This window comes from Heterocephalus glaber, unplaced genomic scaffold (assembly GCF_053883595.1).
Source record: "Heterocephalus glaber isolate CG9 unplaced genomic scaffold, H.glaber_assembly_v1.0 deba00001608, whole genome shotgun sequence".
Taxonomy (NCBI): Eukaryota; Metazoa; Chordata; class Mammalia; order Rodentia; family Bathyergidae; genus Heterocephalus; species Heterocephalus glaber.
The window spans coordinates 5,287,622-5,575,979 of NW_028258379.1; the positions used below are offsets into that span (position 1 = coordinate 5,287,622).

The 288,358-nt window shown below is 41.6% G+C and overlaps 6 protein-coding genes and 3 pseudogenes across 24 annotated transcripts; 7 read left to right on the plus strand and 2 right to left on the minus strand.

Annotated features, from left to right (window-relative positions):
* Nucleotides 1–1,640: 1,640 nt before the first annotated feature.
* LOC101702124 (uncharacterized) lies at nucleotides 1,641–61,695 on the minus strand (annotated as a pseudogene). The gene is made up of 9 exons (XR_015444998.1): nucleotides 61,576–61,695; nucleotides 55,737–55,965; nucleotides 39,298–39,426; nucleotides 25,739–25,988; nucleotides 22,263–22,393; nucleotides 20,572–20,882; nucleotides 18,505–18,705; nucleotides 13,192–13,410; nucleotides 1,641–1,899 (listed from the first exon to the last, which is right to left on the minus strand). The product of XR_015444998.1 is annotated as an uncharacterized LOC101702124 (transcript).
* LOC101708000 (integrator complex subunit 10-like) lies at nucleotides 3,144–8,026 on the plus strand (annotated as a pseudogene).
* Nucleotides 4,466–5,073, plus strand: LOC110346512 (zinc finger protein 124 pseudogene; annotated as a pseudogene).
* Mthfd1 (methylenetetrahydrofolate dehydrogenase, cyclohydrolase and formyltetrahydrofolate synthetase 1) lies at nucleotides 61,554–120,777 on the plus strand. Of its 4 annotated transcripts, none has more exons than XM_087195256.1 (28): nucleotides 61,554–61,742; nucleotides 74,610–74,694; nucleotides 81,350–81,409; nucleotides 81,792–81,845; nucleotides 83,354–83,490; nucleotides 83,635–83,735; nucleotides 85,808–85,944; nucleotides 87,172–87,283; nucleotides 93,684–93,811; nucleotides 94,228–94,325; nucleotides 94,474–94,647; nucleotides 95,599–95,735; nucleotides 97,295–97,341; nucleotides 97,991–98,098; nucleotides 98,226–98,300; nucleotides 101,173–101,275; nucleotides 104,087–104,163; nucleotides 104,796–104,936; nucleotides 106,271–106,339; nucleotides 106,613–106,724; nucleotides 106,906–107,045; nucleotides 109,118–109,159; nucleotides 112,361–112,461; nucleotides 113,212–113,389; nucleotides 115,440–115,547; nucleotides 116,016–116,168; nucleotides 119,291–119,384; nucleotides 120,554–120,777. In XM_087195256.1, exons 2-27 carry the CDS (start codon nucleotides 74,647–74,649, stop codon nucleotides 119,378–119,380), a joined length of 2,730 nt encoding a protein of 909 aa, XP_087051382.1. In that variant the 5' UTR covers nucleotides 61,554–61,742; nucleotides 74,610–74,646; the 3' UTR covers nucleotides 119,381–119,384; nucleotides 120,554–120,777. The 4 variants fall into 4 exon arrangements, with proteins under 4 accessions (XP_087051382.1, XP_004837471.1, XP_012923185.1 ...); XM_004837414.4 differs by lacking the exon at nucleotides 61,554–61,742 and adding an exon at nucleotides 62,093–62,396; XM_013067731.3 differs by lacking the exon at nucleotides 61,554–61,742 and adding an exon at nucleotides 63,775–63,988.
* Zbtb25 (zinc finger and BTB domain containing 25) lies at nucleotides 116,168–164,275 on the minus strand. 11 transcript variants are annotated; one of them, XM_021247735.2, is made up of 7 exons: nucleotides 163,999–164,269; nucleotides 151,275–151,454; nucleotides 146,337–147,280; nucleotides 144,119–144,205; nucleotides 140,209–140,243; nucleotides 136,111–136,175; nucleotides 116,168–116,495 (listed from the first exon to the last, which is right to left on the minus strand). In XM_021247735.2, the coding sequence occupies exons 1-7, from the start codon at nucleotides 164,208–164,210 to the stop codon at nucleotides 116,492–116,494; spliced, it is 1,527 nt and encodes a 508-aa protein (XP_021103394.2). In that variant the 5' UTR covers nucleotides 164,211–164,269; the 3' UTR covers nucleotides 116,168–116,491. The 11 variants fall into 11 exon arrangements, with proteins under 11 accessions (XP_021103394.2, XP_012923191.2, XP_087051394.1 ...); XM_087195262.1 differs by lacking the exon at nucleotides 116,168–116,495 and adding an exon at nucleotides 120,863–122,769 and having other exon boundaries at nucleotides 163,999–164,275; XM_013067737.3 differs by lacking the exon at nucleotides 136,111–136,175 and having other exon boundaries at nucleotides 163,999–164,272.
* On the plus strand, nucleotides 126,114–135,280 carry Akap5 (A-kinase anchoring protein 5). Its single transcript, XM_004837412.3, has 2 exons — nucleotides 126,114–126,251; nucleotides 129,256–135,280. Exon 2 carries the CDS (start codon nucleotides 129,521–129,523, stop codon nucleotides 130,814–130,816), a length of 1,296 nt encoding a protein of 431 aa, XP_004837469.1. The 5' UTR covers nucleotides 126,114–126,251; nucleotides 129,256–129,520; the 3' UTR covers nucleotides 130,817–135,280.
* Nucleotides 164,276–164,600: 325 nt separating the features above from the next.
* Nucleotides 164,601–190,393, plus strand: Zbtb1 (zinc finger and BTB domain containing 1). 5 transcript variants are annotated; one of them, XM_087195261.1, is made up of 3 exons: nucleotides 164,601–165,254; nucleotides 179,020–180,931; nucleotides 188,503–190,393. In XM_087195261.1, the coding sequence occupies exons 2-3, from the start codon at nucleotides 179,034–179,036 to the stop codon at nucleotides 188,537–188,539; spliced, it is 1,935 nt and encodes a 644-aa protein (XP_087051387.1). In that variant the 5' UTR covers nucleotides 164,601–165,254; nucleotides 179,020–179,033; the 3' UTR covers nucleotides 188,540–190,393. The 5 variants fall into 5 exon arrangements, with proteins under 5 accessions (XP_087051387.1, XP_087051385.1, XP_087051384.1 ...); XM_087195259.1 differs by lacking the exon at nucleotides 188,503–190,393 and adding an exon at nucleotides 174,267–174,324 and having other exon boundaries at nucleotides 179,020–182,562; XM_087195258.1 differs by lacking the exon at nucleotides 188,503–190,393 and adding an exon at nucleotides 176,195–176,248 and having other exon boundaries at nucleotides 179,020–182,562.
* Nucleotides 190,394–194,944: 4,551 nt separating this feature from the next.
* Nucleotides 194,945–198,386, plus strand: Hspa2 (heat shock protein family A (Hsp70) member 2). Its single transcript, XM_004837410.4, has one exon. The coding sequence runs from the start codon at nucleotides 196,018–196,020 to the stop codon at nucleotides 197,932–197,934; it is 1,917 nt and encodes a 638-aa protein (XP_004837467.2). The 5' UTR covers nucleotides 194,945–196,017; the 3' UTR covers nucleotides 197,935–198,386.
* A 5,460-nt stretch (nucleotides 198,387–203,846) lies between these two features.
* On the plus strand, nucleotides 203,847–234,336 carry Ppp1r36 (protein phosphatase 1 regulatory subunit 36). The gene is given in 12 exon segments (XM_004837498.3): nucleotides 203,847–203,911; nucleotides 204,008–204,093; nucleotides 204,789–204,870; nucleotides 213,878–213,964; nucleotides 214,577–214,674; nucleotides 214,756–214,822; nucleotides 216,930–217,028; nucleotides 221,350–221,484; nucleotides 232,147–232,189; nucleotides 232,511–232,689; nucleotides 232,907–233,095; nucleotides 233,884–234,336. Coding segments are annotated over 12 exon segments (1,314 nt in total). The 3' UTR covers nucleotides 234,068–234,336.
* The last annotated feature ends 54,022 nt before the right edge of the window (nucleotides 234,337–288,358 follow it).

The following is a 288,358-nucleotide window of genomic DNA, read 5'->3' on the forward strand; positions in this document are numbered from 1 at the left end:
TATTTACACTCAGTTCCTCACCCTAGAGAAACTATTTGGTATTTACACATGTGTGCCCTATTTATTTCACTTAAGAGTATCGCCTCAATGTGCATCCACTTAGCTCTCAATGGCTCTAGTTTCTCATTTGAAATTTAAATGTAAAAAGGCAGTATCTTCTAAACTGTTAGGTGATGAAAATACTCCCCTCCAAAACAGCCATGAAACACAGATTTGAAACAACACCCTAATGTGAATTCCATATCAATTAAACAAGGGTTTGCAAACGCGAGGGAAAAACCTTTCTTCTTTTAAATCAGAAATGTAATTATCCAGAATGTAAATGGAAAAAAATGTCCAGAAAAAGTCCAAGATTAAAAAAAATTTCTGAGATGTCTAACATATAAGGAAGATATGGTAATTAAAATTGGGCAAGAAATGTGGAAAATTATTTCAAAAATGAAGAATGAACTACAGAATGCCTAAAGAAGAGATTTTATTGAAAATATAAGGGACACTGAAGAGAGGAATAAAAACTACATAGAAAACAAACATGCAAAAAAGAGAAGTAGAGAGAGAAAAGAGAAAATGCTTAATGACTTTGTTTTAAGCATGTCTTACAGTATTTTGTTGAAGTTTTAAATTAAGGAACTAAGGGCTGGGGATTTAGCTCAGTGGTTCTGCCACCTGCCCTGCAAGTGCAAGGACCAGAGTTCAATCCCTGGTACCAATAAAGGAACTAATATGGAGATTTGACATGCGATTTAACAGTTTCCTCAAATTATCAATTAATCTTTACTTTTTTTCTTAAAATATTTGCTTTATGTGGCCTTGGGATCAATTCAGAGCACTACTACCATTACCACCAAACACACTGACACACAAGGTGGGGGGCAAACCAAGTGTGGTAATGCACACCCACAATCCCAGCACTCAGGAGGCTGAGACAGGAGGATTTCCGTGAGTTCAAGCCCAGCCTTAACTACGTGAGACATTGTCTCCAAAAAAAAAAAAAAAAAAGGAAAAAAAGCCAGGGAAGATTTACCTCAGTGGTGCTGCTGCCTGCCTTGCAAGCGCAAGGTCCCAAGTTCAATCTTCAGTACCAAAAAAAAAAAAAAAGGGAGAAACAAATAAAAGATTTGCTTTACAAGTACAGTGAAAATCTAGGCCATTTTCAAATCACTGTCCTATCCTAGAACGTGACACAGCAAGCAGCACACCTGGTTTGTGGTGAGCTCCCATTTTTGCACAGGACCTTTCCCTCCTGGCTGGTCAGAGGATGTGTTCACAGACTAAGCTAAGATAATCGTACCCACCCTTAGCCACTGTGGAGTCATCCAGGAGAAGCACTTTACCTAAACTGGGCCAGCCCAGAAGCTTTCCTGGGCCTCATATTGATACCCACTCCCATTGTAGTAAATAAATATAAAACTCCATGGCTGTTGGTGGCTGTCTCCTGTCATATGGAGAAAACCAACTGGCAGTCAGACCAACAAGCAGTCACATAGAAGCCAAGGAAAGATGACAAGAAGCCCTGTACAGTACCAGCTGCTGACCTGGAGCCCAGGTTCACCTCTCCCTGTAGGTTAGGTTGTTTAACTTGTCGTTGATACCATACAGCAGTGAATGACATTTGTGTCTAAGTCAGTCTCAGCTGAGATACGTGCTTATAAATTCAACTCATTTTAATATAACCACCACCTCTCGTTCTTGTCCGGATGCTTCTTCAAATGTGGTCTTTGCCACAGAGAGCTCAGAAGTGACACCTTTTAACATATCACGAGCCCTCACTTTCTCTGATCTCGCCTCTTGTTCTGCAGAGTCTACTGTGGTTTTCAAGTTGTCTGTTTTTGTAACTGCCTTCTCTTTCATTGTTTCAATTTTTGTCAATGCTTTCCTGAGCTTTTCAATTGTTTTGTCCTATGAGAGGATAAAAGGCAGACAAAAGAAAGGAGACTTGTTTGATCTCTATAAATACCAGAAAAACATAACTCGTTACTTCTTTTTTTTCTAACTTTGAAGAGATGTGTGTGTTACTGTTTGGATCCGAACTGTCTCTCAAAATCTCATGTGTTGGAGGCTTGGTCCCAGTGTGGCAGCGTTCAGGGGTTGGGGCTCGGGAGATGACTGCGTCATGAGAGTGCTGCCCTCATACATGGATGCACCCACTGATGGATGAATCCACAGCTTAGGAACTACTGGGAGCAATGGAAACCTTAGAAGCGGGGTCTGCTTGGAGGGAGGAAGTCTCGGCAGGGTACATTTCCTCCCAGCCCTGCTGCTGGCTGTCTCTCTCTCTGCTTCTGGCCCGTGTGAGGAGAGCAGCTTATTCCTCCACACGCAACCCACAACAGCATTCTACTCACCACAGGCCAGAAATAGTGGAACCCACTGACCAGTTTCTCACATCTAATAATGGGAGACAGAATCAATTTCTCCTTCTTTTTTTTTTGTACCGGGGATCGAACTCGGGTCCTTGCGCCTACACAGCAGGCGGTGAAACCACTGAGCTAAATCTCCAGCCCAATTTCTTCTCTTTTTAAGTTAATCATCTTAGGTATTTTGTCAGAAGGATGGAAAACTAACACATATGGAAAGGAAAAAAATTCCACAATTTCTGAATGAAGATGTTTCTCTATCATCCTACTCATTAATAATCAACACTCAGGGGCAGGGGATTTAGCTCAGTGGTTTCACCACCTGGTGCACAAGCACAAGGACCCGAGTTCAATCCCTGGTACCCCCCCCCAAAAAAAATCAACATTCACTTAGCGTTTTGATAAACTGGAACCAGGTCTTACAGAGGCTTAATACATTTTCCATGCTCTCAAAGGTCTTATAACCTGTTAGTCAAATACAAAAATAAAGGAAATAATTGGTTTCACGGTAAGAGAAATATTGATAAGCTGGCATATCAATTGACTAATTATTTAGTGCATGCTTGGCCTAAAGCACAATTTACTTTTGAAATAGTATAACTGAAGCTAGAAAAGCCAAAGCAGAGAAAAAATAAGATGAAAAGCTTTGAACTATTATCTCAATAAGAGATTACATTTATTCCAAGGGATGGAGGAAGGAGGGATGGGGAAGTAAAAAGAATGAAGATGTGTTATGTACATATACCAATTCCCCATGATGAATGTAATCATTGTGTACTGCAACTGTGTACCAATACAAATTTTTTTTTTTTAAAAAGAGACTACAGGTCCGGCCACTCTAGGTGATGGGTCCCTAGGACTGGGGCCATGTTGGCCCAGAATGACAGCGAGTTCATGGTGCAGCGAGCGCTGGAGTTGGTGCCCCAGGACCTGTGGGCAGCCAAGGCGTGGTTGATCATGGCCCGCACCCTGTACCTGGCGGACTTTAACATTCAATATGAGATGTACACCATCGAGAGGAAAGCAGAGCGGACGGTCACCGTGAGGAGGCTGCTGTATGACATGTTTGTGAATTTCCCAGACCAGCCGGTGGTATGGAGAGAAATCAGCATTATTACATCACCATTAAGGAACCATTCACAGGATAAACAAACCCAATTTTTTTTTTGGTACCGGGGATCAAACTTGGGTCCTTGCGCTTGCGCAGCAGGCGGCGAAACCACTGAGCTAAATCCCCGGCCCACAAACCCAATTTTTAAGAAGTTTATTTGAAACTCTTCCTGGCCAGATCCAGTGTGAAATGTTATTAAAGGTCACGGAACAATGCTTCAACACGTTGGAACGATCAGAAATGTTACTCCTACTTTTGAGGCGCTTCCCTGAAACAGTAGTGCAACATGGGTTTGGCCTTGGGGAGGTACTATTAGAAGGTGAATTGAAGAGCAAGAGTCACCTGTTAAATGCTTTAGAAAATTATTTGTTTGTGATGTGCTTCCTCTAATAATTAACAACAATGATGTTCGACTGCCTGACAATTTATCATATAAATACTTGAACAAAGCAGCTTAATTTTTTATCAACTATGTCACTAGGTCTATTCAAATAGAAAATCAGTATCAAGGTGCCCAAGATACATCTGATTTAATGTCACACAGCAAACATAGCTCCCAGAAGTATGTCATAAGACTGACTGAAAAATCACCTCAGATTGTGGACCCTTAGGAAAGGTTGTTTAAGATTTTGAATGTTGTTGGAATGAGATGTGAATGGCAGATGGATAAAGGAAGAGGAAGCTATAGTGATATATTACACAGGGTGAAGGATCTCTGCAGATACATGAACAACTTTGATAATGAAGCACATGCAAAATATAAAAACCAAGTGGTTCATTCCACTATGTTGGTCTTCTTTAAGAATGCATTCCAACTGGCCAGGGATTTAGCTCAGTGGTTCTGCCACCTGCCTCGAAAGTGCAAAGTCCGGAGTTTGATCTCCGGCAGCAAAAAAATCCCACAAAAAACCCTAAAAAGCTAACTAAGAAACAGTTTTGGGCTGGGGATTTAGCTCAGTGGTTCTGGCGCCTGCCTCACAAGCGTAAGGTCCCAAGTTCGAGCCCCGGTACCAAATAAATAAATAAATAAAACAAAGAATGCATTCCAGGGTCATGGCGCCCAAGTGAGTGTCCCGAGCTGGGCACTGAGAGCCCCCAGCGGGCTAGACCGCCTTCTGTGACTTCTGCTGGCTGCAGGCTGCATGGGAAGGACTCCGGGGACTGGAAATCATGCAATGGAGGCAGTGACCTTTGAGGATGTGGCTGTGAACTTCACCAGGGAGGAGTGGGCTTTGCTGGATCCATCCCAAAAGAAGCTCTACAGTGATGTGATGTGCAAAACCATTAGGAACCTGGCTGCCATAGGAAAAAACTCAGGTGACCAGCAAATTGAAGATGAGTACAAAACTTGCAGGAAAAGTCTAAGATTTTCCTCCATTCTTACAAAGAAAATTTAAGCACCAAGAACACTGATCTTCACCAAAGCCGTAAACTTCATAGTGATCATTTCTCCCGTGGTGAGGGGCACATGTTGGCATTGGTACTTCCTACGTCACAGACATGGAAGTTCAAATATGCTGCTCATGACTAATGATTTTATGCATCTTAGAGACATTGAAGACAACAATGTCAGTAAGTCTACCTTATACTAGCCCATAAAGCATTCCTATGTAAATACAAAAGAATCAAAATTATTGCATGCTGGGCTGGGGATTTAGCTTAGTGGTTTTGCTGCCTGCTGCGCAAGCGCAATGACCCAAGTTTGATGCCCGGTACCAAAAAAAAATATTTTTTTTCCTCAAAATTATTGCATGCATATTATCAGATCATGGGGCAATGACACTAGAAATGTCAAAAATGTATAGACACTATGAGAACTTCAGAATACTATCTTTTATTAATGAGTCTCAGAAAAAATTAAAACATGAGTTTCTAGAGTCCAGTTATAATACCAAGACAACATAAGAGAACCAATCGGACACAAGGGAAGCAGTCCTACGAGGGCAAAACTTAAGTGGTGCAAACCACTTAAATCAGGAAAACCAAGTAAGCTCACATAAAAAACCTAACAATGCATCTCAATTTCCTGGAAAAAGAAGAGAAATCCAAAGCTCTGGTAAGGGAAATTGTAAAGACAAAAGTAGAAAAGAATAAATAGACTCAGAAGTATAGTGATTCAAAGAGCTGTTTGTTTTAAAGACTAAACAAGGTAGACTGTAGGGGCCAGGGGAAGGGGACGTTACCAGAACCTCTGCAGTGAGTCCTGGTCTCCTGCGAGCCCCGGCAGCACACGGCGAATTACAGGAAAGGTAGAAAAATGAGACTGAGAAGAAGCTGAGCTTTGGGTCTGATCAGTGCTGCTCCGGGCAGCAAAGACAAAGCCCCCAGCTTACCACACCTTTTATTCAGTACATCGGGAGAAACAAATGTAACAAATGACTTGCAGAGAGTTCAATAGTTCACATTGGGATAAACAAGGTGTAACGGAAGGCTTGCAGAGAGTTCGTACATCTCCGGCAAACAAGATGTTAATCAGTCCAAGAACAATGAGGGACTGAGCAGATGTTTGTTCTCCCAGGATGTTTCTTGTCCTGGAGAATCACAGCATCACTGGATCAGTGAAGTCTCAGTTGTGACCGGAGGCCAAACTGGAGTTATTCTGTAGCTGGGCTGTAGGCAAGAGAACTAGGCTAACCAAATGATTTTTCCCTAGAATTATGTAGCATTGCTCCCAACAGTAGACAGTATCTTAGCCAGTCTACACAAATAAGGAAAGGAGGCCTAAATTCACACAGTTAGAAACAAACCCAAAATCGATGTATCTGTGAATGCACCAGACGACATAGGTAGTCCATCGCTATAAATGTCTACAAAAGAGAAAGAGAATGTGTCCATGTAAACAATACTGTGATCCAGCTTAAGGTTCTATATAAAGAAGAACACTCCTTAGGGGCAGTGGGGAAGGGTAGGGGAAAGGAAAGAAGGGAAAAGAAAAAATATGAGAAAAGGAAAAAATGGAAACAAAGTCTCTGTAAATAGGGAAGGGTGGAGCGGGTAACGGAGGGCAGGGAAATGGGGAAAAAATAACCAATCATGAGGAGGTACAAGATCCCAACGATGAATGTTAACTGTATTTTATACCTAAAATGTACCAATAAACTTAATGAAAAAAACCCTCCACATCCAAAGTATAAGGAAGAAAATTGTTAAAATCAGAACAGATATGAATAAAATTTTGACTATCAAAAAAAAAATGCATTCCAGTATGTCAACAGCATACAGCCATCTCTCTTCCAAGGACCTAATGCTCCAAACCAAGTTCCACTGGTCCTCTTGAAGATGTATCAAATGTGTACGGCAATGTGGAAACTGATTGTAATAAGCACATTCATAAAAAGAGGAAACTAGCCGAGGGAAGAGAAAAAACTATGAGTTCAGATGATGAAGACTGTTCAGCAAAAGGAAGAAACCGTCACACTGTAGTCAATAAAGCACAACTCAATAACTCCACTAAAGTGTTGGAAAGCTTTAAATTGGCCAGGGAGAGCTAGGAGTTGCTCTATTTTCTAGAATTTCTTGACAAAGAATTTACAAGAATTTGCTTGGCCTGGAAGACAGATACTTGGTTGTGATTAAGAATCTTTCTCACCGATATGATTATCTATCAGGGTCAGTATAAAAAGGCAATAGCCAGCCTGCACCATTTGGCAGCTCTCCAAGGGTCACTTTCTCAGCCACAGATCCCAGGACAGGGGACCCTGGAGCACCAGAGGGTGCTCATTCAGCTGGCCACATGTCACTTTGCTTTGGGGGAGTACAGGATGACATGTGAGAAAGTACTGGACCTGATGTGCTACATGATCTTACCCATTCAGGAGGGAGGCAGATCCCAGGAGGAACCCTCAAAAGTAAAGCCCAAGTTTAGAAAAGGTTCAGATCTGAAGCTCCTGCCCTGTACCAGTAAAGCTATTATGCCATACTGCCTGCATTTGATGTTAGACTGCTTTAAGCTTAGAGCTTTCACAGACAAGAGAGATGACATGGTGCTAGGGCACGTGATCGTATTGTTTCAGCAGGAGTGGCCACGGGGAGAGAATCTTTTCTGGAAAGCAGTCAATAAGATTCGCCAACAAGGAAATTTCTAGTATGAGAATTTTTTCAATTATGTTACAAACATTGACATGCTGGAGGAATTTGCCTACTTGAGAACTCTGGAAGGTGGGAAGATCCATCTGGAATTACTCCCCAGTCAAGGAATGCTGATCATCCATTGCAGACCTTTCGGGTGATCCCTCCAGCTGAGTGGCAGATGTTGTGAGCAGAGTTCAGCTCCTTCCCTGGGGCACCACACAGTCATCTGGAGCATCACCAAAGGTGTGAAGGAGGACTTCCGCCTGGCCATGGAGTGCCAGGTCTCCCGCTGTCGCAAGAATCTGATGGTGGTGCTGCACAAGTTCTGCATTAAGGAAAAGATCTTGCTGCTCCAGACTCTGACCTGATAAAAAACCTTTGAGCCAGAGGCAGTTGGTTGCTATGTTGTTGTGAGGGGAGATGCACAGCAGTGACGTTACAGCTCTCGAAAAGAAGAAAGCATCTGAGTTCCAGCCCCTTGGCTGGTTAAAAGTAGCTCACAAGAGTCTGAGAAGTGATTTCTATTTTTAAGAGACTCAATGTTTTGTAATTTTTGTAAAACAAGAGAATCAAACTGTTTTGTAAATAAAATTCATCCTAAAAAATAAAGAGACTACATTTATTGTAAAACCGAGGGCCTTACCAAACGCTCCGAGGAGCTGACTGTAGCGAAGAACACCCGGAAAGGAACACACTGGACAAGTTGGAAAGTAAAACAGACCTTTATTAGTCTGGCCAGACGGCACTCCCAAAGCAAAGTAGCTTAGGGAGGCAACTGGCTCAGAATCCGAGGCTGTTTTTATAGGGGGTTGCAGGGGAAGTTAGCAAGCAGAACTTACAGAAAAGAGAAAAAAATGTTGATGGTCAAAAGATGTTTGTAGATTGTCTTATAGATAGCTGTGTCCGGAACATTGGTTTTGGACAAACAAGGAGATGGGTAATTCACTTAGGAACTACTCTATGTTTGTTACAGATTTTATCTAGTGTCCTAGAACTAACAAGCACATTTTAACCATTAACTCACAATCAGTCACTATGTTGGGGCTGGGGGAGCCTTATGATTACAGAGTTATGTGGTCCCATATTTATTAGTTTTATACTAAAACAAAAATCAAAGGATTTATAGTCATAATATTTAGAGCACTAGTTTACTTTTGAGGAATAGGGGGGTAAATGGGGGGTTCAAGGAGATTGGTGATTGTCTATTTCTTAAAATGATCAGTAGGGGCCAGGCGTGGTGGCACACGCCTGTAATACTGTTACAGGAAAGAAATGCTCAAAGACACAGAACTCAGGTAAAACAAGTAAGATTTACTTGCAAGAAGTCTGTTTTTGAGGCTTGTTTACGTTTCTTCTCATTTCCACAGGGGGTGGGGGTGATTCTGGTGCCTGAGCAGCTCACCTTCTCTGCCCTAGGAGCTTGGGATGGTGGCGAGGGAGCTTCCTTCTGGGTTCTGGGACTGGCTCAGCTTCTCTGCCCTAGGAACTTGGGATGGCGGTGGAGGAGCTTCCTTCCAGGTGCTGGGACCAGCTCAGCTTCTCTGCCCTAGCAAAGGAAAGAGACAGACGAGACACCAAGAGCAGCAGTCCTCCTTCTGTAGTCTCCTTCTCGGGTTCGGGCAAACCTCCAACGGTGTCCGGATCTCTGTGTCCTGTTGGGGAGCCTAGGAAATTAGTCCCAAGGGTGTGCCCTTCCTCTTGAGGAGACAGAGAGCCACTCCCTCTGGTGGGGTTCTGGCCGATGCCCAAAAGGGCTATTTCATTCCTGATTCCCAGCCAATGACCCAAATGTTGCAGAAATCTCGGAAAGAAATACACAGAGACACAGAATTCGGATAAAATAATAAAATTTCTTCTCACGAGTGGGTGGGAATGCCAGAAACTAGTCTGGTCAGTATCTGCTCCAAAACTATATTGAACAAGAGTGGTGATAGTGGACATCCTTGTCTTGTTCCTGATTTTAGTGTGAAGGATTTCAGTTTTTGACCATTTAGTATATTGGCTTTTGGTTTTTCATAGATGGCTTTTATCAGTTTGAGGTAAAGACAATCTATTCCAATTTTTTGTAGGGTTTTTATCATAAATGCATGTTGGATTTTGTCAAATGGTTTTTCTGCGTCTATGGAGATAATCATATGGTTTTTGTCCTTGGCTCTATTGATATAGTGTATTACATTGATTGATTTGTGTATGTTGAACCATCCCTGCATCCCTGGGATGAATCCCACTTGATCAGGGTGTATGATCTTCTTGATGATCTTCTGCATTCTATTTGCCAGTATCTTATTAAGGATTTGCATCTATGTTCATTAGTGAGATTGGCCTATAGTTCTTCTTTTTGGTTGGGTCTTTCTCTGTTTTGGGGATCAAGGTGATACTTGCTTCCAGCAATGAATTTGGGAGTATTGCTTCCCTTTCAATTTCATTGAAGAGTTTAAACAGTAGGGGTAGTAGTTCGTCTCTAATAGCAGTGTTTTTGGGGGGGTTTTTTTGGTACCGGGGATCGAACTCGGGTCCTTGCGCTTGCACAGCAGGCTTCAAAACCATTGAGCTAAATCCCTGGCCCAGTAGTTCCTCTCTAAATGTCTTGTAGAATTCAGCAGTGAAACCATCAGGGCCTGGGCTTTTCTTATTTGATAAGTTTTTAATTACGTTTTCAATTTCATTGGTTGATATTGGGTTGTTTAGAATTTTTAGGTCTTCATTCAACTTTGGTAATTCATATTTATCTAGGAATCTGTCCATTTCTTCTGTGTTTTCCATCTTATTGGCATATAGGGTCTGGAAGTAGGTATTGATGATCCTCTGGATTTCTGCTGGGTCTGTTGTAGTTTCACCCTTTTCATTCCTCATTGCATGGATTTGGGCCTTTTCTTTCCTTTTTTCTGATAAGGTTGGCTAAGAGTTTGTCAATTTTGTTGATTCTTTCGAAGAACCAACTCTTGGCTTCATTGATTTTTTTGTATCGTTCTCTTAGTCTCCATTGCATTGATTTCTCCTCTGATCTTTATAATTTCCTCCCTTGTATGAGCTCTGGGGTTGTCCTGCTCTTCTTTTAAAAATCTGGAAGCTTGAGGTTCTGCATCAGGTTGTTTAATTGGGCTCATTCTGTTTTCCTAATATGCGTATTCACTGCTGTGAATTTCCCTTGTAAGACTGCTTTCATTGTGTCCCACAGATTCCGATATGTTGCATTGTCATTGTCATTTAATTGAAGGAACTGTCTGATTTCTTCTTTAATTTCCTCTGTGACCCATTGGTTATTCAGAAGTGTGTTGTTCAATTTCCACGTGTTTATGACATTTTTTGAGTTTCTTTTGCTATGGATCTCCAATTTCATCGCACTGTGGTCTGATAATATACAGGGGATAACTTCAATTCCTTTGCACTTACTTAAACATGTTCTATGTGTGAGTATGTGGTCTATTTTGGAGAATGACCCATGTGCAGCTGAGAAGAATGTGTATTCTGATTTTGTGGGGTGGAAGACTCTGTAAACATCTGCTAAGTTCATTTGTTCAAGAGTTCTATTGAGTTCTAGTATTTCATTCCTTATTTTTTGTCTACTTGATCTATCTATTTGTGAAAGTGGGGTGTTGAGGTCCCCCACTACAATTGTATTAGTGCATATATGACTCTTCATGTCCGTTAGTATTTGTTTTATATAGTTGGGCACACTAGTGTTTGGTGCATAGATATTTGATTGTCATCTCTTCCTCTTGGATTCTTCCCTTTACAAGGATGTAGTGTCCTTCTTCATCTCTGTTAATCAGTGTTGGTTTGAAATCTACTTGATCCGCAAAGAGGATAGCTATTCCTGCTTTTTTTCGGGTTCCTGTTGCATGGAGTATTGTTTTCCACCCTTTAACTTTCAGTCTATGAGTTTCCTTTTGAATGAAGTGTGTTTCTTGTATGCAACATATTGTTGGATTTTGCTTCTTGACCCATTCTGCCAATCTATCACTTTTGATTGGTGAATTGAGACCATTAACATTGATGGTTATAACTGAAACGTATTGACTTGTCATTGCCATGACTTTTTCTTTTTGTTGGGTTGACCCCTTTTACATTTAATTTCTTGTCGTGCCAGATGGGTTCAGTCTGCTTGGCTTCCCGGGGTTGTGATCCTCAATGTCTGTTCCTAGGATATTGTGTAAAATTCTTTGGAGTGCTGGTTTGGTATTCACGAAGTTCCTAAGGTGCTCTTTGTCATGAAAGTATCTTATTTCTCCATCCATTTTGAAAGATAGTTTTGCAGGGTACATCAATCTGGGTTGGAGGCTGTTTTCTTTTCGGGCTTGGAATATGTCACTCCAAGCTCTTCTTGCCTTGATGGTTTGTGTTGAGAAGTCTGCTGTGATTCTTATGAGCTTTCCTTTGTATGTGATTTGCTTCTTTTCTCTAACTGCTTGTAGAACTTTTTTCTTCTGTTGAGTTTCTGGAATCTTAACAATTATATGCTTATGTGTAGATTTTTTTTGATCAAGGCTATTTGGAGTCCTATATGCCTCACTTATTTGTATGTCAAGTTCTTTTCCCCTGCTTGGGAAGTTTTCTGCCATTACTTCTGTGAAGAGGGTTTTTTTTTTTTCATACCGGGAATTGAACTTGGGTCCTTAGCTTGCGAGGCAGGTGGTGGAACCACTGAGCTAAATCCCCGGCCCAGTGAAAAGTTTTTTTATGTCGTCTGCACTCTCTCCTATTTCTTCATTGACTCCAATCAGTCTTATGTTATTCTTCTTTGCATCGTCTAGCAGCTGCTGGATTGATTTCTTGTGTTCCCTTATAATTTTGAAACAATTTTTCTTTTCCTGGTCATTAATTGCAATTTTATCTTCTATATGTGAAATTCTGTCCTCACATTGGCTCATTCTGCTGTGTAGACTTTCAATGGAGTTTTTCATGTCCTGAAAATCTATTTGCATCTGTTTTATGGATTTCATTTGTTTCCTATGTTGGGATTCCATCATGTTCCTCAGCTCCTCTCTAGATTTATTAATCATGTCTTGCACTAGGAGCACAACTTCTCCTGTTATCTGAGAAATTATTTCTGATTTCATTTTTTCCAGATCCCCTTTTGTTGCCAGTTCAGTGGGTCCAGGTGGTTGAGTATCAGAGTGTTCCATCTCATTTCCCTTTAGGGTTGTTGTAGGTGATCTGGAAGTCTGGTTTTGAGACTTATTTACATGTTTTCTCATTTTGACTGGGGGGGGCAGGGGGGTGCTGTTGGCGCCTGCACGGCTCCCTCCTCTTAGCTGGGAGAGGTGGGACAGGGGGCGGGAGTGGCGGTAGGGATGGTGGCTGGGAAGCCCCTTCCTCTGGGCTGGGAGCAGTGGGACAGTGGCTCAGAAGCCCCTACCTCTGGGCCAGGAGCAGCGGGATGGATGGAGGCCCGGAAGCCCCTTCCTCTGGGCCAGGAGCGGTGGGACAGATGGCGGCCCAAAAGCCTTTTCCTCTGGGCTTCGAGTGGTGGGACGGATGGTGGCCAGGAAGCCCCTTCCTCTGGGCTGGGAGTGGCGGGATGGATGGCAGCCTATGTAAAATTATTTTAATATTAGGTTTTTAAAAAAAATTCAATGAGAGACAGGGAGCTAAAATAGGAATGGACCAAAGTTTAAGTGAATTTTTGAAAGCCTCACTTCCTTTACTTACCTGAAGGATATTTACTCTTGACAGTTGAGTTTTCATAGTTTTGTTTAACAATTTGAAGTCACTAAGCTATTTCTGAAGTTTCTGGATTTTGTCCTCCAATCTTAATGTTGTAGCAATCTGCAAATTCTGCTGAATATCCAATAACATATCTAACTGTTTGAACTTGTGCTTATCTATCAGGAAATTCTGCATTGTGGAGCTTTCCTTTGTAGATATTAACTATCAAAATAAAGAATTGTGCTTTAAAATACTATTTTATATTAGCAAAATAACATCAACTCTAGACTTAACAACTGCAGGCTTAACAATACTTACATAAGTAAAATACATTTTCACCATAAATATGTACTGTATTAGTGAAATAATCAGGAAAATAAAATGTAACAGTAAAAGTGATGACAGTATACCAAGGGTACAGTCAAATAGACAACTTTATAAATACTAAGTAGTAGCATAGTAGCACAGATTAGTTCATCTTTTCTAGGAATGTATCATAAGGAAATAATAAAATATTGAATAAGGATGCATGCACAGAGGCATATATATATATTATTGGGGAAAGAACCAATGTGCTTCCCACTGAGCCACATCTCTAATGTTGTTTATTTTTTATTTTGAAACAGGGTCTCACTAAATTGCTAAATTTCCCAGGGTGGGCTTGAACGTTCAATCTACCTACTTCAGCCTCCCAGAGTGCTGGGAATTTACAGGTAGTGCAGGCTGGTCTTGGATTCACTATGTAACCCAGACTGGCCTCAAACTTATAGAGATCTGCCTGCTTCAGCCTCCCAAATGCTAGGGCTACAGGTGTGCACCACCACACCTGGCCTATTCTTTACAACACTATTTGTAAAATAAAAATAGCAACGAAAATGTCAAAAAAGAGTAATTCAACTATATAATGATAAAATATACATTCCCTAGAAATTCTTTCAAAAATATTTACCCAGAGAAAGTAGTAATGATATAGTTAAATGAAAGAAGCAGGATTAGGAAAAACTATGCCTATCTCAATTATGTTAGAATATGCAGAGACAGTAATCAGAGGCAAATGTTTCTCTATGACAACACTGATTATCTCAAAGTGGTAGGTTTACTGATGTTTTTAATTTACTTTTATTTTTATTTATTTATTTTTGGATTGAACACAGGAGCTTATGTTTGCCAGGCAAGTGTGGTGCCACTGAGCTACATCCCAGGCCCTACTGATGTTTTTTAATGGTATTCTTTCTATTATTATGTGCTTTATAAATCTTCACTAATCACATAAATTCAATTTCATTATGAGATTATTTTAAATGTTATAACAAAAATAACAAATCTTATAACAAAAATGTTATGACAAATATATATATATATTTTGGGGGGTACCGGGGATTGAACTTGAGACCTTGCACTTGTGAGGCAGGCACCGGAACCACTGAGCTAAATCCCTGGCCCTATGACAAATATTTTAATACATTAAATAAATAAAACAAGCAATAAGGAACAAGAATAATAACAACAGCATTTTTCTAAAGAAGAGCTCAGAGAGGCTAAAAGACAATGGAGTGATAGCTTCTAATCTCTGTGTAATAATAAAGTTTAAACCCAATTATTGGGTGTAAAGATTCACAAAAAGACCTTGTCATTTATACAAGGACTTAAAGTAAAGGTTATCTCTCTGGGGCATCACTTCTTAGGAAGTTATTAAAGAATATCTTCCAGTAAAATAAGAAAGGAAATTTAAAAAAGAAGAAGACAAGATTCAGGAAACAGTGATTCCTAATGAGGAGTGTGGAGAAAAGAAGTCACAGGATCATACCTGTGCCCAGGCCCACAGAGCAAACCCAGACTGAAGCAAGAAAATGAAAAGCTCTGGGAGAGAAAAAAAATGGCAGAGTTTTACATACTAGAGGGTTATTTAATACAATGTTCAAGAGAAAAAAATGAATGTTCCTATTTTTTTTTTTTTTTGGTACCGGGGATTGAACTCAGGACCTTGTGCTTGCGAGGCAGGCACCAGAACCACTGAGCTAAATCCCCGGCCCCAAGAATGTTGAAAATTATACACAAAAACACAAAGAAGGCATTAACTCTAGGAAAAATAAAAGGCAATACAAAAAAGGAAATGTAACAAGAATTTGTATCTTAGGCATTTGTACATATTTAGTGTCATAGTGAAATAAATGTTGATTATGGATTTCACTAAAAATACTGATATAACTAACTATATTGGGAAAATGGAAGGAGTGGGTGGGAAAGTGGTATGAGAGACAACTTTAATGGGAAATCAACAGACGATGTCTAAAGTAGATAATTCAAGACATGGAAGTATAAACAAATTAGAGAAATGGAGTTACTACCAGAAACAATAGCTAAAAAGAGTTAAAAATACACATCATCCTCCCTTAAATTGGACTTAGTGTCAGATGAAGAATCAGTCCCACAGAATACATTTAAAGGAACAAGAGGGAGCAAAACTGAAAGAGGCTAATGACTATACTCTAAGGATTCAATTGTTCAATGTAAATTTTATACCTGTCAAAACTGGCAGTTTATAAATACCACTTACTATTTACTCAGCTTTGTAATAATATGATTCCTGACAAAATAAAACTTTTTGGTTTCTCAGTATTTTTTTTTTCACTTTATTAAATTCTTTTATTGGTACATTGTAGGTATAACAACACAATTACATTTCTCATTGGGAACTGTACCTTTACATAATGCATCTTGGTTCTTATTTTTTCCCCATTCCTAGCCCTCCCTTCACGCCCTCCACCCTTCCCTATTTACAAAGACTTTATTTCCATTTTTTCCATTTCTCATCATTTTTCCTTTCCCCTGCCCCACCCACTACCCCTCAGTATTTTAAATATTGCCTTCCTGGATTCACTTATTTCTGTTTTGATTTTTTTAGACAGGCTCTTGGTCTGTAGTTCAGGCTGGGCTTGAACTCACTACGTGGCCCAGGCTGGCCTTGAACTTTCGGCAATCCTCTTCCCTTAGTTTCTCGAGTGCTAGAATTACAGGAGTGCATCATGCCTGACTTCATCTTTCTTTGTGTGTGTCTGTGATGTGGGGAAGGAGTTCAAGGACTCACACATACTAACCACACACTCTACCACTACATGAGCTACATACTAGTCCCTAGATTTTCCATTTATTGTTACTGAATTACAAAATATTTTTAAGATTTTCAACTTTTCCATATGTATGCATTCATTCTACATGCTTCTTCTTCCTAACTTATTGTATTTTTACCGTCTCTCTTTCCTTTTTAACTAGGCTTGCCTGACCATCTATTTTTCTTTTCCAAAGAATATTTTACTCATTTATTTTAATTTATATATAACAAATATATAGTATAGTGTAAACATAACTTCTATGTGTGCTGGGAAACCAAAAAGTTCATGTGACTCACTTTATTGTGATATTTGCTTCATTGCAATGGTCTGGAACCAAGCCAGCAATATCTGTAAAGGTTACTGAGATTAAATGGCAGAAAGAAGGTTGGGAATATTTTTATTGTTTTCTTCAAATCTTTTAATATGACTTAAAGGGATGTGGAAAGCATGTGTTTTCTGTTGTTGTTGTTGTTGTTTTGGTACTGGGGATCGAACTCAAGTCCTTGTGTTTGCACAGCAGGCAGCGAAACCACTGAGCTAAATCCCCAGCCCAGCATGTGTTATTTTTATATCCTTAAATTTTAATACAGATTTAAATTTTGTGTGTATGGAAATAAATCATTATGATTCATGTACTCAGGACCAGAGGTAAAAATTCCACTTCTTTAAACTCTATTTGGTACATTTTTTTACATCATTTCATTGAGTGCTTGATGTTTTTAAAAATGAAGTGCTCAATAAGTATTGGATTGGGGCTGAGGGAATAGCTCAGTGATACAGCACTTGATTTACATGTATGAAGCTTTTAGTTTCCATCCCCAGCACCACTATATATATATTTTTTTTCATGTAAATGTGAATGAATGTGCTAAAAGGCTGACCTGAGGGGAGTGCAATTATACTTTGAGCCACAGCAATTATAAAAATAGGACAACACAGGTTTGAGTATGATTGGTAATTCAGTGAAGAGGTTGTGAAATAGAAACAATTTCTTGAAAATAAGTTGTATTGCAACCTATTCATTTACATCCCAGATTGCTTTTTTCCTAACAAATGCAGGGAAACAGAAGGTGGAGAAGGTAATCACTGAGAAATATCATCAATGATCCTTTATAAATATTCATGATATCTAGCGGTCACAGTGCCTGAAATTTTAGCATTACAGTCATTCCTCTAAGTTCCTTTCAGTCTAATCCTCTTCTAAAGTGCATTAAGATATATAGTAACAGGGCCCAGGGATTTAGCTCAGTGGTTCTGGCTCCTGCCTCACAGGTGCAAGGTTCTGAGTTCGACCCCTGGTACCAAAAAAAAAAAAAAAAGAAAGAAAGAAAGATACATAATAACAGGTGTCCTCCATAATACAATCAATAGGGCCACTAATAACCAAAAAGGAGATATGGAAAGAGAAGAGACTTTTTATTTTTTTGAGACAGGGTCTCCCTATCTAATTCAGGCTAGACTTGAACTCACTATGTGGCCCAGGCTGGCCTTGAACTCTTGGCGATCCTTTTGCCTCAGCCTCCTGAGTGCTGGCATTACAGGTGTGTGCCACAAAGATATTTTTTAATAAAATCAGAAGCTTTAAATGGGGAAAAAAATAAGAACCAAGATACATCATGTACAAGTACAAGCACCCAATGATACATGTGAACCCTAAAATGTACCAATAAAAGAATTTAAGCAAAAAAAAAAAAAAGAAGCTTTAAGCATCTGTAAGCAATACCTTCCCCCTTCTTTGCTTCCTCCTCTACCACCACCACCACCACCACCTGTTTTTTAAGATAGGATCTTGCTATATTTCGGGCTAGCTTCAAATTTGCTATGTACCCTAGGCTGTGATCAAATTTGTAATCCTCCTGCCTCAGGCTCCCAGAGTGCTGGGACTACAGGCATGCACTGCTATGCCCAGCTGCCCTTTTGCCATTATTGAGAAAAGTACAGTGCCATGTGTGGTGGCACACACCTGTAATCCTGGCACTTTGGAGGCTGAGACAGAAGGATCGCTGACAGTTTAAGGCCAGCCTGGGCCACATAGTGAGTTCAAGTCTAGCCTGAATTAGATAGGGAGACCCTGTCTCACAAAAATAAAAAAGTATAAATAGTATGAACAGCATAAAATATTAGATAATGTTAAAGTTTTTAGTAAAATAAAAATGATCATTTTCACCATTAAAGAAATGCTTATATTTCAAGAAATTCTTACTTTCTTCTTGTCCCAGTCTAATTTCCCTTGAAAAAAGTCATTAATAGCAATGTTTCTTTCCAGACATTTAGAGAGTCTATTTTATTCCCTATAATTTTCTCCAGTGTGGGGTGATTCTTGAGCAGCCTCTTCATATATTTGATACAGCTGCTCCAGTTGCTTAGTGAGCTTCTGAATTTTCTGCTGCAGGCCTTCAGTTCTCTGTTAGAAAAGATATATTTAAAGAACTCCCTGATGTGCATGCATTCTACATCATTTCAAAACTATATGCAAGTTCTTTTCTATTTATATTAACATAGTGGTGACATTAAACAGATAAATAAGAGATTTTAAAGAAATTTCACATGTATAAGTTAAAGAAATAAATGGAAAATGTAAGAACAACATATTTTAGAAATGAGAAACAAAGTTGCACAATTTTAAGAGTGCAGAGAATTTTTTAAATGATGCAAAATTGGAGGGACTGGATGTAGCTCAGTTGTAGAGTACTTTGCTTAACACAAAAGGCTAAAATTTGATCCCCAGCACTGCAAAAAATATTATAATGGTAATAAATAAAAGGAAATTTGAACAGACAATTGTATAGCAGGTTTCATTAACACTCTGAATTTAACATTCTGAAGTTTCAATCATCATTTGAATTTTAGGATTAGAAATCATGAAATTTCACTACAATGATTTGGATACAAAGAAATGTATTCACTTACATATGATAATTCAGTCATTTGTTGGACTTGATCAGTGAATTCAAACAAATTTATCTGGCAGTTTAATTTACTTATATGTTTGCGTGTTTGTTTGTTTTGGTGGTGCTGTGAATTGAACCCTAGTCCTTGTACATGCTAAGTACATGCCCTACCACTGAGCTACACCCCCAGCCCTGACAATTATTGCACTGACAGAACTGACCAGTGTTGGGTCATTATGAAAATATTATCTTCACCATAGCACTATTTTTTTTTTTTTTTTTTGGTACCAGGGATTGAACTTGGGTCCTTGTGCTTTTGAGGCAGGCGGCAGAACCACTGAGCAAAATTCCCAGCCCCTACCCTAGCACTATTTTTAAATGAATGTTTATTGGACTTACGCTGAACTGTACTAAGCATTTATCATGTATTAACCCATTTAATCCTTACGACTATTTCTGTGAGGTAGGAACTATTCCCCTGCACCTCATTTTGTTTTTTTGGGTTTTTGGTACCGGAGATCGAACTCGGGTCCTTGTGCTTGCGCAGCAGGTGGCAGAACCACTGAGCTAAGTCCCCGGCCCCCCTGCGCCTCATTTTACAAATGAAACCAAGGCACAGAGAGGACAAGTAAATACCTCCTCCCACCCATGAGCACACAGCTGGCAAATGGCAGAGGTGGATTCATAGCAGGGCTATGCTCTTAATCATCATGCCAAACTACTTTCTATGTAGTAAGGACAACCTATTCTTTTCTTTCACTGTATTACTAAAACAAAATCAAAATTATAATTCAGAGCCATAATTTACTAAATTGGCTAATTAAAAATCTACAACTTGAAAGAATCAAACTGGAAAGAGTAACTTTTTTTGTCAGTACAGACATTCCTCATTTTTTTTTTTTTTTGGTACCAGGGATTGAACTCAGATCCTTGCGCTTGCAGAGCAGGTGGCAGAACCACTGAGCTAAATCCGCAGCCCACAGACATTCTTCATTTAATGACAGTTCCATTCCTGCCACTAGGTCATTAAATGAGGAATTGTATATAGTATGTATATTACAATATTCAGAACAAAGAAATGGTCAAAAGAAACTCCAACCTGATGTCTTTGGTTTTATTTGCATAACTCGTACACGCAGTATTACAATGTACAACAGAACATAAAACTAGAGTACTGTACTGTCCAGTACAATCAGCAAAAATTACAGCACTGCATAAATAAGCTGCGTTGTGCAAAAAGACACTGAGGCTCTATAAACAAGAAGTACAGAGCTGTACAAAAAAAAAAAAAGACTGGTTGCAAGTCCAAACTGCACTTCGGTCCTGAATCTAAACAGTCATTAGACAGGTCATAAAATGAGGAATATCTGTACACTTACAGATTTCCGTGATTGTTCATTTGCACCAGTTTCTTGAATCCTCTCTTTCACAGTGTCCTCTGTGGCTGGGATGGGGCCACTGCTGTCACTCAGAAGAGCAGCCAGCTGACGGAGCAGATCCTGATATTGGGATTGCGCAGTTTTAACTCCTTGGGTGCATAAATATGGAGGTCTATCTAACTCAGATGTTTGTTTTTCTTCATGGAACAAATCTTGTTGACATTTATTCCAATTTTCTGCCCATCATTTGGTCCTTCAGAGTGAATAATCTCTCTCTCAAATTTTCTGGCCAGGAATGCTTTGCCCTTATCCTAAATACGTCAAAACACAGGTTAAACTTCTTCATTGAAATGTAATACAGAGATACCTACTTTTATCCATTTGAACTATACATATAGTTATAGCACAGAAGTTCGGGAGAAAAGACCCAATAGGAAGAAAGAATTAAAGAGTCACAGAGAGAGAGAAAAAAGCATCACTCAAAGATCAAATGAGAACAACAAAAGGTAGAAATTTAGCTTAGAGAAGGAGCTAACCAAAAAGCCCTAAATGATGAGGTAAACACTTTACAGAATAATTTACACTAAAATGGTAAAAGAAATGATAGAAATTCATCATTTTATAACTCCTAATAAAATAAATGAATCAGGTAAGGATGATTGTTAATGTTAAATGAATGTTAAAACTACAAAGTGAGAAGTTGGCAGAGAAATGGATATTTTCATAAGATTTGTGGTTATCAAATAAACTTAATAATAGCCTTGATAATGTGAAAGTATAAATGAAAGAAGTTGCATTTCTTTCCCACAATCTTTCCCTTGTGCTCCTGAAACATTCTTCTTCCGTTGTAAATATGACATGAAAAATAAATAATGTGAAATGTTTGTACTTTTCTTTCCTCCCCCCTCCCATGAGAGAATTCCATTTATAAATTCTACATGCCCTTCTTTCCACTTTACTGCCACTGTCAGAGCTAGGAGCTGAGTAAGCAATTCAGTTTTGGGGCTTTTTGTTAGATACTGAGAAGAAAGAGTAAGAATTATGCAAGTAATGATGGGTTCGTGTCACTAAAAAGCTAGAGGGAGAAAAGAAGCAGAATAAAAGAGCAAGGGAACAAAAGATCAGAGGTGCATCTCCCCTCTTCCAGATCTGAGTATCGTCTACTTATCTTATGAGTCACTGCCTCCTGGAGCTCAGGCTCACTTCCTTTAACTCAAGTCACACCACAATTCTAGCCTTCATGGCCAATGTCCATAAACCACCAACACTTCAGCTGTGCGATTCTTGTGCCTTGGTTTCAATGACTTGTACTTCCTAAGGTTCTCTTCAATTACCTACACCTAGATCCACAAACCTAGATTACCGCAGCAGCAGAAACCAGTTCACCCTAGGAAATTAAAACCCTAATATACTGCATTTCACTCCTCAGCACCACTTCTCCTTCTGGCGTCTCATAGCCCATTCTCTCCACCCTTTTCTTCAGAACCACAGACACCTCAGGTCCTCCTAGACTTAGCACATCATCTGCATACACTGGAAAGGCTTCTGGTCCACCACACGACAGTGCTTCCATTGGTTCTCCATGAAAAAGAGGACCAATAAACTACTCACTACTCACCCATTACCTCCTGGAGTGACATAAAGTAATAAGAATCTTGTTTCTTCAGAAATCAATCAAAACTTGTTCTCACCTTCGCTAGAAAAATATCCAAAGAATCTTCTTATCCTTTTATATTCACAGGAGGAAATCTGCTCGTATGTGACAACTTGTTCATCAAAAAGTCTGTTTTTTGCTCTCCTTTTTCTCTTTCAGCCAGATGTACATGTAAGATATTAATGAGTAATAACATCATGAAAACATTTCAACCAATTTTCAATTTAAGTAAAGCTAATAAGCTAATTTAGTTAAAGATAATAGGCATGGTGGCTCACATCTATAATCCCAGCAGTCTGTGAAGCTAGGGCAGGAAAGTTGCAAGTTTGAGCACAGTGTGGGCAATTTAGCAAGACTCTGTCTCAAAATAAAGAATAAAGGGGCTAGAAATGTAGCTTAGTGTGAAGGCAATGGATTTAATCCCAAGTGCTGCAAAAAAAACCAAACAGATTTTTAAAAAATTCTCCTATTTAAAATATTTACATAAGTGTATTAAGTAAAAATGTTTCTTATGAAAAGAGCTATGCAGTTATCCAAGTATTTCTAGGGAAACATTAGAAATGATAGAAAGGGTTTTTTTTTTTTTGGCACTGGGAATCGAACTCGGGTCCTTGCGCTTGTGCAGCAGGCAACGAAACCACTGAGCTAAATCCTCAGCCCTGGACCTTGTGCTTGGAAGGCAGGTGGCTGCTGTGCAAGCGCAAGGACCGGAGTTCGATCCCTGGTACCAAAAAAAAAAAAAAAAATCAATCAATCAATCAATCAATCAATCAATCCCCAGCCCAACACTAAAAATGACAGAGTAATAGAAAATCAATTTCGTGTTGTTAGTTTTATAGTAGTTCCCTTGGGGGTGGTCAATTTTGAAACCATCCTAGTTAAGGTGAAATTCGAATATAAAATCTGCCTGCCACTGTGGTAACAGTGTGACGATTACAGGTGTACGCCACCACACCCAGCTCCAGGAGGATTATGAGTGAAGCCAGGTTGGGCTACATCACTATACAGTGAGACCTTGTCTCAAACAAACAAAACATATACAACTGAAAACTAGGAAACATTGTTAAAACAAATTAAAGAAGACCTAAATAACTGGGAAAATACTTCATGTTTACAGATTGTAAGATAATATTCTTATATTGGTATATGGATTGATCACAATCTCTATTAATCAAAATTACATCTGCCTTTTTTATGGAAATTGACAAGTCGAACTTAAAATCTTATAAGGGACCTAGAATAACAATATGATCTAAAAAAAAAAAGGAAAAAGTTGGAAGATTCACTCTTCCCTGCTTTCAAAAATTACCATGAAGCTACAGTATTCAAGACAATGTAGTACTGGCAGAAGGACAGACAGTCTGGACCAGTGTAATAGTTCTGGGGGTTTTTTGTTTGTTTTTTGTTTTTTCCTGGTACCGGGGATTGAATTCAGGACTTTGTGCTTGCCAGGTAGGCTCAGTGCCACTGAGCTACATCCCTGGTCCTGGACCGGTGTAATAGAACAGAAACTCCTTAAATAAACCCACACACTTGTGGTCAAATAATGTTTGGCAGAAACATTAAATGCCAAGACAATTCAACAGGGGAAGAAATAGTCTTTTCAACAAATGATACTGAGGACAACTGGAAAAAAATTAAGGTGGACACCATCCTGTCTCAAAATAAAATACAAAAAAGGGCTGCACATATAGCTCAGTGCCAAGGCCCTAGGTTTGATCCCTCATAACACAAAAGAGAAAAAGGAAAAGAAAAAGAAAGGACATGTGTGCATATGATTCTGAATTAGGCAATGGTTTCTTAGATTTGACTTCAAAGATACAAGTAGGGCCAGGGATGTAGCTCAGTGGTTCTGGCACCTGCCTGGTAAGCGCAAGGTCCTGAGTTCAATCCCTGGTACCAAAAAAAAAAAAGATACAAGTGACCAAAAATTTAAAATTTCATCAAAATTAAAAAACTTTTGCTTAAAATGAAAGCAAGAGAGCTAGGCATGTAGTTCAGTGAGAAAGTTTTAAAAAAGATTTAAATAAAAGGTGACTACAGTGTTTTGTGCCTGCAGTTCCAGCTACTTGGGAGGCTGAGGCACGGTCACTTGAGCCCAGGAGTTTAAGGCCAGTGTGGGCAGCATGAGGGGACCCCATTCCCCCCAAAAAGAAAAGAGAAATAAAAACAAGGAAGGAAGGAGAGAAAAGGAAAGAGAAAAGAAGAAAAAGTGAAAAGACAACCTGCATACTAGGAGAAAATATTCTAGGAGTTTTTTGGTTTTTTTGTTTTTTTGTTTTTTTTCATATCAGGGATCGAATTCGGGTCCTTGTGCTTGTGAGGCAGGCGCCGGAACCACTGAGCTAAATCCCCGGCCCAACTAGGAGAAAATATACGCAAATCATACATCTAATAAGGTTCCAGTATCCAGAAAATATCAACTCTCTCAACAATAAATAGACAATCCAATTAAAAATAATTTTAAAATGAGCCAAAGTTCCAAACAGATATTTCTACAAAGAAGAAATACAAATGGCCTGGTTGGGGATTTAGCTCAGTGGTTTCATCGCCTGCTGCGCAAGTGGCAAGGACCTGAGTTCGATCTCCAGTACCAAAAAAAAAAAAAAAAGAAATACAAATGGCCAATAAGTACATGAAAAGATGCTCAGTATCTCTAGTCATTAGGGAAATGCACATTAAAGTCACAAAGAGATAATACTTCAGATCCACTAGAATTATATCCATTATAATAAAAAAAGAAAAGCACTAAGTATTGGGGAGAATATGGTGAAATTGTAAATGGTCTTGCTGTCTTGGAAAATAATATGGTAACGGCTCAAAAGTAACTTCAAAGGCTTAATCAGACAGTTACTATATGACCTAACAATTCCACTCCTAATGCATACGTCTAACAGAGATGAAACATATATTCATATAAAACCTTGCACAAGAATGTCCATAGCAGGATTATTCTTAGAAAAAAATCAGAAACAACCAGGATGCCACCAAGAAATAAACGAAATGTAGTGTATACACAGAATGAAATATTATTCAGCCATAAAAAGGAATGAAGTAGTGATTAATGCTACAAACTTTATGAACCTTGAAAACATTTTGTAACTGAAAGAGGTCAGACAGGACACATGTGTTATAATTGCATTCATATGAAATGTCCAGGAAAGCCACACAGAAATAAAGATTAGTGGTGGTCAGGGGCTGGAAGAAAGTGGGATGGGGAGTGACTGCTAATGTATCCATGGGATTTCTTTTGTGAATCACAAAAATACTTTCAAATTAGATAGTGGTGATAGTAGTTACACCCCATGGATTATATATGCTTAAAACAGGTGAATCATATGGTGTGTGACATCTCAATATAAAGTTTTTTTTAAAATATCATATTATTGAGTCAGGTACTAAGTGAAATTTTACTAGATTTAAATTCTGTGATTAACCAGCAGTATGGAGTTCATACACTATGTACAAACACGTAACAATAGACTTGTTTGAAAACAAACCAGGAAATTCCCTACCTTAGAAAATTTTCTAGTTCTGTAACTCGTTTAGTTAGATCCCAGTTGCCTCTTTCAAGACTCTGAATACAGGAGTTTTTCAAAGACTTAATTCTGGTTAGGGAAGTAATAAGTTCCTGTAGGTCCTTGACATCATCTCTCAGGGACATGATCTGGAACGACTGTTGTTCTTTGTACCTTGCTAGTTCAGTCTTTGTCTCTTGCAACAAAGTCTCTTCTCTGAAAAGCTTTCTTTGGAGAGTTCTTAGCTAATGAGAAAGGGAAAGTATTTAAATTATACAATAAAATGAAGCCTTTTTATTCCTTGGTGCTAGGAATCAAACCCAGGGTTTCACATGCTAAGCAAGCACTTTACAAATGAGCTACACCCCCAGCCCCAAAATCAAGCCTTTCATATCTGTACCTAACAGCATATTCTAGTGTTAAAAGTATTTTAAATATAAAATAAAATTGGCACATAGGGTTTGCAGTAAGTGATTTTGTTCTTATCAACATTAAAATTGTTTTTTTTAATTACTAAAATAAATTATACCAATAATGGATTTTGTGGTGTCTAGCAAAAAGAAATAAATACTTGGTGCTTTAGCCAGAGATAGTTTATTTTCCGGTGTGTGGTAAAGAGGAGCATGTTCCCAGGGCTTTCTTCAAGAGAGGACCCTCTGAGGGCTGGGCATTTAGCTCAGTGGTTCTGTCACCTGCCTTGCAAGCGCAAGGACCAGAGTTCGATTCCCAGTACCAAAAGGAAAAAAAAAAAAAAAAAAGAGAGAGAGGAGCCTGTTTATAACACTTTGTTCCTGGTCTTATTTGTGCTCATCTGAGAAATGGAGAGGACCATCCAGAGGAAGAGCAAGAGCAAGGCTTAAATTGGTTATATATATCTGAAGGCAGCTAAAGGAAGGGATTATAAAACTGTGAAAAGCAGCAAGAGAGATGGGTTGTGGGAGGGGAAGCATACCTGACAGCCAGCAGGGCTACGGAAAGAGGAGGAGACCAAAAAGGAAGGGGCTGGGAATATGGGTGGGTGCAGCTGCTGTGAAGCAATTTATGTATCTTTCAGTAGCATTTAAAAAATTTCTTTTCCTCTGTAGGTGAAGAAATTTCACTGGATAAGGGGAAAGTGAGCTGCTGCTAATATTCCAGGAGCCATTAACTATTAACTTTTAATATTTTAACATTGATTATTAAAAAACAGTATGGGACCTTATCCACACATACTAGGGAAGTGCTCTTCCACTGAGCTGCATCCCCAGACTACTTTATTTTTTATTTTTTTACTATTTTATTTTTTATTTCAAGACAAGGAATGGTGATGTTGCCCAGGCTGGCCTCAAACTTGCAATCCTCCTGCCTCAGCCTCCCGAGTAGCTGGGATTACAAGCATGGGGACTACCACACACAATTCAAGTTTCTTAAAATTCTATGTGTGATTCTGGGGCCCGGGATTTAGCTCAGTGGTCTTGCCGCCTGCTGCGCAAGTGCAAGGACCCGAGTTAGATCCCCGGTACAAAAAAACCCCCCAAAAACCAAACAATTCTATGTGTGATTCTGAGAACCAGTAAGTGAGGGGGGAGAATTTAGTTTTGACATTGTAAAAAGGTCATTAATTTTATAACCAGAAAGAGTTCAGGAATATTTTTACTGAAAAAATCACATTACTTAGAAATGTTACATTTTCTAGCAGCAGAGACTGTATGAAACCAAGCATCAAATTAAATTTTTAGTTCAGTATTTATATAAGGTGTGTTTCTGCTATGTCTAAAAGTTCTTTTTTTTTTTTTTGGTACCGGGGATCGAACTCGGGTCCTTGCACTTGCACAGCAGGCGGTGAAACCACTGAGCTAAATCCCTGGCCCTATGTCTAAAAATTCTATGAAATTAAAACAATGAATTGAAGCTCTGTTCTCACCCAAAACATACTTTCATTTTAAAAAAAAATAACATTGCCAGTCATTAAAACACATGTCAGTAAGCCCTGAGTTTAATAAAGCAAGGAAGTAAAACACAGGGCAAAGTCCTCAGAAGTCAGAGGAGAAAAACAGACTGCGGCCACAGACAACTCAGCTCCATTTGCTTATCCATCCTACATGGTGGCTGCAAGGATTAAAGATAACACAGATCAAGGGTCCAGCACAGTGTCCGGACATATTAGGCCCTGAAAAAATTGCAGAGATACACTAAGTTGCAAGTGCACACTAAATTGAAGTCTGTCCTTTCTTGGAAATTGAAGTCATACGAAAGTAGTCCATAAACTTCCCTAGTGAGCTACAGAGGAAACTAAGCTATTTGAAATGGACTTGGGTAAGTGGATGATTTACGCCCTGGCTGAAAACCTGCATCTCCCCTTTGCTGCATAGTTAGAGTGATCATCAAGAGTCCCATGTGTTCAGTCTTCATCAACTATAACCTGATTTTTCTATCATCCAGTTCTCATCCCTTATGCCTCCCTCTGGAAACTCTTCTATCGAGAGTCATCTATGATCTCCTAATGGCCAGAGTCAACCCTTTGTACTCCGGTGCCGTCATACCACAACCACTGACCCCTGTGACACTGCTGAGCATTCTCTTTTGCTGGATGTGGTCACAGGCACTGGATATCTATTCCTACCTTTGTGATGTCTTTTTGTTTTTGTTCTTTGAGACAGGGTCTCACTATGTAGTTCAGCCTGTCCTTGAGCTCACAGTGATCCTCCTGCCTCAGCCTCAGTTTACTGCATGTAAACTAAACTGCATCTCTTTAGTACAACTTAGAGGAAGAGGTCATTTTCCTCACTAGTATTTCTGCCAGTAAGCAAGGTCAAGGAAGGGGCCAAAATAAACATTCTAGCCTAGTGGAGGTTGAGAGGCAGTGGTCGCTGTGCAATAAAGGCTCAACAGCAACAACTTCCTGACCTCAGGATCTCGTCTACAGTGTTGTGTCTTTTATTTAATAATTTGTTTATTTATTGTTTTATTTTCTTGGTACATTTTAGATACACATAATGATAATATTCATCATAGGGTATTGTACTTGTACATGATATATCTCGTTCTATTTTTTTCCCCATTCCCCTCACTCCTTGTACCCCTCTTCCCCTCCTAATAACAAAAGCTTTGTTTCCATTTTTCCTCCTGTTCTTTTTCTTGACCCTTTCCTTTCCCCCTCCCTCTTCCCTTGTCCCTCTTCCCATTTGAACATTTTCTTCCCATTTCCCAATATCTATTATACATTTTGGTCCTTATTTCCACTTTCTGTTTCTCACAGCAGAGAAACAATGTGGTATTTAAACAGATGTGTCTGATTTATTTGACTTAAAGAGTATGGTCTCAAGGTGGATCCATTTAGCTATAAATCTATCAAGCCCATCCTTCTTTATGGCAGAATAGTACTCCACTGTATTTAAAAAACCCCACATGGGATTTAGCTCAGTGGTTTCGCCACCTGCTGCGCAAGCGCAAGGACCTGAGTTCAATCCCCCGTACCAAAAAAAAAAAAAGGACAAAAACCCCACATCATCTTTATTGATTCATTGGTTGATGGGCATATGGGCTGTTTCCAAGATTTAGCTATTACAAACTGCATCATTTTAAACATGGGTGTCCCTATATCGCTATGGTATGATGCTTTTGATTCTTTTGTTTTTGGTACCTGGGATTGAACTCAAGATCTTGTGCTTGTTGGGCCGGGGATTTAGCTCGGTGGTTCTGCCGCCTGCCTTGAAAGCACAAGGTCCCGAGTTTGATCCTCGGTACCATAAAAAAAAAAAAAGATCTTGTGCTTGTGAGGAAGGCACAGCACCATGGAGCTACATCCCTGGTGCTTTTAATTCTTTCGGAAAGATACAAAGAAGGGGAATGGCTAGGTCTAATGGAACCTCTAGTTTTAGTTTTTTGAGGAATCTCCACAGAGGTTTCCATAGTGGTTGCACCAGTCTATACTTCCATAAATAGTGGACAATGTTGTTTTTTCTCCATAGCCCCTCCAGCATTTGCTATTGATAGATTTCTTGATAACAGCCATTCTTTCTGGAGTGAGATGGAATCTCACCATTATTTTAATTTGCATTTCTCAAATGACCAGTGATATTGAACATTTTTTCAAACATTTATTTGTGGTTTTTACTTCTTCATTTGAGAAGTGTCTATCCATTTCAGATGCTCATTTTTGGATTAGATCTTTAAATCTGGGGAGTCTGATTTTGGTTTTGTTTTGTTTTTTTTTTTTCAGTACCGGGGATCAAACTCGGGGCTTTCCACTTGCGAGGCAGGCGGTGGAACAGGCGGTGGAACCATTGAGCTAAATCCCCAGCCCTGATTTTGTTTTTATAGTGCTTTATATATTCTACATAGTAGTCCTTTGTCTGAGGAACAGCTGGCAAAACTTTTTTTTCACACACTGTAGGTTGTCTCTTCACTCTGTTGGTGGTTTCTCTTGTTGTGCAGAAGCTTTTTTTTTTTTCTGGTACCAGGGATGGAATCCAGGACCTTGAAATTGCCAGGCAGGCATGGCACCACTGAGCTACATCCCCAGCCCATAAAAGCTTTTTTTTTGGTACTGGGGATCGAACTCAGGACCTTGCGCTTGCAAGGCCAGCAATGGAACCACTGAGCTAAATCCCCGGCCCCATAAAAGCTTTTTAATCGAAGGAAAAGATGGGAGCAAAGCTTTTGCATATAGGGAGGGGAGGGAGGAGTGGGAAAAAAAGAAGAGACAGGATATATCATATACAGGTACAAATTCCCTCTGATGAGTGTAATCATTATGGATACCTAATACCAATAAAAAAAAACTTTTAAAAAAGATGAGATCCCAGTTATTGATTCTTTGTGATAGTTCCTGTGCAATCAGGGTTTTGTTCATAAAGTCTTTGGCTATATCAATGTCTTCCAGAGTTCTATCTACTCTATTTTCTAGCAGATTTAGTGTTTGTTTTAATATTTAGAACTTTGATCCATTTCGATTTTAGTTTAGTGCATGGTGAAAGGTAACAGGTCTAGCTTTAATCTTTGGCATGTGGAAAACTAGTTTTCTCAGCATCATTTTTTTTTTTAAATTTTTTTTTGAAGTTGACATATTACAGCTTTATTACACAAGTGCCATGGGCCATCTGACTTCAGCTATGAGCAAGACTGACTGTTAGAGGAAGCCCCTGAACACAGCCTGAACCCACAAGCCCACGGTCCTTGTGAGGATGCACTCTTGGCGTGGATAAGCTTCACTCTTGGGCATAGTCAGCAAGGGCCAGACTGCTAAGCCCCAGCTGGGCTCCCTACAGGCAATTCCCACAGGGAGTATCGGGGCACAGGTCCCAGTGACTAGCCCTTAGAGGGGGTGCTCCCCATCCTTTTCCACCACATTCTGCTTCATCCACAGCCCAGCTCATGCCCAGGTAGCCACTCTCCAAATGCACAGACCCCTGGGGGGAGGCTGCCTCTGACCATTGCAAGCCATCTTCCCAACTGAAGACAGCAGCTGAACAGTGGCTTCAACAGAATCTGTATTTGCCCAATTTGCTGTGCTTGTGCTCTCCCTTCCCCAGCCCAGGAGCCCTGATGACCCTGACGTCAGGGCCACAAACTGCAAGAGCAGCAAGCTGCCCCAAGTCTCATCACAGGGCCCTGATCAGAGCTGCCCAGTGAGGACAGCTGCCCACCCTTTCTAGCCCCCCACATTTTTTGCAGGGACCAGGCAAAATCCTCCAAGACAAGAGTCAACACCATTTATTAAAGAGGCTATCTTTCTTCCAGTGAAGGTGGTTGGCTCCTTTGTCAAAGATGAAGTGGCTGAGTATGTATGAAGTTGTTTCTGCATCTTCTAATCTGTCCCATTGATTCTTGGGTCTGTTTTGTGCCAGTACCAGGCTTTTTTTTTTTTTAACAGTGGCTCTGTACTATAATTTCAAGTCATGGATTGTGATGCCCTCTGCCTTGCCTTTGTTGACCAGAATTGCCTGGTTCCAAATGAATTTTAGGATTGTTTTCTCTAATTCTGTGAGATATGCTGTTGGAATTTTTATTGAATTGCATTAAATCTGTATACCAATTTTGGAAGTGTGGCCATTTTCACTATATTGGTTCTGCCTACCCAAGAACAAGGGATGTCTTTCCATTTTCTGATAGCCTCTTCAATCTCCTTTTTCAGAGTGCTGTAGCTTTCTATGTAAAGGTCTTTTACTTCCTTCATTCGATTGATTTCTAGGTACTTCATCTTTTGGAGATACCATTGTGAAAGGTGCAGTTTCCCTAATTTCTTTTTTTTTTTCTTTTTAGGTACCAAGGATCGAACTCAGGTCCTTGCGCTTGCACAGCAGGCGGCGAAACCACTGAGCTAAATCCCCAGCCCTCTGTAGGGTTTTTTAAATCATGAATAGGTGTTGGACCTTGTCAAACACTTTTTATGCATCTATTGAGAGGATCATGTGGTTTTTGTCCTTGGCTCTGTTTATACGGCATATTACATTGATTGATTTGCGTATGTTGAACCGTCCCTGTGTCCCTGGGATGAATCCCAACTTATCGTAATCACCATAGTTGCCCAAGCCCTTTAGCACTGTTTTAACCAGTAAGTCTCTCTGCACCAGAGAGGTTCTCTGCACCAAAGTGGTTGTCACTCTCTCAAATATATAAATAATGCTCCTTGGAATTATGGGATGCAGTGGTACTGCCTCCTTGTACTATAATAAAGGAACTATGATTTAAGATATCTTATTTTTAGGATAATGTCAGGATAATATTATGAACCTGTTTCTTGAAAAGCATCTAAGGTAACACGACTCTCAAGGGCATGTAGAAAACTAGACACAACCTTGACTTCTAGATCTACTTTAATCTTCCTTTTATTCATTTATTTATTTATTTTATTTTTTATTTTTTGGTACTGGGGATTGAACTCGGGTCCTTGCGCTTACACAGCAAGCAGCGAAACCACTGAGCTAATTCCCCAGCCCTAATCTTCCTTTTAATGACCAAACTTTGTCAACTGTCTTCCAGAAGGTTTGCTAGTTCAAGTATTTTACCTTCTTCTCATGACCAATAATTTGCAAATGCTAAGATTTTAAGACTCCTGAATTATTTTTTAATGTCAAAGAAACTCAAACTTGAAAAGCTTGATGTTGGATTTGGAAATAATAAAACAGTAATGTACTGAGAACTTAGCTAAATCTAGGCTACCTCAAAAACTGAGATACAGCTTGTTGATCAACACTGTCAACAAAGGACTTGGGCTAGAATGTACAGAGTTCTCTAAAGTCTCAGTAGACAGAAATAGAAATTATCCGGAAGGATATGCAGACAACAAGATATAAAAATGTGTCCAACACTGTCAGTCACGAGGGATATGCAAATGAAAGCTGCAGTGAGACTGCACACACACATTCAATCTAAAATCTAAAATAGCGACACCACCAAATGCTGGAGAGAGTGCAGAGAAATTGGGCCAGTCATATATTGCTGCTAAGAATAAGAAATAGGACAGCCACTTTGGACAACAGTTTGACAACTTTCTTATACAACCAATCATGAAATTACCATATGAACCAGATATTGTACTCTTGGGCATTTTCCCCAGAGAAATGAAAAGTTATGTCCTCACAAAAATGTGTACATTGATGTCTACAGCAGATTGACTGACTGATTTTTGGTTTTTAGAGAGAGGGTCTTGCTTTGTAGACGAGGCTAGACTCAAACTCACAGGGATCCTCCTGCCTCAGCCTCCCAAGGGCTGGGATTACAGGCGTGAGTCACCATGCCTGGTCTATTTAAAATTTATAGTGGAGTGTTTTTCAGTATCCTCACAGGTTATATAGTCATAGTAGATGAGGTTTTTTTTCACTATACAGTAAGATACAATGCACATAACATAAAATCTGTCCTTTTAAACTATTCAGTAGTCTTTAATATATTTAAAAGTTGTGCCAGGTATGGTGGTGCACATCTATAATCCCAGCACTTGGGAGGCTGAGGCAAAAGGATCACCATGAGTTTCAGGCCCGTCTGGGCAACATAGTGAATTAAAGGCCAGTCTGAACTGCATAGAGAGACCCTGTCTCAAAAAAAAAAAAGAGTTTCACAATCATCACCATTATCTAGTTCCAGAACATTACACTTGTCTAGGATGCACAATGCCATGGGTTCAGAGTACAGGAAAAGAAGAAGAAAGAAGAAAGAGGAGGAGGGAGGAGGAGAAGTGGAAGTGGAAGAGGAAGAAGAAGAGGAAGAAGAAGGGGAAGGAGAAGGAGGAGAAGGAGAAGAAAGGGGAGGAGAAGAGAAGGGGTAGAGGAGAGGGAGGAGGGGGAAGGTAAGGGAAAGAGGGAGGAGAAGGAGAAGGAGGAGGAGGAGATGGAGGAGGAGAAAGAGTAGGAGAGGGAGATGAGGAAGAAAGGGAGAGGAAAGGGGAGAAGGCAAGGGGAAAAAGAAAGAAAATGGGCATACAAGACATCTCTCCACTACTTTTTTGTTTGTTTTTTTGTTTTTTGAGACAGGGTCTTGCTATGTAGTTCAGGCTGGTCTTGAACTCACTATGTAGCCCAGGCCTTGAATGCCCAGTGACCTTCCTGCCTCAGGCTCCAAGTGTTGGGATTACAGGCGTGCACCACCATGCCCAGATCTCCATTTTTTAAAACTACATGTATATCTACAATTATCTCAGTAAAAATTTCAGTTAAGAGCAATAGTAATTGTTCTGCTACGTATTTTTTTAGCTGAACATTTTTTTTTTTTGGTACAGGGGATGGAACTCGGGTCCTTGCGCTTGCGCAGCAGGCGGCGAAACCACTGAGCTAAATCCCCGGCCCGCTGAACATTTTTTTTTTTTTAACTGCCATTTGCCACCTCCACAGCTGGCTACAGCTATCAAGTTTCTGCTTTATTACTATTCTGTAGCAAGAAAAACATCTTATCTATATACAATACAACCATGTTCTCTCGCAAAAGTTTCCATAAAGGGCCCGGGATTTAGTTCAGTGGTGCCACCACCTGCCTCACAAACACAAGAACCCGAGTTCAATCCCTGGTACCAAAAAAAAAAGTTTCCATAAAAATCAAACTAAGAAGGGCCAGGGACTTAGCTCAGTGGTTCCGGCGCCTGCCTCTCAAGCTCAAGGTCCCGAGTTCGATCTCCGGCACCAAAAAAAAAAAAAAAGATGAAAAAATCAAACTAAGATGTACTGGTAAAACGCATTAAATTTATCTGAAATTTAGGATGCTAGACTTTATTATCCATATTATCAGTGACTTTTTCCCTTAACTCACATTTATTTACACCGTAGCACATCTAGTACTATGCAAGAGTTTTAGCTCAACATCATTTTCCCTAAACTAAACAGCACAATCACATTTATTCCCTCTATAGCTGGTCTTACCCAAATACAGCTCTCTTGCACCTGGTTCTCCATTATTGGGCAGAAACACGTAATAATCATTTTTTGTATCTCCCATAAAGAGGTAAAGTTAATTATAACAGAAAATTTAGAATGCATGGAGCGAAGAGAAAAACTACCTTATCAAGACAACCGTGTTCTGTGGGATTAAACAATAGGTTATTCAAAGAGAGCAGATGACTCATGCTGATGTTCAGATATTCTGTTGAAATCAACTAGACTTTCTTTTTAAAAATAACCTTAACACCAGGAAACCATATAGTAACTGTCACTAATTTTTATTAAATTTAGAAATTTCCAGTAGGAGCTGTGGAATACTGCTTAATATACCTGGTATTTAAAACCATGTCAAAATTTAAAAAAAAACACCACGTCAAAATGAAATCTTCTACAGCCTTTTAGATATTTGCTCTAACAGATAGATGAAAAAGCATTTGTAATTAGCAAATGGTTTATGAGTATACAGACAGCACCTTTTAAAAAATAATTTGAAGCTGGATGTGGAGGTGCAAAACTATAATTCTAGCACTCTGGGGCAGGAGTTTGAGGTCAGCCTGGCATAGTGAGTTCAAGGCCAGCCTGAACTATGTAGTAAGACCTTGCTTCAAAAATCCAAAAAAAAAATAATAATTTAAAAGCTGATACAATGGTGGACATCTGTAATCCTACCTACTTGGGAGACTGAGGCAAGAAGGTCACTTGAGCCCAGGAGTTCAAGGCCTACTTGGGCAATATAGTGAGATTCTGGCTCAAAAAACAAACAGATGCTTTGAAATTCTTGCAAATAACTTACATATTTTCTTTAAATAAGGTACCTGAACTCTTTGACAATTTGGTTTAAAAGATTTTTAAAGAATTATGCGTAGATGTTAAAATTTAACCTAATCCCAATCAAAATTATCAAAGCTCCCAAACTTCTTAAGTATTAATAATAAGTTATATTGTAGAGGAGAATGATGTTACCCACAATACAACTTCAGGAATTTTTCTCAGGGATTGACGCCATATTTTTCTGAAAGAAAAGACTGAGCTACATCCCCGGCCCTTGAATGGTAAATTTTTAAAAAATTTATTTCAGTAGGGCCAGGGATGTAGCTCAGTGGCACTGTGCCTACCTGGCAAGTGCAAGGTCCTGAGTTCAATACCTGGTACCAAAAAAAGGAGAAAACTTTATTACAGTAAAAGACATTGCCAGGCCGGGGATTTAGCTCAGTGGTTTTGCTGCCTGCTGTGCATGCGCAAGGACCCAAGTTCAATCCCTGGTACCAAAAAAACCACATTGCCATTAGTCTCTCTCAAACTTCTTTCCCTTACTTCAAACACATCATCCCATGTTCTTGCCACTTTCTGAAGCAGTTTTGGGAGTCTTCTTTCATGAGTATATTTAGTTGCACTGATCTGATTGCCTCGATGTCATCAATCAATTTAAAATGTTAACCAAAACAATCCAAAAATTCATTTGGAACCAGAAGAGACCTAGAATAGCAAAAGCCATTCTAGGCAGCAGAGACATAGCTGGGGGTATCACAATCCCCAACTTGAAACTATACTACAAAGCTACTGTGATAAAAACAGATGGTACTGGCAAAGAACCAGACCCAAGGATCAGTGAAATAGATTAGAAGATGCAGAAACAACTCCAGACATACTCAGCCACCTCATCTTTGACAAAGGAGCCAACCACCCCCACTGGAGGAAAGATAGCCTATTTAATAAATGGTGCTGGAAAAACTGGATTTAAACCTTCCAAAGATTAAAACTAAACCCATATCTATCACCGTGCACTAAACTAAAATTGAAGTAGATTAGAGATCTAAATATTAAAACAGAGACACTAAACTTGCTGGAAAATAAGTTAGGTAGAACTCTTGAAGACATCGGCATAGGGAGGACTTTATGAACAAAACCTCAGTAGCATGGGAATTAGCACAAAGAATCAACAACTGGGATCTCATCTTATTAAAAAGCTTCTGTGGCGGGAGGGGAAGGGGAAAGGGAAGAAGGGAAAGGAAAACTTATGAGAAAGAAAAAAAAAGGAAGCAAAGTCTATGTAAATAGGGAAGGGTGGTGGGGGTGAAGGGCGCATAGGTAATGGAGGAAAAGTAAGAACTAAGATACATCATGTTCAGGTACAAGCACCCAGTGATAAATGTAAATGTATTGTATACCTAAAATGTACCAATTAATATATAAATTTTTTTAAAAAGCTTCTGTACTGCAAGAGAAACCATCAACAGAGCTAAGAGACAACCTACAAGGTGGAAGAAATTTTTATCAGCTGTTCCTCAAAGGACTACTGTCTAGAATATATAAAGAACTTAAAAAAGTCAGATCCTCCCCCAATTTAAAGACCCAATTAAAAAATGGGCATCTGAAATGAACAGTAATTTCTCAGACAAAGAAGTAAAAGCAGCAAATAAACATATGAAAAATGTAAGCTAAAATGAGATCACTAGGGTTGGCCGTGATCCAACATGACTGATCTCCTTATAAGAAGAGGAAACCTGGACATAGATACAGAGGGAAGACCATGTGGAGACACAGGGAGAAGACTGGCATCTGCAAGCCAACCCTGACCCCTTGTCTCAGACTTCTAGCCTCACAACTGTGAGAACATAAACTTGTTTAGGCCACCAAAGTTGTGGTACTTTGTTGCAGGAAACCAGCTTGAAACTGTGCTGAGCAGGCTATAAAATATTATTGAATTGGCTTACAAATTGGCTATCGATTAAAGTTATGAGTCAATCCAAGGTCTCAGTGATTTGCTAGATGAGCCTTCAGCTGGGATACGGAAGCAGGATTCCCTATGTCAAAGGTCACAGTTGACACTGATGATACTGTGACGTCTCTAATAGCAATGACACTAGAGCTGAGAATTTATGTCTTGTGCAGCCATTTTCTCAGATCAAACGTTAGCTAAAGATAACACAAGTGGCTTGTTAACTACAACCTGTCTTTCACACAAATGCACTGTTCCTCCCTTTTACAAGCCTTGCTCATTAGTGCCTTAGTCCTGCTTTTCCTTACATTTCCATTTATGGCCCCTGCTGTGTCATGTAATCAATAAATACTGACAAGTCCAGAGCTCCTGGTCTTAGCCGGGAAGAGCTAAGATCAAATCCTGGCCCCCTAGTAATAAAAAATCCATTGTTCTTTATTCTTTATTATTCTTTCATCCTCTACTGTACCCTCAGTCAGGTGGTCAGGCACCCCGTGATACTTTGTCATGGCAACCCCAGAAAACAAATACAGTCTCCATATATAGCTACTTCTTCAAAAGGTTCACCACTGACCCTAAAATGTAAGCATTCTGTGCACTTTATTTAGTAAAATAACCCTAAAATATAGCCATACACAACTGCATCATAATGTCCTTAACATGGGCCGGGGATTTAGCTAAGTGGTTCCACTACCTGTCTCAAAAGTGCAAAGTCCCGAGTTCAATCCCTGGTATCAAAAAAATGTCCTAACAATAACAGTGGCCTGTGAGCTTCCAACCATGGTTTCATATAAGACTGATTCTTTTTAAAAAAAAAAAAAAAATTTTACTTTATTTTATCCCATCCCATCAAGCCCCCTCTATAAGACTGATTCTTGCAACAAATCCTGACAATACTTAGGCTCAACTAAAGCATTTCTAAAAGCATTGTCTAGTCTTCATCACAGGGAGTAAAGGTAAAGGTATTTCCTACAAAATGTGCTTTCTTTCTTTTTTATCTATTGCCTCCACTCAGATGTTTTATCAAATATTTAATAAGACTAGTGGATATTTGCCAGTTGGTGGTATACTGAAAATAGCAACTCATCCTTTTCAATAGAAATGATTAGGCCTGGGTAGCAGAGTACTTGCCTAGCATGCACAAGGGCCTGGGTTAGGTCCTTAGCACTAAAAAAAGTTTAATATATGTAATTGATTATTGTTATGACCTAAGTTTTGAGCATGTAGCTAATAAGTACTGTTTAACCCCCAGTGTTTGGCAGTCAACTCAAATGCACTTAACTCCAGGCCATCCACAGTGAAGGTCCCCTGGCAAAAGACAGACTTGCGTCTAAATTAGTGCTCCTTAGTAATAAAAGTTCAATATTGAGGGAAAAAAGCAAAATTGGGTTAAGGTAACACCTTGAATCTTTTATCAGAATGTTTATTTCCCTGCTTTTAAAGAGAATATAATTTCTCAGTGTTTTATTTTCATAATTCATCTACCTCAGATAAAAGATTCTTGTTTTTCATCAGCAAACCAGCAAAGCCAGGATGAACTGGGTCAGCCGCCTTTGTACAGCTCATGATTGGGTTCCTAGTGGTGACCACTTCAAGAGGCTGATCAAAAGAAGCCTACAAAGAGAAAATGTCAATTAATTAACCAAGCTTACACCCTATGGATCAAAACTCATAATGTTCCAGCCCACAGAAACTCTTATCAATGGCTTTAAATAGGACACAGCTTTAAAAGAGAACCCTAACAAATACAATAGGTGCTAGGAAAATCGCAAGTAACATGCTTACCTAAAAAGCTACTTAATATTTTTCAAAAACGTATTACTTACCTGACAACAATGTATAATACTAGCCTTGAGTAAATGCAGCACATCTAAACTATGCAGACACAATTTTTGAGAATACAGAAATCAAGAAAATGTATAAAATTTCTGGGATTTTTTTTTTTTTTTTTTACTGGAGATTGAACTCAGGACCTTGGGGTTGTGAGGCAGGCGGTGGAATAACTGAGCTAAATCCCCGGCCCTCTGGGAAAATTTTAATGTGTATCTAACAAAAACTTTATAAAAACTTGTGTGAGACCCAACTTAGCAAAACCAGCACCATGTTGAGAACACTCTCCTCCATTTTGCAAATATGTGACTTTCAGCCACACTCTGTCTCCCAGGAGAAAACCCCACCCCTAACCAATAAACAGAAACTGTGTTTCAGGTGATCTGCAACAACCCGTTACCCAGGGGAATAGGAGGAGGGACTTTCTCTGTGGTGTTTCCCTTTAAATATGCAGTCTTCATTTCAGTTGGGGCCTTTGTCCTCCGACTTGGTTGGAGTGTACATGGGTCCTGGCCGGAAAATAAAGTTCTCTAGTTAGATCCCAGGACTGTGTCGTGCTTTGGAAGTTTGTCGCTAATCTAATTTGGGGACGAGGTCCAACACTTGAACTATCAGAAGTCACTGATCAAAGATTTACCAATTCTTTTTTGTTGTTGTTGTTTTACTTTTAGACAAGATCTCATTAGGATGCTAAAGTTGTCCAGGCTGGGCTTGAACTTGAGGCTTCTGGCTCAGGCTCTCAGAGTGCTGAAACAGCAAGTGGGCACCAATGCGACTGGCTTACCAGGGTGGTATTTTCATTTTTGTTTGCAAATAAGTTCTTACGCACACAAATTTTTGCTTTGCCCTGATTTCAGTAGTCAACATCACATTTACCTGTGTTTTGGTCTCCCTTCCTAATGTTAAAAAAGTTTCAAAAAAAAAAAAAATGTTTCCAGTGCTCTAAATTATAATTAGTAGAACTTTCAGTAAGAATAGCATTTATATGACTCAAATGAAACCATGAAAACTGTGGTAACTGGAATAACTGAAGATGTATTTAAAAACATATCGGGCTGGGGATGTAGCTCAATGGCACAGCACCTGCCTAGCAAGCGTGAGGTCCTGGATTCGATCCCTGGTACAAAAAAACAAAAACAAAAAAACATATCACATGGTCCTTTAATGTTCCAAAGAAATAAAATTTATTTTTCTAAAATTATCAGAATTAATTTTGTGCCTACCAAGATACTAGGTACAAAGATTTGCAAAAGAACACCAAATACCTATGTTCAAACGTTTAAAAGAAAACATTGAAAATATTAATAAGTCATATGAGATCATAAAAAATAAATAGAAGGTTGTAGTTCAGAGGTATACCACTTGCCTGGCATAAGAGGCCTTGGGTTCAAATCCCAGCCCACAAAATAAAGAAAAAAAGAAAAAAGAAAAGCCCATATTTAGTTAGAAAAACAACCAAAATAAAACTTCTAGAAATAAAAGGTATAATTTTAATTTGAAAATTATATAGAGACATTAACAACCAAATTAGACCCATTTGAAAAAAAGTGGATGTAAAGGTAAATCTGAAAACAATCATCAAGACAGCATGTAGGGAGGCTGAGGCAGGAGACCCCCCCCCCCCACGAGCTCAAGGCCAGCCTGGGAGATGTAGAGTCAGGATCAGCCTAAACTACATAGTGAGACTTGTCTCAAAACAAAACAGCCGGGAGCGGTGGGGAATGGTGGCCCACACTTGTAATCCTAGCACCCCCAATCGTAGGCTGGGGCAGAAAGATCACAGTGAGTTACCAAGACCCTGTCTCAGAAAACAAAAACAGGGGCTGGGGATTTAGCTCACTGGTTCCGCTGCCTGGCTCTCAACCACAAGAACCTGAGTTCAATCCCCGGTACCAAAAAACAAAAACAAAAAACAAACAAAACGGTGTCTGAGATACAGGAAAGAATTGGAATAAAAAAATAGTAAAATGTGTGCAGGAACATCTAAATATGAATTAATTGGTTTTAATAATCTAATTTACGTGATTGAAAATGAAGGCTATAAGAGGCAGGATATATCATGTACAGGTGCAAATTCCCTATGATGACTGTTATCATTATGTATATCTAAAATGTGCCAATAAATGTTTTGCTAAAAAATAAAAGAGAAAGAAAATGAAGTACTAATACAGGACCAAAAAAAAAAAAGCATACACATTGAGAAGAGAAAAAATAAGTTAAAGTAGTGGAAAAAAAAAAAATCTTCAGATCTCTCATAAGTAATAAAGATTTCAGTTAACTTTGTTAAGTAGAGTATATGTGTTAAAGTAATAAAATATGTTATGATCATGAAATGATAGCATATAGCCTAAAACAATTTGTTTCTGGCACAATAGAGGGTGGCATGGAAGAAATAAAATACACATATTGAGATGATAGAAATATTCCTAACAAGAATATTAATAAATCCAAATGGACTAAACTTTCTGGTTAAAAGAAAAAATTATCAACCTTATCAAAAGTTCAAAAAACTGAAACCAACCCACATGTAAAATAAGTAAGAGTATAATGTATAAATAACTTCTGATATATTTGTACAACGGAATACTATAAAGGGATAGAAATGATCTAAAAATTATACATACATCAAAACAATTTTTACTAAACAAAAGAATCAAGTCACAAAAGAATAAAACACTAATTCCATTCACATAAATTTTTAAAACAGATAAAAATAAACAATATTAGTTAGGCTTACATAAATGGGTGGTAAAACTAGAAGGAAGTGAGAGAATAACTGATACAAAAATTCAAAATAAGGGCCAGGGATTTAGCTCAGTGGTGCCACTGTCTGACTCGCAAGCACAAGGTCCTGAGTTCGATACCCAGTACCCACCCCCAAAAAAATCAGTGTAAAAAAATTCAAAATATTTAGGATTGAGTTTTAGGTGGAAGAAAGGAATTCAGTCAGGAAGAGGCACATTGGGAGTTTCTATGGTACTGGTAATATTCATGAACATAGGTGGTAGGCTGTCTAAAATGTTTGTATATATATATATAACAATCGCTTTATATATATGACATTTTTATTTAATTTATTTACTTATTCTTTTTGCTGAGAACTGAACCCAAGCCCTCATGCCCACTAAGCCTGAATTCAACCACTGAGCTAATGTCAAGTTCCCATTATGACATGTTTTTTAAAATAATCCCATATATAAACCAAAATTAGATACTTTTAAAGTTGCATACATATTCAAAGACACAGATTGCATATATTAAATGAGATAGAAATAAAGGTAATGGAGGAGAGCAAGATGAGAGAGGCCTTGCACAGAATGAGGATAATATGCCACGAAATACGTATGTTTAATTTGATAGTGTATCTGAGATCTAGAATAGAAGGGTAAATTGATCAAAATGTGCTAAGTATCTTATTTAGCACATCACAATATCATTGAGTTTAAACACCAAACATAAAATTTAAAAAATAGCTATTATCCAGTTAGGCTTTTAATTTATAAAAATAAGAAATATTCTGGTGGGTGTGGTGGTACAATTCCAGTACTCTTGGAGGCTAGGACAGAAGGATCACGACCATACTCGGCTCTTGTAATGATATTAATACAGCAGTTAACATGCATAGACTACATTCATATGAATCAAAAAGAATGTCTCAAAAATATAAGATTGAGTGCAAATAATAAGAAAGTTATATTTAGTAGAATACCATTTATAATTTTTATAAATGACTAAAATAGCATTAGAGACCTTGACCATATTAAAAATATGAACACTGCTGGGCCTGGTGACCCACGCCTGTAATCCCAGCACTCAGGGGCCTGATGCAGCAGGATTGTGGAGAGTTTAAGGACAGCCTGGGCTACACAGTGAGTTCAAGGGCAGTGTGAACTACATAGTGAGACCCTGTCTAAATAAATAAATAAATAAACAAACAAATAAAAAATAAGGACATAAAGGTTATATTCCTACTTCAGAGTAACGGTTACCCCTGAAAAGGAAGAAAAAAATAATCCAGGATAGTCAAATAATTGTTCTATTTTGGTTTGCAATAGCAGCTGCTCTCGCAGCCCCACCTGCCACCACCACAGCCTGTGAGTGCCTTCACCTCTCACAGGTGGCCAGTGCTTTCACAGCAGGGTATTCAGGGACTGGCCAGTGCTAGGAGTGGCACAGTTTCTGGTTGCTGTCTCCCCCTGCGTGTTCAGTTGTTGATATTATCCATCTCAACAGCCCAGGACAGATAAAGGATGGGTGACAGTTGTCTCTGCACTTTTCAGTGTGTTTGAAATTAAATACAAAAATTAAAATATGGGGCTGGGGATGTAGTTCAGTAGTACAGTGCTTGCCAACCCTGCACAAGGCCCTAAGTGCAATCTGCAGCACTGGGACAAAAAAAGGTACAAATATAACCGAATTGACTTTTAAAATAAAAAATATAAGGATGCTATCAAATGGCAAAAAATATTATTGTGCTGTAATATAGTTGAAATTCAATCTAGATTTTAACACATATTTGGTCAGTCCAGAAGAAAACGTACATGTTACTCTTATTTTTTTGTTTCTATTCTTTTTGAGACAGGGTCTCACTTTGTAGTGCAGGCTGGCCTTGAACTCACTATGGCGAAGCCCATCCGACCTCCAAGGCTGCTTGACAAAGTTCCAGCTTGGGGAAAAGAAGGGTGGAACACATCGTACCCTCATGTTTTATTTTTTTCATGCCATAATGTTTAAAATTGTTACTCTGGTCACAGGAGTCATTGTGTTTGTGACTAACAACAAACTCTCCATAAGGCAAACTGGCAATGATGCATTGAAATCTGATCTGGCTCAAAAGTCCCAAATTCCAGTTTCTCTTAGTTCTATTGCCACATCCACTTCTAAAGAAACCTCTCCTGAAACTCCCTCTGTTTTCCCACTACTATAACTCCCCCTCTCATTGCTGACCTTCTTATTACTAAAGGGGTCTTACGAAGAGGTTGAAAGGACAGACCTTAGATGTAAGAAATAGTGGGAAATCAGAAATGGAGAGAAAGTTGGGACAGGTAAATGCATTAAGGGGGCAAGTTATTCAGTACTTCTCACAGTGCTGAAAATATCTCCTGCTCATGGACTATGAACCCGAATGACAGTTAAGATAAATAGAGGTATAGAGAGGTAGAGAGCTAATAGCAAACTATATTAACTGTTGTGCAGTTTCTCAAGGGCCAGCTGGTGACCACAAGTTTGACATTTAATTAATTAAATCTTGCTTGTATCCCCACTGATACAGAGATTCTAATTAAGTTACCCTCTGGAGATTTTGATTAAGTTACATTTTGTTCTACTTAGGTTTGGGAAAATAAGGGGACAATTGTGATTTTTAAGAAATGTATTCATGATGTTCAATATATGAATCAGCTTAGAAAAATATACTGTTTAGTAAAAATAACGTTTACCTCACTAGATGTTGCTAAGGTAACCTAAATTGTAAACATATTCCGCCCAATGCCTCTTAGCTATTGCTTAAAGATATAAAAATAAATCAGACCCTGGGACTTCTCAGAGGGAACCTGCACATTGCTTGCAACGGTTCTTTTCTCACTCGCCGGCCCGAGACCTCTCCCCTTCCTACGCTGCATCGACTGCAGCTGGTCTGCGGCATCACTATGCAGCTCAGGCTGGCCTCAAACTTGCAGCAATCCTACTGCCTCAGCCTGCCAAGTTCTGGGATTGCAGGCGTGTGCCACCACGCCTGGTTATTTTATCTTTTTGAGAAAGTATTTCACTATGTTGCCCAGAATGGCCTCAAACTCAGGGACTTAAGCAAGCCTCCTGTCTCAGCCTCCCAAGTAGCTGGGACAATAGGTGCATACTACCAGGCTTAGCAACATGTAACTTTTAAATTTGTACTGTAAATTCAAACTTTTTGATTTACCACTCATTTAAAATAAAGTTCATAGTTAAATGAGGAATAGTTGAAAAAAGATCACAATTACTTTACTAATATAAACTTAAAATTTTACAAAATACTAGATATGAGTTTTATATTATATATGAGTTTTATTGTTCTTTTCATAGTCCATGAGAGATGAAAAATTTATTTATTTATTTATTTATTTATTTATTTATTTATTTATTTTTTTTATCGAACTCAGGTCCTTGCACTTGCAAGGCAGGCAGCAGAACCACTGAGCTAAATCCCCGGCCCTAAAAAATTATTTTTGAAATTCCTAGAGGGATTCATGAACTTTTTATGTACTGGAAAAGGGTTCAGTTACTAAAGATCAAAGAATACTATCCTTTCACATTATATTATTTACATGTAACACACACACACACACACACACACACACACACACACACACACGTTCCCCTAGCAAAGAAACCAGGCTTCTCCTCATTTAAAGCTACTAGGAGAAAGAAAGCAAACATTTCTCCTAGATCACCATCCCTCTTTCTAATCCCCAGCTCAGACTCCATTTCCTAGCAAGTATAAACTCAAGTCTGGATGGATCTTTCTAGTGGTCTTGTAAATATTAATGGAAGAGAAATCATTTGATCTACAAAGATATTTAATTTTTGAAAGATTGTCATTAAGGTCTAGCCCATAAAACAAGTCTGTAAACCAAGAGGTAAACATGGTATACTTGAAAGATATTGAGGGTCACACTACTTAGTTCTGTCACTAAATCACTATGACCTCTTTCTAGTAGTGTTCACTTTTCTAATCTGAAAAATAATAGGATTAGATGAAATTAACTCAGAGACCCTTTACAGATATTTTTATATGTTTTAGGGTAATAGGTATTAGTGAAATGTCAAAACTACCAAAAGGAGCAAAACCAAATAAAATGCATTTGAGGTTTCATTGGATTCAGATGTTTCATTGGTCCCTGTTCTAGACTCAAGCTAGAAATCAAAAGAAGTAGGGGTGAGAGATGACAAAAAGGATTAAGATGTCTTATGTACATGTGCCACGAGAAATATTATGTATTACAAACAAGTACTAATAAAGAAAGAAAAGAAAGAAGTGGAAGATCTTCTGATCTCATCTTTTGCATCATTCATTAGCAAAGACATAATAAGGGCACAAGCATAGGCAAACAGGCAAGCAGAACAGGACTTTGCCTTTCTTCTAGCTCTAAAATGTGTAGGAGATTTTTTTACTTCTGAGAATGGGAAAAAATAAATACCAGACTACACTCACCACTGGGCTGTTCTTCTGAGCTGACCGATGCCTGAGTTCTGATGACATAGCTGTCTGGGGCCCTATGGTTTAGCCAGTAGTAAGACTTCCTAGATCTGACTGGCTTAAAGACTGGACAGGGTTTGACATGCTGGAGATACAAGGGGATTTAGCTCAGTGGTTTTGCCTCCTGCTGCGCAAGCGCAAGGACCTGAGTTCGATCCCCGGTACCAAAAAAAAAAAAAAAAAGAAGAAGAACTTTAGAGGAGATCTAACACCAATACCCCTCAAACTCTTTAGGGGGCCGGGGATTTAGCTCAGTGGTTCCGCTGTCTGCCTCCCTAGCGCAAGGACCCAAGTTCAATCCTCGGTACAAAAAAAAAAGTGATGCTGGAGATACAAGAAGCAGAAACAGATGTAATGGTGGTCCAAGGTGCTTCCAAGAGGAGTTGCCATAGAGCACACAGGAAGAGATGCTGAGGTCTGCTCAGTGCCAACAGCAATGTCTTCCAGAAGGTTCCACTCCAGATCCGCCGTGTTTAGCCAGACCTCAAGAGGAGCCCTTTGCCGAGCCTACTGCTTGGAGATAGGTGGACCTGGTTTCTAACAATAGCATCAAACACTCTTTAGATTGTAACTGGTTCAAGTACAAGCACGCTGTTATGCATAAATAAACTCATTTAAATGCTAATAGTGAATCATATCTTTAGGTACTTGACTTATAAATTTCCTCATTTTCAATTTCCCAATCCTTCAGAAATGCTAAACTATATCTCTCAAGATATATCCAAAAGATAATAAATCAACTATAAGCTAATAATGTAGCATGTGATAGTTCACAGTACTTTTTTATCCCCTAGAGGAAAATAAAATGTAACCTCGCAGTATAATTTTTATACACTCAACTTCCCAAAGCCCTCAATATCACCATAACCCTATTTTTCCTACCCAGTTTAATTCCATTTAGTGTCCCTCTTTTCTAAAGTAAAAATTGAAAAAATAGAGGAGGGTTGGAGTTGTAGCTTAGTGGTAAAGTACTTGCCTGGCATACATAAGACCCTGAGTTCAATCCCTCTACTGCAGCAAAAAATAAAAATAAAAAAAGGAAAGGCATGAAGCCATCTTCCAAAATAATGCTCATATATTTTAACAGGATGAGGATTTTTTTTTTTTTTTTTTGGTTTCTTGAGACAGGGTCTTATATGTAGTTCAGGCTGGCCAAGGATTCTTTCTTTCTTTTTTTCAGACATGGTCTTGCTTTGTAGTTTAGGCTGGCCCTGAACTCACTATATAGCCCAGGTTGGCCTCGAACCAGCAGCAATCCTCCTGCCTCAGCCTCCTGAGGAAATAAAACTTGGGAATATATTCTGCTAGAAAGCACACTGGAGGGATTTAAGTGGGGTGTGTTTTTGTTTTGTTTTGTTTTGTTTTTTGGTAAATAGTATCTCCCATAAAATTGCATGATCCAAGGGTTAGAGGAATTTTCATAGAAGAAACAAAAATCAAGATTATATGATTTGAGCACCATGGAACAGAAGCCATAAAGTCTCATCTTTCTGCAACACCCCGAAAACTGTTATAAAAGCCATCTATTAATTCATTCATTCTAGATGTACTGGTATTGAAGACAACTATTACACTATAAATATCTTCAGTGAGACTTCAACCTCTTCCTTATTTTCATTATTTGATACCTAAGTTCATCAATTATTTTTCTAAGAACCAATGAAGAGAATCAAAGAACAGAAGTTTTGGTAGATGAAAAGGAAAATGAACAGCTCCTTAGTTCTACAATGCTACTAGAGTACATGCTGCTGAAGCGAGCACAAGAATACTAGAGACAAAGGTTGTTTGTTTGTATTTTGTTTGTTTGAGACAGGATCTTACTATGTAGTTTAGACTGGCCTTGATCTACGTAGCCTAGGATGACCTCAAACTCATGGCAATCCTCCTGCCTCAGCCTCTGAAGTGCTGGAATTGTGTACTACTGTGCCTGGCCTTGGAGACAAAGTTCTTAAGATTCCCATTCTTTTGTTTTTTGTATCAGGAATAGAACTCAGGACCTTTTGCTTGCCAGGCAGGCACTGTGCCACTGAGCTACATCCCCGGCAAGATTCCCATTGTTGTTTTGTTGTGGTTTTTTTTGATTTCTTGATGACAGCCATTCTTTCTGGAGCGAGATGGAATCTCAGTGTTGTTTTAATTTGCATTTCTCTAATTGTCAGAGATGTGGACCATTTTTTTTGTGTATTTATTGGCCAGTTGTACTTCTTCTGAGAAGTATCTGTTCATTACAGTTGCCCATTTTTTGATTGGCTCTTTTACTTTGGGAGGGGTAATTTTTGAGTTCTTTTATATATTCTAGACTTTAGTCCTCTGTGTGAGAAATAGCTGACAAAAATTTCCCCATTCTGTAAGTTGTCTCTTCACTCTATTGGTTGATTCCTTTGCTGTGCAGATAATTTAAAATTTGATATGATCCTATTTATTGATTCTTGGTACTATTTCTTGTGCAATTGGGGTTCTGTTCAGAAACTCTTTGCCTACACCTATGCCTTCATGAGTTTTACCTATTTTACCTTCCAGCTGGTTAAATTTTCTCTTTTAATATTTAGATCCCTGGCCAGGTGTGGTGGTGGAGGCCTGTAGTCCCAGCACTGTGGAAGCTGAGGCAGGAGGGTTGCCATGAGTTCAAGGCCAGCCATATAGTGAGTTCAAGGCCAGCCTGAACTATACAATGAGACCCTACCTCAAAAAGCCAAAAACAAAAAAATTCTAGCTCTTTGATTCATTTTGATTTTATTTAGTACACAGTGAGATACATGGGTCTAGATTCAATCAGTCAAGCAGTTTTCCCAGCATCACTTGTTAAAGAAGCTATCTTTCCTCCATCATAGTTTGGCCCCTTTGTTAAGGTCAGAAAGATGAATGTGCTTGGATTTGTTTTTCCATTGTCTATTCTGCTCCGCTGATCTACACATCTATTTTTGTGCCAATATTATGTTTTTTTTTTTTTTATTGGTACCAGGGATGAAACTTGGGACCTGGTGCCTGTGAGGCTGGCGGCGGAACCACTGAGCTAAATCCTCGGCCCTATGCTATTTTTGTTAGGAAAAAGAAGAAATAGAGGAACAACCTCAAGAGGACAGGTTTATGTCAGAACAAACCTTAGAGGGACTACTCTTGTACTAGAGACCAGACCAGCCGCTCTCATACAGCCTATGAGAGGCTCAGGGGGGTACAGGGTCAGCGAGTGGCAGGAATTCAGTGAAATAGAGTTGTGGCTACCTGGGAAGAATAAAGCTTGAGAGAACAGGCTGTAATGGTTACCCAAGAATGAGGCAGGTGTGGTCCCACTGAATGAAATCACCGGCTCTGGCCTTTTTTCACAATGTTGGTTCTGCCTATCCAGAAACAGGGTATATCTTTCCATTTTCTGATGTCTCTTTGATTTCCTTTTTCAGAGTACTGTACTTTTCATGGTAGAGGTCCTTCTCTTCCTTGGTTAGGTTAATTCCTAAGTATTTAAATTTTCTTGATGCTATTGTGAATTGTATGGTTTTCCTCATTACTTTCTCAGTGAGTTCATTATTAGTGTACAGGAACCCTACTGATTTTTGTGTTTTGTCTCCTGCTACACTACTGAATTTGCTTATTAATTTTAGGGTCTTTTGGTGGAATTTTGGGGGTCTTCTATGTAGAGAATCATGTCATATGCAAATAATGAGAATCTGACTTATTTTCCTGTACATGCCCCTTTGCTTTCTCTAGCCTGATTGCACTGGGTAATGTTTGACTATCATATCGAACAGGAATGGTGATAGTGGACATCCTTGTCTTGCCCCTGATTTTTTTTTTTTTTTTTTTTTGAGACAGGGTCTACTAGGTAGTTCAGGCCCTTGAAACTTCAGCCGATCCACCTGCCTCAGCCTCCTGAGTGCTGGGATTACAGCTGTGTGCCATCATTCTCAGCTTTAGTTGTCTTGAACTCGCTCTGCAGAACCTGTTTCTTTTCCTACCTTTAATAAATGTAAAACCTTGTTACCTTTTGTGCTTGTTTTGACCAATTCTTTGATCAGGACAGAAAGAACCCAGAAACCACCTCTCAAAGGAGACTCCAGCATCCCCAAACCAGGTAACATTGTGACATTTTAAAGATGTCTTTAGCAATGTCTCCTAAAACCAAATATATCTTCCCTGTCTCAACAGTTCAATTCTATCCATCACAAATTGTGGCCACAGTCATGTTTGTCACCGAATGCAGAGTTCAAGAGCAGAAGCAAAATACTGCTGAATGCTTCTGTTCACAAACTGAATTATTCACAAACAGAAGCATTTGTGAACCCAGGTGTAACTGTACTACTTCCATTTTGTTGCCTATTATTGGATTATTCAGGGCTCTTATATCTCCTTGGTTCTGCATTGGTAATTCTCATGTATCTAGTAATGTATTCATTTATTCTGGATTCTCCAATTTATTGGAGCAAAGGTTCTCAAAGTAGTTATTAATAATATTCTGGATTTCAGTGGTGTCCATTTTAAAAAATTTTAATAACTTTATTGAAATATAATTTACATAGCCTATAATTTACCCATTCAAAGTGTACAACAATTTTTAGTTTGTTCATAGGACTATGCCATCTTTATTGGTGGTGTCCATTGTAATTTCACCTTTTTCACTTCTCATGGCATTGATTTGTGTTTCTTTCCCCTTTCTTTTTTTATAAGATTGGTAAGAGCTTGTCTATTTTGTTTATTCTTTCAAAGAACCAACTCTAATTCATTGCTTCCCTTTGTGTGTTTTAGTCTCAATTTCATTAATTTCTGCTCTTAGAATTTCCTTCCTTGTATTAGCTTTGGACATAGATAATTCTTGTTTTTCTAGGACCTTAATGGTATTATTAGGTTATCTGGGCTCATTCTGTTTTCATGGTGTGGGCATTCACAGCTATAAACTTCCCACTTAGGATTGCTTTTGTTGTATCCCGTAAGTTCTGGCATTGTACTGGCATTATTGTTTGATTCTAGAAACTAATTTCTTCCTCTATTTCTTCTGCGATCCACTGATTCAGAAGAACATTGTACAATTTTCATGTGTCTGCATAATTTCTGTTGCAATCGATATCGACTTTCATTGCACTATAATATGCATGGTATAGATTCTTTTCCATTTACTTAACCATGCTTTATGGGCTAGCATGTGGTCTATTTTGGAGAAAGTCCCATGTGCTGCTGAGAATATGAGTTCTATTTTTGTTGGGTGGATCTGTCCAGATATTAAGTCCATTTGCTCTATGGTTTGACTCAACTCTGATATTTGATTTTTTTTTTTGTCTAATCTCTTTGTGACAGTGGGATATTAAGGTCCTCCATTATAGCTGTGTTGATATTTATATATTTTATGTTCAGTAGTGTTTATGAAGTTGGGTGCACTGGAGTTATTTCCTCTTGTTGAATAATTGTTATTTCTTCTTGTTGAATAATTGTTATTTCTTCTTGTTGAATTGTTCCCTTAACTACTATCCCCAGCCCCTTGCCTCTTCTGATCAGTTTTGCCATGAAGTTCACTTTGTCTGAAAATAAGATAGCTACTTCTGTTTATTTTTGAGTTTCCATTGCATGGAATATTGTTTCCCATCCTTTGATTTTTAGTCTGTGAATTTTTTGGATTAAATGTGGCTTTTTGTATACAACATATCATTGAGTTGTTTCTTGCTCCATTCTGCCTACGTATGTCTTTCAATTGGGAAAGTCAAATCATTCACATTGTGAGGTATTACTGAAAGGTACTGACTTATTCCTCTCATTGGATTATTTTCCTGTTAGTAACTTCCCTTTCCCTTCCTTCTGCTTAATGCTCACCCTGCCTGGTGTATTCATTCTGTTAAACTTTTTGACAATGTTGAATTTCATTGTCTTTTTCTAGGATATCCTTGAGAATTTTTTGGAGGACTGGTTTGGTGGTCATGAATTTCTTAAAGTTCTTCTTGTCATGTAAATACCTTATTTCTCCATCAATTTTGAAAGATAATTTTGCAGGATATATCAGTTTGAGTTGGAAGTTGTTTTCTTTTAGGGATTGAGAGCTTCATTCCAAGCTCTCTTGGCCTTTGAAGTTTGTGTTCAGATGTCTGCTATAATTCTGAGTATATCTTTTATAAGTGATTTATTGCTTTTCTCTTACAGCGCTTAAGATTCTGTCCTTGTGTTGGACTTCTGGGATTTTGACTATGATGTATTATGGAAAAGTTTATTTCTTTTTTTTGGTACTGGGGATCAAACTCGGGACCTTGTGCTTGTGAGGCAGGCAGCGGACCCTCTGAGCTAAATCCCTGGCCCAAGAAGTTTATTTCTGATTATGGTTATTTGGGATTTTATATATCTCACCTCTCTGCATGATTCTTTCCCCATATTTGGAAAGTTTTCTGCTATTATTTCTGTAAACAGATTTTTCTAATGCCATCTCTATTGTCTTCTGATTTTTCACTAATTCCAATTAATCTTTTTTTTTTTTTTTTGGTTTGTCTTTTGGTACCAGGGATCGAACTCAGGACCTTGCGCTTGCGAGGCAGGCAGCAGAACCACTGAGCTAAATCTCTGGCCCCCAATTAATCTTAGTCTTCTTGGACCACCTAGTAGTTCATGGATCTACTTTTCAGGTTCTCTTGTTTTCAACGTATCTGAGTAATTGGTCACTGACATCAATTCTTTTAGTTCTATACTGTCCTTATATTGGTTACTTCTGCTGTCCATACTTTATCAATACAGTTTTTAACCTCCTGGATTTCTATTTGGTAACTTTTCATGGATTCAAATTCTTTGCTAACATGGGCACTTTTTTGACAGGGTCTCGTTATTAGTTCGGGCTGGCCTTTAACTCATGGTGATCCTCCTGGCTCAGCCTCCCGAGTGTTGGAATTATACACATGCACCACCATGTCCAGCATTTTTCATTCATGTTTTTAATTCATGTTTTGTATATATTTGTATTATTTTGTTTAGCTGATATAGTTTTTTGTGTCTACTGAAAACTCACTTATCATTTTGTTTTTAAAGTCCATTATCTGTTCAGTTGTATCTTCTCTGAGGTCACTGAGCACTTTATTGATCTGTTTTTTAATCTTCTCTTCTATCATTTTAAATAATTGAGCTGTGTGGCTTTTAATTTCCTCTCCCTCAATGCCCCAGGGGTCAGCTTTGGGACTGCTGGGAATTTTTGGAAGCACTTTGTTACCTTGTCTTATGTTTTATTTGTGTGTGTGTGTGTGTGTGTGTGTGTGCGCGTGCAAGCATGCATGTGCACGTGCACTGAAGTTTGTGGATACTTTTAGTGGAGATCTCTTTAGATAGTGACTGCTTTTCAATGATGTACTCTGGGTGTGGTTAGTTATAGCCTTTTGCCTCTGTTCCAAGATCTCACTGCCTGTTAACTTGGGAAGGACAATGCAGAGGAATTGACTGAGGAACCCGTTCTCTGGGAACGGTCCACAGTTATTTTAATGACACAAAGGTAATCCAGACATTAGCATACAGAGAAAACCTATTAATACCAACAACTATGCCACTCTGGCAATAGCAACTAAATCAGCAGTAATACTAGTGTCAAAGACAAACTGGATATAACATACCATAAGAACCAATAATGTACCATCCTTAACCATAGAACAGAGCTCTATAGTTATAGTATAAACCATAAGAGAAACCAAATATTGACATTCAGTAAATATCTATTAAATGCAACAACTGTATCTCCACTAGCAATAGAAAAATATTCAACAGTAATAGCATAGTTAATGGTCTAAAAATTAATAAAGCTTAATGGTTATAATAAAGATGGAGAGGGTGTGAAATAGGAGAATGACAGAGGAAAAATTTGAAAAATTAAGCACTGGAAGATGAGGAGGAAAGAAAAGTGAGAAAAAGGACCCTGCGAAGGAGGAAAAGTAAATTAATAGAATTAAAGGTGACAAAAAGGAATAGGAAAAAGAAAAAAATAGAGAAAATTGAAAGGAAAAAGGAAAAAGGAAAAAAATCTCAAACAAACCCTCAAAAAAGCAATGACAAAGAGGAAAAAAAGAGAAAGAAATGAGTAAAAAAAAACCCCAAAAGTCCTCTGTATTTTTGAACCAGTGGTTTCCTTCCAGGATTCAGTTCTGGAATCTGGTCATGGATTTCCTCTGTCTTAGTTTTATGGTATATGGGTTTGAAGTGACCATCCATTTCAGACTCCTGACTGTTTACCCCAGGCTATGGCCACTGTCCAAGCTGAAGCATGTCGTTCTCATGTTGGTTGATGGGAAAAGTGATTAGACCTCTCTAGTCTGTGCTGGATGTAGGCAGCAGGCTGAGGATTCAAGCAGACCACTGGTCTTAATGCCAGTACTTTAAGATCCAGCTGCCTCTGAAAAACCACACCTCAGGCCTGGCTTCTCATCACAGAGGGCAGGGCTCCATGTCCTTCCAGGCTGAGCTTAAACTTCTCAGGGGGTCTATGTCTAGCCTGCTCCCTCTCTGCAACTATCTCCTGTGGCTGTTTCTCACCCAGTCACTGAGGAAGGGTAACACTAGAAACCCTAAAGTAAAGTTGTTTTGTAGTTGTTCTGTGTCGCAGTTTTAAATAATCAACTCCACCAGGCATGGAGGTGCATGCCTGTGAACCCAGTACTCAGGAGGCCGAGGCAGGAGGATCACCATGAGTTCAAGGCCAGTTTGGGCTACACAGTGAGTTCAAGGCCAAGCTCCACTATAAAGTGATATCTTGTCTCAAAAAACAAACAAACAAATCAACCCCTTCCCAAAGTGGCACCTGATTAAACACTCTCTGGCAACATGGCTGGTGATCACCAGATTTCTTCTGCAACTCTAGCCTGCTGTGTGGAAGGAGTCACTTTTGGAGTAAACCCATAGTTTTTACAGTTTACAATACCTGTGGGCTTTTCTTAGAACTAGCACTGCTGACCAGGTCCATTGCTTCTCCCAGAAGTTCCTGTATGTGCAGAGAACTTAGACTGCTTTGTTCTTTTCTCTGCATTGTGCTCCATTTCTCCAGCTTCTCTGTAGCTTCTAATTTTCCTGTTAGTTCCCTTCCAATTCTCAGCTTTTTTTCCGTTCACCAAGTCATTTTCCAAGTGTCTGCATTCCAGGTCCTAAAGAGGCTGTATTTTGATACTGATCACTATTCTGTATTCTCCATTTATTTATTTATTTTTGATTTTTTGAGACAGGGTCTCACTATGTAGTTCAGGCTGGCCTTGAACTCACTACGTAGCCCTGGCAGGACTTGAAGTCATGGTGATCCTCCTGCCTCTGGCTCCCAAGTGCTAGGATTACAGACATGTGCCATCACACCTGGTTGTATTTATTTATTTAAAGACAGGCTATTGATATGTAGTCCAGCCTTGCCTTGAACTCATTATGGAGCCCAGGCTTATCTCAAATTTGCAGCAATCCTCCTGCCTCAGCCTCTCCAGTGCTAGGATTATAGGCATACAGCACCACACCTGGCTTTCTCCCAACATTTTTTAAAAGCTATACAGATCATTTCAATGTAAACTCAGGGCTGAGATCTGTCTACAAATTAAGTAATATCCATAGGAATACAAGTGGTGGATAATTAAACCAGGAGAACAAGGAATATTTTTTTCTCTACAAGATATTTAATATGACTCTCTTATAAAGCTTACACTCTCATGAAAGTCATATAGTCAACAAGTATATTTAAAAATAACGAGACATAGTGGCACATTTCTGTAGTCCCAGCTAGATGACTGAGGCGTGATTTTGTTTGACCCAGGAGTTTGAGGCCACCTGGGGGAACACAGTGAGATCTTATGTCAAAAAAAAAAAAGCATAATGCTTTAGATGGTGATAAATGCTGTGAATAAAATGGGTTAATGTGACAGTAACAGGAAGGTAAATTAGGGAGCAATTGTGTGTGGATCAAAATTGTTCTTAAGCATGCTAGGCAAGCAAGTACTATACCAATGAATTATACCACCTGCCAAAATAGCAACTTTTTTTTTTGGTACGGAGGATTGAACTTGTGACCTTGTGCTTATGAGGCAGGCAGCAGAACCACTGAGCTAAATCCCCAGCCCAGAAGTATCAACTTTTAGAAATTTTCTTAGACAGGGCCTCCCTAATGTAGTTCAGGTTGGCCTTGAACTTGCAAGCCTCCTGTCCTGAACTTGCCTCAGCCTCCCAAGTGCTGGGATTACAGCCATGCACCACCATGCCTGGCTGCAAATTTTTTTTTTGGTAAGAGATCCAACTCAGGACCTTTTGCTTACGAGGCAGGTGTGGTGCACTGAGCTAAATCCCTGGCCCTGCAACTTTTGATAATATAATAAAAAGGTCCTTCTTGGGTACATTAACATAAATTAAATCACATCATATATTTTATGGATAACCTGTCTTTATCACTTAACAATGTGGAAACAGGCTGGGATTTAGCTCAGTGCTATCACACTTACACCAACAAGCATGCACAGTACCTTGGGCTGAATCTCCAGCACTCCCCAAAACAAACAAAAACAATGTGTGAAAACTGTTACATGTCCATACATACCTACAGTTTAACAAGCAGATCTTTTTTCTTTCTTTTTAAATTCTCTTTTTGCAAGGGCTGGGGATTTAGCTCAGTGGTTTCACCACCTGCTGCGGAAGCACAAGGACCTGAGTTCAATCCTCAGTACCCCCCAAAAAAAGCTCTCTCAATACAAATGCAACAGATTTTCATATTTAGGGCCAGGGATTTAGCTCAGTGGTTCCACTGCCTGCCTCACAAATACAAGGTCCTGAGTTCAATCCCCGGTACCAAAAAAAAAAATTCTTTTTGCAGTACTAAGGATTGAATCCAAGGCCTTTGCCCTCTCAAATATGTTCCCAACTCCCCACCATGCCCACCCCTGCTTTTTTTTGAGACAGGATCTCACTAAAATTGCTAAACTGCCCAGGCTGGACTTGAACTTTCTATCTTCCTACCTCAGCTTCCTATAGTGCTGGGATTATGTGCATGTACCACGACACCTATTATGATGGGGGTTTTATGGTTTATTTAAAAAATTTTTTTTGAGACAAGGTGTTACTATGTAATTTACGCTAGCTTTGAACTCACTACATAGCCCAGGCTGTTCTCGAATTCACCGCAATCCTCCTGCCTCGGTTTTCCAAGTGCTGGAATTACAGGCTTGTACCAGATGCCCAACATTAGATCACCCATCTTGAAAGTCACCCTCAAGACCCATAAATACGATTCAGATTATGGTGAGCCGTTCTTCTCTTGATGCCTGCACTCTGAGTACATGATTTTTATTTTTTATTTTTGGTACTGAGGATCAAACTCAGGACCCTGTGCAGGCGTGGTGCCACTGAGCTAAATCCCCGGCCCAATTTTTATATTTCTATCTAATAAATCCCTTTATATCTTTTACTGACATGTCCTAAAAATTCCTTCTCCACAGCTGAAGTCAGTGAGCTGTAAGTTAATTCTACGGGTTGGGTGAGTTCAGGAACCTCCTTAGACCCTGTCGGGTGAAACTTTCACAGGAAGGTCAAATGGCAATTTCATGTGCCAGTTGCTCAAATCAAATCCTTGTTTTCTCTCTCAGCACTCCAAATTCTTCTCTTCATTGAAGTTTCTGCTCAAGTCATGTCCAGTGAAACTTCTTCCACCACAATTTTAAAACAACAGTCTCCCACCTTCCTACCATCACTATCTTTTGACTTTGCTTGTTTTTTAAACATAGCATGTTTTGAGGCTGGGGAAGGGTAGTAGAGGGCTTGCTTGGCTTTCAAGAGGCCTTAGGCACTCATGAGTGCATTAGCACTTCGAAACTTAAAAAAAAAAAAATATATATATATATGTATGTATATATATATGTATATATATGTGTATATATGTATATATATATGTATATATATGTATATATATATGTATATATATATATATATAAATAATCATGTCTCCATCTCTAAAGTTAGAGTACACATTTCTTTAATTGATCAGTCTCCCCCACCAGAATACAGGCCTAAGGCAAGAACAGTTCACTATAGTATTTGGTATGCTAGTATTCCTCTAGCATCTAGAGCAGTGTTTTTGGCATATAGTGGTAGCTCAACATTATTTGCTCAATGAATAAATGAACTGCATGGGTTGTATATAGGTATTATAGCTGCAAATCAGTCTATTGATATAGCAAAGGCAATAGACATAGAGATGAAGTATCCATGTTTTGGGCCTATACCAGGCACCGCTTTTGGCATGTTATTTTTTTCCTCCCTACTAAAGAGTTGCAGCCTGAGTTTTGAGGAATTTAAAATGCAAAATAACTAGTTTTTTGTCCAAAATTTATTTCCTTTAAACTCTATATGCTGAGTAACTGGGTTACAGAACCTGAGTTCCAATTGTTCATTTTAAATTCACAGAGCCACCTGTGATAGGTGGCAACTAAACAACTGAGCAGGGCTGGGGATTTAGCTGTGGCACCGCACCTGCCTCACAAGTGCAAGGTCGAGTTCAATCCCCGGTACCAAAAAACACACAAAAAAACAACAAAAAAAAGCACTGAGCAATGCCTATGTTCCACTTACACATAAAAACTTTTGGATGGCGGGGCCTTATAAAAGTTCCACTTTTCAGATTCCCCTCCTGAAGAAACCAGGACCCTTTTTCCTTCTTTCTCATTTCCAATAAAAACTTTAACCTCCTTTTGGTTCCTGACTTCATTGTTTTTTTTCCCCTGACTTCATTTTTCCTTACCGTGAGACTGCAAGTTGGTGTGGTACAGAATTGTTTCACTATCGTATCATTTCATATTATATATATACACATATACTTTTGTGGGGGGGACCGGGGCTCCAACTCAGGACCTTGCACTTGTGAGGCAGGCAGCGGTGTCACTGAGCTAAATCTCCAGCCTTCATTTCTTATTATATTATTGTGTTCACTTGTGCAAACTTCAAGAATGGTAAAGTAGGGGCTGAGGGTATAGCTCAGTGGTAGAGTTCATAGTTTTGTATGTGTGTGTTACTAGGGATTGAATACCGGGCCTTCACATTGAGCTACATCCCTAGCCCCCCCCCTTTTTTTTTAAATTTTGAGGTGGGGTTTCAAGTTGCTAAATTGCCCTGGCTAGGCTTGAACTTGCAATCCTACCTTTGCCTTCCTGAGTGCTGGGATTACAGGTGTGCACCACCATGCCCAGCTTTAAACCCATTTCTTTGGGGGGGGGTATGGGGGATCGAACTCAGGACTTTGTACTTGCAAGGCAGGTGCGGTGCCACTGAGCTAAATCCCTGGCACTTTAAACCCATTTTTAACATGCAGAAGGCCTTGGTTCATTCCTTCTCTTTTTTTAAGGGAAAAAAGGAAGAAAGGAAGGAAGGAAGGAAGGAAGGAAAGGAGGGAGAGAGGGAAGGAAAATTGAAAAAAGGTAAAATAGAAGCAACTTGCCAGGCAGGCATGGCGCCACTGACCTAAAATCCCTGGCCCAAAATGGGTGACTTTTATGGTGTGTACCTTATACTTTAATAAGGTGGTTAAAATAAAAACCAGTGTCTTTTCATAAATGTAGGTACTGTAAAATATTCTCATAACTTAGGAAAAAGTCACATATCAAAAGCCCACCAAAATAAATAAATTCCGTAAATGACCTCTGTTCTTAGTTGAAACAGTATGCTACACCGGCCACTTAGGTTTATAAGCTAGCTTAGGTTTATAAGCTAGCGCCAAGGAGATAATGGGATCCATTTGCATCAAATCACCATCTCCCCATATCCAGGTATGTAGGGTCTTTCTAGTAGGGAACAGAGGGCAGGGGGAGCACAGAGAAAGCAGATCATTTTCATTTTCATCTCTTTTGCCCCTTTCTTGTGGAAAAGAAAACGGGGCTCCAGCCTCCTGGAACCAGCATCTGCACATTCTGTCACTTTAGGGCTGAGGAGAGGGGGAGGTGTCGATTCAGTGCTCAGCCGCAGTAAATTGGGAGAAGTCGTTTTCTCTAAAAGGTAAAAAAAAAAAATCTAATCTTTAAAGTTTTATTTTGCAGTGCCCGTTACAAGGGCACCCAAGGAAAGGCTGATGGAAACCCAGCTATCTGGTCTGATCCGAAGGACTTCTCTTTCCAAGCTTGGGGAAGGCTGTCTGAGTTGAGCGCGATCAGCCCGCTTCCTAGTGCAAAGAGCAAATTCAGCGTCCGCCCATCCAGCTGAGGAGCCTTCCGCCGCTGAGTGTCCAGTTCTCCACCCCAACCCCACGGCAGGGCGGACCCTCCCGACCCCCGCAGCTCCGCGGGGTGACACGGCCGGCCGCTTCCCCCAGGCCGGGCAGCAGGCTCCCCGAGATTTTAAGTCGCCTCAGAGACGGCCCTGGACTTAGAGCCCCGACCCCAGTCTGGCGGCGCCAGTGTGAGAAAGTCGGAAGCCTCCCCATGCACTCCAGGCTTAACACCCACAGTAATCGGCTGTGGAGAACACTTTGAAATAAGATTGAATTGCATAACCCTAAGTGTGCTGTAACCCTAAGTGTGACGTAACCATAAGAGTGATGTGTAACCGTAAGATATGAAAGTAGAACCTTAAGCAGTATGGAACTGATAAGGGTGTACCCCGAACTGGACAGTGTGATAAGCCTGAACCAATACCACAAACGCTCAGTTAGAATAGTATAAAAGGAGCTGAAGACTCCAAGCAAGTCATCGATCTGTCCACCGACCAGTCGACCAGTCGATCTGCTGATCTGACTACCGACCGAGACATCTGCACACCTGATCCCGCTGGAAGGACCATCGCCGCCGACCAGACGAGACCAGAGGATGGGGCAAGCGGAGAGACGGATAGCCTAGCGCCGACTCGACGCCCTTCGTCTACGGATCGGACCCTCTGACCCCACGGGAGGAAACGTCGCGCTCCCATAAGGACTTGCGCAGTACAGGTACAGGGACGTGGTAATTGGCAGACTTAATATTGTGTGATAACTGTATTGAAGTGAATTACGATAATATAAGATAAGTGTGTGAACTGCCATCCGAGTCCGAGTCCTCTTTACCCACGGTACCTGCTCTCGACATCGGCGCCCTGACCGCTCCTGCGCAGAACTCAGGCTAGTCCAGAAGACGCGTCTACCGAACCCGCCAGGTCGCGTTCCCGCGATATCGTCTCGCTCCGCCCTCTCCGCGCCCTGATTGGTTGGAATCTCCGCGGGTTCCTAAATCAGTCCCAGCCTCCTTTTCGCGGGTTCCCGCCCCACACAAAAATACGCCCCGCACAGGCTCTTTCCAGCAGCCAATCATTTCCACCAGCCAGTCATCACCGATTTTCTTCATTTTTTCCTTTGCTCTCTTGCGTCCGCAGCTTCCCCCCCCCCCCCCAATTGACCAAAGGACACTGGTCTTTCCGGACGCGGACGCGCCTGGGTGGGGGCGCAGGCGCAGTAGCGCGATCTCCCGGGGGCAGTCGCTGAGCACGTGGGTTAGGCTGTCTAGCGGCAGCCAGAGTGCATCTCGGGTTTCGCGGCGACTATCGTGGGCAGCGGACTAGTAAAGGCTATGGCGCCGGCGGGAATCCTGGACGGGAAGGTGGTCTCCGCGTAAGCACTTGTCATTGTTAGAAGTTTGGGGGCTGTTGGCGAGGACTCTGAGCATGGTGTGCGGGGTCCCCGGACCCAGTTTTGCAGGAGGGACTCTTGTAGCAGGAGAGTCAGGTAGCCAGGGGTGGGGAAGGAGGACATCGTCCGGCCCCATAAGGGATTATTGGTCCCCAGCAGCCGAAGAAAGAGGCCCTGGGCCCAATTTGTATTTGCACGTGGGCTACCTGGTTACTGTGCCCTCTGGCATCCGGTGCTTCTGGGGCAAGTCCTGGCCTGACTGCTCCCGAAGTGCGGTTGCTGGAAGTTGTGTGTCAAGAGGTGAATTAGTTGGGATCGCTTGAAGCGCCACCGAATGAACTCTCAGATGTGGAGTCTGCACTCTTGCTCTGTAATTTGGGAGAGATCAGTCTGTGGCATGACTTGATTGGTGACCGAGGGGCTCCTTCCATTCCGTAGCCCTTCCCACTACACCAAAGCCTAACTTTTCCTTTCTCTTAAATCTCGCGCTCCCGTCTAACAGCCATCTCTCTGTCCTGACCCTGGCGTTATTTTTCAGTTTGGTTTGTGAGTCCTGACATCCCACACTTCGTTTGACCTCTGCCTGTTCTACCTGTGCAGATTTGAATGTTTAATTAATAGTTGTGGTTGCCACATTTACCCCCAGTAAATAACACCTTTGTATGCACGTGTGCTCGCGCGCTCTGTTGAACCCAAGACCTTGCACATACACATGCACAACTAGTTTTTCAGTCCCCGGCTTTTGTCTGGGAAGTGATTTGGGGCGAGGGTCAGGTGGGGTGGGATGGAGATGAGGGTTGAAGGAGGAGAGTAGGATACATTCTGTGAATTTTTTGAGGTTGCTCCTAGGACCTTGGCATCACTCGTTATTTAGTACCTGCTGTGACTGGCAACAGTAATTGGATTGTAACTCCTAACTTTGTAAATAGAGAGATTTGTTTTGTTTGGTTTTTGGTTTTTGGTGTTTTGAGATAGCGTCTCCATATGTAGTTCAACATACATAAACAAATCCTGTAGACAATTTGTAGACAAATCCTGCTCACATCCTGTTATATACTATAATGGAGCAAGGTTGAGTTTTGTTTTGTTTTGTTTTGTTTTTTGGGACAGGCTTTCACTATGTAGTCCAGGCTGGCCTTGAACTCATGGGAATCCTCCTGCCTCAGCCTCCTTAGTGCTGGGATTACAGGCATGCACTGCCACACTGCCAACCTATCTCCCTTTAGAAGTAACACCTCCAGTTTCTCCCTTCCAGGTAGTTCTGAGGTCAAAGTCTGAATTTGACAGGTGGGGGAGGACTGAGGGTTAGAGACAAGTGTCCTTTTTAGTTTCCTGTTTATTCACATTTCCAGCAGATATCTGTGTGAATCCTCTGTGCCAGGCAGTCTTCAAATCCCCGAGACTCGTACAGTGAATAAAACAGTTCCTGGAGTTTGTGGACTGTTGGGTAGAGAGATGCTAACATTGGTGGAACAATTTGAGCTGCTGAGAAGTATCAGTGAGAAAACAAGAGCAGAGAAGAGGAAACGGAGTTTCTGTGACCCTGGGACTGCAGTTTACATGTGGGAATTAAGGTCTGTAAAACTTACCTGCAGCAGACTTGAAGGAGGTCAGGTGTGCTTGCGCCTGTCTGCCATGTTTTGAGGACTCTGGACCTCTGACCTCCACAGTTGATAAATAGCTGCCTTGGGGTCAGCAGGAAAGGTGCCATGGGAAGCTGACTGTGAGTGGCTGAAATACACTGTGGGGACATCTGTCCTGAGCATGGCAATGGAGAGATTTTAGAGAGGGAGGACATATAATTAGCGTTGGGAGAACCACCTTGTTTGGGTTTTTAGGTGAAAAAGCATAATTCCTTCATAGGTGTGCCCTTCAAAGTTGGGGTCTACTCTTGTGTGTGGTTGGGTTGGGTTTCCTTTTCCTTTATTTGCTATAATTAAGCCTGCTCCTTCCATTAAGGGCATTCTTTTTTGTTTTTTTAATTCTCCTGTCTAAGAAGACAGGTTGTGAAAAGACAGATGTTGGCCACTTGGCAGACAACAAGAGTAGGTACCCTGGGTTTTGTTGGTTTGAACTCACAATCCTCTTTCAGCCTCCCAAGCGCTGGGACTATTGGCATGTGCCACCATGCCTGCCTAGCTTACCTCTTTATGTCTTAGCTTTCTCATCTGTATATTGGAGGAGTAAAGATATCTAACTCATAAGGTTGTTAGAATTAAATAAGTCCTTACTTCAGTAGATGTGCCTCCAGTTAGTTGGGAAGTGTTCTCATCCTCTGCACTGACTCTCGAGCGCCCAGCCCTGTCTGACTGCCTATAATATTTCTACCTAATTTAGGTGTCTATAATAGTACCACAGCAAAGGAAGGGCCTTTTTGGCTGCTGGATTAACATTGATAAGATTTTTCTTCATCCTATAGATGAAATACCCCTAGGACCTATTGTGCTTAAAAAGATACACCTATAATGGAATTCAAAGTGCAGGTCTCTCAAAAGGTGGTACATACCTGTAATTCCATTTACTTGAGAAATTAAAGCAGGAGGGTCAAAGTTCAAGGCCAGCCTAGGCAACATAGTGAGACCCAGTCTATAAATAAATTAACAAATAAGTAAATGAACAAACATTTTTGAAAAAATTTTTTTTGAGACAGGGTGTTATGTAGCTCAAGCTGGCCTTGAACTCTCAGAGGTCCTCCTGCCACAGCCTCCCAAGTGCTGGGATTACAGGCATGAGCTACCACACCTGGCCAACTTTTTTTTTTTTTTTTTTGGTACCGGGGATTGAACTTGGGTCTTGCGCTTGCACAGCAGGCAGCAAAACCACTGAACTAAATCCCTGGCTGGCCAACATTTTTGAAAAATTAGATGGAACCTTGAAGATCATAGCAGGCTTGGCTCTGGGATCTTATCTAGGAGAGCAGCTGGGAGTTCCTGAAAGGCGGGAGCTTCTGTTAAGTCCTAAAGATACTACCCAGCAGGCCACTGGGCATGTATTATAGCTAGAGTGTGGCAGAGTCCCCAGCTGGTAGCGACTACAGTAAAAATTGTGATGGAGAGGTGGTCTGCAGGGAAGTGTTGTCTTTGTCCATCAGGAGAGTTAGGATGGGTCAGTTTCACAGTAGGGCTTTGAGCAGCCATGTGTGGTTTCCTGTTCTCCATTTGTGTGAAGCGTCTTTGGGAGGGAGGGTGTCAGTTTGGCCTAGCGTGCAGAAGGTTCCCTGGTGCTCAGGAAGAGGCCTTCCTCTTATCCTCAGGGCAGAGTTAAGCAGCAAGGGCTGCTTGTGTGGCCTCGGGAAGCCAGTTGGCACCAGGTTCCCCCGTGGTGGCGTGCCATGGGGAAGGTGAAGCTGTCTATGTCGTATTTTGTTTGTTTGTTTGTTTGGTTCCAGGGATCGAACTCGGGACCTTGTGGTTGTGAAGCAGGTGGTGGAACCACTGAGCTAAATCCCTGGCCCATGGCTGTATTCTGACATCTGACCCATGGTGCATTCTGCACGCTGTGCACTGGTGCCCTCTAAGTGTTATCTTTGTTTTTTAAAACAGAATCTCACTATGTAGCCCAGGCTGGCCTCGAACTCAAGGCGATCCTTCTGCCTCAGCCTCCCAGAGTGCTGGGGTTACAGGAGTGGGCCACCACATCGGCAAGTCTGTTATTTTGAGGAATGGGTGGCTGATGGTACCTTGGTCAGGATTCCTCAGCCATCAGGCCACCCATCCCCTCCAGTGCACAGTTCAGGAGACTTTAGCCAGGTGTGACATGAATTGCCCAGCAGTTTCGGTGCTGAAGCTCAACAGTGCATTTTCCTTCCTTCCCAAGGGCTGGTCGCTTGCTAGCTAATTACAAATGGAACTGCAGACTTTATCCTTCCTGCCCCCGGGAGGCATGCTGAGTTGTGAGGCTTTGTTCAAGGACCATCTTGGCTTGCTCCTCCTGGCGGAGAGGTTAGGCTCCCGTGTTCCCCAGGAGCTGATCCAGAGGCCTCACAGGGGACTGGTCTGCGGGAGTCATAACCCGCTCAGTGGTTAGGTAATTCTCAAGCTGGCAGGCATGCTGGCAACAGCTCTCCCTTGTTGGCATGTAGCTGGGCACAGCTTCCTAGATCCTCATACTCAGCCACCCTCTCTCGCTACTGGCAAAAAGTAAGTAATGAAACAGTTGCTGGGAAGCCAAATGTTTAGTTTGACTTGCAGATTTTCTTTTTTTTTTTTTTCGCTGTACTGGGGATCGAACTCAGGACCTTGTGCTTAGGAGGCAGGCGCGGTGCCACTGAGCTAAATCCCCAGCCCCCGGAATTATTTTTAAAAATTACATTACTTCTCAGCACATTTATGTCTGTAATTATAAAAACCTGGATGTCTGAGTTTTTTGAAGGAGATGGAAAGTTTAGCAACATTCTACGCCGTGTTCTTTGTGTTGCCAGTTTGTGAGATCTGAGTAGACTGCTCCATGCACCCCCTTGCCTGTGTTGGGGAGGTAGGGCAGATTGCCCAAGAATCCTAACACCCTTAGTTGGTGCATCAGCTCTTCTCTTTGTGACCCTTCTGTAATTAACTTAGTATAATCACCTTTTAAATCGCATATTATATGAAGCCTTTTTTGACCAGTTCAACCTGTTTCCCTGGCTGCATGTAATCCTCTCTGTCAGTGGTTGGGGGACAGTTTTTCCTTCCTCCCCCTCAGGACGTTTGGATGTCTGGAGACCAGTGTTTGCATGAGGCGAGGAGAGTGGGCCTGCTAGTAACAGATAGGGACAGGAGCAGGGAAGCGGCTAAGCCTCCCTGTGCCTGGACAGCATCCCACCAAGAGCAGTGATCTGGTCCAAATATTGGGAGTGCTGAGGCTGAGAAACCCTGAGCCAGATGCTTAAAATAAGTTGTTGTTGTGTCACTGTGCATGTGGATTAATGGTGATCTTTACTCTCTCTGAGAAGATTCTTTTGTTTGTTTGTTTGTTTAGTCTGGGGTGGGGGGGATCGAACTCGGGTCCTTGTGCTTGTGCAGCAGGTGGTGAAACCACTGAGCTAAATCCCCAGCCCTCTGAGGAGATTCTTTAAGAATTTATACCTAATTCTCCAGTCGTATCAGACAGTTTACTTTTCTTATCCTAGGTTTTTGAAAGAGTTAGTGGAAGTGCTGGGGATTTAGCTCAGTGGTTTTGCTGCCTGCTGCGCAACCACAAGGACCCGAGTTTGATCTCCGATACCAAAAAACAAAAAACAAAAAAAAGAGTTGGTGGAAATTGTTTGGAAGAATTTTCCCCCATTACCTATGCGCCCTTCACCCCCACCACCCTTCCCTATTTACATAGACTTTGTTTCCTTTTTTTTTTCTTATAAGTTTTCCTTTCCCTTCTTTATATTAAGCTTTCAAATTAATAAATACGGCCTAAATTTTAATAATTTCTGCTGTAGGGGCCAGGGATTTAGCTCAGTGGTTCTGCTGCCTGCCTCGAAAGTGCAAGGTCCCAAGTTCGATCCCTGGTACCAAAAAAAAAAATTTAATAATTTCTGCTGTAAATATTTTTCTCATATATAAGAGAAAATCCTGTTATCAAATTGTCTTTCTTGGGGAGTTAAAATTGTCTTGAATCTCCCTGGACAGAAGTCATTTGCATTACTGTCAGTTTTGTTCAAGTTAACCTCTCATATACAACTATAAAATAGCTGAGTCAATAAAAATGAAAGGTATATATCCCTATAGAACCACATTAACCCTTGAGAGTCATACTTACAGCCTAATATACAGTAGTCACCAGTCATCTCTTTGGCTAGTCTATTTTTTTTTGGTACCAGGGATCAAACTCGAGTCCTTGCGCCTGCACAGCAGGCAGTGAAACCACTGAGCTAAATCCCCAGCCTGGCCAGTCTTATACAATTACTCTTGACAGCCAGGTGTGGGGGTGCACACCTGTGATCCCAGCACTCAGGAGGCTGATGCAGGAAGATGGCTAAGAGTTCAAGGCCATGCTGAGGATGGTGGTGCACATCTGTAATCCCAGCACGTGGGAGGCTGAGGCAGGTGGATTGCCAGAAGTTTGAGGCCAGCCTGGGCTACATAGTGAGTTCAAGGCCTTATCAAGCAGGTGGTGAAACCACTGAGCTAAATCCCCAGCCCTCTGAGGAGATTCTTTAAGAATTTATACCTAATTCTCCTGTCGTATCAGGCAGTTTACTTTTCTTATCCTAGGTTTTTGAAAGAGTTAGTGGAAGTGCTGGGGATTTAGCTCAGTGATTTTGCTGCCTGCTGCGCAACCACAAGGACCCGAGTTCGATATCCGATACCAAAAAACAAAAAACAAAAAAAAGAGTTAGTGGAAATTGTTTGGAAGAACTTTACATTATGAATTTTTATATATATATTAATTGGTACATTTTAGGTATACAATACATTCACATTCATCATTGGGTGCTTGTACCTGAACATGATGTATCTTAGTTCTTATTTTTTTCCCCGTTACCTATGCGCCCTTCACCCCCACCACCCTTCCCTATTTACATAGACTTTGTTTCCATTTTTTTTTCTTTCTCATGATTTTTCCTTTTCATTCTTCCCTTTCCCCTTCCCCTCCCGACACCCCTCCACCTTACATTATGAATTTTCAAAGAAACATAAGGCTTATCAATTGGCTCTTTCATATACTGATAATATTGTAGCTTTTTTGCTATATTAGTAATATGTGAAAACAGACCTTTTTCAACAAGAAGATAGGAATTTGAAATATATATAGTTCTTAAAACACTAGGTGGCCTCACAGTCACAATTATTTTTACAAGGAAGTACATATTAAGTTTCTTTAAAAATTTGAAGTACTTTTTAGCAGTATAAAAGTTGCAATGAACAAATGAAATAGAGGAACGAATGTGCAAAGTAGGAATAAAGCAAATTAAACATTCGTGTTGTACTATACTGTTAAAATCTTGTAAGAATAATCTACTCCTTAGAAAGAGAGAGAAATGTGTGCCTTTAATTAGAAAAGGTCCTAAGTGTTATTTATTAATATTTTTATTTTTTTGTTTGTTTTGTTTTGTTTTTTGGTACCGGGGATTGAACTCCGGTCCTTGCGCTTGCGAGGCAGGCGGTGGAACAACTGAGCTAAATCCCCAGCCCTGTCTTGTTTTTTTGAGACAGTGTCACTATCTAGTTCACACTGCCCTTGAACTGTGTAGCCCAGGCTGGCCTCCAGCTCACAGCGATCCTTCTGTCCCTGCTTCTCCGAGTGCTGGAATGACAGGAGTGTCCCACCACGCCAAGCCCCTTGCTTTTTATTTTGAGACAGGGTCTGGCTATGTTGCCCATACTGGCCTTGAACTTTCTTTCTTTTGGTGGGGGGACGGGTACCAGGGAATGGAACTTGGCTCCTTGTGCATGTGCAGCAGGCTGCGAAACCACTGAGCCAAATCCCCGGCCCTGGCCTTGAACTTTAAGTCTTCCTGCATCAGCCTCCCAGGTAGCAGGAATCAAAGGTGTGTGCCACATAGTCAGCACTAAGGGCATTTTTTGTGTACATTTTTTTGGTGATAGTGAATGAACCTGAGGCCTGGCATGTGCCAAATGTGTTTTTACTGCTATGCTACACTCCCAGCCGTTGTATGGACTTTTTGAGAATTATTTAAGAATTACTATATGCTTGCATATGCTACTTCTCAGCATTTTTGTTGTCTAATGGCAACTTTGTTTTCATCCTATACATTTCTTAGCCACACAGCTAAATACTTTTTGCTGCCTTTTTTGCTTACCATGTAGCTTCTGTTGAAATGTCCTTGTGAGATTGTATTTTAGCAATACTTTTTTCTTTGTCATAAAATGTCAAAGATTTGAACTTGAGCCATCAAGTTAAACAGATGGAATTGGTAATGGATTTTCTAAAGAATAATTTTATCTGTCTATCTGTCTGGTTTTTTTGAGACAGGATCTCACTATGCAGTTCAGGCTGGCCTTGAACTCACTATGTAGCCCAGGCTGGCCTCAAACTTCGGCAATCCACCTGCCTCAGCCTCCCACGTGCTGGGATTACAGATGTGCACCACCATCCCCAGCATGGCCTTGAACTCTTAGCCATCTTCCTACATCAGCCTGCATCAGCCTCCTGAGTGCTGGGATTACAGGTGTGCACCCCCACACCTGGCTGTCAAGAATGATTGTATAAGACTGGCCAGGCCGGAGATTTAGCTCAGTGGTTTCACTGCCTGCTGTCAGGCGCAAGGACTCGAGTTTGATCCCTGGTACCAAAAAAAAAAAAAAAATAGACTAGCCAAAGAGATGACTGGTGACTACTGTATATTAGGCTGTAAGTATGACTCTCAAGGGTTAATGTGGTTCTATAGGGATATATACCTTTCATTTTTATTGACTCAGCTGTTTTATAGTTGTATATGAGAGGTTAACTTGAACAAAACTGACAATAATGCAAATGACTTCTGTCCAGGGAGATTCAAGACAATTTTAACCCCCCAAGAAAGACAATTTTAACAGAAATATAAATGATTTCCACCTTGATTTCTGCTCCTTAGAGAAAAAAGATAATTCTAAATCTTACACTTTATTGCAGTTTCTTGGCCTTGGGAACATTAACATTTGGGCTAGATAATCCTTTGTGTTTGGTGGTGGGCAGTACCCTGTGTGGTATAGGCGTTCAGTTGCATCTCTGATCTCTACCTACTTGATGCCTCTGGCAACTTAGTGAAAACTGCACCTGTGTCTGCTGATGTTGGCTTTTTATACAGTGTCTGAATGGCTATGATTGTTTCACTAGCATCTCTGTCAGAACCTGAAGGACCACTGTACAGTGGTCCTTTTCTTTCGTTAACACTCATCCTGGTTTCTTCAAGGTGTGTTTTCCCTTAGATTGCAGAGAACACTGATGGAGTGTGGTGTGGGGTCTGGGTGTGTGATTCTAGTGTCCTGGGACCCACAAGTGTTTCTCCTTCCCCCTATTGGGCTTCACTTTGCTCATAGTCCTTACCTGGAGGGCCGAATTCCTGGCAATGGAAAGAAATATGAGGCATCTGAACTCAAAGAAGCTCTGATGATTTAGAAGATTTTAATGATTAGGAAGTTGTTCTGTTACAACGTTTAAGCTTTTTGGAAATTATGGGCTATAAAAATCGAAAAGGTTTCTACCATGTAATTCATCACAGCTTCCTGATCCTAAAAAAAGACAAGCAGACAAGGGAGTGTTCACTTTTTGGCTCCATGCTTCTCTTCTGTAGTTTTTAAGTGTCAGTCATAGCTTATCCTTGCCTTTCATTCTACTTCTCATTTTAGGTTTTAAGTTAGTGACCAGCCCAGAAAACAGGCAGGGTGAAATGTTTTAAGGGGCTTATGCAACTATCTTGATTTTTCTCCTGCTTAGCAGAGCAGAAATCTTTCCACCTGCTGCTCCAGCATTCTGGACAGTCTGGTTCTTGCTGGTTGTGGTTTATGGACATTTAAAAACACATCTGATTGTTATTCTGGTCAGGTTGTGTGAAAGAACCTAAATGTTAGCATTTAAACAAATCCTTCTAACTGGAAGGGCATCCCTCCCAAGGGGACTTCAGAAACTATTCTGCTTCCCAGGAAAAGTTTGAGTCAATATAATTGATTTCCAGCTACCTATCCTCTCTCTCTTTCTCCCCCCCACTTACTTTTTCCTTCCTTCCTTCCCTCCCTCCCCGCTTCCTTCCCTTCTCTTTCTTTTAAAAAAAGAAATTGCTAATTTAAACTCACTTAAATGATAGCATACAAATATGGAACATTTTGTTCCTCATTCTTAACCTACTGAGCCAAAACAGCATTTTCTACCTATACCACCTGTGGTACTGTGTTCCTGTAGCTTGGACCTGCTGGGTATAGGAATTATTTTTATTTGTCTCTAGACTCTAAGTCTCAAATGCTCACTTAGTCCAGGATCTTTGTACAATTTGGTAAATAAAATCACTCTACCAGCCTGAAATCTTCTTTGTGCTATAGAATATTCACAGTTGGCTATCTTTCTGTCTCTGTTTCACAATCTCTCAAAGCTCAGAGTCGTCTGAATGTGGCCCTGGCATTTTCTCTGTGCTTCATATTAGTGTATCCATTCCAGCCACTTTGTACCATGCACACTGGAATCCCCCATTGTCTCTGGCCTGGAGTTGGCAGTTACAGTAATTTCTTATGGGGGCCCCTGATTTTCACCTCTCCTCCTCCAATCTGTTCCCATCAGCAACCAGAACAAACCTTTACAAATGTCGGTCTGATCAAGTCAGCCCTGTTCAAAGCCCTAGGCTTCCTATCACATTCGGAATAAAGGGCTGTCTTACTTATTCTGGTTACAGCCAGCAGCTTGCAGTTAGACCTCACTTGCCCCTTCAGGACTGCTGTACTTGCTTGTCTTTCTGCCATTTGGCCCTGGGCAGCCACAGATCTGCTCCAAGCCTGTTTTTACCCCTGTGAGTCAAAGTTGTGCCTGCTGGCCTACCTCACAAGGTGACTGAGAGTGTTGGAAGTGTTCATCTGTTTTGACTGTTGTTTCTGATTGTTTTTCTGCTCACTTTGAACCAGTTTTATGTTGTAAAATTACTTCCTAGCTTTTACTTGGGTCAGGGTGAGTTTGAGTCCTTGTAGCACTTTGATTGACAAACACAGACTTTCTGCTTCTTGTCCTGTTTGTGTCTTAGCTCTGAAAGTGCTGTGTGTTGATATAATGGAGGGAAGGGAGCAGGAAAAGGAGAGGGTAGACTGGGAACTTGGCTTGCCCAGGGGCCTTCCCTAGGTTCCAGAACATCTGATTGCCATTCAGGGAATAGCAAAGGCTGGAACTGCTGGGGAGCGAAAACTCCACAACTCCTGTATTTCCAGTTCTCATTTCAGAGTTAGACCTGTGTCCTCTGTCCAAGTCAAATCCTAGTTTAAAAAAAAAAAAATCCAATGGCTTACTAATTCTTCTTTTGAACTATATTGTATAAAATGCTAATGGAAAGTGTGGGGAATGGAGTTGAAAGTAACCCAAGGAGCATGAGGGAAGAGGTGCTTGTGAATGTTCATGTTTATTTGTAAGTGAAGTGTGGTTAAGGTAGGTAAGATGAAGATAGGTAAATGATATGTTGTCTGTCCAAGAGAGACAAATCCTGTTCACATTCTATTACATCCTATAATGGGGCAAGCTTGAGATATTTTTTGTTCTGTTTAGAGACAGTCACTGTGTAGCCTAGGCTGACCTCAAAGTCCTCGTGATCTTCATGCCTTACCTAGCTATTTTGAATATTTATTTACAATGTAATTTACTTGATTTCCCACCACACGAAGAAGTTATATGTTGATAAATTGATTAACACTTTCATAAGAGGTTGGTTATATACATTTTAACCTTTTTTTTTGGTAAGGAAAATTCTTTTATAATTTAGAATATAACTTACAAGTTCATGTAGAATTTGGAAAGGAATTCACTGATTTAGTATTCAGCCTTATGTGAACATCCTGTGGTCATCTTACAAGGGTAGGTTGAGCAAAAGGTGTGAGTTTGAGTTCTTCCCTGGAAAAGTTTTTTATAATAGCACCAGAAGAATGGAAATACTGCTGGGCATGGTGGCACACACCGGTAATCAACCTCAGCACTCGGGAGGCTGAAGCAACAGGATTGCTGTGAGTTTGAGGCCAGCCTTGGCTACATAGTGAGTCAAGGTCAGACTGAACTACAGTGAGACCTTGTCTCAAAAATGGAAATACTGGGCTGGGGATTTAGCTCAGTGGTGCTGCAGCCTGCCTTGCAAGCGCAAGGTCCTGAGTCGATCCCTGGTACCCCCCCCAAAAAAAGGAAATGCTAAAAAAGATGAGGACCAGTACCTTCTATAAGTATTGTCTAGGTTTTCATTTATTCACTGTATGATTTTGAGTATCTCCACCTGTTTTATTTCATTGGAATGCTGGGGATTGAACCCAGGGCCTCGTGCAGGCTGGGCAGGTGCTCTACCACTGAGCTACATCCCTAGCCTAACTATTGCACTTTAAATGGGCTCCCATGTCCATGGCCCACACAGTATCAGCAGGGTTAGAAGAGATCCATGTCAACTGAGGCCTAGAAAATTGATGGGCAGGTTATAACACATGTTATGCCAGATGTTACCCATTTAGTAAAGGTTTTCTTAATATGAAAGAGAAATATGTCTGATAACCCATATCACTCAGTTATGCTTGGATCATGATATGTTAATGCCAGCCTTTCCTTTTTGTCCAGGCAAATAAGAGAGAGACTGAAGAATCAAGTGGCTCAGATGAAAGAGCAAGTACCTGGCTTCGCACCTGGCCTGGTGATTTTACAGGTATGATGATGGTATATTTCTGTTAACATCCTCCTTACTCAGTCTCACAATAGCAGTTCAGGCATTCAAGGGATAAGCACTTCAGACCTCTACTTCCTTTTTTTTTTTTCTAATACCGGGGATCGAACTCAGGACCTTGCGCTTGTGAGGCAGGTGCGGTGCCACTGAGCTAAATCCCCTTTATTTTGCTTTTGTAAAACCTCATGCCTTTTCAGTTTATCTTTACAAGATGTCCTTCTTCAGCTCAATTTCAAATGCTCATGTGTTCTGGTCCCCTGCTGTTATCTGTAGATGCCCTTTTGCTAGGCTGATTCCTTTTAACCTTTGGTCTTCGTAGGACCCTTTATACTCAGAATTTAGGACTTCAAGGAGCTTTCTTTATATGGACTTAGGTATCAATATTTATTGTACTGGAAATGAAAACCCAAGTTTTTAAAAAGTATTTCAAAATACCAGTAGGAAGCTCATTATAGTGTGTTATCAAGAATAAGGTATTTATGGAAAAAAAACTTTTTCATAAGAAAATAGTAAGAGGGGTATTATTTTGAGTGTTTTATACAATTTTGTACCACCTGGCATAAGGGAAGAGCTGGATTCCCCCTTGCTGCTGCATTCAGTCTCTTCAGAAAATTGGGCCTCATGCAGATGTATAGTTGTCAAGATGGAAGAAGTTTTTAATAGTCCCAGATAATTATAGATCTTTTTCTTTGTTATTGTATCAGGACTCAGAAAGGTTAGTTGCATTGTAAAATGTGAACTTTCATATTTCTTACATCTTTTTCCACTTTGTTATATGAAAATGTTACAGTTGAAATGGATATTTACCCATGGGTGGTTTTGTTACATCCTTCATTTCTCATTTGGAAAATAATTCACTGAATTATGCAGATCTTCCATATGTTAATAAATTTTGTTACACAGTTTAAAAAACCAGTCATTAATTAATATCACCAAGGAGCTCATCAGAAAAGTCTTGGGAAGCTATCAAACTTACAGAGGTGGATAACAGCTTCTAATATTTGCTTGAAAATTATAATGTTTTTATTTGTTTGGTGCTGAGGGTTGAACCTAGGGCCTTGCACCTGAAGTATCAGGCTCATTTTATTCATTTTTTGAGAAAATATTTGCCAATACTCAAACTTGAATAATCCTTGTTTGTCAGTTTGTTCTTTCAAGAAGAGTTGGTATTCCATAGAAAAGCACCATCTAGTTCAGCTGGCAGGGCAAAGAAGCACAAGCACACTTCCAAGTGACAGCCACTGTGCTGCTGTGGGCAGCAGGAGTGCTCTGTACTCATGGAGATTACTGAAAGGACGTGTACTCATGGGTTGAGGTTTAACAGAATCAGTCATTTGTATTGCTTCATCATAAACTGGGCATGGTAGCGCACAACTGTAATCCCAGCACTCTGGAGGCTGAGGCAGGAGGATTGCTGCAAGTTAGAGGCCAGCCTGGGATACATAGTGAAAGAAAGAAAAAAAATATATGTGTGTCACATTGCTTCTTCAAGGGCATTCCTAAGTGAAACTGGAATCTCTGTGGCAGTGAAGGATACTTTGATGACTAGTATGGATTGGCGCCTTTGTTTTGACTTAATGCTGTCACCAGCTGTCTTACTTACCCACCGTTATTTTTGTACCACTGGCACAGAAGTCAACACAAGGAAAAGGCTAATAACATCACAGTAGTACTTGAAAGTTGTCAGGATCAAAATGGAGTTGCTTGTGTCAAACCCTGACAAACGGAGTCAGAGAAGGCCAGGACGGGAGAGTCCTCAGGTTTGCCTGGTTGGAACTGCCACCATAGAGTCCTGGGAAAAGAAGCTCTCACTTGTTGTTGATGGCGATGTAAATTAGTGTAGTCATTGTGGAGAACAGTGTAGCGGTTCCTCCAAGAATGGGTAAGCTACACTTTGAGAATCCTTGGCCTAGGAATTTCATCTGGCAGGCCAGTAGCTCCCACATCTAAATCCCTTTAGAGCTCCTGACTCTTGGTTTCTGGAACACCACTCTTTGACCTTCCTTCTCTGGTCTCCTTTGCTTGCCGTTTCTTGTCTCCCTGATACCTAATCATGTAAATGTCATAGGACTCAGCCCTCACATCTTTTCCCTAATCGACCTCACTCAATCTTGTAGCTTCATGAAGTGATACTTCCAAATTTAGGTTTCCTCTATCCAGAGTTTCCTGAGCTCCAGAGTCACCCAGTAGGGAGGCATTCGGTAGATACCTGTATGGGCAGATACGCAAAAAATTTGTTTGAAGGATTGATTCAAACAGGAAATTTGCAGCTTCACTTGAAACTCCTTTCAGGAAGTGCCAGCTTCCTAAGCCTTATACTCACTCTGTGTGCCTGTCTCCACATACATCATTTAATCCTTTGCTAAGTTTCTGTTCTGTTTTATCAAGAAATTCAGAAGGAATGCAACTTAAATATCACTTCCCCTTGCTGTCTTAGAGGCCTTGCTGAGGAAAAAGGAACACAAAGCCTGGTATTCAGTGCCTATTGTGTTCTTTGCTGTGGTGGGTTTTCCTTTCTTTGCAAATTACTCAGAATCAAAGGTGTTTATTGTGGGTGTATACTTGTTACATTTGGAGAGTAGTTATTTCTTGGCTTATTCTTGCGAATTGTTTGCTGTAAAAAGAAAGTAAAAGTCATAGGCAAGAAATCTATTTCAGAGGTGGGAGTGTAGCTCAATGGTGGAACACTTGTCTAGAATGTGTGAGGCTCTGACTTGAACCCTAACACTGCAAAACAAACAAAATAAATAAATGAAATCCATGCTTAACAAAAATTAAAAAGAAAATAAGGAGGCCATTGTATTGAACTAAGTACTTTCACTGGGACCCAGCAAACTAATGTAAAAATCAAAATGGAGTCACCAGTGCCAAAGACCTATGTCATCAAACTGAGACTGTTTATCTGACTTTCTGAGCAATCAGATTAGAGAGCTAATCGACCAATTTCCAAAACAGGGCAGTTTGAATTGGCATGATACTGAAGTTCCCTCCGCAAAAAAGGGTGACCTAATGTAACCCAATGTTAGCCAGTCAACTATTTCTTTTTCCAACTCCCTGTGCCCACCTTACAAAGAAAGGAACTTTGACCTAATCCTGCTTTGGCTCTTTTCTGTTTCTAAAAGTTACTGTACTCAGTTCATTGAAATGTTCTATTTTATGGAATGCAGTGTTGTCTGATTCTAGAATTACAAATAAAGCCAATTAAAGTCTTTTTCTTAGAAATACTGAGAGGAATTTTTTATTTATTATCTTTTGTTTTTGATGTTGCTGTGCAGTCCAGGCTGGCCTGGAACTTGTGATCCTCTTGTCTCAGCCTTCCAAGTGCTGGGATTGCAGACATGCACCATCTTTTTTTTCCTCATGTTTAAAACTGACTTTCAGAATCAACTTTAAATTTATTGCTTACAGTGTCTTTATTACATAAACACAGCCCGTCTCTTATGCCCTTGTAGTAAAACAGTGGTTGACCGTTCCAGTCTTGTACTTTAGCATCAGAGTCAACATCTTTCTGCACAGCAAGGCTTACATAATATGTTGTGATCGCATCTCCTGGCTTCAGACCTGTTGTTCTTTCCATCCTGATGCTGGCACTGCTGTCTTCCTGTGCACCCACTCTAGAAGGCTGATATCACTGGGTCAGGATTTCTGCCCCTCACTTCCCACAGGGCAATTGCCCTATGGATTCTGTGTCTCATTAGCTCTTGGAGTCAATTCCATCCTCTTGATTCCTGTTGCCTCCATCCTGGTGCCTCTGTAGTTACCTACTCACTGGTTTTAGATCTCCGTTGGCGACACCTCCTCTCTGTCCTTTTGACCTTGGAAGCAGCCCTTTTAAAATGCAGATCTGGGGCTGCGAGTGTAGCTCAGTGGTAGAGCACCTGCCTTGCCTCTGTGAGGCCCTGGGTTCTATCCCCAGCACCACAAAACAAAACAACCTCAAATCTGACTACAGTTCACCCAGCTACACCCACTCCTAATCCTTTATTGAAGAAATGGCAGTACTGCTTAGAACTATAGAGTATTGGCTTTAGTTCAAATGGCCTGTACATTTTTAATTGTTTGTAGTTGTTCTAATTATTACACTATCCCTACAAGGTGGGAACCCTTTACTGGTGCTCATGGATCTCAGGTAATTTGCCCAAGGCCAGTCAGGAAATGGACTGATTCTGGGATTGGAACCCAGCTCTGGCCCCCAAATCCGTGTGTTTCCCCTTTGTTTGTTTTTTTTAATTCTTTGGATTTGGGGGTTTTTTTTGATTCCTTGGTATTGCATTCAAGGACATTCATGATCCACCCCAAGTATGTACTTTAAAATTGGGGGACAAAAATTTTTAACAGATAGGTAACTTCCCACCTAACTGAATACTGTATTTATATAAAATTGAGATGACTTTTCAAAAGAGATAGAAACGAGCTTGTATTTTCATCCCTTACCACATAAAACATTTCAGTTATTAATAATGTAATAGCTAATCTGTGTTTACTACTGGGAATTATCAGTGCTTTATGCAATAACTCACTTAATTCTCACAAAACATGGACAAAAATCAATAAATGTAGTATACTTAACTGAACTAAATAGCTACAAAAAGTTCCTGAAATGGAAAAAAAATGAGTAGAGCAATATCCAAGATACTTTATGGTATGAAACAGGGATGCTCAAACATCAGCCCACGTTCAGATGCTGCCAAGGTGTCAAAGATTTAAAAAGCAGCAGCAGCAGCAAAAAAAAACTTCAAAAAAAAAAAAAAGCAGCAGCAGTTGTGACCTGGGGTGTGACCCACAAAGGCTCAGATATACCATTTTAGCCTGGCCCTTTATGAAAGGGGACTCCTGGTGTTAACTAAGTACACAAATAAAACCCTAACCTAACCTATTCTGGAATAGGATTTTTTGATGATGATGATGATATATATTTAACCACTTTGAAGAAAGATTAGCATTCCAGATAATAAAATGCTTCAGTAGTGTTCTTGATAAACCGTATTGGGATTAAGATTTGTACACCTGTCTTCCACCCACCCACTTGTCTGCCAGTCAAGAATCTGATGTTCTTTAACATCCTTGCATCCAATCTGTCTGGGATTGTGTAACCTTTTTTTTTTTTTCCCTGTAAAATGCCTAGGGCTGGGGGTCGTAGATCTGTGGTAGAGCCCTTGCCTAGGAAGTGAGAGGCCCTGGCCTCCATCCCCAGCACTGGCTCTGAGCTGTGTAAAAGGCCTCTTCTGGTTCTCTTGAAATACAAATTAGCTCTATAAAACAAGTTTATATGTAGAAGGGACAGCTGAAGCTGTAACTCAGGCCATGTGCCTGAGAACTGAGGGCAGCATCTAGTAGCAGCACCTACATGGCAAGGCCTGGAAATACCATCCTAAAGGGCGGCCCTTCTGCATGGTTCTGTTCAGAGGAGCCAGGCAAGCTTCAGTGCTTTATCTTGGATATTTCCCTCTGCACTTCTGGGAGAAACTAGCTTATCTTCTCTGTTGCTGGTTCTAAGAGCTTTCCATTGCTCCTGGGTTAGGGGAGGGTGTGGAATATGCCTTTGGGTGCTCCTGCCTTGTAGGGAACAGGGAAAGGGGATGCTACTAGGACCTCTGCAGTAAGTCCTAAGTCTCCTGCGAGCCAGGGCAGCACAAGGAGAATTAACTTACACAGGAAAGGTAGAAAAAATGAGACTGAGAAGAAGCTGAGCTTTGGGTCTGATCAGTGCTGCTCTGGGCGGCAAAGACGAAAGCCCCTAGCTTACTGCACAGTTTATTCAGTACCTCGGGAGAAACAAATGTAACAAATGACTTGCAGAGAGTTCAGTACATCCAGATAAACAAGGTGTAACTAATGACTTGCAGAGAGTTCAGTACATAAGTGTAACAATCCAAGAACAAAGAGGAACTGAGTAGATGAAGATTTTGTTCCGCCCATGATGCCTTCAGCTGGTGTAATCTTGTCCTGGAGCATCACAGCATCACTGGATCATTGAGGTCTCAGTTGTGACCAGGGGCCAAAATGGAATTATGTCTCAAGAATGCCATAGTTGGCCTGTAGGCAGGAGAACTAGGCCTAATCAAATGGTTTGCCCCTAAAATTATGTAGCATTGCTCCCGACACCGCCTCTCAGGTGTCTTATTTGCCAGATGACAGGTCCTCAGTCCCCCTTGTTCTGTATGTCAGCAGCAGTTCCACATGTTTCTGGTAAGCATGTAGCACCAGTGCTTACTTCCTAGTACAATGCAGATATCCTCTACTTCCTCTTTCTTTCCCTCTCCCCCATCCCTCTTGCAATGGGTTTTGTTAAACTATATAGGCAGGCCTTGAACTCCTGGGCACAAGTGATCCTCCTGCCTCAGCCTCCTGAGTAGCTGGGACTATAGGTATGTGCTATTGCTCTCAGTTTCACTTTTTCTTTTCTTTAGGCTTTTTCATTGGGACTCAGACAGGTCTTGTTTGGGGGCAGCTGAATACTACCTATGTTCATATCCCTCTCCTGCCCTGACAGCCTCCTTTTTCTCCTGTACAAGTTCTTTGCAACAAGAGTGGTACACTCAAACATTTCCTTTTGATCAAAACTGAAATCACAGAAGCTTTTCTGTACATTTTGCCATTTCCTAATTGTCTGATTTGCATGTATTTATTATTCTAGGTTGGCGACAGAGATGATTCCAATCTTTATATAAATGTGAAGCGGAAGGCTGCTGAAGAGGTAAAGCCTAGAGCAGCTGCTGTCAGGCTCCCCACCGCCACCCCAGGTCCTGTCTGTTGTCCTTTATGGCCCTCCCATAAAACTTTCACTGTCCAGCAGACTTTTATTGTCTTACAAATCAGAAGCAGATGGCCTAGTGCTTCATCCTCTGCTTGCCCTTGAACACTTTCTGGCCCATGATTTCTTACTTCCCAGAGACCAGGAATAGCAGGCATAAAATTGTGGTGAGCACTGGGGGGACAGCAAGTGAAGGATGCATGGACCCAGGGTGAGATGTTAACTGACTAGCACTCCTGGTTTGTTTTAGTCAGCTCTGTAAAAGAAATGGGCCCATATCTCAAGTTCTGTTGCCATTTACCTGTATAAATGTTCACTTTTGCAGATTGGGATCAGAGCCACTCACATTAAATTACCAAGATCAGCCACAGAATCTGAGGTGAGCCCTTATGAATTAATTGACTGAAAAGAGGGCAGCTGAAGCGCTTTTCTCTTTAGTTTAGTGAAACTTGAGAGACTGAGAGTCATGTTGTATCCACAAGACCTTTAGATAATTCTTCTTCAGACCCCAGCTCCAAGAAGTCCTTGAAAACCCCAGAGTAAGCGGTATAGCCCTAGGGGTGAGCATTTGGTTCTCAGTGTCTGATTACAGCGCCATTTGCTTCCAGGTTACCTGTGGTGTTATTAAAACTGATTCTTGGGGGCTAGGTATGGTGGCACACCCTTGTAATCCTAGCACTCTGGGAGGCTGAGGCAGGAGGATTGCCAATATGAGTCCAGCCTGGGCAATTTAGCAACTTAGCAAGACCCTGCCTCAAAAAAAAAAAAAAAGGCAGGGGGTGTTGGGGATGTAGCTCAGTGAGAAGGCCCTGTATCCTTACTGCCACACACACACACACACCCCAGCAGCAATAAAAACAACCCTGATCCTGGGTCTGTAGCTATGTTCCATTTAAAAACCAAGTATGAGGGGCCGGGGATTTAGCTCAGTGGCTCCGCTGCCTGCCTCGAAAGCTCAAGGTCCTGAGTTCGATCCCTGGTACCAAAAAAACCCCACCAAGTGCGAATTCCATTTATGTAATATGTTTATACATAGACAAAACAAATCAATGGTGACTTCAAAAGTCAGAACTGCAGATTAAGTGGAAAGGGGTAGGAGGGAAAAGGAGCTTTGGAGGTTGTGAAAAAGGTTCTACACCTGTACTGTCCAATCTGGTGGCTTCCAGTCCCATGTTTCTATTTCAGTTTAATTATAATGAGATAAAATAAAAAGTTCAGTTCCTTGGGTGGCCCAGCCACATTTCCAGTTCTTACTAGCTGCTCTTGAACTGTAAGGTGCGAAATAGAAAGCATTTCTCACTACAGCAAGGAATGGTAGGCATTGCCAGTCCATATCTTCATTTAGATGGTTGTACCTTGGGTCTTTCTATTGCAATAATAAATTACTAAAGTTTTCAGCTCATTTTTGATGGATTTCTTACCAAACTCTTGGGAGATACAGTCAGTGTAAAAGTACAGCTTCTCAGGATTTAGGGGGAGCTACATTCTGAGAGTACTATTATTAAACTTTTGGGGGAAGTGGGGTAACTTGATGTTTACTTTGTGTTTTTTGTTTGATTGTTATTTGTTTTATTTTTTGAGATCCCTATCTCAAAAAAAACCTGTCTCACTAGGCAGTTCAGGCTGTCCTTGAACTTACTATGTAGCCCAGGCTGATTTCAAACTCACAGTCCTCCTGCCTAAGCCTGCCGAGTGCTGGGATTACGTGCCTGGCTTGATATTTGCTTTGGAAAGTGTTTCTCCCTTTGTTTTTTTGGTACCGGAGATCTAACTTGGGACCTTGCACTTGCGAGGCAGGCGGCGGAACCACTGAGCTAAATCCCCAGCCTGTTCCTCCACTTTTTGATGTCTGTGTGGTATATAGATTATATGTGGTCTTACTTTTAGGTGTTAAAGTATGTCATATCTTTGAATGAAGACTCCACTGTACATGGATTCATAGTACAGCTGCCTTTAGATTCGGAAACTTCTATTAACACTGAGGCAGTCATCAATGCTATTGCTCCCGAAAAGGATGTGGATGGGTGAGTGTAACTTGGCACCCTTCAGTGCACTGCACAATTCCATCTGTGATCCATTTCTGTTTTGGACACACATCATATTTGTTCCTGAAGAACAAAGCCACCTACTTTATTTTCTTCTTATTTTCATCACTTCTGGTATTTTAGATTGACTAGCATCAATGCTGGAAAACTTGCTCGCGGTGATCTGAATGACTGTTTCATTCCTTGTACGCCCAAAGGATGCTTGGAACTCATCAAAGAGACAGGTAAAGACAAAGCAGCCTAAGGGAGAGCAGCGCTTCTTGTGCCAAGTCCAGAGAAAGCATCCTGTGAGCCCTAAGTGGGGTCTTTCCACTAGGGACTGTACCTCAGTTCCCAATGTTTCTTGACAACCCTACGAAATAGATGCTATCATTGTTCAACAGCTAAGAAAACATCAGAACCAAGATTTGAACTCTGGGTTATTTGAGTTCAAAGCAGTTTATTTTTGTGGGGAAAAAAAAAGTCCTCTATATGGTAATAAGAATTCAGAGAGGATGTAAGGATACAAAGTAAAAATTCCCCATCCTTGGAACCAGCAGAGGCTCCAAAGGCTCTAAGACCAGACAGATGGCTGGCAACGGAGCTCTCCAACAGTTGGCCATGTTACCTCATTGCAGAGTGGAATTGCAGTATGAATACTTTTAGCAGAGGTTATTTTTTACACAAAAATGGGTTGTGTTCAAAAGAGTAGGTCAGAAGTTTCAAGTGGAAAATTACATAAGTGAAAATTTTCTGTAGTTGGCAAGAAAAGGTCAAGCCATAGCCTTTGGATAGCTCTTACAGTTCAGTCCTACAGCTGAATTTATATTGTTCAGCATATTTAGCAAACAATGTGTTACAACTTCAAAAAAACAAATCCCCTGTAATCCCAGTTACTCAGGAGACTAAGGCAGGACAACTACAGATTTGAGGCCAGCCAGGACAAGTTAGTGAGAACCTGGCTCAAAACAAACAGGCAAACAAATCCCATAAGCTACAGTACATATAGTCCCACATTGTGTGTGTGTGTGTGTATGTGTGTGTGCAGGCATGCGTGTGCTGAACCAAGGGCGCCCACACTAAGCTACATCGCTAGTGTTTTTTATTTTGAGACAGAGTCTTGCTAAGTTGGGCTGGCCTTCAACTTGTGATCCTTTTGCCTTAGCCTCTCAGAGTGCTGGGATTAAGGTGCCACTGTGCTCAGTTCTCACTTCCTCTTACTGATAGTGAAACTGCTATTTGCCCTAAGGCAACTTCAGGTCTTTGGGGAATCCTGACAAGTACACTAAGGTACTGCTTATTTATATAGTTTGTGGTGTTGGCATTGAACCGAGGACCTCTTGCATGCTTGACTAGTGCTCTACGACTAAGCCAAATTCCAAACCAAGATACTTTTTCAACACCTCAAACTTTGAAGTCTTATTCCTAGATGATCATGATGTTAATATTATATAAGAGCTGATCCTTTTCTAATAAAATTAATTTTAAGCAAGAAGCATAATTTACTCTGGAACTCCCTCATGCAAGGGTCCACAGCCTCCAGCCTTGACCAGGTGCTTCTTTCTTTTGGGTACATTCTCAGGCTCCTTGTGACACCAAGAAGGTCCAGCCTTATTCCATATAATGGTCATGCGATTGAATTTTATTGGCCAGGGGATAAGTAGGGTCACTTGTCCACTAATGAGTATTACCACAAATCTGTTGAGGAGAGTAGAAGTCAATCCTTAAAAGGACATCAGTTTGTTGCCAGAGTGGGTGCTGAGTAAGCAAAAAGAAATCTTCCCACTACAGCCCAATTTCCCCTCATCATTCCCCTGCAAAACACCCTGTGGCTTGGGCCCTAAGCTGAAAGTGAAATTTGGACTAGGAACCACATAAATAAATTTACTAAAGTTGGAACGAATTACTGATACTAATGTAATTTTCTTCACTTCTCTCCACCTCATTCCATACACCATAGTTGTTATAACTGTTTTTCCCATGGAATTTCATCTGATGACTTCTTCCATATGGCTCTTTAGCTGGATGTCAGAGTTTCTTTTTCGAGTGTAGGATTTCTTCCCACTCCCCTATGACTCAGTGAATGGATCTTGGCCCCAGATCCACAGCGAGAAGGACGGTGTACAAGTCCCAATCAGTAGCTGAAGCCCTAGAACTGAGAACATTATTGCCAAAGAAGGAGTGTTTTTATGGAACTTTCTGTTTGATGCTAAGGCCCTGCTTTTGTTTATTTCTTGTCTCAGTTTTCCACTGGGTGGCATGCAAAGGAGGATGGCTGCTGTCTCCCAGCTCTAATGCATGCTGGCTCTTCTTGCAGGGGTACAGATTGCTGGAAGTCACGCTGTGGTGGTCGGACGTAGTAAAATAGTGGGTGCCCCAATGCATGACTTGCTGCTGTGGAATAACGCCACTGTGACCACCTGCCATTCCAAGTCTGCCCATCTGGACAAGGAGGTAGGAGGCCCAGAACAGAGTAGGTTGTGTGTATATGTGGTGTGCATGTGTGTTTGGTGGCATGTGTGTGTATATACATTTCCCTCGTTATTTCACTTAACCCCTGTAACAGTGCCATGTTTCTCGTGTTATTTTATAAGATGAAAAAACAAATTCAAATTACAACTTGCCCAAGTTTATACAGACTTGGTTCTGACCATACCCTTTCTATGCCAGTCTGTCTTGTGGCAGACAGAATTAGCAGTACAAGCTCTGGGTTTGGCCCTGGTATCCAGATCCCAAGTGTTTTAGGTACATTTCCTATTGCTGAGACAAAATACCCAACACCCAAAGTTAAAGAAGGAAAGGTTTATTTAGCTCATAGTTCATAGAGGTTTCAGTCCGTAATCGGCTGGCTCCAAGGCAGGGTGGCATCACAGAAAACAGTTTGTGGCAGGCAGAAGAAGGTAGCAAAGCAATAAGGCAAGGGACTAGACAAGCCTCTTTCTGTCCCTTCTATTGTATCCAAACTGCCAGGATTAGGGTGGTGCCAAACCAGTCAGTGACTGATTTAGTAATTGCCCACCCTTAATCCGAACATTGCACCTCGAATCAGTCGCACACTCTGTATTCAGCCATCTCTGAAAAAGCCCCGCCTATGACTGCATGAGACTTTGGGGGTGCATCTCAACACAAGCCATAACACCAAGTGTGTGATGGAGGTGCTCTGGAGGCACTTGTGAGCTACAGCATCTTCTTCTTGAATCCTGCGTCAGACTCCCGAGCCCAAGAATGCTCCTAAGTCCACATCACTGTTGACTGTGTGGTCTCTTTTAAGTGTGGGGACAGAGCAGGAGAGAAGCCTGGCACCTTCCTTCTGTTCGTCCCAAAGCAGTGTTCCTTGGGAGGCGGTGGCGTCCACCTCCTGTGCGAGGTACAGCCTTGGGACACTGCGTGCCAGCCATCGTCTGGGCCTGCGCTCTTCCACGTTGCAGGTTCTCGCTGCCTCCCCACTGGGTAAAATGGCTGGTGAAGGGGCTCTGGGCATGTGTAGGAGCGAGCCCAGTGTGTGAAGGGCTGTCACACACCCCATGCGGCTTGTGTATGAGGCCTTCACCCAGTGTCCTGCGAAGTAACTGATGATAATTGAGAATTTAGTACAAACTCAAGAGGTATCCTTTCCACTTCTAGATTTTCTTAGTGTGCATTGCATTGTTTAATTCCTAAAGTCCAGATCCCTTCCCCTAGGTGAACAAAGGTGATATCTTGGTGGTCGCCACCGGTCAGCCTGAAATGGTCAAAGGAGAGTGGATCAAACTTGGGGCAGTTGTCATCGACTGTGGAATCAATTATGTCCCAGGTGAGTGCTGCTGGGGGATGAGCTTGGTTGCTGGCAGAGGGCCAAGGACGGGGAGCCTGAGAGACGGCCTCTTAGGTTGCTCTGTGCTTGAAATACTGAAGTTCAGAGGGTGCGTGGTTAGCAGGTAGAATCATGGCTGCTTGGGGTCACAGCTGTGACTTGCGCCACTTTGCTGTACAGTCCAGGAAGACGTGAGAGGGGGTAGCTTAGCGATGGTGCACTAACTTCATCTGGAGATCCTCCTTTATCTCAACAAAGATGATATATATATAGATATTTTTAATATTTAAAAATACAGTAGTTCCTCCTTACCCAGTTTAGCTTTCTATGGTTTCAGTTTTCCAAGGTCAACTTCTGCCCTAAAATAGTAAATGGAAAATTCCAGAAACATCAGGAGTCTGAAAACTATGTGCTCTTCTGAGTAATTTGAAGAAATCTTGTGCTGTCCTCTCCGCCTCAGCTCTCCCTGTCTGGGCCCTGACCTGTCGCTTTGTCCAGCACATCCATGCTGAGTACACTCCCTGCCTGGTAGTCACTTCCCAGCCACTGTGCTCACCAGAGGGACTCTCAGTATCGCAGTGTTTTGTTCTGACCCTTCCTTGTACTTAGTAATGACGCCAAAATGCACGAGTAGATGTGCTTGTAATTTGGACAAACCAAAGAGAGGCTATAAAGTGCTTGCTTCAGGTGAAAGTGTAATAAGATTTTGAGGGCTGGGGATTTAGCTCAGTGGTTTCGCCGCCTGCTGCACTAGCGCAAGGACCCAAGTTCCATCCCAGGTACCAAAAAAAAAAGATTTTGAGACAGGCAGATAATTTTTTCATATAATTGTTAGTACACTGTTAAAATTGTTCTCTTATTATTACATGTAGTTATTGTTGTAAATCTCTTATGTGCCTAATTTATAAAATTAAACTTTATCTAGGTATGTGTATATAGGGAAAATACATATTCAGTACTCTCTGTGGCTTCAGGCATCCTCTGGGTGTCTTAGAATGTATCCGTGCAGACAGGGCGGCGGGCCGCTGCTGTAACAATCACTGCAAAGTGCTGCGAGGCTCAAGGAGAGCCTGGCCCTCCACGAGTTCCTAGGACTGCTTTACCAAGTTAACCTGGGCTTAGGGTCAATTCGGCCTTTAGTCATGTCCAGAACTGTACTTGATGTCTTCATCCCCAGGTTACTCCTCATTCCCCTGCTTTGGTTAATGATGTCATCTTTCTTCCTTCCTGCAGGCCTGAAACCTTTTGGTTCTCCTCCTGATCATTGTCTATGTTGCACCTGTTTTAAAATATTAGGCACTGTTTTCCTGCCTCCCCTATTCTAAGTATCATCCCTAGGCATCCCCATCAGCAAGGTGGACTGCTGTCCATTTCTTGCTGGTGTCCCCACCTGCAGCTGATTCTCAGTCAGATCCACCCTGCCTTGCTATGCTCGCCTGCTGACAGGACCTGGGCACCTCTTCTTCCCACATCTCTTGCCAGCCTCCTTCACCTCAGTGTGCTTCAACCCCCTGCAGTCTTTTCTTTTTTGAGACAGGGTCTCACTGTGTAGCCAGGCGGGCCTTGAACTCATGGCGATCCTCCTGCCTCAGCCTCCTCAGTGGGATTACCCCTGTGGACCACTATGCCAAGCCCCCTGCAGTCTTTTAACTTGTTTGTACTTAGTGAATACCCAGCATACACAGTTGTTAGTTGGACCATTTTCCCTTCCCTGCACATGCCCAGTTCTTTGCAGCTCTTGTGCCTACAACCTTAATGGAGCAGGCTGTTCTTTCAAACATAAAAGTTCAGGGCTGGGGATTTAGCTCAGTGGCACCACACCTGCCATGCAACTGCAAGGTCCTGAGTTTGATCCCTGGTACCAAAAAAAAAAAAAAAAAAGTTCAAAGAAAAATATAGAAATACCTACATACATACCTCGTAGCTTCAGGAAGGGAACAGTCTTTAATTGAGTACCTACTTCTGTGCATTAAGCACTATGCTAGGTTTTATGCTCAGGCCCTTATGCCTGCTAGGCTAGCACTCTACCACTGAGCTACATGCCCAAGCGCTAGCACCTTCACAAGCACCGTGACCTAGTTTTTTTGGACTTTCCTTCACACTGCTTCCTCCCATCTCCTATCTTTAATGTCTGTTTCTCCTTCCAAACCTCCTCTGATTTCCCTTCAACCAGGGATGATCTCTCTTTTGAAAATCCTCCTCTCCGTCCCTTCTGTCCCACACAGCTTGGGATTTCTTTCATCATATGTGACTCTCACGAGACAGTCGGCTCCTCATGATTAGTAGGCTGTGGCATGCACTGTCCAGCTTCCTGCTCTGATAGCTGGCACTCAGATCTGTTGAATTGTTGAAGGGAATTAGTGCAAGAATAATCTTTTCTCCCTTTCCATCTCAAGTTTGAAATGTAGATACTGAGCTGCCAGGAGCATTAGTCACTGTCAAGTCCTCACCATTTTTAACCTCCCTCCCACTCTCTCCGCCGCACTTTTAAGACAGTAGCTCATAATTGATCACTCATTTTCTGGTAGTGTAATTATCTAAAAGGTGATAAAGAAATTGCTCTCCTACAACTCTGCACTTTGAATACTTGCAGCATGACATTCCAGCTCATTCTGTTTGAATCCTTGCATCTTCTGCTTTGGGCATTTCTTCCTATTAGATAGATGTAAGAGATGGAGAAGAAAGCCCTGGGAGGGGATCTGGAATCTGGCAGATAGGTTTGAAATGTTGATTTAAACAAATGTTACCGTCCTGTTCACACTGATTCCTGATATAGTTGGTAAAATATGAGTAAAATTAAAGCAATATCATCCCTCCTGGTCAACTGTTGTCACTGATCCTGGCCATATAAGCAAACATGATAAGGCTGGACATTATTGTCCCAAGGAATGGCAGAATCCCTGAGACCAGTGGATGGGCTGCCAGACCCAAAGAGCATTCTTTGCAAATGTTCATTTTAGAAGTGATATATTCCACAACTGAGCCAAGTCTTGGTTCCTAATTTAAATTATTTGCATGGGGCTGGGTTGTAGCTCAGTTGTAGAGCAAGTGCTTAGCATGGATTTGGTCCCCAGCATCAAGAAAATTTTAAAAATTAGCTTGGTGTGGTGGTGTATGCCTATAATACCAGCATTCTGAGAGGCTAAGACAGAAGGATTGTGAGTTTGAGTCCAGCCTGGGCAATTTAGTGAGAACCAGTCTCAAAATAAATAAAGGGCTGAGAATGTAGCCCAGTATGAAGGCCCTGGGTTCAATCCACTGTACTGCAAAAATTAAATTAAATTAAAAATAAATTGCTCATAAGCTCAAGGTCCTGAGTTCGATCCCCAGTACTAAATAAATAAATTGCTCATATGAGTCACTCAGGAATAAAAGGGACAAATCTCTTGACACAGAATGAATTAAGGTGTACATGTTTTTTTCAAAAAGAAATTGTTTTAGTTTTAACTTTGTTGACTGTGTTGGGTGTTGAACCCAGGGCTTTTTGTACATGCTAGGTAAGCACTCTACCACTCAGCTACACCCCAGCCCAAAAAAGGAATAACTTTTTTTTTTTTTTTTTTGGTACTGGGGATCGAACTCAGGACCTTGCGCTTGCGAGGCAGGCAGTGGAACCACTGAGCTACATCCCTGGCCCAAAAGGAATAACTTTTTAAGATTCATGTGCAGAGCAGAAAGAATTGGCCAGAGCAACATGTGGGAGTGTTCTTCCTCCTTAGTGTACTACCAGAAAATAATTTGAGAAGGCCTAGATTAATAGTATTTAATTTGGAAGGGCCATAAAAAGAGGGTACAGAGTCCTCATCCTTACCTGACCCAGCCTCAGCCTGTCCCATGTAGTGGCTTCTGTATTGGCCTCTGTAATTAAGGTTCCTCAAGTTAAATAGCAAGGCTCAGTTGAATTTTGTTTTGTTTTTGTTTTTGTTTTTGGTACCGGGGATTGAACTCGGGTCCTTGTGCTTGCTCAGCAGGCAGTGAAACCACTGAGCCAAATCCCCGGCCCTCAGTTGAATTTAGTACATGAAACTTCCAAATGAAAGAAAAGTCGGAGGGCTGGCTTAGCCTCAGTGTCTACCTGTTACTGAAGCTGTGTCCGCAGTTTGAGAAGTGGTCACTTTTCCCACTGACCACATTGTACTCTTACAAGACACTACCTGTGTCAGCAGGCACCCAGGTCAGCACTGATGATATTTGGTATAAGAGGCAAGCTGAGCTTGTCTGTTACAACATTTCATGGTGAAGTAATTGATTTGTGTCTGCTGTCTATGCAGAAACTAAAATGACTAGAAATAGAGTTGCAAGGTGGGGATTTAGCTCAGTGGTTCTGGTGCCTGCCTTGCAAGTGCAAGGTCCTGAGTTCGATCCCTGGTACCAAAAAAAGAGAGTTGCAAGGGTATTTTTTTTTTTCTCAGTTCCAGGGATCGAACTCAGGACCTTGCACTTGCAAGCCAGGCACGGTGCCTCTGAGCTAAATCCCTGGCCCGAGAGAGTATTTTAAGATAACTTCAGTGTTACTGTTGAAACTGGTACAAAAGATAAAGCTATATTTCCTGATCATCCTCCTTTTTGTTTTCCACTACTGGGAATTGAACCCAGGACTTCCTGGATGCTAGGCCAGCCACATCTTTAGCTCTTTCTTAAAAAGTTTTCTTTTGAGACAGGGTCTTGCTAAATTGCCTAGCCTGGCCTTAAATCTGTGATCCTCCTGAGTACCTGATATTACAAGTGTGCACCATGGTTCTTTGGCATCTCGACATAACTTTAGATGTTATGGGGGGGAAATGTTCTGCCATACTTTGGTGCTTCATAATCATCTAGTAACGAAACAATCCCAAGGGATCACCAGTTCTGCTAGTATATGTAAGTGTATACTGTATATATGAATGGGATCTGCAGCTCAGTTTTAGAACGTATGCTTACATACGTGAGGTCCTGAGTTCCAGCCCTAGTGTGCACACACACTCAAAGTCCACATATGGGACTGGAAACTTTAATGTTTGGAGAATGCTTTTTCTGTTTTTTTAGACAGGGTCTCCCTGTGTAGTTCAGGATAGCCTTGACTCACTATGTAGCCCAGGCTGTTTGAACTCATTGTGATCTTCCTGCCGTCTCCCCCTCGCCCCCCCATGCTGGGATTACAGGTGTGTACCACCACACCAGCAAGAATCCTTTTTTCACTTTCAAGAATTTGCACACTTTCTTGATGGGTGAGCTTTGGCAAGTATGAGAGATAGGTAGTGTTACTCTTCTGTGTCTTTGGACCAGATGAACGTGCAGCCTCTCCTGGTTGAGGACAGTGTACGACTCATCCTAGAGCCTAGATCTCTTAGTTCTGGCTTTTTGGTTGTACCTCGAACCTTCCTCTCTAGGTTATAGAGATCGGCTCAAAGAGAAATGGCAGTATGGCTAAGATTTTACCAGCTCCTGCCCAGGAACATTGCTGCTTCAGGGTCCAGGCTGGCCCCAGGCCCTCCTGAAAGTGCACTGCAGCCAAGTGTGGGATGTTCTTTGTGTGAGCAATTAATGAGGCATCACTGGATTTGTCCTCTTGAATAGCTGTTCTTTGGTGCTAAGATATGTAGTTGTTCTTGTCTCCTTTTAAGGGAAGTATAATTATATTCTTTGCTTTTTTTTTTTTTTTTTTTTTTTTTTTTTGGAAGGGAAGGGGTTTATTTGGCTTACAGTTTGTAGAGGTTTCAGTCCGTAATTAGCTGGCTCCAAGGCAGGGATGGCAAACAGGCATTGCAGAGGAGAAACAACATGGTGTGCACAAGGCAGCAACGGCAACCTATTCTTTGCCTTTTGCATACATTTAAGTAGCTGCTCATCTTTGGAATTGGATGTTGAATTGTTCCTCTAGCTCACACATGGAGCTTACAAAATGCTGACAGTTGCTGTAGAAACGTATCTGGCAGCTGTGACATAGTTGGAGCTTTGCATGCTCAAAAAAATCCCTTTGTAGGCCTTGGAAAATTAGCATTTAAAAAGTGCTCATATACTGGGTAGTTGGTTTTAAGAATAAAAAACAGTGTTTTATTTGCCATCTGAGGAACTATAAAAGAATTCTTTGGGTTCTAAAAAACCACTCAGTGTCTAGTGAATTTTTGCAGGTAATGTGACTTCTCCCTGTGAAGTAGGAAATACCTGTCACCCCACAACAATGGCAGGGATGGAACCCAGGCCTTGCATTTGTGAGGGAAGGGCTCTACCTCTGAGCTGCAGCCTTACCCCATCCTGTGGAAGCTTTTCACTAATGTAGGCATTTGGGTCCAAAAGAATTTAACGCCCTAAAATTTGACTTAGCTTTTGAAACAAACTCATAATTGGTCACTTGGAGAGAAACACAGGTGTTGCTCTTCTGCTTTGATTTTTTTTTTTTCTTTTTTCCCCTCTTGACCAGACAGTACAAAACCAAATGGAAAGAAAGTGGTAGGCGATGTGGCATACAAGGAGGCCAAGGAGAGGGCAGGCTTCATCACACCTGTCCCTGGTGGTGTCGGGCCCATGACTGTGGCAATGCTGATGCAGGTACTTGTGAGTTTCTGTGATCCTTCTCCCCACAGAGGCATGGCAAAAAACCTACTGAGAAGTCCGGTGAAGATGTGAATCTGTTGAAGGAGAAAAGGGAATAGAAGAGCGGATAAAAAGTAGTCACATTAATGGAGGAAATGGCACAATTCTTATTTCCTTTCCTAGAACAGAAAGACACACACTGACTTGGCAAGCTCTTTGGTTTGCTTATTGTTTGTGACATACACCAGCTGGTAGGGAGAGAGGCAAGTAGCCCCAGAGCATGATGGGTGCTCATGGACTCACCTAGAGTCAAGCGTATTACAGGAGGTTCGTGGGACAGTTTCATTTGGGGTTTGAGCTGGAGTGACCTGGAGTTTCGAACTGAGGTGGAAGTTAAAATGAGCACCTCCCATTTGTGTCATTTTGTTTAGAGCACAGTTGAGAGTGCAAAGCGTTTCTTGAAGAAATGTAAACCAGGAAAGTGGATGATGCAGTATAACAATCTCAACCTGAAGACACCTGTTCCAAGGTAAAAATGAAATTTTCCTAACTTAGAACTTTGTGGATTTCTGTTCCCTGCAAGCATGTCAATTGGAATGGTAGTGCGGGCTGTCATCACTAATTTGGGATTAAATTCAATGAGCAAAAACTGATACCTATTTTCTGTGTTTTTAAAGTGACATTGAAATCTCACGGTCTTGCAAACCGAAGCCCATTGGTAACCTGGCTCGAGAAATTGGCCTGCTCTCTGGAGAGGTAGAATTATACGGGGAAACAAAGGCCAAGGTCCAGCTGTCAGTGGTGGAGCGCCTGAAGCACCAGCCTGATGGGAAATACGTAGTAGTGACTGGGTATGGCTTTTCCTCATGTTGGCTGTTGAGTCTTAACATTCATCCTTATTGTTACCACCAAGGGTTGCAGTTGCAGTTAACACACACCTGTGGAGGTGCCTTTGAATTAATGTTGGCATTTTCCGTGCATTTGATCCTAATTTTTTTTTTTTGAGACAGTCTTACTATGTAGATTGAGCTGGTCTTGAACTCACTATGTAGCCCATGCTGGCCTTGAACATCCAGTGATCCTCCTGCCTCAGCCTCCGAAGGGCTGGGATTATAGGTGTGCCCCACCATGCAGGGCTTCATGCATTTGATCTTTATATAGAAATCCTTCAGAGATGAGGAGAGTGGTCAGGTGTATCCATCTAGTAGCTAGAAGAGCTCAGTTTTCAGATGGAATCACTTTTTTTTTTCTTTTTTTTTTTGGTACCAGGGATTGAACTCAGGACTTTGCACCTGTGAGGTATGCATGGTGCCACTGAGCTAAATTCTCAGCCCAGGAATCACTTTTTTTTATAAATGCAGAATTCATTAAATAGATCTCCTAAAGATTATTTTTACTGCTGTGTTACATATAAAGCAAATTTTTTTTTCTTTTGTGGATCTTGTGGGTGGAACCCAGGGCCCTGCAGATGCCAGGCAAGGACTCTACAACTGAGCTACACCCCAGCCCCAAAAGTTAGTTTTTGAGACTATAAATTGAGAAATTATAATTACGGTGGTATCTGACTAAAGGGTCAAATGTCAAGTATATTTGTTCCTTACAGTGAGAAGAGCTAAAATACAGTGTTTTGTTTAACTATTTTGGAAATTTCAACTAAGATCTTAGAAAAGATCTCTTTCAGGCTTTTGTCTTTCTCACTGTTTATACTGAGTCATTCTCTAGAGTCCGCTAGGTTTAATTTAGCTATTTAGATAAACCTAATTCTGAAAGTAAACCTCTTCCTCTCTTGGTCTCATCTAAAGAATAACTCCGACACCCCTGGGAGAAGGAAAAAGTACAACCACAATTGGGCTGGTGCAAGCCCTTGGAGCCCATCTTTACCAGAATGTCTTCGCATGTGTGCGACAGCCTTCTCAGGGCCCCACCTTTGGAATAAAAGGTACTCGTGGGGCTGAGCCTGGGTCACCAGAGGGCAGCTGCCTCTTCTTCAGTCCTCCTAGACCCACTAGGCCCATGAATACTTATGAGGTCTTCTGCTCATTCTGATACCACAACCCCCCCCACCACCACCAAAGCAACACACTTGGTAAAGACTTTGGTCAGATCAACCCACTCTGGCCACTAGACACTGCACAGAGATACTCTGGGATTGGTTATAGGTAGCTGGAGGTACTTTTATTTGACCCTAATAGTCCACTATCACAGTAACGATGAAGGTAATCATAGCCGCAGATTCATGCTTGCAGCAGGCAGAGACAAGCCCCACAGATGTCTCCCTGTTGGGAATGAGAAGCACCTACCTTCATTGAGTGTAGGCTTGGTGCTGGGTATTATGCTAAGCAGCTGATGGTCCTGGGGATCAAGCTCAGGACCTTGCACTTGCAAGGCAGGCTCGGCACCACTGAGCTAAATCCCGGCCCAGATGCATATTATGCTGTTTTGTGCTCCCATGTGAGATAACGTTATTGTCATTTTACAGTAGCAGCAGTGGGACTGCATTGTGAACTTGGTCAAAAAGCACCGTTAAGTACCAGACCAGCCCCACCAGTTATTTCACCCGCCAACCCTGTGTCATCATGGCAGTGCTTGATTGGATGAGAACAGGACATCAGTAATCATAGCTAACCTTCAGATTCTGAGTGCTACAGTGATACACATGTTCTTTTAATTAAAACTATTTAAATTAATTATAATAAGTTCTTCAAGCTAGCTTTTCTGTTTGCTTGGTAACAGGGTATCACATTCTGCTTGTTCCAGTAATCACTGTGAATGTTGGCACCACATACGCCTTGTCCTACCAACGGTATAAATGTGATGACTTAGTTCTGTATTTGATTTGGTCTTAACAACCCCCTTTGACTCCAGAATCAGCCTTTGCCTTGGGCTGCTTAGCTAACTCATTATTATCTTTTCCCTCTTACTAGAAAGTATCTCACAAAATAAAATCCCTACTCCAGGGTGACATTTATCTCACTGATGATGTGGCAGCCTGGACATTTTTGACTGGCCTTTTGTTGACAGTCCAAATGAGCCATCAGAACTCTAGCAGTTAAGCTGTTTTCTAACATACGTCACCCATGTGGGAAGAATTGGAGTCTCTGTGTTAGTGTGTGTACCTTAAATATTCCTTAGTTCCTTTTTTTTTCTTTTGGAAAGCCAGAATAGGCTTATGAGAGTAGGAAATTGAACAAGCTTGCCTTTATGTAACTGTCAGCTGGGTCTTTTAACATGTTAGGAATCACAGGGAACCTTTTCTAAAGATAATGAGCAGGTATATATGTATGTGTTCACAGTTTTGTCATTTAGAATCAGATTTCAACTGAGAGACTATTCAGCACAAACAAGATCAAGTGTTTTAACATGGTGAAAGAAAATGAGAAAACAATCACATCTGTCCAAATGATGTTACAGAGTAAACTAATAATATGCTTAGTGGTTACAGAAATCATTTTGCTCGAGCATACTTAACATAAGTCCCTACCTCGGCCTATCCTGTAGGTGGCGCTGCAGGAGGTGGCTACTCCCAAGTCGTTCCTATGGAAGAGGTAAAATAACCTGTGATTTTATAGTCTGCATTTTTTTTTTTTTTGGTACCGGGGATCGAACTCGGGTCTTTGCGCTTACATAGGAGGCGGCGAAACCACTGAGCTAAATCCCCGGCCCTAGTCTGCTTCTTTTATATTAACTTCATTATAGCTATTTTCCTCCAGAGATTAACTTGGTTTTTAGAACTCTTAGAGGACAAATGATTTGTTTCTCAGTAAATTTTTTTTCAAATTTGTGAACTTGTGATGGAACTTGGTTCCAAAGTCTGGCTTTTAGTGAGAAGGATCATTTTGAGCAAGTGGTCAAATGAAACGTGATATTGAGAAGTACCGACACACAGTGAATTCAGAGTACTGACGTTAGAAATGGGGGACACACGGTATACTCCTCGCTCACGGGTTAAGGAGTGTGTCCTTAGTAACCTGTGTGGTGTCAATCCACTTAAGTGGTGGGGCATTTGTGACCTCTGGTTCTGTGTTTGGGAGGAGATGCTCTCGAGGGTGGACAGTCCCTCATCTGTGGGGTCCATTAGCCATACTGCCACTAGTATTGCATTGGTGTTAACATGGGAGACAATTTGGCAGTAGTAGAAGGGTTGGAAAGATACAGAGCAGCCAGGAGCCTGATGTGACTTCTGTTCTTCTGTAGTTTAATCTTCACCTCACTGGTGACATCCACGCCATCACTGCAGCTAATAACCTTGTTGCTGCGGCCATTGATGCTCGAATGTTCCATGAACTAACTCAGACTGATAAGGTAGGTGCTGGGTATTTTGGAAAGGGCTGAAGCCCTCAAATTAGTGTTGGTTCCTTGGATACTGATAAAAGTAGTAAGGCAGTGGGAGCTCTGTCATCTAAAAGCCCCTTTCCTGCTTTTTCTTAAGGCTCTCTTTAATCGTTTGGTACCATCAATAAATGGAGTAAGAAAGTTCTCTGACATCCAAATCCGAAGGTTACAGGTAAGGTTTTTCCTTCTCTATTTGTGATATTGTATGAAATTTGGTGGTTGATGAGGTAAACTCTCCTCAGGGCAGCTTATTTTGGATCTAGTTACATCTATAGTCATAGGTGGTATAGATGACAAGTCCTGGTGGTAGTGGTTATCTCTCATTTAGTTATGGTTATAAGTTTTTAGTGCTGCCCTTAGCTAAGGAGAAAATTGATGTTTCCATTATTATGAGGATAAGAGTCAGGATGCAGGGCTGGAGGTAGTTCCAAGGTCAAGTGTTTGCATGGAATGTGTGAAATCCTGGGTGCGATTCCCAGCACTTCAAAAGAAAAAAAGATCAGAATGCCATCGTGGCAACATGTACAGCTTTTGGAGTTTGGATCCCTGTTCTTCCCAGCATTAGGACTTTATGCAGCTTTGTAATATGACATGTCTCACAATTTATTCTCCTGTAAAATGAGTGTAATGATACTTCCCCTGCTCTGTTAGATAAAAGACTGTTGAATGGTTAAAGCAGTGATGGCGAACCTTTTAGAACTTTAAGTGATACAAACAACCTGCTGCGGCACATGTGCCATAGGTTCACCACCACTGGGTTAAAAGAACAATTACTTCTATATTTTATTTGAATTTCTATACCAAATATATACTTATTAAGCAGGCACAAACCACAGGAGCCAGAAATCCCAGTCCCAGGTTTTTACCCAAGAGAAATGAAAAGTTGTATTCACATGAGAACCTGAATGAGTGTTTTTAGTGGCTCTCTAATAAATCTTCCAAAACTGAGAATAATTTAAATGTTCTTCAGTGAATGAATGGTTGAACTGTGGTATATTCATAGAATAAAAGGAAATGAGCTACTGATACATCCAGTAACTTGATTGACTGTTAGAGGCATTCTGGCTGAAGGAATCCAGTCTGAAAGGTTGTGTGCTATATGCTCTTGTTTGTTATGACATCCTCAGTAGAAAAACAACTGTAATGAAAGAGCATGTCAGCAGATGCCAAGATTTTCGAGTTAAGGCAGAGAGTAACTATAAAGGAATAGCACAGGGAAGTTTTAAAAATAATATTCAAAATTAAATTCATGTGTTACTTTACTGAAGAAGTAAGGAAAGAAATTTTAATATTTGTTGTTTAGACAGCATCAAACATATAAGCATTTAATACATGGTTTATACTGCTTATTATCAACAGCAACTATACTTTATTTTTAATTTTTTGCAACTTTGTATCTTTATGTTTTGATACCATAAGAATAGTACATGGAGTTCTCCTTTACCCAGATGCGTGTTTATATTTGTTCTATTGGTATACAATTCTTTGGGGGTTTTGTTTATTTGTTTTTGGTGGTACTGGGGATTGAAAGCAAGGATTTGTGCATGGTAGGCAAGCACACTACCACTGAACTACATCCCCTGTCCTTGCTTTACAGTTCTATGTATGTGCATTGTGCGTGTGTGTGTGTGTGTGTGTGTGTGTGTGTGTAGGTCGACCATTGAGAACAGCTAAGTTTTAAACAGTTTGATATTACTTAACTTCTTCGCTTTTGCACCCCCCCAAAAACCTTATACATCAGGTAGATAATTTTTTACGCCAGAATTATATTCTATGAGGCAGCCAAGGTATCCTGATTTTACCTTTGCTAGTGGAACTTTCTGTTGTAGGGAGGAGAAAACCTCTAAGATTTTACCCTAAGCCGGAGCTCTTAAGATTTTCCCAGGGTAGAGTACCTCTTGCAAGGACAGAACTAGAGCCAGGGCCTCCTGCCCGTGCCCTGTGTCATGCAGTTTTCAGTCTGCACAGAGGGCTTGGTCAGGAGCATGTAGTAACAGCATATTCTCAGTAGAGTGACTAAGGGCTTTGCTGGGTTCTGGGAGCAATGTCATGTTCTCAGCTTATGGGGCTTTCTGACCAACAAGTGAGTGGCTAGCTATGGAAATACATCTGAGGTTCAAAAACAGGTCCTCGTAACACAAGGAAAAAACCATGGCAGAGTGGGTCTTCAAGGGCTCACTCAGTAATTACCATGAGTTAGAAGAAAAGAAGAAAACATTGTATATGGGTTTTCCATTTTAGAATGTAACCTGAGTAAAACAATAAAGTTTTCAAATTCTGTGAGGAGGAAAATAGAAGTCCTTTTTGGGTCTTTCAGAACAGTGACAATTCAGCAAAAGTATAGTGCTATATAAAAAGCCTATAAAAGATCTTTACATTGACTTTTATTGATTGATATTATTTTCTGCTCAACCTACCATACATTCATTCATTCATTCATTCATTTATTTATTTTTCGTGCTGGGGCTTGAACCTTTGGCTTTGTACATGGTGGGAATTCTGCCACTGAGGTATAGCCTCAACCCCTCAAATTTTGCTTAAAGTGGGCTTCTTAATTGTCTGATTAAAAATCTTTGTCTCTATCCCCAGTACCAAAAAAAAAAATCTTTGTCTCACTGGTGGAGCATGTGCTGAGCATGCATGATGAGGCTCTGGGTTCAATCCCCAGCATCTCCCCATCCCCCAGAAAAGTCTTTGTATATTGCTTTTCTTTTCAGTATATTTGGGGATAATGAGTTGGGGCATGGATCTGTGTCTTAGAACACTTCTTGGTCGCTATGCTTGTTTAAGACTGAGTTGAGGGAAATGCCTCCGAACCGTGACCATAGGGACAGGCATAGGCATGTCAATAATATCGTTGTACTAGTGCGTGCGGGCAGTGATCCTGAGTCTGTCAACTGGACTGCAGTTTTCCCTTCTGAATTTACGATAGTTTGCATTTCCTAGAGGAGACTCTATCTTGAGATAGAGGTTAAATTTTTAAAAAATTGTTATGTTTCTGTTTGTTTTGTCTTATCTTATGTTTTAATTTCCTACCTTTTCAGAGACTAGGCATTGAAAAGACTGACCCTACCACACTAACAGATGAAGAGATCAACAGATTTTCAAGACTGGATTTTGATCCAGAAACCATAACATGGCAAAGAGGTACCAGAGCAGCGTACACATTCCATGTATCTTAGTTATACTGCACACCCCAGACCCTGGGAGAGTTATTCAGATGTGAAGTCCAAAAGCTTGTGGGTCGGTATTTTCATGGGTAAGGCTTGACCAAGATGGTGACATTGTTTTTCTTGCTGTCTCTATCTGTGTCTTCCTATTGGCCGTCATCAATTTCTCTTTGTTGGAAGGGTTGAACATTTTGCTGTCTATTCAGTGTTGATTGAAATGAGGGTGGTTTCAAGGAAGTTCATGCATAAACCAAAAATAACATTTTTCAAGTTTCATTTTATGCAAAAAAGTTTTGGTGTCATAAAGTAGGGAAATTATGTTTAATCACTTCTTGAATCATGTGTGCCCTTTATTCTCAGAACTTTTGTCTGACATCAGTAAGTTAGTTTTGCATCAGCTTACTTAATCATTTTATACCTCATTTTAGTAAAATCTCTTATAACAAGTTAGGTGGCCTTCAAAGTTTCAGTACATACCAGTTTACTGAATTGCCTGTCTTCTACCCCATATGTTGCTTTTCTTTATGTCCAATTAGCATGGCTTAGAATTTTATTTTTTACCAACAGTGCATCCATCTATTTTTTATAATTGCTGAGAAGAAATTGTCATCAGCATGCAGAATGCAGCTAATGGCCAGTACACTGGCTGTTTTTGTTATTTTTATTGTCATGGCAACTGTTAATATCTAAAACCAGACTGGTGTTTCTCTCTTTGCCTCAGTAGCTTTAAACAAATGGTATAATATTTTTTAAGGAATAAGCTAAAAATCTACTTTGAAAATTTAGTATCTCATTTACTTTTCCTTCAATTTGTATCTAATTCATGGTTTCCAGGAAAGTAGAGACAGACCTCCCCCCATCTCCCAAAAAGGAGCCCATCTATTAACTGGCTAGGTTATACAGAAAAAAATAATAATTACAGGGAACTATATACTATATTCTTTGAAAAATAAAGATTGGCTCTAATGATACATTATATCCTTCACTTAAAAGAGTATATGTGTGTTTCTGTCTCCAAGTGCTATAGAATACTCTACTTTTGGTGTTTAAAGTACTTTTGTTTGTTTGTTTAAATTATTATAATGGGCCAGGGATTTAGCTCAGTGGCACCACAACGCCTGCCTCACAAGGGCAAGGTCCTGAGTTCGATCCCTAGTACCGGAAAAAAAATTATAATATTGGGGGTGTGGGTGCTGAGAATCAAACCAAGATCCATGTATGTTAGGCATATGCTCTACCACTGTAAAGTGCTTGCGTTGCATGTGTGAGGCCCTGGGTTTGATCCCTATCACTAGGCGGGAAAATGCTTCTCCTCTTTGACCCCTTTAGATTATTGACTATTTTTTGTTTGTTTTTTGGGTTTTTGTTGTTGTTGTTGTTGTTCCTTTTGTGTTCTGTTGTTTGGGATTTCATACTTAAATGGGAACTCCTTTTTCCCCTCTAGCCTCATACTACTCTCCGTATTTTGTTTCTGACGCCAGATGTCCAGGTTTTTTCTCCCAGAACAGTGCAGTTCAGTTCTGCAGCAGATACTGCCTGGGTGTTCAGTGAGTAAACACAAGTCTCACACTATCTGGAGCAGACCCTGCTGCTTAGAGGTTAACTGTGACAAGACTGTCCCACTCCAGATGTCAGTCCCAAGCCCAGGTTGTCACCTCTCCTCCTCGCCAGCTGGCTATAGAGTGGAGGTCCCTGTGACCTCCTTGATCATTTGGTAAACCCAACCCAGTACTCAGGGAACGAACTGTTTATTGGTTTATTATGAAAGGTACAGCTCAGGAATAGCTAGATGGAAGGCGCACGTAGGGTGTGTCACCCTCCTGATGGCTCGATGTTTTCACCAGTTCGGAAGCTCAGCAAATCTTGTTATTCAAGGGCTTTCCTAGATCTTAATCTCCCCTCCCCAGTGTCCTTCCTGGGGTTGCTAGATAGGGCTGAAACTTTTAGCCCTCTAATCATTTGGTCTTTCTGTAGATCAGGCTCCTGTAGATCAGGCTATCAAGGAACTTATGTCACCTCTTTAGCATAACTTCAGATGTGCTCAAAAGGGGTTTATTATGAGGAACATGACACTCCCATCACCCTTAAAATTCCAGGTGCTCTAGGAGCCTTGTGCCAGGAACCCAGGACAGAGATCCTGTATATCTCTTATACCATACATACGAAAATCAAAATTGTAGGTATAGACTGAAATGTTAACAGGAGTTAATACTGGGAGGTAGGATTAGGTAGGACTGGTTAGTTGGTTGATCTTTGTCATGTTTTCAGGGTTATATAATTAGAAGCTGTTTTGTCATCAGAATAGAATGTTGTAAAGGAAAAGCCTGGCGTTTTTCAAAAGGACTTGCACTTGTTTTAAGTTGATGGCTGTCTGGATGGTGCGAGGTCCTTGAGGTCCTCCTGTCTCCCCCCTGCCCCCCCCCCGCCCCTGCCACCCCAGAACAACACAAACTTCAGCCTTTTGAAAAAGTGGATTGTTCTTTTTTTTTTGTAATATAGAATATGCTTTAAAATAAATTATAGATTTCTAATTAATAGTTTGAATTCTCTAGAAGGAATAAAACTCAGCCAATACACATTTCTTTGTTTTAAAAATAATTCCTATAATTTATGGTATGTGAATGTGATTTTTTTAACCCATATTCTAGCTTTGCCAACATCTAATATTTGAAATCAAATTATTAGTAAGCATTAAATTAGACTTGTTGCTTTAAAACTTTGCTGCTTCCTTTAGCTGTATGGTCTTTTTGTATTAAAAATTATTCTGTATCTTCCCCTTCCATTGTAGTGTTGGACACCAATGATAGATTCCTGAGGAAGATCACAATTGGGCAGTCTCCAACAGAGAAAGGTCACACACGGACGGTAACTATCTGTTCCTCCTCAAGTAAATGAGTCTGTGTGAACTAGAGCTGGCTGCCTCTCTCCTCCTCCACCCTCTCCCATACGACTGCTACTGCCAGGTGTTGTTCTGCCTTCTCCCTTTTAAAATGGAAGTGAGTAGGTGTGTTATTGAGCACTCCTGACAGCTTTTGCAATAAATCCCATGTGTCACCTGTGTGTTTTTCCCCCCCAGCATTTTTTCCTGGAGGTGGAGAGCCCCAAGTGAACATCCTTGCATATAAATGGATGAAAATTGCTTTTCTTTTGTGATCATTTGGCAGCATATCTCTTGAGTGTAAGAGCTTCTGTGTTGTCCCTTGTATGTTAGGGAAACCATAACCCCAATTCCAAGCAGCCTGCATGAGGATAAAATAATAGTTTACTGGTCATACTAGAATATTTACATTTTAAAATTGACCATTTACAGTCCTACAATAATTAATTACCAAGTTTTTTTTGCTTTGGGAGAATTATTTTCATGAAGTTCCTTCTGTAGTATTCTGCTGTTGGATTCCTTTAAAGTGTTTAAGCTTTTGATGCCAAAAAGGATGGCTTTTGGAATTCACACTTCCATTTTAACACGAAGCTTCGTTCTTTGTTCTCCCTGCCTCCAGGCTCAGTTCGATATCTCCGTGGCCAGTGAAATCATGGCTGTCTTGGCTCTCACCACTTCTCTCGAAGACATGAGAGAGAGACTAGGCAAAATGGTGGTGGCCTCCAGCAAGAAAGGGGAGCCCATAAGTGCTGAAGACCTGGTGAGTGCCCCACACACACATATACTAGGCAGGGTGACACACTGCTGCCCACTGTCCTATGATCTCTCGGTTGTTACTGATAACAGAAATTACGCTCTACTCAGGATGTTGCAATACGCTTATCAGTTGAATTCAGTTTTGCTAATTACAAAATGACTATGAAATCTGTAAAAAGTACTTCATAGAGATTTATAATGTGGCGTGTTCCAGGTGACTTGAGTCCTCATCCTGTAAGTGTCCCCATGAGTAAATGTATGGCTTGAGTCTGCAGAGGATTTGTGGCGTCCAAGTGAGCCTTTTAGTGGCTGAGTTTGGAGTGAGTCCGGGTCCCTGGCCATGCCACTCCGCTTCTTGCCTGGGGGCCTCTTGGCACTGGACTTGTTGGCATCATATCCATGCTGACAGCTGCAGTTGGGGGTCATGTGAACCAATTTGGTGGAGGTCCTACTAGGCTGGCTCTCTACTTCAGGGTTATGTCTGAGCTCTCTGCATGGTAATATGCAGCTTAAAAAGAGGATTTTTAGGGCCGGGGATTTAACTCAGTGGTTTCGCCGCCTGCTGCACAAGCGCAAGGACCCAAGTTCAATCCCTGGTACCAAAAAAAAAAAAAAGAAGAGGATTTTTTTAGATTTTTTTTTTTTTTTTTTTCAAAACCTGTTTGTGTTGACACATACTGAAATAGTTGGCCTGTGATAGTGGTATGGCAGATGAATTTAGAAAAGGAAGAAAAGATCAACTTTCTGTTTCACAGTTAATATGTTAATATGCGTTTTAAAATTTAACACCCCAGCCCTTAAATTTAAAAACTCATTAATACTGAATATAAATGGGAACCGTTACTTTATCTTACTTTGTCATCAGTTTGTTCTGCTATGATTAGATGGTTTAAAAGAGGGGCCTGTTATTTAAGAGTTATTGAATTATAGGGTAATGTTTTAGTTTCAGCTTTGGGAAACATATATTGAATTTGGTTTGTACTCATTTCTGGCCAAATACCAAAGTTCCAAATAACAGCTTAGTCTAAGAACTAGCATTTCTAGTGCTCTAAATTAGTCTACATGCATTCCCCACATCACTCCCTGGCAAAGCTCAATTGAGATGATTATATCTAGGATTACATGTTTTTTCAAAAATTGCATGTGAACATTATTGTCATTCTTCTTTTCCCTGCTTAAAATAACTGGTAGCTTCCATGTATATATAAAGGGGGAGAAAATGAGAGGTCTAGTTCAGATGAAAGTGCCATTTGGTCCGAGGTGACTAGAATGGCAAGACCTAGGGTGTGGAGTTTTGGTATTTGCAGGTAGGAGCTAAGCCTCGTGCTTGTGTTGTAGGGGGTGAGCGGCGCGCTGACCGTGCTGATGAAGGATGCGATCAAGCCCAACCTCATGCAGACGTTGGAGGTAAGCAGAGTAACCCTGCCTTCCTAAGTTGGTTTGCAGCACTTAGAGCACAGTGGTTGTGAAGGACACTCTCTTTGTGTAGTCAGAGACCTTTTTTTCTTAGTTTTTCTCACAGTTGTGACTGGAACAGTACCAGAATATAAAAAAAGTGGTTTTGTCTTTTCCTTCTGGAAAGTTTTCACTCAAACTGCAGCTAAATCCCAGGCCCCACACTGTGTGATCCCATTTTGAAGCAGGTTGACAGCTTCGCTCATGCTGTCCTTGCTTCCACAGGGCACTCCAGTGTTTGTTCATGCTGGACCGTTTGCCAACATTGCGCATGGGAATTCCTCCATCATTGCGGACCGGATAGCGCTCAAGCTTGTGGGCCCTGAGGGCTTTGTCGGTGAGTGTTGCTGCATCATGAGTGGAGACACTGCATTTTTTTTTTGATCGAATTCGGGACCTTGCTCTTGCAAAGCAGGCAGCTGAACCACTGAGCTAAATCCCCAGCCTGACTACATTTTTCTTTTAAGCTCACCTCAGTTGGGATGGCATTTTTATAGTTGCTCTTTCTTTCATTGTAGTGACTGAAGCAGGATTCGGAGCAGACATTGGAATGGAAAAGTTTTTTAACATCAAATGCCGGTATTCTGGCCTCCGCCCTCACGTGGTGGTGCTTGTTGCCACTGTCCGGGCTCTTAAAATGCACGGAGGCGGCCCCACGGTGAGGAGCAAGGGGTGGAGGGGTCTGCTGACCAGGAGCCTCGCAGGAAGTTAGATGACTTACGCCTGTGTCTGCATTGAATTGCCCTTGTCCTCATGATTAGTAGAGTGTGCCAAAAGCAAAGAATGGTCAGGCAGCTCCTGTGCTGGCCCCCTAATCACTCACAGGCATGTCATTTCAGGAGGGCAAAGTCTGCTTCACAGCTCCCTTTCTGAGCAACACATCTAACAGTATCTGAACTCCTTCAAGGACATGTCCTTGGCTACACTCCATTATGTCAGCCTGAATCCCACCTTCCTTCTGAATAGTGACACTGGCAGTCAGCCAACCACCTGACTGTATAGCTGTGGCAGAAGTCGGCTGCTGGAGTGGCTCATGCTGGACAGAGCCCCTGTGAGCTGGCAGCAGGAGCTCATGGGTCCAATCGGGGTGCTGGAGAGAAAGAAGCAGAGGTTGGGCTGGCTTATCCTCAGCTCTAGCCTGGACTCTGTGGCTTCCCGAATTCCTATGGCCTAGAAATTACACTTCTTATTCTAGTATTTTAACATCTCTTCAGCATTGACATATAAAGACATGGTGCTAAGTTTTCAGAAGTCACTGAAGTTAAACCCTGTCTTTCCTCGCCTACAGAACAAAATCTGTTTTTTAGTGGTCGTGACCAGCCTTTGTCCCAGTATAGCAGTTCTTGAGTGTTTTGTCTTCAAAACCTCTTTATGCTCCTGAAAATTATTGAAGGCCTATTGAAGGCTTTTGTTTATGTGAGTTATTACTACCGATACTCAACATATTAGAAATTAGAACTGAGTTATATGTTAACAAAGGAACTTTTAAAATGAAAGAACTGTAGTTTTCAAAACAACATTGAGGCACTGTCCAGTTTTCAGACCACTTCTGTATCAGGTTACCCGGAGACAGCTGCCGTCTCACCTTCTGCATCAGACCTGCTGGGATGTAACCTTTGGAAAGTGTGTTGTGCACTCAGAGAATAACAAGAAGGGCCAGGAGACCATAGCCTTATAGGGAACAGTTTGATCCTCGTGGGCCCCCAGAAGGCTTTGGCCCCCAGACCACACTGTGACAGTGCCACCCTGACACACCCCTGTGTGCCTCTCTGAGCTCTTGGTCTTAGTTGCCCAAGCCCCTCCTGACCCAGGACATCCTTTCTCCTAGCAGTGTGGGGAAGGCTTGCTTTTCCTTTACATCATAGCCAGAGTTTCTCTCTCGCACACCTGCAGCTTACCCTTGAGCCTTTGCATCTTCCTTCCTTCCCCCAACCTCGTGGTCTACACAGCATCAATGCTGGGCACTGACCACCGAAGCCAGCACCGAGAGGGGCCAGACCTTCTGCTCACATTACCCGTCAGGTGGACAGCTTCCTGTCCTGCCTCCACGTGGTCTTTCTGGGTTTGCAGCACCACTCCTACTCCTCCGTCTGTTGCCCACAGTGGTCCATAGAGTCAGCACTTTGACTTCTCTCTCCTCCCAGTCTGTACTGCAGGGCTGAGTCACTGCCCAGATCAGGACGTGGGGCCCTGGCACTTGCACATGGTGAACTCACTGCTCAAGTGTTTGGACACCTCTAAGTGCACTCTGCCATAGAAAGAGAAAGCCCTTGTGCTGTTTTCCCCTCTGGCTGGCATTATTCCTGTACCAAGGTGTGGGTTGGCTCCATGGAGCACCTCATGAAACTGAGGCAGAGCTCACCACAGGCTGTGTCGACAAACATTCCAGATGTGACTACGGGGCTGATAACTGCCTTTCCCAGTCGTTCCTTCACTTCCCCACTGCCGTGCTTTTCACTTGCTGGGACACTGGCCCTGTGCTCTCACAGATCTGTCCCTCCTCACCTCTGTAATTCAGGTCACAGAGGTCCCGTACTCTGATCAAAGCAGTCCTTGTTTTGTGCTGTATGATTGGCTGCATGTCCTAAGTCCTTAGGGCAGGAAACAACCTCACCTTGCTATATATCCCCATAGGCATGCAGCCTGTTTCCTGTGACACATGACAAGCACCATTAGAAGCTAGAATCTCATGGTAGGAAATGCACCTAACTTTGTTGCCTTTCCTTCCAGGTTACTGCTGGATTGCCTCTTCCCAAAGCTTACATAGAAGAGGTAACTTTGACCATTTCTGATTACTTACCTCAAAAAGCGCCACACCCTGAATCGGCGTTTTTCGCCCTGGCCCATGGAGAGATCCAGCAGGCTATCTGTGACCCAGGGTTGTTCATGGGAGTAGAGGATGTAAAAGCCTACAGTGTCCCGCAGATCCACACAGGGTATCAGTCAACCATGACCCTGGACAAGTGACTGGTTCTCGGCAGGGCACTTTCACTCCCAGGGGACATTTGGCCTTGTCTAGAGACATTTTTGGTTGTTACAGCTAGGAGTAGGAATCTCACTGGCATCTCATGGGGAGAATTCAGGGGTGCTGTTAAACATCCTGTGATGCACAGGACAGCACCCCCACACTGGATTATCCAGCTCAAAATGTCAGTAGTGCTGAGATTGAGCGACCCTGCCCAAGACTAACAAGTTTCATTGTCTTCCCTTCTGACGGCTGAATGTACCTGACTGTGTTGGTGAATGAGTCCTAAATGCTATTCAAAGCAGAAGCAAGGGACCTTTTAGAAATAACCTTTTCCTCTGCAGATTTGTATTAAAGAGCCAAGATGTAGTCAGTATCTTGATTGTTTCTCTGGAAACATCTTCCATATATTGATTAGATTTAGAGCTTCAAGCAGGAGCTCAAGAACAATTCTGAGCTCAAACCTTTTCATATTGATATCATTTACCATGAAAGAAACATCTCCAGGGGCAGAGGATGTAGCTTAGTGGTGCTGCACCTGCCTGGCAAGTGCAAGGCCCTGAGTTCGATCCCTGGTGCGGGGTGGGGGTAGGGCATCTCCAGGACCAGTTGGGGTGATTACAGAACAGACAGGCACTCGGGTAAGAAGCAGGGTGAGCAGCTGTCACTATAGTGCAGTTTTTTTGCCCTTTTGAAGGCTTGTACATTATCGAGACAGGCAGCGTAAACACTGAGCTAAATCCCCTGCCCAGCTTGTACATTATCAAGCTATACAGTGCAGGCCCAAGTAAAGTGTTTCAGAATTGGATAGAAAAAAACTGTTAGTGCCTTGAGTCTGCCTGTCTTCTGAGTTGTGATTTGCCTTTTATGGTCATCTGTCTGATTCACGCGTAGGAGGGGGAATTCACAGTTCTGGCCCTCCTGCCACCCCACAGCCTTTCCTGTATCTAATTACAGTGACTGCCCCAAACTGGCCCAGCTGGTGTCTTCAGTTAAGAAATTCTACTTATTGAAACGATTCTTAGTCTTACATGTTAATTGGTTTCTATGTGACTAGGGATATAGAATTAGTGCCCTTTAGAATATCAGATAAATCGTAATTTCAGTTTACGGTTATTAAAGGAAAAAAGCATAATCACATTTATAATGAACCTTGTTGTTTTCTACTTATAACCTACTTTTTTTCTTTGTGAGGGGCTGTTTTGGGACCTATAGACCAACACTAATATTGCTAGGTTTTGTTCGTGATCCAATATATTTGTATCTATTTTTATAGAAGACGATTATATTTTTATTTTTTAAATACTCAATATTTTGAAGGGGTTTTTTTTGGCAGTGCTGCGAATCAAACATGCTAGGCAAACACTTTACCATTGAGCCACATCCCTAGCCCCTTAATTATTTTTTTACCTGGTACTGGAAATTGAACTTAGGACCTTGAGGCGAGGCACCACTGAGCTAAATCCCTGGGCCCCCCCTTTAATGTTTTTTTGTGTTTTTTTTGGTACCGGGGATTGAACTCTGGTCCTTGCACTTACAGGGCAGGTGGCAGAACCACTGAGCTAAATCCCTGGCCCCCCTTTAATGTATTTTTAAGCTTATGATAACACCCTTTGTAAGAAAAAAAAGAATAATTAAACATAAAAATATGTGATTGAAGTTCCTTTAACAATTTGGTGTCTATTTCTCAACATTTAATTTGGGGGGGTTACTAGGGATTGAACCCAGGGCCTTTGCACTAAACTACATCCTCAGCCTTTTTAAAGTTTTATTTTGAGATAACGTCTCACTGAATTGCTAAGTTATCCGGGCTGGGCTCGAACTTTCAGTCTTCCTCCCTAGCTGCCCAGAGTGCTGGGATTACAGGTGTGCACCACCATCCCTGACGAAAACATTCTTGAATTATACGTGTGTTGTTCATCCAAAACTAGAGTTAATTACACCGTCTATAGTTTTATAGCTTTCATACGTTTTGGATAGACTCCGTGCTAATGCAGGTCATCACTTTGCATGACACCTGTGAGCCAGTGCGTGTCGAGTGTAGGTCATATTTCCTTGGCCCAGTCCCCTGTTGAAGGTTAAGATCTGCAGTTTTCCAATGCTGGAAGCAGTGATGCAATACACACACATAAAGGTTTGTTTCCTTAATGACTTTTCTTTGGCTCTCATAGTATGTGGTTCTTGTTTCTTTTGGTTTTGAGGTGCTGGAGATTGATTCCAGAGCCTTCTTATGCTGGGGCAGTGTTCTAACACTTGAGTGAGACCTCCAGCCCGCTATTTAAATTGATTGATTGATTCATTGATTGATTGATTTTTGAGACAAGGTCTCGGCTGTTGCCCAGGGTGGTCTCAAGCCCCTGTGATTCTGCTTCAGCCTCCTGAGTGATGGAGACTAGATGTGTGTCACCCGGCTACTATTTAGTTAGGAAAGATAGCACTTGTCCTCTCAAGAGCCCTGGGGAAGAAGGCTCAAGGTTGAGTTCACTGGAGTCTGAAGCATCACTGATTCCTTACCTCTTCTGACAGTATCTGTGGTACTTGGATAACAAATGGCTCTTTGGTGCCAAGCCCTGCACTCGGCTGTTTTTTGTTGGAAGGGTTTGTATTGTACTGAAGAGTCTGTATCATTATACAACATGAGTACATGAAGTCTATAAACAGACCAGTACAGTATAATTTAGTTAGGGGCCACTAATCCCCTTCACAAGTTCCCCCAAGAAGTCACTAAGACCCAGTAGCGTGGAGGAACACCAGCTCTCCTGTTTTCAGGGTGGTGGGTGAGTGCAGCTTTGCCCAGTGTGTGGGCTGGAGTTAGCGCCGCCGTCCTCCACAGTGTCACTCACCTGTGTGGGACGGTCAGTGGGGGACCTTTTCTCTTTTGGGTTGGCTGCCTCCTCATCCTAACAGCAAATACCTGCTGGCTCCAAGAGGCAGTTTCCCTTTGAAGAAACAGCTGTTTCTAAGTCTCCTCTCTCTGACCCTGTAGGTCTTTCACTATTATTTTACAGAACCTGGAGCTGGTTGAAAAGGGCTTCAGTAATTTGAGGAAACAAATTGAAAATGCCCAAATGTTTGGAGTCCCAGTGGTAGTGGCTGTGAATGCATTCAAGTAAGTACAGAATGTAAGAGAGGGGAGGAGGGCGCCGGAAGTGCTTGGGAAACGCCCTGGAACTGCTTGCACAGTGCTGCTGTGGCTTCCCTTGTTCCTCAGGGGCTGCTGCTGTCTGTTCTAGCCTTCAGGGTGGCCCCTGACATGTGTCACAGCCACCGCACCCCCACGCACCTAGACGTCAGATTGGAAGTGGATAACACACAAGCTGGGCATTAAAGTTCTTTTTTGGTCTCCTGAGGCCTTTTGGGCTGACGGAAGATCACAGGCCACAGTGTCCATTATTTTACTGGGTCTGATGGGATGTAGTCTTGACAGAGTTGAGCTCATGGAGCCGGAAGTGTTCCTGGGAGAACTTATGGGGGCTATTTGGCATCGTCGTACTGGTTTGGGTTTTGTTACTGTGGCCTCGCCACAATGGATGAGAGGCAAAACTTTAAAAGGCTCACAATTATTAATTCCCAATTGTATTCTAGGAAGGTTCCAAGGTTTATTTATTATCTAAACCTCATGACATCCCAGTGAAATAAGTGCTGTGATTATTCCCATTTTCCCTATGTGGAAATTGAAGCACATAGAGAGTAATTAACTGGCCACCATCTCCAAATTGGTTATTGTAGGCTGAGATTCAAAGACAGGCAGTATTACCTGATCCGTGTCCATTTGTCAGTAGGTAACGGATGGCTTTTAATGGCTTGAAGAAGAAACACTCTTTCCTCCAGGCTTTAACAGGAAGCTCTGCCTTTACAGGACAGATACAGAGGCCGAACTGGACCTCATCAGCCGCCTTGCGAGAGACCACGGGGCTTTTGATGCTGTGAAATGCACTCACTGGGCAGAAGGGGGCAAGGGTGCTCTGGCCCTGGCTCAGGCCGTCCAGAGAGCTGCACAAGCACCCAGCAGCTTCCGGCTCCTTTATGACCTCGAGGTGGGTTACTTGCTATATGCAAAGGGTGGTGAGGTGGGGTGGTGGGTTTCTGTGTGGCCACTTCTGAGTAGCCCATGTTTAGCAGCTTCAGCCTTGTAGTCTGATTCCCACATGGGCGAGTTACATAACCATAGCCTGACTCAGCTACAGACAGCTGTCTCAGGAGCATGGGTTAATGCTTACCTCCAAGGTAGGGGACCAGGCAGGAATGCCTAGGGAGGCCTTTTCACATCTTAACTCTGAAAAGATGCTAGTACAAGTTCTTTTGCTGGCAGAGAGAGATTTATGTGTAGAACCAAGTGTGTAATTGAGTGTACCCTTTAACCTAACCAAATTTGCTAACCAAGTTGTAGCAAATTGGCAAGTATATGAGGCTCAGAAAAATTTTGTTTATTCTCAGTAATACGGCAGAGAAGTGTGCTCCCAAGTTGACTTCCAGGTACCTAGAACCTACCTCAAGTGCAAAGAGTTCCTCAGGTGCAAAATCAAAGCCCCTGAGAGGCTTCATCTTTTTTTCCGTCACTGTTTAAAGTAAATTACATTTCTCCCTACAGAAGCACTGTTTATTCGACACAATAAAGTTCAGAGAAAGGATGGTCGGATTATAGGTTTGTGTTTGGTCTTCAGTTTTCTGTCACATGTATTTCATCTGTGAGACATTATGTAGTCTACAAAATCTGAAAACTTTGTTAGAAACTTGGGCTGCATGTTATAGTTAATTTTGCTTGTATTCTTTAGGCTATTTTTTGCCTTGGCTTTTACAAGATGATCATAGAGTTTGGAAAAGAGCCATAAAAAAATGGAAGGAAGAAACCCTATCACTCTTGGGTTTTAAGATCGTCTCATTTCTCTTCAGTCCTTGCAAATACAATACAATAACGGTTAATTAACATTCTCTTATTGACAGTGACATTCTTCTTTGGAGCTTTGATTTTACAGCTGAGTTTGAAAATCTATTCAACCAGTCATCTTTCTAGAAAATGCCAGAAATGCAAATTTGCACACAAAGGCAAACCACTTACAGGCACCCCCTGCAGTACCCAATCCTCCGAGGCAAGTGGAACGCCTGGAAGAAGGGGGTAATGAGGACTTTATGACCCATTTCTACTTGGAGCTTTGCTCTGTTGGTACAAACAGGAAGCTGCCACTTTTTGTCTTGTTCAGCATCTGTTAATTAAGTCATCCCTCAACCAAAGTGCTTTGCTTTGGATGTTCTGAATGTGCCTTGGCAATTAATGAGCTCCAGTTATAAGATGCATATGAAAGTAATCTGTTGCATCTTTATAAACCATTTTTGATTATTTACTTTATTTGTATCCATTATACAAAACTCTATAAACAATTACTGTTAGAAACAATTTTTATTTTTATAGATAGTTTATTGCCCCTTTCAAAAAACAAGAGTTGAGCTGAGCATGGTGGCACATGCTTATAATCCCAACACTTGGGAGGCAGAGGCAGGATGATCACTATGAGTTCAGGGCCAGCCTGGGCTGCAAAGTGAGTTCAAAGACACCCTGAACTGTATAGGAAGACCTTGTCTCAAAAAAAAACAAAAACAAACTTGTTCAGTATGTTCTTTTAGCTTTAGTTGCTAGAGAACAGAAAGCTAGATATATTGACTAATTTTAGTATAGTATCTATATGTGTGTTTTTATATAGCTTACCTCTCTCTATAGATATCTGTATAGATAATATCTTTACCTTTGCAGGACCTCTGCTTATCAAGTTTGGGGCTTGATATTAAACTTTTTCTGAGGGTGGTGGTGCATGCCTGTAATCCCTGCACTCGGGAGGCTGAGGCAGGAGGATCAATGTGAGTTCGAGGCCAGCCTGGGCTACATAGTGAGTTCGAGGCCAGCCTGAACTGCATACAAGACCCCGTCTTGAAAACATAAAATGTTTCTAACCCAGTAATCTCAGACTGTTTGCATATGTATATAGAAAACACTTGCTGGCCCTTGTGGGGATGTGGACCTGGAACAGGCCACATCTTGGTTCAGCGTTCTCATGTGTGTCCGGTCCTGGCTTCCCTTCCCTTGTGCATCAGCTCCCTGTTGAGGCTAAGATCAGGATCATCGCGCAGAAGATCTATGGTGCAGACGACATTGAGTTGCTCCCTGCAGCTCAGCACAAAGCTGAAGTCTACACAAAGCAGGTAGATACTTGCTTGCTTTGTTTTTCCTTCCCCTTCTCAAAGTGCAGCAGCCCCTGCTTTGCTCTTCTAGTGGCAGCCTGCTTCTTTCTGACATACAGGGTTTGAATTAAGTGGACCAGTCCCTAATTCTTTGTTCACCCACAGGTGGTAGGTGAATATGCAGAAAAGCCATGAGGAAATAGGGAATGTCTTAACTAAAATGTTGAGAACTTCTCCAGTTTTATTCTCATGTCTATTAAGCTGGAGGATAGTGGGGTGGTGATTGATATTTATTTGTTAACTGTTCAAATAAATCAAAGAGGGCTGGGATTTAGCTCAGTGGTGCCGCCGCCTGCCTCTCAAGTGCAAGGTCCTGAGTTTGATCCCCGGTATCAAAAAAAAGAATCAAATAAATCAAAGAACTTCTATAATCACATTTTATTGCATCATCAGCTTTTCATTTGTCCTCCCCCTGTTCTTTTTCTCCAGGGATTTGGGAATCTCCCCATCTGCATGGCTAAAACACACTTGTCCTTGTCTCACGACCCAGAGCAAAAAGGTGTACCTACAGGCTTCGTCCTGCCCATTCGTGACATCCGTGCCAGCGTCGGTGCTGGTTTTCTGTACCCTTTAGTAGGAACGGTAAGTAAGGCTGAAAGAGAGGAGCCTGCTCATCTGTGTGTCTCATCTGAAATGGATTGCTGACATTGCCAAGCAAATGCCAGATTATCAGAGTTCATGCTGAGGGGAAAGTTGGAGTTAGGCCTATTATGTTTAATCCTCTTGCTGTAGACCATACTGGTGTCAATTTAAGTGTAATGCTGTGAGCACTTCTGAGTAAAACATTCTGTTCCTCAGGGGTAGTTTGCTCTTGTTTGAATCTAGGATGAACACCATTGACAGCTGGATTAGTACCAGCATACAGTCAGCCTCCATATCCGTGGGTTCTGCATCCACGGAGTCAATCATCTGTGGATGGAAAACATTTAGAAAAGGAAAGTGTCTGTACTGAACATGTACAGTTTTCCTTATCTGTATTTTCTAATACAACTGTTTACATAATAGGTACACTGTAGTGTATATTGTAAGTAATCTAGAGGTAGTTTAAAGTACACAGGTAGATGTATATAGGTTAAATACAAATATTACACCATCTTGAATAAGGGGCCAGAGGATCTGCAGATTTTGGAATTCATTAGGTTCCAAGTAGCAACCCTGGACATAGCTCAGTCCTCGTAGTGGCCCTAGGAGCTAAGGGCAGAGGTTCTAATGTCGAGGTCCAGAGTCCTACTGACAAGCTTAGAGCTTAAACTGGAAACTCAGGAGTTCACTGGTTTTGAGGATAGAATTTTCCTATTAAATGAAAATGAATGATGCTTTTAGGAAAGGTGTGTTTGCTTATTTACACTTCAAGGTGAGTGAGTTACCCAGTGCTTTCTTATAGGTTTTATGCACATTTAGGGAGGAAAAGTACTAATAGAGGGTTGCTTAAGGACATAATCATTGTTTGGGTTAACATTGTCCTAAGGTTAACATGGCTCTTGTGCCCAGTTTTCCCCTTAGATCTACCCACTATGATGTATCTATAGATTTCACTTACATGCAATACACAATTGAAATATTCAATTAAATAAGCGCAATGAAAAAGGACTGGGTATGTAGCTCAGTGCAAAGGCTCTGGGTTTAATCACCAGTATTGCAGGAAAAAAAAAAATGGTAGGGTGGCATTGTGCAGTTGAAAGTTCTTAATATAACGACCCAATTTAGTTTCTCCCTCTGCTGGCTTTGCCCTCACACACAATGTGAAAGGCCTGAGCCCTGCTGCAGCAGCTTGCAGTGTGGACAACATCATCACGGAACAGTAGTGCCCCCTGGGCTACTCCCAAGAGCAGATGCCTCAACCTTGATATGATGTTCATTGGTCTGGAATTTGTAGAAATTCCCTTTTGGTAGGAATGTTAAACTCTCTGTCCACCACCTTGACTACTGAAGAAACCTGTTCTCTCAGGAGAAATTGTCAGCAGCTACCAGCTGAAAGGGCAGTAGGTGCACTCAGTTGTCACTTTCCATGTGTGCAAGCTGAGGGTAACCATAGAGGTGGATGCAAAGCCGGAAGTGGCTCGAGTTGGCCCGTGGTTCACAGACACAGCCTACCCAGCATGAGACTCACTGAGAACAGAGTACCCGTCAGAGGCCTTCGACTTCAATTCGGACCAAGACTTTCCACACACAATCCAGTGACTCCGCCACTCTTAATTAATTCTAATGCCTCCTGGTTGTTGTTGGGGCCTCAGCAGGGCCAGAGGATTTGAGTACTGGTGTATTAATTCAAAGCATGTTTTCTTTGCAGAGTTTTATACAGTATCTAGGGGCGTGTGTGTATGTGTTTGCGTGCACACACACTTCTTTTTTTCTTTGCTGATTATAAATAACCAGTGTTTGGGATTGGAGGGAATCCTTTTTGGGAACGAGTAACAATACTGAAAAATCCTACTCTTTGCTGTTTCAGGGACCATCTTTTAGTTTTCTGCCAGCATGCGCATAGTATGTCTGCATCACCAGGCAAATGTCCTTTGCCTTTAGAATCCATCTGCTAGGTCTGAAGACCGGTCCTCTCCTCTCCCCTGCTTGTCCCCACACCCAGCACTTCCTTATCTCTTGCAGAATACAGGAATAGAAACCAGTTGTCACATCCCTATAGCATATTTTTGAGAGTATTCATGGGTTCCTTGATGTCAGAATTAGGTTTTCTGATGTATAAATGTTTCGTGTTATAGGAGGTGTCGTCTTTTTTTAATGACATTTTTATAGTTAAGTTTTAGAAGTTCAGCCTAAGCTGGTTTCCTGTCTAGATCTGATTTGGAATTTCTGTGTATTCATTATACAGGACATTGTTACTGATAAAAACATACAGGTTTTCATTTATAAGCCATATGAATTTGCATCTAAGCAGATAGTTGTCAAAGCCAAGTCTTCAGAAAAGAAGTGAGTACAAATATAGTTTGTAAGCCATACAAGTTTAGTTTTAGAGGCCCTTTTGGGCCAGTAGGAATAGTGATTGTGAAAACATCTAGATGATACCTAGAAATGTCTTGGCCCAAGCTAAAGGATGTGAATTTGTAGTGTCATGTTGCTGAAGCAGAAATCACATGGGCACTTCCACCTCCCTGACACCTGCCACTCCTTGTGACATTCATTGACATAGAAGCCAAGAGTGATGCTTGGCATTGTGGGACCTGAGGGTTTTCCTTTGTGTTCATAACAGGATCGGTGACTGGATTTTTAATACATAACAAGAAGTGCTCCCACTTTATTGACAACTATAAAATGATGTTTTCTCTTTGACAAAAAAAAAATCACTCTTAAGTTCATTTTTACACTGTTTTTTTGATTTGTTTTCGTTTTGAGGGATTTTTTTTTTTGGTGCCGGAGATTGAACTCAGATCCTTGTGCTTTCAAGGCAGGTGGCGGAACCACTGAGCTAATCCCCGGCCCTTTTGTTTTGAGACAAGGTCTCGCTGTGTAGTTCACTTGAACTCACTATATAGCTCAGGTTAGCCTCAAACTTGCAGCAATCCTCCTGCCTCAGCCACTGAGTGCTGGGATTACAGGCATGGACCACCACGTCCAGCTTCTAAGTTCTTTTTTGGGGGAGGGTACAGGGGATCGAACTTGGGTCCTTGCGCTTGCGCATCAGGCAGTGAAACCACTGAGCTAAATTTCCGCCCCTCTAAGTTCATTTTTAATGCTGTTTTACATCCTAGATGAGCACAATGCCTGGACTCCCTACCCGGCCCTGCTTTTATGATATCGATTTAGACCCTGAAACCGAACAGGTGAATGGACTGTTTTAAACAGGTAAGTTGTTATTGGGAAAGAGTTTTGATTTTTTCCTTTTGTACTGTTCGTGAATTATAGGGCTCCAACGGTAGCTATAAAAATTTAGATTCTAACACTCTCAAAACATTTCTGACTTCACTAAAAGGGAGGGAGTTAGCAGTGAGAGTGAGTGAAATATTTCTTTTTCACCACATCTTTGGAAGAAAAGCAGGGCTTGTCACAGGTTGGCATTGCAAGGAAGAGAGCTCCTGTCTGTTGATCCATGGAGGACTGTGCTCGGTTCGGCAGCACATATCCTAAAATTGGTTCCATGGAGGGCCTGCTGGGGTGGGGGGGTCCCTCTGCAGAACTCCAAGAGTCAGGGTTCAGAGTCAGTGGCACCCTGGAGGCCAGAATAGTTAGAGGTCTGTATAGACGGGTCTGCATAGACAGTTATTAAGGTAGGAGTTGAGTAAATGTCCCAGAAAAGAGAAGATAATAGGACCAATCTAGAGGTCCTAAGTAAAAGGGCCTCAAATACCCACTGCAGTGAGTGAGTCATCCTTAGGCACAGCCAAATGAATTTCAAAAACACTGAACATGAAAATTCTAAACATCCTTCTCCAAAGAAGAAAAAATGGCTTGCCTGCAAAAAGTGCAAATTAGACTGAACTGCTGTCTTTCGGCAGTAAGAGGGTTTTGGACAATGGGAAACGTCCTGCACATTCAGTAAGGGTAACCTTCAGCCTGTGTTTACTCCCGGCCAAATCTATCTGGGTGTTTTTAAGCATGCAAAGGTTTGCCACCCCTACATCTCTTCAAGGAAGTTGATTAGCAAGGTACTATAGCAAAATAGAGACTTAAGTCAAGAAAAGAGGAAGATGCGGTTCTTAAGCTGCCTCCTGCTTTGGACAGTAACTAAGGAGAGTTCTGACAGCTGTGCAAATGTCCCAGAATTACAAATCCAATATGCAACAAGGAGAGGGGAGGCTTAAGACTAGAAAGACCTAGGAAAGACAAGGGTACCACATGGCAGTACAGAACAAAATCCCTTGCATTGTGTGAGAAGGTGAAGGTCCAGATAATAGCAAAATGTTGTAACCACTTAAGCCATGGTGAGGATGGTAAGAGACTTTGAGGTGATGCCAGGGGGTACACTGTTTTTCCAGGCTTAGAGAAAACATTTATTTCTTTGCTTTTCTTTCCAGATCATCCATCTTGAAGAAGCTGCTTTGGCCGGACTGTTGAGATCCACTGTGAGTTAGGAAGTGTGGGAAGTTCAGAGAAGTCATCTTCCAAAATCAGTAGTGGGGGTTTCCCCAGAAATCTTTCTTTAGTTTTGATTCTCATGATCATGTATAATTTAATAAATCACGCAGATGTGTATTTACTTTAGTGAAATTTCACAGAATAAAATGAAATACTTTTGCTATCTTGGTGTTGAACTACAAATTGTATTATTGATAGACTGTGCTGCAATAACACTTCCATCCTACATGGGCGCATTCATTGGGCAACCCCATGGGGCTTAAGAAGCAACTTCCAATATGTACTTTATGATATGTTGTGTTTAAAGGGGAAATGTACATGGTTGTGTATCTCTGGAGGACACACAATTAGGGGACCTGAGAGGGTGGGGGAAGCAGGGTATGGGGGAGGACTTGCCTTTTTATTTAGTACATTTTTCTATATTGTTGACACTCTCCCTCCCCAGAAGTATTGCATATATGAGATTTGTCCTGACCCTCTTAGAATTCTCATTGCTATGATACTCTTTAAAGTCCTCAAGAAGGATGTGTATAGCACATCCCTACAGAATGTTTCTGGGTTTTCCTAAAATAGCCTCACTTCTCTTCCTGTTCTTCCCCTCCCATCTAGGTTCTCTCCCCGTTTTCCTTCCCTTTCTCCTTTGTCTTTCTGCATTGGACCCTCCCAGTGAATGTCACATTGCTGCTGCCATCCATGCCAGGAACAGAGTTGCCTTCACTTCTCCAGGGGCCTCTGCTTTCACTGTTTGGGCCCGTGGGCTCCCATCGGTGTAATCCCGTCAGTTTGGCAGTAGTAAGAAATGATGGCAGTCTTGGGGCGGTATGCAGCTGAGGGTTGGGAGGGCCTCCTGCCCCATCTCTCCCTCCACCTGGGCACCAGGGAAATGGGCACTGCTGGTGCCTCCTGAGGGCAGCTGTGCGGATGAACATGGTACAGTGCCTGGCACACTGAGCGCTCAATAGTCTTATCCCTGTTCCAAGGTGTCCTTCGGGTCCTGTTTGCAGACTGTCCATTGTTTCGGATGTGTTTTTTAAATATCCTATAAAACTTCATCTGGAGTGGGACATGCTGAGAATTCAGTTTGTAAACAGTGGAAGGAAGGAAGCAGACTTGTCAGGCATGATGACTTAAAGATCATCTTAACTAACATAGGCTTTCTCCCTACAGGTAGTTAAATTGTCAGTACTGGTAGGCCTTTTTTTTTTTTTTTGGTACCGGGGATCGAACTTGGGTCCTTGCGCTTGCGCAGCAGGTACCAAAACCACTGAGCTAAATCCCCAGCCCAGTACTGGTAGGAATAGTGAACACAATTGGAGAGAGTAAATGGAGATTTATATGCCAAGGATTATAAGCAAATCCCTGATACAGTAAATAATCCAAATTGTTTTTATCTGTTGTTGCTTGTAATGAATGGACCATAAAACATGCCTTCGGTAAAAGTTCATGGTACGACTTGCTTTTTCTACTTAGCAGTGTGTCTCAGAGATCTTCATTAGCAGTTTGAAATCTACCTAGTTTCTTATGGCTGTGTGGTATGAAATAGTTCTCTGTCCTCAGCTGGTAGACACTTACAATTGTTCCATAGTTTTTGTTATTACAAATAATGTGTATAAGTTAGGCATGGTGCTGCATGCCTGTAATCCTAGCAGTTGGGAAGCTGAGGCAGGAGAATCTTGAGTTTGAGGTCAGCCTGAGCTATATAGGGAGACCATGTCTCAAAAACAAAACAAATAGGGCCGGGGATTTAGCTCAGTGGTTCTGCTGCCTGCCTCGCAAGCACAAGGTCCCGAGTTCGATCCCTGGTACCAAAAACAAAACATAACAATGTAGCAGTGAATACAGTTTAGAAAATATGTCTCATATGTGTCTTTGCATCTTGTGTGGAAGCATCTGTAGGGTAAGTTCTTAGTAATGGTATTTCTCAGAGGGTGACCTCTAGCTTCAAAATGGTAGCTGATGTTTGGTGTAGAGAGAAATTATAATAGAACAAATCTTTATATTAGATTTATATCTCCACTTTACAGAAAGGCAGATGACTGCCAGAGCCTGTAGGATGAACTTGCCAGGTTGTCTGTCCCCGTAGCCTCTGCTCTTTCTCTTGGATGGCCTCCTAGAAGGCTGTGAGAGGTGGTGATCTGTGCCATGTCCCATCCCTCTAGGAAGGGTTGACAAAGGTGGAAGGAGAGGAAGAAGAAACAAAGAGGTTAGGAAGCCTACAGAACAGTCCCGAAGGCATGGGTTTTGTGGAATTGATTCTTCAATCTTTGACAAAGAAAATGTGTCACATATACAAGCTTAAGCTCCTTCCATGGTGACAGAGCATAAACAGCAAAGTAACTGCAGGCCAATTGAATGCTTCTGTTAGAAGACCCACCAGAGCATTAGTGCCTGTGGGGCCTGCTAGTGTCACCAGAAAAGGTCCAGTGCCTTTACCTTAGAGCTAGAAGTCCCTCTCTGTCACTGGCTCCCTGTGGCCGTTTGTACCCTTCTCTGGGGTATTCATGCCTTCCCTGCCAGATTAGTTTTGTTTTGTTTTGTTTGGTGCTGAGGACCAAACCCAGGGCCTTGTGCTTTCTAGACCAGGCGCTGTATTGCCAAGCTAAGTCCCCAACCCAAGATGAGTCATGTTGCTGATAAACAGCCTGTGCCTTCTCTGATCTGTACCTCAGCGGCTGTCACTGCATCAATGCTGTATATACACTCTTAATTCACGAGTGACAGCAGCAGAAATGAGCTGCCAAGTAAAGCAGATTGCATCTGAGTTTCTGCCCAGTTTGTGCTGGCACCTTTCAACCCTCGTGGTGTCCACAAACAGATCAAACCATCAAAGAACTTGACCCATTGGTTAATTTAACAGTGTGTCAGAGGAAGGAGTTAGCTTTGGTCTCGGAAAGTCTCTGAAATGTAAGAGTCATTAACAAGGAGTTATAAGGCATTTTTGTTAGCTACAGGCCTGGACTGTGGGTGGACAGGGATCAGGATGGGAGAAATCAAATAACCAGTTGTTCACATAAATATGTAAGCTATTTAATTGGCAAACTAGTGATATTAGCAAGATAAGCTGTAAGTAGAATAGTTTCCTATCAGACTGGGGAGACATTTATAGCTTGTTTCCTATTAGATAATGCAAAGCTACTAATGGAGTAGTAGATAATGATATGGGTAATAGCTTCAATAGTCTTAACTGCCACTTGAATGCATTTAGGGATGACAGGTTTCTTTCATGCATGAGGTACTGATATGGAGATATATATATATATATTTATATTTGTATTTATATTTTGTACTGGGGATCAAACTCAGGCCCTTCAGCTTGTGAGGCTCCGGTGGAACCACTGAGCTAAATCCCCAGGCTTGGATAATATTTTTTTAAAACATCTATCCTAGGGGCCAGGAATTTAGCTCAGTGGTTCCACTGCCTGCCTTGAAAGCACAAGGTCCCGAGTTTGATCCCCGGTACCAAAAAAACCCCCAAAACATCTATCCTAAAGAAAAACCACAGTGCACTACTTTATTTATAGTACTATGCTCTCTGTGTGTGTGTGTGTGTGTGTGTGTGTGTGTGTGTGTTTAGGATGTTATTTGTAATATACCATAAAGAAATCTGTTGTAATTTGCCCTTCAAATAAAAGATAAATTTTCGATTTACCTCAAATTTGCTTTTTGGCTTCCTCTTTTTTCCTTTCTTTTCTTTTCTTTTTCTTTTCTTTTTTCTTTTCTTTTTTTTTTAAAGAAAAGCAGGTAGGCTAAGATCTAAGTTGTTAAAGAGACCTTTACAATTTCAACCTGGATATCCCTTGCGCTTTCTAATGAGGCAGCTCTTCTGCCCTGTCCACAGTTAGATACGCTTGTCTTTTTACTTACAACTGCTGCAGGCTCCCAGATCTGCTAGATTTGAGAGACCCCAGAGTTTGAGTAATAGCATCTCAGTTGCTGATTCATGGCATGGCTCTCTTTTGGCTCATTTAAAGTTCAAAGTGGCAGAAGCGGGGTCAGCAACCCATATGGGGATATGTAGATGGTTTTTCCTGACCTGTGTTTGCTGGATGAAAAAAGTAAGTCCCCTCACGCACACCCCCTCTCTGGGGTTAAAGCAGGGCTTTCACACTGAGCTTCATCCCTAGCCCTTTTTATTTTGAAGCAGGGGCTTGTGAAGTTGCCCAGGCTGGGCTCGAACTTGCAATCCTCCCTCCTCAGCCTCTCAGAATGCTGGGATTACAGGTGTGCACCATCATGCTGGGGTTGCATTCTTTGTGTGTGGTTTGTTTGTTTTGGTACCAGGGATCGAACTCGGGATGGTGCGCTTGCCTTGCACGGCAGGCGCCCCTGCCCGAACCACTGAGCTAAATCCCCGGCCCAGGGGGGTTGCATTCTTAATTAAAACTAAAGTGGATATTCCTGTTTTATAGCCCTTGTCTCTTCTATCTGTAAATTTAAGATCTTGACTATTGGGATTCAGCTTTGTGTCCCAAGAGTTCTTTCGTTAATAAGCCTTGGTGGAGTAAGTCTAGAGACTCGTACAAAGGTAACATGTCTTGCTAGAAAAATATTCAAAAATGGATACCAGGGATTGACCTTCCCATTGAAGAAAGGTGACGAGTGCAGCTGTTTCTCAGTAATTCTTCCACCTTACTCCAGGATTCATCCGGCAGCAGGGCTTGGAAGGTCGGAGGAGGAGCCTGGACTGTGAGGAGCCTTGCTGGACCTCAAGGCTGGAGGTCTCATAGCAACCCTTCGCATCGGCATATGCCTTAAGTAGACAGATGAGTGCTGCTCTCCACCGTGGCTGGCCCCTTGTTTAGATAAAGCCTCAGAAAAATGCCTGAAAACGACCTAACCCGCCAGGCGGGAGACAGAGGGGCCTGTGCGCTTTTCTCCCACTGGGTCTGGAGCCGCGAGGGCGCCCTCTTCTGCTCTCTACCTCGCTTAATGGAGAAGGACAAGGTAAAGCAGGCACCTAGCGATGAGTCCTAAAGGGAAACATGGGCAACTTGTAAGCTGCTACCTCAACTTACTTTTGGAAATGTGTAACAAAAGAGGAATGGGGTTGCATTCCGTACCCTTTCTCTCCCTGTTGGCTTGGATGCGGCTGCTCCTGCAGACCACTGAGTGAGCGCGCCTCTTCTCCAATTGCTACGAACCGGGATCATCCACACCCACTCCTGGGAAAGTTTTGTTTCTGGTCCGATTCGTATATGCAATTTTCTCTCCAAAGGACATCTCATGTCTATGCACAATTTTGAATCCCCGGCCCCCTCCCCATCTTCTGGCTCTGCTCTCGGCGGTCGCTCCGCCCTTGTTTGCCCCATGAGACCCGCAGCGGGAATCTGGCTGGGCCGGGGAGGCCTGACCGTCTCCCACGCGGCGCGGCTAGCGGCAGGTGGGTCCCGCGATCCCCCACCCCCGGGTCGCCCCGCCCCGCCGCCCCGGCCCGAGCCCCGCCCCGCCCCTCCGCGCGCATTGGCGCCGCCAGCTGTCGGTCTCGCGCTCTGGGGAGGGGGCGCCGCCGGGCTGCGGTCCCTCTGCAGAAGGCTCCCTAGCTCCGGGTGCGACCGTGGCTCCCCGGTGCCTGGCTCAGTGAGGAGCCACCCGCCCCGACCTCGGGAGCAGGGTTGGCCAGGGACCAGGGTGCTCTTGGTAAGTGAAAGCAGGAGGAGGCTGCGGGGGTGGAGAGTCGCGGCGGTGTCCAGTCCGCTAATCTGGGCGGGAGGTGCCTGGGACCCCGAGGATCAGGTCCCCCGAGGTGGCTGGGAGTAAGAACCTGGAAGGTCGTTGCTCCGCGGGCGTCTCCAGCCCACCCACCTGCTTCGCGTTACCTCTTGTCCTGGAAGCATATAGGTTGTAGGTAGCATTTTTTCCTTCTTTGCCTTTTTGGGGAAATGTGATTTTTGGGTTCAGGGCCATTATAATTTTGCATATAGCTTGAGGCTAGATTCTCTGTTCCACGCCCCCGGCATTTTCCTTTTTGAGTACTTTATCCTGTTCTATATCCTGCTGTGAGGGGCATCGAGCCAGAGGGAGAGATCGCTTCCTCCAGGAGGAAGCTGGATGGTTCATATCTGGTGCTGGGAGAGATTCACTGCTTTCCGCGGTAGTGGTGGCTCTTTGCTGCTCTAGGGGGAAAAGGGAGGTGGTGTCTTGTGTGGCCTGAGACGTGACATTCTGCCAGGAAAGAACAACAGGGACTTTAATGTTTCCCAAGGCAGTAAAGCTACCTTGCAGGTTAAGGGAGGATTATGTCATTTGCTGTCTAAGATTCTGCAAAGTTTTAATATCTATAGGCTGCTTCTCTCCCCACCTCAGCTAGGCTTCCCTCCATTGGGGTATCTGTTTTACTTCTACAACATGGTACAGATTCCAGCGAGTTTCTGGAGCAACTGTCTCTGGACAGTTCAAGTTCGTTTTGAAGGCTGCCTTCCTAAACATGCTCAGGGCTGTATCACTGATACATCCTCTGCATAATACAAATGCTCAGCCTGAGGAGTCCCAAGGGGTGAGGAATCAACTGAAGCTCGGTGCTAACTGAAGCATTCTGTGTGAGAGATGCTGTAAAATGTTAGTTCTGTTATATCAGTTTTCTAGAATGACTTTATATTTTTGTTTGAGGAATGACGTGTGCAATACCCAACCCTCCCCCCAAATTTCCTTAGTCCATAAACTGGTTTCTCAGGATTCCAGTTTCTTCTACAGTACATGGAGTTAAGGTATACAAACAAAACAGTGAAGGATTTACATGAAAACAGTAAAAGGAAAGACTCCTTTTACCTATTTTAGGACATCTGCCAACTAAAATTAGTAGGATTTTTGTTAGGTAATTACTTCATATCTGTATTCTTTGGTGCTGCATACTAGTCTGTAATTAATTTTATATATATATATATATATATATATATAGTTTTCCAGATGCATAGCTTGTCAATTTATATTTGGTTTTTAAATTCATTTGAAAAACCAAAGAATTTATTAAAACTCTTTCAAAAGCTTGGTTTTAAAATAGCAAGAATTAGGGCTGGGGATTTAGTTCAGTGGTTCCACCGCCTGCCTTGCAAGCACAAGGACCCGAGTTCAATCCCTGGTACAAATAAACAAACAAACAAACAAACAAATAAATAAATGGAAAAAGAAAATAGCAAGAATTTAGTCTAGTCTTGGTTCAGTTATGAGACAACAGGCTGCATTTTGCTAAAGTGACCATTAAACAGGGACAGAAATGTAGCTTAGTGTAGAGCACTTGCCTAGCATGAGAAAGACCCTAGATTTAAGCCTCAGTACTGTTAGGGGGGAAAAAAAAACCCATTAAACAATTTAAAAATTTTAAACTAAGGAATCTATTGCATGTTAGCATCTCCAAAGAGTTCATTTTCTAATGAAATTCTTTTTTGTAATTATTGTTCTTTTGATTTTTTGAGACAGGGTCTCACGATATAGTCCAGGCTGGCCTTGAACTCACTATGCATACCAAGCTAGACTCAAATGTGATCTTCCTGCTTCAGCCTTCTGAGTGCTGGGATTACAGGGATCTCGCCCACCATGTCCAGCTCGGATGAAATTCTTAAAGCCTAGTTTCAGAGCACAGGCTTCAAAACAGGCAGTGTTGGGGAGTTTTGTAATCTTGGGCAAGCTGCTTCCTTTATAGATGGAGATACCACCACCTACTCATTTTGTGATATTGTGGGTAGGCTAGAAATGTATATAAAAGTGCTTAGCACTGCCTGATACACACGAGTTGCTCCGTAAATGTCAGCTCTTAGCATCATTAACTCTCACTGATCTCCAACTATGTGCACATTATAGTGGGAAAGTATGAACGGGAGCTCACTGTCAAAGTTACACAACTAATTTAAGCACAGAATGACAGTAATGTTAGAATTTCCTAAGAAGATGTATGAAAAGTAGCACCTCCTGGATGAAACATACATTTTTTAGAAGAGAAACTTTATGAAACAATGGAAGGAACTAGAGAGCAAAAATCTCTACTTTCTATCTCTGGTTAGGACCTTACTTTTGGCAGGCCAATTAACCCCTTTGGAGCTCAGTTTTGTCATTTGGCGGGACTGGAATGATCTCAAATCTCTAATGTCCTTTGTAATTTAAAAATTCTTTTTTTTTTTTTTTTTTTTTTTTTGAGAACAGGGTCTTGCTGTGTACTTCAGGCTGGCCTTGAACTCAATATATAGCCTAGACTTGCCTGGAACTCGCTGTGATTGTCTTGCCTCAGTCTCCCAAGTGCTGAGATTATAGTCATGTGCCACCACACCCAGCTTGTAGCTTCAAAATTCTTAATTGCACAATAAAAATTACATTAACTTGCTTATCAGCCTGCATTTCATTTTTCTTGTTGTTTGCTAACCTTGCAATTTAGGGTCATAAATAATTCATAAAGATAGCACAGCTAAATAATTGGTAATATCAGATCTACAGAGTAATCCAAAATGAAATTTTAACAAAAAAATATATTTACATTGAAATCTTTTTTGACAGTTGACAGGACAAAAAGTAAACCCTAATTTCTATTCTCCAGTCATTTCAGTAAGTTATATGGAAAACATGCCTAGTAAAATCTCCATTCAACAGAAGTGGTCTCTTTAGAAAATAGTAGGCGCATTGTGAAATAAAATACTATTTTCTTTTCTCTCATCAGGTTGATCTTTAGGTAAAGCAAAAATGTACCAGTAAAGAGTTTTCATGAAGAAATTAAAGAGAAAAAGTTAAAGCTATAGAGAAACTAGGTATTTGTGTACTAGAGAAACCACCTAAAAGAACAGAATGGAGTAAAGCAAAAGGAATGAATGACTACACCTGGAACATTTTTTACAGAGTTGTCATATTTTTGTCTACCTTCTATAAGGATGCCACAGGAAAAACAGAATGTAGTTTTCTAGAGAACTGAACAGTGTAGTGTAAAAATGGAGGCCACAGTTTCTGAAATTCAAGTAGAAAATAAAGATGAGAAGAGATCTGCAGAAGTTAGCCCACAGGACAAGAAACAGAAGGAGAAAACATCCATACTTTGCTTCAAGAGAAGAAAGAAAGCAGCCAAGGTGCTGCAGCCCAGAGCTGGCTCTGAGGCTGCTGGGGTGGCCCGGAAGCATCCCCTACAAGAAGGGGCTTCTGACCAGCCACAGCAACCAGGGAGTACCTGGGCCTCAATCAAAGGCCTGGTGTCACGCAGGAAAAGGTCAGACTCTTCAAAGCAGCAAAAGCCACCTGAGGCTGAAGTACAATCTGAAATAAAGGCTGGAAATGATGATCTTTCTAAGAAAAAGGCTAAATCCAGACTTAAGATTTCCTGCATAAAATTCTCAAGAGGGACACAAAAGAGTAATCAGTCCAAAATTATAGAAGACTCAGACTGCAGTATGAAAGCCCAGGGTGAGGCAAAAGCTTTGGATATACAAACTGGAACCCAATCTGATGACCAGGCAATGAAGGCTCAGTCAACCCAAGATCCATGTGAAGAAGGCATTCCACAAAAAGACGGGGAGGAGCTCTGTGAGTCAAATGTGAGCACCAGCATAACATCTGGAGAGAATGTGATTTCAGTTGAACTGGAGCTAGATAATGGGCATTCTGCTCTTCAAACAGGAACTCTACTCCTTGAAAAGGAAATTGAAATGATGGAGGAGAAGCCAAGTGTTCAATCCCAGCAAGCAAGCCTACCTGGAAGTTCAGAAACAGACAATCAGCAACCAGTGGCTTCTGATGCCAGTCCTTCACCCGCATTACCGGATCGGCAAACTGTGGAAAAATCCAGTAACAGCACCCCAGAAAGTGAACCAAGTTGGAAAGTCTATGAAAGTAGAGAGACTGTAGTTGAAGAAGAGAATGAGCCAAAAGATACTGAATTGAGCCAGAAATCAGACTTGAAAGAAAATAAGATCAATGTAGAGAAACCCAAATCAGAAGAAAGCAAAAGAATGGAGCCAATTGCCATTATTATTACAGACACAGAAGTCAGTGAATTTGATGTTAAAAAATCTAAAAATGTCCCTAAACAATTCTTTATTTCAATTGAAAATGAACAAGTAGGGTTTTTTGCTAATGACAGTGATTTTGAGGGTAGAACTTCAGAACAGTATGAAACACTCTTAATAGAAACAGCTTCTTCTCTCGTCAAGAATGCTATCCAGTTATCTATAGAACAGCTGGTTAATGAAATGGCCTCTGATGATAATCAAATAAATACTTCTACAGTGACTTAACTTCCAGCTCCTGGTAGGAAAAAAGCTTACGGATGAACTAGTTACACATTTGTGGCATTTCTTATTCAGTAACAAATGAGAAATTTATCATCTGTGGAATTTAAAGGTATAATTACAGCACAGAAGTACTACAAAATAAGTCAAATTTATGAAACTCTCTTTACCACTGAAATGCAGTCACTTTTAGATTGGAGGAAGTCACCAGACTGCAATGCAGAGTGACATGGGGAGTTGCTAAATGGAAACTGGAGTCCTTGGGGAAGGAAGATATATTTACTGAGCACTTACAATATGCCGTAAGCTTTTTCCTGGCACTTCTCTGGTGTTACATGCTCTGGTTTCCTTTTGCTAGTTCAACCCTGTGTACAGATCAACATCATATTTGGTTTTCAAAAACTTTTTTTTTTTTTGGTACCAGGGATCGAACTCGTGTCCTTCTGCTTGCGAGGCAGGCGGTGGAACCACTGAGGTAAATCCCTGGCCCTCAAAGACTTTTTTTACAGTGCACTTTTATAGTTTTTAAAATGGTGAATAAGGTGAGTTATTTTTGTGAATGTGTGATTTTGTTACACTCCTAAGTAGTAGTCTTACCTCAGAAAATATATTGCATTTTCCTAATTGGAGCAGAGAGTGTGCAGAATATGCATCCCAGAATTGAACGAATGATTTCCTAGTTTTGCTCAAGTCCCTTACAAAAGCCATGCACAAACTCCTTGAAACAGGCAATAGTTACCAAGTGCAGAAGTGTGGAAATGGGGCGAATGCAGTTTCCCTCTCCACCTTCCTTTTGCCCCTAGAAGAGGGGCAAAATGTATATATCCATTTCTGCATGGGCTTACCTCCTGAAAACTTTAAAAATAAAACAAGGGGAATAGTACTTTTAATCCAGAAGACAAACTTCCCAAGTAACCATCATGGATAACACTGCATTCCTCTTGCAGAAATACTTTTCTAAGGACCCTGGTCATCAACCTCTCCTCCAACAGGGGAGAGAGGATTCTGCCAGGCCTGATGGAAGGTCCTAGGAAATCATAACATTCTAGTGAAAACATTTATTCTTGGCCAAGAATGAGCCATGTACAGCTATTGCTAGAGCACATATTTTTAATGTCAGTGTTTCATCATTGTGTCTATGTGTTGAGACCAGTAAAAAGCATTTTACATGAATATTGAAAATTGACTTTTCACAATTTTCAATCCAGTTAATACTTTCCAAAAATGAGAAGGGCTCATTTGCATTTTATTCAGCTTTAAAAAGAAGCATCTGATTATATCAATGACTGCCATATTTTTTGAAAAGCAATCCTTTTTTTTGGTACCAGGGATCGAACTCAGGACCTTGTGCTTGTAAGGCAGGTGGCTGCACCACTGAGCTAAATCCCCAGCCCAAGCAATCCTATTTCAGTGCTTCCCTATGTGAAATGACCATGATCCGACAACACTCTTCCCGACCTCACTGGTTAGGGTTCCTATTGTATATTCCCTCATTGTCTAAGCTGAGTCATGGTGTTAGTACCTGAAACACATGAAGTAATGGAGGGAGATGAAGTATGAATGCTAAAGTATTTGTTGAAGAGCTTCATCTTGGAGGAAAGAGTATTACATATTTGACATTATCTGGGTGAATTCTTGCATTATTAATGGATTGCATATAGAAAGTATGTGCTAATTTTTTCTATAGTTTGATTTGTGTGTGTGTGTGTGTGTGTGTGTGTGTGTGTGTACACATACTTATTGGGACCTCTGATAGAAGCAAGCCTGACTTTGGATAGAAGCAAATAATGAATATTAGCAAGATTCTTTGCTGAAGTGCAAAAGTATTTCCCTGCCTTCATGTTTATAATCTTAAGGGGAAAATCCTTCCATTTGATGAGATAAAAAGTGGGTTTTTCAAAACACACCCCCACCCCCCAAAAATGCAAAACACATGCCCAAGAGATCAATTTAATTGTACAACCTTTAAGCATTTTTAATTAAAAAATTAAGACATCTCCTGAAAAAATTATTTAATTCACTGTATGTGGTGCTAATGGACTTAGATAGCTACCAGCAAATATCATACTTTAAAATGAGCAATTTAAACAACCTGATTAAGGTTGGTGGATTTTACAGTTTTGAAGGATCCTGTCATTTATCACAAGGATGGCACCAGGCTGATTTAGTTACATTGTTTTTAGTAATTTCTTATGAAAAAGCAAAGAGTATAGCACTTACCAGTTACTAAAAGTATTTTGGAAGGTTTAGGTATATTTTGGGGATTTAAAAAAACAGATAATAAATATGTGAATTTTTTTGGTTAAAAAAGTAACATTTTTATCTAAGTAGTTATAGGTTTTTATGGTTTTTTCACAGTGGTTTGATAAGTATTTTTGATTAGAATGCCTTATGAGTGATTATTTTTATATGGTAAGATATATACTATACTTGTATTCATTGTTAGGCAGTTTCTTCTCAACCTAATCTGGTAAATTACATAAGGAAGATTTCTATTTAAAAACAGAATCCAGGGCTGGGGATTTAGCTCAGTGTTTCCACCGCCTGCCTCGCAAGCGCAAGGTTCCGAGTTTGATCTCTAGTACCAAAAAATAAAAACAGAATCCAGAAATTAATTGGTCTCAATCTAATATATCTGCTACATAGTCAAACCTAATTATAGACAATTCTAAGGTGATCAAACCTGTATTATTGTTATAAAAATAAGTAATTAGATTGCTTAGAAACCTCTCATAAAATATTATAATAGTATTTAAGCAATCTGGCCTTTCACACAAAACATTAAGTGAACACAAATAGGTTCTAATTCTATTCATGTCCAAATAACATTAAAATGGTCATTTAAGGCTTAAATTTAAGAACACTACATTTTCATATAAATTTGTTGTGGTATGAATGCTACTTTTAATAAAAAAATTATTAGCTAGGATTCAGTTTCTCTTTTGAACTGAGAATTTTTACAAGGTTGGGGGAGTTTCTCAGATACATGTTAATCTTTTAAGTATATTATCTTCCCCAAGTTAAGTATTATTCACTTTGCTTCTTACAAACAAAATATGAAAATTCTCTTCTATTTTATGTACCACTATTCACTTAACAGTTTTTCAAAGCATTTTAGAGGATATAAAAATAGTACCTGGTAACATTTAAATAAAGGTAGCAGAAAACAAAAGAACTTTGAAACAGAAATTATGTTCCCTGCCACCTCCTTTAGCTCAAAGAATAATAAGCATGTGGCACAAATAGAGTTCTGTAGAAGAGCTGTCTGCATAATTTTCTTTCAAGATAATGTATTTGACAGCATAAAGTTTGTGATGATTGTAATGGGGCTACTATTTAGTAGGGTCTTAGAAACTCTCTGATGTACTTGAGAGATTGTTATTTCACCAATAAGTGAAATAAACTTCTTGCTAACGACTGTCAAGGTTATGGATCATGAGAGGGCACCAGTTTAGCTTCTGCACTGTAGTCCAGAGTTAATTTAATCCATAAGCTTCTAACTTGAAGTTGCCTTATTTTTATAGTTAAGAATTTTTTAGGGGTTTACAGCAGAATTTTCAAAATAATGATTCGATATTAGAATCCTATTGTTTGAAAAGATCCTTTTAACTTTACTGAAATATGTAAAGTCTACTTTCTTTTTTTTTTTTTTTGGTATCAGGGATTGAACTCAGGACCTTGTGCCTGCAAGGCAGGCATGGTGCCACTGAGCTAAATCCCCAGCCCTGTAAAGTCTACTTTCTAATTTCATCTGATAACAGATACATCAAGGTTTGACTTTTCTGCCTGCTATTTCTTCATTTTTAAAATACTCTCCTTTAAGTTTCACAGTTCTTTAGGTTCAAATTCCTATGATGTTTTATTGTGTAATGTGAAGTTTCTTACACAGAATTCAAAATTTCAATCCATAGTATGTTTTATGGTACATTTTTGAAAAGAATTTTTATGGTGATCCTTATTTAGTTACAAAAATTTATTAAAATAAGGCTACATAAAATGTAGGAGTCCTTATTAAATGCACATTGGTTCAGCACACATTAGGTACAACACCTGCCAAAAACTCTGAAAATGGAATGGCTCTCTGCCCTCCATGAGCTCAGTCCAGGGAGTGGCAACAACAGAAGCTGGGACAGGAGTTAATGTTGTCTGATGAGGGGAAGGTGGTGACCTGAATACAGCAGTGGTTTGAAAGCATTCAGTTTTTAAATAAAAAGTACATGATTTCTGGCTTGTGACTAGGTGCAGAAAAAGGCCTGCTTAATGTTACATATTTATAGTTCTTTGTAAATTGTTAAGTGGATGAGCTATTAGGAAAGTAAGAGTTCCATTTTCTTTTTCTCATTAAAATTAGTACATTACTGTGGATCAGATGCTAATAAAAGAAAAAAAATAATACTCTGTAGAGAAAAGACTTCAAATTGAATTAATTTATGTACTGATTATGAATACAGAATAAATGTTATAACAACTCATGTTTACTTATTCATGTCTTTCAAAAGAAACATGGCAAATTCTGTTCATTTCCTAAAATGATAAAGATCACACTGATGAAATCATTTAGTTAGCTCTATCAGAAGTTCCACCTTGCCAGACACTGGAAAGACTTTACAAATACATGTCTAAAAGAGTACATGTTTAGCAAGACATACATAAACACCTAGAACTCTGAACTAATTCAATCTAACAACAGTTTTGAATTTGAAGACATCTGCATGAATTGACAAAGGCACAATTTCCAGGCTGGGGCAGTAGTGTTTGCTTAGGATAAGCGGAGCCCTGGGTTTGATCCCCAGGAATGGGGGAGGGGGCAGGGCTTTCATCATTTCTTGCTACTCATTAGTTGCCTTTCTGTACTATGTTAATGAATTGTTAAAAATTTCTATGGTTTCCCAAATAACCAAGCCATCTTAATTTGAAAACACTCATTCAGATGGTACCTGTACCTGTTAAAGCTGGGTATTTCAAAAGCTCTGTTTACCAAGGCACTGATTTTACTCTGCTAACATTAACAATGCAATTTTCTCTTCAGTACAACCCAGTGATAATAAATGGGTTCTATGAAAGACTGTACTTTCCAGATCTTGACTCATGTAAAAGTTGATAATACCTTCAAAGGCCTAAAACTAAACCTGGATCCATATTCCAGTTACTTGTTCATGTATACTGTGCACTGTACACAGAGTATTTAATGTCACAATTTTCAGAATTTAAAGTTTTATTAATCTTTCTAGTAAAAAAGATAACTGCCTTTTCCAAAGCTTGTCCTTACAGGCAGTTCTGATAATCCTTTTTAAACATACCTTTCATGCTGAAGTCTAGAGTCCCCATTCCTTTTGTAAGTACTTCTTTTCTTTCTTCCTGAAAGCTTAAGGTTACAGGGGGTTAAATTCCTGATCTTTGGAAAGAGTGTGGTTGTTTGTACATATGCACACTACACTTTCATAGAAAATCCTTAGGAAAGCTGGGTTCAGGCACTATGAGCAATGAAGGTGAGGAAAGGATGGTGAGGTATGTCCTTTTCCTGGAGAACCTCCAGCCTTAAATTGTCTCTCTACATTTTAACCCAACATGACAAGGGTAGAGTGTTTAACAGTTTCTGCATCTTGGCAAGACTAAACATACTTTCTTCACCATTTGCTTTATGGCTAAATTCAAATAGAACTCAGCCTTGATCTTTATGGCAGTGCAATTATGGGCAGGTTTCATACACTTTTCAGTTATGCTTGTAGTGGTAACACCTGGGCCCTCCACTTCTGCTCTGCTCTCTTGGAGAAGGGGGCACAAGGTGACACCAAGGTAGATGCAGTTATTTGTACACCTATCTTTTGCGTGTGTGTGCACACACATGAAAGAGACTGAATCCACGGCCTCTTAACATCCTAAGCCTCTGTTACGTCATTGAGCTACAGTCACATCTCTCCCCAAATTTCTACTTTGACATCTGTACCTTAAGATCACAGGAAGGTGTGGTCAGTATGGTCACCCCTGGGTCACATTGGTAATCATCTTCACAATTAATGCAGCTACAGCCATACATGCACTAATCAATCAAATAGCTTCACGTGTAAATCTCAGGACAGAGGTTCCATGGGGAACTGCCATTTGCAGCATAAGTCATTAGAGTATCACATGTATTTAAACAGGTCATCCCAAACTGGAGAACTACTGTCCTCCTGACAGAATGACCAAATTAGAATGGCCCTGGCATGGTAGAAAGCTGATGTATATAGGACAAAACAATTGGATTTTACTCAATTCAGTTAAGAAGGTTTGGGCTGGGGATTTAGCTCAGTGGTTCTGGTGCCTGCCTCACAAACGCAAGGTCCCAAGTTCGATCCCCGGTACCAAAAAAAAAAAGGTTAACCTGCTTTCTGGCCTTTTATCCAGATGTACCACAAATAGCCTTATCAGTCATTTCCCTGATTGCAGAGTGAATTTGCTTAGAATCATCTCTAATTTTGTGGGTTTCCTTCTATTCTCTCAATGTCTGGTTGATGTGTTTTTTGGGAAGGATTCTAAATCTCATTCTGATTTCTATACCATCTATGTATTTTAGTTTAATATAATCTCCTAAATCAGTAAAAATTGTTACTTGTTGCAGAAATTCAAAATAAAGGCTTAACCTCAATGTTTAAGCCAGCACAAGGAAAGGCAGGGCTGCTCTGCACAGCTATGTGAACCACACAGCCCAACGCCAGAAGCATTCATTCTGAGGGCTGCCCTCACATCCTACTGTGCACAAGCTGAGTGTTGCCATCAAGGTTTGAGAGCTCTGCAAAGACATGTTCTAAATAAAAAGTTTCTCTTTCTATGCCTTTCCTCTCCACTCTAAAATACTGTGGCAGAAAGAGGGAACAGGAACCACTGAGCTCACAGCACCAGACTGCACTTAAGTGGAAAAAGAAGTGTTAGGAAATGAGAACCGGACCAGTACAGCAGACTTTGAGACTCATTTCCCTGGAGTCTTTGGTCTGCATTTAAAACCCTTTCCCCTTACCTTTACAAATGTATTTTCTCCTTCGAGAATTAACAGCTGAGCCTTTATTTTCTAAAGAATCATGACAGATTCTTTAGGTTTTTCATCCCTACGACTGTGAGTCCCTTCCAGCCTCAAGTTTTTTGAAACCCACATATGGTTGAGTCTAAGTATTACACGGCTTCCATTGCCAAAAAACGTGGCAGAGCTACACCCACAGGTCTCAGTCTGCAAAGGCTGTTAGGGCACACAAATTGGACCTGGACTCTTGAAACTCAGCAGTAACAGACGACTGCCTGGTGAGGGCCACCTTCTCAGGCCTCCTTCCTGCACAAGCCTCACCTATTCCCAGAAAAGCAGGCGCCCGGGAGTGTATGAGGATCCCTCCTAGTGCCCTGCCGGGTGAGGAAAGCACACCATGGTGTTCAATAGCTTAAGGGATAGTTTGGTACTTTGACACAATATCACCATGTTGTTTCAGTGAAAAATGTTTCAACATTGTATAAATACTGGAAAGGAATTTATCTGAGGGAAAGTTGGCTCCTCAGCAGGAAATAAATTTAAGCAATTGGTGACTAGGTACAAAATCTTGGGAGAATACCAATAATGTTCGAAGCAAAAATGGGGGAAATGTGAAAAGCTAGATTATTCACTCAATATTGGGAGGCAAGGAGAGTTAAATGTCAAAGAACTATTAAAGAGAAAGGTCTCAACTTAAAATGGCACTGGATGGAAAAAAGTGTACAGAGTCAGCTGTTGAAAGTTGTTAAACTAAATGATCTGCCTCACGGGCTGTGGATGTGAAGAAACAAAGCAAGATGCAAGAAAGCAAAGGAGTATTTTCTCAAACATCCCCATTGATCTTGACTGGGAAGAACATTAACTGGGCTTGAGGCCTGATTAGAAGAGCCAATGTAATTGAACTCAAATTCCATGATCTTACTGTTAATAATTTGTAAAACTCTTAAAAAATGCTCAATATCATAATCACAATTATCTAATGATAAATGTAAATTGGAGGCATCCTGATCAAAGAGGGATGTCAAGATATTATAGTATTTAGTATAAAATTTTAGAAAAATTCCTATTAGTTTGACAAGAAACTATAGCTCTAGCCAAAAGTAGCAAATCACAAAACAGTTAAAAGTAATGTGAAATTTGAGTATCGTGTATATTTTCAAAAGGTGCACTGGTGCCACCTTTTGGCCAGATTAAAAATGTACACAAATTACAACCTTTCACATTTTAATTTCAAGAGACTTTGGAGATACATTTATTTAGTTTAAACACTATATGAATAAATTTAAAACTGTCTTTCTAAATAATACTTTTCAGATTTTAAATAATCATATTTAAAGCTGTTTAAAAACTGAGATAAAAGATAATACAATTTACTTCAGAACAAACACATCACATATTCCATTAGAACAATATAAATTCCAAAAAGTATGGGGTTAGAAATCTCGAATTATTTCTAAGTGTTAATCCTGACAACCACCACAAAACTAAGCTTTTGACCAGTGTTGGTCTGCCTCAGCTCTACTCGCACTCTGAGGTGGGATAATTCTTGGTTATGGGGCTGTTCTCTGCATGGCTAAGATGTTTAGCAGCACACTTGGCCTCTGGCCCACTAGATGCCAGTAGCAACTGTCCTCTGTCCTCCACCCAGCTGTGACAACCACAACCTCTCCACATTGCCAAGTTTCCATGGACTGGGGGATAGCCCTGTGTGATAGCTGACTAGGGGAATAGGGGCAGTTATTTAGTCAAACAATCTGGATTATCTGTGAGTGTTTCTGGATAAGTTTGCTATTTGAGTCAGTGCACTGAGTAAAGCCGATGACTTAACCAATCAGCTGAAAGCCTGAATAGAACAAAAAAGTGACCTTGGCTGACTCCTTGATCTAGGATACTGACTCTTTCCTGGCTTTGGGACAATGATGGAAATTTCACATTGGCTTTTCTTGGGTCTCAAGCCTGGCAGCTTTGAGACTAGAACTTATGTTGTTAGCTCTCCTGGTTCAGGCCTTTGGACTCACACGGGAATTAAATCATTGGCTCTCCTGGCTCTCAGCTTGCCAAATACAAATTCTGGAATTTCTAAGCTGCCATAATTGCATGAGCCAATTTCTTATTACCTATCTGTGCATCTATCACCTCTTGGTCCCCTGGCTGAGAACTAGATTTGTAGATTATGTTACTGGGGGGACAGGACGATGCAGTTAAAGAGTGTAAATAGGGAAGAGAAATAGGAACAAGGCAAGAAACTTCAGGGAAATGGCTACAGTATTCGTCTTTCCAGAGATGGTAGCTGGAAAGCACTTGATTAGGACACCAACAGATTGTGGTTAGTAAAACTGGATCCACTGGTACATTTTTGTATCACACCTCCAAAGTGTTACCCAGCATAAAGACTGCTTACCTCAATACTAGGAAGACAACAATCAGCAGACACTGCTGTAAAATAAGAACACAATCTATAAGCGAAGCTAAAAAAGGTTTTGTGATTCAGTCACATTAATTTATTCATCTTAATAAAATACATAAAATCCATTGTTTCTATTCCAACTAGAAGATACAAATTTTCTAAAATTTTTAGAGAAAATTCACAGTACACTAGGGGGAAGAGTTTATACAATATATTATTCATTGCACTCTCCTGTATTTGCTATGTATCACTTGTAATTTGATGATTTCTTCAGTGAACATTTTTTTTTGGTACCGGGGAATGAACTTGGGACCTTGTGCTTGCAAGGTATGCAGCAGAACCACTGAACTAAATCCCCGGCCCAACATGTTTTATTATACGTTTTTATGATCTATTTCTTTTAAAGTATTTCAAGCTTATACTTTGATCTATTCTGACTAAATTATTTGGCATAAGAGAGAGGAGCTGATGACAGTTAAAGTCAATTGCACTGGTGCAATATTTTCTAAGTAACTGAGCGTGGCACAGACACCTACTCAAGCACAATGGAGTCCTATAGGTCTTAAAGATAAAGATCACAGTTTGGGATTCCTTGTATTTAAGACATCCAGGCTCAGGACTGTGTAACCTAACCAGTTTTCAAAAACAAAAACAAAAAACAAAACCACATACAGATATACAGCAGAGAATCATCATTTACAGATTTCACTCTTAAGAATTTAAAAATTACATTAAATGCCACAGACCTATATTTAGTTTAAAACATACAAAGACACATGTTACTTTATGAAAACTCTTCACTGGCCTATTGGTAACCTCAATTACTACAAAAAATTGATACTCATCATCTAGGACCTGAGTTACAACATCAAAATTTGCCTATACAGTACAAATAAATTTTAATGCAATTATACATTTTTCAAATTATCTTTTTCCATGATTAATATGTACTTCCTTCGGTTTTCTGTGAAAGCTTTCCCAATACCATTTTAAAAGATATTAATGAATTACTATATCTTTGTCCAATTTCCTATCCCTATTTACTATTCAGATCATCTTCATCAAAGAAATGAAAGTGCTATGTCTTCATTATCTGTTACTTTTTCACGTGAAAACAACAGATTTGAGGGAACTTTAAATAAAGCTGAAATTGGCAAAGTTTTTATTTAAATAGCTTTCTCCCTTGCAGGCTGAAAAAAAAAAGTGCTAATTACTCTATAAGTCAATAGGAATTCAAGCAACTGAATATTGTTATTTCTAGAGCATTTGTAAAAAATAATTTTGTCAATTACTGAATATTAAATAGTATATGTCTGCTTCTAACACATTCTAGAATTTACACGTTGGAACTCTGAAGTTAAGAGGTTTAGCTACAGAATAGTTTTGTATATTGTTGGTTTTTATCAATAATACTGACAGAAGTTAACACAATTTTACTACAAATCCTCACAACACCCCTGGGAGGTAGACATTGCTTATTCCTTCTTTACAGGTGGGAAATCACAAAGTCATAGCAAAAAATTATAATCTGAGAAGTTATATGCCAAGAAATTGTGGTTTTGGACCAGGGATTTAGCTCAGTGGTTCTGCCACCTGCTTTGCAAGCGCAAGGTCCTGAGTTCAATCCCCGGCACCAAAAAAAAAAAAAAATTGTGGTTTTGTTATAAGGCAGGCTATACTTAGATATTGAGTCTGTAATATGCAATAAGGACAAATACTCAAACATTCTTTATTTTTCTCAAGAAAACAACTACGTGTAGGATCTGGAAAGAAGGGATAACTTAAAGCTCATCCAAGGGGAAAATGTCTACCTGCTACACTGATCAAAGTGTATATGGCATCTCCAGTTTTAAGCTTGGTGATCACTGCACAAACCACACTGCACAGTTTAGTAGGGCACTGGTTAGTAGTACAGCTCCATTTTGTAGATGATATAGTGAAAACTAGAGATCTTAGCTGGAAGAACTTTTTAAATACAAAGTAGATGTATTTTTTTTCAGTGAGGATGATGTCTTTTAAAAACTAAAGTAAAATTCAGGGCACAGTATTAGGCATATAACAGTTACTTTTTTAAAATGCCCGCAAAATGAGTAAAGGAAAAAAAAACCTCTTTGGCTCTCTGGAATTCAGCTTTTGTGATTTTTTTTTCCCTATAAATGAAGTTAACATTTTCCTGCCTCCTAAAACAGAATATTCTGAGGACTAAGGAAAGAGCATTTGCCTTTTTTTTGGGTGGTGCTAGGGATTGAATCCAGGGACTCACACATGCTAATAAGCAAGAGCTCCACCACTGGGCCATTGTTCTAGCTCCTGGCCTCAAATTTGCAATCCTCCTGCCTCAGCCCCCCATGTAACTAAAATTACAGGTGTGCACCACCACACCTAGCTGGCTTGAGTTCTCAATATTAAAAGAAACTATACAAGTAAGAAGAGAAATCCAAAGCCAGGCAGACACTGCTGTAATCCCAGCACTTGGGAGGCTGTGTCAGTAGGATCACCGCTAGTTTGAGGCCACCTTGGGCTACATAGTGAGTTCAAGGGGAGCCTGTACAATATATATATAAGGGGGGGGGAGATCCAGTCAAACACTGTCAGAGAGAGAGAGAGAGAGAGAGAGAGAGAGAGAGAGGAGAAAGATCCAGTCAATCACTGTCAGAGAGAGGAGAGAGAGAGATCCCGTCAATCACTGTCAGAGAGAGAGGAGAGAGATCCAGTCAATCACTGTCTTATTATTCATATAGGTCTATTTCTACTTTAAACGGGTGTTATCCAGCACAGCCAATTAGTTGTGAGCAATTTCTTAGGGTTTCTCCAGATTTCCCTGAATTGCTGCCTTATTCCACCACCCATAACACCTCTACTCCAGTCCTTTAGCCACACAAGAGCTTCCTATATCAAAAACAAAGGACTGGGGAAGGAGGGAAAAATATAGATACAAAGAACTGGAAAAATTCCCACACAGTGGCACACACCTGTAATTCCAGCACTCAGGGAGGCTGAGGCAGGAGGATCACAAATTTAAGTCTAGCTTGGACAATTTAGCAAGACCCTGTACTGAAATTTTAAAAAAGGACTGGGAAAAATAAGAACCAAGGGAGATTATATAAAGGTGCAAATTTCTAATGATGAATGTAACTGTATTGTATACTTAAAATGTACCAATAAAATTAATTTAAAAAAAAAGCACAAGGTTCCGAGTTTGAGCCCCAGTACCTACCCCCCCCCCCCAAATAAATAAATAAAAAGGACTAGGGGGGATATAGTTCAGTGGGAAGACCCTGGATTTCATCCCCAATCCCCTCACACACACAGACACACACTGGAAAAGTTATCTTAATGAGAATAATAAAACTTTAAGAACTCCAAGTAATATATCCCAAATAGTCTAAAGTACATAAAATCAATGTTAATATTCATGTTCTTACAAAAGCTTTGAAGGCAGTATGAATTTGAATAACTGCTTAAATTAGTGAAAAAAATTTTAGGTTAAAATTCTGACCCCAAAGAGCTACAATTTGCTTGACTCACTCCTAGTATAACTGGTCCTATCAATAGGTACTGTGCTCAGTGTGGATGCCAGGCCTTACTTACTCCTTGTCTAAAGCACAAACCCTGCTGCTTTAGACACTGCCCAGATGCTTTCTTCACTGAGCCCCAGGAAACTCACCACTCTATTTCAAACTCACTGCCTTCAGATTTTAGAATTAGCTGGATTATTCTTTGAGCTCCTTCCTGATGAACAAGAAGGTTGTTGAATATGTCACGAAAACTCATCAGGAGTGGTCAACCAAAAGGGAGCTCAAATACTTTTCATATGTGGTTAGATTCTAAGTCTCACAAATCAAATTTATTAGATGTACTCATTGTGCATTAAATGCAGGGCCAGGCGTAGTGGTAAACCTACCTGTACTCCTTGCTGCCTGGAGGCTGGGGTGAAAGGGACTGCTTGAGCCCAGGAGTTCCAGATCAGCATGGGGAACACAGAAAGAACCTGTCTCAAATGGGAAAAAAAAGTAGGGACCCTCAAACGTTCTTCAAATGTCTGTAAAGCTTAGAATTTAATAAGGAAGCCTACAAAAAAGATGAAGCTGTTTTGTTTGAGAAAAGGTCTTGCTACATAGTTCAGGCTGGCCTTGAACTCATGGTGATCCTCCTGCTGCACCCTCCTCAGTGCTGGGATTACAGGCATGTGAATGAAGCTGTTTTGGAGCCCTTTTTATTATCCTTGACCGCTAGTATCTCAAATTTGAATACTTCAAAAACAGGTTAGCTCTGTCCTTTCTGATGAAGTTTGGCCAGCTATTTCTCAGGTACAGAGAGCAGGGGAATCCACCACTTATTCCATCAACTTTAATTTTTCTGGGGGTTTAGCTTTGTATGTGTCACCATTATAAAAAGGAATAAAGTTTATTCACAGCAAGAAAACTACTACCGTGGACTCTAAGCATAGTCCCAGAACATTGGATAGATTCCTTCTGCCAGTTTTACAGACAAGAAGTGAAACTATGCCACTGAAAAATTATTTTCCAAATGAGTTTTAGAAAATGAACATCAACCTAGGCAACCTAGGAAATCTCACAATGAGGGCAGAAAAAAATTATTTGTATGTCAACATTTTTCTTTTTAAACTCATCATAATCTTTGGTCATAAAAATTTCAAATTGTTCTTAAAGTCTCTAAGGAAATGCTCCGGATTTAGGTAAAACCCCTAGGGTGCTGATTAACATGGATCTATCTGAATCTCTGGCTCTATGCACTTATCTATGTGTACGTATCTTATTATTTCTCTACAATATTTTATATCTCTTTGACTCTTCTCCTACTCTTTTTTTTGGTGCTGGGGATCGAACTCAGGACCCTGCACTTGTTAAGCAGGCAACACAACCACTGAGCTAAATCCCTGGCCCTCCTACTCTCTTTTAACTGAAATACTTTTCCTTAAAAATGAGGTATATTCAATGTTAAGTAAATAAAAGCCATGTAAGTTAAAAAAAAAAAAAGTTAAAATTACTCATGATTTGGTATAGCCATGACTTAAAAGTAATTTTTTAGTAACCCCAGCACTATGGGAGGCTGAGGCAGGGAGATTGGAAGTTCAAGTCCCACCTGGACATAACAAGACACTGCCTTAAAATGAAAAAAATTTAAAGTGCCAGGGATCTAGCTCAGTGGTAGAGTGCCCCTAGGATCAATCCCCAGTAGTGGGGGATACACACAAATCCAAATTTTTTTATACATTGTAATATATAGTATACATTAAAATAACTACTAATTTCCTATGTGGCAGAAAAAATTTTTAAACAATCCTCACAGGGACTTAACCCATAGGAAACATAAGCCAAGAGCGATGGTTTAGAATTTCTTTCTTTTTTTGGTGCTGGCCATGCCAGCACCATGGTTCGAACCATGCCTCGAACCATGCCTCATGCATGCTAGGTGAGCACTCTGCCTTTGAACTACATCACCAGCTCCCAGAATATTCTTTAAAACAGATTTCATTTACTCCATATCCAATTTTACTTTGCTGATTCTGCAACCTGGAAAAACTTAAGGGATTCTATAAGTAGGCATTTACTAATTTCCAAATTTCTACTCTGATTTTTTTTTTTGGTACTGGGGATCAAACTTTGGTCCTTGTGCTTTCAAGGCAGGTGGCAGAACCACTGAGCTAAATCCCCAGACCCTCTACTCTGATTTTTAAGCTGTGATTGAATTTATGAAAAGTTTACAGGGCTAACAGAAGCTTACATTTTAATAGCCATGTATTAACTAATATGTCTCATGGGAATTAGAGCTAATGTATGCAACCTTAAAACTATGAAAAAATGGTAATAAAAGTCAATAAAGCTTGAGGAGGGCAATAATTTATGAATAAGAAATGTCATGGGATTTGTTTTCAGGATGAGTATAAAAATTCTGAAGAAGCTGCTGCTATTCAACTAGGATAGTGTCCACATTTTCTTGAGTGAGCTCTGACTCTAAGGCACAAGGCAAATCGAGGTGTTCTTGTGACGAGCGAGAACTTTTCATAGGGACCTCAGCCCAGTTATCACAATATGGCTGAAATCTCTGGGCCAGTGCATTAGCAAACTTTTGGCACCGGCTGAATCTGTAAGGTTTACCTTTGTGTGTATACATGTGTTCCAGCAACTGGCTCTTTCGAAGAAATTTATGACCACAGATGGTACAAATGATTTTTCTTTTCCTTGAAAAGGAAAAGTTACAGTTTAATTCCACAGGTTCTGTGTCTTTGGATATCAGAGATACTTGACTGATTTGCAAAGCCTCTGTGGTGCCCCAGTTCGAGCGGTCAGGCTGCTGTTCATTCTCCTTGACAATGAAGGAGTTAAGCCTGTGACATTCAAGAACCTCACTGTTTTCATGAAGTGGATGGACTTCGCCAAGGTCATTGCTTTCCAGAATGGAAGCAGGGACACCAAACGGAAGGGATCCAGACACATGGGTATGGAGATGTTGTCTTAAATTACTTCGGCAATCAAAACGTTCCCCACAGTAATGGCACAAGTGTATTTTGATACTGTTTTCTATAAAAGAGGGGTCCATCACCTCTGATGAGGGCGAGGGGTTGCTCTGGGACATCACAGGCTCTGGGTCACACCTTTCCTGCTTGATGGACACTGCGGGCTCCTGGTGTTCCTCCAAGGCCTGGGCAGCAGGACAGGCCCTCTGCTGGTCTGCAGTGCCATCATCTAGCCCAATAGCAAGAGAGAGCTGCAACTGGGGGTGGTCACCCTGGGTGGCAGTTCTGTTTCCATTGCTAGTGGAAGGAGTTTCTTTGACCTCCAGACTTTGTTTGACAGCTGTTTTTTGGGCTGTTGAGATCTGAATGCCATACAAATTTGAGGACTGCACAGTCTCTGGTGAAAACACTTGATTCATTTCAGTCGCAATGTGAGAAAGATAGTCAGCGTGAAGAAATCGAATCCCTTCCTCCAAACGACTATGATCCACAGTCTGTTTTGGCCCTTTCCCCGTGTACATAATATGTAACAAATAGCTGAATATGTCGGGCTGGATGTCAGTTGGTTGTATTTTTATGCATTCACTGTTAAAAACAAAAACAGACCCACACAAAATGAGACACAACCTAGCTGTCCTCTTAATTACCAGCAGTCTTAGGCTAAAGAAATTTCTCCCTAAGTGGTTTAAATTTAGCAATCCGCCTTGATGAAACACAGTAACGAAAGCTTCCACTGTCCTCTCCTACCAGTTTTATGACCAATAACAAGCCTTCATGTTTTCAATCTACTTCCTAACGTTAGGAAACACAGATATTCTGATTAGTTCATTAAATGATTCCTAAGCAATATGCATGCAGGTGCCAGGGGGCAGAAAAATGATGGCTAAAATAGATACCATGCTCTTAAGGAATTTAACAGTCTATTGAATATATGAGAAAAAAAAAGACAATGGACACATGGACTCAAACAGACACCCTTATGCCAATGTCCACTGTAGCATTACTTACAGTAGCCAGAAGTACAATCTAAGTGTACACCAAAGATGAATGGATAAACAAATATATACAACAAAATATTACTCAACCATTAAAAAAGGAATAAAGTCCTGATACATGCTATAACAAGGATGAACCCAAGAAACATGCTAAGGGAGACTCAAAAGGAAAAATATTACATTTGCTACTTATATGAGATATCTACAATAAGCAAATTCAGAAACAAATTAGATTTGAGGTGGGAGAGTTTGAGGAGGAGTGGGGTGTAATCGCTTAACGGTGATTAGGGTGATGAAAAAGTTTTGGGAATAGATAGTAGTGATGGTTGTACAACATTATACTATAAATGTAACTCCTCCCACTGAATTATATAATTAAAAGTAAAATTTTTTGCAGTACTGGAGATTGAATCCAGTATAAGGTCTTTATATAAGCTTATATTCTCAGCCCCTTTTTTATTTTGAGACTGGGTCTCACTACTTGGCTAAATTGCTCAGGTTGGGCTCAAACTTGTGATCCTCCTGCCTCAGCCTCAGAGTACTGAGATTACAGGCAGGTGCCATCACATCGTGCTAAAATGGCAAAAAAAAAGCGCATATATATTATATATATAATATATATGTGGAATATATATATATATATATTCCACAATAAAAATATTTTAAAAATTTAAAATTGGAAATATTTAAATTAAAGCTTTATTTTGGCTTCCAAAATGTCTTTTTTTTAATAGTGCTGGGGATTAAACCCAGGCCTGGCACATAGTGCTCTACTATTGAGCTACATCCCTAGCCCATATGTATCTATTCTTTTTTTTTGGAGACAGAGTCTTACTATGTAGTTCAGGCTGACCTCGAACTTACAGCAATCCTCCTGCCTCAGCCTTCTGAGTGCTGGGATTACAGGTGTTCGCCACCACACCCACACACCACCACACTTAAATCACAAATGAATGCAGGTATAATTTTGAAAAGTTTTAAAACAATCTCGTTTTTTTTTTTTTTTTTTTTTTGGTACTGGGGATGGAACTCAGGTCCTTGTGCTTGTGAGGCAGGCGCCAGAACCACTGAGGTAAATCCCCGGCCCTTAAAACAATCTCAAAACCAATTTTTACATATGAATCTAGAATTCAGTTAACAAAAATAACAGTGTAAGAAGAGATCAAGAAACCTCTTAGGGCCGGGGATTTAGTTCAGTGGTGCTGCCACCTCCCTCGCAAGCGCAAGGTCCTGAGTTTGATCCCCGGTACCAAAAAAGAGACCTTTCTGCAATATTAGGGTATAGATACCCTATGGGAAACACTGGAACAATGCCATCAGTCATGGACTTACCTTCCTAGAAGCACTGCTTACGGTCAATGCTTCAGAAAGCGCTGAGTGTCCATCCCTTCCTTTAGCTCTGGCTCCTCAAGATTTCCTCCTCCATTCTTTACTCTGCCTACCTATCCTCTGACTGGCTCTGTGGCAAGCTTTGTTAAACACTAGTTCAGAGCTCTGTTAACTGAGAGTTTTAAGTTGCTCAGGCAGAGACTACAGGCTGGCTGCCACCTCTGTAACTCTTGGGTTTAGCCCTGCTCTGGGCACACAGCAAGTGCTTTAGCAGCTGGACCAACTCTCACAGCTCTCAGAGGAGACTGAAGAGGTGGCATTTCCAATGTGGTGAACCCAATCTATAGTGACGCTTTGAGAAGAAATCCCTTGAACTGGCTAAAAAGATTGTCCATTACCTATTCCATGCTCCAACCTCCTCTCTCCATTATGCAGTATGTTCCGATTATTGTAATCTACTCTGTTGTCTGATGTTCACAGCTTGATTCACTTATATGATGTTTTCATACCATTTTTTTCTCTTTGCCTCCAATGCACCTTCTTATATTCCTCTATAATACCTGAAAAATTCCTTCTGATCTTTCAAGATCCCAGCCCTCTGTATATCCTGGTCCAACCTTCTTAAATAGGACTGCTGAAATCCTGTTCTACCTTGTACACACTTTGATGGCAGACTATGACATCATTAATAACAGCAAAGTTCTGTTCTAAACGTTTATATATATATATATATATATATATATATTTTTTTTTTTTTTTTTTTTGGACTGGGGATCAAACTTGGAACCTTGCGCTTGCGAAGCAGCCAGCGGAACCACTGAGCTAAATCCCTGGCCCTAAATGAGATACATTAACCAAAGGAGCATAACACTAATCTTGTCATAAAGGCGGAAATGTGGGTTTATTCTTTAGAATATTTCTTTCTATTTTTTTTTTTTTGGTACCAGCGATTGAACTCGGTCTTTGCGCTTTCGATACAGGCAGCGGAACCACTGAGCTAAATCCCTGGCCCTAAACATTTTAATTTTTTTTGGTACCGGGGATCAAACTTGGGACCTTGTGCTTACGAGGCAGGCAGCAGAACCACAGAGCTAAATCCCCGGCCCGTTTTAATATTATTAATCCACTTAACCATTTCAATACTCAAGGGGTGACAAGGAAACTAAAGCAGAGAGAGGTCAATTACATTGTGATTATTTGCTTTACATTATCTTTATCAGGTTATTAATTTCTTGAGAGCAGAATATATAACTTGCCTGTTACTTGGGTCTAGCTCAGTGCCTGGCATATAGGTACTTAATAAATATCTGAACAACTAAATAAAAATATATAAGTGCAGTTGGACTTGTACTTCATATACAGTCCTTAAAAAAGTGTTCTGATGGGCCGGGGATTTAGCTCAGTGGTTCCGCCACCTGCCTTGAAAGCGCAAGGTCCTGAGTTCGATCCCTGGTACTGAAAATAAATAAATAAATAAAATAATGATAATAATAATGGGCCGGGGATTTAGCTCAGTGGTTCTGCCGCCTGCCTTGCAAGCGCAAAGACCTGAGTTTGATCCCTGGTACCAAAAAAAAAAAAGTGTTCTGACACTTTCAACCTAGAATGGACTGAAATTATTCTATATCCACAGCTCAGAATATGATTGTTAAATTTACCTGTTACCTAAATTTTAAAAATGCAAAAGAATTCTTTGTAAAAATATTTAAAATAAACAACCTTTGAACTGTAATATGGAATATACGGCAGGTAGAATTGTCACTGAAACCTTGCTATGAAAGTGTTCTGGAGGGCCAGAGATTTAGCTCAGTGGTTCCACCGCCTGCCTTGCAAGCACAAGGTCCCAAGTTTGAGACTTGGTACTAAAAAAAAAAAAAAGTGTTATGGAATAAAAACCAACAACTTTGTGATTAAGAGCACAGACCTTTGGCTTTAGACAGGTCTGCATTTGAATCCAACGTATTAGCTGTATGGGCAAGTTACTTTACAACTCAGTCTCAGTTTCCTTTAATATAGGAGTAACAGGAGAATTTATATTATAGGATTTAGCATCTGGGTAAGGAACAAAGCTTCAATAAATTTTAGCTATAGTTATTTTCACTTTATCTTCTACTATAGATAATATGTACTGGGTTTAATTACTGATATACAAAACTTATATTATTTTTATTTCTTAGGGTAACTAAAGATTCCATGAAATATCATACATACACACATAGTATTAAAACTTCTGATTTACAAAAATACATTCTTACCTTGTTTGGTGAATAAATATCATCTTGAAATAGTTAGAAAAAGCAGCAAGTACTGCTCTATGGGCTTTGAAGTAAACATCTCCAATAGCAACTGTGCAATCACACAGAAAACCAAATTCTCGCTGCATGTTCAGCTGCTGTAGAAGGACAAGGCTATGACCAGCAGTATCCATTGTGGCCCTGAGAAAAAGAACAACAAAAATATATGCATTTGTGTGTGTATTTTTAATACAAAATTGTTTATAGCTCACATGAATCTACAAAGTAACAAGGAGACCCAAATTTAAATGAAATTATTCAACAATTTTCAATACTATTAATTTCATTCCAAACCTAACATTAAATCCTCCCTTTATGACAAATGATATAATCTCTGCTGAACAGTAAAATATGGCCCTTTACTATCTAGCAAGAAGGTAGTTTGGTACGAGTGTCACATGAGCAAAAGGAAGCTCTGTCCTTTTTCGTCTAATGCTGTTTCCTCATTGGAAAAATTGAAATGAGATACTGATCTCTGCCTTGGAGTTAAATGAACTAATTAATGTGAAAATCATGTTGTAATGGAAACTGCTATTCAAATGTTAGCTTTGAATGTGACTAACACATCAAGGTGTCCGGTCTGGGCTAGAGCTAGCTGTCAGTGCTCCTGAGGGATCCTCTGTGCTCAGGGGACACTGGCCTCCCAACCACCATAAAATGTTTATGTGGACTTATCAGTCACAGAAAGTTCAGAGGAGTCCTTAAAATAGATGCTGGACCACACCCCCTGATTTAAATGGTGCCCAGGAGCCCCATGAGAAAGGACCCAATGTCTGATCTCACCTCAACTGGACTGAGACACATATAAGAAGCAAGTAGTTTCCCCAAGGTAAGAGGGGGCAGGATGGCACAAATGAGCCTCAGGTAGGGGTGGAAATTCCTGCGTGAGAAAGAATATGCAAAAGAATTCTAGCCAAGAGGCCTACTCTGAACAGAAAGAACATTCAGGTTTGCCATAATTCCAGACAGGTGGGAGGCTGTACTTTCATTACCTGCTCTACCCCAGCTGTGTACAGAGCCCTGGTACTTCATGAAGAAGGCAGCTGTAGTACTAAGTGTATCACTGGGGGCTGGGAAAACATCTTTTGAAAGAGCATATCCTGAAATAGAGAATGAGGTTTTCTCACTAGCTACACAGACCAAGGGCTAAAGAGGTCAGTGGTGGAGGATGGGTTTAGCTGTCTGGAGACTGGCAGAAGCTTGGGCAGCAGACAGCTGAGCAATCAATAATATAATAAAAATAGTTAACATTATACTGTCAACCACTTTTCACTCCCCTAACCCGCTGTGGTATGTACTGGGGATTGAACCCAGGGGCCAAACAAGGGCTCTACCAACTGAAGTATAGCCACAGCTCTTTTTGAGACAGGGTCTAGCTAAGTTGCCCATGTTAACCTTGAACTTGTGATTCTCTTGCCTCAGCCTCCCGAAGAGCTGGGATTACAACCATGCATGAGCCACTGTGCCTAGCTTCATTTAATTCTCAATACAACTCTAATGTTAGGTAATTTACCCAAGGTTACAATGTTGGTAAGTGGCAGAGAACAGGATTTAAACCCAAGCTCTGAAGTCCAAATTTCCTTCCTCCTACCTCCCAGAGAAAGCACTTGACCCACAAGCTCAAGGAGCCAGGGGAGTAGAAAGGTTACACAGAAAAACACCCTGGGAAGCCTCAGGAATATTTGCTAAAAGGAATCAGGGAGAAACTTCAATTTCCTGCTGGTTAAGCAAATGTGATACAGTAGAACCATTGCATATGCTTAGTAGCAAAGTCCAGAGTATAACTGGTAAAGATGATAGTAACTATTAATGGTAAGAAATAGACAGAGAAGGGAAAATAGCTCAGTGGTACAATGCTCACCTAGGATATGTGAGTCCCACAGTTCAGTCTCCAGTACCACCAGAAAAAAATATATATGTTTTTTCTTTGACTCCAAAGGTCACCACCACCCTGAATTTGGCATTTATGACTCAATTGTACATTGTCATGAAATGAAAAAAACAAAAGACAAAGCAGAGACTAACAGTCTCAAAGCTTGACAGAGACTGATGGTCTCAAGACTTGCCCCTCCTGCTAAACCCACAAAAGTCATTGTGCCTGAAAAAACAGCTGCCAATACCTCTCTGTCATGAAGATAAACTGTAAAAGCAACATCTGCCTACACCTCCCTACCCCTGTGCTAAATTCTGCTTCTGTAAAATTGTGGTTGCTTCCCTGGCCTGCCTAAAGAGCAATATAAAAATGAAAACAAACTTAGAATCCAGGCTCAGACTCCCATCTGGAAGGTGACTTCCACTGAGCCCTCTAGTGAATAAACCTGCCTTTCCTTTCATTCTCTGAGTGCCGCTTTCTTCCTTGGTCTACCTGCCCTCCGAGTGCTGTAACAGTCACATTTTTACTGTTCAATATATATATTCCTTAACAAGGTAAATACTGTTTGGTAAGTTTCAAATTTTATATAGATAATATTGTTCTTGAGGAAGGCACAACTTCTTTTAACTCTAAATTCATGCATTACTTTTAAGCCTTACATATTAAACTTATGTGTCCCATTTCTTCCCTAATTAAAATAAAAACAAGACTCAGCCCTTAACATCTTACTTTTAAAAGCTTTTAAGCATGAATGAAATAAGATGATAGAGGCTACAGAAACTTGAGCCTATTCCCTAAACTATAAACAACAGCCCAAAGTGTGGGTATTGCTCCAAAGGTTATTACCCAAATTCACTACTTGTATTTACTATATTTCCCTGGTTCTAAAACACAAGAAGATTTTACAAAATAAACAAAAAATTCTATATTGGAAATTTCAGTATATAAAAAACATCTTAAAATCAATCAAATGCCTCAAATCAGCCTTATAAATGGCTTCAAAACAGTTTTTTCACCAGTTCTTCCTACGTATATTGTGCATTAGTATGGTGAACTATTGAACTATATGGAAATGAGAAACAGCACAGTAAAAAGTCACATGCACAAAATTTTTTTGGTTTTTTTTGGTACTGGGGATCAAACTTGCGATCTTGCTCTTGTGAGGTGGGTGGTGGCACCACTGAGCTAAATCCCTGGCCCAATTTTTTATTATTATTTTTTTTGACAATGCACCAAATTTTTGTGGTTAATAGCCTAACAGTTAATTTCACTTACCTAACAAATACTCCAGAAGAGAAATTTAATAAAGAAAAAAATATTTGAAAGTATGCATTGTACAAGACCTGCAGACAGGGGAAAAAATGACATTGCTCCTAAAGTCAAAATGATTACAGCCTAATAGGGGAGATAAAACATAAAATAATAATTACAATATAAACTAAAAGTGTTAAGTGCCAGAGAACACGCTCTGAGGAGGAAATAAAGGCAATCCAATGGAAAAATAAGACATTTGAGTTGGATTTACATGAACAAGCAAAACAACAAACACAATATGGTAATTATTGGGAGTGGGGATAGGGGTTTTTCTGATGGTGCTGGAGAATGCACTCAGGGCCTCATGCATGCTAGGCAGGTGTTGTACTACTGAAATATACTGCCAGTCCTGGGAGGGATATACAATTTACATAACAGAAGAATTCAGTCTGGCATAGAAAAAAATATCAGAGATGGGGTCAGTTCACAGAGGATACTGAATTTAAGAGTCAAAGGTACTCCAGTTGTGTTTGAAATAAACTATGAGCCAGGTGCGGTGACACACACCCAGCACTCTGGAAGGCTGAAGTAGAAGGATTCCAAGTGTGAGCCCAACCTGGGCAAGATGGTGACTTAGCAAGACCCTGTCTTAATAAAAAATAAAAAGAGCTAGTTATGTAGCTTAGTGCAAAGGCCTTGGGTTCAATTTCCACTGCTGAAAAAGACACACACACAAAAAAGCAGAAATGAGCTATGTAAGATGTTAGAATAAGAACAGCATGATCAGTTACTTATTCTGTGGGAGAGAGCACAGCACAGTAATCAAAGTTTGAACTCTGGAATGCAACAGCTTCAAAATTCCAGCTCTGCCCCTTACTAGCTCTGTGATTTTGAAAGACCCTCAGTACTCTGGGTCTCAGTTTTACTTACATGTATAACATAGTAACTCAAAGGTTGTATATATGTATATATATACATACATATACATACATACATATATATATATATATATATACACAAATACATATATATAATAACTTAGAAATAGTGGAGTTCACAGTAAGTGTTCCATAAGTCCTAGAGGCCTGGAATGTACTAGTCATCATTAAATCAAGATTACTGTAATAGCAACATGCAAAAAAGACAAGGAGAAAGAGTGGCTAGGCGCCTACTGTAATAGCCAATTAATGGCAGTGCGAAAGAAGGAAGGGCATACAAGGGACACACTAGACACAGAACTAATATGCCTCAGCAGCAAACTGAACGTGGCCCAGGTGTAGAGATCAAGTCAAAGATGGGCCTCGGAATTCCATCCAGGTAACTCTAAGAAGTCATTCATTCTTTCAGAACATATTTGCAGAGTAACTGCAATGTTCTAGCTCTTGATATAAAGGCAGGATCCTAAAACACCGAAGCTGAAGCATAGAAATTGGCTTGGTAAGAAAAGTTTTGTTTTGGATACACTCAGTTCAAAGTGTTTGCTCTAGGACATGCAAGTAGCAATGTCTGGTGATTAGCAGAGACACAAAGCAAGACTGAGCTCGAGAGAGAACTCTAGAGACTAAGCCTAGAGAGGGAGGGAAGTCTCTGAAATTATAAAGCTGAAATCCACCAGCTGAGGATAGGACGATAGAGCAGAATGAAATTAGAGAAAAAAATTAAAATTAAGCATGAATCCTTGGAAAAGACACAACAGAAAAAGAGAAATAATAAAACGTATTGTCACTGAGGGAAGGTGAGGTAAAGAAAAGGCAAGAACCCTAGTGCTGAATCCTGAAGAGAATCGTGGGTGAGGCTCATTGAAAACAACCCCAAGCGTGGTGACCTTGCTTCAAGAAAGCAGCAAGGGCAAACAGTCTACTGCAAGGGGATGACAGGAAGCAGAGGCCGTGAACGATGGGCACAGATAGCACGGGACACGGAGGCAGCTGCAGGTTGGACAAAAACCTTTGGGCTGACGGGCATCAGTCAGCCGTGAAGAATTGAGGGTTCTCTCTCGAGCAGAAGAAAGGAGAGGACTGAGGGGAAAACAGTAAATTTGAGAGTATCTTTTTGGATGGCATTGATTTATAAACTGTGATATTAGTCTATAAGTAAAGGAAAGGGGTGAGTGTAGGACTCGCAAGAAACCTGAAGTAATAATTCTGACATACACTGTGTTAGTTACTTTTCTCTCATTGCTGGGACAAAATACCCAAGACCCAAAGTTAAAAGGGAAGGGGTTAAAAAAAAAAAAAAGGAAGGGGTTTATTTGGGTTACAGTTCTTAAAAGTTTCAGTCCATAATCAGCTGACTCCAAGGCAGGGATGACAAACAGGCATGGCAGAGTGCCAGCAACATGGCACACACAAGGCAGCAAAGGTAACAAGGGACCTTTACCGAGTCTGCCTCTTTTACCCCATCCGGACTACTGGGATTAGGGCGGTCCCAAACTAATCACTCACTCCAGTGGTTTAGTAATCATGTGCCCTTAGCCCCAGCATCACATATTCCAGATTCAACTACCTCTGAAAAAGAAAGTCCTACATCACCTGCATGAGGGTTTGGGGGGACATTTAAACACAAACCATAACACAGATTGAACTTTCATATATGTATTTTCTCTTTCTGCTTCAGATTAGGTAACTTCTTTTAGTTATTTTCAAGTTCAGACTCATCTGTCATTTCAAATTGCACTCAGTTCAATTTTAAAATTTCAGATATTGTGTTTTCAAGTCTAAAATTTTCATTTCATTCCTTGTTTTGAAGGAATGTCTTATTTCTCTGATGTAATTTCCTGTTTGTTCACAACCTTATTTTCTTTTATATCCTTTGAATTTTTTTTCCCCCAGGGCTTTCACTGAGCTACATCCCACCCCTTTTTGTTTTCTTAAAACAAGGTCTCACTAAATCACTAAATTGCCCAGCCAGGCCTGAAATTGCAATCCTGCCTCAGACTGCTGGGATTACAGGCCACCACACCCAGCTTGCTTTACATCTTTTTTTTTTCCAGTATCGGGGATCAAACTTGGGACCTTGCATTTGCAAGGCAGGCAGCGGAACCACTGAGCTAAATCCCCAGCACCCCCAGTTTGCTTTACATCCTTAGGCATGGTTCTATTACTTGTTTTAAAATGGGCATGTAGGGCCAAGGATTTAGCTCAGTGGTTCTGGCGCCTGCCTCGAAAGCACAAGGTCCTGAGTTCGATACTCAGTACCAAAAAAAAAAAAATGGGCATATAGGGCCAGCCATGGTGGTGCAGTGTAATCCCAGGACTCAGGAAACTGAGGCAAGAGGATCACCTCGAATTCAAGGCCAGCCTGGGCTGCATAGTGAGTTCAAGGCCAGTCTGAATTACAGAGTGAGACCTTGTCTACAGGGCCCCCCCCCGCCCCGCCCACTGCCACCTAAAAAGGGCATGTTGAACATGCCCATAATCCAGCATTCTGGGAGGCTGAGGTAGGAAAGAAAATTCAAACCCAGCCTGCTGAATTTAGTAATTTAGCTCAAAAAGGGCTGGGCATATAGCTCAGTGCAAAGGCCCTGGAGTTAATCCCTAGTACTAAAAAAATAAAATGAATCTGTTTTAAATCTTCTCTGCCAAGTCTAATATTTGTTGGGGTAAATCTCCATTGATCAGGATGATGATCTCTGCACCCTTTCTAATGTCTAGTCATTTTAGAGTATATCTTAACTGTGATGAATACAGTAGACTCTAAGAGTCTGTGATATTCTTCCAAATGAGTGACGCTGTTTTTGCAGACAATTAACTAGTCTGGGCTTCAACTTCTACCTCTCCAGTTCTGGCAGCAGCTGAAATCTCTGCTCAATGTTTTAGCCTCAGGTGTGCTGTTTGGAGGCTGCTCTATGTATGTATGGTTCGGGAGTTTGCAAGAGTCAAGCAAGGCTTATCATTTGGGGTTCTGTCACACCAGGATCCTTTCCAGTTTCCCCCTTACTTTTTAGCTGCTTGGTCACCTGAGATTTGGGTTTTCTACAAAAAAGCAACCTTATAGGTTGATAGCCCAGTTTTAATCCCATGGGACACCAATTGGAACCTTCCCTCAGGCCGAAAGCCATAAAAATGAAAATGTATCCACTGCTATTCCCCTCTTCAGTTATAGAGCACACTAAGTTTCTGTCCACTCTTGACCGTCACTTGGTAATTTTTTAGACTTTTTCTTTCAAGTTTATCTTTTTTTTTTTTTTTCAGTTTTTGAGACCTGGTCTCACTATGTATCCCAGGCTGCCCTTGAACTCACTATGTAGCCCAGGCTGGCCTCAAATCTGTAGTACTCCTCCTGCCTCAGCCTCCGGAGTGCTGGGATTACAGATGTGTGCCACCACTCCAGCCTAACTTTACATCTTTTAATGTGCAGAACTGTCCCAACAGGAACCCATCAGCTATCACCCTTTTGTTTTCATTCCACCATTGGATCCTTTTAGTGTATTAAAAATGAATCCCAACTATACATACAACAAATTACAACACACCCTTTTTAAATTATAAAGGTAACATAATCTTCTGAAGTAACACCTCAACATAGATTAGGAGGCACATTATATTTTACAAGCTACTAGAAATCATGGGCCTTGTCCAAATACCAATTACATGAAGAGTCATATGATAGTAATGGCTCTCACTTGAATGTTTACCATTTCCATGCATGATCTTAAATATGTTTCAATTTTTTCACATGTAAAGTGAGAATAAGAGGACTGTCCTGAAAATAAGATGATCCATGTATAAAATGCTGAGCAGTGTGAGGCATATAGTAAATAGCTATTACTCTTTTTTCTTTGGTACCGGGGATGGAACTCAGGTCCTTACACTTGCGAGGAAGGCAATGGAACCACTGAGCTAAATCCCCGGCCAACAGCTATTGCTCTTAATCAGCCATTTCTACGAGCCATTCTAGGAAGTTTTGGTCTCAAAATCCAGCTATACTCTAAAAAAAAAAAAGTATTGAGGAGTGTACACAAGCAAAGTACATTACATGCATATATGAAAGTGTCATAATGAAACATTTTGTACAGTTAATACACACTAATAATTATAGTAAAAGCACTAAGGATTATAATGAGCTGTTGTTTAGATACATGTTTATTAATACCATATTAGAATTTAAAAATGCAAAATTTTAAATGTTTATTTAAAATGAGAAACCCAATACATATTAACATATATATATTTATACTGTATTTTCAAAAATAGGCCAGAGTTGTATTGTTTTTGGGGGGTTTTTTTTGGTACCAGGGATCGAACTTGGGACCTTGTGCTTGAGGCCGGGGCCTGAAACACTGAGCTAAATCCCCTGCCCCGTGGTATTGTTTTTTATTCTGCAATCCTCTTTATTTACTTTTGCAGCACTGGAGATTGAACTCAAGGCCTTTGCACCAAGCTACACCCCTACCCCTTTTTTGAGACAGGGTCTTGCTAAGTCACTAAATTGTCTAGGCTGGGCTCAAACTTTCTATCCTCTTGCCTCAGGCTCCCACAGTTCTGGGATTACAAGCATGTACCACCACACCTGGTTGATTTTAAATTTTTAATGGATGGCACTTTCAGATGACTGTGGAAGTGTGATATCTGATTACAGTAGTTAGGGATAAGAATAACTGTGTATAGAACTCATTTATCCTGAAACAGCATTTGGGGTTCTGTTACTCCAAAGTTCCCCAACGTTCTTATCCCTAACTACTGTAAAGCTTTCTATGTAGACCAGTAGTGATAATGGAGTCCCACCCAAACTGACCCAAACTGCCCCGGGAAGTCCTTTTTATAGAGCTCCTCAGGGGATTCTAACATGAAGCCTCAGTTGAGAACCACTGCTTTAGAATAGGGAACCAAGAAAATCCAAGAGAACAATTCACTCTAAAATTAGTTATTTAAGAGGCTTCAAAGAACTGACTGTGTAGATAGTAACTCTGGATTATTTCAAATTAAAATGGAACAATTTTATGCTAGCATTTACAAAGAAACAATTTCACGAGAAGTGTTCTAAGTGTGGAAATTAAATGAACAAATATCAACTGTAATTCTAATTGTAACTTTAAACTTTAAAACAAGACAAATTAGAAAACAAAAGTGCTCCTAAACTAGTGGAGTGGCTAGAGGTGGAGAGAGGAACCACGTTATTTTCTAACTTTCAAAAAAGTATTTAGGAGAAACAATTTAATCCCACATTCCATTATATTTCAATGTCTAAAAATGATTTAGAAAGTCCAAATCTGAAAATGCTTTAGGAGGCAGATTCTCCCATAATTCTAGATGTCTATTTATGAAAGTCTACAAAGAATGTTAGAGAGAAGTAGATGTAGTAGATGATACAGGAAGAGCAGTTACGCTCTAGAAACCTTTAACGGATCAGGGAAATGTTAGTTTGGGGCCTCCTGCCAGTTGGCAGACATAGCCAGGCTTCTCCATTGCCTACCCCCATCTAACCAACATGTGGGATGCCTGAAAAAGCCACAGCACTAGGCCAACAAGAATGCTAACAACAGTGAGTGCAAACTGCTTATAGACTTAAAAAAAAAAAAAAAAATCACAACCCGGTTAAGAAAAGATTCTTAGGCCATTAAAAAAAAAATAAAATAAAGACTGCATTTCTGCCAGAAAACAGAAGATAATTAAAGGACAGGGGAAAGTCTAAAAATGGTGATGCTGGTACAGATCTAAAATACAGCACACACAAGTGATTATAACTTCTGTATATAAGTGAACCAATACTAACCTTGCCAAGGAATTACAGTCCCATGAACATATTACCTACATGGGGTTATGGAATCCTTTGCTTCAAGTGTCTACAATTTTGCAGAAGCAATAAAACATCCATGTAGTATTGGTTTGTAACCAGGGAAGCAGTGAATTTTTTAAATTTCAAAAATAACTAACAACTCTATAAACACTTCTTTCAGTGGAGGGGGAGGAGTAGTAGAAGGGAGGAGGAGCAGGAGGAGGAGGACTTCCTGTTAGCAAAGAGCAGAAAGGTAAGTAAAATCAATTAATAATCCTGAAATTGATGTTTGCTTCAAACATTTTCTCCTTCCATTCTCCCTACACAGGTTCAAATAGTAACATCTTTCCTTTCCCAGAAGAACAATATTCTGGTTATTTCTAATGGTTACTATTGTAATAAGCATCTGTGTGTGAGGTCTTGTGCTAAGTGATCTATATACATTATCTGTTAATCCTCACTGTAACTAATATATCTTTCGTTTCCATTTTACATACAAGAAAAAAATTTAAACTTGGAGCACATAACTAGGAAACTTTATAAAGTAGAGATCAAAAGCCAGGTATGGCTCCATAACCTGTGCTGGTGACTAAACTGGAACACTACTTTTCTTAGTCTTTTCCTCTCAAAGGACTGAAGTTCACATGCTCTGGGGAATAAATAGGCAGAAAGGGGGCACAGGAAGTGGTGCATAAGTACTTTACAATTTCTCAGGACACCTGCACTGCTTTTTTAAAACAAGGGGGGAAATCTGCAATAATACAAAACCTCTAAACTCTTTTCTGGCCCTTTTATTACTAAAACGGACAAGTTGGTCAAGCACCACCTACAGACTATAGTAAATAAATCACTTGGGTTCAGTGGTAGGGAGGGCATTACGCAAGACTTCCCAGCACAGCCTGGCCAGGATACTTCACAACCAAGGCACTTGGGCCCCTCCTCCCTAGCTAGACAGCCTGGCTCCTTCACATTCCCCTCAGGAGATAGGGTGGAAGCACATAGCTCCACTTTCTAAGGCACGGAGGGCAGCTGAAAGTCCTGGTTGGCCTCTCTGGGCAACCACAGGCGCCAATAAATCAGCCACAGGCGATTCTCTCATCCCCTTCCCGGCTTGAAGTGGGAGCAAGATATAATGCAAAAGAGCAGTGACTAGACTTGGAAGATAAGTGATCTAGGCTTAAATTCCTCTGTAAATGACTACATCACTGCACTCAGGTAAATCTCTCTGAGCCCATTTCCACAGGCTTGCAACATGAGATAGCACTACTTTCTTTTTAGTAAGAATCCAAAATTCATCCATGAAAGCAGATGGTATAGGTCCTATACTATATAGGACTTGGCCCACTGAAGGTACTTAGTAAACTGCAACCAAAATTGAGCAAAGACCGTCTCCACTATATCCAAAAGGCATTCTGATAGGAGTAGACAAAAAGGTAGGGCAGGTTATGTGGGGCCCCTTCTTGCTTTCTTGGTGACCAGTCCTTGATGCTTTGCTACTTTTGTGTCCCAGCCATTAGGACTAACCTATTCCATGTCCATCACGTTAATAGTCTCATAATGGATTCAGTTTACCCTTGACTAAATATGCAGACTGCTAAACAAACTTTGACACCTTAAACTAAGGAAGCAAGCAAAGCCACAATGTTTGTTATTCTCACAAAGAATAAGGTCAACTTTTTTGGGGGGGGAGGGATGGGCTTCTGGCTTCAATGTATCCTAGAAACAGCGCCACCTCCACTATTTCAGAGCCATCACACTGGCTGAACCTCACTTCTCAATAAACCTGAGAAATCCTGCAAGCCAAGTGCAATCTCTGGTGGAGATTGTCCAGTGGTTTAAACTGGCCTCACAGTCCTGGCATGGTGGCCTCCAATGACCAAGGTGTCCTCAGCCCTGGAGTCCGGTTAGGGAGAAGGGCAGGATTTGATTAAGCATTCTGCTCTTTAGACCTGGTGTCTTCAGCTGTAAAATTAGATGAACCGGCCTTTCTATAGGGTCCCTCTGAACTCTACAGTTTGAGATTCCAAAATGTATTTTACACATTTGTCTTCCAGCGTCTGCCTCTTAAGCGCAAGATCCCGAGGTCGATCCCCGGTACCAAAAACGAAAAAAAGGGAAAAAACCCCACATTTGTCAAAAATCCTGTGAGAGAATCAACAGCTGAAAAGACTCACTCTCTGGAAAAAGAATGTTGTTTTAATCCCCTGGGGGTGGGGTGAGGCGATAAGAGCGTTAATTTATACAACAGGTTAGCTGCAGTGAGATTTCAGGTATGTATTGCTGTGCGTTGCCTAGGCAACTGATAACCACTAGATTTTTCCAAATGCTGAGCGCTAGGGAGGTGGTGACAAGATGGAGCAGACTTCGAGAAAACTGGATTTGCTTAGAATGCTATAAACGTCTGAAAAAGAAAACAAATGAATCGTTGAGACTGGAAACTTTCTGTATATAAACAGGGTAATCACAAACTGGGAGAGGGAGAGGCAGGGGACAGCAGCTGCGTCCTCAAATCCCGCACCTAAAGATGCCCCCGCTCGCAGAAGGAGTTGGCCCGGGCTTCCGGGACCCGACTCCAGAGCCCGGCGCGGGGTCGCACCCGGGGAGAGGGCTCCAAGCCTTTGCGGCGCGCCCTCCCCGCCCGTGTCAGGCCGCAGCGGCCCGCAGCAGAGGGCTGCTCCGGGGAGCCTCCGCCCGGCGCGCACTCGCGGTTGCTATTTTCCTCCTGTGGCCTCACTGACCAAAAACGCCCCTCTCCCTAGCTACGTGCATCTGTCCCGCGACCGGTGCGCTGCAGCCGTCGCCCCGGATGGCCCGGCGGGAGGGACGGGGCGCGTCGCTTACCCAGACGCCGCCGCGGCAGCGGGCCGACTCCTCCGTGCGGGAGGGGCGGGCTCCCGGCCGCGCACGGCACGCAGCGGCGCCAGCTCACGCACCCCGCGGCCCACTCTCGCGCGGCTTCCCGCGTCGACCGCCGCGCGACGAGCCCACGTGACCGTGCGTCTGGTAGTTGAGGAACTGGGGCCGAGGGTGAATGCGTGCGTGCGTGCGTGCATACGTGCGCGCGCGCGCGCGCCCGCCCGCCTGAGTGGCGGGGCGGGGGTCTGCCGGCGCTCCGGGCGCCGCGGCCGCCGCGGCTCCCAGTAGTGACTGTGTAGGCGGAAGCGTGGGGACAAGCCTGAGCGTCACAGGCTCCCCACACACAGCCGCGTGACCCGGGGACTTTCCCCAGGGTGTGCAAAAGCACGGGCACCCCCTCGACTCGGGTGGGGGCGGGGAAGGGTGGGTCCGCGTATTCGGCGGGAGAGGGGTGAGGGCGCGGGGCCAGCGGGGCCGCGCCGGGCGCCTCGGAGGAGAGGCGGGCTGGGCGGGGTGGGGCATGGCGGGGGAAGTGACTCAGGATCCGTGGCGGACGGGCCCACGGGGGGCTGGGCGGGGGGAACGCGGGGAACGGGCGATCCTGAGTGGACGAGTTGGGGACGGGACGGGGCGAAGGGCGCCGGCGCCCCCAAACAGCCGGGATGAGCCTCGAGGGAGGGCCGGCCGCCGAGCCCGGCGGGGCAGGGGCCTGACATCTGGGCGGAGTGCGCAGCATCCTGCCCCTGGGGAGTCGGGAGGAGTCGCGTCCCATCCAGCTGTGCAAACAGGAGGAGGAGGAGGTCCCAAGCCGACCCTCGGGAGAGGGGTGGCCAGGCCGGCTCCCGCGGTGCGGGTTGTGCCAGCCTGCCCGGAGACCGACGCAGAAACTTGTTGCAACAAACAGGCGACCGCGGGTGCCCCTAGCAGCCAGCGGCGGAGTGGGTGGGCGGGCGAGAGGGAGGGGAAGGCTGGCGGACGCCGCGGCGAACTGGTGGGCAGACCCGGAGTCGCCGCGTAAGCGGGGCCGGCTCAGTGCGGTGCGGCAGGCGCGGCTGTGCGGCAGCGGAAGTCCTTTGTTGCAGCGCAGTCCCTGGCAGAGCGGAGTCTCCGTGCAGCCCAGCCCGAGTGCCGCGCGCCGCCGCCGCTGCACTCGCGGCCCCTTCGCCTCCGCCCGCCGTTCCTGCGGCCGATTTGCCTTAAACTTCCTAAAATCTCCGCAGCCCTGGTTCCCACTTCGCCCGGTGAGTATTTGCCAGTCGTGGGGCGATTTGCTCAACTTTGGTCTGGGCCCTGGGCCTGGCGGAGTGCGGGGCCGGAGCGGCGCCGACCCTTGCGGGGAGCCGGAGCGCGGCGAGCGCGCTGCGAGGATCCGGCGACAGGAGGCTGTTGGGCCGCCTGCTCGTGGCTGGCGCGCCGGGTCCCGGGAGTGCGGCCTCCTTGGTCAGAGGCGAAGCCTCAGGGGAGACTAGTTCCCAAATTAGTTCTCTTTTCCCTTTCTTTGCCTTTATTTCATTTTTTGAGGGGGGAGGGGAGGGGTGGACGGGAGGCGGGAGGACCCGGTTGATTGACGGGTGCAGAGCCCGCTTCTCAACTTCAGCCGCGGCTCTGCGGCGGTTAGGAGGGGAAGCGTCCCAGACCCGAGGCCGCGGACTTGGGCGCGCGCCGAGGCGGGAGGCGGTTCTCGCTGTGCGCTTTCCCACCTTCCTCTCTCCGGCGCACACGGTTTTTGTTCAGTAAAAAGTGGTAGGTCTGGGGCTCAGGAATTTTCAATGGGAAGGATCTGTTTCCCGGGAAGAAGGTGCGCTCGCCTCCTGCGGTGGGCGCCTACCAAAGTTGAGTCGCGTCGCGTGTCGGTGTGGGCGCGGGGCGGTCCGCGCTCCCCGGGCTTCTGCCGGAGCGGAGCGTCCGCTCCCTCAGAGGCTGGGCTGGACGCTTTCCGACTTGGCGCGCCAGGGAGAGGCTGAGCAAAGTCCTTGTTTTCTGGGGATAGGGCATTGGTTGGTGTGCCACAGTGTTTCCGAATCGAGTTGTGTGTGGTAGGTACACGCGGAATTTTCCCCTAGCCAGTGTATTTCCACTCAGGGTCTGTCAACCACGGGAAGAGTATTTATTCCCTTGGACACCCGAACCCAAGGAGCGGTTCGAGGCGTTTTGAAGCTCGGAATCAGTTCCTGAAGCAGATTTGGTGAAGGGCGCAGTTCTGACAACTTCAAACCAATCGCGGTCTTCTCTGAAACGGAGAAGTCAGATTCTGTGAGGTGTTAGTGCAGATGGCCATGATGTAGAGAAGTGGGGAGAATGGAGAGGGGGAAGGGGAAGCCTGAATGATGGCTATCTTTTGCTCCGAACTTGAAAACTTTCCTTTTGAATCGCTGGCTGAATATCTAATAATGCCTTAGTAGTAACTGGATGGCTTTGGGAGCTAGATGAAGCTTCCTTCTTGATACGTAAGCGTGGTGGAGGTGAAAGCTTTCCAAAGGTTAATAAACAAAGTGCAGGAAGCCTTGAGCTCACGTCTTACATTCATTTTAACAGCAGAATTTCTCCATAAGACCAGATTTTCATGGTTTTGAGTAACGCAGGTTGAGCAGCCTTTCTGTTCTTCCTACCACTAAAGTGAGGGCCCCCTCTTTCGGGGAGGGGTGGGCGGGCGCATCATTTTCAGAGAAAACAAAACTTGTTTTAACCAGGCCCTTACCCTGAGCAGTCACTTGCTCTTGACCTTGTGGGTTTTTTTCTGTTTGTTTGTTTTGGTACCAGGGATCGAACTCGAACTCGGGACCTTAACGCTTGTGAGGCATGCGGTGGAACCACTAAGCTAAATTCCCGGCCCCATTGACCTTGTGTTTTGATTTCACTTGAACACTGCTAAGTTTTTGTACTGCTTCCTCATTCTCTCCTCTTGCAAGGCTCTGGGGAAGGTACAGTTCACGGACCCTTTTCAAAGTGTCTCCGTGTTCTTTGCAATACCATTTCTCTTCTAATATGCAGGAGAAAAAAAAGTGCCTGCCTTCGGGCCTGTCCTTCTCTGGCCAGGAAAGGCACTAAGTCTGCTGGCTCCAAAGGGGAGGGAATCATTTGGTATGGAAATGCAGAAACATTTCCATAGTTTTTGTTTTAAAGCTGCAATCTTTTTTTTTTTTTTTTTTTTAAGGTATATTTGAGAAACATCTGCCTGAGAGATCACTCTGGTCTCTATAGAATGTTCTCTCCTGATATTTTCTTGTGCTAGTACCTCATGATAAAGTAGTGGAATTGCTTTGCAATTTTTCTTATATTCTCATGTGAACCAAATTAAAAGTTATTAATTTTTCTTGAAATGCTTTTTAAAAATTATAAAATTTATGCTCTTTGTAAAAATCCAGCCCATATGGGAATATATAAAATACAAAAATGAAAGTCATTTTGACTCCTATTCCTCAGAGATAAGCACTGTGAGCACTCAGGTCTTTGATTTAGAAACGGGGGAAGGTAACCATAGCTGGGTTGCTGTGTGTGCCTTTCCCTGCCTAGGGATAGCCTGTCAGCTGGGTTCAGTTCTCTGTCCACTACCGGGGTTGGTGAGCATTGTCTGGTGGAGGGAAAGGGAGGTTTTGAGCCATCTTTAAATTCTATGTTGAGGGATAAGAATTTAGCTCACTGGTGCTGCTGCCTGCCTCACAAGTGCAAGGCCCTGAGATTGATCCCCAGGACCAAATAAATAAATTCTGTGTTGAAGTAGTAGGCATGAGAGTTTAAATATATCAAAGCTGCTATTTTGGGTTTGACCTCATGAAGTAAATGTTGATGGGCTAGTTCTCACACTTTGGTATTGTTGGTATCCACTCTGATTAAATACCTGTCAAACTTATTAAAACAAAACCCCTCATGTGTAGAGAATGACCTAATTTACAGTCAAGTATGAGTGGATATACAGTACTTGCCACAAAGACCACTGCCAAAATATCCCCTGTGCTGATACTGGATGGTAGGGACTCCTGATCATTTATCAGAGGGTGTATGCCAAACATGCAATGGAAATTATAGGAAAGGGACTTTCTAATGAAGGGTGGTGGTGTCTGCTGCTTTCAGATGTGGCTTGGGAAGGACTGATAGTGAGAAGGGGTAGTAGGGACTGAGGCCTGAATGACGTTTTTAATTGGCATCTTAGCATATGCTTAAGGTGGATTCTAACTGCACTTATATTTTGGCATGTATGGTCATTTTTTTGTTTTGTTTTGTTTTGGGATTTTTTTGGTACCAGGGCTCAAACTCAGGACCTTGGGCTTGCCAGGCAGGGCCAGTGCCGCTGAGCTACATCCCTGGCCCTGGTCATTTGTATATTAACTACAAGAGCTCTTACTCAGAGTACGCAATCACTTATTCCTTAGCCTGTTGTATTGAAGAGTGTGTTATGAAGAAGTTGATGTTCAGGAAAACAAAGCACAAAAACAGTACTTACAAATTTAGTCACAGCTTGGTTGCTTGAGAGTATTGGAGACATGGGTGTTTTTTACACAACTCCCTTTAAATTTAAAATTGTTTTCAGAATTTTAAAGTTAAAGAATTAAATTACCAACCTGATTTTTATGTTAGCTGGCCATGTGAGACACATGTAATCCTTTTTAGAGGTAACTAAGAGCTCCATCCCCACTTTAAATCTCTAGTATTGGAGGTGGCCAGTGGAAGTCAGCAGGTACAAAGGGAGATACAGGGATGGAGCAGGGCATCCTACCTGCCTGCAGGATGGGGCAATAGGAGGGCTTTTAGATTCATGGAAAAAGGAGACTCTGAGTCTTAAAAGTTCTAAAGTAATAAAAGCTTCAGTTAGTAGTCATGTCCAGAAAGTGTATTCTGCTTTACAAAAACTGAAACTTAGAGCTTTGAATCAAATGAGTCCCAGCTTCTGCTTACAAGATGAGCAATTTGGGGTAAATCAACCACTGGTCATGTTTTTTCCGTTCACCAAGTGAGGATAATAAAAATCCCTGTCTCGCTTTGGTTGTGAGACTCGGTTGTATAATGTACGAAAAATGCTCTGTAAAATGTCAAGCACATTTTGCTTGACTGAAATAAGCAAAAATGAAAAGCAAAATAAAACTTAACTACTTGCACATTTATTCATTCAAAAACATCAAATGTCAACTAAATGCAAGGGAACATGTTAGAAGCTCAGAGTTTATGCTAATGACTAAGACCATGCCTTGATCTCAGGGACTTAACACAGTAATTACAACACCTGTCTTACATGTGGAGGCATACAGACAGCATCTCAGTTTGGATGCTACATTCTGTGTCACCCTACAGTGGCATGTATAAGCTCTTTGGACAGTGCAGAAGCTGGGCACCTGCCATACCTTGGGGTCAGAAGGACTCTTGGAAGATGGCAAGATGGACATGGAAGATGTTCTAAGCCAAGGGAATAGCATTCGTGAAAGGAAGGTTTTCACTGTGTTGACTTAGGGTGAGGGGAGATCTTAATAGATTTAAGCTGAGAACATTTTTGTATGAAACTCTTTGTTTTATTTCTTTGAATTGTAATTAGATAAGGATATGAATTTTCAGGATTTTGGTTAGAATTTTTTAAAAATACTGGAGCCACAGAATTGAAACAATACATTTGTTTTTTTAATGTGTAAGATCTGCTGACAGAAGGAAACTGGGAGATTCCTCCCATTATGGTAGAGAGAGTAAGCCAAAGCCTTTGCCTTCAAGCTGCTCACAGTGTAGCGAGGGGAGACCAACACAGAGATAAACTGTAACCAGTTACTATTTAGGTAACAGACACTGCCTCACAGTAGTATCTAGGAAAGACTGTTCCTTCTTAGGTGAGAGTATTTAAGGCATAAATTGGTTAAGCAACCCACTCAAGGTCATTCACCTAGGTGGCGGAGCTCTGCCAGTCTGGTTAGTCTGCTCTTAATGGCCGACTCAGTATTGCTCTTCTGATTACTAAAATAGAGTGTAATACAGTAAATGCAAAATAAGGACATAATACACAGAAATACGAAATAGTGGAAGTTGTTACAGAACACTTTTAGGAGGAGATAATAAAGGATTCTTAAATGATGTGTGGAAGGTTTATTCAATCAGCATGAGTAAACCTTAAGAATAAAAAGTATGAGGAAGTGCAGAGTGAGGGAGGACTCGGGGTTAGTTAGCAAGTTCTGTGTTGCTTGAACATAAAGCTTGAAGTATGAAGTAGCCAAATACAGGAGTAGGTGTGGGGGGAGGCCCAGAGAGGACTGCATGCTCACAAGTTACACCTTAGCTTGAGCATATGTGAGGGGAGAACCATGATGAGAGAATGACAGGATCTTAGTTTTTGTTCTTTGTGCATCATCTAAGTGAAGGGAGGATTTAAGAGAGCAGTTAAGGAGCTTTGTTTTGGTTCCAGGGATCGAACCTGGGACCTTGTGTGGGAGGCAGGCGGTAGAACCACTGAGCTAAATCCCCTAAGGAGCTTGTTTTAATAACTTGGGATTGACAGTAGAGGCCTTACAGGGGCAGGAAAGGTGGGGAAGAAATAAGGGGCAGGTTTGAGAAGTTCAAGTAGGAAACTTGGTAAGGCAGTAGTTTATGAGGGAGAAGTTCCGGCTGACACCCAAGTAATCTGAATGATTGGATTATAGGGGTGGCAGCAGAGACAGAATGTAGAGGGAGGAGCAGTTTTACTTGGGCCCCAAACAGGCTCTGAGGACAAAGAGTGAATATTTTGGTATAGACAGAAGACCTACAAAATGAACCCTGAGAGGACAAATGCCAAGTGGAGAAAGGGACTTCCTGGTGAGGGTGCTTTTAAGCTGAGAGGAAGCCAGCTGTTTACACAGCGCCCTCTGGTGGTCACAATGCTATGAGGCCTCAGGTTGAACAGATGAAAATGTAGTCAGCCTGGATTAAATAGCTGTACTCTGAGAAGGAAAGAAAATATTCCAAGAGCCATTATGTTCTCTCTGCCTTCTGTGTGGATGAGTTCACTAGTTCACTTCATAGAGTATAATGCAGTTGGACTGTCTCACTTATTCCTAAATTACTTAGCAACCGTAGCTAGCCTGTGCCCTGGAATGAAGCAAGAGAAGAAGGAATTGGATTGCCTGTCAGTAAAGTTCAAGAAGTGGAACCTTCTGTCATACTTATAGAGCACTTCCCCAGGTTCTCACAGAAAATTAAAGTATTAGAGATTGAGTTCAATGAGTCTGTCTAGTTTCACAGGCCGAAAGAGACTGACATGGTGGCATCAGAGATTGGCACCCCTTTTAGAAGTAACAACTGTTGTCTTGATAAGGAGGCAAAACAGTCTCCAAAAGCATTACAGGCTGAGGACATTCTGTGTAGGTAAAAACAATTTTTAATTTTTATTATTATTGTTATTTTTGCAGTACTGGGGATTGAGCCCAGGGCCTTCACACTGAGCTACACCCCCAGCCCTTCCTAGGACAAGGTCTCACTCAGTTGCCCAGGCTGTTCTCAAACTTGTCTTCTTGCCTCAGCCTCCCAGAGTGCTGGGATCTTACAGGCATGTGACCTATGCCCAGCCAAGTGAAAACAATCTCTGCAGATTTGACCAGCTCCAGCATTTCAGCAAAACATAATTGATACAGAGGGCAAAGTAGACAGATGGTGCTACATATGGGAGCAGTAAGAATATATGAAGAGCTTGATACCAGGATTAAAGAGACCAAGGTTGGATCATGAGAGCCATTAAAACAGTGTGACTTTGAGCACATCACTTAACCTCTGAAGGCTTCAGTTTACTTTCTGGTCTATAAAACAGTGGATTAAACATTATTTCATAAAATTCTATAAATATGTTTACAGTGATGACATTAATATTTTTAAAAATTGGATTATGCTTGATTTAAAAGCATCTATGCAGAAGTCCTTTGAAGAGTATGATTATCTCTGTAGTTGAGAAAAATAGGATTAGAGAGATTAAAAAAAAGTTTCCTTGTAGCTACATAAGTAGTAGAGGTGGTATTCAAATCTAGTAGTGCCTGCTTCCCGGGCTCTCTTAATTCTTCAGTTGACAAGTGCTTATTAAATGCCAAGTGTGTGGGAAGAGTGTGCCAAACACAAGGAACACAAAGACGATTAAGCCTCACCTCTGTCCTCGCGGTTCAGTACAGTAGGCATTACTGTACCATTCTGCTCCTCAGATCACAGTGCTGATGATGCAAGCGATGCTGCAGCATTCACACACAGCTATATTATGGCTTTAAAAGACTTAAGGGTGTGAGCATGAAACTGAGCCACCATTTATAGCATTGTTTCTATGGGAATGTGTTTCGGGTTCCAAATAATTTAAAAATAAGTTTTGGAATATAACCCAATTATAATTTCAGAACTTCCTGTACTAAGTACTGAATTTGGAGTTTAACAGCCATCCAGAATGCTTGGTCTAAATAGTGAATAAAATTTTCTAAACTTGATCATCTCTGACATTTAAATGGCTTAAAGTAAAACCTTTTTTCTTTAGGAGCCTCTTTTGGTTATTCCAAAAAGTTTCAAGGAGAAAAACTAAAGGATTTAATCACTTTAGTGTTTGGACTGTATGTCCTGGAAAATGACATTTAAAGAAAAAAAATATTACCGATCTGCATTTCTTTTATTTTTGAGTCACTGGGGATTGAACCTGGGGCCTTTCGCATGGTAGGCAAGTGCTCTACCACTGACTTATATCCCCATGTCCTGATGAGATATTTTTATAGGTGGCAAAATCTTCAAGACCATGCTCAGTCTTGGTCAGTTTTTCATTGCTATAATACCCTAGGCTGAGTAACTTACACATCTGCCAAGAATAGAGCCTGATACTATACCAAGACTTAAATGTTAGCTGTTCACATTAGTGGTGCATTATGGTTGTCATTTACCCTACCTTCATAACCTTCATCATCAGTTTAAAGCAAATCTGCATTCCCTTTCATTACGTTTCTAGCCAAACTGTTGTATAGTTTCTTCACAATTATTTACATATACATACCTGTACAGATACTTGAAATGTCTTTCCCTGTGTTGTTTTTTTTCTATCCTATTCATCCAAGGCTTCATTCAGCTCCTACATCCCTAAAGCTTACTGTTCTGGTATAATTCACGCTTTTGTCTTCTAATTTCTTGCTGTACTTTATTCAGTGTAATTTAGCACTTAATTGTTCTCAGATTGCTTTTTGGTTTCAAATTTAATCCTTCATATATATAATTAGCTCTACTGTACACCATCTTTCTGCACCTCAGTGTTTTATTCAGTGTTAGGAACATGGTGGGTGTTCAATGCATTCTGATACTCTAATTTTAAAACATGAGAGAATCCTTTCATTACGTTCTGGCTTTTAACAAAGATAATCTGTAGTCCTCCAGTTAAATCCATACATTCAATCACATAAGACAAAGAAAGGAAATGAATGTGTTTACAAGTTGAGTATCCTTTATCTAAAATGCTTGGGACCAGAAGTGTTTCAGATTTCTAAGAGTTTTCCAGGATTTTAAAATTTTTTATGGTTTTTATTGGCATGTTGACACTCAAAAAGTAGGAGTTTGGATTTTAGATTTTCAGATTAGAGATGCTCAACCTGTACTTAAATCCTCTTTGAGACTCAGAGGTAATATGGACCCTTAACTTGGCATTTGACCAAGGCTGGAGCAAAAAGAAACTTCCAGCAACAGTTATTTCCAATTTAAGAGATATGCCATGGAGAAAAGTTGTGTCTAAATCTTGCGGTGTCTGAGAAATGTGCTGAAAGAGTTTTTTGTTGTTGTTTTTTTGTTTTTTTGGTACCGGGGATTGAACTCAGGTCCTTGCACTTGCACAGCAGGCGGCGAAACCACTAAGCCAAAATACCCGGTCCCTGAAAGGGTTTTACACAGAATAACTTAGGGAACACATCTGTCAAGTAAGACTAAATGGACGTGTAGAGAGAAAACCACATTATACATAGTATTCAGATGGGACAATCACTTAAGCAGCAGCACCTCTGTCCCTATAAACCCCTTACTAAGGACCCATGTGCACTCCTGGTGAGGGTTCCCTGCAGAAGGCCACACTGCACCACACCAAGGAAGTGGTTAGTGCTGTCTAGGTAGATAGAAGGCCTTGCTATATTCTGATATATCGTTCAGGCCCTTAGATGGTTGCTTGCTTCTATGAAATATTCCTCTAACCGTTACAAATCTATGACTATTTAAATTAATATGCTTAATGTGTGTGGTGGCTGTTTTTTTGTTGTTGTTTTGTTTTGTTTGGTACCGGGAATCGAACTCGGGTCCTTGCGCTTGCGCAGCAGGCGGCGAAACCACTGAGCTAAATCCCCGGCCCTGTGGTGGCTCTTTGAATTTGAGGTGAGCTGTTAAGCTTTTTCAAACTAAAATTTTAAAAATTCAATGTAAACTTTTGCACCATCTAACTCCTTATTCTTGTTGCAGTCCTGCACCCTGGCTGTCCTTGTATTGTAGCCTTGGAGAAACAGTCTCCATGTAAAGGGTGTTAAGTCTTTGAATCAGACTTGAAGGCTCTGCCCTCAGCCCCATTGCTTGACTTTCAGCTGTAATAAATTTGTTCTTCCATGATGCAGCCAGTAACACAGAGAAAAGCAGTCCCAGATTTTAGTCACAAAAACAAGCATCTCAAATACAAGCATACCTTTATTGTGAAAATTTCTCTACTGTAACATAAAACATAATTTTATTGTGAAACTTCTTATGATAACATAAAATTCACTCTTTTTTGGAGCATTATTAAGGATATCAAAAAGTTGAAAAAAAGTAAACTTTTGGAATTTGGGTGAAATTATTGTTTAGTAAAAAATGAGTGCAGTGCTGGAAATGTAGTTCAGTGATAGAGTGTTTAGCATATGTGAGGCCCTAATCAGTACTCACCGCCCCCAGGTGAATGCATCATAACTTTCTTTCTTTCTTTTTTTTGGAGGGGGGATTGAACTCGGGTCCTTGCGCTTGTGCGGCAGGAAACCACTGAGCTAAATCTCCCCAGCCCCCTTCATAAATTTCAATGCAAAAATTATCTTCAAGGGATAAGCTAAAAGAAGTCTCAGGGCATTTAGATCTCTTCCCTTGTGCCCCTCCCACCGTTTTGATTTGTTTTGTTGAGAAAAGCTCTTGCTATGTAGTTGAGGCTGGACTTCAACTCACTATGTAGCCCAGGCTAGCCTTGAACTCCCGGTGATCCTCCTGTCTCAGCCTCCCAAGTGCTGGGATTACAGGCGTGGGCCACCACACCTGGCTGCACTTTGTGAATTATTGCTGGTAAAAGTTACTCTAGCTAAAATCAGTTTTACCCAGAACTTGGACAGGTGCATAGTAATGTTACTTAAACTATAATGGTAGGTCAGTGTAGACAGTGGTGGTGAACCTGTGGCTCATGAGCTACAGCAGGCAGTTTGTATTATTGAAAGCTCTAAAAGGTTCACCATTATTGACCTGGAAGCTACCGTATATGGTTAGCATTGAATGTTACATGGCCCTTATTCAACACCCAGCTCTGAGGGGCATCCACATAGCAAAGCAGACAGATGTGGAGGTGGTGGGAGCCACACCAAGGGGCACCTGGAGCCCTCCTCTGCTTTACAGTGTGAGGTCTTCAACAGAGTGGCCACTTGACTGAGTACATGCTGAATGAGATCTCTAATCAAGAAAAACTAAATTCTCAATGATGTATCTTTGAAGTGATGGAATACTTGTGCTCTTGCCAATGCTTAGTACCTGATCAGTGCCTAGTATACCAAATGTACTCAATAAATATTCATTAAATAAATGAATAAATTTAAATGCTATAGATAATGTTAATTTTTTAGTGTTAACACAAGAGTATATGTAATCTAATGGATTAGTGAGTATAGTTTCAGATGTGCCAATATAATTGGTCTTGTAGGTATTTGTATTAATTTGGGTTAATGGCCATAAAACTGCTTTCATTTAGATAAGAAGGGTTCTTGGACCCTTTAATCTCTTCATGTCATTATTTCAAGCATTGCCTATTTAATACCTGAAAGTTATACCGATTACTGGCTTCTAATGGACTCTTACTTAAACTTAGATTTACTTCCTGATGCTTAAATAAGCATTACTATTGCAGTGATAGTAACCATAAATCATTACATTATTGAATTATTACATTATTACTATACATTTTACACATTTTCTCTGTGAGTCCTCATGTTTGATATGTTATTATTATCGCCACCTTGACACTCAGGATCAACAAGGGAGAAGCAAGTTACAGAAGTGGCAAAGCCAGATTGGAATCCAGGTCTGTCTGACTCAAGGCCTGTGCTCTTCTTACTGTTCTGTAGTGTCCACAACATTTTGTTCCTGCTTTAATATGGATACTCATCCTCCAAACAATTTTGCTTTGAACAATTCATTACTAGAAAACTTCTTTTTAGTGGGTGGGGAGGTGGATGCTTATTCTTCTACCACTTTATTTTCTATTCAAGGTTTCTGAATCCTTCAAAAATTATTATACGGGCTGGGAATTTAGTTCAGTGGCACCGTGCCTGCCTCGCAAGTGCAAGGTCCTGAGTTACATCCCAAGTACCCCCCCCAAAAATTATAGGCCTAGGAATACCACCCTACTAAAAATAAGCTTGGGTCTACATTTTTGTGTAATATTTTACCTTCTGAATAAGATAATATTGTTTGGGTTTGTTTTGCATAATTCTAATTGTAACATACTTTTGTATCTCCTTTTATTTGATTCTACATCCTGAAACTGTTTCCCACTTTCTTCCATTGTTTTCACTCATAAATACAATTTTTAACTTTTTTTTTTTTTTGGTACCAGGGATCGAACTTGGGTCCTTGTGCTTGCAAGGCAGGTGGCTGAACCACTGAGCTAAATCCCTGGCCATAAATACAATTTTTAAAGGCCAGTGAATTTTGAGAAAGTGAGTTCTAGGGAGTAGGTTTACCCTAGTTTACTGTAAAATTCCCTTATTGCCAGGCACTAAAATTATAAATAACATCAGTGAGTATCTGTGTGTATACTGCTTTTGTTTTATTTTGGCACATGGTAAAACTGATTCCTCACAGTTTGGGTAAAGATACCCAATTTACAAATGTTGGAAATATTTTACCTGCTTGAAACATTTGATTTGGCTTCAAAAAGCACAGTTGCTATTTTAAGATGATAGCAGATGTCATTAAGTTCAGTGAAATTGTATGTATAGGAACTGGCTTTTCATTAGAAGTTAGATTCTGAAGCTTTATGCATACAAATTACAATTTGAGGCTAAAATTGGATCTTATTTTGGTTTTTTGGTTTTTTTTTTTGGCACTGTTGATCGAACTTGGGACCTTGCACTTGCAAGGCAGGTGATGGAACCACTGAGCTAAATCCCTGCCCCTTTGTTGGCTTTGTAGTATAATAAGATTTCTAGTGTATTTCATATTTTCTTATTTATTTATTTATTTTTGCAGTTTTGGGGATTGGACCTTGGGTCTTTGCACAGAGCTTTCCCAGTTCTTTTTTTAAAAATTTGAGACAGTTTCTTGTTAAGTCGTTGAATTACCCAGTCTGGGCTTAAATTTGTGATCCTCCTCCCTCAGCCTCCAATAAGAGTGCTCGGACTACAGGCATGTGCCACTGCACCAGGCAGAGTTCTGGTGATTTAAATATTTCCCTGTTTTTATCTAAAGTTGACTCTCTAGACTAAAAATACAATGTTCACCCATGTTAAATTTAGAAAACTAGTTGCAGAATGGTATGTGTAGTATACCATTCAGATTAAAAAGCACAACTATGTTCCCAGCACATAGTAAGTACTCAGTATGTTGACTGTGTATGTATGCGTGTAAACAGATCTGAAGGTATATAATCCAGAATATTTGGAGGGATTTCTTCTGGGAAGAGGTATGTGATGTGAGATGTTCTTAGTCTGTGTACTACTTGTATGTGTTTTTGTAGTAAGTATATGTTACTTTCGGATACTTTAACAGTTTATAAAAAGAAAAGAAAAACTTACAATCTAAGGATAGACACTTCATTCCCAAGTAAATTTACTGCTGCTTTATACCCTAAAATGCATGTTGAGCATTGAAGATGTTATTCTGACTCTACAGAATTAATTAAAGAAAAGGGGAAAGCATTGACCAACCCTGTTTGTTTGATGTAACATCTGCAGAATTTAATAAAGTTTTTTTAAATAGAAATTTTTCTATGGAAAATTTCAAACATACATTAAAACCATAATTCTGCTTATCTTCAGTAGTTATAAAGTCAATCTTGTATCATCTAGCACCCATATCCACCTCACTTATTTTGAAGAATAATCTCAACTATAATTCCATCTATAAATATTTCAGTAAGCATATAAAAGATAAGGACTCTTGAAACTCTTGTCACACTTCAGAAATGAGCAGTAGTTCCTTAATATTAAACATCTAAAACGTTTTGTTTTGTTTTTGGTACTGGGGATCAAACTCGGGTCCTTTCACTAAAACATTTTTTAATACTCTACAATCTAGTTATTAACTTTAAGTTGCTATTTTATTGCATTGTTTTTATCCTTTAAATATTTTTTTTTGTTACCAGGGATCTAACTCAGGACCTTGTGCTTGTGAGGCAGGCGACAGAACCACTGAGCTAAATCCCTGGCCCCTCCTATAAATATTTTTAAATTAATGTCATTTTCCTTTCAAATTTAGTATACATTTTCCCCCTTAGAGTCATAATAAAACCACAGTTAAAGTTTTTGCTTGTGGTGCTTTATTTAATATAAGAAATCTGAATAAATGGCCGAGTATCTTCAAATTGTTTTTTTGTTTTGTACTGGGAATCAAACTCAGGACCTTGCGCTTCCCAGGCAGGTGCAGCACTGGTGAGCTACATCCCTGACTCCATCTTTTAAGTTTTAAAAAGCAATTCAGGTATATATTAGAGTTTTACTATATTAGAGTAGAAAGCCGTTGATACCTTTATTGCAATAGCAAAGTTAATACAAGTCAAAAATCATGATTAAAAATTAGTTTTTCAAGTGCTTTTTTTATATCTCCTCTGACTTGAATATTTGTTTTCCATAGGTCTCTACTAGAAGATGGCAAAGCCCAGCCACAGCAGCTATGTCCTGCAGCAGCTAAACAACCAAAGAGAATGGGGTTTCCTCTGTGACTGTTGCATTGCAATTGATGACATTTACTTCCAAGCACACAAAGCTGTTCTAGCTGCCTGCAGCTCCTATTTTAGAATGTTTTTCATGAACCATCAGCATAGTACTGCACAACTGAATCTCAGCAACATGAAAATCAGTGCTGAGTGTTTTGATCTCATTCTGCAATTTATGTATTTAGGAAAAATTATGACAGCTCCCTCCAGTTTTGAGCAGTTTAAAGTGGCAATGAACTACCTACAGCTTTACAATGTTCCTGACTGCTTAGAAGACATACAAGATGCAGATTGTTCTAGTTCAAAATGTTCCTCTTCTGCTTCCAGCAAACAGAACACCAAAATGATATTTGGAGTAAGAATGTATGAAGACACTGTGGCTAGAAATGGCAGTGAAGCCAACAGGTGGTGTGCAGAGCCAAGTTCAACAGTAAACACACCTCATAATAGAGAACCAGATGAAGAATCTTTACAATTGGGTAATTTTCCTGAACCACTGTTTGATGTATGTAAGAAAAGTTCTGTGTCCAAATTATCTGCCCCAAAAGAAAGGGTATCACGACGCTTTGGACGGAGTTTTACCTGTGACAGCTGTGGATTTGGCTTTAGCTGTGAAAAATTATTAGATGAACATGTACTGACCTGTACTAATAGACATTCATACCAAAACACAAGATCTTACCACCGAATAGTAGATATGAGAGATGCAAAAGACAGTAATATCAAAGCTGAATTTGGTGAAAAAGATGCATCTAAAACATTTTCTACACAGGCAGACAAATACAGAGGAGACACAAGCCAGGGTCCTGATGATTCTGCTTCAACCACTGCAAATAGAAAAAGTAGCACAGTGGAGTCTGAACTAGCCAGTGAAGAAAAAAGCAGGGCTGCTGAGAGGAAAAGAATCATCATTAAGATGGAGCCTGAAGATATTCCTACAGATGAGCTTAAAGACTTTAATATTATTAAAGTTACTGATAAAGACTGCAATGAATCCACTGATAACGATGAATTAGAAGATGAACCCGAAGAGCCATTTTATAGATACTATGTCGAAGAAGATGTTGGCATTAAAAAAAGTGGTAGGAAATCTCTAAAACCTCGAATGTCAATAAATTCTGATGAAAGAGGTACTTTAGAAAATCTGAGGCCCCCTAACAACAGTAGTCCGGTACAAGAGGATAGTGAAAATGCCTCTTGTGAGCTGTGTGGACTCACAATAACAGAGGAGGACCTGTCTTCTCATTACCTAGCCAAACACATTGAGAACATCTGTGCATGCGGTAAATGTGGACAGATCCTCGTCAAGGGTCGGCAGCTTCAGGAACATGCACAGAGATGTGGAGAACCCCAAGATCTGACAATGAATGGGCTAGGAAATACGGAAGAGAAGATGGACATGGAAGAAAACCCTGATGAACAGTCTGAAATAAGAGATATGTTTGTTGAAATGCTGGATGATTTTAGGGACAGTCATTACCAAATAAACAGCATCCAAAAAAAGCAGTTATTTAAACATTCTGCCTGTCCTTTTCGATGTCCTAATTGTGGTCAGCGTTTTGAAACTGAAAATCTAGTGGTTGAACATATGTCTAGCTGCCTAGATCAAGATATGTTTAAAAGTGCGATTATGGAAGAAAATGAAAGAGATCATAGGCGAAAGCATTTTTGTAATTTGTGTGGAAAAGGATTTTATCAGCGGTGTCATTTAAGAGAACACTATACTGTTCATACTAAGGAAAAACAGTTTGTTTGTCAGACATGTGGGAAGCAGTTTTTAAGAGAACGTCAGTTGCGTCTGCACAATGATATGCACAAAGGCATGGCCAGGTATGTCTGTTCCATTTGTGATCAAGGAAACTTCAGAAAGCATGACCATGTACGGCATATGATTTCTCATTTATCTGCTGGTGAGACTATATGCCAGGTCTGCTTTCAGATATTCCCAAATAATGAACAATTGGAGCAGCACATGGATGTTCATCTGTATACATGTGGAATATGTGGAGCAAAATTTAATTTGAGGAAAGATATGAGATCACATTATAATGCCAAGCATTTGAAAAGAACCTAAGAGATTTTCTACTGTATTAATGTCTAGTTGATAGCAAACAAAACACCAAAGCAAAAAGGATATGAGCTATTTAGAAATCGATTTTATAAGATGAATTGTTGGAAAAAATTTCAAAGCCCTTTTATCTTTAATATTTTTATTTAGGATCTTAAGTACACTTTAGGTGTTAAATGTTTATCATTTTTGTTGTTTCTTAATAGCATTCTTTGTTTCTAGTTTTCTTTAAAATTAATTTTAAATGTAGACAATAAGTTGCTGTTACCCCTTCAATGACTATTAAACTTTAGTTTTTTATCAATAAGGTTCAATGACTTCACTATTTCTATGTGTTTTATTTTTTTGTTTTTTTTCTTAAGGTTATCCTGTGAAATCTTAAGCCAGCAGCCTTGGCCATTCCTGTTTAAAGTTTAAAAAAATTTTTTAAATTATTACTTGAAATTATCCCATTCAGGTTTAGCTTTTTTTTTTGTCTTTTATCAGTTGAACAGTGGATTAGCTACTGCTTATTCTCTCTTATTATCAATGAAACTCATATTCTTAAATTGATAAACTTATTAGGAGAGTTAGGTGCGCTGAATGTAACCTGGAAGGTTGACATGGGCTCAAACTTGGCCTAAAATAATTGATGGACCTGAGGAAATTCCTATAAATGAACATTTCCCCGGTTCCAGCGCCTGCCTCACAAGCACAAGGACCTGAGTTTGATCCCCGATACCAAAATTTTAAAAAATATAAATAAACATTTCCTATAATTGATAAAATATTATCATTTAATAATCACATTTAAAACTTATATTAAGTGTAAATCCCAATGACTTTCCCTCACTTGGGAAGTTGGTGGGGATAAGCCATTTTGTTTTGTGATATTAAATTTAACTATGATAGTTAATTAAAAGACATATTCATTAAAAATATTTTAATTTAAAATATTCTGATTTCTAAAGTGTGTTTATCAATTATTTTTGTTTATAAATAGATTTTAATAGGAATATCTAGGAATATCTAAAGGAAAGTGATTTTTCACCTTTAAAATTACGTACTTTTTGGTACTTTGAGATTTGAGAAAGCTGCCATGTATATTGATAAATCTAATAAAGAAATCAATTATAAATCTGGTTGTTCTATAAAAGTAGAGTGCACAAAAATGTGTTGTGTCATACTTAGATTTGGAGAAAGTGTGTTGTAGAAAATTGCAATTTATCATGTTTTATTTCTGTAAAGGATACGAAATTTGAGTATCATATAATCACAACGTAAGTGGAAACAGTTTATCATTTTTCAATTAAAGTAGTATTGTTAGTTGTTTGGACATAGGGTCTACATCATTACATGTGAATTAAAATACTGGCACAATTGACCCATCAATAAATAAATATACTGAATAGAATGCCTTTTAATGTGAATTACTTGAACGTAACACCCTTCTCATAATGAAAGGGATTTTAACTCCTATATTTAAAAATACAGTTTTGTGATTACAAACAGTAATAGCATCGCTCTTTTTGTTCATAGATTTTAAGATATGCAAATCATATTTTTGTATATAATTTGCATAAAAGAACAAGTTGCCAAGGGAATTGAGAGACATATTGGCTAGTACTAATTTAGTTGAAAGTATCAGAGCACAGTGTGAGCTCACAGATTTGTGGGGATATGTTTAAATGTTAAGTAAGGATAGGAATAGCAAAGGAGCCAGTGAATAATTAAAGTAATGGGAAGTAAAGTGGCATAAAAAGGTAAATGAAAAGTCAGGATTGTTTTTAAAAGCCACATAACAGCAGAAAAAAGGAAGAGTGATTCCTCTGAGCCTTGGATACAATAGTTTATCAAGTACTTAAATCTGAAATGCAATTAAAATGAGATATAGTATGTATGTATATAGTACTTCTAGGAACCTGATAAACAAGTTGTCTAACCCAGAGACCACTAGAGAGTAGTATAAAGAGATAAATAAAATTTCCAGACTAGATAGTGTCTTAGTGGGTATAATTTTCTTTGGGATCCCTTTTTTCTACCCTCATCAAAAGTTTCTGTTGGAATGGCTTTCCTACCATTAAAGAAAAGGACTTTTTCTAAATATTATCACTCCTTGAAGAAAGGGTTATCTATCTATTGTATTAGAAAGGGATTTAATTTAGTGTTTGGGCATGCAGTAACAACCAGCAGTTAGCAAGGAAATAGATAAATTTGTAATTGCACACTACTGGGAGGTTTATGTTTTACAAAGCTACACTTCATGATGCCTTCTCCCTGTTTCATACCACATGGGACACACCTTTTTGCTTTGGGATTAGCTACAAGGCAGCATAGACTTCTTCAAGTGGAATATATAATTTTCTTTATCAAGCCAAAATTCATTTAAAGGCTACTTGGCTTTTTAAATTGGCAGGGATGGGGGTGAAAAATATCCCTCTCCAACTCAGTTTTGTCTCATCTCCTTCCTCTCCTAGAGTTAAGCATAGAGCTCTCACTTCTTTCCTATTGCTTTGTGGCCTCTAGACTGAAGAGAATGAATCAGGACTGTAGAAGTTGTCGCTCTAGACTGAAGAGAATGAATCAGGACTGTGGAAGTTGTCGCTCCTGCTTTCATAACTTATATGTTCAGGCTCCAACCCCCCACCCCATCTCACAGAGACATCATTTTTGCTTTGAAGGACCTTTTTTCAGTGCATGACCAGTTTTTGGGTGTCTTAATGCACAATGAGCCTTCAGACTAGTTTTGTTTTTTGCAATGCTAGGAAGGAAGCAAACCCAGGGCTTTGACATGGTAGGCAAGTGTTTTACCACTGACCACACCCCCAGCCTTCCCTTTTCTAAATAGCAAGAAATCCTGGTGGAATAGAGTCAGCTCCTAACATTTCCTACCAATTACAGTGCAACTTGAATGATCTATAATTTTTAGTAAATAGGACAAAGAATCCCAGAGATTTATAAAGCACAACAAAGACAACAGTATATTAGGACTCAGGAATTTGTCTTAGTTTTTCATAATTTTAAAGTTAAAACACTCAGAGAAATGACCACATGAGCAAAATAGTATGAGGCAAATGCTTAATTACTAAAAACTAACAGCTTGAGTATGAACAAAAAAAAAGGACTCCAGAGGGGCTATTTATAAAGCAAGTATTAGGGCAGTCAATACTAATTAAAAGGAAAAATGATAGGTTTAAAAAATCCTGTTTTACTGTAGTTGAAAGCAAAAATATGAACAAGGTATAAAAATTGAATTAAAAGACTTGGAAGTTATAGGTGAGATGAACAGGGATTTAAATAATTTGATTAGATTAAAATAATTATAGAATGTCTAATGGGACAGTGGTTATGGACATGCTAAAATTATCCCTAAATACTTAATCACTTTTATATTCTAAAAAGTGGGAAGAGAGGCTGGTGGTGGTTGACAACTTTCTGGCTAAACAATATTCATTCCTTTATCACTTAAGCTGACATTTAATAGATCTCTGGAACCTCTAAAGAACCCATATAACAGTTGTAATATTTAAATAAAGTATAAAACTTGTCATTGTTAAGAAAAAGCTAAATCAGTACCAAAAGAAAAAACCTGAGTACGTATGTGTACCCGTAGTTGAAAATAAATGATATATCTAATTTTAACGGGGTTTATCATGAATTAAAATTAAAAATTTTTTTTTGTCCATTAATCTGCTTTGATCAGTTCCTCAACTTTCCTCACCACCCCTTCCTCCTTTGTAAGAAATGCTTCCCTGGGCTGGGGATGTAGCTCAGTGGTTCCGCCGCCTGCCTCGCAAGAGCAAGGTCCTGAGTTCGATTTCCAGTACCAAAAAAAAAAAGGCTTCCCAGTAATAAAGTCCCAGCATCAAATATTTGCTGGATTACAGGGTACCAAAAAGCATAGGGGAATGTGTTCTTGTAGAGTCCTCCTTACGTCTTTGATACCCAAGGTGCAGTAAATTGGGAGGATGGATTCCAAGAATGCATTATGTTAAGAATTTGAAGCTATATCCGAGAATTGGAATCCCAAGATCCATCCGTCTGTACTAGGGCTCTCACTTGGCAATCCCAGCATCCTCTTATTTAGCACTCTACATTCAAGTGCTTTACATACATCGTTTTAATTAATCTTCACAGCCTTTGAGGTAAGTATAATACTAATTTTCCTGGTGGGAGACCGAGGTTTAGTGGGCTTGAGTATTTTTCCTAAAATCAAACAAACTATATTAGACCTGGAATTTGAACCTGGGCCACTAACTTAGCCAGCATTCCTGTCCTTAATCACTAAGTTACATGTTCCCCCTGCAAAGAAGGAAGGGTCTTTTTCAACATAAGAACACGTGATAAGTCCTGTCTGTGAAGCTGTGCTTTTTGTTCATCTGTTACCTACAGTGCCTGGTGAGGTAGGTGGTAATACTGGGTACTTAACAAGCATTCTGAGTTACGTAAGAATGTGAGTCACAAACAAAACTATTTGAATAAGTCATTCAGAATAATGTTTTAGAAGTAAACATTAAATGCTGATAATGTATTTTGACTTTCCTGCATTTAAAATTAAAACATTTAGTGGTACTGTCAGCCATTTTTCAGGTTCATAGTAAGTGCTCAATTAAAAATTTCTTTGACTTCAACTTCCCTATTTCTGTCTGTGTCTTTCCCCCCTTTAGTTTCCCTATTCCTGTCCTTTGTGTTTTAATCTCTCATCAATCTCCATTTCTTTTTTTTTCATACTGGGGATTGAACTCAGGACCTTTCAGTTTCGAGGCAGGTGGCGGCACCACTGAGCTAGATCCCTGGCAATCTCCATTTCTTTTATTGGTTATGAGACTGATAAGTTGAACTTTGATGATTTGAAAATAAATGTTCTCAAGAAAAAGCAAGATGACAGAATAACCAGTTTCCTTTTTGCTTTAACAGATAATGTGGATAAGAAATTCATCCTTTCTTTGGCCAGTAAATAAAACACCCTGCCATAATTATACTGTGATCGTTTTCAGTCATATAAAGCAATCTAAGTTTGCTTTTAGATTTTTCTAACAACATATAGTTTATGAAAATTGTTTTTAGGATAACTTACAACCTTAAAAGAAAGATAATTTCAGGAAATGACAGCTGCATAACTTCTCTAACCTAGCAACAAACTTAATAAGTTATGTAATGTTGTAAGGGAAACAATCTTTTCCAATCTAATATGATTTTAATTTCTTTTTTCTCTTTCTCTTTTTTCTGTTCTGGAAATTGTACCTAAGGCCTTGCCCATGCTAGGCAAGTGCTCCATCACTGAGCTACATCACCAGCCTTTTTTATTTTGAGACAGGGTCTCACTACGTTGCTCAAGCTGGCTTTAAACTTGGAATCTTCCTGTCTCAGCCTCCCTCCCAAGTAGCTGGAGTGACGGGTCACTACATGCCTGGCTTGATTTTAACTTTTTCATTTATTACATGATTTCTATGCAACAGATTCTATGCTACTGTGCTGAGCCTACCACTTTAAATGATTTGCCTAGCATCTGTTGCATTTGTCAAATGTTTTTCAACTGAGGCTTTTTTTTTTTTGGTACTGGGGATCAAACTCCCTTGCGCTTTTGAGGCAGGTGAGGTGCCACTGCACTAAATCCTGGGCTTGTTTTTCAACTGAAAATAGAATGAAATGGGGAAGATTCTGTGAACAGTGTCTATATAATTATTTAAATGACCCACTTTTCACTGCTTTCTGTCAAACTCAAGGACATGCTACTTGGTAACATGGGTATATTCTGACCAAAACCAGATGAAATTTAAGTTTAAATCCTACTTAAGTTGTTCCCTTGTATTCAGGAAAACATTAAAAGTCAATCAGTTGTGACAGAATTGTTCTCTTTTCTATCAAAATCCACATAAACCTGCCACCTGCCTCGCAAGCACAAGGGAGTTCAATCCCTGCTACCATAAAAAAAAAAATCCACATAAATCACTGTCAGGGAGCCATTATGATTTCTCATTATCCTAACTCAATTTGCTAACCAAAAAACAGAAAAGGTGATACGAGCTAGGTGTGGTGAATGCTTGTAATCCCAGTACTCAGGAGGCTGAGGCAGGAGGATTGCCTCAAGTTCAAGGCCAGACTGGGCTACATAGTGAGCTCAAGGCCAGCCTGCACTACAAAGCGAGACTCAGTCTTGAAAAAAAAAAAAAAAGATGAAGACAACTCAATACTTGGCTCTGAATCAGATGTATCAGTGTACTAGTCATCATTGTACTAAGAAATAATATGAAAGCCTAGAGCCAAAAGATGAGCAACCCCCCATTATTATATTAAATCATAGGACAGTCTAGAAACAAAGATGACAAATTTAAAATAAACTTCATTTCAGTGCCCAGAATGTTAATAATTTTATGAGATAATTTGCATAATACTCATACTTACCTATTTGGGAGAAATAGAGGTAAGTATACATTCTATAAAGCCGCCACTTAAGCTTTATTTAAAGTTACATTGTTGGGCCGGGGATTTAGCTCAGTGGTTCCGTCGCTTGCCTTGCAAGCGCAAGGACCAGAGTTCAATCCCTGGTACCAAAAAAAAAAAAAAGTAAAGTTACATTGTCTTTTATTCTACTTAAACCAATAGAATCAGTTAAGCTCAGTTTTTGATGAAAGAACTCTAATACACAGTTTGTGAAAGTCACATTTTCTTTCAAATGCTTATGTTCCCTGATACAAGAAAAACATTTTAAGAAACTGTTTCTCAAAAAAATAAGGATCACTATGTCAAAACATTGCTGCAGCGAATACAGATCTAAACCAGAATCTATGGCTTGCTAGGGCAGGTTAGAATTATAAACTAGGAATTTGAAGGAAAATGCCTCTTGTTTTCATTTGCAGAGTATACAACACTTAATATTTTTAGAAAAGTGTTAGCTTACTGGGTGAAGACTAAAAAGAACAGGAAGTTTTACATTTGTTACATCTGTTTTGGTCAAAACTTGTCATTAAATACATTGTAGAACTATTTTTATTGAAAAAAACGTATTAACCTCTTCCTCCCTATTCTATATGTCTGACCTCCAATCTTTTTTTATGTTACATATTTATGTCCCCAACTGTTCTAGTTCAGATCATGCAAGAGTAAAAAAACAAAAGGTAGCTAAAGAATTATATTAGTAATAAGAATACATTATATTTGGACAGCACAATGAGTTACTCTTGAGAAGTAATTAAATTTAAATTCTAGGCACTTTTCTTTTGCTTTCCTTCTCTGTTCTTTGTCTGGCCTGGTGCCAAAAGCTAAGAAATTCTGACCTAAAAATGTTTAATCTCATAGAGCAGTAAATGTGTAATACTATTTTTCTTGAGTTTTGTTTTTTTCTGTGTGGCAGTGGTGAAATAGGGCCTTCTAAACCTCTGGAGAAGTGACAGATCTGAATTTGGAGAGGACATGGGGAAGAATCACTCTTCAACAGATAATCTTTAAGTGCAGACCCAGGAATATCAGATCTGAAGTGACACCACCTTTTCTGTCTTCCTGAAAAACTTCATCAACCCCAAAAGTTCCAGTTGCAAAGATCCAAGAAAGCTCAATAAAGATCACTTTGGAATCACCTTGTCATAACAAAATTGATTCATGGTGACTTCTAGCATTCGTGGAAAACCTACTAAAGAAATGTAACTGTAAAACTCTCATGAAATCAGCTATACTAAATGAAACTTTCTGTGCTAATTATCTTCAAGAGTCCCTTCTAAAATAAAAGGGCTTGCTAGGCTACTGTAAATATAAAGAGATAATCACATGTCTTTAAAAACATATAATTCTAAACTTAACCAGAATTACAAGTTAAATATTATGAAATGTATATTACATATTATGAAATTAGGCAGTTTAAAAAGTTACATCCAAAAATGTGTAGACTAGAGTCTAACTAAAAAGAATGGTACAGAGAAAAAAAAATTAAGGCCAACATTTTAACAAGATTATCTAGTTATTCTTCATTGTGATGTAACACTTGCCCTCCTTCCTTTCTGTGAATATACCACTAACATGCTTGACTTCATATTAATGAAGCTCTTTTTTAAGACTGTTAACTTGAAGGGAAAGCATAGCAATATTATTTCATTAGTGGTCTGTTTTCGCAGATCACAGACATGATTTTCTTCTGAACCTAGCAATATAACTTAATAAGGCAGAATTAATTTTTGTTAAATATTTATTTTCAATGTAACGAATAAAGCCACACTGTCAGCTCCAAATTTCAAGATAAAATTAAACTAGCATATTTTTAAAAACCTCTTATGGAGGAATTGAATATTTTGTGAGTCTTAACCTGGTTATAAATGCTTTGCTACGTACACACATGCACATGTTTCTTAAGGATGTGACTTGTGGCCATATTATTTCCTTATTGTGAATATACTTGTACTTTTACCTTTGGTTAACTATGTACCAAATTCCCTATTATTTTGTTTTTTATGCAATATCAAGATGTTACACATTTTTAGAAATGTTTTATTTTTACACTTATTTCTGCAAATGTTTTCCTAAGGCATTTCACAAAAAGATCTAACATAAAGTATACTTAATAGTATATGCAGAAGTGCAGTCACTTAAAAACCCTAGCTGTAAGGTTGGATGATAACTTGAATATTCATTCTAATAATTAGACTAGCTGAAAATCAGAGAAAGAGTTCATTACAATGGAATAATAGATATGGGGGAAAGGAAGAGAGAAATTCACTAAAGAGTTCAAATACATATGAACTGCTTTGAGATGAAGTTTAACAAAGTCTTAGGGCCAGGGATTTAGCTCAGTGGTTTCGCTGTCTGCTGCGCAAGCACAAGGACCTGAGTTCGATCCCCGGTACCAAAAACAAAACAAAACAAAACAAAGTCTTAGAGTAGAAAATACTATATAATGTTTTTTGGGAACATGAAGCATTTAGAATTGCAAGCATCTAAAAAAAATAGGAAATAAAAGATAGAATATTACAAGTAAAGGTGCCTCAAAAATGACTCAAAATGACTCAAAAAGTAATTTTTGATTGATGAAATTTTTATTAAATGAGATTTACTAAAGAAAAATGGCTTAAATTTTGAGTGTATTAACTGCAAGTGTAATGAACTACAATTATTATAAACGGTATAGATGCATTCAATGATGTGATTATTTTCTGTATATTAGTATAAAGTGGAATTTTTGGATTACATAAGTACTTTTGTTACATTTTTAAATCCATTGCTTTTACCTAATAAAAAGTCCTCCTCTATGTTCAGAAGTTAAATTGTCTGTATATTACTTTTATTTATACTGTATTATTTTCAACCTGGATCTTTAAAAAAATAGGCTGAAAAGTTATCAACTCCTATCCTCTAATACTACAATAACTGAATAAATGATACAGCTAATTATGGTCTTCCTGCATAGTTTAAGAAGTGCATCGCTGCCTGCTGCGCAAGTGCAAGGACCTGAGTTCTATCCCAGGAACCCCCCCAAAAAAGAAGTGCACCAAGGGCCCGGGATTTAGCTCAGTGGTGGCGCCACCTGCCTGGCAAGTGCAAGGTCCTAAGTTTGATCCCTGGTAGCAAAAAACAAAACAAAACAAAAAAAAGAAGTGCACCAAGAAAATTAGCTAAAATTCTAATAACCAAATCCTGACTTCTTATTTCTTTCCATATAGAAGAATGATTGGAAAAATACTAAATATCATGGCAGATATAGATGACAACAAATTGGGTTTTCTCAAAAAGAAATAATTAGGGTTGTGGATTTAGCTCAGTGGCACTGCACCTGCCTCATAAAGTGCAAGGAAAAATCCACTAATACAGTATTTAGTTCTTTCAGAGGGTTAATTCCATTCTCAGAACAACTTTCTTTTTTTTTTTTTTGGTACCAGGGATCGAACTCCGGTCCTTGCGTTTGCGCAGCAGGCAGCGAAACCACTGAGCTAAATCCCTGGCCCATGAACTTTGTTTTAACTGAACATTAATAATTATTTTGAAAATCAACTAAAAGTACCGTAAGGAAGTAAAAATTACTGATTGAAAAATTTAAGACAGGGCACTAATCAAATAATTGTAAAACGGCAGTATTTATAGAGGATTTTGTTTGTTTTTTGAGACAGGGTCTCACTGTGTAGTCCAGGCTGGCCTCGAACTCATAATAATCCTCCTGCCTCAGCCTCTCAAGTGTTGGGATTACAGCTGTGCACCACCACGCCTGGCCTATGGAGATCTTAAATGTCCTCATTACTTGAACTCCAGTTTGTTGAAAGGTGCTCAGATTATTGGCTGTTACTAGTCTACCTTCTCTTCATGCTAACATTACATCCTCCAAACAATTCACAACCCTTGTGAAGATTATGCCTGGATGGTGATTGAGAGGGTTCCAGGAAAATACACACATTTTTTTTTCTTTCCTAGTAATTCTGTGAAATTTAATCTTGTTTGGTTATTCCTCCTCCAGGCAGGCCTGATACCCACGCACATGGTGTTAGACTTCAACTTATTCACCTTTATATCTCTGCTACAGATATTTTTAGATGTGAATTTCTTTCAACTTTTCATCTGTGCAGAAATGTAAGAGGTATCGAGGGATCTTCCGCCTACCAGAAGAAAAATGAAATTACTATTTGTGGGTTTATATTTATTTATTTATTTATTTTTATCTATTTATTTTTTTGGTACCAGGGATAGAACTTGGGACCTTACACCGCAGGCGCTGGAACCACTGAACTAAATCCCTGGCCCCTATGGGTTTTTATTTAAATAATGTACTTCAAATCACTTTTAATAAATACCGAGAGGCCTGGGGATGTAACTGTAGAGTGTGTGCTTTGCACACTTGAGGCCTTTGGTTAGATCTCCAGCACGAAAAACCCCTAAATCCTGCAAACATTGAGCTGGTGAGTTACTAATGTGTTCTGAGAACTCTTCTGGGTGCTGGGATTAACTGGAGTGTTTGATGTATGGTAAAACACTTGTTTTTTTTTTTTCCCTACCATTTAATCTGTGTGAAACCTCATTCTTTGGATTTTTAAAATTATTTTTAAAACACTCCAGTGTTTATAATCCAGCAAACAGATTTCCCTTGTTGAAAATCAGTATTAATTTCTATGTAAGTGATAGGACTCGTGAGCTTTGTTTCAACTGAACATTGTCATTTTAAAAGTCTGTAGCCAGGCATAGTGGCATAAACCTTTAATCCCAGGACTCAAGGAGACTAAGGCAGAAGGATCACCATGAGTTCAAGGCCAGCCTGAACTACACAGCAAGACACTGTCTCAAAAAACCAAAATAAATAAGTAGAGCTATAAAAGTACATATAAAAGAGCTTAGAAAAACTAATAATCCTACCATCTAGATTTTAAAGTATTTTTCACACATAAAACTATTCTACATATAGGATAAGAAGACAGAAAAATCTTGTATCTTCTTTTTTCACATAATTGTATCAAGAACAGTTTCCTGTCATTAAAAATCTTGGAAACAATTTCTATAGCTGCATAATGGTTTATGATATGCATGCACTATATATAATCATTTTCTTATTGTTGGATACTTAATTATATCCTTTTTATTGTTGTTAACATTAATAATACTACTTGCATTTTCTATCATTTCCTTAAGATGAGTCCCACCAAGACTAATATTAAGGGTCTGATCATATTTAAGGCGAAGAAAAAGTATTGTCATAAAGCCTTCCAGAAGGATTGTATTACCTGATATTCTCTCTGGTAGGGATCACTTGTTTTACTGCACTATTGAATGGCATGGATGAATATTATTTGATCATAAATTTTATTTAATCATTTTAATATATTATGTTTTTAATGAATTCTGAGCAAGAATTATAAAAAATAAGATTTTAGAAATTAATGCAAATAAGGGAAATGTAAAAATTCCAAGAGTAATCAGTATGTACTAATGTTCTATTGTTACAGAAGTTTCGGCCCTATAAAAATCGAAATGCAGATACTGCATCTTTTGGGAAAAGCTCAAGATGCCATATAGACAACATCCATCTTTTTTTCATTAAGTTTATTGGTACATTTTAGGTATACAATACAGTTACATTGATCATTGGGATCTTGTACCTTTAGATGATGTATGTTAGTTCTTATTTTTCCCCATTTCCCTGCCCTCCCTTCATGCCCTCCACCCTTCCCTATTTTCAGAGAGACTTTGTTTTCATTTTTTCCTTTTCTCATATTTTTTCTTTTCCCTTCTTTGACAACATCCATTTACCAAGTGAAAAGTTAGAGCAGAAAAAAATATGTATGGCTAATGAAAATGCAGGCATAGTTCCTGTCATTTCAGAAGGCTATGTTAACGATGAGTGGGGTGGTGAGATTGCAAGATTTGTTTGCAAATAACTGTGCACAAAGGTAGGACATAGTTAATATTCAAAGAACTCCTTTGAAGCACTAATTTTAGTGTTTGTGTGGGAGAACTTTGGCCTGCTTGCTTTTCTTGCAGTCTTGCTTTAAGTGTGTAAAGGTTGACTGAGTACTGATGACACGAAGAACTGGTGCTTCTCACAGTTCTTTCAGGTGTGGCTGGAGCCCTATTGCAAACCGTATCATCTCAAGGAATTAATTAGTAATAATTCCATCTTAAAGAGCTACAAAACAATATGACAAGAATTTCCAAGAAAAAAGCAAGAGATCAGTTTCACAATTTATGTCAGCTTCCATTAGAAATGTTTTGTTTTGGGCTGGGAATGTAGCTCAGCAGCACAGAGTCTGCCTGGCAAACAGAGGCCCGGAGTTCGATTCCCAGTTCCAAAAAACCAAAAATGTTTTGTTTTGTCCTTGTTTTCAAATGTTATCCTATTTCAAATCTTTTTTCTTCCATGCTTCCAAGACAGAATTTGTGGTAAAAGCCAACATTATTTAACCAGTGAGAGTAATAAATTAATGTGTTTTTTAAAACTAGAAGGTTACATATACGATTAGATAAAATCTTAAATGTTCACTGATTTACAAAATTCTCTCACCATTACCTTTTGGACACAGGTAGCTTTTGTGTTTCTCAGATAAATTCTTCCCTAGCGCTGTCTCCAATAACTTTTATACGGTCCACACACACATATCATTTAGCCCACTTCAAAGGATGGTTCTCCCCTCCCACAGCCTCAAGAAAAGCCCTGGGCTTTTCAGAAAGCTCCTGAATGTATCCTGCCCACCCGTAGAGAATTTCTTGTCCTGTACTCTCATCTCACCCTTCTAGGGTCACTAATTTACACAGAACTCATACTGCCGTCCTCTTTGCCCACACTACAATCTGTGTAAGAATCTTTCCTATACAGGTGTGAAGGCTGAGGCAGGAGGTTCACAAATTTGAACTGAGCCTGGGCAAGTAGCGATCTGGGGAGACCCTGTCTCAAAATTTTAAAAGGCTGGGCTGTAGCTCAGTTGTAAGGCCCTGGGTTTCCATCCCCAGCATGGGGTGGCGTGGGAGTGGATTGCCTTTGCTACCTGCTTGGTGGACAAACTTCAGGTGGCCACAGCCACTCCGCCCTCAGGCTCCACGTCCCCCCTCCGCTCCGCAGCACTCCTGCAGCACTTCTCTGGAAACGTTGCACCTCTCCGCCAGTCCTTTTTTCCTCCTTTCACCTATAAAACCCGTAGGAATAACTCCACTGCTCTCCCCCTTCTGTGAACCCACACGTCACTCACTGTCCTCGGCAGCCCAGCAACAGGACTTCTTCCCACCACCTGGTGCAGACAGTTTTGCAAAACTTCCCTCCCCGCCCGCCCGCGCTCCCGTCCCTCGACCCTCGCCGTGGAGTCCGCTCCACGGTGGCTCCGCCCCGGGGAAAGACGCGGTCGCCGACCCCTCGAATAGGGCGGGAGCCAGGCCGGGTCGCTCCTCGGTGCAGTACGCGCGGGCTCTGCAGACCTTCAAGGAGAACCCAGAAAGGCGGGTAACGCGGAAAATAAGCAAGGCAGTGGAGAGAAAGGGGACGCGAAACCAGGAAGCTCAGAGCGGCAGGACGGCAGAACACAGGAAGGCGAGGGAAGAGTGGCTTTCGCTACAGCGCGGGAAACGCCCGGACTCTCCCGGCTCCTCCCCGCGCTCCCCGTAGACGCTGCCAAACTCGTCACGGAAAACCCGGAGGGGACTGCCCGCCGGAGCCGCGCTCCACGTCTGGTCTCCGCCCCGCCCAGGGAGCCGCCCCATGCCTGAGCCTGGAACAGGCGAGTCTCGGCGTGGACCAGGGGCAGAGTAAAAAATGGGGTTCGGTCTTATTTATTCATTCAGTGTAACCAACTCGGGCTGAATTTCCTCTCTCCCGCGTGCTACGTTTGTCAGGACGCCAACACCGATCACTTCATACCTTAAGGAAATGAGGGAACAAGCTCACAGCGCTCTCCAACCTACTTCCCTTCCCTGCCTCCTCCGCGCGCCACGCCCTGGTTCCACCCTCCCTTTGGAGTCCGCGCTTCTCATTGATCGCGTGTCCTGCCAATCCGAGGGTCGTCGACGAATCCCTCTTTAGGAAAAACAAAGCTCGCTAAAAACTTGGTGCACCTGGCTCAGTGCGCGAGCCTAACGCCCCCAAGGGGTTGCGAGGAGTTATTTGCATAACGGCCACCTCTCGGCCCTGCCGGGGTCCCGCCCCTCACCCAACTATATATTTGTTGGACCAGGGGCCCGTCACTCCGACACAGGCAAGCCTGTGGTGGGGCTGGAAGAATGTGTGTGGGCGGAGCCGGGAGTGGATTGGCTGTGGGAGTGTAGGGGGAGGTGGCTATAAGACCGAGGAGCTGGGTGGGAGGGAGCGGGAGATGCTGGGTGCGCTCGAGGGGGAGCGGAGAGGTACAACCGTTAGTTGACGCCGAGGACCGCCGCTCCCTCCTTTCTTGCCCCAATATAGTTTGCCCCTCTTTCATTCAGGATGTGCTCCCGCGGCCCGGCCATCGGCATCGATCTGGGGACCACCTACTCCTGCGTGGGGGTCTTCCAACATGGCAAGGTGGAGATCATCGCCAATGACCAGGGCAACCGAACCACCCCCAGTTACGTGGCCTTCACAGACACCGAGCGCCTCATCGGCGACGCGGCCAAGAACCAAGTGGCCATGAACCCCACCAACACCATCTTCGACGCCAAGAGGCTGATCGGGCGGAAGTTTGAGGACGCCACAGTGCAGTCGGATATGAAACACTGGCCGTTCCGGGTGGTGAGCGAGGGAGGGAAGCCCAAAGTGCAGGTGGAGTACAAGGGGGAGACGAAGACCTTCTTCCCGGAGGAGATCTCCTCCATGGTGCTCACGAAGATGAAGGAGATCGCTGAGGCCTACCTGGGGGCCAAGGTGCAGAGCGCGGTCATCACGGTCCCCGCCTATTTCAACGACTCGCAGCGTCAGGCCACCAAGGACGCGGGCACCATCACCGGCCTCAACGTGCTGCGGATCATCAATGAGCCCACGGCGGCGGCCATCGCCTACGGCCTGGACAAGAAGGGCCGCGCGGGCGGCGAGAAGAACGTGCTCATCTTCGACCTGGGCGGCGGCACCTTCGACGTGTCCATCCTGACCATCGAGGACGGCATCTTCGAGGTGAAGTCCACAGCCGGCGACACCCACCTGGGCGGCGAGGATTTCGATAACCGTATGGTCAGCCACCTGGCCGAGGAGTTCAAGCGCAAGCACAAGAAAGATATCGCGCCCAACAAGCGCGCGGTGCGGCGGCTGCGCACGGCCTGCGAGCGGGCCAAGCGCACCCTGAGCTCATCCACCCAGGCCAGCATCGAGATCGATTCCCTCTACGAGGGCGTGGACTTCTACACGTCCATCACCCGCGCCCGCTTCGAGGAGCTCAACGCAGACCTCTTCCGCGGGACCCTGGAGCCGGTGGAGAAGGCGCTGCGCGACGCCAAGCTGGACAAGGGCCAGATCCAGGAGATCGTGCTGGTGGGCGGCTCCACCCGCATCCCCAAGATCCAGAAGCTGCTGCAGGATTTCTTCAACGGCAAGGAGCTGAACAAGAGCATCAACCCCGACGAGGCGGTGGCCTACGGCGCCGCAGTGCAGGCGGCCATCCTCATCGGGGACAAGTCGGAGAACGTGCAGGATCTGCTACTGCTCGACGTGACCCCGCTGTCGCTGGGGATCGAGACGGCCGGCGGCGTCATGACCCCGCTCATCAAGAGGAACACCACGATCCCCACCAAGCAGACGCAGACCTTCACCACCTACTCGGACAACCAGAGCAGCGTGCTGGTTCAGGTGTACGAGGGCGAGCGGGCCATGACTAAGGACAACAACCTGCTGGGCAAGTTCGACCTGACCGGGATTCCGCCGGCGCCCCGCGGGGTCCCGCAGATCGAGGTCACCTTCGACATCGACGCCAACGGCATCCTCAACGTCACTGCCGCCGACAAGAGCACCGGTAAAGAAAACAAGATCACCATCACCAACGACAAGGGTCGTCTGAGCAAGGACGACATTGATCGGATGGTGCAGGAGGCGGAGCGCTACAAGTCGGAAGATGAGGCCAATCGCGACCGCGTCGCAGCCAAAAACGCAGTGGAGTCGTATACATACAGCATCAAGCAGACAGTAGAAGACGAGAAACTGAGGGGCAAGATTAGCGAGCAGGACAAGAGCAAGATCCTCAGCAAGTGTCAGGAAGTGATCAGCTGGCTCGATCGGAACCAGATGGCAGAGAAAGACGAGTACGAACACAAGCAGAAAGAGCTGGAAAGAGTGTGCAACCCCATCATCACCAAGCTTTACCAAGGCGGTCCTGGCGGCGGCGGCGGCGGGGGGGCTGGAGCCTCCGGGGGACCCACCATCGAAGAAGTGGACTGATGCTTGCACGCAGTCAACGTAAACCCCTTTTCCTTTCTCTTTTTTCCTTTTGTTTTGTTTTCTTCTTTGAAATGTCCTTGTGCCAAGTAGATCTCTTGTTGGAAGGCGTTAACCCGATATATGCATATGAAAGGAAAGTAACAACAACCTAGTATAACTATAAAAGATTAGTTCTAAAGTTTGATTTTGAAAAAAAGCATTGAGTTTTCTCCTTAAGGCATTTTGTGTGATTTGAGCATTTTTGGTTAGCTTAGTTTGTGCATGGAGATTTGAGAAACCTGACGTTTCCACACCTGTTCTTTGGAAGCTTGGTAACAAATATATAGGAACTTGAATTGTTTATTTTTATGTACTACTTTAAAGTAACATTGTAGTAATGTTAAGGATAGGTATATTTTTTTGCAAAGAAATGTATAATTGTGAATTTAAAATAAAACTGAAGTTGATCTCAACATTACTGTCTTGTTTTCAATTTTTTCCTCATGTTTTACTCATGTTGGTCTTCAAGATATTAGGATGGTGTAAAATATATCTAACCCAGTCTTCTCTAATTCTCAGATAAAGTTCCTGCCTTGAATTACCAACAACTTAAAGGGAGAAGAATCTGGGTAAACTTTCCTACCCCCTCTTTAATAAAGCCACTTGACCAGGAACTCCAACTTTTCAAATGAAAACCCACCCGAATATTCCAGGAAAATACAAGCTGTATTCTAGGGTTAAGTATAAAATTACTTTTCTGTCGGGTAGTAAAAGAGGGGCAGATATTGCCTTCTCCTAGTGGCTAAAAGTAGCACAGTATATGGAAACAAGTTGCTTTTCGTGACATACAGGTGCCAGAAACATGAGCCAGGAGACAAGTTTTAAAGTGACTTTAATGTCAAGAGTCCCTATCAGGTCAAACTTTCTTTAACTCTTAATTTTTTAGTAAAACAACTCAGTATCTGAGCTTATGGCATGTTTTATAAGAACATTTCCAGCAGTTGTAATGGCTTGGGAGGTAAGGGAAAACGATAGATTATTTTTTCTGATTTGAAAATCTTAATGCTTTTGCAATATCTGCTTCAAATCACTACAAAAACATTCTATTTTAAAAGGCAAACTACAAGATAATACTATATTTTGTTAGTATCTATCTTGCCCATTTTCCTATACATCTGAGTTGAGATTGTTTTAGATAATAATATATTTCAACCCTTTGGAGATCCACTATTTTGGGCTTAAGCTTTAAAATTCATATCCTTAGGAAAAGGAGGTTGATTTTTTTTTTTCAGGACTCAGAATTTATCCCAGGGGCACTCTACCACTGACCCATTCCCCCCCACACCTGCTTTATTTTAAAAAATTTTATGGGGTCTTGCTAATAAGTTGTCTGTGTGGTACTCAAACTCCTCCTGCCTCAGCCTTCCTAAGTGCTAGTATTACAGGTATTTGCCACTGCCTGGCTTGACTTTTATTATTTTTCTGCTCTGTTCTGATTTACTCTGCTTAAGGGGAACTTGGGAGACATTTAGTAATGCTGGTTGAAAAATGCTTGTTTTAATCTAATGTTTTCATTGCACAGAGACATTTTAATATCTCTGTCCAAGTGATAGAGATTTGCTTCATGTTCTAAGGTAATGATAGAAGCTATATTTTCAATTTAGTAGTAGGCCCTTTTGTGTCATGTACAGATTAATTTTTGGAACAATAGTATGAGTGGTAATTTAAAAATTAGAAAACAAGTTAGCTTGAAGGTATTGGGCTTTGGTAATGACCCTCACACAACAGCTGACCCTATATACAAAGAAGAATTTTTTAAAAAAATAAAAATCTCACTTGGATGGGGCCAGGATTTTGCTCAGTGGTTCCGCCGCTGCTTCACAAGCGCAAGGTCCCGAGTTCGATCCCTAGTACCAAAAAAAAAAATCTCACTTGGATCAGGGGAGGAAGATAAATAGTTGTGAAATTGCTTCAAAATAATTTTAAAGACATAAAGGGAATTTTTACAATCTGAAAAGCTGTGAAGATACCTCCGGTTATCAGTGCTAATGTTACATTGGTGAACAGTTTTTGGCAATGAGCATTTTAAGAGTTTCACTGAGTACAGACGGCATCACATCAAAGTACTTGGATACTCTCAGAATTAGGTGTAGCTTTACAGTGACTTTTTTTTTTTTGGTACTGGGGATCGAACTCAGGACCCTGTGCTTGCAAGGGAGGCGGTGGAACCACTGAGCCAAAACCCCCACCCCTACAGTGCATTTTAACATGAGTTTTACCAGGATAATAACCTTTTATGAGTCCTTTATTTGTTGAAACTGTTTATTCCTTGCATTAACTTCAAAACAATAATCTTTCTGTAAGGGCAATATTGTATTAGTATGACTTTTATTATTTTATTATATGACACAGGGTCTCACTCTGTAATTCAGGCTGACCTTGAACTCACTATGTAGCCAGGCTGGCCTTGAGCTTGTGGCAACCCTCCTGCCTCAGCCTCCTGAGTGCTGGAATTACAGATATGCCCCATCATGCCCAGCTAGTATGACTCATTTTAGACCTTACTTTGGAAGACATTAATCACAAAGTGAACAATGGTTCCGGGAGACTGAGGCCAGAGAATTGTAAGTTTGGGCCCAGCCTGGGCAACTTAGCAAGACTCTGTCTCAAAACTTGCTATTACACTAACATTTATTTAATTCTGTCTTCTCAGATTTACCAAGATTTGACTATTACTAGGTTAAAATCACTAAAATAGCCTTTCAGTGTTTCCAGGAGTCAACTGCAACTGGTAACCTGAGAACTGAGAACTCCTTAGAAGATGTTAGAGGAGCTGTATGTAGTCAAGTAACAGTGGAAACATACTTGCTGAAAGGACAGAGCTAAATTATGGTGGGAGGAATAATTAGCATCAGCTGAACTTGTTATGCTAGGGATGCAAGCAAATGAATGTATATCAACCATATATGTATTCAACCATACAACCTGCATGAAATCTGAAGATCTGTTTCTATCAAGCTAAATGGGCCTATAAGACATTCCTACTTTAAATTGAATATAATTTATAAAAGTTGTGAGGCATATTCCCTCTTGCTTTTGAACACTGGAATTGAAGTTTTTATTTTATTTTATTTTTATTTTTTCTTTGGAATTGAAGTTTTTAAAAAAACTTCATATCCACGTGTCACAAGACAATTCCTAAGGGAATATACAGAGTCTGCCAAAAAATATATATATCAGGAAAAGAAAAACTTGTATAAATATTCTAATACTAAAGTTATTGAGACATCATGAGATTAATGCAAGTTACCTTTGGCCTCTACAAGTAAGTATAAGAGGTGCTCAGAGTGGTGGCCATTCACTTCTAGACATTCATTAGTACAGTGAACTGTGAAATGTGTATACATTTTTTTGGCAGACGCTATATGTTTAGATTAAGAAACAAGAATATTCAGTTCCTTAGGTAATGTGAAAATAGGTATGAGTAAATTGATTTGGAGTACTTACAGAATTAGGAATTAAGCTGGGTTTCATGGCACACACCTGTAATCCCAGCACTCAGGAGGCTGAGGCAGGAGGATTGCCATGAGTTCAAGGCCAGCCTGGACTACATAGCAAGACCCTGTCTCAAAACAAAAAGCACACATCCTGGGGATTTAGGGCCGGGGATTTAGCTCAGTGGTTCTGCTGCCTGCCTCACAAGCGCAAGGACCTGAGTTTGATCCCTGGTACCAAAAAAATCAACAAAAAACAAAACAAAAAAACACAAAAAATAAAAAAGAAGTAGAAATTAGACACAGAATTTTATTCCTAGAAGAATTATGGATCTTCAGAAAGAGTACAGTTTGTTTGTTTGTTTGTTTATTTATTTATTTATTTATTGAGACAGGGTCTCTATATGCAGTTCAGGCCGGCCTTGAATTCAGTGATCCTCCTGCCTCAGCCTCCCGAGTTCTGGAATTACAGGCAAGTGCCACCACACCTGGCTTCCAGTTTATTTTTGATTTTGCTCTTGGAATAGAAACATTTTAGAGTATACGCATTTTTGAAATTTAATAGGCTGACACAATGTTGAAGTGGCTTTCCCTCAGAACAAATCAAAATCATAGGCCCTCGCCAGGCGTGGTGGCGCATACCTATAATCCCAACACTTGGGAGGCTGAGGCAGGAGGATTGCTACAAGTTCGAGACCAGCCTGGGCTACATAGTGAGTTCAAGGCCAGCCTGAACTATGAAGCAAGACCCTCTCTTAAAAAACAAAAATCACGGGCCCTTTCCTTCACCCCTTTCAGTGTAGATTAGGTTGTAAATTGAAGGTAGGGAAATAAACAAAAATGATGGTGTTCAAATTAAGCATTGCCATTTTCTTCCATGGAAAATTTTAAAATTTTAAGTAAAATTATGATAGTATGAAAATGTATCATTATGATGCTTTCATACTATAAACATGCAGAATAATGTCTAGCAACTTAGATATTTTTATGACCTTGAAGAGTTTCTCTTTCTTACATAAAAAAAGTCTTTCCCTTATAGGACACTTAGAATTAGATACTTAGAAGATACTTTATAACATCATGAAGTTTTTTCTTTAAAGGGAAAAATATTTCCAATTTAAGTTGTGAATTCCTAATTTATTTTCTTAAACCTAATTGGTGAAAAATGTAGCCTGGGAAATGAGTGACTCACATTTTAGAGTAATGATTTAGAGATACAAGAACAATCTTTTTTCCAAGTCTTTTGTTAGGGTAAGGAGATAGAGACGTATAAGATGGTCCCGCAGAATTATTGAAGTTTTAAATATTGCATTCTTCCACCACGTGTGAAATAACTTATGTAACTTTTAGGTGGCTACTATTTTGAGTTCTCAATAACTTTTTTTTTTAGTTCTCAATAACTTAATATTTTTTATTTTAGTTTTGTACACTAGACAGGCCGAGCTTAGTCTACGATGGGATGTATAACATCACTGCTTTTCTGTTAGTGCTTCTCCACACATCTGGGTGTAAACTAAAGAGGGTTACTGGCCACATTCTTCTAGAAAATGACTGTGAAGCCTGGATCCCGCCCACATTCCTTGGTCTTTCTCTTCTCTGGAGCTTTATCTCATTTCTCTCGGTTCTCTCCACCTCAAGTCACATGCACAGCTAGGTGAAAAAGCTCTTGGCGTCCGGGACGTTTCTCACTTCCAAGCGAGAGTCATTTTGTAGTAAGTAAGCCTTGTCCACAGCCTCCTGCCAGCCTGCCGGTGTACAAGTGGGCTTCCTAAATAAGTGAGCCAATGTGAACAGATACAGAATGGACTCCAGTGAGCTGCACACGAGTCGGTGTGACCAGTGATTGTGTGTGACCTAGTAGTGAGGCAGGGAGGGCAGTGGTAGAGAAAGCAGTGGCTGCCTATTGGCGTAGTTTGAAAGCTTATGGGAGTATGTAATCACCACCGAGCGTCTCATACCAGTAAAAGGGACACACGCAAGCCCAATCCTGTTGCTTCATCTAGTGTTACTGCTTACATCGGTGTTGCCGGGAGAAAAGCATCAACCAGGACCTCCATGTCACCTCGGTTGCGAAAAGAAATTACAAATACATGATTTGAAGTGTGAGAAAATATTGACTATCCACTGACACCACGTTTGGGTTTTTTGTTTTCTTTTTTTTTACAGCAACGCTGATTTTCAGTATCTACGAACGCTAGTGCTTTACACACATTCCTCCTTTTAAATTCTAATAACCACCAATTTGGGTATTTTCAGAAGGCAGGCTCAGAGTTGTCCTGCGTTCCACAACTACATAGTGAAGCAGCAGAAAGGTTTCGAAAACCTATTCTCTTGTGTATGGTTCTCTTTCACTAGACTACACAGCTTCCTCCCTGCAGCCCCCAGTGCCAACCTAGGTTCAACCTGGATTTCTACTAAAGTAGTAGTGGTCTCCACGGAATGCCGCGAAGAATTAATTCTGCAAGTTTTACTCCTGGGGAGGCAGCCAGATGCCCCCGAGCAAGGTGCGAGGCTGGGGACCTCGGGGCGCGAGGGGTGGGGGTGGGGGTGAGAGGGGGCGCCCGCCCTCCAGGCCCCGCCCCAATCCCCCCCCCCCGTAGCCTGGGCGACCTGGTGAGGCCGAGGGGGAAGACCGTGAACCAAGTGCCCGAGTTTTATTCGAGGAGGAAGCGGTTGGACCTGCAGACCCCTCCCAGCTGAATATAAGTGAAGCCTGAGTCCCCGCCCAGGGGCCGGAAAGCCGGGCCCTGCAGAACCGCCGGCCCTCGGGGCGCCGGCAACGCCCCCTTGCCCTCTGCTGAGCCCCTTGCCCCGCGCCGCAGGGCCTACTCGCCTACAAAAACAAAACTTCTCTAGTGGATTCTGCAGGCAGCCAGAATCCTCAGGCAGAGGTTTAGATTCCTTGAAAGCCCATGATCCCGCCTCTGGCTGGGTAGTTGAAAACCAAACAGCCCAGCTGTGGGGCACAGGCCGGGGGCTGCTCTCCGCCACCCTGGACAAGCGCGGTTGGAGAGCAGGCTGCTCCTCCTGTGAGCGTCTAATAGGCTGAGGCTACGCTGGGGGTCAGTTTATTGTGTCTTTATTAAGACTTGAGCTACGTGCACTCCCTCCCTCCCTCCTCCCCTCCCTCCCTTCCTTCCTTCCTCCCTTCCTTTCTCTCCGCCTTTTCTCTCCTCTTTTCTGCCTCCCTCCCTCCCTCCCATCCTACTGAAACTACATCCCAAAAACAAAAAAAAGGATAAAATCCTGGCTTCAAGTTAAAAGAAAAAAAAATTAAGATCCTATATCTTTATTGAATAAAGAGCAGAGCAGCTAATAGGAATTATTAAAGACTTATTGTGCCGTGTGAGTTGTAAACTGAATTTTAATCACTTTTGCTGCATTCATCTCATTTACAGCAGTGGGGATTACGATTAGGAATGTGGTACTGGAAAGATGATACGAGAACTCTTGAATTCAGACGGTAAATTTCAACAACGCTTTTGTGCAATTTTTATACAAATTATATGTGCTCCGGGTTAAAAAATAACTCAAGCAACACAGAAGAATATAAAGAATAAAATATCTGGTGAAATCCCACCATCTGAAAATCGGCATTTTGCTGAAGAGTCTTTCAGACATCACTTTCTGTTAACACTTATCCACCATCTCCTATGTGCCAGAGTAAACCTCCTGCAAGAAATGGTGACTTTTATAAGGTAAAATCGCTGGATTAGAAAAACTAGTAATCTCCATTCAGATAAATGCTGACCCTAAAAATATATAGCTGAAATGATACACTGGCCACTATTGTGCATTGTTGTGCCCCTACCATGTGCCAGGCTTTCATAACTTTAATACAACAGCTATGGAAAGTGAGCATTAACATCCCCATTTTACTGTAAAAAAACGAGGCTGGGGAGATTGAACAAAGTCATATAGATAGTAAGTAGCAGAACTGACAGAACCAAGGTTCATCTTTTGTCAAACATTTCTGCTGTACCCAATGACTCCCTCAACCATACTGTAAACCCCTCCCTGGCAACAAGTGGGTTCCTTGTCTTCGTGGGCTGGGAGCCATCTACACAACTTCACAAAGTAGGTGCTTAAGCAGTAAGCACGTTCAGCTAACCAGCTGGATTCAAGGCATGAATAGCAGAGGCGGGGGCCAATTAGAAGACCAGTGGTAGGAGGGATCTGGACAGTTGTACGAGTAAGAAACTGCGAGAATCCTGGTTAATTCCACGCTGGTCAAAACGGAAGCGGGTGTCTAGGTTGACTCGGGAGCCTGTGCAGGCTGGGATTGCCGCGTCCCAAAGGGGCAGAGCTGGCGCTGTTTGAGGTTGCCGTGGTGGATTCACAGGGACACAGCTCTTAGGCTGGTGAGCACATGGGGCGGAGCCCGGAGAAGGAGGTGGCTGAGCAGATGGAATGTGTAGTTACGTTATAAGTATAATGATATATTTAATGCAAATTAAACTTATTAATTATTCAAATAATATACATTGATTAAAAATAAAGAGCTTATATTTCACAGAATATAAGTACTTGGGTACTTTTTATTAACCTGTCATTTCCCAAGCAGTATCAGGTTTGTGTTTTCTTCGCACATATGTCACAGAAGGTTCTGTCCAGAGGCTTCTGAAATGTCACACTCAGCGAGAAAGAGTCAACGAGGCAGCTTTAGGACTAGACAGGCTGGCCACAGGGCTCTAAATCTCACAAGCATGAGGAAATGTGGGCATAAATTTTAAGTGCCAGCTATTTTCCCCCAATCTTCAATATATTTAAAGGTCATTCAGTTCTTTTATAAAAACTGGACCATACTTTTTACTTACTGAACTTCTATGTAAATTAAGTTAATTTGCAGGATTTTTCAAACTAATTTACACTGCTAATCTACTTATAACCTACCCCAAGTGATGGTATTTCATACATGAACCTACTAATACATTTACAGATAGTCAGTTTTATAGTTTTCATATTCATATGAAGCTAACGTTTCTTTTGTCTTGTTACCAAATTGTTTTTTTAAAATGTTTTATTTATTTATTTATTTATTTATTATTTTTTTGGTACCAGGGATCAAACTTGGGTCCTTGCGCTTGGGTAGCAGGCGGGGAAACCACTGAGCTAAATCCCCAGCCTAACCAAATTGTTTTTAAAATATGACTTGATTTGATTTCCACAAATTTTGGAGAGTATATGGAATGATATGATTTAAAGTGTAGGTTGTAATTATTTGTACATTTCAAAATAGCTAGTAGAAAGATTTATGTGAATGTTCCCAATACAAAAGAAATGATAAATGTCTGAGGTGATGAATATGCCATTTACCCTGATCTGATCATTACACATTGTATAAATGGACTGAAGTATCACACTGTACTCCATACACAAAATTATTGTGTCAAACACATAAAATATAGGTTATATAACATAGTGGTGACTAAAAGAGACCAGACACAAAAATATAAACGCCAAATGACTATGTTTATATAAAATTAATTTAAAAAAAGAATTGCCATGGGCGGGGATGTAGCTCAGTGGTTTTGTCGCCTGCTGCGCAAACACAAGGACCTGAGTTCGATCCCCAGCACCAAAAAGAAAAAAAAAAAAAGGAAGAATTGCCATGATATAAGGGTCAACAGTAGTTACTTTTAGGACAATTGTGTACTGGTGGGGCATAGATCAAGGTGCAAAGGAACCTTCCCAGGTGCTAGAAATGGTTTATATGTTGTGGTTACATGGATATTTACATATTAAAAACTTCATCAAATTGTATACTTGGGATTTATATGCTTTACTACATGTAAGTTATAACTCAATTTAAAAAGTAAAAAAATAAAAAACCCTGAAACCCCCAGACTGTGTGAAGTATACGTATTGGGGCCTTTAGGGGAGATGGAAAAAGGAATACAGTGAATGATGGGATCGGCCCTTTTGAGGTGCAGCTGCTTTGAGGTTGAGCAATTCAACATGGCAAACCTTAGATTACAGTAGGTGTCCCCTTGCTAAGGGCAATAGTAAGGTAGAAGGAAGCAGAGCTTTGTGTATTCTAGGTGAGTTTGTGTTTGGATTTGGGGGAAATACTGATTTCCTGTTAAAGTCTGAGGATGTCTGAGAAGACAGGGGCTAGAGTAGAAGCTGCCGAGGTGGCAGTCCTCACTCCAAGAACCCTTACCAGGCATGTGTGTGGCTTCTAGAAGGCCCCGCCTACGGGAGCGCGGAGGACAAGATTCAGATTAGGTGGACAGGACTTTTGGGCAGCAGTCCCAGGAGGTGACCGGAGCCCAGATGGACTCTGGCAGGAGAGTGGAGAGACAGGGATGTGGTGTATGTATGCAGAGGAGGTGAAAGATAACAAGCTTACTTTTTTAGACATGCAGGCTTGGAGGTGCCTGCCTGCACCACGAAGGTCACGAAGCCAGTAGTAGGCAGAAACTTGGCCCTCAGAAGAAAGGCAAGTGCAAAATTAGACTAGGGAGTGAAATGGTCAAGGCCAGAACCCTAACAAATACATGGACTTTGTAAAATTATGAAATAAATGTGTGAAAGTAATTAAAAAAAAAACAATAGCTGAGCTTGATGGTGCATACCTGTAATCCCAGCTACTCGGGAGACTAAGATGGAAGGATTTGAAGTTCAAGTCCCCCCTGGGCTGCAGCCTGCAAGTCATCTAGTGCCCTGTTAGTAACCCCTGATAAACTCCTTTACTCACCAAGCTCACCCTGGACAACTCAGGGAGACCCTGTCTCAAAGTAAAACATAAAAAGGGCTGGGGATGATAGAATATCCTTGGGTTCAATCCCCAGCGCTAAAACAAAAACAACAACACCAAAAATCCAAATCAATAAACACAAACAAATGAAAACTTTATGTTCTCACCTAGCAAGAGTAGTTGTTAACATTCAGCTTTCAGATTCTCTTCCTCCTGTTCTCTACCTCTCTTTCTTGATACTTGTGTTTGTGTACGCATACATACCTTTTTAATTTACTGTATTCTATATTTCCATTACTTTCTATTTTTCTCACTATCAAGTTGTACATATATACGGAAAAGTACATAAACATACAGAATAAAAAGTGATTCTAACCCAATTCTATCCCCAATGACCACCAGTGGACCACTGTTAGGAGTTACCAGTTTATTTTTATGTGTTCAGCGTATTGATTACATTTGCTTCACATTCTGTGACTGACAATTCCAATATTTGAAGTCTTTGCAGCTTCAAAGTTTTGTTGTCAGTTTTTTTTCTTACACTATTAAAATGTGTGTGTGTTTCTTTTTTTCTTTTTTGTACTAGGGATTGAACTCAGGGCCTTTTCACTGAGGTGTATCTCTGGTTCTTTTTATTTTCCATTTATGTTTTTAGCTTTTATTTTTTGAGACAGACAAGAAATTCAGTTTGACAAATGCTGGTGGCTAAAGTCAAGATAGTAACAGTGGAAAGAGAAGGGGAATAGACTGATTAAAGAGACTTTAAAGAATTCACTGTTAGTGGAGTAGATGAAATCACTCAGTGGGAAGGAAAAGAGTAACCAGATGGAGGGCTCTCATTTAAGAGACACCCTTGAAGGAGCCCAAGAAATTTCAGCCAGAGAGAGGGAGGAAAGTGGAGTGTCTAGAATGCAGACAATCTGACTGGCCTGAGTTCTATCCCATCAACTTAAGGCTCTGAAAATTGGTCTGCGGTTTTCAGTCTTCCTTTTCCTGGGGCAGGCCCACTTTTTGTTTGTTTCTGTTACTGGGCATTGAACCTAGGGCCTTCACACTGAGCTACATCAACAGCCCTTTTTATTTATTTATTATTTTTATTGAAGCAGAGTTTCACTAAATTGCTAAATCACCCAGGCTTGTCTTATATTTGTAATTTTCCTGCTTAAGCCTCCCAGAATGTTGGGATTACAGGGCATAGAACAGCTTTTGTACTTAGTAGCCAAGAGGAGACTATGAACTTGTAGCTATTTCAAGTTCAGATCAAGAGATGATCCTTCTCCTTCCCCACCTTGCAGTTCCTGGCACTTTTTCTGAGTGAATGTCAGGAAATCTTCACCTGGTATCCCATTCTGAGAGAAGACCTGGTGTCCTGCTCCCAGGTGTATCTTGCCTAACCTGTGCAGACTGAACTATCAGATGCAGCAGGATAGACCTAACTTCCATGCAAGAAATGGACATACAGTACTGGGCGGAGAAAGGTAGCCATTATTTCTTACTATGCAGTTCAGGAAAAGACAGTGAAGAATAGTTTAGCAGGATACTTGGCTTCCAGTCCCACCTCTGCCACTTACTAGGTGGTGGTCATTTGTCCAGTGGCTTGGCCTCATTAATTCTGAATTCCCTGCTCTATGAAGTAATCTGTCATGAGCCAGGTGTAGTAGTGCGCGCCTGTAATCCCAGCACTTGGGAGACTGAGGCAGGAAGATCACTGTGAGTTTGAGGCCAGCCTGAACTACATAGCAAGACCTTGTCTCAACCCCCGCCCCACAAATGTGTCCTGAAGAGGTGAGGGGGTTGCACAGTTCATCAGGATGCATGACTTATTGATTGATTGACTGAGAGGTAGTCTCTCTGTGCTGCACAGGCTGGTCTTAAAATCCTGGGCTGATATCATTCTCCCACTTCAGTCTTCCGAGAAGATGGGCACGTACCACTGTGCGTAGCTCACCCTTCCTTTCTCTCTTCCTTCTTTTTTTATGGATCTGGAGATTTAACCCCGTGCCTCTCACTGCGCAACATCCCCAACCCTTTTTAAATTTTCAGTTTTGAGACAGGATCTTGCTCAGTTGCCAAGGCTGGCCTCTCGCTTAACTGGGATTACAGGCAAATGCCGCTGTGCCCAGCTGAACCCAGTTCTCTCTGCTTGTTGACGAGATTTCCCTTATGTATAGGCTGTGTCCAGGCTGGCCCATGAGACGAGCTTCTCTCTGACACAGTGTCAGCAGTCCTGTCCCCTCTTGTTTCAAGCGCTCCGACCCCAGCTGGAAGAGAACCAGCAGACTGTACAGGTCTTTGTAAAGTCAAGGACTTCTCTGAGGACCTCGAGCCAAGGGAGCGGAGGCCTCCAAATCTCCTCTCGTTGTGGCCTAACTGTTGCTAATTGTGAAACAGCTCTAACTTGTGTGCAAGATGAGTGCTCCAGCCTTTTACATGGAGTGACGTAGTTTCTAGAGGGAAAACATGAAGTTTTTGTTTACTTCAGGCCAAAGGACAATGACATGATCATGCTATAATATTAGGAAATCCTGTCTACAAAAAGGCTGGGAAAGGACCACATTCTACCTGCTCTGCCAGACTGAAGGGGAGAGTCTGGGAAGATCCATATTAGCCCAGACTGTGTTTTGGGAACCAATCAGAGGTGCAATTTAAAGAACAATTTCCAGTAGTTGCTACTGTCGCCTCTTAGCAGGCCTACGTGCATTGTGAGCACCAGCTACCATTAGCGCTGTTGGCAGGTGCTCACAGAGAGATCTGTTCCTCTAGCCAGCTAGAGAGTGACTTTAACCCAGTGAAAACCATTCAGACAGGTGTGAAGGAGAGAAGTCATGGCCAGCAGTGAGCGAATGAGGACTAAGTTGAACAATAAACGCCAGCCTCCTGGCTAAGGCCAGGCACTCCCCATCAGGAATCTCAAACACTGGGACACTGGCAGCCTCGCTGAGCCTTAGTTCTCTGTCAGCCAAATGACAGCTCCCTATAGGTATCTGATACATGTCTGCTCACCCCAGAATTCTGTGGTTTTTTGGCTTTTAATTCCAAGCACATTTACTTAGTTCACAGTCCCAGATCTTTAAAAATTCCTTACTTTAAGGCTTTCTCATCTGATAATACTGTAGGCAAGGGCCGGGGATTTAGCTCAGTGGTTTCGCCACCTGCTGCACAAGCGCAAGGACCTGAGTTCGATCCCCAGTACCAAAAAAACAAACAAACAAAAAAATTGTAGGCAAACCAGTGTAGCGAGAAACTGAACTTTAGAGATGGGTTTGAGAAAAGGGTGGGAGACATTTCATTCACGGAGATGGAATGTTTCTGTCTCCACTTATTTTCTTGAGGAAAGAAATGCAAATGTAATGGCCATTGGGTTAAGGGGCCCTGAACATTGCCATAGCCCAAGGACAGACCAGAAAATAATCTTATATTAGGGACTGGAGGCAGTAATCTGCATATTACACATTAGCAAGGCTGTTAGAATGCCTTAAATGTTTGGGGTTGAGTATTTTATTGAAGTCTTTCTAAGTGGTTTGTCAATAGAAGGTATCAACCACATAGTGTTTCTTCCTGTAAATCTATCAACTTTTTTTAATTACACAGGCTATAAACTAATTCACTTTTATAAATACTTGCATAATACAGAAGTATACAGATATGGAAGATAGATCTCTTCATACCACCTCTCTTGTCTGCTCCCTCTGATCCCTCATCCTTCTTTAGAGGTAGCCAACGTTAGCATTTGGTGTTCTCCCATTTCTGTTTCTCTTTCCCTTCCTATCCCCAATATTCCAGCACATCCTTCCTCATGAACCCAGTCCTTAAAGACCAAGAGCACCAGAAAGAGTGACAAGTTTAGAAATCTCCCACTGGCCAACTCAATGCCAATGGTCTGAAAGAGAGCAAAGGGAGATTGGAAAAATACAAATAATCATCCTCTTGAGGTATGGCATGATATACTTGCTTTTAGGAGATAGCTTATTATACAGCGTGAATATGGCCAAAATATAGCAAAGACTCTTGGAAGAACAAAGTAACAAACTGACTGACTTTATTACTCTCGTGGGGAGGTGGTTCCCTAAAATAGTTTTTTTGCCTGTTTTTTTGAGTCAGGGTCTCACAGTCTAGTTCAGGCTGGTCTGGAACTCACCATGTAGCCCAGGATGGCCTCCAACTTGCAGTGATCCTTCTGCCTCAGCTTCCTGAGTGCTGGGATTACAAGTGTGCACTACCATGCCTGATTCTAAAATAATTTTTGTGGGATTTGACAAGGAGGCAATAAGGGTCTAAGTTACTGATATCCATCTTTAAAGAATGAGTGAAGTTGTGAGGAAGGTGCTCCCATTACTACATCTACACTTAAGCTTAACAGAGGGACACATAATTTCAGACAGAGGTTAAGTTTTAAGTTTCTGGTTGGGTTATCAATGTAGCATTGTTTCAGCCAGAAAAAATAAATCCTAACCCACAGTGGGCTGCCGAACCAGTGTATATGGCAGACACCACAGTTATCCTAGAAAACACACTCTGAGGCAGGAATCACGTCCTGCTTCTCTTGAAAGGCCTTTCTGCTTTCCCATTAGCATCTGCTGATATTCCTGAGTCTGTACTTTGGCTCTGATCAGACACTGTCTCGGGTCCAGTGTCATAGCAATTCCTGACACATAGCAGGACCTTGAGTCCATACGTGTTGCTTTTTGTGGTCCCTTATTAGACTCATCACTATCTAATGGTGCTTGTGCAACTTGTTAAGAAGCCCGGAGCAAAGGGAGCCTTCCCAGAGATGGGCGAGGCCGTCAGACAGGCCCACAGTGTGGTCCTGAAGTGACCACTTTGGGGGGGCGGGCTTCTCTGGCTGGAGAACTGGGGCACCCGTCATGGCCAAGTTACTTATGTATTTCCAAGTTTCAGGTTTCTCAGATGTAGAAATCGATGATGCTAGTAGTGTATTCCTCACAGAATGCTGTGAGGATCAAATGAGGTTCGATTTAAAGGCATCTGCCCCAGCACAAGTACTCAATAAACTGAAAAAATCCTTCCAAACGGATGAGCTTCCTGTGAAGTTACTGTAAGACTTTCAGATAGAAATGTTTGTATATAGTCACATGGCTTCTCTTCTAAGAGAAACACAAAATATAAATAAAAAGCAAAATAAAAGACAGATAGTAGGAAGACAGATTTTGTTCGAATGGGAAGAACATTAAGAGATAGAGGGAGGAGGAGGGAGGAAGGGCAGGCAAAGGGGATAAAAAAAGAACCAAGATGTGTTCTGTTCATGTAACCAACTCCACACAAGGATGTGATCATCATGTAATGTAAACATGTGCTAATATAAAACAAAACTGAGAAAAAACGAAATACTTGTGTACGGTGGTGGTCTGGTAGCTGCTGAGGTGAAGGGGTTGAATGTACAGTCTGAAGGTCTAATCTTTCTCTAGATAATGGTTCCATATGTAAATACATGAATTGAACACTGCCATGCCCGAAGACATTCAGCCTCTGCTCATAACTGATGCTAGTCCTAGCTGGGCGTGGTGGCGCACACCTGTAATTCCAGCACCTGAGAGGCTGAGGCAGGAGAATCATTATGACTTCAAGGCCAGTCTGGGCTACATAGTGAATTCAAGGTCAGCCTGAACTACACAGTGAGATCCTGTCTAAAAAAATTAAAAAAAAAAAAAAATAATTGATGCTAGTCCTACTACTGCATGAGCTATGGTTGTGATATGATTCATCTTCCCTTAGAAAAGTCAAGTTCCTAATTATCCCCTTTCTATTGCAGTTTTGTACCCACAATAGAACCCAAGGAAAAGGGAAAGAAAGGGAAAGCAGTGCACTTTGCTGAAATGGATGGCCCAGCTTCAGAAAGGTGGCTTCACTTCTTATCCCTCCAGGGCTGCTGAAGGCCCCTCTCAGGGGGACCACTTAAGTCTTTACAGACTCTAAGAAGATGCCAGTCCCATGATCCCCAGTTGAAATATCCATCAAGGAAAAATGCCTGTCAAGGGAAAACAGACGCACTTCGGAAGTGTGAGGGAGCTACACATAGTCCCTAAGTGTATCTGTGTGAAAACTTGGCTGCTAGAAACTTTTCTACTTTTCATAATGCCTTTAAAATCTGAAAATCTTATCTATACCAGAACAGATGATTGAAACAATCTATTTTGGATAAGATTTGTGTCTTGTTTTTTTGTGGGGGGTCTGGGGCCAAACCCAGGGCACTGTTGTGGCCTACGCTAGTACCCCACTACTGAACTATTCCCCAGCCCCATGTTCACATCCTTTATCAGGAATCTGCATGCCTTCTACCCTGCCCTAATAAACATAATGTTTAATGAAATGCATTTTAAAGGGTATTACATTAGATGAAGCCCATGCATGATACTCAGGCTCCCGTTATTTTATAGTAAATGCTTCATGCATGGCAGGATAGATTAGATACAACTAAAGCCTTTAAAAACATTCCTGTATGCCATAACAGGTTGACAGATAAAAGGCTTTCTTCAAGAGATGATAAGTCAGCAAAGGCCTTAGAGAAACGAGGTCAGCAGGGCCATGTTACCTTGGATGATGTTAAGTGTAAGTAACTCTTCTCCTCCTTCCCCGTGCTATCTAAGGCAGCTTTTTGCCCCTCCTTCAATTGTCCATCTCTTCTTTCAGTTGTTGCTTTGTTTTTGCTACAAGATACTGAGATGCAGCGGATCTGTTCTTTTACAACGTTTATGAGGTATGGAATGTTGGGAGATACAGTGGATATTTCCCTCTTTATTTTGCGGTAATTTCATGTGGTAAGTGATGACAGATAATGATTTTTAGAGAAAAAGCATGAGGCTGGCTGTTTGCAAGCCATCCTCTCAGAAAGAAGTGTCAAACACAGAGACCAGAGAGTCTGGGAGAGGAAGGCAGAAGTCATGGGAGCCCCAAGTCACAGGAACCCCTAGGGCAGGGAGTATAGAAAGCTGGGTGTAACAGTCCTTTATGGACTGCACTATTCTTGTATAACAGTCAGAGGAGAGACCCATTTATCATAGAACAGTTGTCTCTGCCAGCTATGTTTGGCAGTCCCAAAAAGTACTAGGTCTGTGACTCTGGATATTCTTGAGCTTTCAAAGCATCTTAGCTACAAAATAGGGAAGTGATAGATAATGTTTCCTTCATATAGCTGTGTGTGGCTATGCTTCACAAGGCACCTGCACTTGCTTTGGTTATGTTTTGTTGTGCTGGGGATGGACCCAGGGCCTCACATGTGCTAGGCAAATGCTCTAACGCTGAGCCACACCCTGTGCCCTGGCATGTGCACTTGCGAGTATCCAGCAAGCGTGCATTCACACAAAGGTGGGCACTGGAGACTGTCTGCCAGGCCTGACCGCAGGACATGCAGGTCAGTGTGGGGAGCTGGGAAAATAACAGCTTCCCTCTGTCGGGACAACTTCAGGATGTTGTCTACACCAGCTCTCAGAGTCCCCGTAGAACCAAACTGCTTGTGTCTACAGTGGTGACTTGTCAACACTGCCTGTGCTGGCTTACTACCCTTCCTGTCTTATTCCCTCAATCCCTTATTGCTGTTCCCTGAGATCATTTTCTGCAAAAAATGACTTTACTTTCTGAGGGGAACCTATTTTGTGGTAGTTATTAATATCCTGGGTAAAAAAAAAAAGGTAATGGTGACCTTCATCCTGCTCTACAGGTACTGTATAGCTAAAGAAAGCAGGCCAGGGTAAGAATTTCTATTTGGTAGCCTGGCAAAGTGCAGGCCTGTAATTCTAGCCCTCTGGGAGGCTGAGGCAGGAGGATGACAAATTCAAGCCCAGCCTGGGCAAGTTAGCAAGATCCTGTCTCAAAATAAAAAATTGAAAGGGCTGGGGAGATAGCTCAGTGTGAAGGTCCTGGGTTCAATCCCTAGTACCACAAAAGAAAAAAATCCATTTGGGACTAGAAAGACAGCACCAAAAAGTCTTGTAAGAATATTTAGAAAGAAAACAATGGCTTCTAATAAAAAACAAATGTGATAGCATTGTAAATCACTATACTCTTTCTGGAGAGCAAAACATAAAATTTAATATGCATATGTAATTTCACTTTTGTTTTTAAAATATTTATTTATTTATAGAGTTCCTCTTTGTTAAGCACATACTCTATCCCTGAGCTATACCCCATCCCCTGTCTAGAATATTCTTTAAAGACCTATATATTCATTGGTAGAGGACTAGTTGAATAACTTATGAGATGCAGCATTCTCTATTCAGCTGTTTAAAACAATGAGGAAAGGTACGTGCTACTCACACAAATGACAAAGGCAAGTTGCAAAGAAGAATCATGTGGACAGCATTATCCCAGTACTTCCAGGAAAAGGCCCTTCAAGGCGTATACGCATGCCGATGTGTGTATCTAGGGAAGGATGTGATATGTGATTACTTATGCTTTAGAAGGTCTAGGAAGAATTCATTCCAAACTCTTAAAAGTGGCTCCACTAGGGAGTAGGATGGTGGCAAAGGGGTGAGAAAAGAGAAGTTTTAATTTCATATGTTTCTGTGCACTTTTTAAACAATGGAAATATATTACTTGTATACCTTTTTAAAAGTGAAAATTAATTAATAAGCATAACTGTAAGAATTTAGTGTCTGACTTCCAAATTTAATTTTTAAAAATCAGATTTGTTAAATCTTCAGTAGTATGGTAGAAAAACTTAAGTGGCAAATTAGTTGTGTGATAGGCATAACATATATTTCTACTTACATATTCTTCTGTGGTGTGTCCATATATATTTTTATGACAAATCTGCTATTTAAAATAGATTAGCATGGATTTCTCCCCCACCCCCAATCTCTCTGTAGGAATAAAAATCTCGACATTTTCCTCATGGCATTATTGTACTATTTGTCTCATTACTTGGAAAAAAACTCACTGGAAAAGAAACCCAAAAGCTATATGGTGTAAGTAAGATTCTATGACGTGCTTTAGCATTTTATTATCACTTTTATCTAGTGTGAAGGAATGATGGGATTTTTTTTAAATCTCTGGAGTTTAAGTTTGCCAGTTTTTAAGTTCACTGAAATATACATGTATATTTCTTTTTTTTTATACATGTATGTTTCTATAACAAAATATCCCAACTAATATAGACCAGAATTCCCTAATAATGATACATAACAAAAGCCACATGTGTAATTTGAATGTTTCTAATAACTGTGTCTTAAAAATGTAAAAAAGTTGCAGATGAAATTAATTTTAAGTTATTTAACTCAATGACTCAAAACTATTATCTTTGCAACATATAGTCAATCTTAGGAAGTTATTAATGAGTTATTTTACTTTTAAAAAAATAAGTCTTTGAAATCTGGTCTTTGCTTTACACTCACAACACGTCTTGACTCAGCCAGCCACATCAGGTATTCAACAGCTGTACATGGCTAGTGGCTACTGGACAGAGTAGTGTACTTAGAATTTTTTGTATGGTGTTTGTGGTTACAGAGTTTTTGCTCACAGAGTTTTTGCTCAAGGGTTTCTATGCCTCTATGCCTCTAACTTAAAAGCTACAAAAATTTAAAAAATAACAGATCTGGTCAAAATGACATTCCACATCACAGGAAAAAACCCCCTGAGGTTTCTTGGGCTGTTTCTAATGGACGGAACTGCTTTAGGCTGAGGTGGCTCGGAGTCCACCCAAGGCAAGAACTGGGGCACTCAGAATCCAGAGCAGAACAATGCCTCTCCGGCTTGGTGACCTTTCACAAGCTGTGGAACTTTACAAGTGCCGAGGCTGCCCTCCCCGGTACACTCGGAACCAACCCAATGATTTAGCTGTTAGGAATGCTGGGTAGAACCATTGACCAACTGCTGCAGAATGTTTTCAAAATGCAAAACTCTCCTACATAATCAGCCTGCAAAACATTTTACGGATAGATAAATGTTCCTGGACAGCACTTTTATAAAGAATCAAATGCATAATTCCAGCCCTGTTTCTGCTGAAAGCCATCCTTACTAGCAGTGTGAGTGTTATTCCAGGGCGGAGTTTCACAGTGGGGCAGGAAGGGTTTCCATGGCAGCGAGCATAAGGGCTGAAGCTAGCTGTGGGCTGGGAAGGCCTGAAAAGGCTCACTTTTCCCAAATAGAAACTTACTACTCTTTGGTGCTCTTTGGCTTGTCACATATTACCAGACCTTTTCTAATTCTGAGGGTGACTACTAATCTAGCAAGGAGATTTATTTTATATTTTAATTTATAAGTAACAGAAAAGAAAGGTTTCTTATTTTAAAAACTTGCTAGAACACAATGGTACAAGACTATGGAATCAATTATAGAATGACAAAAACCAAACCAACCCGAGCCTTAAAATTATCGATGCTATGATTTGAGTCTAAAAAGTAATCATAACCTTTTGTTTTTAGGATTCCAGTAGTTGGCCAGTTTATTTGTTATATAGAACTAAATATAGATTGCATTCAGGTGTTGATACAGAAGAAAAACACCCTGATTTTAGTCAAAGTGGTAAGGGAGAAGATAGGAGTAATGCAGCATCTAATTCACAGAGTCCTGCAGAACTAAACAAGACAGTGCCTATCATCTTCTCCGGGGCTTGCCCCCGGGAGGAAAGCCTGCAGCTTGGGAGAGGGCAGCAGAAAGGGATAGAGGTGGTGTAAAAGATACACCTGGATGACTTTAAATGAGTAAACACCCAAATTCCAGAAGAAGAGACCTTCTCCCTACTTTACAGATGGAGAAATTCAGGCTCAAAGAGGCTAAATGGCTTGTTGGGAGTTACCTCCCTAACATGAGAGAGTTTAGATTGGAACCCAGGTCTGACTCTGAAGACGGTACACAAACCACTGTACAACATGCCCAGTGCCCACTGCCAATCAACTAGCTTCACTTTTTCAAAGTTTGTCCCTTCAGAGTTAGGATTTATAACCTCTGAACAAAGGCACTCTTTTATCATAAGCCTTTCTCAAGTTATTACAGTCTTCTTGTTTATAACTTTTCATGGTGGCCAGTGTGGATGGATTGACTTACCTCCTCACGGGCAGGATATTATCGGGGCAAAGGGTACAGATTTTGGTGCCTGTGATCAGTCTCACAGGGACTCGCTCATAGATGATGACAATAAATGCCAGGCCTTTACACAGTTCTTGACTATGTGACTCTTCCTTGTCTCCATTTATTTATTTATTTATTTATTTGGTACCGGGGATCGAACTCTGGTCCTTGGCTTTCGAGGCAGGGAGCGGAACCACTGAGCTAAATCCCTGGCCCTGTCTCCCTTTATTTATATATCTTGGCAGTTTCCAGTTTTTCTGCTAGATAAACAATAATTATAAAGAATATCTTCATGCAGAGAATAACCTTACCTTCCAATTTTGAATGATTTTTTAAAAAATTTCTAGGAGAGAGACTATTGGGTCAAAATGTATGATCATTTCTACTCTTAAATTCTTTTCAAATATTTTTTTCACAGGGTTATGCCACTTTTCTGTTATCAACAATATATGAATACATCAGTGTTAATAAGATCTCATTAGTATGGTCATTTGCATTTTTTTTTTTGGTACCGGAGATCGAACTCAGGACCTTGTGCTTATGAGGCAGGCACAGTGCCACTGAGCTAAATCCCTGGCCCATGATCATCTGCATTTTTAAGGCATATGCTTGTTAGTCCCTGTGAGCACTAACTGGCAGCTAATCAAGGAGTATGTGCAAGGCCGTGTTACACAAAGAAGGAAGAACATGGCAACAGCACAGCATGGGGAAGTAGTTTTCAGACACAGAATCTTGATATGGGCCACACAACTCCACCTGGAATTTTGTGTCTAGGTTACCTTCTGCTGCCTTTTTTTCCCCATCACTTTTTCCTTTTTTTCTTGCTTCAACACATTGATTCTTGTGTCTATTTCCAAATGTGGCCCAGGGACCTCCTGCCTCAGAGTCACTTGAGAGCAATTGCTTTATGTTTCCTGGGCTCTGTCTAGAATGCTGAAGAGGGGGTGGCACCAGGAATCTGTACTTGTAGCACGCACCCCAGGTGACTGTTCAGTAATTTATACATTAACCAGAAGTTGAGAACCATTAGCCAAAGTTTCAAGGCATTCTTTGGTTATTCTTTCTGCAGCAAAAGAAGAGTAGGAGTTACCGGCAGCTGTAGCGTATAGGGTGATGAGAAGGGTAAGAAGTTGAAGGAAGTGGGAGCCAGGCCCAGGGACAAGGCCATTGGTGTGCATAGGGAGACGGGTGTGGAGTTTGTGGCATTTGGGTACTTAAGGTTGGAGCCCACTTTATTCCAGAAACACTTCATTCCAGTGATTTGCAAGCCTCTCATCACATGTAATAATGTTTTCTGTGCTTTGAAAGAGTCATATTACCCTTAAACTCGCTCTCTCCCCTCGCAGCATACCTTTGTGCAGTGAGTGACATGGTTGACCTCAGGAGAGACAGTTGTGTGTCCCTATTTAGAGAGCATTTTATTTCATCTGGCACCTGGTGACACTTCACTTTTTAGTAGCATGCATTGGAAGGTGTTGTCAGCAACATTGTTTCCTCCTATGCTGTACTCTAAAACTTAAAATTAGCTCTCAGAGCTGTAACCTAAGGATAGATTGTCTTTTAGAAAGCTCATTTGCAATTCAGTTAGCATGGGGCTGTATCTGCATAGGGACACAATTTTTTTTTTTTTTTTGTACCTGGGATGACACTCAGGATGGGAGGCAGGCGTGGTGCCACTGAGCTAAATCCCCACCTAGCAATGTTATTCTAATTGGTGCCAGAGTTCCCAACCAGCGGTCCACAAACGGCTCCTTAGCAAACACAGATGAATTGGGAAGTGAGTCCAGGTATGGGGCCCTAAATGTAGAAGGAACCGGGAACCTGGGGCACCAGTCTGCCCAGATGTTTTAGGAAGACAGCGGGAAGTGAGCTGGCAGCTGCTTGCGCAACCAGTTTGGTAACTTTCTTAGCTGGGCTACTCTGTGAAAGTTAGGATGAGTCGTATATAAAACTGAGGATATGTAGTTAGCATAACAATTAAAGAATTATAAACAAGGGAAAATTCGCCATAGACTTGAGATGCTCATTCCCACGAATAATCACTATTAAGGAACTTGGAGGGTTTCCCTAAGCCGCAGCTCTTATAAAACAAATTAAACGAGAAAGGGAAAATCTGATGACTCTGTAGTACTTATTTCAAAATAGTTTATGATTCTGACTTTTTGCTAACTGATACAAGCATTTGCTCAAATTAATCTAGATTGTCTTCTTTTTCCCCAGGGGTCTCGTAGAGAAAAAGGAGATGGAGCTGGTCTTGAGCAAGTTAGAAGCAGCCCAGAAATACTTGGCCAAGAAGTACTGCGTCCTTGTGCTGAACTTGGGCATGCCGGACAGGCATCACATGTGCTGCCGAAAGTAAGCGCGCCCCCTGCCCTTTCCAGCTGCTTCCTGGTGCCCTGGAGAAAGTGTTCCCTTGGTGTGGCTGTGGTACCTGGGCACAAGTGAGGCTCCTTTGAGAGAGGAAGTGAGGATGGAGGGAGTTCCAGAATCTCTGCTGATAATTGCAAGGCTCTCCCCTGCTTAGGATAAAAGTCTTGGTCTCTCAGAGGAGTCTTGCTCTCCACCTGAGCGGGATGGTTCCTGGTGCCAACCTGGGCTACTCGGCAGCCTCCAGCCAGGCCCAGTGATGAGGCAGTGATGCAGGGGTGGGGCTGGCTGCTCTGCTCATCCACAGCAAACGCAGCTGTGAGGATGAGCAGCCCTGGGCAGGTTTTAAGATGACTCTGTGGGAAGGTCATTTTTACCTGAGGATGACAATGTCTCCACTACTGTAATTAAAATTTAAAGAGGAGTCTCATCACAGGAAGGTTTGGATCAGAGATTGGAAAGCTTTGACCTTTGACCCCAAACTTCTTCTTCCTGAATCCTCTCTCCTTCTCCCTCTTCTTCCTCTTCTCCTTGTTCTTCTCCTCCTTTTCCTTCTCTTCCTTCTTCCCCTTCTCCCTCCTCTTCCTCTTCTCCTCTTCTTTTTCTTCTTCTTTCCTTCTTTTTCTTTGATTGAAGCTAGGGGCCTTTGCTACATCCTCACCCCTTCTAAAAAATTATTATTTTGAGACAGAATCACACTAAGTTGCCCAGACTGGATTTGAACTTGTGATCCCCTGGCCTCAGACTTCCTCCGTGCTGGGATTGTAGCTGTGTGCCACCACACCCAGCTGCACAAGTTTTAAAAAAAACTCATAGGAAAAGAACTCACTACATGATTTATCTCTCTCTGCATCCCCTACATTTTCAAAGATAATTTTGTCAACAAGTATACTTACACGGTTGTTCCTATACTGTATAAAGGATGAGCTATGAATCTAAGATTTTTTTCTTTACTAATGTCCAACTTTCCAGTAATAGCTATTAGTGATTTTTTTTCTCCATTGGAATATTTATTGTTTATTAGATGTTGAATTTGTTTTTTGGTAAAGGGATCCAACTAAGGACCTTGCACTTTCTAGGCAGGCTGCAGAACCACTGAGCTAAATCCCTGGCCCTAGATATTGAGTTTTCCTTGAGCTGTGCTGCAGCTGAAGTGACCACGGTGCCCACCCAGTCCCCCACCTCTCCCCCTCACCGGGGTCAGACCTCCACCCCAATGAGACAGCCCCTCTCGCCTGCCCCACATCCCCCCTCATTTGCCCTCCCAGTCATTTTCCCTAATAAATCTTTGCACATCTCCTGTCTTGGTGTCTGGTGTCTGCTTCTCAGAGGACCTGGCTACTTCCAAGTTCTAGTGGTTTTAAGTTTTGCAGTCACTATTTCTTTTTGTATCTTTTAAAAGTGTAGATAGTCTTTATTCATTCAGCTTTTGGTAGCCTGTTCCCCTTGCAGTAACGCTCCTTAGCCAGTGGTTTCCAAACTACAAGTCACAACACACATTAATAGATCTTGAAATCAATTTAGTAAGTCATAAAGAGAATGGAATAGAATTTCAAAAATCAGACTACGTTATATGAAGTCAAAGTAAGTATTGTTGTGGGACACGTTTATGTCAGTGTCTATGCACATGCTAGTTTGCCCATACACGAGTCCTGACATCTTACACAAAGGACAGAAGAGAGGAGGTAACTGCCCCTAGGCCCAGTTGCAGATTGAGAAACTCATGATAATGAAGGAAAACACCCTTGATGCTCAGGTTCAATAACTCTTCATTTAGAAGATATTTAAGATTGGGGATTGACAATGTAGCATCTCAGAGCTTTTCTGTGATCCAAATCCAGGAGGTCTTTGCAGGCCCTGCCCCAGGCTATTGGTGAGGGTTCAGCTTAAAACAGTCTCCAATATTTGGAATAAGTGGGGGTTTTTCTGGACCTTATTTTCAGGAAAAAATGTGGTAAAATTATAATCAGCTTTACATTATCCTAGCTGTTTAGGAGGCTGGGAAAAGAGAATGGCAAGTTTGAAGCCAGCCTGGGAAAGAAAGATATTTTTAACAGCAGGGAGCGGGCCCAGGGATGTACCACAGTGGACTACTTTATCCCCGGTCCTGGCCCCACAAAAAAAGTCACTTTAAACAGAAAAAACTAGAATTTAAGGTTAAAAAGAAAAAAAAAAAAGGAGGGCCGGGGATTTAGCTCAGTGGTTCTGCCCCCTGACTCGCAAGCACAAGGACCCAAGTTTGATCCCCGGTACCAAAGCAAACCCACAAAAAACAAAGAAAAAAAAGGGGCCAGGGATTTGGCTCAGTGGTTTCACCACCTGCTGTGCAAGCGCAAGGACCCAAGTTCGATCCCCGGTACCCACCCCCCCAAAAAGAAAGAATAAAAACCCCTGCTTTTGGACTGGGGGCATAGTATAGTGGTGTGTGGTGCTCACCTACTGTGTGCAAGGTTCTAGGCTGCATCCTCAGCACTGAAAAAAGAACAACACCCTTCTTCTAATAATAAAAATAAGATTTGTTTCATTTTTTAAAAGTTTTATTTTCCATACTTCATGTTTACTATTTGAAAGGACATCTACATTAGAAACCAATTTTAAATAAAAAAGCTCATACAAACATATCATGATGAGAGATTTTACCAACTCTTTTAGGGTACAGACATTTGGCTTAAGTAGTTGTCCTTCTTATAATGCCAGTTTAATACAGACTTTGAAAGGGACCTAGGACTTTGAAACCAGGCTGTGGCCTCTGGTACTCACAGCTCATTTCCAAGAGATGCTGGTCTCCTTTCTTCAGCTGCGGTGTCGCCAGCAGTCTGCCTGCTGGACAGCAATTTGGAGAAGCAGGAGCTTTGAGCTTTGCCTGCCATCCACCTACCAAATTCCATGCAGGCCACAGGGTTGATTGGTGGACACAGAGGGAAACAGATCCTAGCATGTTTTTGCCAGTAAAAATTGTTAATTGGCAATGGGTCAACACCCATTGTGTCTTTGATTCAGGAGTTTAGAGTGCTCTTTTGGTAGTTTTTATGTAGAAGATGAGGACAATATTTTTATGTTATAAGTGATGATCTGATTTTTAACCTCATAATTTTACTTCTTCCCAGTATGAATAAGCTAATATTTTCATACAAATTTTCTAACTTTCTCTCTAATATATTCATAGTTAATATTGGAGTAGGATACCTTGTGTTATTTACCTCTGGGTAAGTTGAAGATTTCAGTAGAACCAGTAATTTAGGTGCCGTTAATCCAGTGCTTCCATATCTCTTGAGAAGTTGGAGGGCATGACTTTTTATTCTAAACACATTCGTGAAATCCTGATATCCCAAAAGATTTCACAAATTTTTGATAAATATGGCTGGGTGTGGTGTCCTATGCCTATAATCCCAGCTACTCAGGAGGCTGAGGCAGGACGATTACAAGTTTGAGGCTGGCCTGGGCAACTGAGTGAGATGAGGTAGACTGCTTTCCTAGCTTGCCCTAGGTTCAATCCCCAATACCACAAGCAAAATTTGATAAATGTGTTTAGTAAAGTTTCTCTGTGTGTTCCAGGGTACATATGAAAACTTCTTTTGTGGTCATGGAATCAGATCTGTTCTTTCACTGTGGCCAATTCTGGCTCTGCCTCTACTCTAGGATTTATACCTTCTTTGTTTGCTCTCAGTGCAGCTGTCACCTGATAGGTGACCAAGGAGGCTGGTGGTGGGGGTGAAGGTGGGAAGAATGGGTATCTCTTTGAAGCTCAGGTATATAAGTCATTCTTTTATTATTTTTTATTTTTTGGTACCGGGGATCGAACTTACAGCCTTGCGTTTGCAAGGCAGGCGTGGTGCCACTGAGCTAAATCCCTGGCCCTAGTCATTCTTTTTTTTAATGAGGTGTTGCTACATTGCCCTGGCTGGTCTCAAACTCCTGGGCTCAAGCTGTCCTCTCACCTAAATAACCCATAATCCCTATTCCTGCTCCCCATTCCTAGCACAAGGACTCTTCCCCTGCCCAAAATATCCCTTTGAAGCAGCTCCTCTTGTACAAGGCAGACCCCAGCCTTCATCTAACCCTGATGCTGTAGTTTGGATCCTGCCTGTCCTCCAAAGACTCCCTTGGTCCCCGGGTGGCATTAGTGGAGGTGCAAAACCTGAAGAAGTGGTGCCCCACGAGAGGCTCTGCAGTCACTGGGGGGCCATGATTTGGAGGGGACTGTGGGACCCCGGCCTTTTCCTGGTGCCCTTTGCTTTCTGGCTACGATGGGCTGTCTGGTCAAAGCCCCAGAGTGACGGCCTAACTGGTCAAGCCTGGACCCTCCGAAACCGTGAGCCAAGGTCAGCTTCCCCTTTATCATGGGGATGGAAGTTGACTGGTACTCATTTCACCCAAAGGCACACAACCTTTTCTTCTCCACAGTCTAGGACTGTGGCTTAAGATTTATACCTTTTAGAATGATTAGTAATGTAACATACTTTCCTAATTTTGATTTGGAGCTAAGAAGCTAAGGCAGCAAGAAGAAATAAGAAAAAATCATGACAGGGTACTAAAAAATCTCTGGACACCACCAGTCTGCCTCTCCCTTCTGTCTCTGGTTTGTGCCCTTAGAAGTGGATCACAGGGCTGGGGACTTAGCTCAGTGGGCCTGCCTGTCTCGCAAGCACAAGGTACTGAGTTCGATCCCTGGTACCAAAAAAAAAAAAAAAAGTGGATCATACATGCAGTGTCTTTGTGGACCAGCATGGTAGCCGCTTGCCACACGTGAAATGTAGCTGCTCCAGATTGAAACACGCTACACATGTGAAATCTGTACTGTATAAAAAAGTTTAAAAGTTAATAAATTGTCTCATTAATATAGACCTTTGATTATATATGAAATGCTATTTTGGGAGTTTTGATAAAATGGATATATTACTAAAATTAACTTTACCTATTTCTTTTTACCATGGCTACTAGAAGATTTGCAATTACATTTATAGCTTGCATTATATTTCTGCTGGATTGTGCCATTGTAAACTTTGTTTTGCTTTGTAGAGGATTTGGGGGGCTTAAATGTTGTTATTTGTAATCACCAGATTCCTAAATTTGTAATCAATTGATTTGATGTTATATGCACTTAATGTAATAATCATAAAGTGCAAAGGAAAGTGACTCAAGCTGGTCCCAGCACCCGGAAGGAAGCTCCCCCGCTGCCATGCCAAGCTCCTAGGGCAGAGAAGGTGAGCCGCGTGGGCGCCAGAAGGACCACCCCGCCCCCCCCCCCGCCATGGAAATGAGAAAACACATAAACAAGCCTCAAAAACAGACTTCCAGATCACCTCAGCAACCTCAAAGGGAAATGAGATGGAACAATCTGATACTCAACCACCTGGACTCTCTGAATTGGCAACAAAAGAGGATCTGGGAAAAATGAAATCAGAAATAATTACTCAGATAACAGCAAAGATTTTGCTCATGGTGCAAGACATGATTAATAAACCTAGAGAGGACACAGATAAAAAAATAGAGGAGCTGAGGAACATGATGGAATCCCAACATAGGAAACAAATGGAATCCATAAAACAGATACAAACAGATTTCCAGGAGATTAAAAACTCCATCAAATGTCTGCGCAGCAGCATGAACCAATGTGAGGATAGAATTTCACATATAGAAGATAAGATTGCAATTAGTGAGGAGGAAAAGAAAAATTGCTTTAAAATTGTAAAGAAACACGAGAAATCAATCCAGCAGCTGCTAGACGATGCAAGGAAGAATAACGTAAGACTGATTGGAGTCAATGAAGAAAGAGGAGAGAGTGCAGATAACATAAAAAAACTGTTCACAGAAGTGATGGCAGAAAACTTCCCAAGGAGGGGGAAAGAACTTGACATACAGATAAGTCAGGCATATAGGACTCCAGCTATCCTTGATCAAAAAATATCTACACATAGCCATATAATAGTTAGGATTCCAGAAATCCAACAGAAGAACAAAATTCTACAAGCAGTGAGAGAAAAGAAACAAATCACATACAAAGGAAAGCCCATCAGAATCACAGCAGACTTCTCAATGCAAACCCTCGAGGCAAGAAGAGCTTGGAGTGATGTATTTCAAGCCCTAAAGGAAAACAGCCTCCAACCTAGGTTGATGTACCCTGCAAAACTATCTTTCAAAATTGATGGAGAAATAAGATACTTTCATGGTAAAGAGCACCTCAGGAACTTCATGAATACCAAATCGGCACTCCAAAAAATTTTAGACAATACCCTAGGCAAAGACAAGGAGGATCACAACCCCAGGAAACCCAGCAGAATGAATCCATTGGGCGTGGCAAATTAAACACAAAGGGGGAGAATCCAACAAAAAGAAAAGTCATGACAAGGCTTTTACAACTTTTGACTTCAACTCCCTAATGAGTGTATAATTCAATCTTATTATTGTACTGATCAGTATTTTTCTGATTCTGGAATTGCACACCACTCCTTGTGCTACACTGGCTATTTATCATCTTCTTATGTCTACATTTTAATTGGGTTGTCTATTAATGAGCTGTAAGAGTTCTTTATATATTCTGGTCATAGGTTATATGCATTGTAAATATGGTCTGTTTAAGGACTACTTTTCATTTTAATGATGTCATTTAAAGTTCTAAATATTGATGGAATCTCATTTATCAATTTTTTTCTTTTATACATCATGTCTTTTGTATCCTAGGTAGTTCTTGCCTACCCTGAATTCATAAATATTTTCCCTTATAATTTCTGCTTAAAGTTTCATACTTTTAGGCTTTCTTATTTAGGTTCATAGATCCCTTCAAGTTATTTTCATGTATGGAAAAAAAGGGTTGAGGTTAATTTTTTATATACAGATACCAGGTGTTCTAGTGCCGTTTGCTGAAAACACTATCTCTTCCTCGGCTCTTGAATTGAGTTTATATTCTATAAAATGCTAATGTTAAATAATCTTTCAAAACTCAGTGGACCATATATGTGAGGTTCTATTTCTAGATTCTCTGTTTTATTCCAATGATCTATATGTCTTTCCTTACACCAACACTGCCTTGATTACTGTAGCTTTAGAATAAGTCTTAAAATTAGGTACTAAACATCTTCCAACACTGTTTTTGTTTTTGTTTTTAACTTTTCTAGGTCCTTTGTACTCCTACATAACTTTTAAATTTCAATATCCAGTTCTTCATTTATAGCAATTATACATAGACCTGAATTTTTATATATACTTTGTGTTTTCTAATCCTGCTAAATTCAAGTACAAGTTCTAGGGGCTCCTAGAGATTTCTTAGTATTTTCTCTGTAGATGATCATTTCATCTACATACAAAGATTTTGCTTCTGCCGTGCCAATCCTATCCTAGTTGTGTCATTTTATTGCCAGACTATTTTGGCGGGGCCTAGGTTTCAAAGTTTAATGGACAGATAAAAGAGTAAGCACATCTGCCCTTGTTCCCCACCTTAAGGAGAAAGCATTGTATCTTCTCCATTCATATAAGGTGTTCTTGCTGGAAGTATGGAGTACATGTCTTTAATCTGTTGAGAAGGTTCTGTTCTACTTCTAGTCTCCTGATAGCTTTTTTCCATGAACAGCTGTGGAATTTAGTCCAATACTTTTTCTCCAACTAGTGACAGGATCATATGGCTTTTTCCTTTCTTCTGTTAAAATGATGATTTTGGGGGGTGAATCTTCCAATGCTGAACCAACACTGCCATCCCTACAACAAAATCACTTTCTACATCCTGCCAGATCTGACTTCTAATAGTTTGTTTTGTTAAACAAATTTCTACCTATGTTCATAACTTTTTCTTCTATTATCTTTATCCAGTTTTAGGATTAGCATAATGTTGAGTTCCTAAAATGAGGGGAGAAGTGTTCCTTCTTTTTTCTGCTTTAATTGTTTGATATAATTTATCAGTTAAAATGTATATGGGCCTGCTGTTGTCATATAGGCAGGTTTTCAAGCTAGGAATATACTTTCTTTAATAGGTGCTATTCAAATTTTATATTTCCTCCAGAGTTAGTTTCATGAATTTGTCTTCCAAGGTACTTCTTAGAAGTTATCAAATTTATTTCCCAAAAGATTTTTGTAATATGCTTTCTATATCCTTTTAAATTCCGTAAAATCTGTGGTAATGTCTCCTAGATCTTAATATTGTAATTTAAAAAATGTATAACTGATATTGTGTAACAGGAAGAAAAGGTCTAAAAGAGCAGGGTAATTGGGAGGGGTAGGGGAAGGGAAAAAAGGGAAAGGAAAAAATATGAGAAGAGGAAAAAAATGGAAACAAGGTCTTTGCAAATAGAGAAGGGTGGAGGAGGTGAAGGGAGGGCAAGGGAAGGGTAAAAAAAATAAGAACCAAGAGACTCATGTAATGGTACAAGATCCCAATGATGAATGTAACTGTATTTTATACCTAAAATGTACCAATAAAGTTAATGGGGGAAAAAAAAAGAAAAGAAAAGTGACCCAAAGTTCACCAGCAGGAGGCAAATGTGCAGAGATTTAAACCATGAGGTTCTCAAATGTCCTCATTCTACACCGCCATTTCCTGGGCTCAACCAGAGAAGGACAAGAATAAAGCCCACAACATTGCGTATTTCATTTCTGTGGTGCAGGCTACATCCATTTCCTTTGGGCTTTCAGAAAGAAAGCATTTTAGTGTTTTGTTTTGTGTTTTGGTACCAGGGGATCGAACTCGGGTCCTTGCATTTGCGCTTGCACAGCAGGTGGTGAAACCGCTGAGCTAAATCCCTGGCCCACATTTTAGTGTTAATGACAACTTCAAGAGGAGGATGTTCATCTTCTCTTCTGATCCAAAAATATGAAAGAAAAAAAGGAGAGGAAGTATGTGTGTCCTGGGCCATCGACTTCTCACTTCTTTTTTTTTTTTGGTACTGGGGATCGAACTCGGGTCCTTGAGCTTGCTCAGCAGGCAGTGAAACCACTGAGCTAAATCCCCAGCCCGACTTCTCACTTCCTTTTTTTTTTTTCCAACTTCTCACTTCTAAACCTTGCTAACATGGTGCTGGTTGGGTTGTGTTCCAAACTCTCTCCCAAAGCACAAGCTGACTCACTGTGCCAGAAACACCGTCTGGTTTTCCATTTCAGCTTGGCAGGTCTGCATGGCCTCTGCTTCCAGCTGGTAGGGGACACAGAAGGCAGAAATCTCTCAGGTGGAGGCCTCAGATGGCACTGAAAAAACATTGATATTGGCCCTGAAAAAGTTTCTGCTGGACTGTTGTTCAGTATTTCTATCTACAAACTATTCTAAAGAAAAAGCAATTTTCTCTAGTGTTCTGGTTCTGAGGATAGATGTGTGGATTTTACAGGCCTGAGGTGTAGTACAAGATCTGTCCCTAATTAAATATGTCCTTGGACTTCAGTCTCAACTTCAGTTTTCTGAAGTGGGAAGAACAGTGCTGCCTCCCTTGTCGGGATATTACAAGGACCAAGCCTGACAACCACTGTAAAGGGCTGGGGGTGGTACCTGGGACGACATAGTCCAGTAATATCATTTAATGTGGTTACCATCACCTTAGTTCTTCATTGAAGACTTGCACAAGAGGAAACCAGGGTATAAAGAAGAGCGTGTAGGAGGTGGGGACAGGCCCTGGGAAAAGGCGACCATCTCTTTAGCATCATGCTCTCAAAGGAAGGATACTTTGGGCCATACAAACCAAAGTCCCAGTGAGAACACTGGGGATCCAGATGGTTTGGGGTCATTTTTGCTGAACTTAGGTGTTCTGGAAAGTTCTGAAGAGCCTGGTACCAGGGCCAGTCCTATAATTCACAGTTCCTCCAGAGAAGACCCAAGCAAAAGCAGGAGTAAAACCAGGGTCGCTGGTGGGGTGCACTGGCTCTGGCCTTGGTGCCCATGCCACACCAAGTAGCTGCAGGTCTGCTGTCCTCTCGGCTGGCTCTCTAGGCCTCCCCAGGCCAGACCTGTTCTCCTAAGGCGGGGATTCAGAATCAGAATGGCGTGACCAACTTGGGAGGTGAGGCCAGGTTCACTAAGTGGCTCGTGCCAGTCCAGGGTCCTTGGCCTTGAATTTGTATTGTGGCAGAATTAAGGCTCGAGACTGACTGAGTCAGTTAGAAGAAGGAACACAGTACTCTCTTCGGTCTGTTGGTTGTACAGTGTGGACCTGTCAGTTTTGCCTCTGTTTCTTTCTGCACCCAAAGGCCATAGCCATAGCCGTTGTTTAGGGTTTCTATTCTTTATCTCCAACCTAGACATACCTTTCAATTCTGCACACCTAAACCTACTTAATGCCTCATATTACCTGTTCCCACCTGACCACTGTCCTTACCTCTCCAACACACACAGATCTCCATTGGCAAACCCCACTGGCTGGTTTACCCTGAATCTACCTTGATTTTTTTACTGTACTGGAGATCGAACTCAGGACCTTGCACTTGCAAGGCAGGTGTGGTGCCACTGAGCTAAATCCCCGGCCCAGCCTTAATTTAACTTTTGACCAGACACTAGGAGTTTTGACCTGGGCCACATAGAAAGTTGAAGAAGAGGTGTTAAGGTCTCTTAACAATGCCCTTTGCTAGTATTTATGTTGCTGAATACTTTTGAGGCCACATATTACCTTTTAGGGAGAGCTAGATCATGAAAGCTTGGGCTTCCCTCTCAACCTTAAATTATGATTTGTTATGTTACAGGGATAGAATATCAGACACACAAAAAGACTGGAAATTCTTTGAGGTGAGTCACTTATGGTTTGGAGACTTCACTTTCATATGAAACATAATGTTTAGCAACAAACAACAGCCATTTGCTAGGCATGTATTTTCAGTGAATATCTTTTCTAAAAGGGATGCTAACAAACTGTAGAATTTTGAATTAGAATTTTGGTCTGATTGTCCTCCCGCAGAAGTGAGTGTGTGTATAATTTTACACAGCTGTCCAGAGCTGTTGAGAAATGGGGTCATCTGGGTTTGTGTCTGTTTAGCAGTGTTATGTAGACAGGTGGGAGTTGTCATATTATTTCCGGGGATAGTGATCCTTCTCTGTGTTTTGTTGTAGTCCTTTTTCATGTTCTGTCCATGTGTAGCTTGGATTGTTTTCCAACGTCAACACCTGACAGAGATTAAGGAAGAAATAGGAAGGCTCTTCTGTACCATTATGTTCAACATTCCTCGAAGGAAGCATGAAGATGAAGAATCAGGGCGGGAGAGGAAACGTATGACATTGGTACAATTCAGGTATGACTTTTTTTTTTTTGAAAAAGAGGTCTTCCTAAGTGGCCCACGCTGGTCTAAAACTTGCAATCCTCTTGCCTCAGCCTCCTGAGTGGCTGAGATTACAGGTGTGCAGCACTGTGCCTGGCTCAGGTATGATCTTTTGACTTTCCTAAGCTCAAGGATGTTGCTAGAAAAAAAAGGATAATGTGACCTAAATGTCACCTTCTTTGTCCCACAGGAGAATGATGGCAAAATGCCCAGCAATTTAAAAAACCATTAACATGCGCTCTCCAGTCATGTCTACTCTGCTACCTTCTCTCAGGGAAAAAGCTCAGAATATTGTTGAGAAAAAGTATCAAGGCGGGATGAGACAGTCAGCCTATGTGGGGAAGCACAGGGCAAGCCTGGACTCCGTGCCCATGCCAGTGTAAGTGGCCCAAGGAGAGAGACAGGAAGGCCCTGGTGTCGCTGCCTAGGTTGGCCCAGGAGGAGTAGAGGCTCGGGTACTGTGCCTGTGACAGAAGGCTGAGCACGACCCTGTCTTCCTGCCCGCACCCCTCCTCTCCCCCTGTTTCCTGCCCAAAGCATCTCTGCTTCTGCCCATCTAGACCAGGGGAGAATGCTTGAAAGTTATGCCAGACTCGAGTTCCAGCCTGGAGTAGTGAGTAACAGATTCTTTAAGGCTAAGGTTTTTCTATTATAAGAATCATCTTTGGGAATTGGACCCATATCTAAGTGGTACTTCATGGGAACAAGGACATCTTTTAAATTTCTTTTTTAATTTTTTGAGACAGGGTTCACTCTGAGGACAGGTCTTTTTTTATTTTTACTTTTTATTTTTTTAATATTTAAAAAATTTTTGGTACCAGGGATCAAACTCAGGACTTTGCGCCTGCCAGGCAGGTGCTGTGGCACTGAGCCACATCCCTGCCCCCCCGCCCCCTTTTTGGTACTGGGGATGGAACTCAGGACCTTGCACTTGCAAGGCAGGCACCGGAACCACTGAGCTAAATCCCTGGCCCTGGCCCCCTTTTTAAAAAGAGAGAGTGTGCGTGTATGTGTGTGTCTGTGTGTGTCAGCCCTCACTGTAGTATACACACATGTGCATGCATGAACACGCACAGACACGGGGCAACCACAGTCACAATCACAACCACAACCATGCATCGCACTCACTGGCCTTACACTTGAGCTGTACTGTAATTCTTTCCACAGGGTTGGCATCTTGGGGGAGCCGAGGTATCTGTTCAACCCCCATACTCTCCTCCCCATTGAACCAGAAGAAAACGTAAAAGAGTCTGGCAGAAATTCTTCCCTGATAGAGAGAAACAACGTGAGAATTCAGGACCCACTGGACTTAGCCATGAAAAGCCTGTCTCAAACATCATGCCCTAAGTAATCTGGTTCATTCCATGTCTGTAATTAAGTCCTTGTATTGAAGTAAACTACTTTGACATAATTACCTTAAGTAGAACTAATATTTGTTGTTATTATTAAGCTTTAAAAAAAAGGATCAATGGGGCGGGGATTTAGCTCAGTGGTTTCACCGCCTGCTGCGCAAGTGCAAGGACCCGACTTTGATCCCTGGTACCAAAAAAAACCCAAACATTGATCAAGGCAGGTGTGGTGGTGCATACCTGTAATCCCAGCTTTTGGGAGGCTGAGGCAGGATGATCATTGCAAGTTTGAGGTGGGCTACATAGTGAGTTCAAGGCCACCTTGAACTATATAGCAAGACCCTGTTTCAAAACAAAGTTGTTCAAGTTATTTTCCAAGTTATTTTGTTAAATGTTCAATAATAGATTGTTAAAGAATTCCAGAAAGCTCTTGAAAAGCTCATTTTCCTAGTTTGTTTTGTTACTCACTTGCTTCCTTGACTTCTTTGTAGCTAGAGTAATAGATTAGATCATTAAGCCAGTATTCTGTGGAGGACTGGTGAATAAGCATTCTGTTTATTCATTTCTAAATTCATCTTTGCGCGTGTGTGTGTTACTGGGGATTGAACCCAGGGTATTCACACTGAGCTACACCCCCAGTCCTTTTTTAATTTCTACTTTTATTTTTTATTTTGAGACAAGGTCTCATTAAGTCATTAAGTTGTTCAGGCTGGGCTTGAACTTGTGATTCTCCTGCCTCAGCCTCCTAGAGTGCTGGAGTTACAGGCATGTATCACCATGCCTGACTCATCTCTGCCTTTTAAGGGAGAATATGTGAACAACATTCCATAAACAAGAAGGCAGATTAAAACATCTCACATGAAATCTTTTTTTGGGGGGTATACAGTACTATTATAGGCATTGGGATATAAAATACATTTGATTAATTTTAAAGCTGCTTAGCACATATATTCCATTCATTCAACATCAAACATGCATTAAGCCTCTCCTACCAGAGCTCTGCACCGGTTTGCATAGGAATTAAAAATCATCTAGACAGATGTATCCTCCAGGTCTGTGTAGTCAAGAAGATAGATAAGGGCCAGGGATTTAGCTCAGTGGTCGTGCTGCCTGCCTCATAAGCACAAGGACCCGAGTTTGATCCCTGGTACCAAAAAAAAAAAAAAAAAGAAGATAGATAAAACATTATATATATCATAACACAATACTGAGCAAGTTAGAGGCCATAAAATGCCTTGAGGGGATAGGGCATGGAACAGGCACTTCTAGGGGCCCAGCAGAGTTGATTTGACTTTGGTTTTGAAGGTCTTGGGTGGACTTACAGTCTGAGGAGGAACACATGCAGAGGCAGAGGGATGACAAAGGGTGCCAAGACTGAGGAGGGCTGGAGTGTACCACATACAGTAGGGAATCGTAGGACAGCAGAAAGGTCAGGTGAGCCCTGCATACCCAGCGGGGAGCAGGCTGGGCATTGTTTGGCAGAGGAGATTAGGAATTGCTACCTAGAATACCAGATGGAATACAGAGCTGCTGGTTATATGATATTGTCATGTTAGAAATTATATACTAGAGCCAGGCAGGGTGGTGCATGCCTGTAATCCCAACACTCTGAGAGGCTGAGACAGGGGGATCTCAAGTTTGAGCACACCCTGAGGAACTTAGCAACTTAGTAAGACCCAGTCTCAAAATAAAAAAATCACAAAAGGCTAGTGAAGAATGTAGTTCAGCGTGAAAGCTCTGGGTTAAAATCTCCAGTAGCCTCCTCAAAAAAAACAAAAAAGGGTCATGTTGTGCAATTCTGTGACTATGCTATACACAACTGAATTGTACATTCTAATAGTGAATTATACAGCACATAAATTCTATTTCAGTAAAGCCATTACAAAGAAAAGTAAAAACACAACCTTTAGGATGAAGAAAATATTTGCAAATCATATGTGTGGTAAGGATCTAGCATTCATAATCTATAAAGAACTCTTAACTCCACAATAAAAAATAACCCAATTTAAAAATGGGCAAAGGATTGTAATAAACATTTCTCCAAAGAAGATATACAGATGGTCAATAAACATGTTTTAAAAATCTGAACATCATCAGTCATTAGGGAAACACAAATCAAGTCATAGTGAAATACAACTTCATATTTACTAGGGTGGCTGTGAATAAACAGACAAGTGTTGGTGAGAATGTGGAGAAATGGGAGTCCTTATAATATTGGTAGTAGGAAGGTAAAGTGGTGCACTCACTCTGGAAATCCTATGTTAAATTTTTTTAAGCATAGAATTTTGGAAAACTCTGAAGTTAAGCACAGAATATCTTATGACCCAGCAATTCCACTCCTAAGAATATACCCAAGATCTTTGAAAACATATATTTGCATAAAAGACTTGCATACAAATATTCATAGAAGTATTATTCATAATAGCCAAAAAGTGGAACAACCCATCAGTTGAATGGATACACCTAATATGGTATGTCCATACAATGGAATATTATGCAGCCACAAAAAGGAATGAGATGCTAATTAATGCTACAGTGTGGATAAAGCTTGAAAATATTTTACTAAATGAAAGAAGTCAGATTTTTACAAAGTCTATGATTCCAGTTATAAAAGATAAGATAGTGGTTTCCAGAGGCTGTGGGAATTGGGAGTGATTTCCAACAGGTACAGGTTTCATTCTCTCTCTCTCCCTCCCTTTCTTCTTTTTCCCTTCTCCCTTTCCTTCTTTTTCTTTGTTGTCCCCCCCTTCCCTCCTTCCTTGTACTGGAGGCTGAACTTGGGACCTTGTACATGCTAAGTACACGCTCTACCTCTGAACTACCCCCAGCCCTGCAGGTTTCTTCTTCCGGGAGTTGCAAGTGACTGGAATTAGATAGTGCTGATGGTTGCACAGCTTTGCAAATATAGTAAAAAGAATCCGATGAATTGTACATTTGAAAGGGTGAATTTTATAATATGTGAATTGTATCACAATTTAAAAAAAAAAAAACCCAGGACATTCTGAGAAACAGCGACTCAGTTACTAAATGCAGTGAGGTATCCTAGATGGGCACCTGAAACAAAAAAGGAGAGCATATAGAAGCCAAGCAAATCCCGGTAAAGTCTGAATTTTAGTCAATAAAAATGTAACAATACCGGTTTATTCATTGGGCCAATGCGCCATTCATATGAGATGTTAGTAACAGCAGAAACCAGACGTGGGGTGCACAGGAACGCTCTGTATTATCTGCACAATATTTCTGTGAATCCAAACTGTTATAAAATATAAAAAGTAAACTTAAAGTGTCCAGCCAACACTTCCGCAGCACTCTGCGTGTGACAGCGATGCCGTCCTTTTCGCAGCTGTCTGCTGAACGGCAAGGAAAGGCAGGCGCACACTGACGGGAGCTGAGGTAGGAGTCAGAGGCGGAGAGGAGCAGCGCTGCTGGACCACATGGAAGGAGCCTCTCGGATTGGGTAGAGGGAGGCCGAAGAGACTGGCTGGAAGATGTGGGGACCTGAGGCCGAGGGTGGGGAACGCCAGGAAGTCACCCTGGGGCTCCAGGGTGAGGCTGCCAGCTCCTGGTCGCTGTGCGGGAGCAGGACGGTGGGCTTGGTCTGGGGAAGCGAGGCCTCGGCCCAGAAACACTGGGTCTCACTGCCTCACGCCGTGCCAAGCTCTGGGGTCCTGTGACAACTGAACCATCAGCTCTTCGTGAGGTTTCACTGGCCCAGCTTCATCTGCATTTCGACCTTGACGTCTGATTTGAGCTCCATTTATACCAGAGATGTAAACCATCCATCAAAAACTTGGCCTAAGGCATTCTGATCTCTCAGGTAATTTTATTTTATTTTATTTTTTGTTGTTGTTGTTAAATTCTTTTATTGGTACATTTTAGGTGTACAACACAATTACATTTCTCATTGGGAATTGTACCTTTACATGATGCATCTTGGTTCTTATTTTTTCCCCATTCCTAGCCCTCCCTTCACCCCCTCCACCCTTCCCTATTTACAAAGACTTTATTTCCATTTTTTCCATTTCTCAGCATTTTTCCTTTCCCTTCTTTCCTTTCCCCTGCCCCTCCCACTACCCCTACCCCTTTGGACCTTTTCTTCCTATTTTGCATTATCGATTATTCATTCTAATCATTGGTACATTTTAGGTATACAATATAATGGCATTCATCATTGGAAATTTGCACCTTTACATAGTCTCTCTTGGTTCTTATTTTTCACCCTTGCCCAGCCCTCCCTTCAACCCCTCCATTCCTCCCTATTTACAAAGATTTTGTTCCTATTTTTCCATTTTGTCATATTAATCCCATTCCCTTCTATCCTTTCCCCTAGCCCTCCCACTTCCTTCCCCTTTGCCCCTTTTCTTCCTATTTCACATTACCTACTATACATTTTAGTCCTTATTTACACTTTCAGTTTCTCACACCAGAGAAACTATTTGGTATTTATTCGTGTGTGTCCTATTTATTTCACTTAAGAGTATTGCCTCAATGTGGATCTGCTTAGGTACAAATGTCTCTAATTTCTCATTTTTTATGGCTGAGTAGTACTCCATTTTATAAAAAAACCATATTTTCTTTATCCAGTCTCCAGTTGATGGGCATTTGGGCTATTTCCAAGTTTTAGCTATTACAAACTGTGCTGCTATGAACATGGGCTCACATATATCACTGTGGTATGATTCTTTTAATTCTTTGGGGAAGATTCCCAGAAGGGGAATAGTGGGGTCAAATGGGACTTCCAGTCCTAGTTCTTTGAGGTATCTCCATACTGATTTCCACAGTGCTTGCACCAGTCTACACTCCCACCAGCAGTGGAGCAGGGTTCCTCTTTCCCCACAGCCCCACCAGCATTTGTTATTGGTTGATTTCATGATAGCAGCCATTCTTTCTGGAGTGAGGTGGAATCTCAGCATTGTTTTCATTTGCATCTCTCGAATGACCAGTGATGTTGAACATTTTTTCATGTATTTATTTGCTATTTCTACTTCTTTGTCTGAGAAATGTCTGTTCATTTCAGATGCCCATTTGTGGATTGGGTCTTTAAATTTGGGAGGTCTGATCTTTTTAAGTTCTTTATAGAGTCGAGATAGTAGACCTTTGTCTGAGGAAGAGCAGGTGAAGATTTTTTTCCCACATTGTGGGCTGTCTCTTCACACTGCTGGTGGTTTCTCTTGCTGTGCAGAAGCCTTTTAATAAGAAGAGATCCCACTTGTTGATTGCTTGTGCTAGTTCATGGGCAACTGAGGTTTTGTTCATAAAATCTTTTCCTACACCGATGTCTTCAAGAATTCTACCTAACCTCTGTTCCATCTGGTTCAGAGTTTCTATTTTAATATTTAGATCTTTAATCCATTTTGATTTTAGTTTAGTGCATGGTGAGAGATACAGGTCTAGTTTTAATCTTTGGCAAGTTGAAGCCCAGTTTTCCTAGCACCATTTATTAAAGAGGCTATCTTTCCTCCAGTGAGGGTGTTTGGCTCCTTTATGGAAGATGAGATGGCTGAGTGTGTCTGGCATTGTTTCAGCATCTTCTAATCTGTTCCACTGGTCCTCAGGTCTGTTTCTTTGCCAGTACCATGCTGTTTTGATCACAGTAGCTTTGTAGTATAGTTTCAAGTTGGGGATTGTGATACCCCCTGCCATGTCTCTGTTACCTAGAATTGCTTTTGCTATTCTGGGTCTCTTCTTGTTCCAAATGAATTTTTGGATTGTTTTCTCAAGGTCCATGAAGTATGCTGCTGGGATCTCAATTGGAATTGCATTAAATCTATATAGCAGTTTTGGAAGTATGGCCATTTTCACTATATTATTCCTTCCTACCCAGGAGCAGGGAATGTCTGTCCATTTTCTCATATCATCTTCAATCTCTCTTTTCAGAGAGCCATAGTTTTCAGAGAGCCATAATTTTCAGAGAAGAGGTCTTTGATTTGTTTCGTTAGGTTGATTCCTAGGTATTTCAGTTTTTTGGATGCTATTGTGAAAGGAATTATTTGCCCTATTTCTCTCTCAGTGAGTCTGTCATTCGTGTAAAGGAAAGCTATTGATTTTTGTGTGTTGACCTTGTAACCAGCTACTTGACTGAATTTGGTTATTAAGTCTAGAAGACTTTTGGTGGAGTTCTTGGGCTCTTCTATATAGAGTTTCATGTCATCTACAAATAATGACAATTTGACTTCTTCATTTCCTATCTTTATTCCTTTTATTTCTTTCTCTTGTCTAATTGCCGTGGCTAATGTTTCCAGAACTATACTGAACAAGAGTGGTGATAGTGGACATCCTTGTCAGGTAATTTTAATACCAAGGAAGAAAAGTAAATTTGGCTACTCCAAGCCTCATTATCCTTTACCCCCCTCCTCCACCTGACCAAGTTGCAGAAGTTTCTGGAGACCAGGAACCTGGGGAGAACTCTCCCTTTGTTTTCTTTGCAGAGACCCTTGGGCTTCCACCTCCAGAGTCTAGGGCTGGCAGCGGTTCCTAAGTTGTTCTGTGCCTCTGGGTCTGAGACCCCTCTGTGGTCTGAAGCCTGTGGCCATAGGTGAGTCATGTGCATGGGAGAGCTTGGGTCTGACCACTTCCTTTCCACACGGACTCTCTAATTCACTCTGTGCAGAAAGATTTGTTCTCATTTCCTTTATTTCCCCTACTTTTAGCTCCTAAATGGAGAAAAGGGAAATGCCCTGGGGCTGAGGTTCTCAGCCCTCACCCTGAGAAGTCCAGCCACACCGAAACCTGCACAAAAATGGGTAGCCACTCAAGCCTAGGAGGCTTTTGTACTGAGCTAGTCATTTCCTGAGGAAACACTCCTGCAGGTGACATGGGCATCAAAGGGCACAGATGACTCAAGACTGTATTAGTCCCGAGTTCCCTCCCAGAAAGGTGGCTCTTGGTTCATGGGCTGTCATTGGTGGATAAGAATGCTCATCTTAGGGGCTGGGGATTTAGCTCAGTGGCACCGTGTTTGCCTTGCAAGCTCAAAGTTCTGAGTTTGATCCCCAGTACAAAAGAAAAAGAATGCTAGGGCCGGGGATTTAGCTCAGTGGTTCCGGTGCCTGCCTTGCAAGCACAAGGACCCGAGTTCAATCCCTGGTACCAAAGAAAAAAAAGAGAAAAAAAGAAAAAGAATGCTCATCTCCTCCAGCTTGCAAGCCTGGGGCATTTTTATTTCTTTGAGTCTTTGTCAGTTCTGTAACAGTGAAAGGCTGAACCATATGTTTCTTCTAATTTGTATTTCCAATCAATAGTAAGGACGAGAACCTCTTCATGATGCTTGTGTGTGTCTCTGCTTTTGTGAATAATAACCTATTCATATCCTCCGCTTATTTCTCTATTAACAAACTATCTCTCTTATTGATTTGTCATTCTTTAAAGAGACTGCAAAGGTTCCTGTAAGGAAAACAGGTTACAGGAAAGCTGAATATAGTAAGCTCTCATTTATGTTACAAGCGTGTAGACTTGTATGTGCAGAAAATCTGGAAGGAAATAGCTAGATTATTAACAACAGTCCTTTCTGATAAGTAGGATTATGAGTTATTTTCCTTTAAACACTTTTGCATGCATGTATTTTTTCCATAGATAATTTTTTATCAAAAAGTGTCCTTGGTTTCTCACATAATGGTGACATTTAGCACCTGCCCCTGTTCAGCAGTACAAGGTGGACCCCGTGCCTAAGAAGAAAAGGTATGAATAAGCAAGAAGGAGTAAAGTTAATGACCGACGAGAAGAGGTAGTCATTGTCAATATTAGTTGGAAGTATACATTAGAAAATACGATTTTATTTTTCACCTATTGCATTTGCAATGATTCGAAGAATAAAGACTGATGTTGGCAAGTGAGTGGGGAAGCAGCTGGGCTGCTGTGCCCGGGGTCGGGGGTCCCGGAAGGTAACTCGGCAGTAACATGTCTCTCACGGAGGGTGGGGCTGTGTAGTACCACCCAGCCCAGGGACCAGGTGACACCTAAGAAGTGCTTTTGAGAATGAGGGAGGAGAGAGTGAAGTAAACAATTCATCACCCTGGACTTATAAGCAGTCATTTATTGATAGCCTACTCAGTGCTCGGCGCCATGCAGGGTCTATGAGGAACTCAAGCCATCTAGGGTGGGATTCCTCCAAGCTGGATGAAGAGATCCAGCTAAAGCGTGGTGATGGAGGGGGTGCAGGGGAGGCCACACCGTGAGCGGGGGGCTAAGAGCTTGGCCGTAGGCAGCTCGTTATTCTCCTCACACAAGTGCTGAGGGCCCCAGAGCGGAGATCACGTCTGAACCCCGCTGGCTGCCCCTTCTCCCGCCACACCAACGCTGTGGTACACGCTCTCACCAAGTTCATCTCAGCTCTCCCTCTTCCTTGGCTCTTTCCATTCAACAAGTCTCAAAACACCAGGTGGTAGTTGCCCTTTCTTTTCTTTTCTATTCCCTGTTCCGTTTTTGTCAGTACTGGGGATTGAACCAAGGGCCTTTGTACTGAGCTGTACCCTCCAGCTCTTAAAAAAATTATTTTTTAAATTTTGAGACAGTGCCTTGATAAATTACTAAATTTCCCAGGCTAGGCTTGTACTATGTGCTCTTCCTGCCTCAGCCTCCCAGAGTGCTGGCACTGCAGGTGTGTACCTTAGCGGAGGAGGTACTTTCCCTTTCAAATGGCACCTCAAGGCTGCCCAAATAGCTGATGAGGGGAAATGTCTCTTTATACAACTATTCCAGATAATACATTAAAAGGAATAGTAGAGCTAGAATACTACTTAACAGAACCTTCATGGGATAACGGATGGAGATGATGATTATCAGTGGCTGCTGACATCCCAAGTGACACCCAGGGATCTCATGTCCCTAGGGGGAGCACACCACACTGCCTCGGAAGACAAAACCTGCTCCAGGCAGCGCCTCCAACATCCAGTCTAGGAAACCCAGGGAAGGGGGCCATGATACTACGGGCATGCAACCAGGAAAACTCAAACTAGGGAGGAGTCTAGAGAAAAAAAATGTCCTAGTTTCTTCAACAAATACCAAGGGGAGGGCCGGGCATTTAGCCCAGTGGTTCTGTCGCCTGCCTCGCAAGCACAAGGACCTGAGTTCGATCCCTGGTACCAAAAAAACCCCCCCAAAACCCACAAAAAACAAATACCAAGGGGGAAAAGGAAGGGGAGAGGACTCTTTAGGTTAGAAAACAAACAAGCGAGCAAACAAACAAACAAAAACTCGTAAGGTACATGACAGTCAAATGCAATGTGTGTGGACCTTGTTTGGATCCTAATCTGAATGAACTAATTACTTTATGATTCATATGTATGGTAAAATCATACATATATATGATATAATCAAAAGAAATCTAATTCTAGGAAAACACATATTTGCCATTAAGGAACTATTGGTAAATGTGTGAGGTGAACAATGTTATAGTGGTTTGTAAGGCTTCCCTCCTGTTTTTAGAGGTGCAGATGTAAATATTTACAGTTGGGTGGGGGAGGCAGACAGAAAAGGATGAGAAAAATAAGAAGTTGCCAGCCCTCTCTGAGCCACCAGAAGGTGACCAGCCAGGGACAGTGCACCCTCTTCCCCAGGCCTTTTCCAAGCACAGATCAGAGCATTCGTGTGAGTGTTTTTTAAAAAGCACCCTCCAGAGACAGAAGATGATAACAAGGGAGACCAAATCCCCTACTGGCTCAGTGTGCTGCGATCAACTTCCACCATGCCAGCAGCAGCCCTTAAATCCTCTGGCTGTAGCCAGAGTCTTGGACACTTCCTGCTTCTGGGGCGTGTTCTGTTGTGTGGCTTCTCTGAGCCACTGGTTCTGTCTAAAATGCTGCTTCCCACCCGAATCCTGCTGTTGCTTCCCTTGGGAGAAATGAACTCATGTCTTCCCCTACATTTACCCCTTCCCTCCTCACAGATCCTGTAATATGTGTGATAATCACACACTGCTGCAGGCCTGAAAGGCACAAATTGAGCATTTGCTTAAGGACTCAGGATTCTGGTGTCATTGCACATGAAGAATCAAGGGAGGAGGAGCCCTAAATGTCATCGCAGAACTCACACAGTAACAAGTACCCATTAAGGAACTATTGTGTAGGTTTTTAGAGCTAGAAATTTCCCCCATTACTTCTCACATTAAACCAGGAAGAGTGGTGGGTACAGATGCTTTTCAGATGGGACTCTGAGGTACAGCGCCATCACCAGTGGAGAATTATAATTTATCTTACAAAATCACTGGCTTATTGATTGATTCACAAACAAATATTCATCATGCATGGGCTTCACTAAACTCTGACAATAGCCCAGTGGTCTGTGGCTTTCTGAATGACTAAGTGGGAGTTAGCAGGGACCTGAGAACCTGTGCATCTCGGTGTGCAAGGTGTTGGGAATTTGCAATAATTAGGTTGGGAAACAGATGAGGATTTTAGGCAAATAAGTGACACCATCCAATTTATGCTGGAAAGAATTGCTCTGACTGCTGTGTGGAAAGTAGGCTGCCGGCGGGGCAGGGGGGCACTGAATTGGGAGGTCAGTTAGAGGCTGGTCCTGGAGAAGACCTAGAAGAGGAAGATGGTAATGGATACTGAGTAGGGTAGCATCAATAATTGCTGAGGGATCAGATATTGGCGATGAGAAAAGAGAAAGCAAGAACTACTTTCTTTTTTTTTTTTTGCTTTGAGCAATCAGGTCTTTGTTTCTATAGCAGAGAGCGGATGAAAAACAGATTGAAAGAAAATCTTGAGTTCTGTTTGGATTGGTAATGTTTGAGATAGGCTTTGTTTAGCTCTGAGTTTTGGGCAGAGATGAGAGCTGGAAACATAGATTTGGAAGTAACCAGCCATGGGACTGGACGAGATGAGCTAAGAATGGAATGAAGACAGGGGAAAAGACAAATGAGCCCGCTTAGGGCAACTACATGTTAGAAGGAGCAGAGGAGGAGCACAGAAAATGCATCGAGTTACATGCTCCGGTGAAGCAGATCAACTTCAGAGCATGCCAACAGGCAGTTAGGTAGGAGGAAAAGCAGGAGCGAGGAGCCATAAGCAATAAGTGTGTCATGAGGCGGAAGGGGGAAGCTGAGTAGAAAAGCCACAGAGAGAAGTAGTGCAATGAGAACAGAGACATGGTTGTCAGATCTAGGAATGTGGAGGGCAAGTGTATAGCTCTGGAGGTCCACGTAGAGCCATCTTGAAATGAGTTGAATAGCGAAAGCCAGGTGAGAAAGTGAAGACCAAGACTATAACCCGGAGACACCCGCTAGGTAGAGAAGGAAAGAAATGGCACAGTAGGTGGGAAGTGATGGTGTGGGCCCAGGGGGTTGGATTTTTTGTTGGGCTATCACTTTAGTTTTGGCTTTTCAGAGATGGCAGCCAGCAGAACACATCTGCATGCTGACACCAATGATCCCGTTCAGACTGGTAATGCAGGAGGGGAAGGATGCCTGTGGGATCGAGACCTTGAAGGGGTGAGAGGGTTGGCATGGGAGGCCCAGCCGGGGCTGCTCTGAATGGGATGCATAGGCGACTCCCTTTTTCTGTGACCTCCTGAGGCCCCCTTACCTCCTTCACGTGAGCTCCAACTAGTCCTTGAATTTTCGAAAGAAGGATCCCAGAGAGTAGAAATCCTTAACCAACTCAGTGTATCCCCCAGTGCTGGACTTTCAGATCCCTCATAGGAAAGACAGCAGGACCGTGACATGTCTTTTGGGTTTTCCAGAAGCCGTTCTTTCTGGGTGACCAACTACCTCACTCATGCGGAAGACCAGACTGGAAAGTGTATCTTTTTTCCATCTAGGACCCCAAGTAACAAAGTTATGGATCATCAAGCACTAAATTGGACAACACCTGAGCTGGCTTAGCCTCTGTAAACCTTATTTTGTGTCCTGTGGGTTGTATTTTAAGATAAAGTCAGGCCAGGGATTGAACTCAGTGGCACCGTGCCTAGCTAGCAAGTGCAAGGTCCTGAGTTCGATCCCCGGTACCAAAAAAAAGATGAGGTCATGTCTCTTTTAGAATTGCCTGCCAGGGGAAGGCTTGTCTTTTTCACAAATTTGCAGTGATTACTTTCAACAGAGAAAAGAATAGATAACATGTCATTCTTTTTTTTTTCTTTTGCCTCAAGCAAGCACAGAAATAAAGTTAATACTGAATCATAAGAGCTTAGGGGTTTTGTCACTCAGATTTGTATTTTCTGTATTTTACAGGTTTGGGTTGCTTATACCTTTTATTTGTTTCTTTTTTAGTTTGACATTTTATTTTGAGATAATTTGAGAGTCAAGTAATTGTAAAAAAAAAAAAATACAGAGCTCCTATGAAAAGATTACCCAGTTTCCCTCAATGGTAACAATTTGCAAAATTATAGTACAATTTCAGTGGGATTTTAATATTGGTCCAGTCAAGATACAGAACATTCTGTTGGCATAAGAATCCTTTATGTACTCCTTTTACAGCTACATACACTTCTCATTTCAAGAATTTTATAACATGGGTCCATTTGGTGTGTAGCTTCTTAAAACTTTCACCCAGCATAATTTTCTAGAAATTTATCCAGATGGTTGCATATGTCAGTAGTTTGTTCAATTTTATTTGTTGTGAATGTATCATAGTTTGTTAAATTTATCCTTTGAAGGACATCTGGGTTGATTTCAGTTTTGGGTTATTCCAAGTAAAATTGCAAACGTTCATGTATAGGTTTTGGTGTGAACATCAGCATTCATTTCTCTGAACTTTTACCTTTTATAATAAATTTTATTAGGTGGAGAGTATATAATCATAAATAAAGACCACCTACTTTCTTCATATCATGATTGTTTTTAGCATGCTATATTATCCTTCATCTTCATTAGGCATCCCAATCTCTCACTCCTCTGTAGCCTAGAAAAAGCAGATAAAACGTGAGAATGTTACATAATTTATTTGTGTGACCTGTGGAGCTATTAATTTTGATGTATGTTCCTGACTCCTGGCTTATTATGAAAACCATTGCAATTTTTTTTGGTACTGGGGATCGAACTCAGGACTTCGCATTTGCCAGGTGGGCGGCAGCACCACTGCACCACTGAGCTAAATCCCTGGCCCAAACCATTGGGATTTTAAGGATATAGTTTATTCTTACTTTTTTTCTCTAGAATCCTGGTCAATGAATCATATTTGGCTTCAAGATGCTTGCTTAGGAAATCTCAGATATGGAATTGTTTGATGTGTATAGGCAATGAAAACAAAATTCCCAGGGCTGGGAGTATAGCTCAATGGTAGAGTACTTGCCTAGCATGTGCAAGGGCCTAGTTTCAACTCCCAGAACTTCAAAGGAAAAGAAAGAAAGGAAGGGAGGGAGGAGGGAAGGAAGGCAGGAGGAAGGAAAGAAGGAAGGAAGGAAGGAAGGAAGGAAGGAAGGATCCCAATAGAGATGGTAGTTCCATCGGCCTCATGTCCAGGTCCACTTCATCTAGATCTGACATTTGAAATTAAGACCATCACTTTATGGAACCACAGTTTCATGCAAATCTCTGCTGAAAACAATGCTTAATTCAGAGACAAAGATAGTTTTGTTTTGTTTTGTTTGGTACCGAGGATTGAACTCAGTCCTTGCGCTTGCGCAGCAGGCTGAGAAACCACTGAGCTAAATCCCGACCCTAAAGATAGTTTTAATCTACTATGAAAGCCAAGCCCAGTGTTTTTTTGGAGCTACATGTGACAAACTATGAATAGAGGAATGGAGAATGAGAGTGTGTACACTTTTTTCTTTCCAAGGTTCAAAAATGACACATCCAGTAAAATACAGCTCTCACTCTTTCTGTCTGTATTAATGGATCCAGCAAATTCGATTTGCTCTGCTTGTTCTGTGCCAGGAACTCGGCAGGGCTGGAATCCAGACATTAAGGATAGGATGGTATTCTATGCTCAAGAGGTTACAGTTCAGCGAGGGAGGCAGCTGCATGTCTAATAGTCACAGGGTGATGTGCTAAGTGCTATCCCAATGTTTGCAGATGGCAGTGGTGGCAGCAGCAGCACCCAGTGATGGAGAGGGGGTGGCAGTGGGCTTACTGGACTGCTCAGGGGTGTGGCTTTCCTGGCTTTCCTAGGTGTGGCTAGTTATCTGTCTTGCCTTTTGTAGGGAACAGGGGAAGGGGACGTTACCAGAACCTCTGCAGTAAGTCCTAGTCTCCTGTGAGTCAAGGCAGCACACGGCGAATTACAGGAAAGGTAGACAAATGAGAAAAAGCTGAGCTTTGGGTCTGATCAGTGCTGCTCTGGGTGGCAAAGACGAGAACCCCTAGCTTGCAGCACCTTTTATTCAGTACAGGGGGAAACAAATGTAACAAGTGACATGCAGAATTCAGTACTTCACATTGGGATAAACAAGGTGTAACAAAAGGCTGGGGGGTGGTGGAAATCTAAGAACAATGAGGAACTATGCAGATGAAGATTTGGTTCCTCCCAGGGTGTCAACCGCAGGCGTGGTCTTGCCCTGGAGCATCACAGCATCACCGGATCACTAAAGTCTCAGTTGTGATCTGAGGCCAAAATGGAATTATGTCTCGGAATGCCATAGCTGGCCTGTAGGTGGAAGAACTAGGCCTAATCAAATGATTTTTCCCTAGAATTATGTAGGATTGCTCCCAACAGCCTTTACTTGTATTTCTCAACTCTTTCTAATGATTTTACCCAAATCCTCTTTCTGCTTTAATCAGCCAGTGTCAATTGATAGGCTCCTAGTTTCACTTCTTTAGGAATTCTTCCAGAATATTTTTCTGCGTGTTAACTCAAAACTAAGCCTGACCACTTCATGAACATGGTGAAATATTTGCACAGTAGTTTGTACACAGACAGTGCCAACTCCCTGAGTTCTTCCTTGGGACCCCTGTCCCTTAGGACCCATCATCTAAAGGGCTTACACCCTACACACAGGTGTAGGGGCTCTGGTACCACAGGCAGCGTTCTTTCTAATCTATTGTGCCTGCCATGAACTGGCGGTGAAGCATCTAAATGGATGCAGTCTATGTGTACATAAGGGTATTGAGGTAAGTTTATAGTAGCATTTATACATTTATATCAAATGGAAACTTACTACACCTTCTCTATAGCTAACGTGACATTTTTCCATACTGACATGTTTAGATTTACTTCATTTCTAAAATGCTTTGTTTTCCATTATGTGGATTTTAATAATTAATGTAACCAATTTGAGGAGGTTTTTAAAAATAGACATGCCACACTGGGGATGTAGCTCAGTGACAGAGAACTCGTGGATGATGTCTAAGGCCCTGGGTTCAATCCCCAACACAGTAAAACAAAACAAGACAAAAGATAGAGATGCTTTTCCCTCACCTCTCAACAGTGTCACCATGTTGGAGATTCGGGGAGTGGAGGGAGGGTCAGCCATGTGCACTTTCCAGATCTCCCCAGATGTTTCTCTTCATCAGCCAGGTTTACTGGCAGAAGCAACACCAGATTGCCAAACAAGTCCTTCTCTGCTTAGCTATGAGCACAAGGAATGGCAGTCTAGGAGCAGAACAGGGGCAGAGCCCTCTCAATAGTGTCCAGATACCCAGGCCACACCTTGGCTTCCAAAGAGCATTGCCGTTCCTCCTCTATTTAGGATCACTCAACTTTGCTTGTCCCCTAGGACCTGAATAGTGGCCAAACACCAGTATTTCTTCAGATTTGGAAATGAATCTTGACTGTGTCTTCATAAGAAGGTGTACAGCTCATATACGCAACTGTCGTTCTCAGAAAGGATTACAATGTGAATTTAGCTCACCATTCCCAAGCTATCTGGAAGCCAGAAAAAGTAGATTTATGGGAAAAGGTTTACGTAAATATTTTCTTCAGTGGCTCACATGATAGAGTTGAGAACAAGCATTGTGTGTTTGGTGGATGATACCAAATTAGGTGGAGTTACTAATATCCCAGGCGGAGAGGACTAAACTCTGTCTGACCCTTCCAGATGGGCCTTCACAAATTTAAAAAAAAAAAAGAACAAGATCCACAGCACAGATACAAGATGAGATCTAGCTTGTAAGAACTATTGTTTTTTAAAATGTTGCGATGTTTTCCAAGTTAGTAATTATGTCACAAGCACAAAATTAGTTGGCAATACAGAACTGCTGGGGGGAGAAAAGAAGAAGAAGAAGATGATGCTGGAATATTAATGAGGAAAAGAGAAGCAGAACTTTTTTTCCCACATATGGCATTGGTCAGGCTTTAACTGGAGAACATTCCTCTCCACTTTTGGGCTTTAAAATTTTGGGAAGTCTATTAAAAAATATATTCCTTGAAAAAATGTAGGTGACTTAAAACATGGGGAGGAGGAATCATCTGGAGAAATTTTAAGCTAATTAGAATTACTTAAACTATAGAAAGAAAGCTCAGAAAGCTCTCCTCAAATATTTATGACAAGATTATCAAGAGAGTGCTAAATATCTTTTTCTCTCTTCCTGAGAGAATACCTGGAAATAAAGAGCTAAATACCTGATAACTCGATGACAATGACTCGAGGACATGGTTGAGGCTGACCGGAGTCCTGGGTAACTTTAGTGTACAGGACGTGCTGCTATAGGGGATGGACCCTGGAGCAGAATGCCCAAGTTAAGATTCTTGCTCCACCACCTACCTGACACGAGGCCTTGGGTAGACTACTTTAACCGCAATCTGCCTCAGTTTCCCCATCAGAGAAATGGCCAGACCAACAGTATCTGACTCACAAGCTTGTGAGAAGCATGATGAGGTGATGCAGGCAAAGCTCTAAGGACTGTGCAATTACTGTTCGCTAAGGGTACGGAACCTTCCAGAGTGGGTTCCCTGCGGGGGTCCTCAAGTCTGCCTGCTGTTGACATTTTAAAGACTGCCTTAAACTTGTGGTTAGATTTGTAGTTCTAATTGGAGTCAACTCTGTCAACAACACAAGCTCTCTGTTGAACATCTCACCAATAGAACATTTAGTCATAATTTCAAAATTGCCTCATGCTATCACATTTTTTATTTCACAAAAAGATAAATCTTGCATACCCAGCTGTGGCTGCCCTACATAAAGCACATGTTCAATCACATGGATTTTAAACCCTGGCCTTTTTTTTTTTTCCTGGTACCGGGGATCGAACTTAGGACCTTCCGTTTGCAAGGCAGGTGCAGTGCCACTGAGCTAAATCCCTGGCCCAAACCCTGGCCTTTTAACATTACAGCAGTATTAACAATAGTCTTCCTAATATGCCATGGAATATATCCATGCCTGAATTCTGGGTTAGGGAGCAGTTTCGTTCAATTCAGATAAATTCCATTCAGCTCAACTCACTGTTATTGTGCTAGGCCCTTAGAAAGACAAGTAGCTCTTGTTCTCCATCTTTAGAGATGTACAGTGTAACAAGAAAAAGAATAAACAGAAACAGTGTCTCTATTATGTGATGGATGCTCTCCTTCAGGTGCAAGTGCTTTGGAAGCACAGAGCTTTACTAATGATTTTTGCCTGGGGACATCAGCAAAGGCTGGCAGAACCCAGGCACTTCCGGGTGCAGGGGAGAGAACATTTCTTGAGGTGAAGGTGGGAGGGGTTTAGGGAGTGAGTGCTCCCTCCAGGTCCAGGGACAGCATGCAGCAGGGCGCGGTGGCGCAGATCTGCATGCTTGGAGAGGACGGGACTGCTCTCTGGACCACGTGATGTCTTAGAGAGAATCTCTAGCTCCTCTCTTATCCTTGATGTTGAGAAAGTATTCGTGGAAGTTATGAGTTACTCCACCTTCCAACAGAGAAGAGAAATGCAATTTCATTGACTTGTCTTAGGGAAACAACACGCCTCTGTATGCATCAGCAATGTTGATCAAGGACTGAGTTGAATTGTGGGCCTGGCTTCAGATCCCGCTCCCCTGCGGTAACTGCACCACCCTGAGGGGGTCAGTCGCTGGCCCTCAAGCTCTCCAAACAGGGGCTCGGCAAAGTCCAGCTCAGAGGATGTGGTGAGGGCAAGAGTGACATGGCGTGTGAAAGCAGCTCGAGTCAAGCGGATGCTCCATGTGTGAGGAGTCTTTGCTATTGTTACTGTTATTCGGTCTAAGTAGCATGTACAGAGCTAGGACATTCCTTGATGAACCTGAATTTGAGAACTTGGGCAACAGGAACCCACTGGGTTTAAGCTGTGCCTCTGCCCTGTAGAGATTTCAGAGTATGAATCCTTCCTCTAGCTCTCTCTCCCTGGTTGTGTGTGAGTGTGCATGTGTGTGTTATAACTATTCTTATACATTTGGACCAAGACTATTTTCTAAATAGTAAAACAGTAGAGGCTGGAGCAAAAGCAATAATAGTAGGCAATAAATGGAATAGAAGGAAACAGTCCTTTTTGTGTGTGCATATGGTATTAGGGATAAAATTCAGGGCCTTTGCGTGGAGCTGTATCCCCAGGCTCTTTTTTATTTTTTATTTTGAGACTTGGTCTCACTAAGAAGTTAAATTGCCCAGGCTGGCCTTGAACTTGTGATCCTCCTGCCTCAGCCTCCAAAAGTGCTGAGATTACAGGTTTGGACAGCCATGCCTGGCTGAAACTCTTTCCTTGAAGCTTGTTTCTAAGAACCTGGAAATAGTGTCACCCCAAATCAGAGAAACAGATTAGAATTAGGCACTCACCCTGGTTTAATCTATGTTCCCACTGGTGAAAGTCCGGAACATTCTACAAGTAATACGGGAAAACTCAAGGATCCAAACCATTGCTCCTAAGTTTTCCATGGTAAGGATAAAGAAGAAAAGGGAGGTGGGAGAATGAAGAGCTGCAAGCTCAGCCGTCCCTGCAGATGCAGGCCGGCGGCAGCGCTGTGCGGACCACTTTTAGTTCCCCCCAGGCAGCATGTCTGCTCTTTTGTGATTGTTTTCCCAAACAATGAGAAGCAAATTCCACCCTAAATCAGCCTCTCCAGGTCACAAGGAAGACAGCCCTGGCGCCCAGAAGGGCTATCTCAGCCCAGTGGGCTCAGCCCCGGAGAAAGAGCTGCATGTCTGTCCCTGGGCACCAGCGAGGCTCTGGAAGTGCCACACAGCCTCGCACCATTAACAGGAAGTCGTTTCTTCCAGAGCTGGGCTAGGGAGAGTCAGCTGAATGAAGAGCACTCAGTGCTTTCTGCGACCCAAGGTCACAGCTTCTCTTCCAAGCAACAGACAGATCGTCCTTTGTCCCTCTGTAGCTAAATGATCCCCGAGGCCCCAGGAGGAACAGTTGGTACCTGTCACGAGACACCACACCCTCATCACATGTTCTCCTCTGGTTCTGAAATGACAATTGGCTGAGACCAGCCGGCCCAATGTCCTGCCCCCCACTCTGGCCACTCCTGCCCCCTTTGCTGGTGTCTGGTTTCTAAAATGCCCAATCCAAACTTCATTGATTCAGCATCTGGGATCCTTGGGGTTGAACAAACTGAAGTTTTCTTTTGCAGCACCTCTCAGGAAGGGTTTGGCAAATGAATGAAGTAAAAAATTGTTAGAGGAAGGGGGAGTCAACCCAATTGAAGTAGTAAATCTATTTAAAAGACTTTAAGTAAATTGTTGTGTGAGCTCCTGGTGGCAACAGGTTTTTTATTATAGCCCATCTCCACCTGGCAGGCAAAATGTTGAGAAAGATTACACATTAAACAAAGAAGGAAGAGAGTGGTGGAGTACAACTGTAGTCCCAGTACTCAGGAGGCTGAGGCAGGAGGATCGCCATGAGTTCAAGGCCAGCCTGGGCTACATAGTGAGTTCAGGGCCAGCCTGAATTACAAAGTGAGACCTTGTCTTAAAAAAAAAAAAGAAGAAGAAAGAAAAGAAGAAAAAAGGAAGGAGGGAAAGAAAGAAAAAGGAAGGGAGGAAGGAAAGAAAGAGAGAAAGGGGGAAGGAAGGAAGGATTGTACCTGAGTTTGTTTAGAGAAAGCTTCGTGATTGATTGATAATGTCTGCTTCAGCATCAGGAAGGACAGTACGGGCCAGGTATCTGCTTCCTTTATAGTGTGAGACCAAAAGTGACTCCATTTTGTGAATGTGAGACCAGAATGACTCCATTTTGTCCAAAATGGAGCAGTCTCCTTTGTTCTTTCAAATTAATGATTAAATGTGCTTAATCTGGGACAAAAGACATGATCTGTAACTCAAGATTCCTAAACTCATTACTCAGCCATCTGTTTGCCCTAGAAACAAGTGTCCCGGGCCCACTATCTATAGGACAATCTGTTAACGTGCTGACTATCCACACAAGGTGGTCATGACCATGAGTCAAGATGTCTACTGACCATCAGTACGTGACAGTAGACCACTAACCTTTGTCCCCATTTTTCTTGTAAAAACCTATACGTAATCCCCTTCAACCCCCAATGAGCCTAGCCAATCAAAATTCTACACTTCATACTTGCTAAATGTTAACCAATCATATGGCTGCTAATGACTGAAGCTTGCTGTAATCTCAATAAAAACCCTGCTAATTTGGAACTCAGGGCTCTCAATCTTGATCCGCTGTGTCGGTGACAATTGAGAGTCCCTGCTTAAGCTTGAATAAATGACCCTCGTGTGCTTACATCAGAAACGGCCTCCTGGTGGTCTTTGGGACTTCGTAATCTGGGCACAACAATAGCATTCAAATATCTTAGAAGCAGAGCTGTATAGAAAACAGATAAATAAGACAAAAGCAAATAACATTAAGTAAACATTTATCATGTTCTGGATCTGTGCTACATACTTTATAGAAACCTTTCATTTGATGCTTGTAGTACTCAGAAAAACAGTAATGATCGTTCAATTTTGTAAATGGAGAAATTGAATCAGAGGTTAAATTGACAAAGGCCCCAGAGCCGGGTAGAATTGAGTTTCAATGATAAGCTTGGTTGTCTCCATAGTCTGTATTCTTTATTTTTTATTAATAAATTTTATTTTATCCCATTATCCCCCTTACACCTCTCCCCTCCCTTTGTACAAAAGCTTTGTTTCCATTTCTTCCTTCTATTTGTGTTTTTTTCTTGTCCCTACCTTTCTTCCTTTCTCCCTCAGTCCGTATTCTTTCAACTAAAATAAAATGGACTTGTAATTGGCAATACATGAAAAGGATCATTAATCTGGGCTCACGAGGAATGGGAAAGCTTTTATTTATAAAATTTTTTGGTACCAGGGATCGAACTCAGGTCCTTGCGCTTGCTGGCCAGGTGGCGGAACCACTGAGCTAAATCCCTGGCCTGGAAAGTTTTTAATTAAAATGTTTTAAAAAAAATAAATCAATAAAATAAAATGGTTTTGGTGGAGATAAAATAGAATAATAAAAAAATTAAAAGAGGACAAGAGAGACAAAAAAAGTATGACAAATGAAAGATAACTAGCAAGATGGTAGCTTTAAATCCAGCATATCAATAATTACATTAAATGTGAATAGTCTAAGCCAGGTGTGGTAGTACATACCTGTCATCCCAGCTACTCAAGGAGGGTGAGGCAAGAGGATCAATGGTTCAAGACCTGCCTGTGCAACTTAGTGAGACCCTGCTTCAAAATATAAGAAAAAAGGTCTCGGGATGTAGCTCAGTGGTCAAGCACTTGCTTAGGAAGCACAAGGTTCATTCCCTGATACTACACACCACACACACACACACACACACACGTGCATGCACACACAAAGTAAATAGTTTAAACCACCCCAATTCAAATGCTAATGTTGTCAGATTGAATATAAAAAAGATAGATCCAACCGTAGCTTCCTATGAGAAATACATCTTAAATATAAAGATATATAGATAAAAGTAAGAGGATGGAGAAGGATAAATCATAGTAAATTGATCAAAAGAAGGCTATAGAGGACTTCAAAATAAAGAACATTATCCAAGTAAGGAGATACTATATATGACACAATGATAAAGAAGTGAATTTATCAAAAAGGTATGACAATTCTAAATGTGTACATATTCAACAGCAGGGATTTAAAATACATAAAACAAAATTGGATAGAAATGGCTGAAGAAATAGCAAAACTCCTAATTACAGATGGAGATTTCAACAGAACAAATAGATAAAGCACATAGGAGAATAATACAGATGGATGAGACCTACATAGCACTATCAATCAACTTTTTAAAAGAATTGAAATCAAAGTATATTCTTTGACCATAATGGAATTAAACTAGGAGTCAATAAAAGGTAGATGTTAGAAAATCCCTTATTTGGAAATTAGACAACTCTCTTCTAAACATCCCATGGGTCTGTGAAGATATCACAAGAAAATTAGAAAATGTTTTGAACTGAGTAAAGTAGTCTGAAATGGTAACATTTTATAGAGTCCACCTGGTTTGAATTCGTGTGGTTTGTCTGCAGGTTACAAAGCAGTGTGTCCTGTAGAGATTTTATTAAAGTTCAGGAGCAAGGACTCCTCGTTCCCTTCATTTCTAAATGATAGCAGATGGCTGCTGTCTGCAGGAGCCCTCTCCCCCACCCCTGGCCTCGTCCTATGCCCTGGCTTTATCCTGATCTCAGAACACAGGTGCTTCTGTGTGAACACACACGACAGAATCTCACTGCAGACGTCACCCAAGCTAAGGTGGACGTATCTGGGACAGCATCCCCGACACTGGCCTTGTAGTGAACCACGAGGCCAGAGGCTCTCTCCTCAGTGGGCAGCAGTCAGCTATCTCACTGGTCCTGGCTTTAAACACTTCCAAATGACAGCACCCAGCTTGCTCCTGTTGCAAACATCTGGAGAGAGCCGCAGGCCTGTGTGTAGAGTGCTCCATGGTTACGGTGAGACTTCCAGCACGGGGCTTAGACAGCAATGGAAGCCAGCTGAGGTATGGCGATGCTAGGTTACATGCCATTATATCCGTAATAACATCTGGGCAGTGCTCACTCTGTCCCAGGCACTCTCTCTTCAACCACAATGTGCCCCAGTGAGGGGGGGTCCACTCCTGAGGAGGACTGAGGGAGACACAGCCAGTTGCAGAATTCACTTAGGGTGGCACAGCGAGCAACAGCAGGGCTAGGAGTCTGTCTAGCAGCTGCCCAAGCCGCTGAGCAGTATGGCTGCTGAGCAGCCTTTGTGGATGCATACTCGAGTTCATGGCCTCATCGAGCCACACTGGGATCCCTGAGATGGGAAAACAAACACAGAAGACCTGCCTGCGCCTGCACAGTGGCTAAGAGGGCACAGAGACCTTGGGTGACTTGCCGAGGGACAGTTGGCAGTTGATGGTGAGGGCACCGCAGGAATCACGCACATTTCTTACACCCTGTTGTATGCACTTTCCAGAGCCGTGTGTGATCAGCTATTTGTACAAATGTGGATAGAAAGAGCAGAGCAGGGCAGTTGCCAGAGCTGCTTTGCATTGCTGGCTATGTGCATCCCTATAAGGGGGAGCTGCTCAAAGAGGCTCCACTCACCTATATGAGCTGTGTGACCTCAAGTAAATTAATTTCTCGGAGCCTCTATTTCCTCACCTCCACAACTGGGATGATAAAACTTACAGCTGCGTAGGTCACTGTGACTGTTGAAGGAGCTGCTGCCCACAGAGCACCTAACTCAGGGTCTGGCTCACAGGAAGCACGACACCAAAGTTGGCTCACATTTCCAGGTGTTGCTGCTTGGCTCTGCCTGGCCAGTAACTGCTCAAGAGTACTCGCCTGTCACCCTAACCCTGGATGAAAATGAGACCCAGGCTTTCTCTTCTCTCCTACGGCCTCCTGACAGTGCTGGTTTCCATCCCTGCATCTTCTCCAAGAGCTCCCCAGCCTGGGGCACCAAGACGTCTGCCGGTTGGGGCTTGTCCCACAGTCCAGCTCTTTGCTTTCAGCACACACCAGCCTTTAGGAAGTCCCTCCCGAGCCCAGAGCTGCTGTGTCTAGCAAAGCCTTCTTTCCCACACTTGGAATGGGAGGTTAATTTAGGACGCTGTGGGGAGAAAGAAGCTCAAGTATGTGTTGGGGAGAGGGAGGCGCACGGCAAGGAAGCGACTTGGTTATGTGCTTCCTAGATTGTACATTCAGTTTCTTCTGGGGACGCTCCACACTCCTTTGAGGTTTTTATGGATAATCTTCTCCGGATTCTTCCCTGAGCTCTGCAGATTATCCTCAAGGTTCCGACCCGCCTATTGTAGCGGCCAGGACTGTCGACCGACAGACTGATGCTCTGTGATCCCTCTCCCTGACCCACAGTGCTGCAAAGCAGCTCTTGGTCTGAAAGAGCCCTAAAAAGGTTCCAGCGCCAGTACCCTCTTCCACTTTTTTGGTGATGATAGTTTTAAACATATACCTATAGAAAAGTGGGAGGTACAATTTTGGAGACAGGGAAGGAAAGGGAGGGAAAGAGAGGTGCGTGGGGTGGCGATGTAGCTCAGCAGCACAGCGCCTTGCCTGGCAAGCGCGAGGCCCTGAGTTGGACTCCTGGTACCAAAAAAGAAAAAAGAAAAAGAACAAGATATGTTAAACAAACGCATGTATCAATTTACCAAGATGAACGTTCTGTATTATTAGTCATACATGTATATAATTACGTATACATACATATGATTTTAAAATGCAGTTTATCATAGCAAACAAGTACATGGAGTCTAAAAAATATAAATAGCTTAACTAGCCGGTTGGTTGGAAGAGTATATCTGAAAATTTTTTTTTTCTAAACTTATTTTGTAACCTTTATTACCTTTTATTTTATTATTATTATTATTTTTTCCCATTAAGTTTATTGGTACATTTTAGGTATAAAATACAGTTACATTCATCATTGGGATCTTGTACCTTTACATGACGTATCTTGGTTCTTATTTTTTTCCCCTTTGCCTGCCCTCCCTTCACCCCCTCCACCCTTCCCTATTTGCAAAGACTTTGTTTCCATTTTTTTCCTTTTCTCATATTTTTTCTTTTCCCTTTTTTCCTTTCCCCTACCCCTCCCACTTCCCCTGCTCCTTTAGACCTCTACTTCCTATTACACAATATCGATTATACATTTTTAAAATTACAATATCAAGATCTAGGAGACATTACCACAGATTTTACAGAATTTAAAAGGATATAGAAAGCATATTACAAAAATCTTTTTTGAAAAAAATTTGACAACTTCTAAGAAGTTGGAAAATGTTGATGTGGGTTTTCTCAAGGTGGTAAAATTATAGATTTTTTTCTTGTTTCTTTTTTTCTTTTTATCTATATTTTTCTACCAAAAAAAATAATTATTTGGGTAATTTGTCCTGAGTAAATAACTGCTTATTGTGAAAAAAAAAAAATTTAAAAAAATTTAACTATTGTTTATGGAGAAAACTGCAAACAACTTAAATGTTCACTAATAAAGAATTACCTAACTAAAAATGCTTTATCCGTATAATAATATATAATGGATCCACAGAAAAGGACATTTGAAAATAGTATTTATTATCATGGGGAACACGCAGTATCTGATGATAAATTATAAATATAAAGTAAATATCAAATTTAGAGCTATATAAATGACACACTCAACAGAACAACTAAAATTAAAAAGATGGATCATGCTAAGAGTTGGTCAGGATGCAGCAAATGTGTCCAATTCATGGTTCTTTTTATTTTTAATGTTTTAATACAAATGGTTTTTAATTTTATTTTTTATTTTTCCCCTGGTACTGGGGATTGAACTCAGGACCTTGCTCTTACCAAGCAGGTGCGGTGCCACTGAGCTACATCCCCAGGTCCAATAAAAATATTTTTAAACAGTGATATAACTTATACACGTTAACTATGTTACATATTTTACATGCAACCCAAGCCCATTCCTCTTCATAGTGTGGCCTAGGCAAACCAAAATGTGGGACACTGCAAAGGGGCTGCTCATGCATGACTGGTGGGGGTGTAAAATGGCAAAACTGCTTTGAAAAACACGTGGCTTTTTTATACATAAATGCAACTTAAATATAATAGCATTTACAGTGGACCTTTGACTTACAAACTCAATTCTTTCCCAAGGGCTGGTTGTAACTCAAGTTAGTCATTGAAGGCTCGGGCTCCTCTACACAACCTTCAAAGAACCTTTCCTGTGTACAGGCAGATCTCAGTGTCCTTAGAGAGACACTGGCCCAGGATTTCTCAATTAGTCCCACACAGGAAAGGATGTTGTAATGTTCCTTCCAGAACTCTTTAAGGGTTCAATCTGTATCTGAGGTCATCTGGAAGCACAAGCAGCCAGCATGCAGGTTGTAACTCAAGACCTTGTTTGTAAGTTAAAACTAAAATTCTGGTTGGAACCCACGTTGTTCGTATCAGGCAGGTCATTAAATAACTTAAGGGCCCATTGCATATAAATTTAAATACATAAATACATAAATACATATGGTCCAGTAGCTGCACTCCTGAATGTTTTACTCAACAGAAACAAGGATGTATGTCTATAAATATCTGCTCATAGTATCATTACTCATAATTGCCCCAAACTAGAAGTAACCCAATTACCAATGAACAGGTGAATGCATAAATTGTGGTGTAGTCATAAAATGGAATACTACTGAGTAATCAAAAGGAATGAATTACACAGGAACAACGTAGATGAACCTCAAAAACATGGTGCTGAACAAAAGAAGCCAGACACAAAAGGAATGCATACTATTTATATGAAACACTAGAAACACTGGAAAACAAATGTCATTTTTGGTGACAGGAAGACAGGCAGGTGTGCCCAGAGCTGAGGATTGAGGGAATTGACCGAGAAAGGTCACAAGGGAGCTTTCTAGAGTATTGCAAATATTCTCTATCTTGATTTTGGTAGTGGTTCCGTGAATGTGTAAAGAAATATTTATTGCCACTATTTATAATATGACTAAATAAAAGATTTTACATATATGCACACACATATGTATATGCAGAGACTGTGGGATGTCAGTTTTAAAAATAAAAATGGGGCAGAGAAAGCATAGTACAAGTGCGTTTACTGAAACATCTCTAGTTTGTATAGTTGCAGGAGATTTTAAAAATTAATGATTTTCTATTTTTTTTCTAAATTTTCTCCCATGAACAATTATTATGTTAACAAAAGCAATCTTAAAATAATTATTTAAATTAAGTTGTTTCATTTTTTTCATCTTTAAAAAAATCAAGGGTTATTCGGTGACACATATTTATAGAGAGCAGAAAAAAGGGACTTATCTTCCAGCTAACTGGTGTCTCTCTCTCCCAAGTCCGTGAAGTCTAGGCCAATTGAAGCAGGTGAGAAAGGAGCCCCCATGACGCTGAGTGACATATTTCAGGGAGTGGGTACCTTCTAGATGTTTACGGCGCTCAGATGAGGTAAGCAAATTATACACATTTCCCACTGAGATCACAAGGGGGCTCATGATGGGCAAAGCCCTGTTCCAGAATGCCAGGAGTCAGGGCTAAAGACTTCTGTGGTGGTCACTCTGGGCATGAGCCACCCAGTCACATGGGCAGAAAGAGACAGACACCTGGGCCTCATTCCACAGGGTGGAAAGGGTTCCTTTTCAGAGGGATGCTCTCAAAACTGGCATCCCCAATGGCCACCACCTTCCCTGAGGTCCAAGACTGTGGAAACCACAGCTTCTTCCTCTTTAGTACCTCCCCCACCCACAGGTCTACACACGAAAACATCTGTGACTGATTTTACTGCATTAGGTTGTTCTAATTGGGTGTATTGGGTGGGGTAGAGGCTTTGTAGGCTCCCTTTATAGGCTGCTGATGCCAGAGCCATGGGAGAGAGCAGGGACCATGACATCTCAAAGAGTTCAGAAACACCTGCATGTTAGTGGACATTGTGGTGCACACCTGTAATCCCAGCCCTCTGGGAGAGTGAGCCAGGAAGATCACAATTCAGGGCCCAACTGGAGCAGTTTAGCGATTTACCAAGAACCTATCCAGGGATGTAGCTCAGTGCATCAGTTCAAAGGTCTTGGGTTCAATTCCCAGTACTGAAAAAAAAAAAGGAAAAAATCCTTGGATATTCCTGCGCAGTCCTCGGAAAAGAGTGGATTAAACCAAAATGCTCGGTGCCCGGACCAAATAGACTCTATCTCACTCCTTGCTGCCGTGGTTGCCTCTTCACCCAGGAAATCTGCTTTCATCCCGCCCAGCTACACCCCAGGGAGCTTCTGTGTTGGCCGCCTGTACAGAAAACACCTGGCCATTCTGCAGAAGCACAGGCCCTTGTGCCTGGGGGATCTCCACAGGGCCTGTGTTCAGAGCCCTGCTCTGTGGCCTTGTCGTCACTTCCCACTCAGAGGCCTGGTTGAGAGAACTCGCTGGAGACCTGTCGCCCACCACGGGAAGTGGATGCAGCCTGAGAACCCAGAGCAGCCTTGCTGCAACACGTAATCACAGGTTTTAGTATCTGGCCCAACCCAGTGCCAGGTCTTGTACTAGTAGGAGCCAGGACATAATCCCGTCCTTTCTTCCCAAACCAAGCAGCAGCCTTTCTTCTCCAGGCTAACTGCCTTTGATGAGGTTTCCAGGGCCTGAAGCTGGACTCCGTTCTTCACCTTGGCCTCTAATTACTCCCATACTTGTTTCCATCTGCGGTGCTTCTGAGCTGGGAATGGAAGAGTAGCTGAATGTTTTATCAGCGCTTTGGAACACAGGCCCAGAAAAGCACACCTTCCCTATAATTTCTGCTCCTCTTGGATTCTGGTCAGCCTTGAGTTTTGTGGAAACAGCACATCTGGTAAAGAGCAGGCAAGCCATGGGCTCCTCTCCAAAGTGCTACCTACCTCCCTGGCTTATCAGAAAACTGAACCAGCTGACAGAGCAAGTTTTCATCTTCAGTGGCCCAGCAATCAGCAAGGAAGCAAGCTCCTACCACCTACCTGTCCAGATGCCAAGAGGCTGTGGGTGGCTCCAGAGGAGTGCCAAGGAGGCTACCACCTCAACTGGGCCCTTGGAGCAGATTCTCAGCCCAGGCCCATGTGGCTGGACAGAAACAGGTCAGCGCTCAGCTCAGGAGGAGAGCCAGCAAATTGGAGCAAAATTGGTTGCATGTTGGGTAACAGCTACAGAAACTCGGAGCTACCCAAGGTCACTGTGGACTGAAGACTTGGAGAAAGAGAATAAGAAGAGGAGCTGTTTCACCCAAGTCTCAAACATTGAGGATGAGTTACTCAGGTGGAAGGGGAGGGAAGACAACAGCACACTGCCCTGCATGAAAGTCAGGGTGAGCTGAGCACATCCAGGGACTGAGGCTGTGGCCCCTCCTTCACTTTGAAATTCTCCCAGACCTTCCTTCCACTGGTTTAACTAAGTAAGAGAATCCAGTGAGGCTACAGGTCCACCTCCAGTTGAAAGCCAGTCTGGACTCTTGAGGGTGAAGACGCCCCAAACCCCAGCTCTCCTCCTGCCTGCCCCTGGCCACCTACCTGCCCTGTGCCATCTGCAGTCAGAGAAGTGAGAACAGCTCATGCCAGAGGCTCAGGTGGTGGCAGGAGGGGAGCGGTGGACAGGGAGACATCACTGGGTGCCCAACGCTAGTTGGGGTGGAGGTGGGGGGACCCCAGCAAGAGCTGCTGAAGTGGGCTGCATATCAGTGCTGAGACTGTTGGTGGTGTGAGGTGGTCAGACGAACAGACTGCTCTGCAGTCCGGCAAGGGCACAAGACTGGAAGGGAAGAGTGGATGACTGGCGTGGCCCACGGTGTTAGCTCTCCGTGACCCTAACAAAATACCCGAGATAATCAGTTTAAAAAGAGACATGTTTATTTTGGCTCCTAGTTTTGGAGGTCTCTGTCCGTGGTTGGTTAGCTTGTTGCTTTTGGGCCCCGTGGCAAGGCAGAACATCCTGGTGGAACACATGGTAGAGGGAGACTTCACCTTGTGGCCAGGTGCAAAAAAGAAATGTTATTGTTCTATAAAACCCCTCAAGGGCACACCCTCAATGACATCAGTCTCCTACTGAACCCACCTTTTCGGTTCCACCTCCTCCCAACAGTGCTAAGCTGAGGACCAAGGCTTTTGTGCAGTGGCCTTCAGGGACACTGGAGATCCAAACCGTAGAGCTCTGTGTGCAGCCTTCACACTCCAACAGTACTGTACTGTGCCTCCCACCCTTCCATAACTATAAAAGACTTCATAGTTCCAAGCCTGTGCCCAGAGGGAAAATGCCAGAAAGGACCTGTGTCCTGAGCTCTGTGACTTTGGCCCCTGGCCAGCCTCGGAGCCTCTGCAGAGTTGTGCTTGACCTTCGGTGTCCCAGCCACTGCCAACCCTGAGCCAGCTCCCACCACAGCTTGCAGCTTCCCCGCCTTGAAAACCTGACTGCACTTTCCCTCCTCCATCCAAACCCACAGCAGCCCAGGCAGACAGGAGCGTCCTGGGGCTCCTGCCCGGGATAGAGAGGGGAGGAGAGAGACACACGTACCTCCAGAGGAGGACACCAGGAGCCCCTCCGGAGCTGCCTTGGACTATACACACCTCAGACAGAGGCCTGAGCCCTCCACTGGCCTGGGAGTCAGGAGCCACTGTGTTTTGATTTCTGTGTGGGAATAGCTTTGTATTTACTCATCTGACTGCAACTCTGAAAGGGCAGATCTGTGCTGTCTCCCCAGCAGGGAGCGTCACAGAGGTGCTTCCAGGGTGAGGGCCTGGCCAAACTTTCTTCAAGGAAAAAGAAACTAGGCTTCCTCCTAGAGGCAGGGGATCTTGCCACTTGGCACTCTGTATCCTTGGTGCTTGGCATAGTATGCATCAAATAAATGTTTTGTTTAGTACAGTAAGGAAGCACTTACAAATCACCTGATCAAGGCTAGAGAACTTTTTAAAATATTGCAATCTAGGGGGAGCCATGGCAAAAATTTTGCAGAGTCTAAATTGAAGATCACTATATTCATTTAACATTGACAGAGCACTTACTGTATGCCAGGCACAGTGATAGATGCTTGGGTTACAGAAATGAGTCAGATATGATCCCATCTTCAAGAGGATCATAGGAGACTTTATTTTTTTAGTTCTTGCGGTACCAGGGATAGAATTCAGGACCTTGCACTTGTGAGGCAGGCACAGTCAGTGAGCTAAATCCCTGGCCCCTAATTTTAAACAAATGAAAGACCAGACCATGGCCCAGGAGGTGGGCACAGTCAGAAAGGAAGTCTAGTGTTTTACTCAGGGTTTGCAAGGGAATAGATGGAATACAGGACACATAATTTATAGGATTATTTTATAATATTCACCCACAAAGTCAAATGCAGAGGAGTGCAAGAGATCTTTTGTGCAAGAGACCCAAAGAATCCAGCCAATGGCCTGGATCCCAAGGCAATGTCCCTCAAAAGTCCAGCTGAAGGCCTAGAGTCCTCCATGAGTCCAGCCAGAGGCCTAGAGCCCAAGACAAGGTCTCATGAAAGTCTGTATCAAAGATCTGTACTGGGAATACCCAAAGGGCAGTGGTAGAAGCTGGAAAGTCTGTACCAGCAGGCTGAATGATTTGTGTCACCAGGCTGAGAGATCTGCACAGGAGCCAGGAAGCGACACTTAAGGTGAAGGTCAGAGCTCCCCTGACAAAAACAGCAGCCATCCTCAGTGACAGTGAGGACCAGAGCTCCTCTGATGATAAGAATAGCTGGGTTCGAGTCAAGAAAACCAGCCTTGGCAAGCTTCTCCAGGAAAATCAACAGCATACAATCTTCCCTTCCATTTCTCTTTTTATGCCTTTGGCAATAATCCTCAGGTGGGACTTCCATGCCCAGAACCACACTGACTCAGTTCAGCTGGGTGTTCCTAGTTGTCCACTACTTAATCCACCACATCTAGGGAAATAGATAGGAGCATGAGGACATCCTAGCTTCAGACAGATCACATTTGAAATATTTCTTTAAGCCTAAATTTTCTTATTTGTCCTGGGGGGTAATGATCACTTCTGTTCATTATTAGGGCTGTTGTGAGGATTGAATGAGCTAAGGCACAAGGCTCACTGTGCACAGGACACAGACCTTCCCAAGGAAGCACAGTGTGTTGCTGGGGGTGCAGGGGAGTGGCAGTGGCTGCAGAAGGGACTCACACTCAGTCTGGAGGAGGCGTGGATGTTGCCCGGGAATAGAGCAGAGGGTGTGTGTGATCCGGTGGTGTTAAGAAGATGATCCATGGTCCTTTTACACCAAAGAGCCTCAGGTGGCCCTGGGGAGTGCTCAGTACAGAAGCTGCCGTCACATGCACACGTGTGCACACACATGTCCATATGCACACACATGCACACTTGAAGGGTCTGCTCTTTTCCATGGGATCACCGCAGAGTCTATGTTTTCAGGGCCCCCCAACATGCTGCTGGGGGCGGACTCCAGCCCAGGATGTGCTTCAACTACACCCCACGCAACAGAAGACCCCGGAATGGCTGGAGATCGAAGCTGACCCTGCGAGTTGTCAGTGTGCATAAGGGAGGGACTGAAGGTCACCTGAAACCACTCCGGTGCAGGCTCTGTTCTGAGCACTTTACCTGGATTTACTCATTTAATCTTCACAACACGCCAGTGAGGTGGGTGCCGTTATTTTCCCATTTTATAACTGAGAAGACAAAGGCACAGAAGGCTAAACTCTGCCTGAGGTGGGCAGTCATGGAGGTAGGCTTCAAACCTAGTCCACAGGTGGAACTTCTAGTCACCATGCTACATTAGAAGCATGATAAGGCATAGAGAATCACTATTTTTAACTGTTTCTCTAGGTATAAAAAAATCTAAATTTGATTTTCCAGGAAGATTGGAGAGCCATGTATAATTAATCCGTTTCTGTCCTAGGGCCCTGGAGGTGGTCTGGACTCTCTCCCCAAAAGGCATGTAGCTGCAAAAGTCATTCTGAGGGTTCGTGGATCCCCTGAAGCCAACATGGAGACCCCTGTGGACTGGAGGTTAAGGAGCCCCACCCCTCCAGCTGGCCCTGGAGCTGGGGATGGAGGAGGGTCTCAGGAGGGGACCAAGCAGCTGGTGCCCACTCTGAGCTCCAGGCCAGGATGGGCTGAGCACCGCCATGTGCTGTCAGGCCGCCAGCTCCATGCTCTCGAGGTGAAAGCTTGCTTCAAGTGCTGAATCATTCGCTTCTGTTTCTTTACATATTGCTTTGCAAGCAAAGAAGGCTTTATTTGGAATGATTCACCCGCATCTTGTAAATCAAGAGACACACAGAACAGACTTAAAGGAACGAAAGAAACAGAGAGACCAGGGAGGGCTATAAATATAAACTATTTCCAAGGTCCCCATGGCAAAGCACATAAACTCAACTTCAGAGAAAAGAACAGAATGAAACAAACTAATGTCCAAGAGGGAGAGAGATTGGAAGTCTAGCTCGTGTAATGCACAGCTATTTTCTTTATAAGAAATTAAATCAAGGTAGTATGTGAACAGGATGCAAAAGTAAAAACTTGAATAGTCCCTCAATGAAAACACCAGCTGCACCTCCCCCCACCTGAGTCCCAAGCCCTAAAGGTAACCACTTTTATTCTGTTTTTACTGTGTCTGGGGTGACTTGCTTATCTTTAAATAATACACTGAATTTATATTGTTCTGCTCTGATAGACAAGGACTTAGATGCGTCACCACCCCTGTGACCTGTCCCTGCTTTCTTTATACTTAGATTTAAATTTTTCCCTTTATTGCATTAGTTAACACTGTAATTTTGAAAGGTACATACACTTAGATCTCTGCCTCTTGCTCATTCAACTTTTGGCATCTCTTGTTTTCCTCCTGTGCGGATGAGGACACAGAAGAGAAGAAAGGTTACCACTCTGTCCAGGCCACACAGTTGGTAAGTTGGCAGAGCACCTACAAGCCCAGGCTGCCCCAGACCCCTGAACTGCCATGCCACACAGCAAGCATAACTGCTAGGGCCCCTGAAACACTTTTCCCTGGCACTTATCACCAAAGCGAGGTCACTTGCTAGTTTTACACCTCTTACTATGCAAAGCGCAATCACCCCAAGGACTTGGCTCTGCTGGGAGTTAAAATGCTCTGCTGGTAGACATTCTGTTTACACAACAGATTACAGGGTCCTAGAGGTCTGAGACCCATCCGAGTTCCCCATTCTCTTGGAAGCCATATTAAGAGTTACTCAGAGGGTTCAAGGCCTCAAAAGTCCCACCCACCACTTCAGACACACTCATCCTGCTATTCTTGTCACTTTCTGAAGTGGTTCTGGAAGTTCTCTTCAGTGAGAGTCTTTAGTTGTGCTGCTGTGGGTAGCTTAATGTCCTGAATCAGTTCAAATTGGTCACCTTTCACGGTCATTTTGACTTTGGGCAGGAACCAGAAGTTGCACAGTGCCAGATCCAGTGAATAAGGTGGGTGAGCACTTACCTTGACGTTTTTACAAGGTTACCTTTCTATTGGGTGGCTCTTGGGAGGAGTGTTCACCATATTTTTGATCTCACCTCCTAAAGACACTCATGAACAAGGACTTGGGCTTCCAGAATTGCTTCAGAAAGTGGCAAGAAGGATAGGGTCAATGTGTCCAAAGTGAAGGGGAATTATTGAGGGGACTAATGGCAATGTGTCTTTTATTGTAATAATTTTTTAAAAATTTAAACATTCACTGTATTTCAGTCACATCTCATAAGTATTGCTAGGCTGAAATTGTATTCAGTGTACTCAGACATGCAAGAATGGCTCCTTCTTGGATGATTATCTTATTGCCATGGTTTGGATGTGTGCCCTGATTTACGTGGGAAGCCTGGGCTCTGGTGTAGCAGCCCTGGGAGGTGGGATCAGATGAGAGATGCTTGGGTAATGAGGGCTCCGGCCTCCTGGATGGATCGATGCCATCTTCATGCAAGTGAGTTTTCACCAGAGTGAGGTAGGTCTCACGGCACTGGGTTCATTCTCGAAATTGTTACAAAAGTGAGTTTGGCTTCTTCAACTCTCTCTTGCCTTGTGCTGAGTTATGAAGCAGCACAAAGCCCCACCAGAAGCCATGCTGATGCCAACACCATGTCCTTGGCCTTCCCAGCCTCTAGAATTGTGAGCCGTTTACATCTCTTTTCTTTATAAACTCCTCAGTCTAAGACATTCTGTTATAGCAAAAGAAAATGCACTAAGATACTTGTCTTCTTTGATGGCCACTGTAGGAAGAGGATTTCCATTTGTCTATGAAACGCCTTTCCGCTCAGTTCAGAGCATTCTCTTCCAGGTTACCTCAGATCTTGCCTTTCACATTTCTCCCTACCCACCTCACTCCTGTAGCAAAGATAATGTATTAGTTTGCTGTGGTAGCACCACAGTAACAATGCACCACGACTGAGTGGCTTAAGCAACACAAGTGTGTTGCCTCACAGTTGTGAGGCTAAAAAACAGAGTTCAAGGCATCTGTGGGCTGGCTCCCTCTGAGGGCTGGGAGGGAAGAATCTGCTTTTAGAAGGCTGTCTTCCTCCAAACTGTGTGTCTGTTTCCACACGTCCCCTTCTGATAAGGACATGAATCACATTGGATGGATATCTCTCTAGTCCAATATAAACTTCTTAATGATATCTACAATGACACTACTTCCAAATAAGGTCAACTTCTGAGGCACTGGGAGTTAGGAATTCAATGTGTACATTTGGTGTGAGGGGGCACAATTCAACCAGAGCAGATGGTATCTGGCTGTAGAATCCTGGAGAGGAGTGAATAGGAATGGCCCTCCTGAGGGGGGGCAGGGCCTGTAGGTTGAGCACCATAGAGAGGTTGCTTTGATTTCCCAAAACCTTGAGTCGGCCAAGTACTCACTAAAGTTAGGCTCGTCTAGCCCATCTCTTTTGGTCCCTGTTAGGATCTAAATGTACAGTGTCCCCTCTAAATCTCATGTGTTCTAAAGTGGGGTTTTGGCTGTGATTGGATCATGGGGCACTGTACTCCTCGGTGGATTAATCCATTGGTGAATTCATGATTGAATGTGAGGGTGGAAAGTGGAGGCTAGTAGAATGTAGGACATTGGGATGTGACCTATAAGGGCGTTTTCTTGTCCCTGGCTCCACCCTCCTCTCTCTGCTCCCAGGCTGCCGTGGTTTCCTCCTCCATGCCCTTCCGCCATGCCACTTCTGTCCTGGAGCCAACCAACCACGGACTAAACCCTTTGGAAACATGAGCCAAGTAAACCTCTCCTTTCAATTGTGGGTGTCAGGCATTCTGTCCCAGCAAGCAGGGCTCTAAGAATACAGTCCCAGTGTCCAGGCTCCTCTGGTCACCATATTTTGTGGCCTCTCATTCTCCCTCAACTTTCTGATCCTCCCAGATTTGTGTATTTAACCTCTTGGGGGTTTGGGACCTGCAGCCAGCTCTGCACCCCCACTGTAGGGCTCGGGGCTGGGGGACCATGCTGAGGCTCAGCTTCGCACGGGGACTCACGTTGGAGGCGAACTTCCCTGACCTGCCCAAGGAGAAAAGGAACAGTCCCTGACCCACAAGTCTCCTCAACCTGCTCGATGCCCCCCTCACGATTTGCTTCTCTTCTTCTTCTCTCCCAGTCCCACACACTGGAGATGTGGTCTGCTTTTCCCCTAGATGAGTAGGCACTTAAGTTATCTCTACCTATGGCCTGTCCTAAAAGTCAACACAGAAAACTCTAGGCTTTTTAAAAGAGCATGATTCATGTATTTTGTCCAGATAGTCTTAACATAGGGTCAAGTGACCCTCCTGCCTCAGCCTCCTGAGGAGCTTGAACTATAGGCATGTGACACCATGCTGGGCTCAAGTTATACTTCTGATAGTTAGGGCGCTTTGGGGGAATTTAGGAGAAAATATTCTCTCTTGAAACAAAGTCTTGCTTTCAGAATCAGTGCTCTCACATTTTTGATCATGCAGCCCTAACAACAACAGAAATTAAGGTGGATATAGGAGACATGTATTTGATATATGCTTATATATATGGTAACATATATTTATGGATTATATAGTCTCAAACATATATATATAAAACATGCTTTATAAACCACTTTGAGCATGGAGACATACTGATATAGGTATATGCATATACAATAAAATGTACATGTTCAACACAAAACATTTTTCTTGAATATTTTTGAGACCCACAGATATGGAGAGCCGATATGCTATATATATGATGTATATATTTCAAAACTATATGCATTGACTATTGGACATGCTATATGAAAAATGCCTCCATTGACATTTTATTTTGTTTTTGTTTGTTTGTTTTTTGGTACCGGGGATCGAACTCGGGACCTTGGCTTGCGAGGCAGGCACCGGAACCACTGAGCTAAATCCCCGGGCCCTTCCACTGACATTTTAAAAGATAAGATACAAAATTAAAACTGAAGTTCTGTTGTTTTCTTCCTGCACCCACTGGTGCAGTCTTGGGTACACCATTTTGGAGACCACTTTTCACTACTATTGTCTTTCGAGGATTAAAAACAAGACCCTGGCAGCCAAAGCAGAGCAATGGTTGGTTGATCTCGTGCCATCTCTCCCAACCTGCAGCGCAGAAACCTGTGGATTAAATGGGTGGAGAGCCAGACCATCATGACTTCAGTGGAAAGAAAAACACAGTGGGGAGTGGATCCGAACGCGTCACCCGCTCCATGGAAACCAAGCACAGGAGCTGGCCTGGCTGCGGAGCCTGGACAGCGGCAGGAGCTGCCTCTCTGCTGCGCACAACACCCGCCTTGTCACCCGCCTTATATCCTCATCCCTCCCCTACGTGGGGCTGCCGGGTGTAGGAGCGGCAGCCAGGGGGCTCACGCAGGACCAGGCAGAGAGCGCCCAGTTCTAGACTGGGACAGGGAAGGTGCGCAGTCTGATCGGGCTTAGCTGTGCTGGCCCTGTGCCCCACTCCTGTTCAGTGACCGTGGGAGTCCCCGTGTCAGAACGCCAGGTCTGACTGTAAGTACAGAAATACGATATGCTTGTAGGGTTAGCGTTCCTCAGAGACGTCTGAGAACCTAGGTAGTGGAAGAATAGACTATTTGAATTCCGTTCTTACATTTTAGGAGACCTGGGACAAAGATTGGGGACTTCTGAAGAGTCCAGGAACTGGTCACTTACTTAAGGTTTGTTATGTGGGTTTACTCTGGCAAAAACTGCCGCGGAGCAAGATGGAGTTCGAGTGCTCGGGTGTGTGTTCCTAGGAACTGAACCCAGGGCCTTGTACAGAGCCACATCCCTAGGCCTTTAAAAAAATTGTTTTTTAGGAGTACGAAGAATTTATTGAGAGAAAGACAGCTTCTAAAAGAGACAGAAGGGGGACCAGAAAATGGGTTGCCCACTCACCCTGCTTCTCAAAGGTGTTTTTATGGGACAAAGCCACGAGGTGAGGCAGGTTCAAGGTGGGACAAAACTATAATCAACTAGTAAGATCACAAGTACAGTCGCTTAGGTAATATTGATCCAGTGAGAAATCATGAAGGTGGACAAAACTATAAACAACCAACAAGATTATGACAAGTGGGCTGGGGATTTAGCTCATTGGTTCCAGCACCTGCCTCGAAAGTGCAAGGTCCAGAGTTCAATCCCTGGTAACAAAAAAAAAGATTATGACAAGTATAGTCCCTTAGGTAATATCAATTAAATGGGGATCCAATGGGGGAAACAAGTCATGTAACAAGCGTACAGGGAATAAGCAAGGATTTTTGGTGGTGAGGGGTGGGTCAAGGATCTTTTTTTGGAAGATCTTGGCCTTCAACCCAGGTGATTGATTCCTATTTAGAATATCAACCACTGCTATTCATGCTATGCTGGTGTGGTAGTTTCTCTCCTTTTACAATGCTGGCTTTCAGTGAATGTGTCTTGATTGTCCTCCATGTTGGCTCCTCCTGCACTGGCCCTGTCCAACTGCCTACCGGATATCTAATTAACTTACCTGTCCACAATATTCCCCCTTCTGAAGAAATACCCTTAACTGCTGTGATGGGGGTAAAGGGCAAAGACTGTTCTGGCAACTTCTGGCTGAAGAGGGTCATAGATGTGATCAACAGTCAGAGTCACTCTACAGAAGGTCTATCTAAAGGCCTTTGATGGGTGCCAGGCATTGCCATCTTGGGTAAGCGTATAGCTTTGAGTCTGGAGGAGACAAAGCCCAACAAACAGTTAAGAATACATGGGCCAAATAATAAGGTCAGTAGGATTGCTATGTATATAGCCAACAAGTGTTTCCACCAGGAGGAACTAGTAATAACCTCCCACAAAGAGGATAAGGAGAAGGTCCAGGGGACTTCAGAATCCAACATAGAAGTCATATTGCAGTTTAGCAGTTACGAGCTGTTTACAAGGTCAGTCTAGTGGATCCCAGTCAGAGAAGTCTAACACATTTGTCATTGGTTCCACTTACATGACTGGTTGGAGTTTGGCAACCTTTCTGACCAGTAATTTCAGTGGAAGACCTCCAAAATGATATAGGGCAATAGGTGTAACTCCAAAACCTGGTAGATATCCGAAACGTGAGTTCATGTTCTCTAAAATCAAAGAATGAATTCTAGGAACAAAGGAGGTTAAGGGTAGGAAAAACTTATTGAAAGACAGCTTCTGTTTAAGAGAGACAGAAGGGGGTCCGGAAAGTGGTTTGCCCCTAAATTTTTTTAAAGGTAGAGTCCTTACCTGCTAAGTCACTAAATTCTCTAGGGTGGGCTCAAATGTGTAGTCCTCCTGCCTCATCCTCCTAGACTGCTGGGATTAAAAGGGTGTGCTACCACATCTGGTTTAGGGGGAAGTTCTTCAGTCCTGGCTATTGTTTATAAATTTGATGACTTTGGGCAAGTTAGCTATACTAGGGCTTGGTTTCCTATTGATACAGTGGTCTAATACAAGAATATAAAGGATACAGATTCCCTTATACCACAGGCACACAATAGGCATTAAACAATCTTTTTTCTTTTTTGGTACCAGGGATTGAATTCATGACCTTGGACTTGCAAGGCAGGTGCAGCACTTGAGCTAAATCCCCAGATCCGCATTAAACAATCTTGATTAGAGTTAGCAGATAACAGAAACTTGGGAACATAAGCTTTCCCCTCTGCCTACCTGATGATGCCTGCCTCTCCAACCAAAACTTGAAGTTATTATTTCAAGGGGACAATTTTAAAAACAAAATTTCTAGAAGATGTATAACGTTCTAATTTTAAATTAATGACTTTTTACATATAAAAACATCACAGGTTATCAGTAGTAAAATTACCAAGGAGTATCTCACTGTGTTTATCTATACTCTGTGACATCAGGTATTCTACTAAGCCACTCCCTTATTTCCATAGTGTTTTGGGCTGCATTTCAAGGCTCCCTGACCCTGAAGCATTGTGTTTGTTTGTTTGAGACAGGCTAGCCTGTCTCATTATGTAGCTCCCTCACTATGTAGCTCAGGCTGGCCTCAAACTCATGGCAATCTTCCTCCCTCATCCTCCTGAGTGCTGGGATTACAGGCATGTGCTACCATGCCTGGCAACATTAAGTATTTAGTAGGAAACACAACCATCTTCAAAATCAAAAGGAGTCGGTGTTCCCGTACTAAATTTTGGGCAGCATGGCAAAGGGGAAATACTTTTTTTTTGGTACCAGGGATTGAACTTGGGACCTTGTGCTTGTGAGACAGGCAGTGGAACCACTGAGATAAATCCCTGGCCCTGGAAATACATATTTAGATGAAGGCTGTAGATGGGATGGGAGATCTTGTCACTGTGGCTTCAGTTGAATTTGCAGTAGCAGCCTATGGGACATCAGAGAAAGCCTCCATAGAAAGCCTAGGGGATATCAGAGAAAGCCTCCATAGGTCCTGAATGATAGATTTCCCTCTGATTTAGGGTGGCTGCTATATATAATAGCTGCCTTTTTCTTCCCATAATGCCCTGCTCCCCACCTAAAGCCACCCCAAGATGGCTTCTCCCGCCAAAGGACAACCTTCTTCTTCCCAACAGGCCCCTATTCCCACCAAAAGAGTAACCGAACACTTGCTCTCCTCCTAACAGCTAGTGATGTCACAGGCTCCTCCAGTCCCTAGCCACTACCTCACTCGACCCCACCCTAGGTCCTACAAGCCCCACCCCAGCTCCCATAAGGAGCACTCCCCATCCTGGCCATATTGCTTTTGTTTCTCCTTTGTTCACAGACAGTCTGGCAGATCGTCCCTGCAGTAAAGGCTTGTTGTGGCCTGATCTGGTCTTGGTTTTGGGCTTTTTTACCTGACACTGAAGTGTTTTTCTCTCGGCAAACAGGCACTTTAGTTACTCATTTGGGTGCCAAAATTGTTCTGAGATGGGCTGGGTGTGGTGGTGCACCCCTGTAATCCCAGCACTCGGGATGCTGAGGCAGGAAGATTGATGCAAGTTCATGGCCAGCCTGGGCTACATGGCGAGACCCTGTCCCTAGAAGAGGGCTTGGTTCCCCAGAGAACCTCAGTTGAGAATGACAGGGCCAAAGGGCTGCAGCTGGCTCTTCGGATGTGCACAGAGCATCCTGCTAGGAAGTGGAGCAGTGACCAGCAGGCAGGTGATGGGGGTGGTAGGCAGGTGAGCGAAGCTGAGGTTGGAACTAATCTTCCAGGTGTCTCCAGATGGGAACATCTGTGGGGAGTGTTACTGTGCAGACTTGGGCAGCCAAGGTCAGTTGGTGGCGTGCAGGGAAGGAGGCACCTGCTCCTATTTCTGCCATTTTCTCTAACGCTTACCCTGACTGACTTTACCACAATGTTTCAAAAATAAAAAGTATAAAAAGTAAAAAAAAAAAAATTAAATGAAGGCTGGAGATGTAGATCAGTACATAGGGTGCTTGCTTAATACATGCAAGACCCTAGGTTTGATCCCTAGAGAGACACCACACCCAGCGCAGGCAGGTGCTCAGGTCTTTTGGTCCCCAGCAAATCCCTTCACATCCCCGGGCTTCTGCGCAGACGTTGGTGGCCTCTGCTGGTGAGGGAAACACCGCCACCTGCTGGCACTTTTGAGAATATCAGCGTCCTCAGCCCTCCGCTCAGGTCCCCAACCTTCCCCTGAGCCACCAGAGCAGGGCCCCCAGGATCCAAGATTGTAGCTGCTCTTTCCAGGATTCCCAAGGGGAAATGACTCAACTTACCAGAATATAAACATAGCCAACCTTTAAGAGAACTGTACTAAGTGGAAATTCCAAGACAGCACTTGCCTCCTGAAATGATCTATTTTGTCCTCTATTGACTCCATAGATAAGAAAACAGCCAAATAACACTAGATTAGATGAGCAAAATGGCCCCTTTTCCTAGCTGTACCCTTACCTGCTATGGGGCCAGCCTCAACTCAATTGGTATATCTACCTCATGGGATTGTTTTGAGGATGAAAAGATCCTGGCACACAGTAAATGCCCAATAAATGCTGGCCTTTATTAGTCTATGAAATGTGAGAACATGGCAATATATTGACTGGTGATTAGTCTAAGTGTCTTTGCTCCCTTTGGCTGGGCTCCCATCCTAAGTGTGGCGCACATCACAGGCAGTTCTGTTCCAGCCCTCCCCCGGACCACCCATCCTGGGTTCCCTGAAAAACAAAAGCCAAACAAAACGAAAACCACACTCCCTGCAACACAGCAGGAATCTCAAACAGGGTGCCAGGGAAGAGCCCCAGTGGACAAAGTGGAGGGACCTTGTAGGGAAGGCTAGGAGGATCTTTGTCTTGGACTCTTAGAAGCCAATTTGCCTTTAGCACTTCCATTTCTGGTGGTAGAATTTTAATTTAAACCAGTGATTAAAGCTCAGATGTGACGAGCAACCCACGGCAGTGGTGGTAAGGGGGAAGTCGCGTTGAAAATATTGAAAAAAGCAAACCAAACCAAACCTAAGGAGGCCATGAAGGGAAACACCGTGTATGCTGGGTGGTGGCAGAGGGGCTGTGAGAGGTGAGAGGGGCTTCTGTTTGGAAACCCACTGGCTAAATGTCTGTCGGGGCAGTGAGAGAGAAGGAGAGAGAGGCAGGGAGGGAAGGTGACAGAAAGTGAGACAAGGGCTCTGCAGAGCCAGGAAATGGCGCTGGAGCTCACTCTGCGCCTCACACACTTCCTGAGCTAGACTTGAGGCGGGGTGTGGAGCATAGCAAGACGCTTCAGAAAAACAATGCACTCTGGGAGGAAACCTGGGGCCAAGGACTGCTCCTCCGGGGTTCAGATCCCTGCAAGATTGTTCTCGAACCTCAGGCCTTGGTGGATTTCATCACGTGGCCTCCTGGCCTGCTACGAGAGCATTCGCACGCAAGTTTCTTCTTGTTCTCCAGAGCACAATCTACACAAAGCATGCAGTGGAGACGTATCTGGGTTATGAGATGTTGTTTAAGGGGAGATACTGTGTTGGAGTAGCCTAGCTTTGGGATCCATTTCACCAAACACTGTGGGCGTGCACTCAAAACAAACACATTATGGTCTGTGTAAAATATAAAACAAGAACACATGTGGTCACCACAAAAGCAGTTGGCTGTTTTTGTCTTCTTAGAAATGAGCACAGTTAACAAACTACAGGCCACCTTCAAATTCAACCAATCAGAACTCAGCAATGCTCAGCGCCAGCAATCTGAGTTCAGTGACAGAACCATGAATTTAGTTGCTATATTATTTTATAAGCAAATCAGGTTAATTCAGAAGGTAAATCATTGCTGTTTGGTAACAGCAATTAAACAAAACATGACATTGCAACATTATATGAGCAAAAAGTGTAAACCAGGTCATTCAAAAGATAAAGCAACTGACTGGCTTTGGCATGTCACAGAATGTGCATGCATGGGTAGTTTTTTTTTTTTTTTGCTTAAATTCTTTTATTGGTACATTTTAGGTATACAATACATTTACATTTATCATTGGGTGCTTGGACCTGTATATGATGTATCTTAGTTCTTATTTTTTCCCCATTACCTGTGCACCCTTCACTCCTCCACCCTTCCCTGTTTACATAGACTTCGTTTCCATTTATTTTTTCTTTTCTCATAATTTTTCCTTTCCCCTTCTCCTCCCACAACCCCTACCCCTTTGGACCTTTTCCTATTTCAAAGTATCAACTATTAGTTATGAATCCTTTTAATCCTTATTTACACTCAGTTTCTCACACTAGAGAAACTATTGGTATTTACACATGTGTGTTCTATTTATTTCACTGAAGTGTATGGCCTCTATATGCATCCATTTAGCTATAAATGACTCTAGTTTCTCATTCTTTATGGCTGAGTAGTACTCCATTGTATAAAAAAACCACATCTTCTTTATCCAGTTTCCAGTTGATGGGCACTTGGGGTGTTTCCAAGCTTTAACTATTACAAACTGTGCCGCTATAAACATGGGTGCACATATATATCTGTGGTATGATTCTTTTAATTCTTTTGGGAAAATACCCAGCAGGGAAATAGCTGGGTCAAATGGGACTCCAGCCCTAGTTCTTTGAGGTATCTCCATACTGATTTCCATAGTGGTTGCACCAGTCTACACTCCCACCAACTATGGAGAAGGGTTCCTTTCTCTCCACACCCACCAGCATTTATTATTGGTTGATTTCTTGATAGCAGCCACTCTTTCTGGGGTGAGGTGAAATCTCAGTGTTGTTTTCATCTGCATCTCTCCAATGACCAGTGATGTTGAACATTTTTTCATATGTTTATTTGCTGCTTTTACTTCTTTGTCTGAGAAATGTCTGTTCATTTCAGATGCCCATTTTTGAACTGGGTCTTTGAATTTGCGGGGTCTGATTTTTTCAGTTCTTTATATATTCTAGATAGTAGCCCTTTGTCTGAGATACAGCTGCTAAAAATGTTTTCCCACATTGTAGGTTGTCTCTTGGCTCTGTTGGTAGTTTCCCTTGCAGTGCAGAAGCTTTTTAATAAGATGAATTCCCAGTTGTTGATTCTTTGTGTTAGTTCCTGTGCTATTGAGGTTTTGTTCATAAAGTCTTTTCCTATGTGTGGAGAGCAGTGTGTGGAGAGCAGTGTTAGCCACAGAGGCTCCATTTTGAATCTTACCCTCCATTGTATAGAGCAAGGAGACTATGTTATGAGGAACCGCGTCCTTGACGAATTAGATTGCCCTGGAACGTGATGAACGTTCTGTAACCCTGAGAAACAAGGAAGCCCATGAGGGTGGGGAATTCCCAAAGAACTAGAAAACAAGGAAGCAGGTGTCTCTGGATAAGGGTCATGATTAACAACCAAACTCACCTGCTGTATAAAAGAGAGGAGAAAAATAAACTTGGGCGCTCGGTCTCTGGGAGCCCTCCTGACTCTATCTCTTTGTCTTTATTTTTCTTCATCCTCACTCCCCCATTCAGGTGTTGTCCGACAAGTGACGGCAGGCTCTGTCACGGGTGGCGCCCGAACAGGGACCTGAATACGGGGGACCATAGTGAAGGACACTGCGGATCGTGAGCTCGGATAAATTAAGGGCAGTGAATGCACTCGGGAGTAGCAAGATGGGTATTGGTAACAGCCAGCTGCTTTTTGTACATATGCTTAAAAAAATGCTTCGGTCTCGTGGAGCAAAGGTAGGGCATCAATAATTATGTAATTTTTAGAATTCGTAGAGAAAGTTTGTCCTTGGTTCTCTAAAGAAGGCACAGTAGATTTAGAAGTATGGAATAAGGTGGGGAAGCAACTTCAGGACTATTACGATGGTCATGGACCCACTAAAATCCCTATAGATGCTTTTAGTTTATGGGCTTTAATTAGAGATAGTTTGGATCCTTGGCATGAGGGAGAGAGGGTTGAAGGACCCTCCTCAAGTCCTTCCTCGGAGGAGCCTGACAAGGCTGGTGTTCCCAAGGTTGTCCCTCCGCCTCCTATAGAAGACTCAGGGTGAGGGAGGAATAGTTCCTAGTATAATTGCTGGTCTTGATCCCCCGCCGGTTGCAGGTCCAAGATTAATGAAAAAAACTGACCTTCTTATAGCCATGATTAAACATCCCCCAGGACCCAGGCCTTTGTCTGTCAATTCTCGGTGTCTGTCGCCATTACAAGCTACCCTGCAACATGCGGTTGACAGAGGGGAAGATACCCAGGGCTTTCGTTTAGCTTGTCCAGTATTTGAGGAAGCTGATGCTCAAGGGAATATGGTCAGAATCCATCGACCGATATCTTTTAAGCAACTTAAAGTGTTAAAAATGGCATGTGCGCAATATGGCCCTACCGCACCTTTTACTCAGGCTATGTTAGAATCGTTGAGCATGGAGGTGCTGCCTCCCAGAGATTGGAAACAGCTCGCTAAGGCATGCCTGTCTAGGGGAGATTACCTCCTTTGGAAAACAGAATTTTCCGAGCAGTGTCAAAGAACAGCTGAATTAAATCGGGCTAATAGAAATGATACTGATTATGACATGCTGACAGGAGAAGGGCAATATGCGGACCTCGCCAATCAATTACTTTGCTCAGATACAACGGTGCATACATGCCCGGACCTGTCCTTGTTATGTGGGTCACATTAGGGCTCATTCTGGGCTTCCCGGACCCCTGGCAAAGGGAAATTGTGGACGCTTATGGATTGACTGCAGCAGAACAGCTGTGGCATCCTAAAACTAAATCATCACATGCTCAAGTGAGGTGGAAAGATCCCCTCACGGGTGTATGGAGTGGGCCCGACCCGGTATTAATATGGGGACGAGGGCATGTTTGTGTTTTCCCGCAGGATGCTGAAGGTGCCAGGTGGCTGCCTGAAAGATTGGTCCGTTTTGCAGGAAATTTTCCTGCCCCTTGGGATGATCCCGACAACTGTCCTGCTGATAAATCTAATGGTGACGCTTAATGAGAAGGTTTATTGGACTTATGTACCTGATCCACCTGTTGTACATCCAACGAGCTGAAAAAATGGACAAGTAATGGTATGGGTGAACAATACCAGGCTGTTGCATGAGCCGGCGGCCCCTGACAAGAACAAGTTCCGATTGTTCAACTATACGGGATCAGAAACTGGAACCCCCATATGTTTCTTCAAAATCAACAGAACTGATTGTATAAGACTGAGCGCTTGCACCCTGACAGGAAGGCAGGTAGATCAGTGCAAAGGCGGGATCACTGGAGTCCATCTACATCTACCTGTGGGTATGGAGACCACTGGTGTAGTGCCTCAGACTTTTAATGCTCCAATAAGACTATTCCATGGAAGAGATGTGTGGCGGATGCCTCCGTGAGATATAATATTACTGGACTTGATACTTATGTTTTGGACTGGTCTGAAAATTCTTGTCATCCCAAAAGAAATGTCATTGCATGTGTCATGTGCTCTTATGTATTGCTTGTAAGAAATATTAGTGTTCAGAAAAGTTATGATTATTATAGTGAAATTTACTTCAATTGTCAAATAAGCAATTGTGTCACCCGAACAGAAAATCAGATAATGGTTTTGCGAATGCGTTTTTAGATTTGGATCTTATAGATCTCCAAAATGCAGAACCCCTAAAATTTGATGCAGCCCAGGCTGCACAGGATTTTATCGAACAAATTAGAAAAGTTCTGCCATCTACATCTGCATTTACGTGGTAACTCATTTCCATAGTAATTATTGGAGGAGGGCTGCCTCTTAGATGCATGATCCTTCCGGCGCTACTGCAGATGTTTGTGCATTCTTTAATGAGGATGGCTGGAAGTATTCATGGTCTATAATTACATGCTACATCGCCTAAACCCATGGTGTAATTCCCTGCAGAGGCTGATAGTCAATGACGGTTAAGAGGAGTATAGGAAATCACCAACCTAAGACAAAGCAAGAACACTGTGATGCTCTTGACTCCATGACAGGTAAGGGATTTCTTTATATTCCTCGCCTAAGACAGGCACAGTCTATCTGCGTGATCAAGGGACCTTGATCATAATATATAAAACAGGGGGAGATGTGGAGAGCAGTGTGTGGAGAGCGGTGTTAGCCAAAGAGGCTCCATTTTGAATCTTACCCTCCATTGTATAGAGCAAGGAGACTATGTTATGAGGAACCACGTTCTTGCCAAATTAGATTGCCCTGGAACGTGATGAACGTTCTGTAACCCTGAGAAACAAGGAAGCCCATGAGGGTGGGGAATTCCCAAAGAACTAGCAAACAAGGAAGCAGGTGTCTCTGGATAAGGGTCATGATTAACAACCAAACTCACCTGCTGTATAAAAGAGAGGAGAAAAATAAACTTGGGCGCTCGGTCTCTGGGAGCCCTCCTGACTCTATCTCTTTGTCTTTCTTTTTCTTCATCCTCACTCCCCCATTCAGGTACTGTTCGACAAGTGACAGCGGGCTCTATCACCTATGCCAATGTCTTCAAGAGTTCTACCTAACTTATCTTCCAGCAAGTTTAGTGTTTCTGTCTTAATATTTACATCTTTAATCCACTTTGATCTTACTTTAGTGCATGGTGATAGGTATGGGTCTAGTTTTAATCTCTGGCAGGTTGAAATTCAGTTTTTCCAACATCATTTATTAAATAGGCTATCTTTCCTCCAGTGAGGGTGGTTGGCTCCTTTGTCAAAGATGAGGTGGCTGAGTATGTCTGGAGTTGTTTCTGCATCTTCTAATCTATTCCACTGATCCTCAGGTCTGTTTCTTTGCCAGTACCATGCTGTATTTATCACAGTAGCTTTGTAGTATAGCTTCAAGTTGGGTATTGTGATACCCCCAGCCATGTCTCTGTTGCCCAGAATTGCTTTTGCTATTTTAGGTCTCTTCTGGTTCCAAATGAATTTTTGGATTGTTTTCTCTAGTTTTGTGAAGTATATTGTTGAAATTTCAATCAGCATTGCATTCAATCTATATAGTAGTTTTGGAAGTATGGCCATTTTCACTGTGTTGGTTCTTCCTACCCAGGAACAAGGGATGTCTTTCCATTTTCTTATATCCTCCTCGATCTCCTTTTTCAGGGTGCTGTAGTTTTCAAAGGTCTTTTGCTTCCTTTGTTAGATTGATTCCTAGATATTTCATTATTTTGGATGCTATTATAAAAGGAATTGTTTCCCTAATTTCTCTCTCAGTGAGTCTGCTATTTGTGTATAAGAAGGCTATTTATTAAATTCTTTTATTGGTACATTGTAGGTATACAACACAATTACATTTCTCTTTGGGAATTGTACCTTTACATAATGCATCTTGGTTCTTATTTTTTCCCCATTCCTAGCCCTCCCTTCATGCCCTCCACCCTTCCCTATTTACAAAGACTTTATTTCCATTTTTTCCATTTCTCATCATTTTTCCTTTCCCTTCTTTCCTTTCCCCTGCCCCTCCCACTACCCCTACCCCTTTGGACCTTTTCTTCCTATTTTACTTTATCGATTATTCATTCTAATCATTGGTACATTTTAGGTATACAATATAATGACATTCATCATTGGAAATTTGCACCTTTACATAGTCTCTCTTGGTTCTTATTTTTCACCCTTGCCCAGCCCTCCCTTCAACCCCTCCATTCCTCCCTATTTACAAAGATTTTGTTCCTATTTTTCCATTTTCTCATATTAATCCCATTCTCTTCTATCCTTTCCCCTAGCCCTCCCACTTCCTTCCCCTTTGCCCCCTTTCTTCCTATTTCACATTACCTATTATACATTTAGTCCTTATTTACACTTTCAGTTTCTCACACCAGAGAAACTATTCGGTATTTATACTTACGTGTCCTATTTATTTCACTTAAGAGTATTGCCTCAATGTGCATCCACTTAGCTATAAATGTCTCTAATTTCTCATTCTTTATGGCTGAGTAGTACTCCATTTTATTAAAAAAACCCACATTTTCTTTATCCAGTCTCCAGTTGATGGGCATTTGGACTGTTTCTGAGTTTTAGCTATCACAAAATGTGCTGCTATGAACATGGGCACACATATATCACTGTGGTATGATTCTTTTAATTCTTTGGGGAAGATCCCCAGCAGTGGAATAGCGGGGTCAAATGGGACTTCCAGTCCTAGTTCTTTGAGGTATCTCCATACTGATTTCCACAGTGGTTGCACCAGTCTACACTCCCACCAGCAGTGGAGCAGGGTTCCTCTTTCCCCACAGCCCCACCAGCATTTGTTATTGGTTGATTTCATGATAGCAGCCATTCTTTCTGGAGTGAAGTGGAATCTCAGTGTTGTTTTCATTTGCATCTCTCGAATGACCAATGATGTTGAACATTTTTTCATGTATTTATTTGCTATTTCTACTTCTTTGTCTGAGAAATGTCTGTTCATTTCAGATGCCCATTTGTGGATTGGGTCTTTAAATTTGGGAGGTCTGATCTTTTTAAATTCTTTCTAGATTTGAGATAGTAGACCTTTGTCTGAGGAAGAGCAGGTGAAGATTTTTTCCCACATTGTGGGTTGTCTCTTTACACTGCTAGTGGTTTCTCTTGCTGTGCAGAAGCCTTTTAATAAGAAGAGATCCCACTTGTTGATTGCTTGTGCTAGTTCATGGGCAGCTGAGGTTTTGTTCATAAAATCTTTTCCTACACCAATGTCTTCAAGGGTTCTACCTAACCTCTGTTCCAACTGGTTCAGAGTTTCCATTTTAATATTTAGATCTTTAATCCATTTTGATTTTAATTTAGTGCATGGTGAGAGATACAGGTCTAGTTTTAATCTTTGGCAAGTTGAAGCCCAATTTTTCCAGCACCATTTATTAAAGAGGCTATCTTTCCTCCATTGAGGGTGTTTGGCTCCTTTATGGAAGATGAGATGGCTGAGTGTGTCTGGCGTTGTTTCAGCATCTTCTAATCTGTTCCACTGGTCCTCAGGTCTGTTTCTTTGCCAGTACCATGCTGTTTTGATCACAGTAGCTTTGTAGTATAGTTTCAAGTTGGGGATTGTGATACCCCCTGCCATGTCTCTGTTACCTAGAATTGCTTTTGCTATTCTGGGTCTCTTCTTGTTCCAAATGAATTTTTGGATTGTTTTCTCAAGGTCCATGAAGTATGCTGCTGGGATCTCAATTGGAATTGCATTAAATCTATATAGCAGTTTTGGAAGTATGGCCATTTTCACTATATTAATCCTTCCTACCCAGGAGCAGGGGATGTCTGTCCATTTTCTGATATCATCTTCAATCTCTCTTTTCGGAGTGCCATAGTTTTCAGAGAAGAGGTCTTTGATTTGTTTCGTTAGGTTGATTCCTAGGTATTTCAGTTTTTTGGATGCTATTGTGAAAGGAATTATTTATCCTATTTCTCTCTCAGTGAGTCTGTCATTGGTGTAGAGGAAAGCTATTGATTTTTGTGTGTTGACCTTGTAACCAGCTACTTGACTGAATTTGGTTATTAAGTCAATTGGTGGAGTTCTTGGGCTCTTCTATGTAGAGTATCATGTCATCTGCAAATAATGACAATTTGACTTCTTCATTACCTATCTTTATTCCTTTTGTTTCTTTCTCTTGTCTAATTGCTGTGGCTAATGTTTCCAGAACTATATTGAACAAGAGTGGTGATAGTGGACATCCTTGTCTTGTTCCTGATTTTAGTGTGAAGGATATCAATTTTTGACCATTTAGTATGATATTGGCTGTTGGTTTTTCATAGATGGCTTTTATCAGTTTGAGGTAGAGACCATCTATTCCAATTTTTTGTAAGGTTTTTATCATAAATACATGTTGGATTTTGTCAAATGCTTTTTCTGCATCTTTGGAGATAATCTTATGGTTTTTGTCCTTGGCTCTATTGATATAGTGTATTACATTGATTGATTTGTGTATATTGAACCATCCCTGCATCCCTGGGATGAATCCCACATGATCACGGTGTGTGATCTTCTTGATGATCTTCTGCATTCTGTTTGCCATTATCTTATGAAGGATTTTTGCATCTATGTTCATTAGTGAGATTGGCCTATAGTTCTTCTTTTCGGTTGGGTCTTTCTCTGCTTTGGGGATCAAGGTGATGCTTGCTTCCAGGAATGAATTTGGGAGTATTGCTTCCCTTTCAATTTCATTGAAGAGTTTAAACAGTAGTGGCAGCAGTTCCTCTCTAAATGTCTTGTAGAATTCAGCAGTGAAGCCATCAGGGCCCAGGCTTTTCTTAGTTGATAAGTTTTAAATTACATTTTCAATTTCATTGGTTGATATTGGGTTGTTCAGAATTTTTAGGTGTTCTTCGTTCAACTTTGGTAATTCATATGTATCTAGAAATCTGTCCATTTCTTCTGTGTTGTCCATCTTATTGGTGTATAGGTTGTGGAAGTAGGTATTGATGATCCTCTGGATTTCTGCTGGGTCTGTTGTCATTTCACCCTTTTCATTCCTCATTGCATGGATTTGGGCCTTTTCTTTCCTTTTTCTGACAAGGTTGGCCAAAGGTTTATCAATTTTGTTGATTCTTTCAAAGAACTAACTCTTGGCTTCATTGACTTTTTATATCGTTCTCTTAGTCTCCATTGCATTGATTTCTTTTCTGATCTTTATAATTTCCTCCCTTGTTTGAGCTTTGGGTTTGTCCTGCTCTTCTTTTTCTAGAAGCTTGAGGTTCAGCATCAGGTTGTTTAATTGGGCTCGTTCTGTTTTCCTAATATGCATATTCACTGCTATGAATTTCTCTCATAAGACAGCTTTCATTGTGTCCCATAGATTCCGATATGTTGTATTGTCATTGTCATTTAATTGAAGGAACTGTCTGATTTCTTCTTTAATTTTCTCTGTGAGCCATTGGTTATTCAGAAGTGTGTTGTTCAATTTCCATGTGTTTATGAAATTTTTTGAGTTTCTTTTGCTATGGATCTCCAATTTCATCGCACTATGGTCTGATAATATACAGGGGATAACTTCAATTCCTTTGCACTTACTTAAACATGTTCTCTGTGTGAGTATGTGGTCTATTTTGGAGAATGACCCATGTGCAGCTGAGAAGAATGTGTATTCTGATTTTGTGGGGTGGAAGACTCTGTAAACATCTGTTCAGTTCATTTGTTCAAGAGTTCGATTGAGTTCTAGTATTTCATTACTTATTTTTAGTCTAGTTGATCTATCTATTTGTGACAGTGGGATGTTGAGGTCCCCCACTACAATTGTATTAGTGCATATATGACTTTTCATGTCCATTAGTATTTGTCTTATATAGTTAGGTGCACTAGTGTTTGGTGCATAAATATTTATGATTGTCATCTTTTCCTCTTGGATTGTTCCCTTTACAAGGATGTAGTGTCCTTCTTCATCTCTCTTAATCAGTGTTGGTTTGAAATCTACTTGATCTGCCAAGAGGATAGCTACTCCTGCTTTTTTTCAGGTTCCTGTCACATGGAGTATTGTTTTCTACCCTTTAACTTTCAGTCTATGAGTTTCCTTTTGAATTAAGTGTTTCTTGTATGCAGCATATTGTTGGATTTTGCTTCTTGACCCATTCTGCCAGTCTATTTCTTTTGATTGGTGAATTGAGACCATGAACATTGATGGTTATAACTGAAACGTATTGACTTGTCATTGCCATGACTTTTTCTTTTTGTGGGGTTCTCTCCATTTACATTTAATTTCTTGTCATGCCAGATGGGTTCATTCTGCTTTGCTTCCTGGGGTTATGATCCTCAATGTCTGTTCCCAGTTTATTGTGTAAAATTCTCTGGAGTGCTGGTTTGGTATTCACAAAGTTCCTAAGGTGCTCTTTGTCATGAAAGTATCTTATTTCTCCATCCGTTTTGAAAGATAGTTTTGCAGGGTACATCAACCTGGGTTGGAGGCTGTTTTCTTTTAGGGCTTGGAATATGTCACTCCAAGCTCTTCTTGCCTTGATGGTTTGTGTTGAGAAGTCTGCTATGATTCTGATGGGCTTTCCTTTGTATGTGATTTGTTTCTTTTCTCTGACTGCTTGGAGAACTTTGTTCTTCTGTTGAGTTTCTGGAATCTTAACAATTATATGCCTATGTGTAGATTTTTTTTGATCAAGGCTATTTGGAGTCCTATATGCCTCACTTATCTGTATGTCAAGCTCTTTTCCCCTGCTTGGGAAGTTTTCTGCCATTATTTCTGTGAAGAGATTTTTTATGTCATCTCCACTCTCTTCTGTTTCTTCATTGAGCCCAATCAGTCTTATGTTATTCTTCTCTGCATCATCTAGCAGCTGCTAGATTGATTTCTCATGTTCCCTTATAATTTTGAAGCAATTTTTCTTTTCCTGGTCACTAATTGCAATCTTATCTTCTATGTCTGAAATTCTGTCCTCATATTGGCTCATTCTGCTGTGTACACTTTCAAGGGAGTTTTTCATGTCCTGGAAATCTATTTGCATCTGCTTTATGGATTCCATTTGTTTCTTATGTTGGGATTCCATCATGTTCCTGAGCTTCTCTCTAGATTTATTAATCATGTCTTGCACTAGGGGCACAATTTCTCCTGTTATCTGAGAAATTATTTCTGATTTCATTTTTTCCAGATCCCCTTTTGTTGCCAGTTGAGTGGGTCCAGGTGGTTGAGTATCAGAGTGGTCCATCTTATTTCCCTTTGGGGTTGCTGTAGGTGATCTGGAAGTCTGGTTTTGAGACTTATTTACATGTTTTCTCATTTCAACTGGGGCAGGGGGCTGTTAGTGCCTGCACGGATTACCTCCTCTGAGCTGGGAGAGGTGGGACAGGGGCCAGGAGCAGCGGTTGGGATGGT

Excerpts from the sequence above, each read along its gene's own strand:
- Hspa2 (XM_004837410.4), top strand. The coding sequence starts at position 196,018 with ATGTGCTCCCGCGGCCCGGCCATCGGCATCGATCTGGGGACCACCTAC.
- Zbtb1 (XM_087195259.1), top strand. The coding sequence starts at position 179,034 with ATGGCAAAGCCCAGCCACAGCAGCTATGTCCTGCAGCAGCTAAACAAC.
- Mthfd1 (XM_013067731.3), top strand. The coding sequence starts at position 63,870 with ATGCTAACATTGGTGGAACAATTTGAGCTGCTGAGAAGTATCAGTGAG. Across the intron at positions 106,725-106,905 it reads GGGCCCTGAGGGCTTTGTCG|TGACTGAAGCAGGATTCGGA; the intron begins GTGAGTGTTGCT and ends CTTTCATTGTAG. Across the intron at positions 107,046-109,117 it reads TGCACGGAGGCGGCCCCACG|GTTACTGCTGGATTGCCTCT; the intron begins GTGAGGAGCAAG and ends CTTTCCTTCCAG.
- Akap5 (XM_004837412.3), top strand. The coding sequence starts at position 129,521 with ATGGAGGCCACAGTTTCTGAAATTCAAGTAGAAAATAAAGATGAGAAG.
- Zbtb25 (XM_087195262.1), bottom strand. The coding sequence starts at position 164,210 with ATGCACGCACGCACGCACGCATTCACCCTCGGCCCCAGTTCCTCAACT. Across the intron at positions 147,281-151,274 it reads ATATTTATTCACCAAACAAG|TGAATGCATAAAAATACAAC; the intron begins GTAAGAATGTAT and ends TGTTTTTAACAG. Across the intron at positions 140,244-144,118 it reads CCAGGCAGCAAGGAGTACAG|CAGTGTCTGCTGATTGTTGT; the intron begins GTAGGTTTACCA and ends CTTATTTTACAG.